General features: G+C 40.9%; 2 protein-coding genes across 5 annotated transcripts; one reads left to right on the plus strand and one right to left on the minus strand.

The window, feature by feature from the left end:
- Positions 1 to 14599: 14599 nt before the first annotated feature.
- On the minus strand, positions 14600 to 50398 carry AKR1D1 (aldo-keto reductase family 1 member D1). 4 transcript variants are annotated; one of them, XM_057550598.1, is made up of 9 exons: positions 50241 to 50398; positions 42077 to 42244; positions 37418 to 37534; positions 33955 to 34032; positions 30101 to 30223; positions 24602 to 24711; positions 23754 to 23919; positions 20719 to 20801; positions 14600 to 15948 (listed from the first exon to the last, which is right to left on the minus strand). In XM_057550598.1, the coding sequence occupies exons 1-9, from the start codon at positions 50331 to 50333 to the stop codon at positions 15939 to 15941; spliced, it is 948 nt and encodes a 315-aa protein (XP_057406581.1). In that variant the 5' UTR covers positions 50334 to 50398; the 3' UTR covers positions 14600 to 15938. The 4 variants fall into 4 exon arrangements, with proteins under 4 accessions (XP_057406581.1, XP_007177154.2, XP_028021042.2 ...); XM_007177092.2 differs by lacking the exon at positions 14600 to 15948 and adding an exon at positions 17022 to 18392; XM_028165241.2 differs by lacking the exons at positions 14600 to 15948; positions 42077 to 42244 and adding an exon at positions 17022 to 18392.
- Positions 50399 to 113625: 63227 nt separating this feature from the next.
- CREB3L2 (cAMP responsive element binding protein 3 like 2) lies at positions 113626 to 243384 on the plus strand. Its single transcript, XM_007177097.2, has 12 exons — positions 113626 to 114116; positions 189020 to 189236; positions 204800 to 204975; positions 206623 to 206710; positions 211200 to 211384; positions 213763 to 213909; positions 214860 to 214918; positions 216235 to 216303; positions 228462 to 228561; positions 228844 to 228970; positions 230648 to 230864; positions 232581 to 243384. Exons 1-12 carry the CDS (start codon positions 114015 to 114017, stop codon positions 232654 to 232656), a joined length of 1563 nt encoding a protein of 520 aa, XP_007177159.1. The 5' UTR covers positions 113626 to 114014; the 3' UTR covers positions 232657 to 243384.
- Positions 243385 to 254178: the final 10794 nt, after the last annotated feature.

Consider the following 254178-nt stretch of genomic DNA (forward strand, 5'->3'; position numbering starts at 1 on the left):
GGGTTTATCAAAACATCCTCATTATTCTAATTAATTGACTTTATAATAATAAATATGACAAATTTGAATTTATAAATTGCATTATGTCAATTAAAAATAGCTTTTATTTCTCTTATATATTGGGGTCCCAAATTCAATTTTTTTTTTCCCCAAATGGGTTCTGCTGCTAAAAACAAGTCTGAAAATCACTACATTTGATAATGTCAGGGCCCTAGTTAAATACCCTTTTGGAGAGGATTGACCCAATCTCAGTAGACAAATCAGTTGAGGGAATTTCAGGAAATTTGGCTTCCCTTCTGGTCCAGGTAGAAGTGCCAGTAGTTTTAATCATCCCCCAAAGAAACTCCATTAACAGCCGTTCCCCATTTCCCCAAATCTCCCAAACCTAGGTAACCACTAATCTGCTTTCTGTCTTTATGGATTTGCCTATTCTGGACATTTTATATAAACGGAATCATATAATATATGACATTGAAAACAGAACGGATAAAATGTTGGTATCTGAACCAAAGTTAGAAAAGAAATATTACAATTCTCCAAAATACAGAAAAGATATTTGCTCTGTATCATAAGTTAGGTGAGAAAAGGCAAAAACTGTTCAAACTACTCTTGATCGAGTTTCTTTTACAAAGAAATAAAACACTTGAATTCTCAATGTTTCTAAAATTTTAAATTATGGCATAGTGAATAAATATTAGTTCTATGTTTTTCAATTTTACTCTACATTTATAATTAAGGATAAGAGAATTTTCAATGTTCTGACAAAAATTTTAAACATCACAGGCAATTTTAATTTTTCCTGTTGATTATTAAGATTGCATAGTTTTAGCTTGCATGGACTTTTTTTAATAGTCCTACATGCAAAGGGAGGATTGCCTGTAGTTGATACACTGTTGCTTATTGGTATAAATTTATGTACATTTATTATTTAAAATAATTTAATATTATTAATGCTTTTCTACATTAAACTTCAAGCTTCTGTGTTTTGCCTGGCCCACAGAAGTTGCTTAATTTTATACATAATTAAATATTTTCTTTTTCTTGAATACCTCATTTCATTATGTTTATATTTACTTCTGGACACAGCCTTTACCTTATATATTGGTAAAATAAATGCTTTAAAATTTCCCAGTTTTTAAACAGTATTGTAAACGTTCTGATCACCAGTGTGTGTGTGTGTGTGTGTGTAAAATAAAAGAGAAATGGTTTTAATCTAAAATTTTTTTCCCCCTGCTCACTCTGAAAGGAAAGCAATTACCAATCACCTACTTTCTAAAAACTGAAACTTCAACATATTTAAAAATACTATGATATATAAGAAGATTATTTAGAATGATCTCTAGATACAAAGTAAATAGTCAAAAATCAACAGCTTTTCTTTATAATAGCATTCCAGTTAGAAATGGAAATTTTAGGGCTTCCCTGGTGGCGCAGTGGTTGAGAATCTGCCTGCTAATGCAGGGGACACGGGTTCGAGCCCTGGTCTGGGAAGATCCCACATGCCACGGAGCAGCTGGGTCCGTGAGCCACAGCTACTGAGCCTGCGCGTCTGGAGCCTGTGCCCCGCAACGGGAGGGGCCGCGATAGTGAAAGGCCCGCGCACCGCGATGAAGAGCAGTCCCCGTGCCGCGATGAAGAGTGGCCCCCACTTGCCGCAACTAGAGAAAGCCCTCGCACGAACCGAAGACCCAACACAGCCAAAAATAAATAAATAAATAAATAAATAAAGTAGCTATTAAAAAAAATGCTTTAGAAATGGAAATTTTAAAAAATTTATAGTAACAACAAATTATAAATTACCAAGTATAAGTTAAACAAGAAAGGTGGAACACTTACCTCAGGAAAACTATACAATTTTACTGAAGGACATAAAACAAAAGCTGGAATACAAAGACATACCATGTTCCTGGGTGGGAAGATATAATATAAAGCTGTCAGTATTTCTCAGAATAACACGTAAATTGTATGTGATTCCAAACAAAATCCCAACAGAGCATTTGGGGGGGATCTATTTTTGATCTGAAGGGAAAAAATGTGATAATTACCAAGAAATTATTGAAAAAGAATAATAGGGAACACCTAACATATACTAAATATACTAAAATATAAAGCAACAGTAGTTAGTAGTTTGAGTAGAATAAACAAATAGATCAGAGGAATAAAAAAGAACCCAGAAATAGACTTGTGTACATATGGGAGTTAAGTGTATAATAAATGGAGCATTTAAAATCAGTGAGGAAAGGACGGCTCCTTGAATATATTGCATTGGGACAACTAGATTTCCATTAAAAATATGGTTATGACTATTCTGCATAGCAAATGCAAAAGTATTTTCAGATGAATTAAAGATCTCAATGCAAACACACAAAGCAACTAGAAATGATTTGAAAAATAGAGGTGGGCTTCCCTGGTGGCGCAGTGGTTGGGAGTCTGCCTGCCAATGCGGGGGACACGGGTTCGAGCCCTGGTCTGGGAAGATCCCACATGCCGCGGAGCAACTGGGCCCGTGAGCCACAACTACTGAGCCTGCGCGTCTGGAGCCTGTGCTCCGCAACAAGAGAGCCCGCGATAGTGAGAGGCCCGCGCACCGCGATGAAGAGTGGTCCCCACTTGCCGCAACTAGAGAAAGCCCTCGCACAGAAATGAAGACCCAACACAGCCATAAATAAATAAATAAAAATTAAAAAAAAAAAATAGAGGTGATTTATATAATTTTAGGGTAGGGTAAAAAAGTCAGAATGTCTAAAGGAAAATACTGACAGATTCAACTATATGACATTTTATTTTATATATGTTTTTCTTAGACTATGTACAGGGGGTTGAGTTACTCACAAGCCTCGTTTTATGGCACATTAATATTATTAGGGGGCTTCCCTGGTGGCGCAGTGGTTGAGAATCTGCCTGCTAATGCAGGGGACACGGGTTCGAGCCCTGGTCTGGGAAGATCCCACATGCCACGGAGCAGCTGGGCCCGTGAGCCACAACTACTGAGCCTGCGCGTCTGGAGCCTGTGCCCTGCAACGGGAGGGGCCGCAATAGTGAAAGGCCCGCGCACCGCGATGAAGAGCGGTCCCCACACCGCGATGAAGAGTGGCCCCCACTTGCCGCAACTAGAGAAAGCCCTCGCACGAACCGAAGACCCAACACAGCCAAAAATAAATAAATAAATAAATAAAGTAGCTATAAAAATTAAAAAAAAAAAAAAAGCTACTCTTTAAAAAAAAAAAATATTATTAGGGAGTGTGAGGCGCCTCTTCTGTTTTTATATATGTACATATGTATTTGTGTATTGTTATTTATCCCTTTTCATTTTCTCCTCTCTCTATATAAGTAACCATTCTAATATTTTAAATGCATATTCTGTGTTTGTATTGCTCTAACACGGATAACATTGCTTAGAATACATGCCTCTAATTATGTAAATTGTATCATTACAGATCTCATCTTGTTTCTTATTCTTTTATATTTTTCTCTCTCAGCACTATGTTTTCAAGGTCCATATTGCTATGTTTACAGTTAGCCTGTTGCTTCTTCTGGCTGCATTAGTACTCTGTGCATTTACCGTATTTTTCTCATTCTCTCCCCTGCCATGGGCATCCAGATTGCTTCTGACATCCAACTACAACAAACAATGCTTCCATGAATATCCTTGTGCATGAAACCTTATGGACATGTGTGGGGATTTCTTTGGGATAAATACTCAGATGTGGAATAGCTGAACCATAGGGCATTACAGACTGAATTTGGCCAACTGCCAGATTGCTCTCCAAAATGGCTGTACTGGTAGAATACACTTCCATCAGCAGTTCATTAAGGCCAATATCCCCCAATTTTCCTAACAAGTATAAAATGATCTCATTAATTTGTTTACAAAGATATATTTAAAATGAGTGTCCTATAGACAGCATATATAGTTGGGTCTTACACTTTTATCTAGTCTGACAATATCTGCCTTTTATTTTGAATTCTCAAACAAATTACATTAGATATAATTATGAATTTGATTGGGTTTGCATCTACCATCTTGCTATATGCTTTCTATTTGCTCCATCTGTTCTTTGATCCCTTTTTCTTTTTCTGCCTTTTGAATTTACTGAATATTTTTTATTACATTTATCTCTATTATTGACTTATTAGCTGTACACCTTTTTTTTTTAACGGTTGCTCTAGTTTTCCTCATGCATGTTTAACATAAAACAGGCTATTGTCAAATAACTTCATAGTCAATATAAAAGCCTTATTATACTATACTTTCATTTCCCCACTGGGTAGCTAGTTGGCAGCTAGTATGGGGTCGGTCTGGATATTCTGTCCTTAAGAAGGCCAACTATGGGTATCTAAGAACTTCATTGGTTTATGGATTCTCCAGAAGAATTTGGGAGTTTAGTCATGGAGTACACACAATAGCTGTCTCTGTGTAATGTCTGCCTGGGTCCTTTGGTTAGCACCACCCTTTGGCTGCACCACTTTCCTCACAGGAATTTCTCAGCTTCCCCCTTTTGGTCAAATGAGCTCCAAGTGAAACAGCTTTGTCCATAAGGGGTTAGGCTCTTCTTGACACAGTCTTATCAGTTGAGTGTCAGCTTGGGATAATGGGATGGCTGCACAGCAACATTTTCACACCTGGCTATTTTCACACCTGGTGGAGGAGGGCACAAAGGGATGAGGACAGCCACAGATATTAACAGAAAATTGGGAACGTAAAGCCTAGCAAGAAAAGTAGCTTCACTAAATTTAAATAAGCTGTTTTTGGTGTGCCTGTCTTGATGGAGTATTTTAACTGTTATTTGGTTTATCATCAAAACTAAATTATGGATCACACATTGTAGTTTTTGAGACTTCTCGCCGGAGTAGAATCCTCATAGAAATCAGTGAAATCAGGACTTTCCTCGTGGCACAATGGTTAAGAATCCTCCTGCCAATGCAGGAGACATGGGTTCGAGCGCTGGTCCAGGAAGATCCCACATGCCACGGAGCAACTGAGCCCATGCACCACAACTCCTGAGCCTGCGCTCTAGAGCCTGCGAGCCACAACTACTGAAGCCCGCGCAGCTAGAGCCTATGCTCTGCAACAAGAGAAGCCACCGCGATGAGAAGCCCATGCACCACAACAAAGAATAGCCCCTGCTCGTCACAACTAGAGAAAGCCCCCATGCAGCAACGAAGACCCAACACAGCCAAATAAATAAATAAAAATTTTAAAAAAAGAAATCAGTGATATCCAGTGTCTTAGATCCTTTTTGATAAGTTTTGATATCAGGCTTTGTTTTAAATACTTTGGAAGGTTGGACAACAAATTTAACAGTTGGAAGTTGATAGTGTTGCCCACAGAAAAGATTAACATGAAAGGAGTAAGGAAATGGAGGTGAGATGATTATTAAACCTAAGCTCAAATGTAAATCCTATATCCTGATTACGAGTCTTGATTTGAAGGCCTTGGCGGGACACGGTCTGCACCCAATGTCATCTTGAGTCAGAGAGTCTTAATTACAGAATTCACAGGAAGCTGTCTGCTTTGGTCGTGGTCTGTTTCTGGAGCCTTTTAGTGGGTTTCAGGGTCAGGTCTCTAGCAGGTTTGTATGGCCAGGTTGTAGAATCTTAAGTTCTTCTCTCTCCTTCTCCTTTTCCTTCCTGTGGTATAGTATATATAAAATGAATTTTATCATTTTAACCACTTTTAAGTGTATAGTTCAGGGGCATTACTCACATTGTTGTGCAACCATCACCACTATCCATCTCCAGAGCTTTCATCTTCCCAAACTGAAACTCCATATCCATTAAACACTAACTCCTCATTCTGCCATCTCCCTCCCCACCCCCCTGCCCCATCATACCCTGGCAACCACCATTTTACTTTCTGTTTCTGTGAGTTGACTATTCTAGGTATCTCCTCTAAGTGGAATCATTCAATATTTGTCTTTTGTGACTGACTTATTTTACTGAGCATAATGTCCTCAAGGTTCATCCATGTGGTAGTACTTCTAAACTAGTTAGTCTGTAGAGGTGTATTATTGGTTTCCCTTTTGGATATGTGGCTGGCAGCTGCTGGGTATATAACTAAGCACATAAATGAGGTAAATAATAATAGTCAATGAGATCAGGATGCATCAAGGTAGAATCTGTCAGTAGAGAACTCAACCCAAGTCTAAAGGTAATTTTAGTAACAATCTAATATAGTGAGAGTTAATGGAGATTTTTTTAAATTTTTATTTATTTATTTTTGGCTGCCTTGGGTCTTTGTTGCTGTGCGTGGGCTTTCTCTAGTTGTGGCGAGTGGGGGCCACTCTTCGTTGCAGTGTGCAGGCTTCTCACTGCAGTGTCTTCTCTTGTTGCAAAGCATAGGCTCTAGGTGTGCAGGCTTCAGTAGTTGTGGCACGTGGGCTCAGTAGTTGTGGCTTGCAGGCTCTAGAGCGCAGGCTCAGGAGTTGTGGCACAAGGGCTTAGTTGCTCTGCGGCATGTGGGATCTTCCCGGACCAGGGATCGAACCTGTGTCTCCTGTATTGGCAGGCGGATTCTTAACCACTGCACCACCAGGGAAGTCCCCATGGAGATTTTGAGATAAGAGCCCATTATCATTCGAGTGAGAGTAAGCTTCTTTGGAAGCTGGGCAGTATCGACTTTAAAATGTCATTAGCTTGCCTTTTTCTTCTTAGAGCTTTGAAAATGATGTGGACTTTCCAGTTAAATGTGAATACTTTGCATACATTTAAAAAATATTTTACCTGTAAAGTGAACTTCCACTGTTATTGATTATTGAAGATATTTCCAGGTGGGAAAATGAAATCTTTGTTTTTATATCAGCATGTTAGTCTTTTGGCAAAAGACTGCTTAAATTCAACCAAAATACTTATTTATAAATAATCATTAAAAAATATATATCAAAGCTTGAAACAAAAAAATGAGATTCATTTGTAAATGTTCAAATGATTCACTAGGTAGGGGTTTCAGTTCTTGCCCTACAGCTTCAGTTTATTAGGGGTTTATAAAAATTACAAATAATGGAAGATTTTATCAATAAGTTTTTTTCCTTCTAGAAACTAGATTATATAACTATCTTTCTATTGACTATAAATGTTTAGTCTCTTTTGGATGCAAACCAGTAAGACTCACTAGTTTGCATAAAAATAGAAAATGCATTTTCTTCATTGGTTTTAAGCTTAATAATGAGATTTTTTTGGATGTTGGATAATCTCCAATAATTTTCTTGGGCTTCACAAAGAAGTTAGAAAACTCCTTTATTTTTGTAGCATGGTAAATTCATAAGCAACTTTAAAGGCATAACATCTACTATTAAGTATATAGATGCTAATTCTTAAGCCTCTGGTAATGTGGCATGCTTGGGTCAGTTATCTGAATGGAATGATTTGTTAGTAACATAATATTTTAAATAAAATATTTAGAAATTCCCTTAAGTATTCCTAATACCAAATAAAATCATATTAAGATTGTCATCAGAGTTTAGTATCAAATTAGAATGAGAAAAGTTTAGGGTTTTAAATTGGAGTTACTACCCTAAAACATAAGCTTGACTTTTATAAATTAATAGTGAAAAGAGGCTTAGCATAGTTTGAAATGCCCAGAGATTGGGGGCTGTTGCTATAATACCTGTTAAGAAAGGAAGGTCTATTTAGGATCTGGCTTCCAAGAGAGGGCTTTTGAGATCTTTAACTATAGCAACCAAATTTTGTACCCAAATAACAGAGAAAATTAAAATGAGAAGAAACAAGGTCTGTGTAGCTATGTTTCTCCATGAGTACTAATTGTCAACTGAAAAAAAAAGCACAACGTGAGAGTTGTGAGTTAAGTTTTACTTGGGATAAAATGAGAACTATAGCCAGGGAGACAGCTTCTCAGCTCTGAGGAACTGTTCTTTCTTTCTTTCTTTTTTTTTTAACATCTTTATTGGAGTATAATTGCTTTACAATGGTGTGTTAGTTTCTGTTGTATAACAAAGTGAATCAGCTCTACGTATACATTTATCCCCATATCTCCTCGCTCTTGCGTCTCCCTCCTACCCTCCTTATCCCACCCCTCTAGGTGGTCACAAAGCACCGAGCTGATCTCCCTGTGCTATGCGGCTGCTTCCCACTAGCTATCTATTTTACATTTGGTAGTGTATATATGTCCATGCCACTCTCTCACTTCGTCCCAGCTTACCCTTCCCCCTCCCCGTGTCCTCAAGTCCATTCTCTAAGTCTGCATCTTTGAGGAACTGTTCTGAAGAGGTAAAGAAGGAGGTCAGTATATTACAAGATTTTAGTGAAGGGGGAGACGTGCAATCAAGCACACATTTTGCTAGAAGTTTACTGCTATTCATGAGGAGCAAATGTCTCCGTTAATGATTTTAGTGCTTTTCTGGATATGAGAAGATGTAAGAAATTAGGCTCATAAAATCTTCTTCTGAAAACATCTAAATATCTGAAGGCCTGTTCTGCCAGTTTTTCCCTGATCTCCACCCTGAACCCCTTTCAGGGTGTGCTGAAGGACTGCAGTGGCTAGTGACCTAATCCCTGTAGAGGCAGATGCTGAGCAACAATTTTTCATCCATACTATCATCAAATTTTAAGTTGGCAAAAATATTCATGTATATTTTCATTTAAAGGCAAGTTCATCCTTTAATCTGCTGATTGCCATTCTATAGTTTTTGTAAAAATAAGAGAGAGGGTAAATTAATATGTTTAGTGATCAACGTTTTTTGTCTTTATCTTACCTAGAAATTTTCCAGGTACCCAAATATAACTCAGTGATTAACACAATTTAATATTAGTTTAAGTACTTAAAAATAAGGATTTGGATATTATAATTTATGCTGACACATTAGTCTGTATGATTTATAGCATTGTAAGAATCCCTCTTATAAAGAATTACCTATGATAATTCAATTTATTTTGACACATAATTTTAATATTTTATAATCTATTATGAATTGGCTTATTTGACCATTAAAATCAGTAGAGGAAATCTAGAAAACTCAAATTAATTAGCTTTTTTAATTAGAAAATAAACCCAAGAAAATATGCTAAATAGTTTTATACTGGTAAAATCAGAGGAAAAATAGATATTTCTAAACCAAAAGATTAAACCAGTCTAATTTATCCAAGGTATCATCTTATTATATAAAACTTTTCCCTATATAACTATGTACCAGGTATTAAATTTTTTAAGTTTTTTAGAAACAATTTTTGCTCTTGACATATTTCCAAGTAACCAAGTAACCAATTATCATAAGCTTCTCTTAAAGCATTTTTTTCTGTTACTACCTTAGCAAGACATTTTTCCCCCTTAGAGACAGTACATATATATCATTAAAAAGCAAAAAGAAACCCCCAAAACCTAGAAATCTTTGCATTTTTCTTCAGATTTATATTAATATTTGATATATTAATGTTGTTTCACTGGATAATTGGAATAAAAACTTGCTCCATTAAATTTTAATAACTCTTATAATCTGGTTTATTAATTCTTCCTGGAGGTAGATAAAATATATTTTCGGTAAAAAATTATAATATGGGAAATTTTACCAACTCTTGTGCAAGCTAGAGTTGCAATGGTGACAAAGCAGGAGACTAACGTGGAAATGGTGTCACTATTAGGAATATTGATCAGTTAAAGAAACAAAGACATAATTATGTACCAGCAGGACCCTTGAGGGAGAATCATTATTGGAATCTAAGTAGTTTTATAATTTTTTTCTGTAGTAGCATAATCTCGCTTTTTTTTTTTTTTCCAGTTTCTATGTCCCTGTGATAATGGCGATCTCCTCCCTTTAGTCTCTGGAGTAGGGCAACACCAAAACAAAAGGGTCCAGATGATTGCAACACGAATGATGGTCCATCCTGTTGTTGAAGGGCCACTGCTATGTTGCTGCTAAGGTACTTTATAGTCTGCAGCTGGACCCCAAGGGGTGAGTCAGAGGCCTCAGGCCTCATCAAAACCTGGCAGAAGATGAGAAACTGACTCACTGTGGCCTCCTCCTTGGCAGATAGGGAACTGAGTGAGAAACGGCCTGGTAGCGGCTCCTCACACGCCTCCAGCACACTCTTGTTTTCAGAGGATCCAGGATGTTCGGCCAAGACTCAGATCAGCTGCGGATCAAACTTTGCCTATGTGCCTCTGTGGATACGTGCAAGATCCTTAGGTATTAGCACAGAGCTGTTCTTTAACATTACTCAGTTAAAAACCTGTGTTTAGGGACTTATCCCAAAGGAAATACATGTGAGGCATTCCTGGCAGGGTCTACCACCTGGTCAAAATGCAGTTTCCAGTTTAAAAAGCCTGGGAATGGAGGTGGAAATTGATGGTGCTAATAGTCAGGTGCAGCTGTGACTGATGACACCTGTGTATATGGGCCGTCCTTTTCGTGCCACACACCTTTGAAAAATGCTCCTGGAATTTTGAACATCAGCAGTGCATTTGGAGCCTCGTAGCTATATGGTTCTGCCTCCTAGACTACCAATTGCTCAAGGCCGTTTTAGGCAAAGCCCTGTTGCTGTCTTCTTTGGAGTTGGCTGGTGTAAACTGTGTTCTGCTCTTGTTCCTCAGTTTTCCATAGTTCACCTTAGAGTTTAACTTTTCTTTCAGAGGCTTCTTGCCCAGAAGGCAGGTGGAGTTGGCAAGAGGAGACAACTGGTCTTATGGTTTCCATGATGATTGCTCATGTCACTGGCTTCTTTGCCTCCCTTATTAAAAGGAAACCACGAGCTTCTACCTGACATAGTCTTATAGGTGAGGACGAATCTCTTCCTCTACCCATCTTAGGTTCTCCAGCCGGAGCCCTGTAGATAGGACTGACAAAAGATAGATTAACAAGAGAAAAACAAACAGAAGTTTACAAACATGTGTATTCATGCATGTTACACATGGGAGTTCCCAGAGATGAGTAACTCAAAGGCTTGGTTAGAACTAGGTCTTACATAAGTTCTTAACAAAGGGGCAATACATTTTTTGAGAAGTGACAAGACAACAGAAAAGGACTTTGAGTCTAGGGGCAGCAAATTGTGGGAGGACAAATATATGGGAGACTAACAGAAGATAAGGTCTAGTTAGCAAAGTTTGTTATGTAGATTCCTCTGGTGCCATCTCCAGACTGATAAGGGTCTAAGTTGTCTCCAGCAGTTGAACTTTTGTCCTTCCTGGTAGAGAGGGAGGAGGGACACTTTGTAAGTTTATTTCCTCCTTTTAGGCAAATCGGGGGAGGACAGAGATTTCTTATATCTGTTTCTTCTCAATTGTCTTCAGCACAAAATAATTCTTACGCCAATGTGGAGTATTTTGAGGTGGTAAAATCTGTTCTTCTTCAGTTATAATACACTGGTTCTCATATGGCCAAGGGTAGCCTTTAATCCTCCCGCTATCGTCACTTCTTCTCTGCCTCCCCCACTCCATAGCTTTATCCTGGAAGTAAATGCCAAAATCAGCTTTGCTCTTTTCTGTTTTTAATCCTACCTTTTGTGTGGTTTTTTGAAGTTTCCCAGGTTGTGATCTGTTTCTCCAGTCTCAATATTGTGTTACCTGCTCTCTTCTGGAACAGTATTCACTTTGATTAGAAAGAAATAGGTTTCAGCCTGAAGAACAAACATGGCGGGCTTTGCTGGTGGTGCAGTGGTTAAGAATCTGCCTGCCAATGCAGGGGACACGGGTTCAAGCCCTGGCCCGGGAAGATCCCACATGCCGTGGAGCAACTAAGCCGGTGCGCCACAACTACTGAGCCTGAGCACTATAGCCCACAAGCCACAACTACTGAGCCCATGTGCCACAACTACTGAAGCCTGCACACCTAGAGCCCATGCTCCGCAACTAGAGAAGCCACGACAATGAGAAGCCTGCGCACCGCAACGAAGAGTAGCCCCGGCTCATGGCAACTAGAGAAAGCCCCCGCACAGCAACGAGGATCCAACACAGCCCAAAATAAATAAATTAACTAATTAATTAAACAAACACGGCTTTTGGGAGCCCCTCAGAACTGTTTGTATGGAGGGGATAGTCCTGTCAGATGTGAGCTCATGGGAACGTCTACTATTATTGTTTTATTCTAAACTTGAAGCATGTCTAAAATTGCTATTAGCTTTGCAGCAGTTGTTTCCTGAAAGTACATTAGGCTACTGTTGTCTACTCTTACTTCTTTGTCAATCCAATTACCTCGGCTTTCTTATCTTAAGGATTTGGGGTTCAGTGATGGTACCCTTTCTTTATTTTAGAGAGGTGCTATAGACTTAGTCTATTTAATTGGCTCTCTGCTTAGTTATTTCAAGAAATTTGGGGGGGCTTCCCTGGTGGCACAGTGGTTAAGAATCTGCCTGCCAGTGCAGGGGACACGGGTTTGAGCCCTGGTCCAGGAAGATCCCACATGCCGCAGAGCAGCTAAGCCTGTGCGCCACAACTACTGAGTCTGTGTTCTAGAGCCCGCGAGCCACAACTATGGAGCCCATGTGCCACAACTAGTGAAGCCCACGTGCCTGGAGCCTGTGCTGCGCAACAAGAGAAGCCACTGCAATGAGAAGCCCGCGCACCGCAATGAAGAGTAGCCCCCGCTTGCTGCAACTAGAGAAAGCCTGCGTGTAGCAACAAAGACCCAAGGCAGCCATAAATAAATAAATTAATTAATTAATTAATTAATTTAAAAAAAAAGAAATTTGGGACAAGAAGGAAAGTAGATTACCAGCTTAATCTAATCTTTCAGATTGCTTCTATTTTTCAATGGCGGTCTGTTATTAGAGCAATTTTTCTCGACTCATACTGAAGAAATTATTTTTTTAAATTTATTTATTTATTTTTGGCTGTGTTGGGTCTTCTTTGCTGCACACGGGCTTTCTTTATTTGCGGCGAGCGGGGGCTACTCTTTCTTGTGGTGCGTGGGCTTCTCATTGTGGTGGCTTCTCTTGTTGCAGAGTGCAGGCTCTAGGCATGCAGGCTTCAGTAGTTGTGGCTCACAGGCTCTAGAGTGTAGGCTCAGTAGTTGTGGTGCACAGGCTTAGTTGCTCTGCGGCATGTGGGATCTTCCTGGACCAGGGCTTAAACCCGTGTCCCCTGCATTGGCAGGCAGATTCTTAACCACTGAGCCACCAGGGAAGCCTGGTTTCCTGCATTAACTTATTTTCAATGGGGCTCGCTTGCCCATGTGTTTTAAAGTCAAATACTAAAAGCATGGCATCCATTAGCAGTTTAATAATCTGAGAAAAGATAAAATACACAAGAAAAAACGTAGCTGAATTATAAAAGATGGACAGTTTACTTCAAGCACTATAAACATGAGGCTAAATGGATTCGTTTTCAGTTATATGCAATAAATTGAAATTATGGCATTAGGAATCAGCACATTTTAACATCTATCAAGAAAGACTCTTCTGATAGCAGGGTTTCTCAATCTCAGCAAAAATTACATTTTGGCCCAGATAATTCTTTGTTGTGGGAGCTGTTCTGTGCATTGCAGGATGTTTAGCAACATCCCTGGCCTCTTCCTACTAAATGCCAATATCACCTCTCCCCACCCCCACCAGCTGTAACAATCAAAAATGTCTCCAGACACTGCCAAATGTCTTAACACCCAGTTAAGAATCACTCTTTAAAAGAAGGAACCACTCACTCAAATAGCTCTTCTAATACTAGATGATAAAAATGTATAACACAGGATTATATGTCCGTTATATCCAACTTAATACTTTAAAATAGAATGTATCTTGTCACAATTCCATGAAATGTTGAAAACATTGACTGATGATATCTTAGCTCAGCACGATTAAAAGTAGAATATAAAAGCTAGAAAAAAAGCTCTAACACTAGAAATTAAAGTAAGACAGGAACTCCTGTAAACAACTATTAAAGAAGAAAGCAAACCCAAAACTCAGAATATCTGGAAAATTACAAAATCGACTTAAGAAATCTTAACTAAAACAGTACTCAATGGACAATTCATTATATTCAATGTTTATATTACTACACAAGAAAAACCAACAAAAATCAATGAAATAAATATTCAACCTAAGAAGTTAGAAGTCTATGGATGAGTTATAAAAAACAGACAAGAGATAAGTAAAAGAAAATGAGATATGAATGAATTAAGAAACAGAAAGACAGCAGTAGTCAATGAATTTTCTTTCCTTTGGGAAATTTGGTCTAAATGAAATCCAGGAAAAATAAAAAATAACTTGATAAACCACTAATTAATTACAAAACAAAACCATAGACATACAAAAGAAGAATTGGAAGAGGGAGGTGACCACATGTTTAGGAAAATTAAAGGAATTGGAAGACTACAGGCGTGTATGAGAGCTCAGGGACTTTTGTTTACTGAAATATCCCGACTGCCGAGGATAGAGCCTACCATAGTGGCACACAAAAAACTTGTTGACTAAATGAACAAATATACCTCCATATGCTAAATACATGACATTGATAAATTATAGAAGAAGATAAATTTGCAAAATTTATTTGAGATGAAATAGAAAATGTACAGGCTCTCTATTGACAGAGAGGCAATTCTCAGGCGAATTCCACCAATACTTTAAGAAATAAATCATTTAAATTTAATTTGTTCTAGAGTGGAAAGTGTGAAAGAAAATCTCACTCTCTCCTTTTAACAATGAAAGGAGCACAATTTGATAATAGAAACTAATTAAAGAGTACACACAAAACTACACAATAGTCTTATATACGAATGTCAATAAAAATGCTCAGTAGTACATATCAAATAGCAACACAGTTTAAAAACATATGTTCAGTCATTTCCACTAGCTGCTCCTCTCTGACCAACATGTGACCAACTTCAGCAGGACATAAAGTGAGGGCTACCCAGCTCCAAATTGTCCTTTGGCAATTTTATGTCTTCCTGACAACCCCCAAGACAGGATTAAAGGGGCCCTCATGCTCCTAAGGATGCCACATAGTCTTTGTAGGAAGATTTACCAATGGCCAGATTTAAGGGGGGGACCTGCAAAGTCCATGTACTTTTGTCAAGACCACTGCTACTCCCTCCCACCATATTCTGCATCTCAGCTCTCAATCTAGCTAAAATACCAGTGCCCAGAGGAGATTAAAAGTGATTATCTATCCCTCCTCACCCCTTGCCCCCATCAAGAGAAGTGAGAACTTGGGGATTTGGTATCTGGAGGTAGAAACATGGTGGGTACAGTTCAGATTCCAGGAGGGTTCATATTCAAGGACCAGGGCTCCACAAGATATCATGATTTTGTTACTAGTTTGGAATGGTCAGAAATTGAAGTCACCAGTGAAAGCTTAAAATTTTTTAAAGCTTTTTTTTTTAAATTTTTATTTATTTATATTTATTTTTGGCTGTGTTGGGTCTTCGTTTCTGTGCGAGGGCTTTCTCTAGTTGCGGCAAGCGGGGGCCACTCTTCATCGCGGTGCGCGGGCCTCTCACTGTCGTGGCCTCTCTTGTTGCGGAGCACAAGCTCCAGACGCGCAGGCTCAGTAATTGTGGCTCACGGGCCTAGTTGCTCTGCGGCACGTGGGATCTTCCCAGACCAGGGCTCGAACCCGTGTCCCCTGCATTGGCAGGCAGATTCTCAACCGCTGCGCCACCAGGGAAGCCCGAAAGCTTAAAATTTTAAGGGAGTTCCAGAGAAATACCAAGCCTGGGAAATATAATTTACCTCAACCTTTTAAATTTCCAAAACTGTGGTCAAGAAGTGCGCAGCACGTCGCAGTGTTGAAGCCTGCAGGCTTGGGATTGGTGCCTATGTGCCTCTTGTGGCCTCTTCCAATAACCTCTGTGTCATTATCTATGGAAGACAGTGCCTGAGGGAGGTCTTCCAAGGAGAATAGTCAGTGATGGGCAAACAGAAAACATTCTGCGGGCTGGGGCAGAAAGTTCTTGCTGTTCTGGTCCATGTGTTTTTACGGATCAGTGGGTACGCTGTTGGCCTCCTCTCCTTTTCCAGGCAGGTTATGTAACTATTGATGTATCTTACTCCATATTCCATTAGAGGCCTCTGATTAGGAAAGAGATTGATTTGGGTTAACAAACATCTTTGGGGTTGCAAAAGTCCCCAAGAAGGTCAAAAATATTGGTCATCAAAACCTGAGCTCAGTAAAGCATTGACTAAGTAAGGCCATTTTTACTGCTGGTGTCAGCTTGAGAGACTGGAAATCTTGACTGAGAGATGGTATATTTGCTTGCTAGGGCTGCTTGAACAAAGTGCCACAAACTGGCCACTTACATAACAGAAATTTGTTGTCTCACAGTTCTAGAGACCAGAAGTCCAAGATAAAGGTGTTGGCAGGGTTGGTTCCTTCTGAGGGCTATGAGGGAGAATCTGGTCCATGCCTCTCACCTAGCTTCTGGTGGTTTGCTGGACATCTTTGTAAAAGCATCACCCTGATCTCTGCCTCTATCTGCACATGGTGCTCTCCCTGTGTGTTGCCTGTGTCCAAGTTTCCCCTTTTTATAAGGATACCAATCATACTGGATTAGTGTCTGCCATACTCCAGTATGACTTCCTCTTACCTAATCGCATATGCAATGACCCTATTTCCAAATAAAGTCACGTTCTGTGGTACTACGGGCTAGGACTTCAACATATGAATTTTGGGGGCATACAGTTTATCCCAAAATAGATGGGAAGCTTGAGAGGAATGAGAGTGAAGGGAGAAGTGACATGCAGAAACTCATGCAGACCATCACTCTTTCCTGACCTTCTGTTTTCTGTCTCCAACTCTTTTTCCTCCATCTCTGTTAAGACTAAGAGAGAATTCCCCTCTTCCAATCTTTAGAAATACATGTATACATTTCCCCTGACAAATAGTGGGACTCTTTTCCAATGCCTGTCTTTAAAAAATGGTTTGATAGGTGTGGTCCTTCTTCCACACCAGCCCCCTGAAATATTTTGAAGAGTTTTGACAGTAGAGGTCAGGACTTGAGTTTCTGTTCTTTCATTATGGTACTCCCTTTTCTTCCTATCTTCCCAGTGCTAAATGTACAGTAGGAATTCAACCAAAGGTCTCTAATTTAAATGAATTCAGATGATTCCCCCCACCCCAAGCAACAAAATGGAGATTCATGTGGTAGAATAAATCATCATTTTTATTATTTCTTGTGAATGAGATATTTTCCAGAAAATAGCATTGTAAGTATTCATATTAGAATTATTGGAAACAATAAGTAGAGATCAATTTTTTTTAATGATAATTTCTCAGAAATGTATGCTTTCAGATCATGGAAGATTATAAGCAATTGATCTTGGACAAACATAAGTTTGTTTTGATGTTTTGAAGTTTTGAAGCGCTCTCTTGCCCTGTGAGAGTGACTTAATATGAATGAATAAAATATATTGCTCTGGCTGGATTGAAAATAGGTACACCTCTACTATGGAATTCTAATAATCTTTTTATTCACTTAAAAAAATTTCCATATAGTAAAATTATCAGTGTTCTTTTGAACTTGCTACTTTCTCAAAATTCAGTTATCCCAATGACTTTCAAAGTCTTAAGTCTAATGATTCTATAAAACCTCTTCTTTCAATATGTTTCCTAAAGCTTCCTTTTTATATGTCTTCTTTTGAAATAATGGTCTGTGGACTATTTTACAATACAGGGTATGCAGGTTGTCTCAAGCCACTTTGCATAATGGTGGTCGTATAAAGAATGGGGGCAAGAGTGGCAGGCAGTGTTAGCATGGATCACTAGCTTACTGAAGCTCAGGCCCTTTAAAGCATGCAAGAGAGAACAAGCAATTATCCACCTCTCAAGCTGGATAAAAGCTACACCAACACACATTGGATGGAAACAAACAACAACCAAATCAGTATGGCTTTGTTGACCGCTGAGGTGTTTAATTAGCTCTATAGTAAGACTTTTCTATACTTAGCCCTCTCTCTCTACTCAAGGTGAAGCAAATCACTTCCCTGTTAATAATGCATGTGTGGATCTTACCTTGGCTGTGTCTGTATTACAGTCAATAGTCCAAACCATCAAGACCACTGCCAGCACACTGGCATGGTCCAGCTCTCCATCCTTGCTGTTGCCCTGTTAACTGCTAAAGAACTCAGACTACCCATGGCAGCAGTATCCGAATTCATGTGTTATTTATCTTCATATGTTGCCTTTGAAGTCTTTTCTAAAGCCTAATATTTTTCTTTCTGAAACCCAGAAGACATTGATTTAATAAAATATTAGCTGATAACTTCCAAGTTATTTCAACAGATTTAAACCTATTTTTTTCCGCCCACATAGCTAAGTCAAAGTCACTTACACTACACAAAAGTTAAGTGTGTCTCCATCACCATTTCATCTGAGGACAGTAAACTCCTTCGATTTCCATAGCTGGAGGAACCACCCAGCCCAAAGTCCTGGCACATATAGGAGGGAAAATATCTGTTGCGGAGCTCTCTGAAGTCAGTATTCCTCATGAAATGGGTATTCAGGATGGTCACACCACCTGCCAAAACAATTCCCCCAAAGGGAAAAAGTTCACTTCAAATGCTGCATGGCTGTATGTGTTACTAGCATCCTTTGGTAACTTCACCGACCTTTCCCTCTTTCTCTTACTCATTCCATTTCTGTTTCGTGCCCATTCTCCTCCCCTGTTTCCCCTCAAGCCAGCACCTTTTACTGAAGCCCCAGATAGCACCCTGGGTGTAAGTGTGGGGTCGGGGGATTGTGGGGGGGAAGGCTAGTTGTCTCCACATTAACATTTTCTTAGAACAAAAGCACAGGAGGTGAGCAATACCTGCCTACTTACACACTTTGTCCCAACTTCTTCCGCCTCCTGCTCTCTTGATATAAACTGCCTCCCATTTCAATAAACCACATAAGCATTTCTCTTCAAAACTCTATTATGAATCAGTGTCAGTCTCTTCTCAGAGTTTTTACTTGCCCCTATCACTAGACCTCTTGAGAGTTGAAAGTTTGAGATTTAGAAAGTTGATGACCAGCAAAGTAAGTTTCCATGATGATGATGACGGTGATGATAATGATGAATCTATCTCTTAAATAAAAATGGTGAAACAGTCTATAAAAGGACTGGAGTGTGTGTGTGCCTGTACTGAAGCACACCTAAGATTTAGTTCTCTGCAAGTACTATGAGCTTTAAATTAAAATATAAAACAAAACCAAAGAAGGCTCTCAAATATCAAGGATCAGCCGGATGAAAAGCAGCAGAACCTTGGCCCAGCATCCCTAAATGATACATTTTTTTGATCAATGGGGCCTAATCTTTGTTTCTCCTTGTTGATTTTTCTAGTTATTTCCTGATGCGATGAGTTATTTTCCCAGTGTTGCTAGAATTAGGTATTAAAAATGTCAAATGTCGGGCTTCCCTGGTGGTGCAGTGGTTAAGAATCCGCCTGCCAATGCAGGGGACATGGGTTGGAGCCCTGGTCCGGGAAGATCTCACATGCCATGGAGCAACTAAGTCTGTGTGCCACAACTACTGAGCCTGTGCTCTAGAGCCTGTGAGCCACAATTTCTGAGCCCGCGTGCCACAACTACTGAAGCCCGTGCGGCTAGAGCCCGTGCTCCACAACAAGAGAAGCCACTGCAATGAGAAGCCCGCACACCGCAACGAAGAGTAGCCTCTGCTCACTGCAACTAGAGAAAGCCCGCTGCAGCAACGAGAACCCAACACAGCCATAAATAAATAAATAAATAAAATGTCAATTGTCAAACCAGATAATGTCACCAACCAACTGTAAAAAAAAACCCCAAAAAACAGCACATTGGTGGATTGGCTATCTCTTACTATTTCTTTTTAATTGAATGATATTTATTCAATAGAAATAGTTTATCTTCAAGAGCTGTTAATTAACCTGTTAGTTCTGTGTTTGTGTTTACTTTTATGTTCTTGAGGCTAGGAGGTGCTTCTTGATTTCAAATAGTTTTTCCCCTGGAAAATTCACATTAGAAAGCTGTTTATTAATTCAGAAATTGATTCAGAAATTCAGTGTTAGCATAGTCCATACATTCTGACTTATGAAAAATAGTGGGACCAATAAGATAAGCGCCCAAACTATACGAACCATCTTAACAAGCATTTTCTAAATGCTCACTTAAAGAGAAGGTTGTAAAAAGAAGAATACTATCCAGGTGATTTCAAGAACTGGAAATACTAATGAAGAATGATTAAGAAGAAAAAATGTGGGTATGTATGTATACAAATATTTATGTGTGTATATATACATGAACTATATTCTTTTTTTTAATTTTTAAGGCTCTGTAATATTCAGAGAATAAAGGGTTACTTCAGTTGATAGTTAAATTTGGCAACACTTCGAAGGAATTTTGCTTGTGGGAAGTCAGACAATAGGTGAAGCCAGAAGCTCCAAATCTTATAGGCAAACATTTGTCTAAAACTCAACCTGGTGCTCTTTCTACTACACTCTAATGCTTCTCTCCCAGGAATCGTTCTTGTTGACAGCTTTGCTCTAATTTGTGCCCACTTTGATTTCTAAGGAAGAAATAAATATGGTGTTTGCATATCTGTGCTGCTGTTGTATTAACATACGAAAACAGTGATTTAATTCTCCTCAATGTTTTTAGCCTGTGATGCCTTAACCTAACCAATGGGAATGTCATAAATGTCAGAAATATTCTTTTAAACAAAAATGTAGGTTTGTAGGAAGTTCCTAATTCAGAATATGCTGCCCACCGGCCTTTACCCTTGTGCCTTCCACGGACACGGTCCCGGTTCATGAGAGCCTGTTGGTTGACGCTTGACAATCCAACATCACTGCGCAGAACCTGATTAATGATCCCCCAGAACTCACATGAGCATTTCCACGAAGCGGACATTTTTATTCAAGTCTTCAATGCCCTTCATTTCTTCTTCAGTGAGAGAAAAGTCAAAGATCTGAAATAACAGAAACAAAAAACAGACATTTATAATAGTAGAAGATGGGTCAAGCTTGGGATCAGGGAGTGAGGCCAGCGGTGGGAGCCCTTCAAAGATTTATGAACATCTCTGCAAATGTCTTAGAGGAGTTGGGCTAGTGCAGGGGGGCCACCCCACCCATGTGGAGGTGGAATTCTTTCTGCCCTTTGTCTTTAAGACAATCCTGCTTGGGACATCTTGCAAGAAATTTCAAATGTTCTGAAACAATATGCATTCAGAACATCTCCTAAAAATCTAAAAGTGAAGAATTCTTATTATTTTGGTATAAGATGCTGAACTTTTGATTCTGGACTATGGCCTTCATGCACTTTTTTTTTTTTTAACAAAAATATTCCCTAGTCTCTAAATTTGCTTATGTATTCTTTTTAACTTTTAATTTGCTTTGGTTCATCATCTTAATCCTTTCTCTTGTCATTTTTAATGTCTCTTTATCTACCTTTTAATTCTAGTTACTTTTTCATTGTTTTGTTTTTTTCTTAGCTTGTACAGTTTGTACCTCGGTTTTATAATTGTCCTTTATGAACATTTTAATAGTTTAGTTTAGCTTATTTATATTTTTAACAGTTGATTTGTTTATAATTTCTCTTGTTTTATCTTTCTATCCCTTAACTTTTAATTTAGTAATTTACATGAATAAATTTTAATTGTAAAAGTAATACATGAATACATGCTTTTTGTAAAGAAATGAAACACTACAGAAATACATGGACATTTACGGAGTGAAAAAAACAAAAGTGTCTCTTGATACCCACCACCCCAGTCCTATTCCCCTTCCCACAGATTCCTTCCAAACATTCAACACAGCAAGAGCAAAATGCAATAATTGTATCATATTTCTATTATTCTGCAACTTTATCTCATTCACATAATATGTCTTAGTGATCTTTTCTGTCAAAATATATAGACTGACTTTATTTATTTAACCACTATATCCGTAGTATAGATGTAATACGATTTACTTAGTCATTCCCCCGAGGATTGTTTCCAAGTGGTCTTTTCAGAGCATTCCTTCCTTTGATTATTTATTATCCAAGAATTGGAGTTATGAGATTGTAGAAGGAAATTTATTATAACATAAAAACAGTCATGAATGAACCAGTCACTTATAAAAGAAATCCTTACAAGCTTCCTTTTTCTTTAACACCTTCCCGCACCTAGTAGGGCTATTTGTCACATGACCTCACCTCCTTCAGCACGAGAATAGGGATGTAGCCCAGGGGACCAATCAAGGTATCTTGTTCATTAGACACAGTGATTATTATGGGAGTAGCCAATGACCCATAAAGGGACAAGCAGGGATTGACAGAGACAGAAGCCTTTATCTGTGATTATCTTTACTAAATGTGGGTAACAGATTAACCCATATTAATCTGTGTGTACCACCATGTGGGGAAAGGGGGTGGGGAGAACTCAATCCTTTTATAAATCATTTGAATACCTGTGTCCAGTCATGTCTGACCTACCCTTGGACTTTCCAGTTATGAGAGCCAATAAATTATGTCTCTTTTTCTTTGGTAAGTTTGAATTCCATTCCTTCATGTGGTAGCAAAAAAGCTCTGAAGATAATTGTCTAATATCATGGATGTCTTCCATGTCAGTACTTATATTTTCACTTTATTATTTAAAAATGGATATAAAAGCACACATACTGTGTGAATTCATTTATTTGAAATTCTAGGAAATGCAAACTAGCCTATAGGGATAGAAAGCAAATCAGTGCTTGCTTGGGATTGGGGACTGGGAGGGATAGATTATAAAAGGGCATGAAGAGACTATTGGAGGTGCTAGATATGTTCATTATCTTGATTGTGGTGATGGTTTCATGGGTGTGTACATATGTCAAAACTTTTCCAATTTTATACTTTATGTTCAGTTCATTGCATTTCAATTACACCTCAGTAGAGTTCTGTTAAAAAAGAAAAATAAATAAAAATGCCTATATACTATTTCATTGTACAAATATATCATAATTTGTTTTACAATATCCTATTGAAAATTGTTTCCAGTTTTTTTTAGCTGATAAAGTATGCTGTAATAAACATCTGTATATGTGTCCATGAATATGCAAATACATCTTTGGGAAAAGATTGTTGGGTCAATGGACATGTATGTTTGAATTTTGATGGATCTGGAAAAATGACATCCTTCTCCAAATCTTACATCAATTTATGTTTCTAATAGTATTATATGAAACTGCCTGTTTTCCCACACACTGTTAACATTCTGATTATTTTCCTATCTGAGGGGATAAATACTATCTCATTTTTATCTTTAATTATGAGTAAGACAAAAAACAACTTACTTTTGAAATTTAAATTATTAACTGATGGGTAACTGATTAACTTTACATGGTACTTTTCTATGGCTGCATTTACCTAGCAGTTTATTCTTTGGAAGTAGCACAGTAAACTAATCACTCCATTGTCTAGTGGCCTCTTTTCTCACCTATAATTTATAATGCTGATTACAGATTACTTATAGAGGAAACAAAGGGGGTTGGCATTTATGAAGTCTAAATGATCCTCTTCAATAATTTCCAAATTTGTCCCTGACTTTTTCCAGAGCCATTAAGAAGGTGGAAAGTTGACTGTTATGAATTTCAAATTCTATACCTTCTATTCCTGCTGTGCTGGTGGGGAAGGGAGTAGGTAGTGTCCAGAGTCAATAGGTAAGGAAACAGAAGAAATAAGGGAGCTAGGTAGCCTACAAGCAGCAAAGAAATCCCTGAATTACTAGGAATTGTCTCAAATTCAGCTAAAATTAAATCCAGGTATGGGCGGAGTGGGTCAGGGAGCTGGTATAAAATGACATATGAAGGCATTGCAACTTTCTTATTAATCTGAACACAAAATTCTCTAAAAAAAAAAAAAAATACCCTACTTTTTACATTTCCAGAAGCAGTTCTCTTACTTGAAAGTTTTCTTTGATCCTTTCAGGGTTAAAGCTTTTAGGAATGACAACCACTCCTCGCTGGATGTTGAAACGCAAAACAACTTGAGCTGCTGTCTTATTGTATTTTTTCCCCAGTGAGTTTAGAAGTGCGTCCTTTAACAAAGGTGGGGAAGACACATTCACCCTTTAAAAAAAAAAATCGAAACATGCATCATATTTAGTCCGAGTAATGAGAACCAGTGGTTTACCAATCACCCTCCTCCTCTGACCCCCATTCACCTGGTAACCTATCCAGAACACTTCAGGTCACCTGTAACCAACTTCTCTGAGTGCAGAGTATTCGGAAGACTTGCTCTTAGTATGGGAAGATCAAGACAGGCAGATTCACAGAGCTGCCTCTTCCAGAGGGTAAATAATATTGCTTTGATGGATCTTATAGAGAGAATGGGGTTGGAAGTAGGCATACAGGGGAAGGCAAGAAGACTGAAGTAGAAGAAACAAAGGCACAACTCTTGGAATCATCTTAGAGTAGAAAAATTTCTACTTAAGTCTGTGGAATGTGAAGTGTTGCCACTGAATACAGAAATTTTAAAAATTCAAAAATTTCAGAATATGGCCATAGAGACTCTTTGTCAAATAAGGTACTGGTAGGCACTTTCACAGATAGAGTCTAATCAATTATTACAACACCTCAGTGAGGAAGGTTTTGTTAGCTCTAATTTGCATATGTGGAGAATGACTTGAAGAAATTACTTCCTTAAGATCACACAGCTGAACAGAGTCATTTCAGTCAAGCAATTTACATTAGCCTCATACTCTACACCAAAGGAAATATACTTCCTGAGGAGACAGACAGCATTACTTACCAGGATGGATTCCTAGAGGTCCCCAAAGGGCTGTATGCAATAATGACAATGTCATGTTGTTGGCAAAATTTCAAGAGTTTTGGCTGGGTGAAATATGGATGGCATTCAACCTATGTGGTTGCATTGGAGAGCAGAGCACAAAATTAAGGGCTTTTGGATGAATGCAATTTTATATAGTCTGTAAAAAGTTCTTCAATAAAATCGATTGCAAAGTATTCTGGATAGCAAGGCAAATCTTAAATATTTTTCCCAACAAGGAAGTTTACATTGTTCATATATGGGTGAGATGAATTAAAACAAGGTTAGTGAGGTCACCATCTGTGGGTTAATCCTAAAATAATTGGGGGACAAATTCAATTTTTACAGCTATCAGTTTAAAACTTTAAGTAAACAGACTCAATTATTTATAGTAAATATTCTAGCAAATACAATTTTCCATAACAAACACAGTCTCAAGGTTCACATTACAGTCTTGGTAAATAGAAGTGACATGTTGCAGAAGCCCTCTGTCCCTCACTATCAAACATCTAAGAATATTTTCACAAGAGATAGAGTATGTATAAAACTAAATTTACAGATGAATTTTGTCTTCTCGGTGGAGAGTTCTTTACACCACCAAGTGTAGGCCTAGTTTCATTTTCTGTATCATATTGACAGGATTCCTGCACTATAAATACATGTGTCAACAAAAGTTCTTCTCAAAGTTTCTTCTTAAACACTATGGTAGTTTTTGACCTACGTGTTTGTTTTCTTTTTAATTAAAATCAACCAAGTCTTAATTAAAATATTTTAAGTATATATTATTTTCACTATCTAAAGTATTAAATACTTGACAAGTTACATTTCTAGAAGGCACAAGAAAATGCTATTGATGAAGTGGAATGGTAAACTGGAGCTCTTAGAGGTGGCTCTTCTTTCCTTTTTCTAATTTGATAAACTTTTTTTTCCCCCTTGTCAGTTTCTCCCATTTCTTCTTTTTCCCCTGCCCCCTCATAATCTTGATCCCTCCTTTTCCCTAAGACACTTTTATTTTCTCCCCCAATTGGGAACATTTCTTAATTCTAAAAAGTGACACACAGTGTCCATAGTACAGTAGTCCCTAGGTATTCGCATAGGATTGGTTCCAGGACACACCCCCCCACCCCAGCGAACACCAAAATCCGCAGATGCTCAAGTCCATTCTGTGAAATGGTGTAGTACAGTGGGCCCTCTGTATTTGCGGGTTCTGCATCCATGGATATGGAGGGTGGACTGTATTTCCTTCCCTTACCCTCTCCCACTCCTAGCATCACTCTCCCCCTTTGGTCTCTTTCTCATTTTCCATCTTATTGGTACACTAATCTTTTCAAACACATTTTTTTTTTATCATGTCACGTCATTGCTTAAAGACTAAGTGTGAATTCCTTACTTTCATGCCTGCCTGCTTGCTCCAAACACATTTAATTTTCCCCACAGGGACTCCTTTCTAATCAGTTGGAGTGCTGTTATGGTCTCTGGCCTAAATATGTATATGCACATGTGTATACAGCATGTGTATTTACCTATATACATATATATGTGTGTGTATTTGTGTGTGTGTGTGTGTGTGTGTATATATATAATACAAAATGTATACATAATAAGGCTAATACAATTAAAAAATAAAACAAACAGGTATGTGAATATCCATTCTGTGAACAAATTCAGGAGTTTACAGAAAGTTGCTTTGGGCAACATACTAGAAACCCGTACTCAACAAAAAATGTGAGTTAATGTAATATAAACTCAAATATATAATATAATATGTAATATAACAAAGATCTTTGCATAGATCGTTTTTTGATAAAAAACTTGAGGGCATATCGCTAAAGGACCACTCAGTGAAGGAAATTCTCGGGATGGAGGTGAGGGTGGGGGTGGGAGTGGGTAGGCTAACATGACCCAAGTGCGTATGACCTCAGAGAGTCACATTCCTTCCCTTCAGAGCATCTGTCTCAGTTTCCAATTACATATAACTTTCCTGACTTCATTAATGTCTGATCCACGAGAGCAAGGACTATATCTGTCTTTGGTCACTTTTGCATGCCTAGAACCTAGCACAGTGCCTGGCATAAGGCAGGTGCTTGATGACCATTTGTTGAATGAGTGAAAACAAGAGTTATACAGAGAGGACAAAGCCAGAATCTTAGGAAACATCACTCTTGATGCTGCAGACTGTTGTAGGCTGGGCTTCATATGGGGTACAGCTGGTCATTTCTGGCTGGGACCCGATGCTCAGTTTAAGGTAGAGGGTGGTGATGGTTCCTGATGTTGCAGGGCCTTGATGTCATCCTTATTTCTAAGGAGGAGGGTACCTAAGCACACTTGCCTTCCTTCTTTGCTAGGGACTGCTTAGAGCCCTTTGTGAATGAGCCAGTGGAGCTGCAGTATTTACTTTTCCTTGTTTGCTATGTAAAACTGATGTAAGTTGTCAGCATCTTGGTGTGTCCGGGGTTTTACAACACCCTTTGGTAATGCTGTAGTTTTAGATATCAAAATCTCACAGGGTGAGGTTAAGAAGCTGGGCAGAATCCATGAAGGAAAATAGCAAAAGTCCTTTCATTAATTAACCCAACCTCTTCTGTCTTTCCATGAAAAACTGCATTGAATTTTCATTTCATTAATGAAGTCACTCAACAAATATTTACTAATTTCTGTCAGAACACCTGTGAGTTAGGCATGGTGAATAGGATCAGGAAAAACTGAAGAATGTGGAAAGTTTCCTTACTCCTTCCCTTCTTCTTTCCTTCCCTCCATCCCTCCTTACCTCCCTTCTTTCCTTCGTTCCTAGAGTTAGGTGTTGGAACTTTGTATGAGATTAAATGGCTTGAGATAGGTCCACAGTCCCCTTTGAACTGGGCTGGGAGAGCACTGTATGACGCTAGGAAGGCTTTCAGGCAGTCTAAGCCAGGGGCGGAGCCTGGACGGACATTGCTTCAGATGGACATCATAGGGAGTACTAAGGAATCTTGGATTGCTCAGGCTCTGAGAATGAGTATAGAGTGAGGTTATATTCTATGTCAATTTGTTCATGAAGTCAATGAAAAATGCAAAAATTTGCAAATTTTACGTTAGATTTAGTCTAATGGGAAAATTAGTTTAGAAATACGTGAATTTTGAATCAGGCAAGGCCTTCAGGTATGTATCCCTTGCACATGAAATGTGTCCACTCTGTCTAATGCCCGAAATATGCTCACCGTATTCCTGGGTTGAAAGCTGCTCATTTTGTATCTCTGGAGTAGAGATGGTCCTACCAGGGCATAGGGTCATGGCTGGTGGCTGGGAGACCTGCACTTTGATCTGTGCCAGCTCTAGAGTTTTGACATATTCTGCTTTCAGACACCACAGGACACATGAATAGGTTCAGGCTATGATCTTCCAACAAGCCTTGCTTCTCTTTCAGGGTATATTTGTGAAGCTGATCGACATTCTTGTGCCAACAGATCAGGGTATTTCCTCCTTGGCATGAGGAAACACACTGTCAAATTTTCACTATTTTTCATTCTCAGGTCGAAAATCACCATCTGTCTCTGTGCATTTGTAAGAAGAAAGCTGCTTGTCACTTCAACATTTTTAGAACAAAATATTGTTCTTAGGGGTGCAGGAAGGAGATGTGAAGGATATGCTGGGTAGGGGATTGATTAAGAATATAGGGATGGATTGAGATCAATGAGGAAGGCAAAGGTAGTTGCTCTCTGTTCCTGAGAGCATATGATATAGTACTAGCTGAGGTATCAGTTCGGAAGTGGTACTTCTAAATATGGCAACACTTCTATTTAGCTGTGAGCTACTGTCATGATGTAGGTAATTCATTTTTTCTGTTATGAATCCTTTTGAGTTTCTAATAACAATGAATTCAATAAACAAGTCCACCATAATCCAAGTTTGTGAATATTTACCAGTTCCAAGAGCATTTTTTAGTGCAGCTTCTTAATGTTTTATGAAGTAGGGGGAAGAGGATGTCATATCCCCATTTAACAATAGTATTTTGTTGTGATTATAAGAGTAATATATGCTCACTGCAGAAGACTTGAAATACAGAAAAGCATAAAGAAGAAAACAGAATTTACTTGTAAAATTCACAGCCAGAGATAGCCATGGTTAGCATTTTGATATATTTCTTTCCAATATTTGCACTTTTTAAATAATATAATCACCTTCATACTGTATTACGTTTTGTATACTGGTCTTTCCACTTAATATCGTGGCCATTTCTCTTTTCCTCAAGAGTGATTCAAGATCATTTTTTGTTAAGATTTCACATATTATAAATGTTTTAAAGTTTATGTAAACATTCCCTGAATTTTTCATATTTGTTTCCTTTTTGGTGTTTTTTTTTTTTTTTTTTTTTTTTGCCATGATAAACGGTGCTGCAACACACACGTAAAGTGCTGTGACAAACACACATATGGGTGTTCTGATTTTTTTTTCACAAGGATGGATTCCTAGAAATCAAAAACTAAACACTTTTTAAGGCTCTTGCTACTTATTGCAAAATTGCTTTTCAGGAAGGAACCAATTTGCATTTGCCAGCACTCCATCACTTGCTTACATGGAACACTATATTAAAAAATAAAACAGAAACTTTGCTAATTTGATACACAATACAAAATTACACTTAAATTTAAATTTCCATAATTACTAGAGCAGCTAAATATTTTTCATATGTTTACCAGTCTTGCAATCTGTCTTCTGTGAATTTCTGTTCATTTCTTTTGAGCCTTAGTATTTTTCTCATTGATTTTTATTAGGCTTTTAATTCGTAAGGACATGATCCCCTTTTTCTATTATATTTTTAAATATAATCATCTAATTTTGTTTGCTCTTTGTTTCTAATATTTTTAGGGTTTAACATTTTTATACTATTACATGTATTGGTTTTCTTTATAATTTCCCCATGGCTTCCCTTTCTATCCATAGTTCCAGAAAACTAAAATTCTTTTGTAGTATTCACAAATAATTTCTTGTTTCTTCTTTAACTCCTGATCAAAGGGACACTTTGGAGTATAACATGAGGCAAAGATCTATATTTGTTACTATATAACTATCAATTTTCCCCACACTATTTACTGAAAAATCAATTCCTTTGTCATTAGTTTGTGCTATTTTATTTTACATTAAGTTTTTATTTGAGACTGTTTCTAAGGTATTTCTTATTTTCTATTTATTTGTATGTTGGTTCTTGTGCTAATCTTACATTATTTTAAATACTCTGTGTGTCAATATCTGGTAGGTTTTGTCCCCCTACATTATTATTTTTCTTCAGAAAAAGTTTGGGTTACTTTTTGGATTTGAACTTTCAAATCTTTTTTCTTAAGAGACATAAATTGACTTGCCCACGGTCTAATGATGAGATATACGTAAAGTGACCACAAGACTTCCTGACTCCTAGTCCAGGATTCTTTCTGTTAAGTAATGGATTCTCCCACATTCCCCAATCCCCACACTCCCCCTCACCTCCCTCCCCTTGTCAAGCTGTACCTGGTTGCTGACTGGCTTATGCTTAAGTCCTGGTTTGTTCAGAATGAGCTCCAGCTGCCTACGGTTAAAATTGGATACACCGAGGGATTTCACCAAGCCAGCATCTTTGCAAGCTTCTAAAGCCTATAGGGTAAAAGCCAATGGGTCAAGAAAGAAACCTCAACACAAGCAAGAGTAAACATTTATAAGGGTGACTGTGAATTCTTTAAAAAGTAAAGTCCCTGGGTATATTAATAGGCATTCTGTGAACTAAAGAAAAGTGGAGGAGACAGGCAGGAATTCTGTAATTGAATGATTTGGGGGAAATGTTGTATATCGTATCTTCCCCTTGTATTTTCATAATGTATACCAGCGTGATAATAATGATCTTATTTCTTAAAATTTGTTGAAGTTTTCTTTATGGTATAGTACCTGAAAATTTTTATGTGTCTGGTATGTGTGGAAAATGTATATTCTCCTATTTTTGGATACAGATCCTTCTTGTTTCTCTCTCACACATACACACGCATTATATAGAAGATTAGGTCTAGCTTTTCCTGGCTTTTCAATAATTTAGAGAAATATATCAGAAATCTCCCACTGTAACAGTGGATTTACCAGTGTCTTTCTGTATTCTATCAATTTTTGCTTTATATATTTTGAAGTTATTTTATTTGGTACATATGTGTTTAAGATTGATATATCTTCTTAGTAAATTAAATCTTTATCATTATAGTTTTTGCACTTCCCTATACATTTTAGAATCAGCTTTTCAATTTCCTTTGGGATAGTCATTGGGATTGCACTGAATCTATCCATGAATCAGGGGAGAATTAACAACTTATCTGTATTCAATCTTTCCATCAAAGAACATGATACAGCTCTCCATTTATTTAAATTAAAAAAAATCCTCTCAGTAAAATATTGTAGTTTTAACTATATAAGTCTTGCATAGATTTTGTTAAATTTATCTCTAAATATTTAACATTGTTTTTAAAAAATTCCATTTCCAATTGTGTGTTGCTAGCATATAGAGTACATATAGATTCAGATTTTGTTATTTTTTCTTTATCTTATGGGTTATTTACATGTATCTTCTTAGTTTCCAAATATATGATGATTTTTCAGATATATTTTTGTTATTGACTCAAATTTAATTCCAATGTCATCAGACAGCCTACTTTGCATGAAGAATATTTTTAAATGTATTGAGATCCATTTTATGTCTCAGAAAATGAACTATTTTGTGAAATATTCCATGTGCACTTGAAAAATAGCATTCTGTTATATTTTGGAAAAGTATTCTATAAATGTCAATTAGGTCAAGTTGTTTGATAATGTTTAAGTCTCCTATATTCTATAGACTTTCTGTCTACTTATTATCTCAATTATCGAGAGAGAGGTTTTGAAATCTCTGACTAGAATTGTGGATTATTCTTTTTCTCTTTTCAGTTCTCTTAGTTTTGCTTCATGTATTTTGGAGTTCTGTTATTAGGTGCATATGTTTAGGATTGAACCCTTTATTATTATAAAACAAAATTCCTTATCCCTGGTAACACTCTTTGCTCTGAAATTTTTGTTGACATTAAAATAGCTAGTCCAGCTCTCTTTTGATTACTGTCAGCCTAGTATATCTTATTCTAGCCTTTTACTTTTTTTTTTAACCTTTTACTTTCAACCTATTTGTGTCTTATTATTTATTTATTTTTTTTTAATTTTTGGCTGCGTTGAGTCTTTGTTGCTGTGTGTAGGCTTTCTTTAGTTGTGGCGAGCAGGGGCTACTCTTCGTTGCAGTGTGCAGGTTTCTCATTGCAGTGGCTTTCTCTTGTTGCTGAGCACAGGCTCTAGGTATGCGGGCTTCAGTAGTTGCAGCATGCCGGCTCAGTAGTTGTGGCGTGTGTGCTCTAGAGCGCAGGCTCAGTAGTTGTGGCGCATGGGCTTAGTTGTGTGTCTTATTATTTAAAATGAGTTTCTTGTATATAATATATAGTGGGGTTTTGCTTTTTATCCATTCTGACAACCTCTGCATTTTAACTGGGTTGTTTAGGCTCTTTACATACACTGTAATTATTGACACCACTGAATTTAAATCCCCCATCTTGCTATTTATTTTCTGTTTTTCCCATCTATTCATTTCCCCTTTTTTCTTATTTTCCTGCCTTCTCTTAGACTGATTATTTTTTATTATTTCATTTTGTCTCCTTTACTGGCTTGTTTGCTATACTCTGGAAGTTTTAACATTTTCTCTTTATGTTTGACATCCTGAAATTTCACTATAAAGCATCCAGGTATGGGTTTCTTTCTCTTTCCTCTTTGGTAATTCATGCCTTTTCAATATCTCTGGGTTTTTTCTTCAATTATTACTTCCTTTTCTTTTTTCTTCTTTCTTTTTTTCTAAGACTTCTATTGTGTGGATACTGGAAATTCTAATTTTATGATTTACATCTCTTAGCTTTTCATATTTCACATTTAAAATTTTTTCTTGTCCTTTCCTTCTTCAATTGGGAGATTTCCTCATTCTGATCTTTTAAGCTGATCATCTTTTCCTTTTCTGTATCCATTCTATTTTTATCCCATCTATTGCACTGTGTTTTTATTTTTCCTAATTATTATTTTTGCTTGTTTTAAAAAAATGTTTTCTTGTTCTTATTTCATATTGCTGATATCTTTTTTTATCTCCTTGAATATATTAATTGGCTAATTAAAAAGTTCTTGGTCCTCTGTTCTGTTTTTGTTGCGATATGTAATTGAGATATGTTGTTTCCTTGTGAAATAAATGCCTTGTTATTTTGGGCTCTGAGCTCATTTTCTCCTGAGGATATTAGCTACACTGTGAGGCAGTCCCTTAGAGGAGAATGCCAGACTCCAATCCTAGTTAGCTCCAATGAGGTCAGGAGTGAGTGTATGGTCTTTCGGGTGGAGAGCCCCAGACAGCAGAAAACACACTCAGTGCCTCCTCACCCCTCAAAACAAGCCACAGTTCAGATCCTCAGCTGTAACCTAAACAGGGGGAAGTCTATTAGAATGAGATGATATTAGAGTATCATTTCCAGCCTTTGGAGTTTGAATTGGGAGAGGCAGGAAACAACTGCCAGAGGTCACGCAGAGACTTATGTTTTTATCAGCTTCTCACAAGTGCAAGATTTCAGTGCTGCTCTGACTTGATTCCTGAAGACATCTGAACACGAGTCCTAAGTGTCTACATGTGTGGAGTGTGTCCCAAGGCTATAGCAAGAGAGAAATAAGAGCAAAAATAACTCTGATAGTTCCTTTCCTATATTATCTTACTGGTTGCTGAGTTGCCTCTCACTCTAGGTAAAAGCTTCCGTACTACCTCATAAACAAACCAGTTCAAAATATCTGTACCTGCCTCCCACCTAAATCCATAAGGGTTTTCTCATTATTTTCCCCTAGTTTCTCACTCTTATAATCTTGGGGAAAGAGCCAGCAGCCTGCTCAGAAATGGAACCAGAATTATTTTTCAGTTTTTCATATATTATTTTACATTTGTTTCTTTTAGACATCATATTACTGATTTTTAAAAATTCAATTTGAGAAACAAAAAATTTGTGAGTTTATCTCATTTATATATTTTTATTTACTGTTACAGTAGAACTTATTTCCTTTACTTTCTTTTTCCTCCCACACTTCTCTCTTCCTTATCTTTGGCATTCTTCTCTTCCATCAAAGCAAAATCAAACATTTTGCAGCACCCAGAAGTGGAGGTTTTATACATCTTTGCTCGTGGTTAGAAATACCTGACTACTACTTTTCATTGGGAGTAAAGGTTGCAACTCTCTGTAAATCGAATAGGAATAATCAGATCACAATTTAAAAATGTAGTCTTTTAACATAAGAGGCCCACTTGAACTTACCTCCCAAGTGGCACACAGATTTGACTTGTGATATAACCATTTGCCATTTTCATCTTTAGGATAGAATTCATCTCCAGGCTGTCAAAAAAGAAAAAGAAAAAGAAAAAGTGTAGTTAACTTTATTTATATCTGGGGATTGAAATGATGGAATTTAAGTTGTCAGTATTCCAATATACCCGGGCCCTGAGAAACCAATTCAAGATAGATATATATATATATTTTATTTTTCCCCTCCCCCTGTGGAACTGTCCAGAAATTCATTTGTCCAACATATATGACACATCAGTCTCATTCTCTCACCCCAGCATTCATTATTCTTTATTTATTGACAGATTATTGTTGTTCTTAAGCCACGAAGTTCTCTCTTAATGATAAAATTTCTCATTAAAGAAAAGTAAAAGTTGAGAATTAGGACTTTTAGACTCAGTGTTTGGATAGTCTATCCTGGCCAAAGTTGAGGACAGCAAATTTCTTACTCTTATAAGAAACCAAAGGTCATCACTAAGGCTGAGAGGAGGAAATTCTTCAGCTAAGTATAGTTGATGAATGCAATGTTCCTTAAGTATAAGGGAAATGCATAGCACATTACTTCTCAGGTCTGGCTAATCGCCCCGTGGTTCTTTTCTTTCCCTTTTTTGGGCCTTCTAGGAGTTCAGCATCTTTTTTTCTACCTCATACACTATGTAAGTGTCAAACCTCCTCCTCTAACTTTTGGATGATACTTTCCCAATGAAGATTGACTATGGTGTGCAAATTGTCTTTCAGATTTCTCCTTTTTTGCTATATTTAAAAATGGGACCCATCTCTTAGGGGCTTGGAAATGGGATAGAAATAAAAGATGATTTCTAGATTCCTTGAGTGGATGGTGGTAATCATCTCCTGAGGTTGGACAAGGAATTGAGAGTTTTGTTTTGCATAGTTTGAGTTTGAAATGACTGTTAGACAGTCCAGTGGATATTTGAAGAGAACAGAGAAGTCTCAGAGAGTGGCTCAGAGAGAGGTCATGGGTACAGATAAAATTTGGGAGTCCTCAGCATATAAAATGGTATTCAATCCATGCAACTGGATGAAATCACCTATAGAGAGAGTATGGCTCAGTAAGACAAGAATATTGAGGATAAAGCACTGGGCAAAACATTTGGAGTTTAGCAGGGAAGAAGCTGTCAAAGAATCACCAGAGGGTGATATCATAGAAGCCATGAGATGAAAATGTTTAAAGAAGGAGGCAGTAGCCAACTGTGCTGAAAGAGATCAAATAAAATATGAGGACAAAGTGTCTACTGGATTTGGTTGGTGGCATAGAAGTCTTTGTAGACCTTGATAATAGGAATTTTTTGTTGTTGAAAATCAAGCAATTGGATAAAATCCATTATATTCTTAAAATTTTCCCCTAATTTTTCGCTCTGCCATCTCACCTGAATGAAACTTACACCTGGTGATAACAATTTCTCCATGCCCTCTTTAGCAAAGATAATTTCACCTCAATTTTCTTCTATTTCACTGAGAGCAGGAAAAGGACTCCTTTCTCCTCAAAGCCATGTAATCATTCATATTAACTACCCTGGTTATCTCTGATTTCTAAGCCCTTTGACCTTCTCAACACTTATGAGGCTTATTTCCACTCCAGACTCCCTCCATATTTCTTGCTTTTTGCATTTCCTAATTTTACTTCTGACCTGAAATGGCCTTGTATCTCCATTATGAACTCTGTTACTATTAATAGTTTTTACTCTCCCAAATTTTAATTAAGTCCTCTTCAAGTCTGAACCCATGTTAGATATTTCTATGATGTTCCACTGTGCTTACTTTACTAATCTTTTCATTTGGATAAGCTCATTGTCTTTTTACTCCTTTCCTGCTCCTGACTGTAAGGCATTATTAGAAGAATAACTCAACCCTCTAAAAATCCATGCTATTGACCCTCATTCCTGTTTAGCAATAACTTTGTCTTTTTAAAATGTCTTATCATGATTTTTTGTACTTTGTTGTTCTGAAATTGTGTCTGCTTATTAACTTTACATTTAAAAAATAACAGAGTGGTAAAATATTTTAGCGAGAAAGGTTTTTCTTTAAAAAGAATCATGAGATTCAAAAAGCAAGTGATATTTTGGCTTCAAAGACTGATTTCTCAATTACAGGAAGTACAGGTTCAGTTGGGAGGTAATGTCACTCTACTGTGTAATTTCTCACTGTTAAAAGTTTACCTTCTCTGTGTCCTTGAGCCTTGATCCTATTTAAGAATAGAAATAGAATTTCTTTATTTACCTTCTCCAAAAAGATTTTACAAGTCATTAGTCAGCCACAGAGAAGTAAATTTCATTTTCTCACTTTTAAATACCGGTTCTTTCCAAATCTGTAAGACTCAGCTTAGAACTCTGCCATTTGAATAAGAATCGAAGTTAGCTGAGTGCGGAGAAGCGCTAAGGTCAAAATCCCAAGAGCCTGACATAAAAAAATCACTGTAGTCCACGGGACATTGGAATTATTAGGCTTGTGAGGATAAGGCAGAGGGTAGTGTAGTATAAGGGAACACGTATGAGATTGGCATCAGGGGACCCAGGATCTTGTCCTAATTCTGATGGACTTTAATCCTAAGTAGTTCATTGCTTTTCTCTTCTGTGAAATGAGGTTTTTGGGATATGTAATTGCTAAGGTCACATCTTGGATGTGACCACAGAGGAGAGTTAATAAGGGAGGTGCTTCCAGAGAACAGAACGGGGCAGCCAGGTTGGCTGTGTAAAGAAATTCTGGCCACTGCGATGGCAGAGAGTCCTTGTCTTTCGTGTCCAGCAGGATCTGGTTTACCTCATGGACAAGTGGTCAGTTTTGTTTTTCAGTCTCTCCTTCCCTCAGTGAAATCTTAAAGCAGCTGCTGCTCTTCAGCAGTGTATACTGGGTGTGTTGGTGGTGGTTAAACTGAGTCCATATACTGAGAAAGTTCAAGGAAGGAATGCATTTGAATTAGAGGACTAGATATCACCTAGAAGTCCTGATCTTGGAACTGGCTTCAAAAATCTGACTACTCTTTGGGTTATTTTCCTTTGGAGAGGGTGGAGTGTGAGTAGGTTTTCAGTTGTATTTATTATTTTACATTATGTTGTGCAGGGATGTTTTCGTGACTGTGTGAATGGGAAGAAGGGTGTGTCTGGATGCTGGACAACTGCAATGTGGACTACAGGTAGGAGACTACTTGTTGGTTTGATGAAGAGCGTTTATAGCTGCAAAGACATGATATAACAGACAGTGCATTGGATTATGAATCTAGAAACTTGGGATCCAGGCCTGAGTTGGCTACACATAATCTTTCTTGGCATTTGTTGGGTTAGGTCAGTACTATCTGATTTACGGTAACAAAACATCATAATATTCTATGGTGCTAAGTAATGAATGAGCTTCCCGTACATAGATGTTGGCCCATGGTTGCCAAAGAGCAGAGGCCTTACCTTTAGGCCTATGAACTTACCTTAAAAGCCATAGGTATTTCAATGATGTAAAGATCCACATAATCTAGCTGGAGGTCCTTGAGCGTCCTCTCCAGAGTTGGGCGGACCATCTGTGGGTCATGATGTGTAGCCCACAGCTGAAAGAAAAAACGGGAGATAGTTAACTAATATCCTCATTATTATTATTATTTTTAACAATAATGCAGCCCTTAAAAAAATTTTTTTTTTAAAGATTGATTGATTGATTGATTGATTGCTATGTTGGGTCTTCGTTTCTGTGCGAGGGCTTTTTCTAGTTGCGGCAAGCGGGGGCCACTCTTCATCGCGGTGCGCGGGCCTCTCACTATCATGGTCTCTCTTGTTGCGGAGCACAGGCTCCAGACGCGCAGGCTCAGTAGTGGCTCACGGGCCTAGTGGCTCCGCGGCATGTGGGATCTTCCCAGACCAGGGCTCGAACCCGTGTCCCCTGCATTAGCAGGCAGATTCTCGACTACTGCGCCACCAGGGAAGCCCCCAAAATTTTTTTTACTGTTTCTTTTTTTTCGGCAGCACCGCGCAGCAGGATCTTAGTTCCCCAACACCCATGCCCCCTGCAGTGGAAGAGCAGAGTCCTAACCACTAGACCGCCAGGGAATTCCCCAGCCCTTTATTCTTTACAAACACGCATACACATTGTATTCACCCATTTCATTTCGCAAAAATATGTTTACATTGCAGTGTCATCTGAGTATAGGTTGAGCTGATATAACTTGACATCCAGAGTATAACTTTATCCAAATATAGTACCAGAGATTTAAAGATCCACCTGAACCACAGAGTACCTAATTCAGCAATAAAGTCTTCCTCTGCTCTATGCTAATTGCCTAATCGACTCTTGGCACTTTCACTTTTCCTCATTGTGTAATTAGGGAACATGTATCTGACTAGTGGTTCTGACCTGGTTTGGTACTTTATTTTCATTTCATTGATAAAAGGTGTGCTTCATGTGAGTAAGAAATATGGTTGTGTATGTGTCTTCACCAGATCCTCCACATTGTGATGGGCGGTGCAGAAGCTGGTGAAATTTTAAATTATTGCAGAAGTTTAGATCCCTTTTCACTGCTCCTATGTTCTCATTTGGTTCACTTCCTCATTTCCCCAGGAAAATTCTGCCAATCCCTACTAAGATCTGAATCAATATGTCACCAAATGGTGGCACGGGAGACCCCAGCCTCCAGTCCTCCAACAAAGATCAACAATTAAATAGCTATTCATGGGGCATCCCTGGTGGTGCAGTGGTTAAGAATCTGCCTGCCAATGCAGGAGACACGGGTTCGAGCCCTGGTCCAGGAAGATACCACATGCCATGGAACAACTAAGCCTGTACACCACAACTACTGAGCCTGCGCTCTACAGCCCACGAGCCACAACTACTGAGCCCATGTCCAGCAACTACTGAAGCCCGTGTGCCTAGAGCCTGTGCTCCCGAGAAGCCACCACAATGAGAAGCCTGCACACCACAACAAAGAGTAGCCCCTGCTCACCGCAACCAGAGAAAAGCCCGCGTGTAGCAACGAAGACCCAATGCAGCCAAAAATAAAATAAATTTATATAAAAAAACAATTAAATAGCTATTCATGAAAAAACAAAACAAAACAAAACAGCTATTCATGAATACAAATGGGGAGATGTTGGTCAAAGGGTACAAACTCCCTGTTATAAGATGAATAAGTTCTGGGGATCTAATGAACAGCATGGTGATTATAGTTAACAATACTGTATTATATACTTGAAAGTTGCTAAGAGAATAAATCTTAAATGTTCTCATCACAGAAAATAAATGGTAATTATGTAATGTGATGGAGGTGTTAGCTAACACTATGGTGGTAACCATTTTGCAATATATAATTGTATCAAATCAATGCATTGTACACTTTATACAAGGCCATATGTCAATTATATCTCAATAAAGCTGAAAAAGTAAAAGGAATGTAGACAGCTTAACATAAATAAGAAAACAAGAAAAAGAAATTACTCGTTCTCTGAAGTGTTAGGTAATGAAAGATTAAGCCTTGGGTTGTCAAACTGGAGCATGTGTACCCTTGAGGTCTATAAAACATGGGATACTGAAGGGTACCCAGAGCTTCAGGATAAATGAACACATCTTCCTGGAGCATCAAATTTGCTTACATATTTTTTGGAAAAAAAAGTTTTGAATTTATGTACATTTTTTGCCACAAGTAAGAGCAAGCAAAATTAGCAAAATTTGATTTTTTTCCTATGTTGGACAATAATGTTTTTTCTTGCCTTCAGAGCACAGAGAAGAGAAAACAATGTGAGAGTAGAGAAAAATGTGTTTTTGTTGTTACTGTGGGTCCTTTTGGTGTATTGTTGAAATCTCATCTAACTGAAAATTCTGTTTTATATGCTTTAATCTATTTTTATTCAACAAACACATGCAGTACTAGTTCTAGGTACTCTTTAAGTGCTTTGTAAATGTTAACTCATATCAACCTTGAAATGAAATGAAATGGGTGATTTAATTCAGTTCAATTTTTTCATCATGATAGGTATTCCAACAGCTTTAACTGTTTACCAAGGAGATAAGAAGGAAAGTTTGGTTTTTTTTAATAAATTCAAAAATATTTCCAGCTTTGGGCAGGCTTCTTTGGCTCAGGTCCTCAGGATATGAGTTCAAGTTTATTTTTCCCCAGAAACACTTGGTGAGTTCTAATGAGAGACTCTGTAATAACAAAATCTTTAGGAATCAGGTTGTAAAGCTATAATAAAGTGAAAAGCTTCAGGCTGATATTTTGGGACAGTGGCTCTACATGGCCCCTTGAAATCATAGCCCATAAGTGGCTGGTGACTTGGGGAACTGCAAACTCTTGGAGAGGCTGGAAAGGAGTCGGGAGGACGGGGTTCTGGGGAGTGAGTGAAGTCAGAAGCACCATTTTGTTCTCTTTAGAAAACTTAAGAGAATTGTATTACAAGTTCTCTAAAGTTATACAGTTTTATTCCTGCAAGGCTGCCTGTAAATATGTATCCTATATTTCCACTGGCTTTCATTTTATCATGATGCTTTATCTTTCTGATTGCTCTTCAATGGATAGTGATTTCTAACACTGGAGGTTTCAATTTCTCAAAAGATAGTGATCCAAACAAAATGTGGTATATCCATACAATGGAATATTATTTGGCCATAAAAAGAAATGAAATTCTGATATGTGCTACAACATGGTTGAAAGTAGAAAACATTATACTAAGTGAAAGAAGCCAGGGGCTTCCCTGGTGGCGCAGTGGTTGGGAGTCTGCCTGCTAGTGCAGGGGACACGGGTTCGAGCCCTGGTCTGGGAAGATCCCACATGCCGCGGGGCGGCTGGGCCCGTGAGCCACAACTGCTGAGCCTGCGCGTCTGGAGCCTGTGCCCCGCAGCGGGAGGGGCTGCGGTAGTGAGAGGCCCGCGCACCGCGATGAAGAGCGGTCCCCGCACCGCGATGAAGAGTGGCCCCCGCTTGCCGTAACCGGAGAAAGCCCTCGCACGAACCGAAGACCCAACACAGCCAAAAATAAATAAATAAATAAATAAAGTAGCTATAAAATTAAAAAAATAATAATAAAATAAAGATCCTACTTTCAATTCTTTAAAAAAAAAAAAAAAAAAAAAAAAAAAGAAGCCAGACAGAAAAGAACACATATTGTATGATTCCTTTTGTATGAAATGTCCAGAATAGGAAAACTAAAGAGACAGAAAGTAGATCAGTGTTTACCAGTGACTGGGGGAGAGCGATAAATGGGAAGTGATTACTGGTGGGTAAGAGGTTTCCTTTTGGAGTGATAAAAATATTCTGGAAAAGGTAGTGGTCATGGTTGTACAACTTTGTGAATATACTAAAAATGGTGAACTTTATGGTACGTGAATTATATCTCAAAAAAAAATTAGTGATCTACAGACAAATAGGCATATACAGAAGAAAAAGCTGCCTCCTCCTAAAAGAAGTTTTTTTTTTTAATAAGATATCTTTTTTATTTAATTAATTAATTAATTTATTTATTTATGGCTGTGTTGGGTCTTCGTTTCTGTGCGAGGGCTTTCTGTAGTTGTGGCAAGCGGGGGCCACTCTTCATCGCGGTGCGTGGGCCTCTCACTATCGTGGCCTCTCTTGTTGCGGAGCACAGGCTCCAGACACGCAGGCTCAGTAATTATGGCTCACGGGCCCAGCCGCTCCGCGGCATGTGGGATCTTCCCAGACCAGGGCTCGAACCCGTGTCCCCTGCATTGGCAGGCAGATTCTCAACCACTGCGCCACCAGGGAAGCCCCTAAAAGAAGTTTTGACAAATGCTTATTGTAATATGAACCACCTCCTTACTTCCCTTCACTCCTCAAATCTACTTTCTTTGTAGATTTGACTCTTCCATATTGTCTTAAATCAATGCCCAAGTAGGAAGAAAGAACTTTTCCCTAACCTTCAAGGGGCTAATTAGTCCCTAAATTCTTGGCAAGATTGAGGAACTTGGCAGTTAAGAACTCACTCCTCAGGACTTCCCTGGTTAGGACTCTGCACTTCCACTGCAGGGGACACGGGGAACTAAGATCCTGCAAGCCTGCAGGGTTTGGTGAGTTCAACATCCTTCAGCAGAGAAAAGACGTCAGACCCACCATGAACATAAGTCGTGTAGGGTGAAGGGAAGACCTCACCTTTCCGCAGTAGAAGATATCCTGCCTCTGCACCTTTCCTTCTGCTATCTTCTCCCTGATGGCCTCCCCCACTTCGTGCTCGTTCTGGTAGAGGTAGGCGCCATCAATGTGCCGGTACCCCGTGTCAATGGCAATTTTCACTGATCTTGCACAGGTCCCCTTAGGGGTCTAAAATGATAGGGGGGTTGGGTTGGGGGAGAAGAGAAATGTGTCTTTTCTTTAATCATTCTTAATCAGGACACTTGGCACATACATCGTTTTATAGTGAAAACGACAAATTCGGACACCTAAAAGGACAAGAAAGACCCCTGCGTAACTGGATAGGATGAAAGAAAGAAGGGAAAAGGAAGAGGAGAGGAAGTGGGATGGGACCTGCACCCCTTGGGGGAGCTGAATGTGAGGTGAGGTTCCCGCACCCGGGGAAGCCCCCTCACCAGCGAGGAGATCAGTTGGGACAGAAGGGGAACTTTGGGGGCTATGGGAGGAGAGCCCAGCAACCTGTCTGTGGCAGGCAGGACAGAGTGAGACCTACACAGATGGTCCTCGCCACAGCCCTGTGTGCCCCAGCCTGAGAGGTGTGTCGCCAGTGTGTATGGGGGCTGTGTGCTAAAATGTGGGGTTTGGAGAGCAGACCCGGGGAGAAGACTTCTGTTGACTGTGCGGAGACAGCCTGAAGGGATGGAAGTGAGGAAATCCGCAACTAGGAATGCTTGTAGAGGAAACCCAGACCGCCATAGAAGCGAAGCACCATTGTTAAGTGACTTGCAAGGGGCAGGACTGCCATTGCAGCCTCTCTCCCCACATGAGGCCCCTGCCTCCCTGGGCACGAGGAAGGGCTCCCACCGGGGCAGGAGCTCTTGTGACCCCGGCCGCTGCTGCATCCACATCCCCCTCCTCCCCGGGGCGGACTTGTGTGCTCCAGGGCAGCCTCGGGAGCAGACCCCTGTGGGTGGCCCACATGCAGAGGTGGTGCTGAAACCACAGCTGAGCCCCAGGGGCTGTGCAACTAAGGAAGAAAAGCTGAAGTCTCTCCTCGCAGCTGCACTAACTGCGAATTGACAACCCTGCGACCAGCTTTGTAAGCTAAGTGCCTGCAGAACATCTAAATGGGCAGCAAGTGCTCCTGCAGCCAAGATGGGCCTAGCTTTAGCAGCTGTAGGCTTTGTGGGCACTTACACAGGGGGGTCGGGCCAGGCCAGAGTCTGAGCTGCCCCCATAGTGCACACAGCGGGTCCAGATCCATGATTACTGCAATCCTGGGACCTGACTTCAGTGGATCTGTGCTGGTGGCCTGGTGAAAACAACATCTGAGGGACACTGGGGCCAACTGCAGGCATTCCCATGGTTAAGGTGGGGACGAGAACAGTACCAACAACAGTGTAATCTAAGAGCTTGTACAACAGGTGAAGGTGACACAACAGAGCACACCCATAGGTGAACAGCTCCAGAGGAGGAATGCTCCAGTCCCGCCTACCTCACACCACAGATCAGAAACACAGCTCAGAAACAGATCTGGGGGACTCTACTCTGACAACTAGGGAGCAGACCCCACCCCCGACAGGGCAGTGACAACCACAGAGCAAAGGGGAGGCCCTGCTCAATATCCAGTGCAGGTTCTGGTCACCACATCAGTCACACCTCCTATCAAGGGGATACCAGCTAGCATACACTGAGGAAAGAGGTGGCAGACATCTATACTAAAAAGAGTCCTCTCACCAAAAAATATTAAATCCATGCAGGCTACACAGGGACGTTCCCACATAAAAATAGCCCTCTGTGACAGTCTGAGGGTCTGGCATTGGGAGGAAGAACCCCCAGAACATTTAGCCTTGAAGGCCAGTGGGGCTTGAGTGCAGGACCTCCACAGGGCTGGGGGAAACAGAGACTCCACTCTTGGAGGGTGCACACAAGGTCTCACGTGCACTGGGACCCAGCACACAGGAGTACTTCCATAGGGACCTGGCCTAGACCTACCTAGGGGTCTTGGAGGGTCTCCTGGGGAGGTTAAGGTAGACTATAACTCACTGTGGGGGCAAAGAGACTGGTAGCAGAACCCCCAGGGAATATTGATTGGAGTGAGCTCTCCCGGAAGTCCACATTTCAGCACTAAGACCCAGCCCCACCCAATAACCTGCACACTCTAGTGCTGGAAAGCCTCACACCAACAACCAACGAGATAGGAACACAGCCCCACCCATCAGAAGACAGGCTGCCTAAAGTCGTACTGAGCTCACAGCCACCTCAAAACACACCCCTTGACATGGACATGCCCCTGCCCATCAGAGGGACATGACCCAGCTCCACCCACCAGAGGGCAGGCACCAGTCTCTCCCAACAGGAAGCCTGCACAAGCCCCTGGACCAACCTCACCCACCAGGGGGCAGACACCAGAAGCAAGAGGAACTATGATCCTGCAGACTGTGGAAAGGAGACCATGAACACAGAAAGTCAGACAAAATGAGATGACAGAGAAATATGTTGCAAATGAAGGAAGAAGATAAAAACCCACAAGAACAACTAAATGAAGAGGAGATAGGCAATCTACCTGAAAAAAGTTATATGACCTTTAGAAAAAAGCAAGAAAATAATTTCCATAAAAGTTAGAAGATGAATTACCTCTTGAGGGAGAGATGGTTTTGAATTGGGAAGGGCACACAGAGGGTTTCTGGGGGTTGGTATATTCTAATTTTGGATCTGTGTGCTGGTTACTCAGATGTTAGCTTTAAAAGTATTCACCCTTCTATATATTTCAAAATTTTAAATGTTAAAAAAATAAGGAAGTAGATCAAAAATAAAAGGTAAGTGACTCAAATAAATTCAAAACTTTAGATCCAAAGAATGTAGTAACCTGGGCATGAAACATCCATTTTTGGCCTTGGACCTACTATTTATTCTCCTTTGTTTGGATCCAATTGGTTGCCAAGCTTTGTAGAGTCTACCCCATGATTTGTATCCTTCAGCCAACTTACTTCTTTTCTAGGCCCCAGCCAAATTATTTCCCTCACAGCCACCAACCGAGTTTAAGTCCTTATTATTTTTTGCCTGATTTATTAGAGAAGCCATCTCACTTGATCTCTATGTATTTTGCCTCTTCTCATTTTAATTCGATTTAACGTTGGCAGGTTAATAGCTTTGAAATATGAACCTACTTTTTTCTCCCTGGTATTTTTTTGTTACCACCTACCCCTCCCCTCCCGCCCCACCAGCAAACCATTTTTTGCAGCTTGATGTGCAGCATTCATTGCCTCTGGAGAGGAATGACATAAAATGCAGAAGTCAGTTCGTGGTATTTGCATTCTAAGAGCCAAGGCTTCTGTGGCAGGAGTGTGAGTGTGAAGGGGTCACAGGTACTGCAAAGAACTCAGGATACACACTCTACTAAAAGTAAAAAGAAACACCAGCTGAATTGTTTTTTTTGACTCTTAAAATACTAGCTAATATAGCGTTTTACAAAAATATAAATGAGTTGCCATTACTTAAAAATTATTAATTACTTTACAATATTCTTTGAAAAATGTGAGAAGATCAGGCCACACTGGACTTTTGTTTATGCATGACAATTAGCTGTAGTGGAGAAATTACCATCTTCATTTAGAATTGTGAGTGGAATCCCTGGTACTCTATTTATTGTGTCTTGTACCATCAATCGTCTCCTAAGTGTTACTTGCACATGTTTTTTTTGTTTTTGTTTTTGTTTTTGTTTTGTAGCAAAGAAGAAAAGAAAGCATTTCTTGCACTTATATCTACTATCAAAATGAGAAAGCAGAACAAAACTGAGAAATAGACTTGGCTCTCTAGGACCACTTATTTATGGTTCCTGCCTTGTCCCTGGTCCCTTTAGGTAGAGATGGTGGGAACATCCTCAACCCTGACAAAGATTCTTTCATGGACCAAACTCTAATCAGGTTCTTTTGAACTCTTTTCCAACATGGACTTTCATACTCATCTCTGCTCTGTCCAAGCTTAGCAAGAATCCTGCTAAGTCAGTTTAACCACAACCTCTCACCCTCCATATCTGATCACGCTTTATATCAAATCAGGTTCCTCCTCCTCCACCATGCCGCAGGAGATGTCTAGTCACCCCACCCTGTCTTCAGCAAGAATCCTGTTAGGTCAGTTTAGCCAGAATGGCCCCTTATTCCTGAAGTTTCCTCTTAGTAATTCTCTACCCACAGATCCCAACCCTGCACCTTGGTTATAAATTCTCACTTGCCCAGGTATTCAGAGTTGACACCGATCTCTCTTCCCTACTACAAAATTCCATCACGGTGGCCCCTTGATGTTTCAGGCTCCTCCTTCGTACTCAAGAGATTGGACTTCACCTCTCCTTTGCCCCATATACAAAGCCTTTGGCTCACTGTTCAGAGTGTGAAAACTGTTTACAGCTATAGAAATCTTAACCAGAACCACCCAGGAAGGGATACTGGATCAGTTACAACCCCAATCTAGGCTACTCCTTCCCTATAGCTTGGTGTTTCCTGATCTACCCAATAACTAGACTTGTTCACTGTTACTTTCATCTTTGAACAAGCACTTCAGCTTTTCTTTATATTTTATTTATAAGTGTATTTATTTTTTCTGCCTTCAGTCACTCACGGATTTTAAATCCCTTGTTTCTAGTCCATTGTTTCGATCCCTGTGTTACCTAGAAAAATGCCTCATACATGGCAGGCACACAATAAATATTTATTGAACTGAATTATTGCCCATTTTCCAAAATATTTACCATTGGTCCCAGATGTGTGTCATTTGCACACTTGGTAACATTCTTGAGTTTTACTTGAAGTTTTTGATAAATATTGGTTATTAACTCATGGGCTGATATACATAAAAACCAAATTAATTTCTATCAAAGCAGAAAAAGGAACAAGACTCAAAACTCTTGCCTATCGGACTTTCTCAGACAGAGATATAGGGAGAGAGACAGGAAGAAGGGAGACTTGCTGGGAGGTTATTATAGACTATTTCATCCCTGTATGAAAACATTCTGGGAATCTGTCCTAGGGAAATGGCGCATAGATAATTTGTACAGTTCAGTTTTCATTAGTTAGTGATCATCAAATGAGGAAATGCACAGAGTGCTTGGTGCTACTAAATGTTGGTTCCATCTCAAATTCCCTGACTCCACAGGCACGAAACACCTCCACAGGCATGAAAGTTGGGCATATTAAGAGAAAAAAAATCTTTGTAAGTCAGGAGAAGCTAGGCTGGTTGGCCTGACACAGCTGCACGATAATGTTCCTCCAGGCTGCTGTTCTACAGTTCCTATCACCACGTGTTGACAGTGGAGTCTCAAATGGGCAGATGCTGGAGGAGAGGGTGTGGTTAGTCTTCCTTATCTCAGCCTTTCATCTCTGCTCCTACCCCCGACTCCCCCTGAAGACAAGCCTAAATCTTCCCCTGGCGCCTGCTAACTTCTGTATCAAAATGGAGCAGGATCCCAGGACAAATATTGACTGACTTGATTATATACATGAAATGTGAAGGATTTCAGTTAATGAGTTACCTCAGCCTGTCATTCTCCTTCCATCTCTTGTGGAATGAAAGGTTTTGAAAAGCACCTCAGGCACGCCAAAGGGAGAAGACTGAATTTTGGCATCAGATTTCATCTCTAGGACTAAGATTCTGACGTTAAATCTAATTCGGTGCTTTTATTTCCTGGTGACCGACTTGGGCATGGGTACTCCTAGTGTCTGTCTCATCAGCCCTCGGTAGATGGTGAGGGAGTTGTCAGTTGTACGGCTTTGAACAGAAACTGCTGAGTGTTCCAGCTCGGAGATACTCCACCCTCTCCACTCCCCGTCTCCCCCTCAACCTAGCTCTGCCTATCCCCCTCCCCCAAATCTTCCATGGTGGGCATTTTTCTTCACATTAGAGTGTCCAATTTTGTGAAACATACCTTTAGTTCTGTATTTCTGATCACAAATGTGGTTTGTGCATGCACAATCTTCATTTCTAATAGTATTCCTCGAATGCCATATTCTCTAACTGCAGTATGTCTTCTGAAGTGAGTTACAACTCTTTTTGGGAAGTGACACATGAATGCTTTTGAATGTCTCCATCCTGTAGCATTTAATATTACTAGACACATAGCAGGCACTTAATATTTATTGGTAGATGCAGCACTTTGAGCCCCACTGAGTTTCAGGAGATAGATAGAGAGATAGAGAGATAGATAGAATGATAGATGTGCAAGCAAGGAGCCATATAATTGATAGAGAGTCATTGAAATGAGTAGAGGCATGACATAATTAGATTCATATCCTAGATCTATCATTCTATCTATCTATCTATCTATCCATCCTAGGTACTTTCTGGATATATTCCTAGATACTTTCATATATAGAAATACATATAGAAAGTCATAGAAATATACAGCTGCATTGACATAACATACATTTATAACAGGTAATATAGTATAGGGACTCAGAGGATAGGATCTAGGCCAAAACTACATTGGTTCAAATTCCAGTTCTCTTCCTCAGCATTAGAAGTTTGGGACATTTTATTTTATCTTGCCATGCCTCAGTTTTCTCATCTGTAAAATGGGGTAAAATGGTATCTCTTTCATAATGTTGTGAGGATTAAATTAGAAAATGCATGTACTATAAAGTACTACAAAGAGTTCCTGGCACATGGTTAAGTGTTAAAAAAATTTTAGCTATTATTATTGTATGCATTTACAACTCCATATCCTCTGATGCACACACACACACACACACACACACACACACACACACACACATATATATATATATATATATATATATATATATATATATATATATATATATATATATCTCCTTTCATTCACTTGACAAGGATTACCTGAACACCCAGCACACATACTATACTGGGAATATAGAGCTGAACAAGACATGGTCTCTTTCCTGATGGATTTTACATCTGATAGAGAAGATTGCACAGAAACAATGGTAACAATATAGTGTGATAAGTGCTACAACAGAGTTGAGTATGAGGGGCTATGTGAACACGCAGGAGGGGCAAGTTGTGGTGGCTGGGAGATGAGTTTCTAAGGAGAGGTATCCTCCAGCTGAGTCTTGCAGGTTTAGTAAAAATTAGTCAGCTCAGGAGAAAGCGTGTTCCAGGTGGAGGGCAGCATGTTCAAGGTCATGGAGATGGGAGAGTTGTTCAAGGAACTCAGGTAGCTATGTTTTACATGAGGGAGAGGTGGAAGAGTGGTGGTAGATACTGCTGGACTGACAGGTCTTGACTAAACCATAAGGCCCAATGTGCAAGTAAGGAGTATGGCCTCTACCCTATAATTGATAGGGAGCCATTGAAAAATTAGGCAGAGGCATGACATAATCAGATTCATATCCTTGTGCCTCTGTGCTTCTCTTTCTGCCTACAATGTCCTGCCTCAGCTCTGCTTCTCTGCCTAGCTAACTCATACTTAGTTTAACAGAGTTCATGCACACATGATCATTCAAATTTCAGTAGCATTTCTAGATATAATCACTGTTTATTCTGGTAATCAGCATTAAATGTGGAATTGCAATGTGGAAAGCAGAAAGATATTTTTCTTACAAGTAGAAGCTTTTCTGTGTTTTAATGGAAACCCACTTCAGTCCTCATGGTCAAATCTAACTATTCCCTTTCCTGTGTTTTCAGAGAGATACTGTTTATAATTCTCAGACAGCATTTACTCTTCATTGTTCTATGATTAATTAGTTATTAGAGTCTGTCTCCTCTATTAGATTTTTAATCCCTAGACAGCAGAGGCACTATTCTCTTCATATTTGAAGCTTCTATAGTCTATAGTCTAGTGCTTCATACATGGTAGGTTTTCACTAAATGTTTTGTTGGACTGAACTAAAAATTCTCAAATATGAACTTAAAAAAATCATAAACCATAAACTCAGAAATTTTATGTACTTCAGTTCAACCTAATAACCAGCATTCAGGCTGAATTTTAGTAAAGGAAGCAGAAAGGTCCCATTCTTTAAGCCGAGATACTTTTAAATCATAAACTAATTTAGTTTAACCGTTGGCTCAGTACTTATTCAGCCAAACAGCAGTCCTTCAAGGTTGCATTCATTATTACAAAAATTAAATCAATGAAATCCATTCAAAATGAATTACAGATTATCCTTTAGGAAAGTGTTAATTAAAAAAAAAAAACAGAGAGAGATAAGCTTACCAATCTAGGTTCTGAGTAGGTACCAAGTCCGATGATAGGAATGCTGTTTCCATCACTTAGAGGTATGCGGTGATATGCAGCACTGAGGTACATCTTGCAAAGTCTGAGGTTTCAATTTCTAGAAATGATTCTGAACACCACAGAAAAGCCTTTTTGAAAAGGTGTCCTAATGCCTATTTAATCAAAGAAAGGAGAGCCAGAGGGAGGAGCAGTGGGAGGGAAGAGAGATTTCTCAACCTGTTTTTTTTTCAGGTTGTTCTGGAAATCCTAATTGAGGTTGTCCTTTGAACTTATCAGAGGCATGTAAATAATAACCCATTTTGATCTTATGCTTACTTCCCTGCAAAGAAATGATTTTAAAAATAAAAGGAAACAAATCTAGCTGGCTTCTGTCAGCTAGGATGCTTTGGTTGGTAAGTAACAGACCTATCGCAAATTCTCTGAAATAATAAAAGAAATTTATTGGTCTATATTCCTGAAACCCCCAACCTTAGGGCTAGCTCCAGGTGTGACTAAGTTTTCCAGGACTTCCCTAGAGATTTGGGCTAGCAGGACTGGGAAGGGGTCTGGAATTTTTATCACCTAGTTAAGTGGGAAACTGGACTGGAGGGGAAAATGATATGGCCAGGAACCAGTTTTTCACTCTCAGTTCATTTCTCTGCCTCCTTGCTCTCTCAGTGGATTTTCTCTTTATCACTGAAAGATGGTAACCAGTCCTTAGAGTGACATGGTTCCAGGCTCCAACCCAACAAAAAAAGGGATTTTACGTCATAGCTCACACAGTAATCCAGAAATAGGGTCCAGTTGGCCTCAATTGCCTTTCTTAGTTTCTGGAGCCAACCACTAAGTCAATCACAGGGGTCAAAGAAAATAAAACTGATTGCTTTAATGTAATTAGAAGCCATTTCTAAATTTGGAGTTGGGCTTAATCCCACCTGGGGAGATTCTGGAGATGTTAAGAAAAAGGAAAGGAGTAGCAGTTAGTGAAACAATTAACACATGTTTATTATAGTCTTCCTCCAAAGGATTGTGCTGTTTATGAGAGTTTTGGACCTGGTGATCTTAAAGATAACTGTGTCCGTGATGGTGAAAGTATCCTGAAGTATGTCTCTAACTGACTTGTCGTCTCTCCAGGACAACCTCATTCTTACTTACACACACATGATCAGCCAGTGGACACAATAATTTCAACTATGTTGGGGCAGGGTGGAATATGGGCAGTAGTGATCTTCAACATTGTTTGTAATTCGATCCAACAAACACTTATTGTGCACCTTTGTGTGCTAAGATGTTGGCTATATATGTTTCTTTATTTTTCTTATTTTTGACTTTTTTGGTGTTTAGCTCTATGAATTTTAGCACATGTACAGATTTGCATAACTGCCATCACAATTGAGATATTGAAAAATTCTATAACCCAAAGAACTCCTTCATGCTATTTGTTTGTAATAAAAGCTCCCCCACTGGCAACTCATAAAAATCACTCTCTGTTTTCCGTTGCTATAGTTTTATATTTTGAGAATATCATGTGAATTGAATCATATAGTATGTGACCTTTTGAAATTGGCTTCTTTCACTCAGCATAACACCTTTGAGATTCATCCAGGTTGTTGTTTGTATCAATAGCTTATTTGTTTTTAATTGCTGAGTAGTAATGTATATATACATTATATATATGTGCCACCGTTTGTTTCTCTATTTGAAGGACATTGGTTTGTTTCCAGTTTTTGATGATTGTGAATAGTGCTGCTATAAATATTTGTGTACAGGTTTTTGCATGAATATTAGTTTTCATTTCTCTTGGCTAAATACCCAGGAGTGGGATTGCTGGGTCATGTGGTGTGTTTAACTTTGTAGGAAGCTGCCAAACTGCTTTTCAGAATGATTATATCATTTTGCATCCCCATTAGCAATGCAGGCGAATTGCTATTTTTCCGCATCTTTGACAGCACTTAGCACTGTCAGTATTTTTTAATTTTAGTCATTTTGATAGGTTTGTCATGGTATCTCATTGTTAATTTTAATTTGCATTGTGGATAATGATGTTGAACACTTTTTCACATACTTATTTGCCATCTATATCTCCTCGTGGTGAAGTGCCTATTCAGACATGGGTTCAGTGCCCATTTCTTAGTGGAGTTGTTTGTCTTCATAGTGTTGAGTTTTGAGATTTCTTGGTAAATCCTTGATACATGCTCTCTACTGAATACATGGTTTACAAATATTTTTTTTCTCAGTATGTAGTTTGTCTTTTCATTCTCTTGACTGTGTCTTTCATGCAGCAAAAGATTTTAATTTTGATAACGTTCAATTTTTTTGTGTTGTTTTAGAGTTTCATGTGAAAGAACTTTTTTGTCTAACCCTAGGTCACAGAAGTTTTATTCTATTTTTTTTCTAAAAGTTTTATATAGTTTCATGTTTTCCATTTAGATCAATAATCCATTCTGAGTAAATTTTTGTATAATCTAGCATATTTAGGTAGAGGTGTTTTGTTTTGTTTTACGTAAGGGTATCCTATTGTTCCAGTTCCATTAGTTGAAAAAAATTATGCTTTCTTCACTGAATTTCTTTTGCACTACTGTTAAAAATCAAAGGTCATATTTGGGTAAATCTACTTTTGGACTTTCTACTTGGTTTCATTGATTTATGTGTCTCTTCCTTTACTGATACCACATTGTTTAAATTATTCTGACTTTATAAAAGGACTTAAAATCAAATGGTATAATTTCTCCAACTTTATTCTTCTTTTCCAAAAGTGTCTTAGCTATTCTTATTTATTAACTTTCTATATAAATGTTAGAATCAGCTTGTCTGTGTCTTCAAAAGTCCTGCTAGAATTTTTTGAATTGAGTTAAATCTGTAGATCAATTTCTTATCTTTACTCCTTTGAGTCTTTGAATCCATGAACACAGTATTTCTCTCCATTTATTTAGGTCTTCAGCATTTTGAAGTTTTCAGCCATACACATCCTATATTTGTTTTGTTAGATTTATACCTAAGTATAGGTATAAATATTTATTTTTTTAGAGCCATTGTAAATGGCATTTTAAAAATCCTGTTTCCAACTGTACATTGCTAATACATAGAAATAGGATTGATTTTTATGGCTTCAATCATTTAGTATTTATTGAGACTTGATTTGTTTTTTTTTTTCTTTTTTTTTTTTTTTAAAACGTTTCTTTAATTAATTTATTTATTTTTGGCTGTGTTGGGTCTTCGTTTCTGTGCTAGGGCTTTCTCCAGTTGCGGCGAGCGGGGGCCACTCTTCATCGCGGTGCGCGGGCCTCTCTCTGTCGCGGCCTCTCTTGTTGCGGAGCACAGGCTCCAGACGCGCAGCCTCAGCAGTTGTGGCTCACGGGCTTAGTTGCTCCGCGGCATGTGGGATCTTCCCAGACCAGGGCTCGAACCCGTGTCCCCTGCATTGGCAGGCAGATTCTTAACCACTGCGCCACCAGGGAAGCCCTTGATTTGTTTTTGTTGCCTGACATACTGTCTATCATGGAGAATATTCCACATGTGCTTGAGAAAAATATGCAATCTGCTGTTTTGGGTAGGGTCTCCTCTAGATGTCCTTTAGATATAGTTGGTTCATAGCACAATTCAAGTCCTCTATTTTTAAACTGATCTTCTGTCTAGTTGTTTTATCTATTCTTTAGAGTGGGGTATCGAAGTTTCTGTTACTGTAAAACTGTCTCTTTCTCATTTCAATTATGTCAGTTTTTTGCTTCATATATTTTGTGGTTCTTTTGTTAGAGGCATATATGTTTATAATTGGTATATCTTGATATATTGACCCTTTTGTCAACATGTAATGTCCTTCTTTGTCTCATAACAATTATTGACTTCAAGTCCATGTTGTCTGATATTAGTATACCCACCCCAGGTCTCTTTTGGCATTTTTTTATTGCATGGAATTTATTTTTCATCCTTTTACTTTCAATCTATTTATGTACTTGGATTTAAAGTGAGTCTCTTTTAGACAACATATATTTGGATCATTTTAAAGAATCTATTCTTCCAATCTCTTCTTTTTAATTGGAGGGTTCAATCCCTTTACAGTTCAAGTAATTATCGATAAGAAAGGATTTACTTCTGCAACTTTGCTATTTGTTTTCTCTATGTCTTATTTTCTTTTTATTCCTCAATTTTCTTTTTATCCCTCCACTACTGCCTTGTTCTGTGAGTCATTTTTTTTTTCTAGTTTACTGTTCTGACTCCCATCTTGTTTCCTTTTCTGTATACTTAAAAAAAGGTTATTTCCTGTATGTTTTAGTCAGCTTGGCTGCTATAACAAAATATCATAGACTGTGTGGCTTCAGCAACAGCCATTTATTTTTCACAGTTATGAAGACTGAAAAGTCCAAGGTCAAGGTCAAGATACTGGCAATGAGTTCCTGATGAGAGCTCCCTTCCTGGCTTTCAGATGGCCTACTTCTATTTATGTCTTCACATGGTGGGGAAAAGAGAGAGAGAGAGAACAAGCACACTCTGATCTCTTCTTATAAGGGTATAAATCTCATCATGAAGACCTCACCCTCATGACCTCATCTAATTACCTCCCAAAGGCCCCATCTTCAAATACCATCCACAATGGGAGTTAGGGCTTCAACATATGAATTTTGGGGAGACACAATACAGTCCATACTACTAGGGTTACCCTGGGGTTACAATTAGCATTTTAACTTCATAAGAATCAAGTTTGAATTAGTACCAAGCTACCTTCAGTAGTATTGGGTTGGCCAAAAAGATCATTTGGGCTTTTCCATAACATCTTACGGAAAACCCCAAATGAACTTTTTGGCCAACCCAATACATAAAAACTCTGATCCTTTAAAACTCCATCTCCCCCCTTTATGTTGTTATTTTTACCAATTACATCTTTATACATTGTGGGTCAATTAACATAAATATATAATTATTGCTTTATTTATCTTTTAATCATGTAGAAAAAAAAAGAGTTATAAACCAGACATACAATACTACTGGTTTTTATATTTATCTATGTAACTACGTTTACTGTTGTGTTCTTTATCTCTTCATATGGCTTCAATTATCCTTTTATTTCAGCTTGGAGGACTCCCTTTAGCATTTCTTGTAGTACAGGTCTACTAGTAATGAGCTCTCTCTGTTTTTGTTCATCTGGGAATGTGCTAATTTCTTCTTTTTTTAAAGGATAGTTTTGCCGGATATGCAGTTATTGGTGGACAGTTCTTTTCTTTCAGCCCTTTAAATATGTCACCCCACTGTCTTCTGGCTTCCAGTTTCCAAAGACAAATGGGCTATTAATTACACACAGTATCTCTTGTATGTGATGAATCACTTTTCTCTTGCTGCTTTCTAGGTTCTCCCTTTGTCTTTGGGATTTGACAAGTTGACTATAATGTGTCTTCCTGTGACTCTCTCTTGGTTTATGCTTCTTGGAGTTCATTGAGATTCTTGGATATTTAGATTTATGATTTTCATCTAATCTGGGACTTTTTGGCCATTATTTCTTCAAACAGTCTTTTTGTTCCTTTCTCTCTTCTCCTTCTGGGACTCCTGGTATGTATATGTCAGTATACTTGATGGTGTCTCATAGGTCTGTTAGGTTTGGATGATTTCTTTCCTTCTTTTCTCTTTTCACTGCTTAAACTGGATGTCAATTGATCTATCTGTATTTTTCATCTCCAGAATTTCTATTTGTTTCATTTCTATAATTTCTACTAATATTCTGTGTTTGGTGAGACATATTCTCCTGGTTCCTTTGTTCTTTCTCCATGATTTCCTTTAGCTCTTTGAGCATATTTAAGAGAGTTGATTTAATATTTCTGTCTAGTAAGTCTAAATGGCTAGGTGTCCTCATGGACAGTGTCTATTAATTTCTTTTCTTCCCCCTGTGAATGAGCCATACTTCCCGGTTTATTTGTATGCATTGTAATTTTTTTTTGTTTAAACGTGGAGATTTTTAATATTAAAATGTGACAACTCTGGAAATCAGATTTCCCCCCTCTTCAGGGTTTGTTTTTGCTGTTTGTTGTAGGCTGTTGCTGTTTGCTTGTTTTGTGACTTCTCCAAACTATTTTGGTTAAGTCTGTATTGTTTGTTATGTGAAGTCTGTGTTCCATTAACTTAGGGGTCACCTGGTGTTTTTTTTTTTTTTTTTTTTTTTTTTTTTTTTTTTTAATTTTTTTTTTTATAGCTACTTTATTTATTTATTTTATTTATTTTTTTTGGCTGTGTTGGGTCTTCGGTTCATGCTAGGGCTTTCTCTGGTTACGGCAAGTGGGGACCATTCTTCATCGCGGTGCGGGGACCGCTCTTCATCGCGGTGCGCGGGCCTTTCACTATCGTGGCCCCTCCCGTTGCGGGGCACAGGCTCCAGACGCGCAGGCTCAGTAGTTGTGGCTCACGGGCCCAGCTGCTCCGTGGCATGTGGGATCTTCCCAGACCAGGGCTCGAACCCGTGTCCCCTGCATTAGCAGGCAGATTCTCAACCACTGCGCCACCAGGGAAGCCCCACCTGGTGTTTTGACAGAGTTTCTTTCAATGGAAAAAGAAAAGGAAAGGAAAGAAAAAAATACTCTCCCAGTCTTTGCAGATTGGTTCTATGTTGGAGCACTCCTTCAGTGCTTAGCCAGCTGCTTACAATTCTGCCTTAGCCTTCACTCACAGCTTGCACAGAGCCTGAAGGCCAGTCAGAGGTAAAAGCTTGGAGTCTTCTCAGGCCTTTTTTGAGCATGTACCCACCCCTGACACTATGTATACCTGATTCCCTGGTATGCATGGGAGCCTTTAAAGGCCCCTTTACCCCCACATATCTCTTTTCCCTACCTGTTGTTTCCCAGGGTTTCCAGTCTGTCTGTTGCTTGTCCCAACTGTTATCCTTAGCCCGAGGCTGCCACAGCCAATATTTCTGCCTTTAAATGCATATAGCAAAAGCCTCCTAGGCTGTCACCTTAGCCCTAGAAATGCTTGAGTCAGGCAAAGTAAAGGCAAGCACTTCAGAGAGCCACCATATGGGCTGGAACTTACAACCACAATTCTTAGAGAATTCTTCGAGAAATTCTGCATTGCTCCCTCTGTCACTAGCCTCCTGCACCAGGAATGTGGGTGCAGTCCTGGTGGCTGGCACCAAATAGGGGTATAGCACGTGGGACGTAGGCGATTTAAATCACCACAGCTGTCTCTTACTGCAAAGCAATAGCTTCTTTCTTCATCAAGCTTTCCCCTGGTTGTAAGTTTTTGACTAGACTCCAGAGTTCTGCCAAAAAATGATGCTGACAGCTTTTTCCAGCTCATCAGTATTTTTGTAAAGGGACAGAGCCCTGGAGTTCCCTACTCTTCTATTTTCCTCTATTCATTTTTTTAAAATCTTTTAAAATTTCTCTGTTTTGAGATTGGATTATTTCTCTTGTCTTATATTCAAGTTCACTTAATCTTTCCTCTGTCTTCTTTCTTCTCTTTTCTTTCTCCGTTCTGATACTGAACTCATCCACTGAGTTCCTTTTTTTCTTAAATAGACTTTATTTTTTAGAGAAGTTTTAGGTTCACAGCAAAATCGAGCAGAAACTACAAGAGTTCTTGTACACTTTTTGCTCCTCCACGTGCTTCTCCCACTATCAACATCCCCACCAGAGTGGTATACTTGTTACAACTGATGAACCTATACTGACACATCACTATCCACCAAAGTCCATGCTTTACATCAAAGTCCATGGTTTACATCAGGGTTGACTCTTGGTGTTGTACATTCTATGGGCTTTGAAAAATGTATAATATCATGTGTCCACCATTACAATATCATACAGAATAGTTTCACTGCCCTAAAAATCCACTGTGGTCTGCTTACTCACCCCTCCTTCCTTCCTAATCCCTGGCTTCCACTGATCTTTTTACTGTGTCTGAAGTTTTGTCTTTTCCAGAGTGTCATATAGTTGGAATCATAGATTTTCAGATTGGCTTCTTTCACTTAGTAATATGCATATAAGGTTGCTCCACGTCTCCCCCACCCTTCATGTCTTTTCATGGCTTGATAGCGCATTTCTTTTTAGCAGTGAATTATATTCCATTGTTTGGATGGACCACAGCTTCTTCTTTTTTTTAAAAAATAAATTTATTTATTTATTTATTTTTGGCTGCGTTGGGTCTTCGTTGCTGTGCACGGGCTTTCTCTAGTTGTGGTGAGCGGGGGCTACTCTTGGTTGCGGTGCGTGGGCTTCTCATTGTGGTGGCTTCTCTTGTTGCGGAGCACGGGCTCTAGGCGCACCAGCTTCAGTAGTTGTGGCACGCAGGCTCAGTAGTTGTGGTTCGCGGGCTCTAGAGCACAGGCTCAGTAGTTGTGGCCTACAGTCTTAGTTGCTCCGTGGCATGTGGGATCTTCCCGGACCAGAGCTCGAACCCGTGTCCCCTGCATTGGCAGGCAGATTCTTAACCACTGCGCCACGAGGGAAGTCCCCACAGTTTCTTTTTCCATTCACCTACTGAAGGACATCTTGGTTGAGCCCAAGTTTTGGCAATTATGAATAAAGCTGCTACATACATTTGTGTGCAGGTTATTGCGTGGACATAAAATTTCAACTCCTTTGGTTTAACTCCAAGGAGCACGATTGCTGGATCATGCTATAAGAACAATTGTTTAGTTTTGTTAGAATATTTGTTTAGTTTTGTAAGAAACTGCCAAACTGTCTTCCAAAGTGGCTACACCAAAGTGGCATTCCCACCAACAATGAATGAAAGTTCTTGTTGCTCCACTTTAATGAGTTTTTTATTTAAGTTATGTTTTTCATTTCTAAAATTACTATTTGATCATTCTTTATTAAAAAAAATTTCTTTGTTGAGACTTTCTATTTTTTCACTGGCTTCAAGAGTGTTCTTGATTGTTGGTAAGGCACTTTTGTAATAGCTGCTTTAACATCTTTGCCAAATAATTACAATCTCTATGACATCTTGGCATTGACATCTTTTGGTTTTATCCTACATAAATTTATATTTTCCTTGTTATTCACTTGCAATGTAAATTCAGATTATATTGAAGAGTTTTTGAATATTAGGTCTTAAGACATTGGGTCCTATTTATATCCTGTAAAATGTTGATATTTTTTGTTCTAGAAGGCAGTCAACCTGGTTAGGTTTAGGCCACAAGGTTCCCCTGCCTCTGTGAACTATGGTTCATTTCTCAGATTTTACAGTGATCTTTGGATTTATCTTGCATGTATACTAGCTGATGGCAAATCTGGGACTTAGGCAGTGGTGTATCTATATAGTTCATTTCTCAAAATATTTGATATAACGAATAGTATCTGATCCAAGCATACACAGTTTAGGGGTGAGCCCAGGGTAGTTCACAAACAACTTTATGGTGTCACTTTCCCAAATTCTTCCCTCACTACAATCTCTTGGTTACGTTCTAGTTCCTTAATGTTCTCTTTTGGTCTTCTATCTAGAAAGGTTTTGTTACCCCGCTGCTCTATTGTGTGCTTCCACAACTGCACCTGAATCTAGGGCCATGTGACAAGAGACTATAGAGACAGTATAAAGGCAAGAGAGGTTGGATCCACTCTCTTGGAACTGCAGCTCCACTGAAAAAAGAGGAAGCTTTCCCTTCTGCATAGTTTTGGATTCTGCTGGCCTGTATTATCTGAGAATGCTACAACACCTACCATGGAATTTCTTGGGAACTAGGTCACAAGTTAATAGAGGGGAAAGAAAAAGAGGCAAAAAAGTAGGGGAAAGTAGGGGATTTTCAGATTCTGTAATTATTATGAGTTTCTCTCTCAAGCCAGAACTAGAGGTCTTCTCCTGAAGTTCTGTCTGCACTCTGGTGCCCAGTATCTGGTTGGCAGGGTGATACTGAGAGAGCCCAGTGACACTTGAGTTTTGTTCTTCTTTCCTAATCCACCTGCTACTATTTACTTTTCAGAGTCCTGAAATAACTTCCTCACATACTATTTCATGTTTTATAGCTGTATTCAGTGGGAGAGTCAGGGTAGAATATGCTTACTTCATCTTACTGGAGCTAGAACCCTCACTTATTCCTAAAATTAATTTTTAATTTATCACACATGCTGACTAAATTGATGTGAATTTACATATTGGATTGCTTTTCTTTTGATAAATGGCTGGAGTTACTCTTTATATATTGATACTCTCAAAATAAATTGACCTAATTTAAAATAACTCATTTTCATTCAGTAAAAGAATTGCTTATGAATTATTTCTTTGCTGATATAAATTCACAAATAATTTTATTGATTACAATAATGTGATTATTTTCGAGTATTTACTATGCCCTTTACATGGATTTTCACATTTAATTTTCACAATTTTATGTGATGGGTGTCCTGAGTTGTATAGAATCCCCCAAAAGCTCATGTTCACCCAAATCCTAAGTATGTGACCTTATTTGGAAACAGAATCTTTGCAGATATAATTAGTTAAGTCATAGTGATATAAAAATGATATAAATGAACTTATTTACAAAACATAAATAGACTCACAGGCATAGAAAACAAACTTATGGTTACCAGAGGGGCAGCGGGGTAGATAAATTAGGAGTTTGGGATTAATATATATACACTACTATGTATAAAATAGATAACCAACAAGGACTTGCTGTATAGCACTGGGAACTATATTCAATGTCTTGTAACAATCTATAATAGAACATATATATATATATATATATATATATATATATATATATATAACTGAGTCACTTTACTGTACACCTGAAGCTAACAACATTGTAACTTAACTATACTTCAATTTAAAAAATGGTAAAAAAAAATAAGGTCATAATGGATTAGGCTGAACCCTAATCCAGTGACTGGTGTTATAAGAAAACAGATACAGACACTTGAGGAAGAATGTCCTGTGTTGATAGAGGCAGAGATTGGAGTATGCATCTACAAGTCAAAGAATACCAGAAATCATTGGCAAAAACCAGAAGCTAGGAAGAAAAAGAAAAGGATTTCTATCTAGAGCCTTCAGAGGGAGTGTAGGCCTGCAGATACCTTGATTTTGGACTTTTAGACTCTAGAACTGTGAAAGAATAAATTTCTTTTGTTTTAAGCTACCCAGTTTGTGGTAATCTGTTATGGCAGCCCACAGAAACTAATATAGTTGGTAATATTATTATAGAAAGGGTCTTGAGGTCAAGAGAATTTGCTTGTCAAAAACTGCTCAGTAACAGGAAGAATTTTCAGTCTGTCTCACTCCAGAGCTCATGCTTTTATCTAATGCCCTCTAGTAACCACAATGGAACTGTACTGTTGACAAATCAGCCACAGAAAGTATTTTAAAGAGAGTGTGCAAATGGCTAACTCAATCAAATCAATCAGTTGACAAATCAATTAGCCACAAAAAAGTATTTTAAAGATATTGTGCAAATGACTATCTCAAACAAGTCTTAATTACATGAAAATAGAGACCTCCATTTATATAATGTGCTTATAATGCCAACTAGAAACTATTCTCTCTATCGTCTGTTAATAGAAAAATCCTTACATTTGATCATATCAGAGATAGAAGTTGATCTGTTTACTGGATAGCTAATATCAATAATCACTGTAACAACAAAAATGGTAATAAAAATTTCTTGAGTATATCCTATGTCAGGTGCTTTACATGGTCCCATTTAGTCAATCATTTAGTAGTGCTATTAGTCAAGGACCACTAGCAACATATCTATAAACAAATGAAGTTAGTTTTATAAGCTTCCTGCGGCAAGACTTGCAGTCTGCAGGGAAGTATGGGATGTCTTAGTAAGAAAGGGCTCATTGTAGAAATTGGGCGTGTGTTAGGTGATCTGGGGGGAAGGCTTGAGGATGCAGGTATTTTTTTGTGTGTGTGTGTGTGTGTGTGTGTGTGTGTGTGTGTGCACTTTCATAAAGCAGGGGCAATATAGAGTGACTGGGTACTTTAACAATTTTTATCTAGGAAGCAGAAGGAACAGAACATGGCTAGAGCTGCCACTGGAGAAAAAGTAGCGGTCACTCATTAGATGAAGATGGGATATTTGGTAATTTTTGTGGTTGCCTAGTGTCTCCATTCAGGCATAATTATGGAATGGACTTAGTTTTTTCTTATTCCACTCTGGTGATGAAGAGTCCTCATTTGATTCTGACAATCTGTGAAATTATTTAGGTTTAGTGGGAGAATACTATTGCCTAGAGGTAGAAACTAGGCTGGCCGCCAACTGATAGGCATAGGGCTGCTTTTTTTTTTCAGTCGCCACTTTTGGCCAAGGACAGAAAAAGTCAGGCCATGGGATATTAATCTTTGATGTTCAGATCTTTCCCATTGTCAGGATTCTCCTGGTTAGATTGTCTGGGGAATGTCACTTCTAAGTTGGACAAGAGTTAGTCCCTTCTGATCCTTCTATTGTAGAATGAACAGAATGCATTGACCAACTGCAATTCAGGCAATTAACAGAAAATTTTTTTTATTAGTTTGTAAAAGACTATTCATCAAGGGGCCTAGATGACTAAACCCAGGTCTCAAAATGTGCTTTAAAATCTAGTTGGGTCTATTGCAGCATTTACATATTTGCATCATGGTATGTTCGTTCTGGCAAAAACTCCCTCTTGGTTAGTCAAGAAGAAATCAAGGGCTATGTGACTGTCTGAATACCTTGGCCAATGAATATAAACAGGTGTGATGGGTCTCTAGTGGTAGGATCCACTGAGGAACTGTACTGTTGGGGGGCACAGATTCTATGGAGAGTATAAATATTGCTTATTTTAACAGGAATGAACCAACCACTGGGCCCTACAGGCAGACATATGTTGAGTGAAGTTAAACAATTCCTGCAAAGCAGGATACAGTGACTCTGAAGAAAGCAAACTGACTATTGCAGTGAGGGTGGTTCCTGCTTCTCAGTAAACTAGGTTTGGTTGGCAGGGTTTAATGATCTTACAAGAAGCATTCTGTTGATGTAGATGTATAGTCCAATTTTTACAAGGTTGAAGGTTGGGATTCATAATATGAGAGAACTTTTAGGACCAGAAGAAATCTGCATAAGGAAGTCTATTTTGAAAATGTTTTTTAAAACACCTATTAATTTTTTTCAGCAGGGTCAAGTGGGTATTGATCCACCAATTAGACTTATAGCAGTGACTATGGTCTGAGGAAAATGCATGAGAATGTCTTGTCTCTCTTTAAATGGCACAAAAAGACCATAGGGGTTTAGAAGGAAGAAAATGAAATTGTAGAAAAGCGTACTGAGAAACCTTTAGTCATTTTCCAGGGACCTTCAACGTAGAAAACAAACCCAAAGAAAAAGGGTGTTGAGTTCTCTGAAAATGAATACTTTTCCAGAGATTTGAGCAGAAACTGTCTACTTTGTGTAATTAGTTTCAGCTGAGGGTTTTGAGTCAACTGTTATTTTGGGGGACTGTCTACTTCTGGGAGATTTCAAAGAACTCTCAGCTTGAGGTCTACCAATGAAATGGAAATCCGATGATTTAGAGAAAATGATGTATTGCTTTTAATTGAAAACATGAATCCAAGGATCACTACCCTAGCGTTTTATTACTGTGTTAATTATTAGCAGTACCTGATAAGGTCCGATTTGTTGGAGCCAAGGCAAATCTCCCTTTATTTTCTTTTCCAGAAGACTCAATCTTCAGATTTCAGGTCATTCAGAGATTGCTTCTGTGATTAATTTGGAAAAGCCACTCATACCTGTTTAATGATAAGATTACTAATATCAGCTTGCAGTAAGGCAAAGACTAGGATTAGAGTGAAACTTCTAAATGCACAGAGTGGGCTGTTATTAACTCATAAAGGGAGTTATAGCCCATGTCATTAAGACTAATGGGAGTACCTTGAGATGTGGAAATTCCAGTCTCTGAGAACTCTGACAATTTTCAGTTTTAGAATTCCTTGGCTTTCTCTACATTTTTGTAAAGATTAAGGATAAGGATCATGAAGTTTTTGAGTAAAAGGCAAAATTCTTCAAAGTTCTTTAACAATAGTCTGGCAGAAAAAGTCTTAATCTACCTTAAAAATAAGCAAAGAATGATCAAAGCATAGTAGAAAATAGTGACTGGATCAATATTTGCTCTTTTATTTCATGCTAACTGGCAGGCTAGCCCATGTAATTGTTACCTGAAGTGAATTTTCTTTTGGAAAAGGCCCATATGCCAAGAGTGAATTTGAATCCGGGTGCATAACTTGCTTGACAACCTCTAGTTTTTGTGTTTAAGTATGAATTATAAATGAACAAAATTAAATTAGGGTTACCAAAAGGTGCATTATTAGTTTGATTATTTGATTACTAAAAGGATTCACAGGGCTCAATTTATGTTCATGTTACAGGCAACAAATATAATATAGCAATATTATAGCTATATATATTATATATTATAGCAATAGTAGCAGGAGAAGAATATGCACTGGGAGGGGCCTGGAGATCTCAGGTGCAGGTTTCCTTACCCTTCCACCACTGGGTTGCCCAGGATATACTTTGTGTTCAGGTTTTGAACCTCCACTGCCATGTGTGTGAAGCACCTTGGTGCCAAGAAACACAAAGCCTGTTCCAGGTAAGCTGGTTGGTGGCCCAGGCATATTCCAGCCATGTGACCAGTCTGAACTGGCAACTCTGCCCGTCAGGTGCAAGTTAAATCCAATTATTACTACTGAACATTGTTGACAGACTGGTACCTCTGTCTCAAAATAACTCACAGATCTATGGTTACAAAGCCTTTACTTCATATATCTCACAGAGTTTCCAAGGGTCACTATCATGCTCCAGGCAGTTCTGGAGATAAACATTTGGCCAATTCAGATCAGCTGAGATTAGCCCAAAGGTCCAGATAAGGCACAGGCAATTTCCTAACACATGTTAAATAATCAAGGGATTTTTCTTGGGAATTCCCTGGTGGTTAGTCTAGAGGTTAGGACACTGTGCTCTTACTGCCGAGGGCCTGGGTTCAATCTGTGGTTGGGGAACTAAGACCCCACAAGCCGTGTGGCATGGCCAACAAAACAAAACAAAAAATAACAGTCAAGGGATTTTTCTTGCTCATGTGTGGAAGGAGAATTGGTGGGTTCAAGGTGCTACAGCTATGGGTAGTGTGATATGTGAAGAAGAAGCAATGACGACAATAACTTGTCTCCGGGGCCTTTAATTTATCCCATAAATGTATTATAATTATTTCCAACTGACAAGGCATTTAAGTCTAAAACCCAGGAAAAAAAATCTTTTAAAACAGACTTACTTTACCAGTCCTTTATTTAATAACAGATATGTTTCTTTTAACCTGAAAAGTATACAATTATTGATATGTACTTATATTAATACATTTTATTTAGAAATAATTAACCTGGGAAGGTAAATTTTCATTTTGATTTATCAGGTTCCCCCCCCCTTTCAAGTTTCATAAACAAAAGAGTTTGTACAGTTTTTCTAAATTAACGAAAATTTGGAGAATGCCAAGTAAACCTGATTATTTTTACCTATTTTTAAAATAAAATTTTGTGGTGCCTAGTGGTCTTTCCAGGAAATTCAATGATAGGTTAGTCATCAAAAGACATCTTATTTGAAAAAATTTCCCAAGTTGGGACATTTGAAAGGACTCATGAGACCCCACAGAGTCAAGTCAGGTAATGCTTTGATTTAGAGGTGAAGGAGAGAGCACAGCAAGAAGTGCAGGCAAGAATGACAGGTCGGAGAAGTGGCCTACCAGGCTCAAGCTTCTCAGCGGACACGTTCACACACACAGAATGTCCAGTGTCTTGGCTGAACCACCACGATCTACGAGGGGTATCAGCCTTGGCTGGAACTCAAAACCGAAGCTCCCAGAATAGATGTTTATGACTCTGCCAGCTAACTTAACTGGTTGGGCCAGTTGCACACCATCAGTAAAGAAACTGATCTTGGGGGTAGAACTGATTTCTAAGGGAGTTTCATTCTTTAACTCACAGACCATAAAACTGACCCCTTTTTGGCCAAGAGTCAAAAATGTCATCCAGGAGATCCAGAGATAGAGTTTTTCCATTCCATCTGTAAATCAACTCTATCGTCCATATAGTTTTATTTTTCTAAATTTGGGAAAGGCAAAATCAAGAATGTCTAGAGGATAAAAGTTATAAACATAAGACACAATTTTGTAGAGGCAGGCACAAGTTATAGGGAATGTTTTATTTTGTCCAGGCATTATTCTTAAAGCAAATCACAGCCAGAAACAATAATTAGTAGAAACTTTTAACTCTTTGAAGCAATAAGGAACTTTTTGTTAAAATGATTTAAGAACATGCCAGAATTAATGAGGGCTAACAGAATACTGAGACAATAGAAAAGACATTTTTTATTGAAAAAAAATGTATTTTGTACTATGGCACAAAATAATCAAGTCATTTTACAGAAAAACAACCTAAATTGTAATTTTCACCTTTGGGTCAATATTCACGTAATAATTTGTAATAATGGATTTATTAATATTTAAGTATTTATATGTAAGTATTAAGACATTCAAAGATATATAAATATACAAATAGATGATAAATGTAAAGGTTTTAATTTTAGTCTTAATGTATAATTAATTTATAAGCATATTAAATAAAATTGGTTATCATATTGAGTTTATAATCTTAATCATGTGCAACAATTTCTTTGATAAATAGACAAATTATATTTACTATCCTGTCTTGATATTTGTGTTTTTCTGTATTTACTGCTAAGCCTGTAAGGATCGCCTCTACATCAAAGCCTAAGAAACAATAATAAAAACACTTGTCTGGGACTTCCCTGGTGGTCCAGTGGGTAAGGCTCCACACTCCCAATGTAGGATCAGGGAACTAGATCCTGCATGCAGGCTGCAACGAAGATCCCGTGTGCCGCAACCAAGACCCAGAGCAGCCAAAATAAATAAGTAAAAATAAATACATAATTATATTAAAAAACCTCTTGTCAATATTATGTGACTGATCAGGTTTGGTGGGCATCTACTGTCTGTCTGCCTAGCACTGTTGCCATCTTTGGGAGGCAATCTTCCCTCCATCTTTTTGAAAATTGCTCCTTTACTTAGTCTAGTCACATGGCTATTATAGAGGCTGCTAATCACAGTATCTTTCACTCTTCCTGGCCAGTGTCAGTTGGTCCAGAGGTAAGCACATAAAGTAGGTGGGGTCAGTCAGAATCCCTGCCACGAAGAGGAAGATGATCTGAGAGAATGTAACTGACAAGAAAAGAAAAGCAGTGACAAGTGACAGGAGAATGTCCTGGTTGTGTTTGTATCCACCATTCAGGCCTTCCCAAGGTCCAGCCCTTCTTGCTACTACATGAACTAGAAGGAAGTGTGTAAGAGGACTTATAAGCAGAGAGATGTAAAATATAGGAAATGTATTTGGTAAAAAACAAATCAGGAATTTTTTTTAGTAGACAATATAAATGTGAACAAGGATTGCAAGATTCAGAAAACATTTTTGCATTATATATGATGTAACCCATTATGTATGATGTTACCCATATGCAAAAATTTCTTCCAGGTTTATTCCCAGGTATAGCAAGGGCAAAAAGTAATTCTACATGATTGTAAGAGCGATGTTTATGCAGCTGCATTCTGATAATGCAGTCTGACAATTTCACCAGGTATTGTTAAGAAAAGTTACCTAAAACTTGGAAATCATACAGGGGTATTGTTTAAAAAGTTCCTCCAAGAATTATTTAATTCTCTAGGGCTCTTTACTACTTGATGAAAATCTAGGTATTGAATTTATATGTTAACTTGTAGATTTCTGTTAGAAAAGATAGTCCCAAAAGTTATAGCTGTCTTGCTCCGTGGAACATTAACCAGTTTTGTATCTAACCCAGCATTTTTTTCTCTAAATTTTTAAAATGTCTTTCCTGATGGATTACTTAAACTTTTGTTTTTAAAATTCTCTTGGAACCAGTTTTATCATTTTATTTGTTCTCTTCTTAATAGGTGAAATAAACCTTTGCCATTTGTTTATATTACATTTATATGAGTCATATTTTCAACGTTTTGAAAATTATAGTTTGACAGGATATTTGTGGAGAGTAGTCCTGTCCTTAAATTGGGTGCCTAAATTTAGGGATAAAGGTAAATTTGTTTTGAGTGATACACTCAACAAGTGGTAACTCATTATGTAATCCAGGGCTCTGGAAATGAGAAGGGCTTTTTTAGCCACTTTGCTCAAGATTTTATGGGAGACTTCCAGAAAGAGCAAGAGTATGACGGCAGTAGAGTGTTTGAGTCTCTCCAAATATACAAGAAAATTTTCCTATGTCCAAACTCCAGAGACAATAATAATAAAACTCTGTGTGTGTCATAAAGTTAGGACATTAATTAGGGTTGATGTTCCCAACTAATGAACAGCTTCTAAAAAAAATGAAGAAGAGCAGCAACACAATAAATTACTTAAAACATTGAATATTCTTCTAAAAAAATGATACAAATGAACTTATTTACAAAACAAAAACAGACTCACAGACTTAGAGAACAAACTTATGGTTACCAGGGGAAAGGTGGGGGGAGGGATAGTTAGGGAGTTTGGGATTGACATGTACACACTGCTGTATTTAAAATGAATAATCAACAAGGACCTACAGTATAGCACAGGAAACTCTGCTCAGTATTATGTAACAACCTAAATGGAAAAAGAATTAGAAAAAGAATAGATACATGTATATGTATAACTGAATCACTTTGCTGTACACTTGAAACTAACACAACATTGTTAATCAACTATACTACAATATAAAATAAAAAGTTAAAAAAATTTGAATATTCAGATTAAAAGAAATTAAAATGGCCCTTAAACATGTTAAAAGTTGTTCAACCTCTCTCACACACAAAATAACAGAAATGCAAATTAAAACTAAACTGAGGGCTTCCCTGGTGGCGCAGTGGTTGAGAATCTGCCTGCCAATGCAGGGGACACGGGTTCGAGCCCTGGTCTGGAAAGATCCCACATGCTGCGGAGCAACTAGGCCCGTGAGCCACAATTACTGAGCCTGCGCATCTGGAGCCTGTGCTTCGCAACAAGAGAGGCCGTGATAGTGAGAGGCCCGCGCACCGCGATGAAGAGTGGGCCCCACTTGCCGCAACTGGAGAAAGCCCTCACACAGAAACGAAGACCCAACACAGCCATAAAAAAAAAAAAAAAAAATAAGGCCACATAAGATCTAATTTACATGGGATGGTTAGGCAAGGCCTCCCTGAAAAAATGACCTTTAAAACAGAGACATGAGAAAGTGGCACTCTTTCTAAAAAAAAAGAAACTAAACTGAGATATTATTTTTTACATATCAGACCGGAAAAAATCTGCCCCACTGGGGAGGCTGTGTGGAAGCAGGCACGGTCACACTTTGATGAAGGGAATGCAAGATGGTGCACCCCTATGTACCCCTATGGAGGGAAATATGGCGGTATCTAGAAAATCACATACACATTTACTCATTGATCTAGCAATCCCTGTCCTAGGAATCTATCCATAGACACAATGGCAAAAACATAAAATTATGGGTGTACAAGTTTTTGCTACATAAATTATTCATATTTGTAAGACACTAGAAAAAAATCAAAAGAACTATGTGACAAGTACTATTTTGCTGGCACCATGGCTGAATCTTCAGTAGTCTATTCTAATTTTATTTAGCTAGCTGCTCTGGTTGATGATTAGACATCAACCAGAAGACCATGACTTGTATGAACATACATCTATTGACATACTTTCTTTCCCAATAAATGTGATCTTTGGTCAGAGGCATTGTTGTTTGGTAAATAATTACTGTACATGAAGATTCTGTAAATATTTATATTCTGGAAGAAATGCTGTGAGCAAGGAATGCATATCTGAGCCATAATGTCAAACTTCAATGAGAACAAACACTGTCCCCTCTTTGATAGAAGGGATCTGGTGCAATCAATCCATCACAGTCTGTCAATGAAACCAACACAGTTCTCCAGAGAATAGGGCAATATCTGCCATTGTCTTGTTGGGTACCAAGAAGTAACAGGGTCATTCTCTGAGCATCTATACAACTAGCTAGACACTCCCCATGAATTTGTGTTGATCTTTAGACTATTTCTCTTTTCACACAAAGTGGGTAGCTAGAAATACCATGCAACATTCCACCCACTGGGAAGATTTTCTTTCACCTATATCTTCAGGGAGTAAGACCATAGTGTAGCAGTCATCCTGTTCTGTCTGGAGTTGGCCATAGTGCATGCCATCTAACTGTAAACCAGGCCTTTGGTTTTCTTCCTTTATTAACTGGTCACATGGAACTTCCCACGAAGATGTATGTATAAGGAAATCACAGAATGTCAGGACTGGTGACAATGGTGACCATTACCCCCCTCAGCCTGAAAAGGCAAGAATGGGGAGTGGTTCCTGAAACCAACAAAGCGATTGTGTTTCAAATTTTGTTTCCTTTAAAAATCATGTTTGGTAATCTGGAGAAAACTAAAATTTGAAAAGATACATGCACCCCAATGTTCACTGCAGCACTATTTACAGTAGCCAAGACATGGAAACAACCTAAATGTCCATGATAGATGAATGAATAAAGAAGATGTGGTACATATATACAATGGAATACTACTCAGCCATAAAAAAGAATGAAATAATGCCATTTGCAGCACCATGGATGGACCTAGAGATTATCATACTAAGTGAAGTAAGTCAGAAAGAGAAAGACAAATGCCATATGCTATCACTTATATGTGGAATCTAAAATATGACACAAGTGACTGGCATAGTTTCTATAAGATAATAGAGGCTGAAGAAAAGATTTGTTTGAATTCAGTTTACATGGATGGTCTAGCCTCTGGATAACGAAGCCTAGAATTTCAGAGTTGGAATAAACTTTGAAAAGACACTGCAATATTAACAGAGTAACACAGTATTAATGTCCAAATTGTTATTCTTAAAATTATTGGCCTCCCAAATTGTTACAATTTGTTGCCTATGCACAGTCAGTGCCTTTTGATTTTGAAAGAGTAAATCTAGCAAATTCATCTTTGGGTGTATGCTGAGATAGCTTCCCATATTAGGAAGATTCTGCCATAGAAACAGTAACCACCAGATAATATAAAAAGAACAACATACAACATGGATAAGTTCACAGATATGTTAAGTGAAAGACACTAAAACATGGAAGAGTACATACTGTATGACTTCATTTCAGTGAAATTCAAAAACAGGCAAAACTAATCTATGGCAATAGAAGTTGAATAATGATTACTTTGGGTAGAGGTTTATTGACTGGGAGGGGTCACAGGGAGCCCTCTGGGTGGCTGAAAATGTTCCATATTTTCTGCCTGGGTTGTGGTTACAGGGCTATATACATTTGTAACAATTTGCTTAGCTGTACACTTAAGATTTGTGCACTTGATAGCATGCATGTTAAACCACAATTTAAAAATTTAAGAAAAGAGTAATTAAGTATCCTGCATATAGGCACTTATGTTTGTTTACATATTATATTGTGAAGTGGCAGGTGTTATAATATTAGTTTTTGAAAGAGAGGGAGACTAGTGTAAAAGTCTGGGGTTTCCAGACATTTTCCCATTACAATCACCTATTTTCAGCTAAGATTTGAGGTATATGTGTTTCTTCTTGGCCTTAAATAATACAGATACTGACTACATACTTGCCCAGTGCCAGCACAATTCAGTCCAAGCATTAGGGTACTCTACCAGCAAGCAAAGGGGCAGTGTGATGAATGGTACAAACATAGTATGCTTATTTGCTCCTTGCTTCTTCTTTTTTTTTAAACATGATAGATTTATTTGTCATCTATGTGTGGTCTTTGTTTGTTTGCTGTTTTTGTTTTTGTTTTTTGACAGCACCATGCAGCTTGTGGGATCTTAGTTCCCCAACCAGGGATCAAACCCGTGCCCCGTGCAGTGGAAGTGTGGAGTCCTAACCACTGAACCACCAGCGAATTCCCTGTTCCTTGCTTCTTTGTTTCTCATAAATAACTGGGTTTCTAAATGTAGAGTGCCCCATTACTGCTGTGTCTCCTCAATGTTCTAAAGCAAAAGTTTGTTACATTCAAATATTATCAAACTGTCCAAAGTCTGTAAACCTAGCCATGTAAATTGGAAAAGCACTAATGGTTTTCTATTTGTTCTGCAGTGGTGTAAATACAACAAAAATTTCACTTAAAATAACAAAGACATGGAAAAATCATGAGGTTTTCACTTGTACTATCTGTAAAGGAATCTAATATTACTATGTTTAAGAAATTGGTGCCTCTTTTTTTTCCAAAAAAATATTTTTTGATTGAAGGATAGTTGATTTACAATATTATATTAGTTTCAGGTATACAGAGTAGAGATTCAGTATTTTTGCAGATTATATGCCATTATAGGTTATTAGAAGATAATGGCTATAGTTTCCTGTGTTGTACAATGTACCCTGTTGCTTATCTATTTTATACACAGTAGTTTGTATCTCTTAATCCCATACCCTTAATTTGTCCCTTCCCCTGCCCTCTCCCCTTTGGCAACCACAAGTTTGTCTTCTATATCTATGAGTCTGTTTCTGTTTTGCATATACAATCATTTGTATTATTTTTTAGATTCCACATATAAGTGATATTAGACAGCATTTGTCTTTCTCTGTCTGATTTCTTTCAATAATCATAATATTCTCTAAGTCCATTCACATTGCTGCAAATGGCAGAATTTCATTGTAATATTCCATAATGTGTGTGTGTGTGTGTGTGTATGTATGTGTGTGTGTGTGTGTGTGTGTGTGTGTGTATATATATATATATATATATATATATATATATCTCCAATCATCTATTGCTGGGCATTTGGGTTGCTTCCATGTCTTGGCTATTGTAAACAGTGCTATGAACATTGGGGTGCATGTGTCTTTTCGAATTAGTGTTTTTGTTTTTCCGAATATATACCCAGGAGTGGAATTGCTAGATCGTAGGTAGCTCTATTTTTAGTTTTGTTTTTTTTTTTAGTTTTATTTAATTTTGGCTGCATTGGGTCTTCGTTGCTGCATGTTGCAGCGAGCAGGGGCTACTCTTCATTGCGTTTCACGGGCTTCTCTTGTTGTGGAGCACTGGCTCTAGGCACAAGGGCTTCAGTAGTTGTGACACTTGGGCTCAGTAGTTGTGGCTTGTGGGCTCTAGAGTGCAGGCTCAGTAGTTGTGGTACATGGGCTTAGTTGCTCCGCCACATGTGGGATCTTCCCAGACCAGGGCTCGAACCTGTGTCCCCTGCATTGGCAGGCAGATTCTTAATCACTGCGCCACCAGGGAAGCCCTATTTTTAGTTTTTTGAGGAACAATAATGTTTTCCATACAGGCTACACCAATTTACATTCCCACCAACCCTGTACAAGGATTTCCTTTTCTCCACATCCTCACTGACATCTGTTATTTATAGACTTTTTGATGATGGCCATTCTGACATGTGTGAAGTGATATCTTATTCTTGTTTTGATTTGCATTTCTCTAATAATTAGCAATGTTGAGCATCTTGTCATGTGCCTGTTAGCCATCTGTATGTCTCCTTTGGAAAAATGTCTATTCACGTCTTCTATGTTTCTACTGGTATTTCTTTTATATTGAGTACTATGAGCTGTTTATTTTGAATACTAACCCCTTGTTGGTCATATTCTTTGCAAATATTTTCTCACATTCCATAGGTTGTCTTCATTTTGTTGATGGTTTCCTTTGCTGTGCAAAAGTATTTTTGCTTTTATTTCTCTTGCCTTAGGAGACAGATCCAAAAAAATATTGCTATGATTTGTCAAAGAGTATTCTGCCTATGTTCTCTTCTAGCAGTTTTGTGGATTCAAGTCTTACATTTAGGTCTTTAATCCATTTTGAGTTTATTTTTGTATACAGTGTGAGGGAATGTTCTAATCTCATTGTTTTACATATAGCTGTCCAGTTTCCCCAGCACCACTTGTCGAAGAGACTGTCTTTTCTCCATTGTATAGTCTTGCCTCCTTTTCCATAGATTAATTGACCATAGGTGTGTGGGGGTTTTTCTGGGCTCTCTATTCTGTTCCATTGATCTATGTGTCTGCTTTTGTGCCAGTACCATGCTGTTTTGATTATTGTAGATTTGTATTATAGAATGAAGTCTGGGAGGTGATATCTCCAGCTTTCTTAGTTTTTCTCAAGAGTGCTTTGGCAATTTGTTCTAATTCTGTGAAAAATGTCATGGGTATTTTGATAGGAATTGCATTAAATCTGTAGGTTGCTTTGATCAGTATGGCCATTTTAACAATATTAGTTCTTCCAATCCAAGAGCACAGGCTATCTTTCCATTTCTTTGTATCATCTTCAATTTCCTTCGTCAATGTTTTATAGTTTTCAGAGTATAGGTCTTTTACCTCCTCAGTTAAGTTTATTCCTAGGTATTTTATTCTTTTTGATGCTTTTTTTTTTTAAGATATGTGAGGTACATCCTTAACTTTTTCTTTTTTTTTTAAGTTAATTTATTTATTTTATTTATGGCTGTGTTGGGTCTTCGTTTCTCTGCGAGGGCTTTCTCTAGTTGTGGCAAGTGGGGGCCACTCTTCATCGCGGTGCGTGGGCCTCTCACTATCGCGGCCTCTCTTGTTGCGGAGCACAGGCTCCAGACGCGCAGGCTCAGTAATTGTGGCTCACGGGCTCAGTTGCTCTGTGGCATGTGGGATCTTCCCAGACCAGGGCTCGAACCCGTGTCCCCTGTATTGGCAGGCAGATTCTCAACCACTGCGCCACCAGGGAAGCCCCTTGATGCATTTTTAAATGAGATTTTTTAACTTTCTGTTTTCAATATTTCATTATTAGTGTACAGAAACACAGCAAATTTTTGTATATTAATCTTGTATCCTTCAACCTTGCTGCATTCATTCATTAGTTCTTGTAGTTTTTGGGTGGAGACTTTAGGGCTCTCTATATAATGTATCATGTCATCTGCAAATAGTGCCAGTTTTACCTCTTCCCGTCCAGTGTGCATACGTTTTACTTCCGTTTCTTGTCTGATTGCTGTGGCTAGGACTTCCAATACTATGTTAAATAGAAGTGGCAAGAGTGGGCATCTTTTCTTGTTCCTGAATTTAGTGGGAAGGCTTTCAGCTTTTCACCATGAGTATGATGTTGGCTGTGGGTTTGTCCTAAATCGCCTTTATTATGTTGAGATATGTTCCCTCTATACCTACTTTGATTTTTATCATGAATGGATGTTGAATTTCGTCAAATGCTTTTTCTGCGTCTATTATCAAGTAATTTTTATCCTTCATTTTATTAATGTGGTGTATCACATTGAATGATTTGCTAATGTTGAACCATCCTTGTGACCCTGGATTAAAAAAAATTTGATCATGGTGTATTATCCTTTTAATGTATTGTTGGATGTGGTTTGCTAATATCTTGTTGGTGATTTTGGCATCTATGGTCATCAAAGATATTGGCTTGTAATTTCTTTTTTGTAGTGTCTTTGTCTGGCTTTGGTATCAGGGTAGTGGTGGCTTTATAGAATGAATTTGGGAGTGTTCCCTCCTCTTCAATATTTTTCTTTTTTGAATAGTTTGAGAAGGATAGGTATTAGTTCTTTTTTATATGTTTGGTAGAATTCCCTTGTGAAGCTGTTCAGTTCTGGACTTTTGTTTGCTAGGAGGTTTTTTTGGTTTTGTTTTGTTTCTGTTTGTTTGTTTGTTTTACAGTTTCAATTTCACTTCTAGTGATCAGTCTGTTCAAATTGGCTGTTTCTTCTTGACTCAGTCTTGGCAGGTTTTATGTTTCTAGAAATTTGTCCATTTCTCCTAGGTTGTCCAATTTGTTGGCATATAACTGGTCATAGTATTCTCTTAAAAGAATATTGCTTGTTATTTCACCTCTTTCATTTCTCATTTTATTTATTTGGGTCCTCTCTCTTTTCTTCTTGGTGAGCCTGGCTAAATGTTTATCAATTTTATTTATCTTTTCAAAAAACCAGCTGTTGGTTTGTTGATCTTTTCTATTGTTTTTTAAAGTCTCTATTTTATTTATTTCCTCTTTGACCTTTATTATTTCCTTCCTTCTGTTGACTGGGCTTTGTTTGTTCTTCTTTTTCTAATTCCTTTAGGTGGTAGATTAGGTCATTTATGTGAGATTTTTCTTGTTTCTTGAGGAAGGCCTGTATTGCTATGAACTTCCCTCGTAGAACTGCTTTTGCTGTGTCCCACAGATTTTGGAAAGTTGTGTTTCCATATTCATTTGTCTCAAGGTATTTTCTGATTTCTTCTTTGATTTCATGACTGACCCATTGGTTTTTCAGTAGAGTATCGTTTAGTCGGCATGTAGTTGTTTTTTCTCATTTTTCTTTCTGTAGTTGATTTCCAGTTTCATACTGTTGTAGTAAGAAAAAAATGCTTGATGTAATTTCTATTCTCTCAACTTTGTCAAGGCTTGTTTTGTGGCCTAATTGTGATCTATCCTGGAGAATGTTCCATGTGCACTTGAATGTGTATTCTGCTGTTTGGGGATGTAATGTCCTGTAGCTATCTATTAAGTCCAACTGGTCTATTGTGTCACTGTTGCCTTATTGATTTTTCATCTGGATGATCTGTCCATTGATGTCAGTAGGGTGTTAACAACCCCTACTATTATTGTATTATTGTCAATTTCTCCCTTTATGTCTGTTAGAATTTGCTTTATATATTTAGGTACCCCTGTATTGGGTGAGTATATGTTAATGAGTGCAGTATCATCTTCTTGTATTGATCTCTTTATCATTGTATAATTCCCTTTATTTATAAGTCTTTCATTATACCTTTTGTTTTAAAGTCTATTTTGTCTAATATGAGTATTGCTACCCCCACTTTCTTGTTGTTTCCATTTGCATGAAATATCTTTTCCATCCCCTCACTTTCAGTCTCTGTGCCTTTAGCCCTAAAGTGAGTCTCTTTAGGCAGCATATTGAAGGGTCTTGTTGTTTTAGTCAACCATATGTCTTTTGATCAGAGCATTTAATCCATTGACTTTTAGAGTAATTATTGATAGCTTTGTACTTATTGCCTCTTTAGTACTTGTTTTCCATTTGTTTTTGTATTTCTCTGTTCATTTCTTCTTTTTATTTCTCCTGTTGTGGTTTGATGATTTTCTTTAGTAGTATGCTTGGGTTTCTTTTTGGTTTTTGTGTATCTATTGTAGGTTTTTGATTTGTGGTTACCATGGGGTTCATATATGTTGACGCATAATTATATCTACTTGATTTAAACTGATAGTTATTTAAGTTCAAACACATTTTTAAAAATCAATATTTGTTTATTCCCCTCCCCCATGTTTTATGTTTTTGATGTCATATTTTACATGTTTACTGCTTATTGTAGTCATAGTTGCTTTTACAAATTTTTGTCTTTTAATCTACATACTGGCTTATTTAAGTGATCTTCAATCTTTACTATATATTTGCCTTTCTTATTTGGATTTCCCTTTTTTATAGATTCTTACTTCTTTTCCATTTAGAGAAGACCCTTCAACAATTCTTTTAAGGTAAGTTTAGTATTGCTGAATTCTTTTAGTCTTTCCTTGTCTGAGAAGTTCTTTATCTCTCCTTCTATTCTAAATGATAATCTTGCTGGGTAGAGTATCCTAGGTTGCAGGTTTTTCCCTTTTAGCACTTTGAATATATCATGCCACTCCCTTCTGGCCTGCAAAGTTTCTGCAGAGAAAGCAGCTGATAGCCTTATGGGGATTCCCTTGTATATGACCCTTTGTTTTTCTCTTGCTGCCTTTAGAATTCTTTCTTTATTTTTAACTTTTGCCATTTTAATATGATATGTCTTGGTGTGGGTCTGTTTGGGTTCATCTTGTTTGAGATCCTCTGTGCTTCCTGTACCTGGATATCTGTTTCCTTCTTTAGGTTTGGGAAATTTTCAGTCAATTTCTTCATATACATTTTCAATCCCCTTCTCTCTCTCTAACATGCAAATGTTGGCACGTTGGCATGTTTCATCCCAGAGATCTTGTTTGTTGCACTTTTTTTTTTCCCATTTGTCTTTCTGTCTGCTGTTCTGATTGAGTGATTTCATTATTCTATCTTCCAGATCACTTATGCATTCTTCTGTGTCATTTAGTCTGCTATTCATTGCTTCTAGAGTGTTTTTTTGTCTGAGATATGGAATTATCTATTTTTGAATGGGTTTTTAAAAAATATTTTCTAGTTCCTTATTAAAACGATCTGTGTTTAGACCAATTCTCTTTCCTAATTCAGTGAACATTTTTATTACCAGTGTTTTGAGTTTTTGTTCTTGTAAATTGTTTATTTTTTCAGGGGCTTTCTCTTTCTCAATTGAGAGTGGTTCCTCTGTCTTTTCATTTTACTTAACTTTCTTTGTCTCTATGAATTTAGGTGAAAGTTACCTAGTGTGGTTTTGAAGGGCTGTTCTTATGTTGGAGCATCACTGTGTACACCGTGTGTGCTCAGTGCCTCTGGTGAGAGGTCTGGATTTGATGTGGAAACCAGTCACGTCCTTCCTCAGGGTATTCTGGCAGCTATCACTTCAATAGGGGGTGTGGCTGCTGATGGAGGAGCTAGAGCCTGTGCAGGGTGTGAGGTGGGACTTCCTCTCCGCACAGTGGCCATCGTCATCCTGTCAGGGGTGGGTCTGCTTGCAAGTTGCTGGAGTAGAAACCTTGAGGGTCAGGCTTAAGCTGGCTCTGTTCCCTGTAAGTCTGTGTTTTTCCTTTTCTCAGCACTGGAACCTTTACCCCAAAGGAGGGGAGTGCTGAAGCAAGTGGGGCTTCTGCACTTTCAGAGGTCTGATACTCTGCCTGTGTAGGCATCTGTGGCTCTGCTCAGATGTAGCCCACAGTCACATCTTTTCCCATCATGGTGCCCCAGATCTGGTGCTACACTGTGGCATGGAGTGAGTGGGGCCAGAGTATTTTTTTGGCTTGGGCTGGGGTGTGCAGCAAGGAGGTTGTGGGAATTCTGGCAGCCATGCTGCTATCAGAAGTCTGGGTCCCTTCTGCAGTGCCAGTTGTGTAAGTGCCAATAATGGCTGCTGCTGCCCCACCTGGGCTATGCTCGGGGCCCCTTGGTTGCCTCTTTGTCCCTAGGTCGAGTCTTTTCCAAGGTCTTGGATGCCCTAGATCTGGTGCCAGGCTATGGTGTGGAGTGAGCATGGCCAAGGCATTCACTTGGCTTGGACTGGGAAGTGTGTCAAGGTGGCACCCACTAGGGCAGACCTCTCTCTGCCCTGCCTTGGGGGGAGGCCAGCACCTGCACACTCCTCACGAGTGGAGTCTAGGTTTCTCTAGACTTTCTATCTGTCCCAGTGGTTCTCCAACAGTCAAGGGGGCTTGTCTCCTATGTGTAGGACCCCAGGACTGGGATACCCAGTCTGTGGCTTGACCTGCTCACTCCCCAGTGTGAGTATCTGCCCATGCAATCTCCCTTTATTTCTGAGTCCCCTCTCAGGGGCACAGGTCCCAACACAATGCTTTTCTTCCTGTCCTACTCGATTACCTGTGTATCTTCTTATTACAGCCTTGGTTGTACAGGAGTCCTTCTGCCAGTTTCCAGTTAGTTTTCCATGAAAATTGTTTTTTTTTTTCTAAAGAAATGGTTCCTAGGTTCTTTTTTTTTTTTTTTTAATGCTTTCCTTTTTTTAAAATTTTTATTTATTTATTCATTTATTTATTTTTAATTTATGGCTATGTTGGGTCTTCGTTTCTGTGCGAGGGCTTTCTCTAGTTGTGGCAAGTGGGAGCCACTCTTCATCGCTGTGCACGGGCCTCTTACTATCGTGGCCTCTCTTGTTGTGGAGCACAGGCTCCAGACACGCAGGCTCAGTAATTGTGGCTCACGGGCCCAGCTGCTCCGCGGCATGTGGGATCTTCCCAGACCAGGGCTCGAACTCGTGTCCCCTGCATTAGCAGGCAGATTCTCAACCACTGCGCCACCAGGGAAGCCCCGAAAATTGTTTCATATGTAGGTGTATTTTTGATGTATTCGTGGGGAGAGGTGAGCTCCATGTCGTCTTACTCCACCATCTTGATCTCCTTACCTCCCCAAAAATATTTTAGGAAAACCAATTACTCTTTATTTTTTAAAAAACAGCTTTATTGAGACATAATTTACATACCACACAATTATCCCATTTAAAGTGTACAATTCAGTGGTTTTATGTGTATTCACAGATGTGTGCAGCAATCACCACACTCAATTTTAAAACATTTTCATCAACACAAAGGGAAACTTTCCCATCCCCCATGCCTCTCAGTCCTAAGCAGCAACTAATCTATTTTCCTTCCCCATCGATTTGCCTACTCAAGATATTTCATATAAGTAGAATCATATAGTACATGCTCTTTTGTGAGTGACTTCTTTCACTCAATGTTTTCAAAGTTCATCTGCATTATAGCATGTATCAGTAATTCATTCCTTTTTATGGCCAAATAATTTTCCATTGTATGCATATATCACATTTTATGTATCTATTCGTTTATTGATTGACATTTGAGTTGTTTCCACCTTTTGGCTCTTGTGAGTAGTACTGTATGAATATTCATGAACATGTGTTTGAACCACTGTTTTCAATTCTTTTGGATATAAACTTAGGAGTGGCATTAAGTCGAATGGTAATTTTATGTTTAACTTGTTGAGGAACCACAAACTGTTTTCCACAGTGGCTACACCATTTTACATTTCCAGCAATGTAGGAGGGTTTCAATTTCTCTACATTCTCACATTCCGTTTTCCTTTTTTATTATAGTCATCCTAGCAGTTATAAATTGGTATCTCATTGTGGTTTTGATTTGCATTTCCCTAATGACTAATGATGTTGAGCATCTTTTCCTATGCTTGGCCATATGTATATATTTTTGGAGAAATGTCCTTTCAAGTCCTTTGCCTACTTAAGAATTTTTCTGTTTGTCTTTTGTTCTTGAGTTGTAAGAGTGCTTTGTATATTCTAGATACTACACTCATATAAGATATGGTTTGCAAATATTTCCCCCAGTTATTTAGGTTATATTTTCTCCTTAATCATGTCCTTTGATGCACAAAAATTTTTAATTTTGATGAAGTCCAATCTACTTATTTTTTTCTTTTGTTGCTTGTGCTTTTGGTATCATATCCAAGAAACTACTGACAAATCTGAGTACACAAAAATTTACCCCATGTGTTCTTCTAAGTGTTTTCAAAATTTTGACTCTTACATTTAGATATTTGATCGATTTTGTGTTAATTTATGTATGTGGTGTGAGGTAATGGTACAACTTCATTCTTTTGCATGGGGCTATCAAGTTGTCCCAGCATCATTTGTTGAAAAGACTATTTTCTCCCCATTGAATGGTTTTGGCACCCTTGTTGAAAATCAGTTGACCACAGATATGAGTTTATTTCTGGACTCTTGATTCCATTCCATTGATCTTCAAGTCTATCTTTACACTTATACCAAACTGTCTTGATCACTTTGCTTCATAGTAGGTTTTGATATCTGGAAGCATGATTCTTCTTAATTTGTTCTTCTTTTTCAAGTTTGTTTTGGTTATTCAGTGTCTCTTGCAATTGCATATGCATGTGGTGTCCAGTTGTTTCAATCATTAGTTGAAAGAATTTTCCTTTCGCCATTGAATTGCCTTTGCTCCTTTGTCAAAGATCAGTTGACTATGTTTGTGCAGGTCTATTTCTGGGATCTCTATTCTGTTCTATTGTCTATTTGTTCATTCATCAGTACCACGTTGTCTTGATTATCCATAGAGTTTTGATATGTAGTAATCTCTTCATTTGTGACTTATGAAGTGGTGGAACCAAAGGATTTTTACTGTTATGACATGGCCTTTACTAACAATAACTCAGGAAAGAATCAATCATCAGAATAAACCTGAATTAACTCTGCCTTTGATTTTTTAATGTACTATTAGTTTATAAGGTCAGACAAAAATAGTAAGAATTAAGATGAATTAGATGCATGTGAATTAGAACAATTTTATAAATATTTTGAAATATGCATGTTAAGTGGCTACAATTTTTTCAATTAATAGATTATATTTTTAGAGCATTTTTATGTTTACAGAAAAATAAGCAGACAGCACAGTGAGTTCCCTTGTATCCCCTTAATCCCCTCTCCCCAGTTTTCCCAGTACATTTGTTACAAATGATGAGACAATACTGATACATTATTATTAACTAAAGTCCATAGTTTACCTTAGGGTTCACTCTTTGAGTTGTATATTCTATGGGTTTCAACAAATGCCCTATGACATGTATCCACCATTACAGTATTACACATATCAGTTTCATTGTCATAAAAGTCCCCTGTGCTCCAACTACTTATCCCTACCTCCTCTCCTGTGAACTCCTAGTAACGACTGATCTTTCACTGATCTTTTTACTGGTGCTACAGCTTTGCCATTTCCAAAATTTCATATTGTTGGAACCATACAGAATGTAGGTTTTTCAAACTGACTTCTTTCATTCAGCAATACTTACGTCTTTTTGTGGCTTGATAGCCCATTTCTTTTTATCATTGAATATTATTTCATTGTATATACCAATTTGTATATCCATTCACTTATTGGAGAACATTTTGGTTGCTTCTAAGTTTTGGTAATTATGAATAAAGCTATTATAAACATTCATGTGCAGGTTTTTGTGTCCCCTTAAGTTTTCAACTCACTTGGTTAAATACCAAGAAGTGCAACTTTTGGATTGTATGGTAAGACTATGTTTAATTTTGTAAGAAATTGCCAAGCTGTCTTCCAAAGTGGCTGTATTTTTTTGAATTCCCACCAGCAGTGAATGAGAGTTCTCATTGCTCTACATCCTTGCCAGTATTTGGTGGTGTCAGTGTTTTGCATTTTAGCCATTCTAATAGTGCAATGGTGTCTCGTTGTTTTAATATTCCTTTATGACATATGATATTGAGCATCTTTTTTAATGCTTATTTGCCATCTGTATACATTCTTTGGTTAAAAGTCTATTCAGATATTTTGTCTTTTAAAAATCAGGTTATTTATTTTATTATTGTTGAGTTCAGAGTTCTTTGTATATTTTGGATACAAGTTCTTTATTGGATATGTGTTTTGCAAATGTTTTCTCCTAGTCTGTGACTTATCTTTTCTTTCTCTTAACAGTGTCTTTCTTGCAGCAGGAGTTTTAAATTTTAATTAAGTCTTAATTATCAACTTTTTAATTCATGGATTGTGCTTTTGGTGTTGTATGAAAAAACTCATTGACAAACCCAAGGTGACCTAGGTTTTCTCCTATGTTATTAATCTAGAATTTTTATAGTTTTGCAGTTTACATTTAAGTCCATGACCCATTTCAAGTTAATTTTTGTGAAAGGTGTAAGGTCTGTGTTTAGATTTTTTTTTCTTTTTTTTTTTTTTTTTGCACCTGTAGCTCTCTTCTTGTTCCAGCACCACTTGTTGAGAAAATAAAGTCTATATTGCCTTTGTTCCTTTCTCTATTGAGTTGCCTTTGTCAAACATCAAAGATCAGTTGACTGAATTTATGTGGGTCTATTTTTGGGTTCTCCATTCTGTTCCATTGATTTATTTGTCTATTCTTTTGCTGATAACATACTGTCATGATTACCATAGCTTTATAGTAAGTCTTGAAGTGCCAGTCCTCTGATTTTGTTGTTTTCCTTCAATATTATGTTGGCTATTCTGGGTCTTTCCTCTGACTTTGTTCTTCTCTTTCAATGTTTCGTCGGATATTCTTGATCTTTTGCCTTTCCATATAAAATTTAGAATCAGTTTGTTGATACCACAAAATAACTTGCTGGTATTCAGATTGGGATTGTGTTGGATCTATAATTAAGTTGGGAAGAACTGACATCTTGACAATATTGAGTCTTTCTGCTTATTTAGATCTTCTTTGGTTTCAATAATCATTTTGTAGTTTTCCCTCATATAGATCTTATACATATTTTTTTTTTCTTTTTCAGGTTTTTTTCCATTATAGGTTATTACAAGGTATTGAATATAGTTCCCTGTGCTATGCATAGGGTCCTTGTTGTTTATCTATTTTATATATAGTAGTGTGTATCTGTTAATCCCAAATCCTAATTTATCCCTCCCCCCTTTCCCCTTTGGTAACCGTAAGTTTGTTTTCTATGTCTGTGAGTCTATTTCTGTTTTATAAATATGTTCATTTGTATCATTTTTTTTATGATTCCACATATAAGTGATGTCATATGATATTTGTCTTTCTCTGTCTGATTTACTTCACTTAGTATGATCATCTCTAGGTCTATCCATGTTGCTGCAAATTCGCCTGACGTTTTCTTTTTTTTTTTTTTTTCCCACACACACACAGTGTATTTTATTTTTACAAGAGATAAATAGACTGACACCAAGCATTGTACATGGATGACCACAACAAAAGCAACAATGATTGCAATTACCAAACATGAAACACACTTATACTATGTCATAATATTGACATTCAGTCCAGTAATCCTCCACTGTAACAGCTCCTTTACTTTGCAGTGAAAATTGATTTGTATATTCTTTTCCTCTGAGTCCTTGTGGGATTTTTTTTTTTTAATTCAGACAGAAAGTCACAAAAATTATACTCATCCTCATCAGTTCACTCAGTCCCATGTAATTAATTTCCTTTTTTCATCTTGATCTTTTGTTAGCACTTTTATGAGTTCATCAGTTTTTCATTAGAGTTCTGAAAATGCTTATTCATTCAGTTCAGCAGTACAGTCAGTTACCAGAAACCTGTACTTGTCAGAGTCTTTTCCATGAATTTCTTGAAGATGAAACCCTTTTATAGGAACATATTTGCAAAATCATCAGAGTACACCCAGAACTGTCTGTAAATGACAAAAGACTTAAAAATGACCATGGTTAAAGATTTGATGAAAGTTCATAATAACGCAGTTGACAAGAAAATTAGTTATTTCTGAGATATACATTTTAAAGTAATAACTAGGATTATTACTTATAACATTATACCAGAACATATAAGATTTTTAGACGTTTCCTGTAATGTCTGAAACATTTATATTAACATATTTCCATACATATTTCCATACAAATACAAATATAAGATTTTTAGAAATTTCATGTAATGTCTGAAACATTTATATTAACATATTTCCATACATATTTCCATACAACTACAAATATAAGATTTTTAGAAATTTCATGTAATGTCTGAAACATTTATATTAACATATTTCCATACATATTTCCATACAAATACAAGTATAAGATTTTTAGAAATTTCATGTAATGTCTGAAACATTTATATTAACATATTTCCATACAAATACAAATATAAGATTTTTAGAAATTTCATGTAATGTCTGAAACATTTATATTAACATATTTCCATACATATTTCCATACACATATAAGATTTTTAGAAATTTCATGTAATGTCTGAAACATTTATATTAACATATTTCCATAAAAATAACCCAATGAAAGTTTAGTATTAGTTGTTTTGTTTGTTTTTTTATACTGCAGGTTCTTATTAGGCATCAGTTTTATACACATCAGTGTATACATGTCAATCCCAATCGCCCAAATCAGCACACCACCATCCCCACCTCATCGCAGTTTTCCCCCCTTGGTGTCCATATGTCCATTCTCTACATCTGTGTCTCAACTTCTGCCCTGCAAACTGGCTCATCTGTACCATTTTTCTAGGTTCCACATACATGCATTAATATACGATATTTGTTTTTCTCTTTCTGACTTACTTCACTCTGTATGACAGTCTCTAGATCCATCCACTTCTCAACAAATGACTCAATTTCGTTCCTTTTTATGGCTGAGTAATATTCCATTGTATATATGTACCACAACTTCTTTATCCATTCGTCTGTTGATGGGCATTTAGGTTGCTTCCATGACCTGGCTATTGTAAATAGTGCTGCAATGAACATTCGGGTGCACGTGTCTTTTTGAATTACGGTTTTCTCTGGGTATATGCCCAGTAGTGGGATTGCTGGGTCATATGGTAATTCTATTTTTAGTTTTTTAAGGAACCTCCATATTGTTCTCCATAGTGGCTGTATCAATTTACATTCCCACCAACAGTGCAAGAGGGTTCCCTTTTCTCCACACCCTCTCCAGCATTTGTTGTTTGTAGATTTTCTGATGATGCCCATTCTAACAGGAGTGAGGTGATACCTCATTGTAGTTTTGATTTGCATTTCTCTAATAATTAGTGATGTTGAGCATCTTTTCATGTGCTTCGTGGCTGTCTGTATGTCTTCTTTGGAGAAATGTCTATTTAGGTCTTCTGCGCATTTTTGGATTGGGGTGTTTGTTTCTTTGATATTGAGCTGAATGAGCTGTTTATATATTTTGGAGATTAATCCTTTGTCCGTTGATTCATTTGCAAATATTTTCTCCCATTCTGAGGGTTGTCTTTTCGTCTTGTTTATGGTTTCCTTTGCTGTGCAAAAGCTTTGAAGTTTCATTAGGTCCCACTTGTTTATTTTTGTTTTTATTTCCATTACTCTAGGAGGTGGATCGAAAAAGATCTTGCTGTGATTTATGTCAAAGAGTGTTCTTCCTATGTTTTCCTCTAAGAGTTTTATAGTGGCCAGTCTTATATTTAGGTCTCTAATCCATTTTGAGTTTATTTTTGTGTATGGTGTTAGGGAGTATTCTAATTTCATTCTTTTACATGTGGCTGTCCAGTTTTCCCAGCACCACTTATTGAAGAGACTGTCTTTTCTCCATTGTATATCTTTGCCTCCTTTGTCATAGATTAGTTGACCATAGGTGCGTGGGTTAATCTCTGGGCTTTCTATCTTGTTCCATTGATCTATGTTTCTGTTTTTGTGCCAGTACCATATTGTCTTGATTACTGTAGCTTTGTAGTATAGTCTGAAGTCAGGGAGTCTGATTCCTCCAGCTCCATTTTTTTGCCTCAAGACTGCTTTGGCTATTCGGGGTCTTTTGTGTCTCCATACAAATTTTAAGATGATTTGTTCTAGCTCCGTAAAAAATGCCATTGGTAATTTGATAGGGATTGCATTGAATCTGTAGATTGCTTTGGGTAGTATACTCATTTTCACAATGTTGATTCTTCCAATCCAAGAACATGGTATATCTCTCCATCTGTTGGTATCATCTTTAATTTCTTTCATCAGTGTCTTATAGTTTTCTGCATACAGGTCTTTTGTCTCCCTAGGTAGGTTTATTCCTAGGTATTTTATTCTTTTTGTTGCAATGGTAAATGGGAGTGTTTCCATAATTTCTCTTTCAGATTTTTCATCATTAGTGTATAGGAATGCAAGAGATTTCTGTGCATTAATTTTGTAACCTGCAACTTTACCATATTCATTAATCAGCTCTAGCAGTTTTCTGGTGGCAGTTTTAGGATTCTCTATGTATAGTATCATGTCATCCGCAAACAGTGACAGTTTTACTTCTTCTTTTCCAATTTGTATTCCTTTTATTTCTTTTTCTTCTCTGATTGCCATGGCTAGGACTTCCAGAACTATGTTGAATAATAGTGGTGAGAGTGGACATCCTTGTCTCGTTCCTGATCTTAGAGGAAATGCTTTCAGTTTTTCACCATTGAGAATGATGTTTGCTGTGGGTTTGTCATATATGGCCTTTATTATGTTGAGGTAGGTTCCCTCTATGCCCACTTTCTGGAGAGTTTTTATCAGAAATGGGTGTTGAATTTTGTCAAAAGCTTTTTCTGCATCTATTGAGATGATCATATGGTTTTTCTTCTTCAATTTGTTAATATGGTGTATCACATTGATTGATTTGCGTATATTGAAGAATCCTTGCATCCCTGGGATAAATCCCACTTGATCGTGGTGTATGATCCTTTTAATGTGTTGTTGGATTCTGTTTGCTAGTATTTTGTTGAGGATTTTTGCATCTATATTCATCAGTGATATTGGTCTGTAATTTTCTTTTTTTGTAGTGTCTTTGTCTGGTTTTGGTATCAGGGTGATGGTGGCCTCATAGAATGAGTTTGGGAGAGTTCCTTCCTCTGCAATTTTTTGGAAGAGTTTGAGAAGGATGGGTGTTAGCTCTTCTCTAAATGTTTGATAGAATTCACCTGTGAAGCCATCTGGTCCTGGACTTTTGTTTGTTGGAAGATTTTTAATCACAGTTTCAATTTCATTACTTGTGATTGGTCTGTTGATATTTTCTGTTTCTTCCTGATTCAGTCTTGGAAGGTTATACCTTTCTAAGAATTTGTCCATTTCTTCCAGGTTGTCCAATTTATTGGCATAAAGTTGCTTGTAGTAGTCTCTTAGGATGTTTTGTATTTCTGCGGTGTCTGTTGTAACTTCTCCTTTTTCATTTCTGATTTTATTGATTTGAGTCCTCTCCCTCTTTTTCTTGATGAGTCTGGCTAATGGCTTATCAATTTTGTTTATCTTCTCAAAGAACCAACTTTTAGTTTTATTGATCTTTGCTATTGTTTTCTTTGTTTCTATTTCATTTATTTCTGCTCTGATCTTTATGATTTCTTTCCTTCTGCTAACTTTGGATTTTGTTTGTTCTTCTTTCTCTAGTTTCTTTAGGTGTAATGTTAGATTGTTTACTTGAGATTTTTCTTGTTTCTTTAGGTAGGCTTGTATAGCTATAAACTTCCCTCTTAGAACCGCTTTTGCTGCATCCCATAGGTTTTGGGTCGTCGTGTTTTCATTGTCATTTGTCTCTAGGTATTTTTTTATTTCCTGTTTGATTTCTTCAGTGATCTCTTGGTTATTTAATAACGTATTGTTTAGCCTCCATGTGTTTGTCTTTTTTACGTTTTTTTCCCTGTAATTCATTTCTAATCTCATAGCGTTGTGGTCAGAAAAGATGCTTGATATGATTTCAATTTTCTTAAATTTACTGAGGCTTGATTTGTGACCCAAGATGTGATCTATCCTGGAGAATGTTCCGTGCGCACTTGAGAAGAACGTGTAATCTGCCGTTTTTGGATGGAATGTCCTATATATATCAATTAAATCTATCTGGTCTATTGTGTCATTTAAAGCTTCTGTTTCCTTATTTATTTTCATTTTGGATGATCTGTCCATTGGTGTAAGTGAGGTGTTAAAGTCCCCCACTATTATTGTGTTACTGTCGATTTCCTCTTTTATAGCTGTTAGCAGTTGCCTTATGTATTGAGGTGCTCCTATGTTGGGTGCATATATATTTATAATTGTTATATCTTCTTCTTGGATTGATCCCTGGATCATTATGTAGTGTCCTTCCTTGTCTCTTGTAACATTCTTTATTTTAAAGTCTATTTTATCTGATATGAGTATAGCTACTCCAGCTTTCTTTTGATTTCCATTTGCATGGAATATCTTTTTCCATCCCCTCACTTTCAGTCTGTATGTGTCCCTAGGTCTGAAGTGGGTCTCTTGTAGACAGCATATATATGGGTCTTGTTTTTGTATCCATTCAGCCAGTCTATGTCTTTTGGTTGGGGCATTTAATCCATTCACGTTTAAGGTAATTATTGATATGTATGTTCCTATGACCATTTTCTTAATTGTCTTGGGTTTGTTTTTGTAGGTCCTTTTCTTCTCTTGTGTTTCCCACTTAGAGAAGTTCCTTTAGCATTTGTTGTAGAGCTGGTTTGGTGGTGCTGAATTCTCTTAGCTTTTGCTTGTCTGTAAAGCTTTTGATTTCTCCATCAAATCTAAATGAGATCCTTGCTGGGTAGAGTAATCTTGGTTGTAGGTTCTTCCCTTTCATCACTTTAAGTATTTCATGCCACTCCCTTCTGGCTTGCAGAGTTTCTGCTGAGAAATCAGCTGCTAACCTTATGGGAGTTCCCTTGTATGTTATTTGTCGTTTTTCCCTTGCTGCTTTCAGTAATTTTTCTTTGTCTTTAATTTTTGCCACTTTGATTACTATGTGTCTCGGCGTGTTTCTCCTTGGGTTTATTCTGTATGGGACTCTCTGCGCTTCCTGGACTTGGGTAGCTATTTCCTTTCCCATGTTAGGGAAGTTTTTGACTATAATCTCTTCAAATATTTTCTCTGGTCCTTTCTCTCTCTCTTCTCCTTCTGGGACCCCTATAATGCGAATGTTGTTGCGTTTAATGTTGTCCCAGAGGTCTCTTAGGCTGTCTTCATTTCTTTTCATTCTTTTTTCTTTAGTCTGTTCCGCAGCAGTGAATTCCACCATTCTGTCTTCCAGGTCACTTATCCGTTCTTCTGCCTCAGTTATTCTGCTATTGATTCCTTCTAGCGTAGTTTTCATTTCAGTTATTGTATTGGTCATCTCTGTTTGTTTGTTCTTTAATTCTTCTAGGTCTTTGTTAATCATTTCTTGCATCTTCTCAATCTTTGCCTCCATTCTTATTCCGAGGTCCTGGATCATCTTCACTATCATTATTCTGAATTCTTTTTCTGGAAGGTTGCCTATCTCCACTTCATTTAGTTGTTTTTCTGGGGTTTTTTCTTGTTCCTTCATCTGGTACATAGCCCTCTGCCTTTTCATCTTCTCTGTCTTTCTGTAACTGTGGTTTTTGGTCCACAGGCTGCAGGATTGTAGTTTTTCTTGCTTCTGTTGTCTGCCCTCTGGTGGTTGAGGCTATCTAAGAGGCTTGATGGGAGGCTCTGGTGGTGGGTAGAGCTGACTGTTGCTGTGGCGGTCAGAGCTCAGTAAAACCTTAATCCACTTGACTGTTGATGGGTGGGGCTGGGTTCCCTCCCTGTTGCTGTGGCGATCAGAGCTCAGTAAAACCTTAATCCACTTGACTGTTGATGGGTGGGGCTGGGTTCCCTCCCTGTTGGTTGTTTTGCCTGAGGCAACCCAACACTGGAGCCTACCGGTGCTCTTTGGTGGGGTTAATGGCAGACTCTGGGAGGGCTCACGCCAAGGAGAACTTCCCAGGACCTCTGCTGCCAGTGTCCTTATCCCCACGGTGAAACAGAGCCACCACTCGCCTCTGCAGGAGACCCCCCAACACCAGCAAGTACGTCTGGTTCAGTCTCCCCCAGGGTCACTGCTCCTTCCCCTGGGTCCCGATGCACACATTACTTTGTGTGTGCCCTCCAAGAGTGGGGTCTCTGTTTCCCCCAGTCCTGTCACAGTCCTGCAATCAATTCCCACTAGACTTCAAAGTCTGATTCTCTAGGAATTCCTCCTCCCTTTGCCGGACCCCCAGGTTGGGAAGCCTGACGTGGGGCTCAGAAACTTCACTCCAGTGGGTGGACTTCTGTGGTATAAGTGTTCGCCAGTCTGTGAGTCACCCACCCAGCAGTTATGGGATTTGATTTTACTCTGATTGCGCCCCTCCTACCGTCTCACTGTGGCTTCTTCTCTGTCCTTGGACGTGGGGTATCCTCCTTGGTGAAGTCCAGGGTCTTCCTGTCAATGATTGTCCAGCAGCCAGTTGTGATTCTGGTGCTCTCGCAAGAGGGAGTGAGAGCACGTCCTTCTACTCCGCCATCTTGGTTAATCAGGACTAGATCTTATACATATTTTAAAATATATTTAAGTATTTCATTTTTTGCATGGTAGTATAAATGTCATTGTGTTTTTAAAATCAAATTTCAATTGTTCACTGTATCTGTGAGTCTGTTTGTTTTGCTATATCCATTCGTTTTCTTTTTTAGATTCCACATGTAAGTGAAATCATGCAGTATTTGTCTTTCTCTATTTGACTTGTTTCACTAGGCATAATACTTTTCACTTATTCCTTCTCTAACACTCTTTATTTCTTTACATAGATCTGAGTTCCTGACCTATATAATTTTCCTTCTTTTTGATGAATTTAACACTTCTTGCAAAGCAGGTTCATTGGTGACAAATCCCCTCAATTTTTGTTTTTCTGAGAAAGTTTTATTTCACCTTCATTTCTAAAGGATAACTTCACTGGATACAGAATTCTAGGTTGGTGTTTATTTCTTTCAACACTTTGAATTATTCACTTCACTCTCTTCTCATGTATATGGTTTCTGTAGAGAAGTCCAATTCTTATCCTTGCTTCTCTATAGGTAAGTTTCCTCTTTTCGCCCCACTGATGGCTTCTTTCAAGATTTTCTATTTGTCTTTGATATTTTGCAGTTAGAATATGATATGACTAAGTATAGTTTTTTGGTATTTACCCTGCTTTAGCTTCCTGGATCTGTGATTTGTTGTCTATCATTAACTTTGAGAAATTCTTAGATATTATTGCTTTAAATATTCCTTCTGTTCCTTTATCCCTTCTCCTTCTGGTATTTTCATTATAGACATCACACTTTTTGTAACTGTTCCACAATCTGTGGATATTCGGTCCTTTTTCTCTCTCTTTTTTCACTTTGCATTTTAGTTTTGAAAGTTTCTATTGACATTTCTGTTGACATTTCTCTGATCCCTGGTCAGAGAACTAAGATCCCATTTACCCACTGTGTGGCACGTGTGATCTTAGTTCTCTGACCAGTGATCAAACCCGTGCCCCCTGCAATGGAAGCGCAGAGTCTTAACCACTGGACCGCCAGGGAAGTCCTCTATTGACATTTCTTGAAGCTCCCTGATTTTTTCTTTCCCTGTGTCCAGTCTATTGATGAACCCATCTAAGGCATTCTTCACTTCTGTTACAGTGTTTTTGAGTTCTAGCATTTCCTTTGATTCTTTTTTATAGTTTCTACCTGTTGTGACTTTGTTACATTAACATTTGTTAAGTAGCGCCCCAGTGTGTCAGAGAGTGAGCCATGGTTCCACAAAAATAAATGCAAGGAAAAGTGAAACAGAGAAGCCTATTACTCACAAGTCCTGGAGGAGGAACATGGCACACCTCAAGAGGGCACATCTCAGGGGGCTCCATGGCGAGGTCAAGGCAGGATGCGGGCCAAGAGGGCAGGGCAGCACCTGGAGCACATGTTTTCATTAGGGTCTATGGGTGGAGTGCTTTGGGGTTCCCAGGCTAAAGCCAAATTTGTCAATTCAAACCCGAAAGAGTAAGGTTTTGGAAAGCTTCACAGGGATCTTATCTAAGTGGAGCCCAATGGGAAGGCACTGGGAGGCAGGGGAAAGTGCTTAGCACAAAGGTAGTTGGGGAAGTCATATCAGGAATTTAATTTACTTGTGATTCTGCAGGTCTTTATCTAAGGCATGCACCCACCGGAGGGGCTAGTGCCAGTTCAAAGCCCCTGCAGGCTGCTCAGCCACACAAAATGGATGCAGCAATATCATGGAGTAGTTTAGCTAAACTCTCAACACCCTCTCTCTGCTTACATTACCCATCTGTTCTTCATCTTTTCCACTTTTTCCTCTAAAGCCATTAGCATGTTAATATAATTGTTTTACACTCCTGGTTTGATCATTACAACATCTCTGCCAAGTCCGAGTCTGGTTCTGATGCTTGCTTTGTCTCTACAAAGTGTGTTTTTTTGTCTTTAGCATGGCTTGTAATTATTTGTTGAAAACTAGACATGATGTGTTGGGCTAAAGGAATGGAAATAAATAGGCCTTTAGTGTGAGATTTTAGTTTTATCTGGCTAGGGGTTAGACTGTATGTGCTATTTCTTGTACCTGTAGTTGTCAGATGCTAAATTTCCTTGGTGCCCTTGTTTTTGTCTCACCTACTGTCCTTTGGGTTCCCTAGATACGTCTTCTTAAGTAAGGCCTGAGGCTTGCATTTGTAATTCGTTATTACACAGGAGCCTTACTGATGTGGAGGTAAGGTGTTGGGGGAGAGAAGCTTTCTATAGTCCTATGGTTAGGTCTCCATGTTTTAGGGAGCCTGTGCCCTTGGGGTGTGACCTTCACAAGTGTTTCTCAGTCTCCCCTCCTCCTTGGGTGAGATAGGAAGGCTAGAGGGGGCTGGAGTTGGGTATTTCCCTTTCCGCATGTCAGTTAGACTCTGGTTAAACCCTAGTCAGTTAGGCTCTGATAAAATAGTTTCTTTTGAGGTAGGCTTTGTTAATAAGAACAGAATACTTTCCCCCTCGCCTTGCCAGAAGCACGAGAAGATTTTTCTCTGATCTTCACTGTAAGAACTTGGTTGAGCTCCTGGAGGTAAAACTCACAAAAGTGTGGGGATTCCCCTAAGACTCCTCTCCTGCTCTGAGTTTTTAATTCTCAAACTTGTCCACACTGAGCCTCCAGCAATTCATTAGTTACAGTGTAGGGTTTCCTACCCCAGTACCAGTTCCTGAGGAAGTTTTTACTCTGATAATTTGTGGTTGTCTATATTTGCCTATCTCTCCAATTTGGAGAACAGCAGTTTGCCCTGTTACATCAATTCTTTGATGGATCTGAGAAGGGTTCTTGATTTTCAGTTTGTTAAGCTTTTTCTTTTCTTATCTTCTTTAAAAAAAAATTAAAGTACAGTTAATTTACAATGTTGTGTTAGCTTCAGGTGTACAGCAAAGTGATTCAGATATATATGAATATATAAATATATATATTTCAGATTCTCTTCCATTATAGGTTATTACAAGACACTGAATATGTTGAATATAGTTCCCTGTGCTATGTGTTAAGCTTCTTCTTGTGTGGGTAGGAATGATGACTTCTAAGTTCCTTACAAGTTGGACTAGAAACCATAATTCTCTCCACAATTTTTACTAGAGTGGAACATTACATACTGTTCTCTTTAGCAATTCCATGTTGTTTAAATAGGTGTAAGTCTCACACATGTACTAGGAAACATGAATAAGAATATTCACAAGAATATATACATAATAGGAAAAACACCAGAAGCAATCAAATGCCAGGGACAGAAGGATAAATGACTTGTGGCATATTCACACAATGGAATAGCACACCTCAATGAAATTGAGTAAACAGCAGCTACACAGAGCAACATGCACAATTCTCAGTAATATAATAGAGTGGGGGAAAAAAGAGCCTCAGAAAACAACAAACAGTAAAGATACCCTTTCTATGAAGTTCAAAAGCCAGCAGTACTAAAATGTACATGGCTTAGCACAGATATCCTACATTTCATTGACTGTAAGATGCAAACTGAGGAAAAAGTTTTGAAAGAGAAGCACTGGGACGACATACTAGAAACAAATTAAAAAAATAGTTCCCTCTAGTGGAGATAGTGGTAGTTTGGTGTCATGGTGAAAGGCTTTGGAATAGAAGCAAATCTTCTGTGAGTATATATATATCTTTACACAATGCAAGCTTCTACACAAGAAGAAGGCTCTTTCAGTACTAGAGCAATTGGATATCTATATGAAAAAAATCAATCTTGATTCCTACCTCACTTCATACATAAAATTTATTTTCAGATGGATTATAGACCTAAATTTGAAAGGTAGCATAATAAGAAGAAACAGGAGAATGACTTCATTACATACGGGTAAGCAAAGTGTTCTTAGAACACAAAAAGCACTAATCTTAAATGAAAAATCGACAAATTGGACTTAATTGAAATTTTAAACTTCAACTCATCACAAGTCACCATTCAGTAAGTGAAAAGGCAAACCACACACTGGGAGAAAAATATTATACTACGTGTATTGCAAATACGTAAATGTAAATTCATACATACAAGTTCTTGACAAAGAAGTTACATGTAGAATCTATGAAGAATTCCTATAAATCAGTAATACAAAAGATAAATATCGCAACTAAAAATGGACTAAAGACTCGTAAAAGTTCTTCACAAAGAAATATATCCAAATGGTCAGCAAGTGTATGAAAAGGTATGCAACATCATTAATCATTGGGTAAATGCAAATTAAAACCACCAGTACACGCCCACCTGTATACGGCAGGTGTTGGTGAGGATGTGGAGCAAGTGAAACTCCCAGATTGCTGATGAGCATAGAAAATGGTAAAAACCACTTTGGAAAACTGAAACTTTCTAATAAAGCTGAACATCCACAGTAATTTCACAGCTAGGTATACATCTATCCAAGAGAAATGTGTGTGTATTTCCACAAAACAGTTTGTACAAGAATGTTCATAAAAGCTTAATTCATACTAGCCCTGAATAGGAAACAATCCCAAATTCCATCTACAGGTGAAAAGATAAACAAACCAATAGTGCTGTATACATACAATAATTCTATGGCTCAGCAGTAGAAAAAAACCAAAGTACAGATATAGTCAACCCATGTTATTCATGAATTCTGTATTTGAGAATTTTCCTGTTTGCAAAAATTTATTTGTAAGTCCACAATCAATAGGCATTTTCATGGTCACTCATGGACCTGCAGAGTGGTGAAAAATCTGAGTCACGTGGTGTGCGTGTTTCCAGTGAGGCTGAACAAGGCCATGCTCCGACCTCTTGTTTCAGCTCTCATACTATAAACGTACGTCATTTGTGTGGTCTATTTAATGTTACATTTTTCACACTTTCTTGCTATGTGATGTTGATTTCACTGTTTAAAATGGCCCCCCAGGTATAGTGCTGAAATGTTGCCTAGTGTTCCTAAGCGCAAGAAGGCTGTGATGTGCTTTACAGAGAAAATCAGTGTGTTAGATAAGCTTCTTTCAGGTGAGAGGCGTGAGCTGTAGTGCTGTCAGCAATGAGTTCAATGTTAATGAATCAACAATATATATTAAGTAAGGCATCTTTAAACAGAAACACACATAAAACAAGGTACTTGTTTTGATTTTGCTTGTTTACGTGCATTGATCAGCTAATACACTTTTATATACATTGATATGTTTGTTGATACACATTGATCAGTTGATGAAACTGTCGTGAGTAGACTTGCAGGAGTAATGGTTCAGTATTTGCTAATCCAATGTTTGTGAAGAATTTATAGAATGCAACTACTGCAAATAACAAGAATTGACTGTACATGCAACATCATGTTTGAATCTCATAGACATTGTGAACCAGATACAAAAGAATATGTTCCGTAGGACTGCATTTAGATCATGCTGAAGAACAGCAAATATTAGAAGTTGGAAAAGTGATGATAGGAGAGTACTGGTTTGAAAATGGCACAAGGGCACTCTTTGGGTTGATGGAAATGTTCTACATGTTGATCTGGGAGGTGAAAATTAAGATAGAACATAAGAGATTGTTCTTTTTTTCTTTTTTTAAATTTTATTTATTTATTTATTTATGTCTGCATTGGGTCTTCGTTGCTGCGCGTGGGCTTCTCTCTAGTTGTGGTAAGTGGGGGCTAGTCTTCGTTGCGGTGCGTGTGCTTCTCACTGCAGTGGCTTCTCTTGTTGCGGAGCACGGGCTCTAGGTGCGTGGGCTTCAGTAGTTGTGGCACACGGGCTCAGCAGTTGTGGCTCACGGGCTCTAGCGCACAGGCTCAATAGTTGTGGCGCACGGGCTTAGTTGCTCCACAGCACGTGGGATCTTCCCAGACCAGGGCTTGAACCTGTGTCCCCTGCATTGGCAGGCGGATTCTTAACACTGCACCACCAGGGAAGTCCCAAGAGACCGTTCTTTTTAATGACTACTCAGCTCTTCCAACCCATCACTTCGGGTTCGCTAGCTGCAATGTTCTTCTATAGCCACATGGTGGCAGTATCGTAGAAATGAACAAAATTCTGGCTGAAACATAATTTCCTGTCCTTTCTAGTTCAGATGTTTTGTTTCAGTTTGGTTGTGTCTTCCATCCTCCTTCTAGTGATCTCTGGCCTCCACCACCTTCTCTTGTGACATATCACGAACAATATCCTAAGGTGAGGGGCATACACTTGTTTGCGGCAAAAATACGGCATGGCAAAATCTATCTTTGAGGCCTCTGTCTCTTCCCCGGCCCTTCACGCCCTTTAATTTCCCTACTCCTTCCTGTCTTCCACTCCTGGAACCCCATTCCCGCTCTCTGGGCACCAGATGCTCTGCAGGCTGTCAAATACAACAATCGGAGCCTAATCTTCCATTACTAGGAGAAGGTAACTTATAGGGAAATTCAAAAGAGAAAGGCGTATTAACCCATTTCATATAATCGATGTTTCTAGAAGTAAAATCTGGAAATGGAATAAATGCTTATCAATTGCGGAATAAAAAGTGCTTTATCCTGTTAAAATAAGACAGCAGGCCCCAAATGGAGTCACTTACGCTAAGTGCCACCAAACTGAGACTTAACATAAATAGAGTTTCTGCTCTGCCAGAAATGGAATCTCCTGATCAGCATTAGGTAAACTGCCTGATAGACCCCTGCCATCCCCTAAAGGAAAATAACCTTGCCATAACCAACCTGATTTTTTTGGCCCACTGTTAACTTCCTTGTTCCTGCTCCCTTTTGTCTATAAAAGTCTTTCATTTTGTACAGCTCCTTGGAGCTCCTTTCTATCTGCTAGATTCACTGCTGCCCGCTTCAAATCGCTTTTTGCTCAAGCAAACTATTAAAATTTTAAGTATGTCTCAGTTATCTTTTTTTTTTTTTTTTTTTAAGGATTTTCTTATTTATTTATTTATTTATTTATTTATTTTTGGCTGTGTTGGGTCTTCGGTTCGTGCGAGGGCTTTCTCCAGTTGCGGCAAGCGGGGGCCACTCTTCATCGCGGTGCGGGGACCGCTCTTCATCGCGGTGCGCGGGCCTCTCCCTATCGCGGCCCCTCCCGTCACGGGGCACAGGCTCCAGACGCGCAGGCTCAGCAATTGTGGCTCACGGGCCCAGCTGCTCCGTGGCATGTGGGATCTTCCCAGACCAGGGCTCGAACCCGTGTCCCCTGCATTAGCAGGCAGATTCTCAACCACTGCGCCACCAGGGAAGCCCCATCAGTTATCTTTTAATAGTCCTTTTTAGTCAGTCATTAACAAAAATGCATTAGATCTATATTGCAGGACTTGGGGGATTTTCAAGATCTACTGTTAAGTAAGAAAAGCAAAATGCAGGGAAGTGTGCATAATGTAACAATGACCAAGCTCCCCAATACGTGTGTGTATTTGTACAGCACTATATGAGCATAAAGTAAAGTGTGGAAAGGTACATACCAGGCTCTTAACATTGTTTACATGAGATGGGATGGGAGTAGAGGGAAAAGCAATTAAAAAAAAGACCTTCACTAAAAAAGATTCAGGATAACAACAGCATGTATAACATTTTAATGATATTTATTTAAGTTACATATTCTGTGTGGATATATATATGTGTGTATATAAATATATATACATATATACATACATACACACTTATATCTAGGTGTACACAAATCTAGCTTTTCCTATATGTTTTCTGTCTTTTATATTATGCCTAGATTGCTCTCACACTAAAATTATAAGTGTTTTATCTCTACTCTGAACAGCTTCGTTTCCTTTTACACTCATATCCTTAGTCCATCTGAGGTTTATTTCCACATAAGTTGTAAGGTAGGGGTTATAAAATTTTATTTTCAAACAGTTAGCCAATGTTATTTTATTTATTTTTTATACAGCAGGTTCTTATTAGTTATCTATTTTATACATATTAGTGTATATATGTCAATCCCAATCTCCCAATTCATCCCACCCCCGCTTTCCCCCCTTGGTGTCCATACGTTTGTTCTCTACATCTGTGTCTCTATTTCCACCTTGCAAACTGGTTCATCTGTACCATTTTTCTAGATTACATATATGTGCTAATATATTTGTTTTTCTCTTTATGACTTACTTCACTCTGTATGACAGTCTCCAGGCCCATCCACATCCCTACAAATGACCCAATTTCATTCCTTTTTATGGCTGAGTAATATTCCATTGTATATAAACGTATGTCATTTGTGTGGTCTATTTAATGTTACATTTTTCACACTTTTGTGCTATTTCACGCTTTTAATGCTATTTAATAAAATTTAAAAAAACAAAAAAATAAAAATATTTATGCTGACTGAAATATATTTATGCTATTCTCTCAAAAGAGAGAACATAGTATATGATTCCAATTTATATAAAACTCTAGGAACTGCAATTTAATCCATAGTGACAGAAATCAGATAAATGAATGTCTGGCAAAGGGAGGTGGATGAACAGTGGGAGGGAGGGATTATAAAGGGGCAACAAGAAATTATTATGGGTGATGAATACGTTCATTATCTTCACTGTGGTGGTTTCATGGGTATATGTCAAAACTTTTCAAATATGTGTAGTTTTTAACATGTGTAGTTTATTACATGTAAATTATACCTTAATAAACCCATTGAAATAAAAAGGCACACACACACACACACACACACACACACACACACCAGCCAGTTGGCTGAGAAAATGTTCTCTCACATTTTAAAAGAAGCTGTAGTGTATTAGCTAGCTCAGTCTCACTGGCAAATTAACGTGAGCACAGATTCAGAATGTGACTGGGAAGCTGCCTTGTGGCACTGGGAGGGTGTAAGCCAAGATCTTCTGAGGGCAGCAAAGGTGCAGGCGGGCCAGCAACACGTGGCTGCAACTGCCCACACCTGCAGCAATTCCTGTTCTTCACGGTGGCTTCACGGTGGCTCCACGTTGGCTCTGCCATCTTTGATCTTGCCAGGATGGGAAGATTTTTTACAGATTTTTTATTAGATTTTCCAAGCTCTCTAGGCTTTCCTAGCCCCCTCTCAGAAATCAAGAGAGAGAGATATGTTTCCTAGGCTTCAGGCAGAGTGGGACCACCCAGGACCCCGCCTCAGGGGCAATTCTCTGTCAACAAGCAACTGTATCTGAAGCCAAGGCACTTGTGCCCTCCAGCCCTTTCCAGCTCACTGTCTCCTCAGGGCTGACTCCTCAGAGAGCATCTCCCTTCACCTCCTCCTTTTGCTTGATTCTTTATCTTGATGCTCAGGGTTCTCATACCATTTTTTTTCAGGATCCCTCAGGGCTAAAGGACTCCATAGCCACTCCTGTAATCCCTCATTTTCTAGGGAGGGATTCTCCCAGACATCATCTCTCTTCTGTGTGCTACGTGCAGGAAATAATAATGACTGTGAAATAGAAAGACACCATTTCTAGTTAAGTAATGATAATTGAAAGAAATTCCTCAGTGCTGGAAACTATCTTTGTTAAACTGAATATGGTTAGAATAGGGAGAATTAAAAGAAGGAACATCAAGGAGCAGTAAAATTTTGCTCCCATTCCAAACTAGAGTTAAGGGATAGAATAAAGTAAAATAGAATGAAAACTCTCAAAGTATGGTAGAAAGCCAAGAGCGTTATAGAACAAAATAAATACTTGTGTCTTCAGAACGATTAAAGCAATGTTCAGAGACAAACCATTTATCTATCAAGAATAGACAGGGGACAAGATAATGTGGACTAAGAATGCCTCTGCCATATCAGCAAACAAAGGGTATTATGGACATCAAGCCATCAGCCACTAGAGCCCCCTTCGGTGAACCCTGAGGGGAATCAGGATGGGAAAGAAGAGGATACTGGCCTTAGATAAGGTCCATATCAAAGGAAGGATTTCAATGAGTGCAGACTCTTGCATCTTCCCATACACAGAAAAGTGCTAAATTCATTAACTTGAGATGTCTGGTTTTCTTTAATTCACAGTAATCTTTTGATGTTCTGACTACATGGTTTTTGTTGCAAAACCCCCTATATAGCTTGGCTCCTCCCTTACCTCTTCTGAGCAGTCCCTCAGAGCTATTTGAGAGGCTGCCTCGGAGTCCTCAGAAAGTTCACCAAATAAAACATAATTCTCAACTTTTAGGTTGTGCTTTTTTTTTTAAGTCAACAATAACAATATAGGAGAATCCCGAACTCACCTCCTCTCATGTACACACCAAATCTACAGCTATACATGGAACAATTTCCTCTGAAAGAAACCCCTAAATGAGCTGAGTGACTCCTACACAGCAAGCAAACAAGAAAAAAACCACATCAAAATGGGTAGGAGAGGCTGAGACACAATCTTAACATGAACCCACACCTGGTGCAGTCACCCACAATTGGGGGGGAACTCACAACCCTGAGCTTCCCCCTGAGGAGTGAAAGGTTTGAACCCTACATCTGCCACCCCAACTTTTAAGACCAGCACCTGAGACATGAGCTCCCAAAACATCTGGCTTCGGAAGCCAATGGGACTTGTGTGACCCACAAAATTATAGCGAACTGAGAAACAGTTATTAAAGGGCTCTTACAGACTCCCCTGGCTACCCTGCAGGACCCAATGCTGAAGCACCTCACTCAAATGCATCTGGTCTTTCTGTGAAGCAGCCGTATTTGCTTATCTTAAAGCTTTGGAGTGAGGGGCAGGCATTTTATTTAACACACATCAAGGGGCAAATGAAATACTTGTCAGACACTGGCCAGCAGGCACCATATATGAGTTTTCCCTCTTGCCTCACGCCAGGTTGCCAGTATCTCCTGGAAAGGAGCTTGCGCACTTGTCTGATGCTTGTGGTTGCTGGCCAGGAGACACCTCTTGATCACCTGCCTCTGATGGCTAGCAAGTCTTACACTAGTGGTTCTCACAAGACTGTGACAAATGGAGAAAGAGTTCTTAACCAGTTACCCTTTCCCCACTAGGGCACAGTGAAGAGACAGCAGACTGGAACGTATCCCTAGTCTTTCTGTGAAAGAGGTCTATTAGTTTACCTTGATAGCTGTGGCCTGAGGAGTAGGTTTCTAATTAAACACATCTAGGAACTGACTATGATCCTCTCCAGAGACTAGGAAGGCCAGTGGCTACCATCTTCACACTCTTCCTCTGCCCCACCCCAGGTTGTTGGGTCTCTGAGAAAATAGCTGTGTATACGTCTGGATCACTGGCTTTTTGTGGCTGTGACCCAAAAAACACATCCCTTGATAGCCTGCCCGAGTGGCCAGTGGGGCTTGTGTTCTTGGGTTCAGTGAGACAGTACCAAACAAAGAAACAGCTCTTAACTGGCTGTCACCCAGGACTCAGTGCAGAGGGACCAGACAGAAATGCCCATCTCCAGTCTTTCCCTGAAAGAGGTATATTTGCATACTTTACAACCTGCTGCCTAAAGGTCTGACTTCCAATCAGCCTAAATCTTGGTGCTGACTGAGAGCCTTCCCTTTGGGATACTAACAGGTCTTGGCATAGTCTCAACCTCTGTGAACTACTAAGAATAAAGTATGTTGCTTGGACAATCACAATGGTTTGAGAGATATCCAAGAGTTAAGGCAGGGTTGGACAACAACCTTTTACATGAGGCCACTCCTTCAAGACTGGGAGAAATGGCTATTCTAGCTAATGTATAGAAACCAGCAAAGAGAGTCAAAGAAAAAAATGAAGAAAGAGTGACATGTTCCAAACAAAAGAACAAGAAAAAACCTCAGAAAAAGACCTTAATGAAACTGAGATAAGTGATTTGTCTGATAAAGAGTTCAAAATAATGGTCATAAAGAGTCTCACTGAGCTCAAGAGAAGAATGGATGAACTAAAGTGAGAAATTCAATAAAAAGAAAATATAACAAAGCACCAACTGAAGTCACAGAGCTGAAGAATACAACACCTGAACTGAAAAATACAATAAAGGGCTTCAACAGCAGACTAGATGAAGTGGAAGAAAGATTAGTGAACTCAAAGACAGGGCAGTGGAACTCATCCAATCAGAGCAGCAAAAAGAAAAAATAATAAAAAAGAGTAGTTTAAGGAACTTATGGGACAACAGTAAGGGAACCAACATTTGCATTATGGGGACCCAGAAAGAGAAGAGAGAGAGAAAGGGGCAGAAACATATGTGAAGAAATAATGGCTGAAAAATTCCCTCACCTGGGAAAGAAACAGACACCCATATCCAGGAAGCCCAGAAAGTTCCAAATAAGATGAACTCAAAGAGACCCACATGAAGATACATTAAAATCAAAGTGTCAAAATTTAAAGGCAAGGGAAGAATATTAAAAGCAGTGAGAGAAAAACAATTTGTTAGGTACAAGGGTAACTCCCATAAAACTAGCAGCAGATTTTTCAGCAGAAACTTTGCAGGACAGAAGAGAGTAGCATAATATATTCAAAATGTTGAAAGAAAAAAACTTACAATCAAGAATATTCTACCTGGCAAAGGTGTCCTTCAGAATTGAAGGAGAGATAAAGAGTTTTCCAGACAAGCAAAAGCAAAAGAGGTTCATCTGGCCTTAAAATAAATGTTAAAGAAACTTCTTTAAGCTAAAACAAAAGGGCACTAACAGGAAAACGTATGACAGTAAAAGCTCACTGGTAAGTCACGAAACTAGTATAAAGCTTAAAAGACAAAAGAGTAAATAACTATAACTACAATCATTTTTTTCTTTAATTTATTTAATGAACATTATAAAATACACAGAAAGTTGTATGTGACATTGTACCAGACATTGGAAAAGTTCTAAATACAAAACTAGATAATTCCTTGATTTATAGAACTTACAAAACTTACAGTTAAAATAAGGTAATCAAATATATAATAAAGATCATATTTGATATTAAAATTATAGTTTTTAAATTATCCAGTTTATGGGATATGATTTAATATATATTTTTCTTTATTATAGCACCCTTTTCTCCTTTGAACACTATACTGTATGGACATTTTATATGGACATTATAAGAGTGTAAATAAAATAATATACAATTCTAACTTTAACTGGCCTGGGGAAGTTGTTTTTTTTTTAATTTGGTTTCTTTTTTTTTTTTTGGTATTTAAAAAAATTGTATTTTGTATTGGAGTATAGTTGATTTACAATGTTGTGTTAGTTTCAGGTGTACAGCAAAGTTATTTAGTTATACATGTACTTATATCTATTCTTCTTCAGATTCTTTTCCCATATAGGTTATTACAGAGTACTGAATAGAGTTCCCTGTGCTATACAGTAGGTCCTTGTTGATTACCTATTTTATATATAGTAGTGTGTATATGTTAATCCCAAACTCCTAATTTATCCCTCCCCCTACCTTTCCCCTTTGGTAACCATACGTTTGTTTTTGATGTCTGTGAGTTTGTTTCTATTTTATACATAAGTTCATTTGTATCGTTTTTTTTAGATTCCACATATGAATGATATCATATGATATTTGTTTTTATCTTTCAGACTTACTTCACTTAGTATGATAATCTCTAGATCCATCCATGTTGCTGCAAATGGCATTATTTCATTTTTTTTATGGCTGAATGATATTCCATTGCATATATGTAAAACATCTGCTTTATCCATTCCTCTGTCGATGGACATTTAAGTTGTTTCCATGTCTTGGCTATTGTAAATAGTGTTGCAATAAACACTGGAGTGCATGTATCTTTTTAAAGTATGGTTTTCTCCAGATATATGCCCAGGAGTGGGATGGCTGGATCATATGGTAGCTCTATTTTTAGTTTTTTAAGGACCCTCCATACTATGTTCTCCATAGTGGCTGTATCAATTTACATTCCCAGCAACATGTAGGAGTGTTCCCTTTTCTCCACACCTTCTCCAGCATTTATTGTTTGTAGACTTTTTGATGATGGCCATTCTGACTAGTGTGAGGTGACACCTCATTGTAGTTTTGATTTGCATTTCTCTGATAATTAGTGATGTTGAGCATCTTTTTACGTGCTTTTTGGCCAAGTATGTCTTCTTTGGAGAAATGTCTATTTAGATCTTCTGCCCATTTTTTGATTGGGTTGTTATTTTTTTGATATTGAGCTGCATGTGCTGTTTGTATATTTTGGAGGTTAATCCCTTGTTGGTTGCATCATGTGCAAATATTTTCTCCCATTCTGTAGGTTGTCTTTTCATTTTGTTTATGGTTTCCCTTGCTGTGCAGAAGCTTTTAAGTTTAATTAGGTCCCATTTGTTTATTTTTGTTTTTATTTGCATTACTCTAGGAGACAGATAGAAAAAGATATTGCTGTGATTTATGTCAAAGAGTGTTCTGCCTATGTTTTCCTCTAATAGTTTTAGAGTATATGGTTTTACAGTTAGGTCTTTAATCCATCTTGAGTTTATTTTTGTGTATGGTGTTAGAGAATGTTCTAATTTCATTCTTTTACATGTAGCTGTCCAGTTTCCCCAGTGCCACATATCGAAGAGACTGTCTTTTCTCCATTGTATATTCTTGCCTCCTTTGTCGTAGATTATACACTAATTTTTAATGGATACACAAGATAAAAAGATGTAAATTGTGACATCAAAAACAAAATGGGGGGATAAAAGGTAGAGCTTTAGACTGCATTCAAACTTAAGTTATTATCAACTTAAAATAGATTATGATAAATACAAGTTGTTTTCTGTAAGCCTCATGGTGACCACACAGCAAAAACCTATAGTAGATACACAAAATATAAAAAGAAAGATATCTAGAATTACCATTATAGCAAATCACTAAATCACAAAGGAAGAGACCAAGAGAAGAAGAAAGGAACAGAGGAATTATAAAACAGCTAAAAAACAATTAACAAAATGGCAACAAGTATATACCTATCTATAATTCCTTTAAATGTAAATGGACTAAATTTTCCTATCAAAAGACAGAGTGGCTGAATGGATAAAAAGACCAGACACATTTATATGTTCCCTATAAGATACTCACTTCAGATATAAGGACACACACAGACTGAAAGTGAACAAATGGAAAAATATTTCATGCAAATGGAAACCAAAAGAAAGCTGGGAAAGCTATACTTATATCAGACAAAATAGACTTTAAGAGAAAGACTGTAATAAGAGACAAAAAAGGTCATTATATAGTGATGAAGGGGTCAATCCAACAAGAGAATATAACATTTGTAAATATTTATGCACCCAAAATAGAAGCACCCAAATATATAAAGTAAATATTAACACATCTAAAGGGAGAAATAGACAGCAATACAGTAATGGTCGGGACTTTTAATACCCCACTTTCATCAATGGATAGGTCATCCAGAAAGAAAATCAATAAGGCCTTAAATGACAGGTCAGACCACATCAACTTATATATATGTATATATACACACACACACATACACACACACACACACACACACAGAACATTCCATCCAAAAGCAACAGAATGCTCATTCTTTTCAAGTGTACAGGATGGATCATGTTAGGCCACAAAACAAGTCTTAATACATTTGAGAAGACTGAAATCATTATCAAGCATCTTTTCTAACCATAGTGGTATGAAACTAGAGGTCAGTTACAAGAAGCAAATTAGAAAATTCAAATATATGTGGGGATTAAACAACATGCTACTGAACGACTAATGGGTCAAACAGGAAATCAAAGGAAAAATCAAAAATACCTTGAGACAAAGGACAATGGAAATACAACATACTAAAACTTATGGGATGCAGCAAAAACACAGTGATAAATGCCTACATTAAGAAACAAGAAATATATCAACTAAACAACCTCAAGGAATTTAAAAAGGAGAAAAAAATGAAGCCCAAAGTTAGTAGAAGGAAGAAAATAACCAAGATCACAGCATATACAAACAAAATAGAAACTCAAAGACAACAGAAAAGATCAATGAAACTAAGATCTGGTTTTTTGAAAAGATAAACAAAGTTGACAAATCTTTAGCTAGACTCACCAAGAAAAAAAAGGGGAGAACACTAAAGTAAATGCAGAAATATAAAAGATCTTTTTTTTTTAGTTTTTATTTATTTATTTTGGCTGCACTGGGTCTTAGTTGCGGCACATGGGATATTCGTTGTGGCATGCAGGATCTTTTAGTTGTGGCATGTGGGCTCATAGTTGTGGCATGCGGGCTTCTTAGTTGCAGCATGTGGACTTTTTAGTTGTGGCATGCGCATTTCTTAGTTGTGGCAATGCAGACTCTTAGTTGCAGCAGGCATGTGGGATCTAGTTCCCTGCCCGACCAGTGATCAAACCTGGGGCCCCTGCATTGGGAGTGTGGAGTCTAATCCACTGGGCCACCAGGGAAGTCCTGAAATACAAAAGCTCTTAAGAGACTACTATAAACATACACCAACAAATTGGACAACCTAGAAGAAATAGATAAATTCCTAGAAACATAAACCTACCAAGACTAAATCAGGAAGAAAGAAAATCTGAAAAGACTGATTATTAATAAGGAGATTGAATCAGTTGATTTTGATTAAATCCTCCCAACAAACAAAAGTCAAGGACCAGATGGCTTCACTGCTGAATTCTACCAAACATATAAAGAAGAATTAATACCAATCCTTCTCAAACTTTTCCAAAACATAGAAGAAAAGAGAATACTTCCAAACTCATTTTACCAAGCCAGCACTATTCTGATATGAAACCCAGACAAAGACACCACAAGAAAAGAAAAAGACAGACCAATATCACTAATGAACACAGATGCAAAAGTCCTCAACAAGATACTAGCAAACCAAATTCAACAATACATTAAAAGGATCATACACCATGATCAAGTGGGATTTATTCTAGGGATGCAAGGATGATTCAATATCCACAAATCAATCAATGTGATATATTACATTAACAAAATGAAGGACAAAAATCACATGATCATCTCAAAAGGTGCAGAAAAAGCATTTGACAAAATTCAACACTCATTTATGATAAAAATCTCAGAAGTGAGTACAGAGGAAATGTACCTCAACATAATGAAGGCCATATATGAGAAGCCAACAGCTAACATCATACTCAATGGTGAAAATCTGAAAGCTTTTCCTCTAAGATTGGGGATAAGACAGGGATTCCCACCCTCACCACTTTTATTCAAAATAATATTGAAAGTCCTAGTCAGAGCAACAGGTATTTGAAAAATAAATAGAAGGCATCCAGATAGGAAGAAGGAAACTGTCACTATTTGCAGATGACATGATATTATATGTAGCAAACCCTAAAGATTCCAGCAAAAAATTCTAAGAACTAATAAACAAATTCAGTAAAGTGGCAGGATACAAAAATCAATACGTAAAAATCTGTTGCATTTCCATACACTAATAATGAACTATCAGAAAGATTCATTAAGAAAATAATCTCATTTACAATTGCATCAAAAAGAATGAAATACCTTGGAATAAACTTAACCAAGGAGGTGGAAGACCTGCACATGGAAAACTGTAAGACACTTATGAAAGAAATTGAATAAGACACAAACAAATGGAAAGATATTCCATTTATGTATTGGAAGAATTAATGTTGTTAAATGTCCATACTACCCATAGTGATCTACAGTTTCAATGCTGTCACTATCAAAATTCCAATGGCATTTTTCACAGAAGTAGAGCAAACAATCCTAAAATTTGTATGGAACCAGAAAAGACCCCAAATAGCCAAAGCGATCTTGAGAAAGAAGACCAAAGTTGAAGGCATCATGCTTCCCGATTCCAAACTACATTACAAAGCTATAATAATCAAAACATTATTGTATTGGCATAAAAATAGACACCCAGATCAATGTAACAGAATAGAAAGCCCAGAAATAAACCCATGCATACACATTCAATTAATTTATGACAAAGGATCTGAGAATATACAATGAAAAAAGGACAGTCTCTTCAACAAACAATGTTGGGAAAACTGAACAGTCACATGCAAAAGAGTGACACTGGACCGCTATCTTACATAATACAGAAAAATTAACTCAAAATGTATTAAAGACTTGAACATAAGACCTGAAGCCCTAGAACTCCTAGAAGAAAACATGGGTGGTAAGATCCTTGACATTTGTCTTGGTAATGATTTTTTTGGGATTTGTCACCAAAGCAAATGCAACAAAAGCAAAAATTAAAAATTGAGACTCCATCAAACCAAAAGTCTTTTGTGCAACAAAGGAAACCACCTGCAAAATGAAAAGGCAACCTATTAAATGGGAAAAAATATATGCAAGTCACATACCTGATAAGGGTTTAATATCCAAAAAATAAAAGATCTGTATAACTAAATAGCAAAAAACACGTAAAAATCTGATTAATAAATGGACAGAGGATCTGAATAGACATTTTTCTAAAGAAGATATACAGGGACTCCCCTGGTGGTGCAGTGGTTAAGAATCCTCCCGCCAATGCAGGGGACATGGGTTTGAGTACTGGTCTGGGAAGATCCCATATGCTGTGGAGCAACTAAGCCCATGCGTCACAACTACTGAGCCCGCGTGCCACAACTACTGAAGACCACACACCTAGAGCCCATGCTCCGCAAGAGAAGCCACCGCAGTGAGAAGCCTGCACACCAAGTAGCCCCCGCTCGCCACAACTAGAGAAAGCCTGTGTGTGGCAACGAAGACCCAATGCAGCCAAATAAATAAATAAATAACTTAAATTAAAAAAAAGAAGATATACAGATGGCCAACAGGAATATGAAAAGGTGCTCAACATCACTAGTCATCAGGGAAATGCAAATCAAAACCACAATGAGGTATCACCTCACACTTGTTAGGATAGCTGTTAAATGACAAGAAAAAACAAGAGATGGCATGGTTGTGGAGAAAAGGGAATCCTTGTACACTGTTGGTGCAAATGTAAATTGGTGCAGCCACTCTGGAAATCAGTATGGAGTTCCTCAAAAACTTAAAAATACAGTTATCCTATGATCCAGCAATTCCACTTCTGGCTATTTAACCAAAGGAAAAGAAAACACTAACTCAAAAAGATATCCTGACCCCCACGTTCCTTGAAGCATTATTTACAATAGCCAAGACACAGAAGCAATCTAAGTGTCCATCAGTGGATGAATGGATAAAGAAAATGTGGTATACGGATAAATTGGAATATTATTCCGCCATTAAAAAGAAGGAAATCCTGGCATTTGCAACAGCATGGATGGACCTTGAGGGCATTATGGTAACTGAAATAAGCCAGACAAAGAAAGACAAATACTGTATCATCTCACTTGGGTGGAGTCTAAACAAACATACAAGCAAACTCATGGATACAAACAGACTGGTGATTCCCAGGCAGGGGTTGGGGGTGGGCAAAATGGGTGAAGGGAGTCAAAAGGCAATCTTCCAGTTATAAAATACATATACATAAGTCCTGGGGCTGTAATATACAGCATGGTGACTATAACTAGACATTGTGGTGACCATTTCACAATATATATAAATATCGAATCATTATGTTGTACACCTGAAACTCGTAAGTGTGATATGTCAATTATATCTCAAAAAAACCAAACCAAACTAAACCCAAAACCAGACAGGGGAGCAAGCACTGCTACTTTGGTTTTTTTTTTGGTGGCGCTGTGCCGCTTGCAGGATCTTGGTTCCCCCACCAGGGACTGAACCTGGGCCACCACGGTGAAAGCATCGAGTATTAACCACTGGACCGCCAGGGAATTCCTGAGTGCTGCTACTTTTTAAGGGATGCCAGAGAAGCTGGAAAAAAAGTCAGCTGAATTGTTAAGTCCTAATTATGTTAGGGGAAGGGACAAACTCTAGACTCAAGATGTAGGACAAGAAATGTGCTGGTGAGAAGTCTTCGTACATTGAATGGGAGAAGCATACAGGCAACAAAGGAGGCTGAAAAACCATTTAGGAATTGTGACATTACTATATTACTATGGCAATACAGATAAATTTAATCAAGCATTTAGGAAACCAATTATTATATTACTGATTTTATGAAGGAAAAAGTCAGTGGCTTAAAACAATATAAACTTATTACCTTTAGTTTGTGCGGGTCAGGAATCTGGGTATGGCATAGCTGAGTCCTCTGACTCTGGGTCTCTCACAAGGCTGCAGTCATCTCAAGGCTCAACTCGTGGAGGATCTGCTTCCACAGTCACTCAAGTGGTTATAGTAACAGGATCCAGTTGCTCCTGGGTTATCGGATTGAGGGACTCGGTTCCTTGTTGGCTGTTAGTTGGACACCTTCCTCAGTTCCTTGCTACATGGGCCTCTCCATAGGGCAGCTCACAGATCAGAGCAAGCAAACGAGAGGAGGAGAGAACAAGCAAGACAGGAGCCAGAATATTTTTTGACATCCCATCACTTTTGCCACATTCTCTTTGTTAGAAGGAAGGCCCTGGGTCCAGCCCACACTCAAGCGGAGGCAGTTTCAGAGGGTGTGAACACCAGGAAGCAGGATCTTCAGAGCCATCTTAGAAACTGTCAACCACATGGGGCAAAACCAGGGACTGACGTTGCCTAAGGCAGAAATGTTTGACAGATACATGCTTGTATTCCAATTTAAGGAGGGTGTGCATGTTTCTTACCTCACTTGCTCACGTTGAGTGTTATGCTAAGAAAAATGGAAAAAGTTTCTAAAAATTGAAAAGGTGATCTATGAAAAGGATGTGGTGAAGGTGATAGCAGACTGGAAAATAAAAACCAAGGACTAAGAGAAAAATGAGAAAACTATTATACAAGGAAGGTACGGGGCCCATAAACTAGAATTTCCACTTACGCATTAAAATATTCTCCAACGACCCAGGAGACAGGACGAGACAAATGGAACAGTTTCTACGATAAACGACCACTTAAAGACACCATAGAGTTCTAAGACAAAATTGGACTGACCCTATCCACCAAAAAATACTTGCGAAGGGGACAAAGTAACACCTCCATACCGGAATGTGCCATTGTAAGCAACTTCTGGAGACAATTGGCAAAGACTCCCTTACACTTAAAATGAGCAAACTATATATGCAAGCACTTTGTTTCCTTAAAAGGAGTCTGACGCAATATTGTAAAGCAACTATACTCCAATAAAAGTTAATTTAAAAAAAGAAAAAAAAAAAAAGGAGTCTGAAAGGAGGAAAAAAAATCACAAGTTGAGGGAAAATAATTTAGAAGAGGCTATCTCTTTCCCAATCTAGGCAGGCCTGGTGGTCTGTCCCCTGCCCATCTCTCAGGCCACCTCTCCCCTCACTCACTCCCTGGCACCTCAGTCCGCAGCCACACTTGTCTCCTTGGCTGTCTGTAAAACACCAGCTTCTCCCCAAACCTCATTTAATTCAGGTCTGTTCCCAAACGTCACCTACGCAGAAAGAACTTCCCTGATTGCTATCTAAAATAGCATCGATCTGCCCCATCCTCTTACCTTGCTTTGATTTTCCTTTATAGCAGTTACCAGTTTCTGACATTATACGTTTCTTTCTTTACCTGGTTATTGTCTGACTCTTCCACTGAGGTAAAATCTCTATGACCTGGAAAAGGAAGCCATAGGCTCTTTTCAACAATGTCTGTTGGGTAAATAAAAGAAAAAAATAGAATAAGGAGAGCCCATAAAAAACACGTCAGGAGAAGAGCCTAACAGCGGAAGAAAAACCTGAAGCACAAGCAATTTCAATTTGCCAGATATGTGCTAACATGAATTCATGCATAATAGAGAATATTTACATTTGTGTGTAATATGTGACTTATTTTTTAAAAATCCTGAAAGACTCAAATGAGCTAAACTACTTGAAAATATTTAGGACAGTACGTAAGGCAGCCCTCCCAGCAGCGCTCTCTTCTTCTAGACGCGCGCGCTAATTTCTCTCGATTCTCAGGCGACTGAGCGCACCCTCCCTCTTATAAAATGTATTCTTGTCGCTATTTGATTGGCTGTCCCTCCCAGGCGCTCCTTCCTCATTGGTTGCGCCCCCAGTCCATCACTCCTGGGCTCAAGCACTCCATTTGTCTGCTGCCGCAGACCGCGGCTCCCGGCCGTACTAAAACCAGAGTAGCTCCCCGGTGACGTCAAAGGCGCTGCCCGCCCACATTCCAAAGCCTGGGCGGAGACTTCCCGCTGCCCCTGCCTCTGGACGGAGAGCAAGACTTCTGATTGGGTAGGGCGGGAGAAGTGAGCATCCGATTGGTCCCCGCCCTGGAGGGAGGAGGAGTCATAGCTGTCTGCCGGAGCAGAGCTGAGGAGCCCTGGGGAATCTCAAAGTTTGTGTCTGGAGCAGTAGTGGAAAGTGAGCTTAGTGAGAAGGGCTTTTCTTGGGATGAGTACTGATCTCCTGCCTTTATTTTGGATACACACCCTGCTCTATTCTCCTCAGCCTTCGGTCTGATCTCTAGACAGTCTGTCTCCTCTGGGGATTCTCAAATCTCCGAGGACGCTGGACCGGAGCCCTTGGCAATTCTCTCTCAGGCAGAGGAGCGAACGTTTTCCTTCCTAACTGCATAAGCTACACGCATACGCACACACACGCACACACACTCAAGCAGAGGCGGATCTCGCCCTCCGAGGCCGCCCTACCCGCTCCCCTCCTGCCCTCAGCATCCTCGGCCCAGCGCGCCTCGGACCACCATGGAGGTGCTGGAGAGCGGGGAGCAGAGCGTCCTGCAGTGGGACCGCAAGCTGAGCGAGCTGTCAGAGCCCGGGGAAACCGAGGCTCTCATGTATCACACGGTGAGGACTTGGCGGGGCGGCGAAGGGGCGGCTTGAGAGGGGGAAGTGTCATCAAAGGAACAGCTCGGGACAGGGAACTGGGAAGGAAGTATTTGGGAAGAGCATGCCCAGAATGGAGAGATCTGGGGAGAGGTGTGGTTTTTCTAGCTGAACAGTGAAGGTGGGCCGCTGTCTCTTTTAAACTTTTGATAATAGTAACGACGCTTTGTATTCCTTCAGCAACTTATACTCTTTTCCCTGAGGGCTTTTCATATCTGCTGTATCATTTCCTATTGCGCTGTAAAGCAGGAGAAGGGGTAGACGTTTTGATAATCTGCCTCTGTTTAGTTTGCTACTAATATTTGTGGGAAGATTTTTTTAAAACTGGGCAAAATAAAGTAGCATTTTCTATCCTGCGCTGTCATATTCTCTCTTTCTCTTCCTTTACTTTCTTATTTGAATTTTAGGAAGTATACCTCTGTGTGTGTGTGTGTGTGTGTGTGTGTGTGTGTGTGTGTGTGTTTTGAAAAAAGGTCCCTTCATATTAGGAGGAAGACTACTTTATTTGGCTCCTTCAACTGTTCAGCCAAGAAATCTGCTTCCTCCTTCTTCAGAGGAAAATCAGCAAAGGAGAATGGAAAATCTGAGACAGTGCATATTTCAGAAAGGCTTTGGAGAAGGTGGGGCAGCTCACCAGTTCCTTGCTCAGTCTTATGTCCCAGAGATCCCTTTGAGCATTAAACTGTCACAGAGGACACACATTTCTTATAAAGTTTTCAATTTCAAGTTTTTGGTATTAAATTTGCAAAATGAAATTTTGTTTCCAACAGCCAGCACTGATAATATGACTTTATTGTGAGATCTCTTTGTTTCTTTTTTACAAATGCAGAGTTTGTATAGAGAGAGAGAAAGAGAGAGAGACACTAATGAGAAAATGAGAGGCTTGGCTATTTCCCCTTCATGATTCTTTTAATGGAGTCAGTGCCACGATATTTGAAACTTTTGCAAAATGGCCTGCAGGCTCCACCCCTTTGGCCTTTGCCTCTGGCTGACGTTATTTTGGGAAAAGGGATGAGGACCTCCCTGTGATTCCCACCAAGGCATTTGTGGTGGCTGAGAAGGGCTTGTTGAAAACATGCCGAGTGCAGGGCAGAGAGGTAGTGGAAGTTCATGCCGGGTCAAAAGCCAGATGTGTGGTGTGATCTTCTGGGCTTTGCTCACTGAGTCTGTCCTGAGGACACCACATGGGCTGCCTTTGGATTGGGGGCCCAGATGTGCTTCCCGTCGCCAGGACAGAACTCAGAGAACACTGGCCCTCAAATATCTTCTGATAGTATCTCCAGATGTTTCTCCTGACATAGGCCACATTTTAGCCATTTGCGAGGGGCAGCTCTTCTCTTTTGTTCTCACGAGTACTGTGAAAATGTCTCATCCCGCAGCTGTAATGCTTTGGGTTGTCTTTCAGCTGGTGCGATGAATTATGCACAGCCTCCACATTCCCTTTCTCAGGCCTCATGACTTGCATTTGTGAGATCTTATGCCAGGGTTTGAGATGCTACCCGTGACTGTGACATTAACTTCAAGCAGGACAGCTTGGACTGGCTCTAACTGACATCTTTATGCACAGTTTCAGGGGTAGAGACCTTACCTTCCTTTTGGTAGCAAGGGCTTAGTTCTTCTATGTCATTGTAATGAAGGAGTGATGGGTGATTATTTTTCTTCTAATTTGATTTTTTTAAAAATTACTTTTATGTATGCCACTTAGGGACGTGTCTCTCTTCTGGGCAGCTCACTCATATAAAATGCCACTCGTCATTGCTGCAAGCCGTGGCCCACAAACTGAGTATATGAATTAGTGTTGAAAGACGTATTGGATTTGGTAGCACAGACGACTGGGTTATATTCCTTCTAAACTAAGGGGAGTTGGGCAGAGATTTGAAAATAGATAACTTTCCCATCTGTTTCTTGAACTCTGTTGGGTATCCAGTTGCAGAGCTGGTTATTATTGCCATTTGATCATAATGAGAAATGGCCTGACCTCCAAGTGGAAAAAGGATGGCCTGATGATGCATTCACTCACAGATTTATTTGTTCTTTCAGTGAATGGTTATTGAAGAGCTTCTATGTGCGAAACACTGTTCTAAGCAGTTGGGATACATCAGTGAACCAAAAAGACCTCAAAATTCTTGACCTTGAGAAGCTTACACTCTAGGCCTGAAGTAGGGGAGAAGGTTATCTCAGCAGGATGAAAAGCCAGAGCAAAGGCTCTAAGGTGGGAGTGTGTCTGGCATGAGCTTATGGTAACATCACCTTCTGTTTTAGATTCCCCCCATTTTTGTCAGTTTTTTTCTTGTAAAAATGCAGGTTACTTCTGAGGCAGAGTGCCTGTTTTTGGAATGGCCCAGTGAAACTTTCCAAGTTGAGTGGATTAGGCATCACATAGGGAGAGGAGAGCCTGCAGGGAGGGTAAGGTACAAATGTAAGCTGGGAAATTGGTAAGATAGTATAGCTACCATCTATTGTATATTTATTATCTGAAAGGGAGGGCTGGCTTCATGGGCCTGCCACCTGTGCAGTCCCACAGGACCCCGCACTTTGATGCTCTGCTGTCACCATCATGAGATCCTCAATAATTTTCGAACAAGGGCCCACACGTTTGCATTTTGTAGCAGGTCCCATAGATTATGTAGCTGGTCCTCATGAAAGGCATTGTACTTAGTGCTTTACAAAAATGATGTATCAGTGGGACTTCCCTGTTGGTTCAGTGGTTAAGACTCAGAGCTTCCACTGCAGGGGGCACAGGTTCGATCCCTGATCAGGGAACTAAGATCCCTCATGCCGCCGGGCACATCCAAAAAAAAAGAGGATATCTCAATAATCCAGTGAAGGAGTCGTTTTACAGATAAGAAAACTGAGGCTTAATGAGTTTAAGTGGCTTGGTAAAAGGTCATTTAAACTCAAGTCTACCTGCCTCCAAAGCCCAAGCTCTTGCCCACTATGCTGTATGAATGAAGGATCCAGACTTAAAAGGAACTGAGTCAGAGGATAGGGAGTCAGAAATTGCTGAGTCTGAAGGCAGCTAATATTTAACTGAGGTGGCAGTTCAACCACCAACCCTTCCTAGCATGATCACTCTCTTTGCTCTAAGTAGGGATTTAGCTACCACACGCATGATTGCTAATGCCCTGTTTTAGCAAAACTGTCACCTACCTGATTTTAAAAATATAGAAGTTGCCCGAGGCTGGGATTGTCACGTCTCCGAGGCGCCTTCTGTGAGCCATCAGGAGCAGTGTTTTTCTCATTTGGTTAGTTATGAAGAAAACTTCTGGGTCCAGAAGGACAAAGGCTTAGAGGAGACAGTTTCAAAGTCTATAAAATAATGAACCACACAGAGCGAATTTGGACTTGCTCATTAGATCCTGAATTATTAGAGCTTTGGGCTTCCTCTTGAAGCTGAAAAAATAGTTCCCATACGGATGATGAGATATAATTTTAAATCAGTGAGTAGTACATTTAGGAAAGCTATTGCTTCTAGAGTGGATACAGGCTAAAACTGGTTTCAGAAAAGATGGCAGATATAAAAATGAGGAGTGTATCTATTATGGTTTCAAATCATTGCAAGAAGCCTTGTCCCCTCCCCTAAACCTGCCAGGATGTTGGATGTTTCTAACATTCATGTTGTGTTTCCTGTAAGATTCTGTGCAAATTACATTTCTGGGAATTTACTGTGGGATTTTGCAATTTAAAGAGCAAAACAGTCTATAAATCTTATCTATGTATATTATTACATGCACTGACTATATCTGGGCGGATGCTCAAGAAACAGATGGCTGATGTTTTTCTGGTAAGGGGACTTGAGGAACTAGAGGTCAAGAGAGAGAGGGAGGGAGAGGGAGTTACTTACACACTATCCCTTTCGTACTGTTCAAACTTTTACCTCCTGAAAGTATTTAGGAAATGAAAAATGACAACTTAAAGGCACCACATAAAACTGGACTGGAGGTAATTTTAGCCTGCATGTCCTTGGGGAGAGAGGGCGTTCTGGTGCTCACTCAATACCACCAGAGTTGGTGGAGGCCTTGGGTAATGAATAGAGGAAGCAGGAGTGCTTGCTGGAAAAGGGCTTTGAGGATGGAGGATTAACAGTGGGTTTGTGTATGATAAACTTCGTGCTTTTGGTAATTTTCTTATAGCTCAGTTTAGCAATCTGGAAAAGAGGGATTTTATCAATTTTTGCAATGACTATTTTTTTTAAGGTATACAATAGGATACCTTTTCTTTGCAAAGATAATGACAGAGGTTCTGCTTGGTATTTCATTTTATTTTATTGAGGTATAGTTGATTTACAATATCATGTTAGTTTCAGGTGTACAGCACAGTGATTCATATATATATATATATATTTTTTTTTTCTTTTTTCTTTTTCTGATTCTTTTCCCTTATAGGTTATCACAAAATGTTAAGTATAGCTTCCTGTGCTATAAGAAGGTCCTTGTTGGTTATCTGTTTTATATATAGTAGTGTGTATCAGTTAATTCCAACCTCCTAATTTAGTTCTGCTTCCTTTAAATACTAAATTCATGTAAATCCAGTTCTTTGTAGAATTATTAGTGGTTATGCGCTTAAATTTTATATCCAATTGGTTCTTAAAATGAAATGACTGAGCCCAGAGGGTGGTAGGTGGGGTGTTAAGGGTAGGTTCCACCTGCCTGGTGAGCGGATGTGAAGGCCATCTGGCTTCCACATCCATTGTGATTGCCGGAAGGTGGATGGCCGATCTGAGAGGCTGGTGGTTTCCCCTTCCTCTCGGCGGCCCAGAGACTTGATAGGGCTCCTGTGGGATATGGGAGCTTTTGGTTTGATGTTCGCCTCCTATTGTTGGCTTCTGGCCAGATTCTGAGTGGGACCCTGGGTCCTTGTGGCTTGAGAAATCATTACTTCTGGTCACCTGACCTCCACCAATTGAATAAAGGTAATGAGTTCCAGTAGGAGACAGAATTGTGAAGTCAGTATAATTTGTCTTCAAGGCCCTACTTCACCTTTCTTCACCTTCACTCCTTTCATGTTTCCCTCGCTTCTTGGACCCCAAGTTGCTCGCTGTAATGGTGTTCTCTTTCCAACTCCTCCTCTTTAATTTTGTTCTCAGGAAAGATTTTTAAGTTTACACTAAAAATTTCAGTATTAGTAAAGCTTAACATATGACCCCTAAATGGGCATTTATATTTAACAATAATTTCTTGAATCTCTAAATGGAGAACTTTAGGCAATAGCCAGGTAGTAGGGGAGGAGTATTTGGGGAACTGGGGGGGAGCTCTCACTACCTCTCTGTATGTGGCCCCTATTCATAAGGTAGCCTTGCATATATGTTGCTGATTTAGCTATGATCTAAAGAATTTTCATTGTTTTGGTGAAAAATCTTTGACTCAATTATATTATTGTCTCTGAAATTGTTCTCACTGTGTTAACACGGGTTGGGGGAAGGTGGGCTTGGGCACAGTTCTGAAAGATGAGAGGGCAGTACTGAGTTTTGTACTTGCCCTCTTTCTTGAGTGATCCCTGAGTGATAATATCCTATTGAGCTCTGATGTGAAGTTGCTCTGGCAGGAGAAATGAGGCACTGCATCTAGATTAATAATTGAATTAAATGAGAATGCGTGCCGCTGCGAGTAACTGAAAACCGATCCACATTGCTTACACAATAAGTGAATTATTCTGTCACGTTGCAAGATGCCTAAAAGTATAGCTACATGTTTGGCTGATTCAGCAGCTCCTCAGTTCATCATGGACCTAGATTCCATCCATCCATATGCAGGTTTCATCTTCAAGTTGGAGGCAACCAGAAGGCAACTCATACCCATATGAGTTTCAGGTGTTCAAATAAAAATAACAATATCCAAAGGGAGAAGAGAGGTTGTGTCTTCCCTGTGTCCTTTTTTAAGATGGAAGAAACTTTTTTTAGATGCCTACCAGCTGATTTCTCTTCGAGCTTTATTGTCAAGGATTGGATTACATCATCATTTCTGAACCAATGGCTGGAAAGGGATTTACCGGATTGGCTTAGATTAGTCATGTGGGAATGGAGGAGCTATTGGAGCCTCAACCAGCATGACCATGTGTAATGATCATTAGTAAAATAGTCTGAGTTGGCAGACCTTTCCTTCACTAAAAGGTGTGTTCATTTAGCCAATGGCTGTTTTTCTCACAAAGGTGGGCTAGCAAATGGAAAATGTTTTAAAACATTTAAACATGGAATATCTCTGCAATGCATGCAAAGGCTATCATGGAGGGGGTACTGCTGTGTCCCAACTCACGAATGAGGAAATGTAGAATTAACTATATTATCTGAACTCTCTGCGTCAGGGTCAGATATCAGGGCTGGAGGTAACTAGCTGAGCCTGTAATCATGATCACAGTGCAAGACAAGAATGACTTGTTCTGTTCGAGGTCCACACAACCTCATCTCCGCAGGCAGAGAGCTGAATGCCATTTTTCAAAGAAGCTGTTTTTCCAGTTGCATATGGCTATTCAAACACTGATAAGGTCAGAGTGTGCCTGTTTGCAGCTTGAACTGCCGGCCTCAGCCCTTCGGGGCTCTGACCTGTCTGTGGACTGTCTTGGGGCAAATGGCCTTAGGCTTTGGCTGGGAGTTTGGTAGGACTGAGGGCCTAGGGCTGCAGAGTGTCTGAATTGCTTGTCAGTGATTTTATGAATGAGGGAGTAGTGTTTACATTCCCTACCTCAGTAGAGTCAAGCCTGAAATGAAATGGTGAGATTCACCATTGGTGTCAACCTTGAGTCTATTCCCCCTTCTCCCAGCTCACCACATGCTCTCCGGCTCTTCCAAGTGAAGCTCCAAGTGACCTCATTTTTTCCCTGAATGGAATTGTCTAGGTTACCCACAAGGCACATGGGAGGTGACGGCTCCTTTTATCTATGGAGAATCTGAGGCCTCGAGCAAAAAAGAGACCTCAGCTGGAACACAAGCTTCTTGAAGGCAGGGGACATGACTGTCTTTTCTATACTCCCAAGCACAGGATGCTCAGAGATATGTAATACTTGCTTGATGCACAATTACGTAGAGTGAGGCAGTCTTGGAGAATGAATAAGCTCAGTGGCCTTGGTCTCGTTTGTTAGTGTATTTTTTTAAAACTCTGGATGCTTGTAAATGCCTCTGCAAGTCTGAAAATTTAATATGAAAGTGACTTGGGTAGTTTGATGTCAATAACTTTTCTTGTTTAGTTTTGAGACCCAGACGGGTGGGAGGATGATTCTATAATAGTCCCAGTTTCCGCTAGAGTAGAGTTGAAGGCAGCGTTGTGGAAAGGGTGTGCCTTCAAGCCAGGCAGATTTGGAATCCAGGGCCACTGGTTCTCTGGTGACCTTGGGCAAGTAACCTCTCCTCTTTGGGTCTCAGTTTCTTCACATGTCACTGCCTAGCCCATAGTGTACACACTTTTTCACCCTCTCCCCTAAGTCAAATGTCTTCTTTCTGGGGAAGAGGTATCCCCACCTCAGGAGTCTGATATCATTCAGGAAGCACAAGGGACCTGTAATTATTCTCTCTCAGGCATCTTCATTTCCTCTCCTCCCCAGCTTCTGCCTTGTGCTGTAAACACAGGTCTCTGCCTTGAACACATGTTTGCCAGATGCTGTTGCCCCTCCTTGCTCTGCTTGTTTTTTCTCTCTTGTTTACTGCCAGGTTTTCTCAGACAAGTAGTCAATAGCTACGGCCTCCATTTCCTCAGTTTTTACTTCTGCCTCCTGTATGTTCTGGTTCCTCCTGCTGCCTGAAGGTTCTCCAACTTCTCTCTAACTGCTCCATCCACTAGTTTTCTCTCCATCCTTACCTGCAAGGCCTCATGGGAACATTTGGCAATATTGACCGACCACACGTTCATCTCGTAACTCGCTCTTGCTTTGGCTCCCATGATACCCTGGGAGGCTTAGTTTTTCCTCCTTTGCTGGCTGCATTACCACCTGTTAAATGTGAGCGTTTGGTTCTTGGCCTTGTGTTCTCCCTGTACACTCTCCTGGGCTCCTCCATCAACTTCAATACAGCTGGTTCTCAGATCTTTACATCTGTTAGTTGTCTGTGGATAGAAACTGGGAGATCTTTGGAATATGACCCAAGATCTTCTGGGCCCTCATGAGCTGTAGAGTGGCTCTGGCTGGGTAACCTTTGAATCTTCCTGGTGCATTACTTTGAGAAGAGCTGAGAACACTTTGATCCCCCTTATCACCACACCCCTGTTATCTCAGGGGGTGTTTTGTGACTCAGCTCTCCTGCAGTGTAAACCTAAGAGAGGCTCATGAGTCATTGCTGGGACACAGCTGTTTCTTGAGTCAGTGTCACCCATCAGATGCAGGCTGTGTTTTGACTGGGTTCGTACTTATCCTTCAGCTTGGGAAGCACTTTTTTGGTGTTCTGCGGTGGTGTATCTAATTTTTTTCTAGGACTGAGTGGAAGGTCAGTGCAAAAGGCAGACATAAGTTCTTAGATCTTGTACCATTGATCCTTCTGGTGTGTATAGCTGCTGTCGAGCTCAGTTACAGTTGCCTGAGGTTGAATTGCCTGCCTTTGAGTTGCTCTATTCTGGTGTAATTTATTTATCTAAACTTTATTGACATTACTGAAGAGCTTTTAAAGAATTGAGACGGGTGACGCTGAGCCACTCAAATTTGTATGCCTGCTTCTTGTTAGAAGTATCTTGGAAGAGAGTTTTTCTTTGGAAAAACTCATTGTAGTACAAGTTACTTCACATCCTCCATCTCAGTTTATCCTGCTGTAAAATGCTGCATTTGTATTATGGTCCCAGAGGTTCCTTTTAACTCCAAAGTTCTGTGCTGAGTATCATGCTCTCACCCTTGAAAGTCTCTGATCTTTAAAAAATGGGTGATTTAAAACAACAACAGCAAAGGTCAGTTGATTACCTCTTTCCTTTGGGTACTCAGTTGGCGGGTATAGTTTTGCATTTTGTAGCCTCTGTTTTCTGACTTAAAAACCTTGCTTCAGTAAAACCCAGACAAAATAAAGAATGGAAAAACAGAGAGACACAGAGGTAGGAAACATTTCTTTTTAACATCACACACACACACACACACACACACACACACACACACACACACACACACACACACACACACACACACACACACACCCCCCCCCCCCCCCCCCCCCCCTTCAGACTTCTTGGCAAATTAGAGGAGTCTGGGGAAACAAAATCTACAAATAGTTTTCTAGTCGTCTGAGTGGAAAATCTTGGTTTTTTAACATTTCATATCTTGGAAATGTCTGAATAGTTTTTGTTTAAAGGGAAATTCCTTTTGGCTGAGAAAGAGCCTGCAGGATTCAAACTGATAGGGTGATTTTTTTAGGAAACTTGGAGGAAACAAGGATTTGTGATGAAAATGCTTTCTCACTAGCCAATTGTGTTAAACAGACATTTAAATCCAAGGTTACCAGTCATAGCATTTGAAAGATTCAGCCATTAACTCCTTCCTTCCCCTCGCTTCCTGTCTGTACATCCTGGGGAAATATCTCTCATCACTGGTCCTTCCTCCAATTTGAGGAACTTAATGAACTGCTTTTCTAAACCTGTGCATGTTCTAGGCAGGAGGATATACATTCTTGACCTTGTGGTTCTCCCAGAAGAGTGGGAAGGGAGATATGTAAAGAAGTCATTCAATCACAAGTCATTAAATATCTGGTGTACATTTTGCTTTAAATCTGCATTCAAAGTACTTCTGGCACACAGAGGGTGGAACAAGAGATCTGAAGGAGATGAGTTGGAGAGCCTCTCACTGAAAAGGTGATATTTGCATTGGGTCCTGAAGTATAAATAGGAGTTCTCCAGGCCATGGGAACAGCAGATACAGAGTAGGAATGTATAAAATGTCATAGTTGATTCTGGGAATCCCAAGTGGTTTTATGCAGTTTCAAGTAGGATGCCCTGTGGGGAGTGTTGGGAGATATGATAAGATCATACAAGGTTTGCATGCTTTGTTAACCATTTGGATATTCTTTTGTGGGCAGTAGTGTGGGAAGCTTTTAAGACTTAATAAAAATGAGACAGGGAGAGAAGTGTGTTTTGGAAAGGAAACCCTAGTGTTTATGAAGTATGGATTGGAGGGGAGAATTAATGGCAGCAAGATGATCTGCTGGCTGGCTATTTCATCCATGAAGTAGAACAAGGCACCACGAGGGCCTTGAACCGGACAGGGAGCAGCACATGAATACAAGAAAGGGTTAGGAGCTGGACGCGAAGAGTTGGTGGCAGTGGGGCACGCGAGGGATATGGGAGACGTCGTGGTTTCTGACGCGGCACACCGAGTTGCTGGTGCTGCCCTTCGTGCGGGAAGATGAGTTTGCTGGGGAAGATAACGAGTTCAGTTTTGGACATGGTGATGCTGATGTGTTCATGGCACATTCAGGAGAGGTACCTGAAAGGCATTTGGAAACATGGGTCTGGAGTTCTGGAGAAAGGTCTGGAGATGCAGATTTGGGTGTTAGGAACCTCGTGGGGGAGAAGTGAAGCCAATAGTCCTAATAAGATAATCCAGCGAGGTCAGGGGGAGAGGGAGGAGTGTGGGAGCAAAGCTGAGAATGAAGCCCTGGGGACACTTGAAGCGTTAGCAGGCGAAGAGAAATCTGCAGGTGGAACTCAGAAGGAAGCAGCAGAAAGAGTGGAGAAAATCCAGGAAAATCCAGGATCCAAAGAGGGGAGGGTTGCTACGGAGTGGTCAAGATAAAGAAGGGCTGAGTATGCTCTTCAGCTGCCTGCCAACCACTGTGTGGTGTTAACTCAGGGCGGGACCGTGTCCTGGAGCTGCAGAGGTCCCCCGGGGGTCTGGACCTGTGGGCATGCTCTGTGGCTTTGTGCCGAGGGAGTGCAGGCCTCGCTTCCAGGCAAGAGCAGAAACTGCATGAGGGCAGGTGCTGGGAGTAAATATGCATGGTAGATAATATGTACAATAGTGCCTCTTTCTTTCCTTTTGTTTTTGTAAAATCAGTCCTCAAAATTGGCCCTGGAGACTGTCCCCGTGCCCGTGCAGTATTATGAAGGTCCTTTCTTCATTCTTCTCTCCACGCTGAATCCACCTATTCCTGATGTCCTTCTCATGAGCGAGGAGTAGTTTGGGCCTGGGTCCCTTTGTGCATGTGTCATTTAGGGGTCTCAGGCTTTGAGGCATGCAAAAGGAGGGTCTCTGGACTCATTAAATCTGTATAAGACAGTTGGGATTTATCAAATGCCTAGAAGGCTTGAGCCTTTTCCTTTCTATATTTCTGCTGACTTCCCACTGAGAAAGTACCAAGTGGACCCAGTGGTTGCCAAAGATAAGTTTGATCACAGAGACATCAACGATATTCACATGTTAGGAAAATAGAAAAAAAAAACAAATTGACCCCATTTTTAATGACATAATAATAGGAGCAGGTGAGGACAAATGGTTTTGTAATAAGAATATGAGCCCGAGGGCTTTCCAGTGGAAGGAACACTGAAGTACATGATGCCGCTTCAAAGAAAATGTGCAGCTCCAAGCAGTGCCTGGGTTTCAGGACCTACAGAGGGGACTCTGGAGGGCACCCTCCACTCCTCCCCGTGCCCCCTGCATTATGGGGCTCGATTCTACCTTTGCTGTCTGCTTCCCTGTATCCAGGATGTTGCTTTCATGGCCCTCAGCCCTCCTGGGGAGATGAGGAACAGCAATGGGAGGAGAAGTCTGACCCCAGGACTGAAGTTGGGCCCAGGAAACAAGGGGGTGGAGAATAAGGAGAATTCTGCTTTCCGACTGACTGCACAGGGAGGAAGCGGGCGGCCCTTCTCAGCCCAGAGCAGAACAGATTCCTGTGAGGTGACACCGAGTTGAGAATTCACCCAGCACAGTTCAGCTACAGTATGGGTTACGTTGGTCTCTTGGCTGACTGGGAACCGATTACTTTTTTTTAATATATATATTCTTTTCCTTTATGGTTTATCATAGGATATTGAATATAGTTCCCTGTGCTATAGAGGTAGGACCTTGTTGTTTACCCATCCTATATAAAATAGTCTACATCTGCTAATCCCAAACTCCCAGGCCTTCCCTCCTCCACCCACTCCCCCTTGGCAACCGCAAGTCTATTTTCTACCTCTGTGAGTCTGTTTCTGTTTCATAGATAGGTTCATTTGTGTCGTATTTTAGATTGCACATGTAAGTGATAACATATTTGGTATTTGTCTTTCTCTTTCTGACTCACTTCACGTAGTATGATCATCTCTAGTTGCATCCATGTTGCTGCAAGTGGCATTATTTTGTTCTTTTTTATGACTGAGTAGTATTCCATTGTATACATGTACCACATCTTCTTTATCCATTCATCTATTGATGGACATTTATGTTGTTTCCTAAATGTGAATAGTGAATAGTGCTGCTATGAATATAAGGATGCATGTATCTTTTTGAATTATAGTTTTGTCTGGGTATATGCCCAGGAGTAGGATTGCTGGATCATATGGTAATTCTATGTTTAGTTTTCTGAGGATCCTCCACAGTGTTTTCCATAGTGGCTGCACCAACTTACATTCCCACCAACAGCGTAGGAGGGGGAACCGATTACTTTCGATCATGTTATTTCAATAACAATATGTCTTGTGAGTTTGAAGCACCTGTGTTACAAATTTTAAAAAAATAGCCTGAATTTTTTAGAACAGCTCTAGGTTCACGGCAAAACTGAGCAGAATGTACAGAGTCTCCATACATTCCCTGCCATCCGCCCACCACGCACAACCTACCCCACCATCAACATCCTGCTGTTACAAACTTTTGGAATGTGGATTCATAAGCTGGGGTTACCTATGGCAGCTTTTGACTTTAACTTTGTTTTTTGAAATTAGTCACAGCCAAGCTCCCTTTTGTAATCCAACAAGAAGCCAGGTTGGTCCACAAGAGCCTCAAACATATGCGTGTGTATATAGGCTGTCCCTCCATGCGCCCCCCCGCCCCAACCTCTGCCCTCTTCCATTTACAAATGGCTTAGGAACTGGACATTGTCCTTTGGAAAGGAGGGTGGGATTGAGTGGGGGACATACTGTATTGTTTTGTAATCACAGAACCTGAAGCCAATCTTTGTAGCTATGACTTTTAACTTCCTACCCTGAGATAGTATTCATTTCTGAGGCACTACCAGGAGTTGTTTTTCTGGTTCTGCTCTGGATTTGCAAGTTTTCTCTCCAGGGCTCTCCTGCAGCCCATGACCTACATTTGGGAGCAGCTGGAAGGCCTGGGGCTGTGGGCTGGGGAGGCCTAGGAGGTCAAGACCAAACCCAGATGGAGACTAACCTGACCCCCTTGGGTTCCAGGGCATCATGCTCTAACTGAAGGTGCCCAGTGACCCTGGCAATCTTAACGTACACATACATTTTTGTGTTTGATGAGAAAGAGAGGCAGAGAAGTAGCAGCCAAAAAACCATTTGGTGTTTCAGCTGTGTTTACATATTAGGAACATGAGGTGGTTTTATTTTATTTTATTTTGTTTTTTTTTAACATCTTAACTGGAGTATAATTGCTTTACAATGGTGTATTAGTTTCTGCTTTATAACAAAGTGAATCAGCTATACATATACATATATCCCCATATCTCCTCCCTCTTGCGTCTCCCTCCCACCCTCCCTATCCCACCCCTCTAGGTGGTCACAAAGCACCAAACTGTTCTCCCTGTGCTATGCAGCTGCTTCCCACTAGCTATTTATTTTACATTTGGTAGTGTATATATGTCCATGCCACTCTCTCACTTCGTCCCAGCTTACCCTTTCCCCTCCCCGCGTCCTCAAGTCCATTCTCTATGTCTGCGTCTTTATTCCTGTCCTGCTCCCAGGTTCTTCAGAACCATTTTTTTAAGTTTCCATATATATGTGTTAGCATATGGTATTTGTTTTTCTCTTTCTGACTTACTTCACTCAGTATGACAGACTCTAAGTCCATCCACCTCACTACAAATAACTCAATTTTGTTTCTTTTTATGGCTGAGTAATATTCCATTGTATATATGTGCCACATCTTCTTTATCCATTCATCTGTCGATGGACACTTAGGTTGCTTCCATGTCTGGGCTATTGTAAATAGAGCTGCAATGAACGTTGTGGTACATGACTCTTTTTGAATTACGGTTTTCTCGGGGTATATGCCCAGTAGTGGGATTGCTGGGTCATATGGTAGTCCTATTTTTAGTTTTTTTTTTTTTTTTTTAAATTTATTTGTTTATTTATGGCTGTGTTGGGTCTTCGTTTCTGTGCGAGGGCTTTCTCTAATTGCGGCAAGTGGGGGCCACTCTTCATCACGGTGCACGGGTCTCTCATTATCGCGGCCTCTCTTGTTGCGGAGCACAGGCTCCAGACGCGCAGGCTCAGTAATTGTGGCTCACAGGCCCAGTTGCTCCGCGGCATGTGGGATCTTCCCAGACCAGGGCTCGAACCCGTGTCCCCTGCATTGGCAGGCAGATTCTCAACCACTGCGCCACCAGGGAAGCCCCTATTTTTAGTTTTTTAAGGAACCTCCATACTGTTCTCCATAGTGGCTATATCCATTTACGTTCCCAGCAACAGTGCAAGAGGGTTCCCTTTTCTCCACACCCTCTCCAGCATTTATTGTTTGTAGATTTTTTGATGATGGCCATTCTGACTGGTGTGAGGTGATACCTCATTGTAGTTTTGATTTGCATTTCTCTAATGATTAGTGATGTTGAGAATCCTTTCATGTGTTTGTTGGCAATCTGTATATCTTTGGAGAAATGTCTATTTAGGTCTTCTGCCCATTTTTGGATTGGGTTGTTCGTTTTTTTGTTATTGAGCTGCATGAGCTGCTTGTAAATTTTGGAGATTAATCCTTTGTCAGTTGCTTCATTTGCAAATATTTTCTCCCATTCTGAGGGTTGTCTTTTCTTCTTGTTTGTGGTTTCCTTTGCTGTGCAAAAGCTTTTAAGTTTCATTAGGTCCCATTTGTTTATTTTTGTTTTTATTTCCATTTCTCTAGGAGGTGGGTCAAAAAGGATCTTGCTATGATTTATGTCATAGAGTGTTCTGCCTATGTTTTCCTCTAAGAGTTTGATAGTGTCTGGCCTTACATTTAGGTCTTTAATCCATTTTGAGTTTATCTTTGTGTATGGTGTTAGTGAGTGTTCTAATTTCATTCTTTTACATGTGGCTGTCCGGTTTTCCCAGCACCACTTACTGAAGAGGCTGTCTTTTCTCCATTGTATACATGAGGTGGTTTTAAATCAAAGGAACCCAGTGTTTCCTTTTGACTTAAATACAGACTTATAGGAGGAAACTGCAGTTAAGCTTGACCCAGCTGAGAGGTGGATGGTTGAGCGGATTGAACATGATGAGTTTTCAGCTTTCTTATTCCCACTCTTCCTATTTCTGTTGTGGATTCTGAATGTCCTGTTGTCTGCTGATCACTCAACCACTGGGGCAGAGGGTTGGTAGAATAAACAGGGATTTTGGAGTCAGCACTGACTTCATAGCCCTTATCACCACCAACAAATTATTTATTCAGTGCTTCCCAGCTCTGTCAACATGGCACTAAGAGAAAATGATGATATCTGCCCGGGGCATTGAAATAATGGATGAGGCTGGTCACAGCCCAAGGGCTCTGTGGGCTCTAGCCTCCACTCAGGGCATTCCATAGGCATACTTGTTGGGAAGCTACCAGAATAGTGGTGAGCACATCATAGGGAGCCAATGAAATATTTGCCAAGTGAATGGATGAGTGAATGATTCTGGGCTTACGACCTGGTTCTGCCACTCCCTACTCTGGGTACCTTTCTGAGGTGGTTTCACAAGGCCGTGATAGAGGATGAGTGACATGATGTAAGTGAAGTGTCTGTCTCCATGTCGGGTACATGGCCTCTGCTTAGGAGATAGTAGGTTCCTGCCCTCCAGTTTTCTATTCCAATAATTTCAAGGAGGCATAGGAAGAAATGCTTGCTGAATTCTAAACTGAAGGAAAAAATTAGTAAATAGAATAAAGCTTCTCTCATGTGACCCAGTTATTTTGCTGGTTTATTTCTCTAGTTTTACCGAGATATAATTGACATAGAACATGTGAGTGTCAGATATACAACATGACTTGATGTATGTATATATTGCAAAATGATCACCACAGTGAATTTAGTTAGCGTTCATCATCTCACAGAGTTACAATTTTTTTTCCTTGTGATGAGAACTTTTAAGATCTACTGTCTTAGAGACTTTCCAATACACAATACAGTATTGTTAACTATAGTCACTATGTTGTACATTACATCCCCAGGACTTACTTATCTTATAGCTGGAAGTTGGTACCTTTTGGCCACCTTCACCCTAATGTGGCCTAATTGTGATGACATTTAGGGGGGGAAAAAACCGGAAAAGTTTTTTCAGTTCCTACCTGAATCTTTTTAGGCTCAAGGCCTGGTATTGATTTGCATGACTGAGTTCACACTTCGATTTTTCAAGCACCTGCTTCTGCAGAACTGAAATTCTTTGTAGGTTTTGAGGGGGGTGGGGATTGGTGGCAGGTGTTAACATTCTTCAAGTCACAAGAGGCAAGGCATGTAGGGGCCGGCCCATTCCCTATTCCTGCCATCACCTGAAACAGCCATCTGTGACTGAGATGATTTACATTGCGTTTTTAATATAAATAGCGTTTCTGGGTCTGACTGTGATAAGCTTAAGAATTCATTAATCGGAAGAGAGTGGGAAGGAATGGTAAGCGTGGTGTGGAACAGCCCCTGGGGGCCCTGCCCACAGCATCAGGGGTAGTGCTAAAGGGCTCTCCATCTGCTGCAGCACTGCCTGGCCCCTGGACCTCCCCAGCAGTGCAACTTTGAGTGCTGTTGGTAAGCTGCAGCAAACGCGTTAAAGCCACAGGCTCTCCTTCTGACCCAGGGCCTGAACTGACCTTCCAAAGTAGTTGATGTAAGTAGAGTTCAGCAAGGCAACCTCCCCTCAGTCTGCTTGCTTGGGAAGCAGAATTCTAAGTTGGTTTTCTCTGGCTGCCTTTTGTGTGGGCCAGCTAGCATTCTAACAGAAGGTCCATAGAGATTCTGGCATGTGAATGGACCCACATCCATAATGCCTTGTTATTATTTTGGCAGTTTCAGTAGAACTTTGAGAGGGACATGTTAGAAACCTGTGTCCAAATCTTCATCCCCTCTGGAAGTTATAATTTTTATTTTAAACAAACACACCAAAAAACCCATTGCTGATAATGGGGTGAATGCCAAAGAGAGAAAAATCCTTAGCTGTAGAGGCTAACAAGTTTGAATGAGTAACCTGATGGTTCTTCTCTATGGAGCTGCATATTTGCAAAACAGCTGGCAATTTGGGAGACTGGTTAGCCCTTCATTGGTTTTTCATGAATTGCAGATGATTTTCATGGAGAAGTTTGTTCTTTGGTATTTTCCAACCAAAAGAAAAATATCCTGGTAGGTAGTTTTTTTTTTTTTTTTCTTATTGCCCTTTTGAGAAACCACTGCCTGAGCCAAATTTAGAAAACAAAACAAAACAAAAGCAAACCAGAAACAAAAGTTTCAAGATTGCAAGCGTATATGTCACTTGGCTTTAAAATACAGTAATTGAAACATGTAAGGGGCCTACTTATGAACCAAGAAGTCTTGATCAAGGCCATCTAGGACTGGTATAGTGGTTGAACAGTGCCAGTGGGACCCAGGACTGTCCCATCTTTTCATTCTGCCATCTTTAGCAGGTAGACCTTTATCTTCTTGGGCATTACCTCACGACTGCAAGATGACTGCTTTACCTCTGGCATAACATCAGCCTCCCCGATAGGGAGAAAGTGGGAGGGCAAAGCAGAAGAGGGTAATACCTGTACTTGAAAAGCCAAGGCTTGCTCTGAGGTCCCCAGCAGAATTCCTCTTAGGTTTCGCTGGCCACCCCTCACTGAGGAGAAGCCAGGAAGGTGTTTTAGCTGGATACCTTGTTACCTTGAACAAGATTGGCATGTCTGATTGTGAGGAGGGAGGGCAAGATGGACATTGAGTGGTCAAGCAGCAGTGTCTGCTGCACCACAAAAGAACATTTTCCCAAACTTATAGGATCCTAGATCTGGTAGGGACCTTTGAGGTGGCCAAGCACAACCCCTTCCTGCCACAATAAGGGAATTGCTTTATTTCCTTCTACTTTGGCTCCATGTGCCCAAAACCCCAATTGTGCTTTGGGCTGGGGTGCTCATCCCTGGATGTGTAAACTGCCTGGAATGTGTAAACTGCCTGGATGTATAAACTGCCTGGAATGTGAGTGGGCTATGAAGAAGTCCTTTTCACAGGAGAAGAGAGTGGCAGGGATGCAGGCAGTGTGTGTATGGGTATCCAAAGGTCTGATTATGCTTTCTCAGGAAAAGCAGCCAGCCAACAATAATTACTGGGCAACCTCTGAGTGCAGAACCTGGAATCCAGTCTCCTGGAATGATCACAAAAGCCAAGGAAGACTCAGCCCTGCCCTTGAGAAGCAAAGCCTAGCAGGGCCCCCAGAGCAATGGCACATGTGTGATGCGTGCTGACGGTGAGGAATGGCAATGGTAGACCAAGTATCCAGGCCAGGAAGGCAACCTGGAGGCATTGGCTTTGGGCAGGAATTTGTGAAGATCTGTTACTTGGTGGAGAGTGATGGTGTGTAAAAACACTGATTTGAGGGTAAGCAGCTTTGCCTGGTTGGAGCCATTTAATAACAGTGGCCTCTAGCCTGGTGTATTTTCTTTAGAAGAGCAGCCTTGAGTTGACAGTGTTTATGGATTCCTCCCTGTGTGCACAGGGGGTGTTAACGATAGGCAGATTTATTGGAACATGTCAGAAAGACCACTATCTCTGTACCAGTTTTCCCTGTGAATTTTCAATTTTAATCCTCTCCTTTTCCTAGGACTGACTGGTAGCCCCGACATTTCATTTCTCCTTTGCTTCTCCTATTTGAGATTCCTTCTTTGGGGGTGCAGCCAGTATCCTCAGTGCTGGATCTGTGTGCCCGATAGTGCTCTGGAGGGCGTCCTCCAACCTTGCCTCTGGGCCATGTGGTAGAGGAGGCAAAAATGAGGGGATCAGTGTCTCAGCGGCTGTTATGCCCCACAGTGGACCAGGTGGATGGTGTTTGGCATTGAAAGTATCTGGTGTATTAGTCTGCTTGGGCTGCCTTCATAAAATATCATAGACTGGTTGGCTTGGACAACAGACATTTATTTCTCAGAGTCTAGAGGCTGGGAAGTCCAAGATCAGGGTGCCAGCAAATTCTGATCTTGGTGAGGGCCCTCTTCCTGGCTTTCTTCTTGCTGTGTCTTCACATGGTGGAGAGAGGGAGCAATCTCTGGTCTCTTGTCCTCTTCTTTTAAGGGCACTAATCCTATTATTGGAGTCCCACCCTCATCACCTCATCTAACCCTAATTACCTCTCAAAGGCTCCATTTCCAAATACCATCACATTGGGGGTTAGGGCATCACTATATGAATTTTAGGATGACACAATTCAGTCCATAGCACTGGGGATTCACTGGAGTTTCATGAGGCTCCTAATTAACAAGTAGGGGTGACCAGACAGTGTGCTTTCTACTGGATGAAACCTGTAACAGTTGAAAACCTGTAGAGTGGCAGTTCTTTAAAGCTGAGATCATGAACTCAAGTGGGTCTGGGAACCTCCTGGAATGCTCTCCAGGATTTGTAGGTATACTGCACATATGCATTTTTCATCACATTTTCAAAAGGTATTCATGACCCCAAAATGTTAAGAGTTACTGTCCTGGAGACTGTACTTCTAAAGTGGAGGCTGAAAGGGGTCAGGTCTGTGCACAGCCGGTGTCCACTGCCAGCATCCTGTGTACATGGATGAGACCACCCCGCCCCCGTGCTACCCCCTCCTGCCCCCAGCATTCCAGAGAAGCCCTGCCCCCTCTTGCTGCTGTGCACTAATTAGACTCTGACTGCTGACAGGTGAGCTTACCACCCAGGAACTAAAGGAGCTCTTTCCCCAGAAACTGCGTTGTTTGTACCTTAAACCCTTTGTCTTTGTTTTTTGGGAAAAAATTTTATTTTATTTTTTTGGAGAATGCATAAAAAAGTGAGTGGCTTGCATCATAAGCCAAAAAAAATTCTTGCATATTAAAGACATTTCATAGTATTCTCAAGATACTGACTCAAAGTAGGCACAAGTTGAAGCTGCCTTTTCTGACTGTAAGTGGAGGGGTCTGGCCCATATATTCATTCATCACAGCCAGGGCTAAACCCTAGTTCGCCCTTATTTTTTCTCCTTCTCTGCTTCCTGGTCCTCCCACATCACGAATTCTTCTCTACATCCATTTTGAATTTTATTTGACTTCATATTATGTATTTCCTTTAAGCCATTTAAATCATTTTTGAAACATGGTGAACGTAAATACATTTTAAAAGCACAGACCTTCCCAGAATCTGGGCTTAGCCTAAGGCTGGCTCACTCCTGACCCAGGCACAGTCCCTAAAGGACTCTGGATGCATTGTCCTGGGTTCCATCTCCCCATTCCCCACCCCATCTCCTTCCTATCCTTTTTCTCTTTTTGTGTCTTTTGCTCTCCTGGGCCTTTCCCTTCTTCTATGACTGTGCCCTAACTCTGCCACTGTTTCTAGAGCTTTGCTCAGCCCTGATGGTATGAGGACCCCAACTCAGGGTTTGGAATCTGTTCTTAGATTCTGCTGCCTCATTGCCAGAACTTGTGGTCTGCAGCTGATGATGGCATTCTGGAGATTGTCACATTAATGGTGTGCATTGTTAAGGCGGGACTGGAAATTGCAGTGATGACTTTCCAAATCTATGCAGTAGCTAGAGACCCAGAAGGGGTCACATTGTGGAGTAACTGGGCCAACGTATAAATAAAGAGCAGGAGTAGCCAAGGGATGAGCTAGTCACTCTTAGAGGTCACTGAGGAATTTTACTGGTTAACAGTGGAAAACTTCTTTCCTATTTTGCCTTTCTTGTTTTTTTTCCCCCTTCGGTTGAAATACTGGGGACCTCCGGGTCTAATGGTTCTGTCACCTACACTGAGCAAGCCTGGTCCACTGGTTGGGGAAATCTGGGTCTAGTTTTGCTAGTTACTGGTGTCTGTAATGCTTGACTCCGGGCACCAGCAATCCTTCGCACTCCTTTCTCCAGTTGTGTTCGTCCAGGCCTAGGGGCGTGGCCCACGAGTCTAGGTTCTTCTAACTGGACCTCTGGTCACCTCCTTGGCTGACCTCACCCACAAGTTGCTTTAGGCCCAGTGAACCCACTGGAATAGTAAGGCTCCTGCTGTGACCACATCCGTTGCCTAGAGCAATGGTTCTTCGTCTTCGCTACACGTCATAATTACCTGGGACCTAGTGCCTGGGTCCCAGCCCACGCGATTCTGATCTAATTGGTTCTGAGATGAGGCCTGGGCGGCAAGATTTTTTTTTAACAGCTTCCCTGGTGATTCCAAAATGAAACCAAGGTTGAGAACTGCTGGCTGGGGGCTTAGTTACTCGAAGTATGGTCTGTGGTCTGGCAGTATCGACATCATCTGGGAGCTCGTCACTGATGCAGAATCTGCTCCAGAGTTTCCAAATGATGATCTGAAGAGCCACAGCTCCCAGCTGATTCCTGTGCACGTTCAAGTGTGAGAACCCGTGGTTAGAATGTCCTGCTGCCCCTCCTGTGAGGGATAGAACCCCCAACCTGGAACACCGCACCAAGTACTGATGCCAGGTCAGGCTAGATGGACCCCAAGAAACTGACTTGCCCCCCCATGAGCCCTTCCTGGGGGTCAATTCTACACCTGGATTAGGCTCCCTCCCTTTTCTGACTAATCCCTTTTCTACCTGTCTCCTCGGAAGTCCCAACAGTTTTCAGTGACAGGGATACAAGGGTCTAGGCAGCAATCCTATTCTGAAATTGGAGGCCAGTGGAACTGGTTGCAGTCTGTGCTTTGGGATGTCTCGGCCCGATGGCCTGACCTCGTGGTGCTTTGCCTGGTCAACCTGGCAGAGTTTGCCCCATCCTGACCCTAGGGGGTGGAAGTAGGGAAATCAGACTAAAACAAAAGTTTCATGAAAGACAATGGAAAAAAAAAACAAACAACCATGCTAGAGGTGGGATGATTAGAACAGAGATGACAGGTGCGAAGCACGGGTGTGACTCTTCCCTCTGCTTGCCTGCAGCAGATGCCTCCCTTTGGATCCAGCTCTTTTACCTTCTGAGCTCACTCAAGACCCTAGTCCTAGTTCCCTAGTTCCCACCCCGCAATAGGGCACTCCAGGCAGACACTGCCAATTCCTCATGTTTTGCACTTAAGATACAACTACTTTGAATTTTCTTTTTCCCAGAATAGCAGCATTTACTACTCAAATGGTGATTCTCGGGTTTCTTAGCACAACTTCTGAGCTCGAGTTCTCAAATACCCTCTGAGATGCCCTCAGCGCCCTTTGCCTCAATTTGCCGCTCTTGTACCTCTCGGCCCTCACAGGCAATTGGTAAAACGAATGCACACGTCTCGGAGATCGTCATTCTTGTCTCCATCCCACAAATCTTTCTGGGGCAGCGCTCTGCCCAGCGCTGCAGGAGGCTGGGACTTAAGGAAGCACAAACTCAACAGGGACCCAGCCCCCTTCCTCATTGCCTCACCCCTGCTCAGTTCCTTTCATTCCTCATCACTCGGTGGGAATAACAGTGGATTGGGTCATTCAGCTTCCTGATCCCCAGTATCACTGCCTGACCAGGGTCCCCATTATTTGAACACAGTGTGACCTGACTTACTAACCTTCGTATACCATCAGGGCTGTCCATTACTACCTTCCTGGACCATTGCTTTTATGTTGATTTGAGCTCAGGAGTCAGGCAGGTAAATGAGGGAAGCTGATCTGGGAGATCGTAGTGGTCAGCAGGGGCTGGAGAGACTGGGAGAGGTTGGGACCTGTTCAGCAGCATCTGCAGCCCCTCAGCTCCAACAGACGGTGCCAGACGGGAATTTGGACCCACTATTCGCAGATGATCTAGCTTTCAAAGAAGCCAGAAACACAGATTTTTGTGTAAATCTCTTGCTTTTTAAAAGTTGCCCCCCTACGCCCCGCCACCAAATCAAAGAAAAGAACACAAAGTAGAGATAGATCTTTACAGGCCATTCAGAGATAAATCTTGGACTCTCAAAATTCACAGAAATTTAGCAAATGCTCTAACCTGTATAAACTGAGCTGCCATCATCCCGACTCAGGCATGGCTCTCCCAGGTTGTAATTTATCTGTGTTTTACACAAAAAGTGTGTTGTTTCTGTACCCATAGGAGATGCTTCTGAAATTAGAACCAGAAATGGCAACAGGACATTTTATTTGCTTTGTCCTGCCTGCCTTTCAAGCTCATCTTTTCCATTGTTAAAAGTCTGTTTTAAGAGAGATTGTTCTATCTGACCTTGATTTCAGTTTTTCTGTAAAGTGCTTTCAAGATTACAAAAATGTGTCCAGAAATCAGGTCATTTATATTATATTTTGGATTCATTAAGCTCAATAGTCTCTGATTTAATTTTATTTATCTTGGCCTCATTTGCTCCATTTATAAAGTGGAATGATAATACCCACTGATTTCACAGAGTTGGCTTGAGGATTAAATGAGATTATTTATGTGGAATCATTTTAGAAAAGGTTGAGTCCTCCCTAATTGTGAAGTATCAAGTTCAAATTAAAAGGCACTGCTGGACACTGCTTCTACATTTCTTAAGCAAAATAAAACAAAGTTTATTGGTGTTGTTACATATGATTGATCACCTATCTATCTATCTACTGTCTTCAACATGAAAGTAATATCGAGATGTTTCTGATACTACTACTGATTATTTGGTTAGATGCCCAGTGGGTTATACCAAGATTCTTCCCATAGCCACTACTTGTCATTCCCTTTTCTGAACTCCTGTAGGCATGATCTGTCCCCACAGTTTTACTTTGAAATTGTCGTGTTGTTGCATAACCATTGCATATGTGCACTCTGGGTCTCTGTGAGAACAAAAATGGAGATGCTGGTGCTTCAGTGGTTGCTGCCAGTGAAGCATTCTGCTCCTGGATCCCGTGGACTGAAAAACCTAGGCAGGGTTTATTGCTGACCCTCCATTCTCCCTGTTGCTAGATTTTGAGAACACCTGCAACCCCATCTCCATGCAGCCTTCAGTGTACATTGAGGGCAGAGCGAAGGGGAGAGGGAAGCTGTCAAGGATGGAGGGAGGCAGCTGGGCAGGGGCCATGGACCAGTGCATACGCTCAGGGAGTGTCTTTAGACCTGAATTTTCCCTACAGCAGCCTCAGTTCTAGAGGAATAAAGGCAAGACATTCCAACCCACCCCCGCATCCTTTGCCCATTGTGTTTGACTGTGGTTGGTTGTGTGTGTTGGTGTGCACCCACAAGAAGGCAGTGCTGTGGGCTGCATAGCTTGTGGCATTCTTTTGCCTCCACGCTATGGCCTCTCCCACCTCCACCTGTCAGGGCTCATGGGAAGCATATGTATTCTCTCACTGATCCCTTTCCTACATGTTTGAATTACCTGGGGAGATTGAAAAAAAAATACTGGTGTCTGATCCCCACCCAAGATTAACTAAATCAAAATGTCTGGACATGGGGCATAAGAATATTTTTTTAGAGCAAAAACTTTTAGTTTTTTTTTGAAATGAATTTAGACTTACAGAGAAATAGAAAAAATAGTGTAGAAATTAATGTTAACAACTCACATGACCATAGTATAATTATGGGAACTAGGAAATTAATATTGATACAAGATTATTAATTCATGTACAGATATTTATTCAGATTTCACCAGCGTTTCTACTCATGTATTTTTTCGGGTCCAGGATCCAGTCCAAAATCCCATATTGCATTTAGTGGTGATGTCTCTTTAGTTTCCTCCAATCTGTGACAGTGTCACATTCTTTCATGATACTTTTCTTGACACTTTTGAAGATAATTATTTTGTAGAACATTCTTCAATTTGGACTTGTCTGATGTTTTCTTAGGATTAGATTAAGGTTAGGGCATAAGAATTTTTTAAATAGTTCCCAGATCAGGTCTGTATTTATCCAGGAGGTCTGTGATTTACCATGTAACACATAAAAAAAATAAAATAGAGTCAGATGAATAGATTGGTGGGTAGATTTGTGGTCAAGCAGGAACAATAAAATGTTAGTGGTAGAATCAAAGTGGTAGGCATACAGTATTCATTATAAAATTCTTTCAACTTTGCTCAGATTTACATTTTTCAAATTAGAATATTGGGGAAAAACATCCCCCGCTTCTCCAGATGATGAATTTGGGGCTGATGCCACCCAAGGCTTGATGGTGGAGATGAGTAGAAAGAAACCACGTCTGTCCTCTGGGAAAAGAGTGTAGGGTCAGCAGGTTTTAGCACATGCCTGGTGGCTGGGTGGCCATTGTATATTTAGAAAAGTCACCCCAAGAAGGCCCCAGAGAGAAAGTAGGTGAGAGCAGACTCCTGGCTGAAAAAATATCCATGTTGAACTCCAAACTTGATTAAGTGTAATTCTGGGTGCCATTGGTTTACGTATGAGCATAGAGAAAATAGATGTTTCTGAAAGATGCTGACTCTTGTATAAGAACATCTGGTTCTTACATACGGGAGCAGAGTCTTGGAGCTGGAGAAACCATTGAGGGTCATCTGGTCCAGCCTCCCACTCAGTGTCTTTCCCACTGGCCCTGTGCTGAATTGCATTTGATTTATGCAGCTGGACAGAATGAGTCTAAGGTCACTGTTTTGAGGGTGAAATCACTTTTAATTCCAGCAAATGAATGCAGTTTAAAACAGCTTCCCTAGGAGAAAAATAAAAGCTGTTTTGTGCAAGGCTTGCTTGCCTCACTCCCCCCTGCTATTTTAAAATTGGGCATCAGGAGATGAAGAGTGCCTTACGGAGAAGTGTGTCGTGTGATGCTTGTGTTTTACTTCTCACTGAGTCATGGGTCCCGGTCCTCCCTGAAATGGGCAGAATGAAGTCTCTCTCTAACTTCTCTGCTCCCCAAACTTCATTCTGCTTTTAAGGGCTACAGAAGCAAAGGTCCTTCTGTTCTGCCTGTGGGGCTGGGGAATAAGCGACAAAGGCCCTTTAAGAGAGAGAGAAGGGCGAGAGTCCTGCAGATGTGAGGTTACAGTGTGTCAGCCAGGCCTCTGGGAGCTGCAGCCAGCTTATTGCAGAGGCCTGAGTATGGGGCTCATTTGTGGGTTCTGGAAAAGAAATACCCTGCTGATTATGAGTAACTCTAAGCCTCCTTCCCAGAGCCTCTTGGGCTCACAGAGAACGCAGACAGTCTGCTCTCCTGGATTTACTGGAGCTTTGATATGGATTATACTCCAGCCCAGTCTTGTCTGTACAACTCCTGGCCTTGCTGAGCTTGATCTGTAACCTTTCCCTCAGTTTCTACACCTATAAAATGCAGAGAAATTTAGTTAGTCTCCAAGCTCTTTCAGGGTTTACAGTAACTAATTTTTATAGTGCTTTACAGTTTATAAAATCCATTCATAGATGTTCTTTCCTTTGAGTCACATAACCTAAAAGGGTTTGAGTACCTCAGAGCTCAATGCTGAAATGTCATCTCTTCTCACCCTGTAACCATTCCTTGGGCAACTTCTGTTGTGTCGATTACCATCTATATTGTGAGAGGCCTATAATTTATATCTTTAGCCTGGATCTCTCTCCAAGAGCTGATTATCCAGCTTGTCTCTCCACTGGGCTATCTATCTCAAAGTTTCCTCCACGAAATATGTTAAAGACTGAACTTATGATACTTCTTTTTCCGAGGCACCACCCCAAACCTGTTTCCTATCCCAGCACATGGGACAGTCATCCACCCACTGGGGACAGGCCAGACACCCAGGAGCCATCCTTGATGTCATCCTCTCCCTAAACCCTCGAATCCAATCTGTCACTCAGTCCTATGGACTTTCCTCCTAAATGTCTTGACTCTATCCACTTCTTTCCATCTCCTGGGCTGCCTTATTAAGACAATGCAACCCCCATCTTTTACCAGGACTATTGCAGCAACCTATTAACAACTCTCCTCACATCTCTTTTGTCCTCTTTCCTTCCCATCATCCCCAAATTTGGAAGAAATCTTTACAAAAAGCAAATCCGAATAGGTCACTGTCATTCCTTAAGCCCCTCAATGGCTTTCTATTGCTGTTATGATAAAAAGACAATCCCTAATAAGGCCTACAGCTCCCTCTGGGGTTTGACTCCTGTAGAGCTCTGCCCTGGCCATTTGTGCTCCTCTTTTTAAGTTCTTTAAATATACTCCTCCTGCCACAGGGACTTTGCACGTGCTATTCCCTCTGTCTGGAACACTCTTCCTCCCCTCTCCCCTTTTCCCAGTTAACTGCTGCTTAGCCTTTAGATTGACCTCAAGCCTTGAAGAAACTCTCCCGGCAATTAGAGATCTGGTTCCTTTCTTTCAGAGGAGTTATAACATTTTGTCTTTTATATTCATTATTTTGATTGATTGACATCTTCTCTCTCATTAGTGTAAGTTCCAGGCAAGTAAGAATCTGTTTGCTTTTCACCACCGTTGTACCCCAGTCCCCATCACACAGAAATATTTCTTCAGTGAATGATCCTAGTGGGGTAGGTAAGACAAGCCTGTTCATTCATATATATTTTTTTAACACAAGGAGATTGGTTTTTTTGAAAGGCAGACACTTGGCTTTATTTCTTTTATTTCTAATTTTATAATAGGGATGTTTCTGCCTCCAATCGGTTCCTTCTTCCATCATTTCTTCTTCCCAGCTGATTCCAGCTTCATCCCCGCAGTCAGTAATGAGCAATCACTGGTTGGGAAATGCTCCTCAGAACATCAATGCCAACTCATAAAATGTTTTTAGATTGCTAGAAACCTTGTGAAAACTTGCTTAATTAACTACTGGAGAATTTAACTGTGAACATGGATGGGAGAGTCGTTAATTAAAAGCTCTGGGTGGATAACTGCTTAAACAATAAAAGTAGGATTTTAAGAGGAGGGTTTTGAGACTGAATTGTGAAGCTCTGGTTGACTGAGACCCCTCTTGCCATTCTCACGTTTTGCCTGCATGGCATTAGAGAAAATGCCCTGTCCCTTCCAGTGTCTCAGATCCTTCCTATTAGGTCTCTGAGCACAGCAGTATATCTCGTGCCAGACGGGCCCTCAGCTGCTGCTTTCTTGACTTTGAACATGTCCTATTATCTTTTGCTGCTGGATTCCTCTGGAGAACACGAAGAATAGTTTACTCTAGCTGTGCTTTCTTCTAGCCCCCAAGGGCCATGCCGATCTCCGTTGTGTTCAAAGAGAAGAGGCACCTGTGGGCCACTGTCTAGGAAACTCTGTGTTTCTTGCTGTCATACTGAACTGACTTAGTAGAAGCTTATCAGCTTTGAGCATCTCACAGCCACTGTGAGCTTCTGGATTCAGGGAACAGCCAGGACCTCCGCCCCTTAGGACCCAGATCTTCTACACAAGAACATTTGGGAATAGGGCTCTTTATGACTGAGTTCGTCGTTAGTTGAAGGATTTCAAACCATCTCAGTCCTTTTTACTAGCCTGTTTCTTCAATTTTCTGTTGTGTGTGTGTATGTGTGTGTTTTCTCATGTACAGATATTTTCACAAAGGCCCCTTGCATTGGCATTTGGGGACATTTCCCAAATCAAACAGGTAGACTCTGTTGCCGGGATGTCCATGTGGGAACTTGCTGGTGTGAAAATACTCACTGTGTTGATTGATCCACGATGTATTTATCAGTGACTGTTATGGACACCCGGTGTTTGTTTCCCTTAGATGACTGTGGAATTCAAAATAAGAAATTTGCCTTTATTCTAGATTCATTGCTTTGTTTTTTCTTATCAAGAAAAACTGTTATTATTGTTCACTACAGAAAGAATATTACCCCATTACAGAAACTGAAAACTAAACAAAAAAGACGTCTCTCAAAAACTCAGCCTCCCCCTCAACTGCTGCTAACTTCTGTTGCATTAGCATTCAGAGATATTTTTCTATGAATATTTCTCTTATGTAGCTATGATTCATATTTTTCATATTACTTTTTGCCATACTCTTATATTCAATGACAGACATTAAAAAATTTTCATACTTCTTACCTATTACTAAAATTTTTAATGCCTATGTTTCATTCATTGCGTGTATATCTTATAGTTTCTTAACTAATATCCAAGTGTTAGAATTTTTTTCTCTTTTAAATAGGTTGGATTAATTTTTTATAATTTTAGAAAGGTGAAAAGAGCCAGAATATGCATTCTATGGCTTTTTGTGACATTCCAGAGAAGTCCATGATTAAGGTCAGAAGAACATGTGATAAGGCGGTTTGCAACTGGGAAGGGGACCCAAGGTGTTCTAACTGCAGGGAGTAAGGACTCAAGTTCTGCATGTACCCAAACATCACAGCGTTGCCACAGAGACATCAAGTTCTGCCGTGTCTGCAGCTTTCCTTAGTGTCCTGTGTAATAACTTGTATGTCATCCAAAACTTTAAAAAAAATATACATAACTCAAATTCTGGGAATAAGTGGACAACTTTAGGCCCCGTGTAGACTTGATTATTTTCTTTTAAATTTGTGTGTCTCAGTATTTCTGAGTATTAGCTGACCTAATTCAGGAACTCTGTTCATACTGATGTTGAAAGCATTCCATACTCGAGGCTTTTAAAAAAATACGGATATTCTGAAGTATCTCACACTGGGGCCCTCAGTTTTAAAGTAAGCGCAGTATAGGTGGATGTGCGCTGCATAACAGTTCTTCTGTCAGTTGGAGAAATAGCTGGAGGAGAAGTCTGTTCTTAGAACAAGGCACAGGCTGTTGGTTCCAGACATTCTTTCTTGCTGGAGGATACAAGCGTGGTGTTTAACGGCTGCTGGCCCCATGCCCACTCTCCAGCCCTGAGGAATGTGCTCTGTCTGGGCCACACTCCCAGTCATCAAGGCAGTTACTGGGGGGAGGGAGAAGCCAGCCCTCCAGGTCCTCAGCCTGAGCTTTTCCTGCCAGAAGAAGGAATCTATCTGTTTTGACTTTGGACTTCCCACCCAGCCCCTGCTCCTGCTCCATGAACTGTCCTGCTTACACGGGAAGCCTCATTTTTCTTTCTTACAGTTGCTATTTCTTCACTGCAAGTTCTTCACCTGAATGTAACATTAAAAACAGAGTTTAGAAGAAATGTTATTTGGTAGAGAGGCGTCACCCTGTTCTTCTGTTAAGAGACGTGATGAGTAGATCAATTTCAGTATCCGGTTTCTGGCACATGCCATCTTTCTGAGATTGCCTCTCTGTGTTTTACATAAGAGGAAGAGAGAGAAAGAAAATTCTAAAACAAAATAGCTTATCCTTGAGAATTCTATTTGGGCAATTTGAGTGGGGAAAATAGCAATAATAATGATAACATTCTGTGAATTATCTCATTTAGCTCTCACAGTCAACTCCTGGAGTTAGGTTTTATTTTTGGCCCCATTTTACAGGTGAGGAAACTGAAGCTTGAAGGGGTTAGGTAACTTGTTCTGCTCATTAGTGATAGATGGTGTCCCAGCGCAGGCAGCATGAATCCAGGGCTGGATGAGACTTTAATCCCCACGAAATAGTGCCTTCAAGGTCAGTAGGCGAGGCTTATAGAAGTTTTGCTTCTTAGGTTGGGGCTAATTTATAATTTTTTCCCCTGAACTTTCTATCTTGAAAAATTTCAGGCCTGAGAAAAGTTGTAAAAACAGTACAATGAAGACATATATCCTTCAACTAAATTTACCAATTGTTAATATTTTACCATATTAGCTTATTTGTCTTTCTGCCTGTGTATGTGTGTGTCTGTTTTGTTTTGTTTTTGTTGACCCTTTAAAAGTTAACTGAGACATGACGTTTCATCTCTAAGTAAGTTAGCAGATATCTTTGAAGAACAAAGACCTACTCCTAAAAAAACCTCAAGGAAAATTCTATAGGTTCAAAAAATTTAGCATTGATTCACTGCTGTTTTCTAATGTGTCTCCATGTTCAAATTGCCCAGTTGTCCCCAAAATGTCCTTTATAGCTGGATTTGTGAAAAATCCAGTATCCAGTGAAAGATCAGACATTGCTTTTCTGGTTTGTAATCTTGATATCATGCACATTCTCTTCTCAGACTAGGAATGGTTTGCTTTGGCTTAACTAAAAGACCAGGGATCGTGCTACGATTCCAGATTTTCCTTTCCCTCCTGACTAAGCAGCCTCACAAATGTCCTTATTTGACACATGTTGTTTTACTGGGCACCCTCCCTTCTTTCTTCCTTCTCTCTTCTCTGCTCTGCTTTTTTCTTGATTCTTTCTTCTCCTTCTTTTCTCTTTTTTCCTTCCAAATTTTCTTTTTTCCCTTCCTCTCCTTTTCCCCGACCCTTCCCCCCACCATAATATACACAAGACTTGTTCTTATGCACTGGAATTATTTTATGCTTCTGTCTGGAAACTGATGGTGTGGCAGGTGGGAGCTGCAAGATTAGATCTATTCCATATTTATTGGGTTGGGATACAGACCAGGTGATGGGGTTGAAGAGGGTGCACTGGGGGACTGACCTCAGGTAGACCCTGTTGCAGAGGCTCACACAGCTTCCTGGCACTGCATGAGGCTAAGAGGATGTGGGAATGGCCATCTTCAGTCCAGGGAAGCGTCAGCAGTGGAAGTTAGGGAGAGGATGGGTTTCACCAAGATGGGAAGAAATGGCATGGTGCTGTACTAGAACTATAGACTTTAAAGTCAGACAGACAGCTTAAAATAGCAAGACTTTACTGACTAAAGTAAAGCTATGTGATCTTAGGAAAATTATTTAACTTTCTAAGTCTCATGTTCTTTACCCACAAATGGGAAGAGTAATATTTATCTTGCAGCGTTGTGTTGAAGGTTAGGGATAATGCATGTTAAAGCCAAGATCCTAGTACAGAGTTGGTGCTCAATAAACAGCATTTGCATGGTGTTAGGTATTTACATGGTGTCCCAACAAGTGGATGGAGCACTGCAGTGAAGGGAATCCCTGGTAGGTGACGGTTGTAAGTTCATGCAGGTGGCCAATATGAGGCTGACCTGTCAGTGGGTAGAAGAAGGTCCTTTGGAATGGAATGACGGGAGTGACCTGTCTGTGGGTAGAAGAAGTTCAGGGCAGGCCTCCTGTGGCTGGGAGGGAAACTTGTAAGGCAGGTTCCAGGGATCAGAAACACAATTCCATGGGGCTTGGGCTCTGGAGGAGAATCCAAGTACCAGAGCCAAACTGTCCCATTAGGTTCAAGTGAATGGCAAGGGCAATTTGCTGTTGAGCCATCTGGAGCATCTTTTACTTGGGGTTAGCATTAGGGAGGAACTGGGGGCTTGGGTGGAGCCACTGTGGGAGGGGGGCTGGCACTCAGACTAAGCCTGGGGTGTATTCTCTTTTTAGAACTGCTATTGATATGATGACATTATTACATTAAAGAGGCTCTTTTCTTCCTGGGTACTTGGCCCAGATTGTCACTAGGTAGATGATGATACCTTGATAATGAGTCCAGAACCCAAACTGTTGGGCTGATCCAGGTTTATTCCCCATCTGTCTTAGTGAGAGTTGCCATAACAAAACACCATAGACTGGGTTGGTTAAACAACAGACATAATTTTTCCCAGTTGAGAAAGAGAGGGGGAGAGGGAGAGGGAAAGAGAGAGGGAGAGAGAGGGAGAGAGAGAGAGAGAGAGAGAGAGAGAACAAGCCAGCAGGCTCTCTGGTCTCTTCTTATAAGGGCACTAATCCCATCGTGAGGACCCCACCCTCATGACCTCATCTTAACCTAATTGCCTCCCAAAGGACCACTCTCCAAAAACATCACATTGAGGGTTAGGGCTTCAACATAAGAATTTTAGGGGGACACAAATATTCAGTCCATAGCCCCCTCATTCCATGCTCCCATTCCCAGACACTTGAGAATCTGTATGTAATGAGAGATGCTACCTTGAGGAGAGTGCTGCTCATATGTCTTACATGGAAGCAGAAAAATTATTCAGAACCACAGTTCTTGCAGCTTGTCAGTAAAAAGCCTTTAGAAGGGAGCTCCAATTAACTCTCATATTAGTTCTTCCTTTTTACCTCCAATTTTTCTGTTTATAATTTCCTTATTTTTATTATTTTTCACTCCAGAGTCATGAAACTGCAGCAAAACACGTTATTGCTTGTTCTTTGTAAAATCTCCAGGTTAAACTTTCTATGGCCCAGGGTGAGGCATTCTCCACTTCTTTCCAAAAGATTAGTTTATTCCAAGCTTTCCCTCTTCTATTTGAGCCTGGCAAGAATCAACAAAAACTTCTTAAATATATATATTTAACACCACGGATAAAGCCATGCCTTTCCCCTGAGCACAGGTGCATCCAGTTTTCTTTGTTAACTAATTTGCTTTTGTTTTAACTTGCTTCCTGAAAGAGCAATAAATTACAGTCTAAGCTTATTAGGACATAGTGTTTTTTTTTTTTAAGTATTTAAGCAAAATATACAATCAAAATAACATATAATCTATTTTACAAATTATAAAGTAATGTACATGAAGATATAACTTCAGAAGATGGAACTAGCCCTATGCTTCCACCTTTTGGGAGAATTTCTTGGCTGTTCACATTTGTACCTGCTTCTCTTGTCTTGTGTCTTCTTTGACTCTCCTGCCTTGGTTGACTGGTACCCTTCCCACCCCCAGCTCCCTAAGTCCCTGATCCCATCAGTGAACATCAAGGCCCTTCCCTGGAGATCAGTGGTTCTTCACGTGTGCCCCATGGACCAGCAACAGCATCTGATAACTGGTTAGAAATACATATTCCTGGGCCCCATTCCAGATATGTTGAATTAGAAACTCCAGGAGTGAGACCCAGCCATTTGTGTTCTAAAGACCCTTCAGATGATTTGATACATACTTGACATGGACTGAATGTTTATGTCCCCCCAGAATTCCTCCATTGAAATCCTAATCCTCGATATAATGGTATTTGGAGATAGGGCCTTAAGGAGGTAAATGGGATTTAGGGCCATATAAAAGAGACCCCAGAGAGAACCCTGGCCTCTTCTGCCACGTGAGGACACAGTAAGAAGGCGCCATCTATGAGGAAGCAGGCTCTCACCAGACACTGAATCTGCTAGCATCTTGGTGTTGGACTTCCCAGCCTTAAGAACTATGAGAAATAAACAAATTTCTGTCATTTATAAGCCACCCAGTCTATGGTATTTTCTTATAGCAAGCAGCCCCAAAGGACTAAGACGATGCTAAAGTTTAAGAATTCCTGGCCCAAGCTAGGAGGCTAGATTCAGTGGACTTATCTCCCAGTTGCCAATTTTGCTCCTCTTCAGGTATAGAATCATTTTCAAGTGGAGTAAGATTTTCGGATTGCCCTGGTCAGTTCACTTTACCATAGAAGAGAGTTTGTGCCTGTACGAGGCTTTGCAGATAGTCATTTGCATCATTCAGATGGGAACCCAGGCTCCTTGCTCCTGACATGGGCTGTGTCCTTCTCTAAGACTGTTTAATCTTTGTTTTCTGAGCCCAGGATTCTTTGTTAGGTGGCCTAAGGAAATATTCCAGAAGCACCTCTGGCATCAGCCTAATCACCTGTGAGTTCTCTTAACATTTTAATAGCAATATTCTAGGATTTCAGAAGTAGACTCCAAAACCTCGAAATCAAAAGGCTTTTGTCATGGATTTCCATTTAATAATTCTAGAGGAAAAAAGTCAAATGCTTAAACTAGCAGAATTCCACATTTTTCTATCCTTTTTGGCTTTTGTTCTCCTATAAAATAGTATGAACCTATCTGTGTGTTTGTGTGTGTGTGTGATGTGTATTTGAGAGAGAGAGAGGGAAGAGAGCAAAATTTCTGTTGATGGGAAAACTGTTAGTTATCTGAAGAAGCCGTGATTCCTGGAGTGGCAGCAGGTGGGGCAGGTTGTGGGGCACTGGCCGCCCTGGCGTCCCTTGTCCGCACTGGTTTTGGAGAGATGTGTATTTCGAGTGTCTTCACTTTCGGCAGTTTCCTCCTCTGTCTTGTTTCCCCTATTGGATAATCTGTGGAGTGGATTTTACTCATTACTGGCTGTAATGCTCTGTAATCTGCAGGAAAGGGTAGAACTTGAAGCAGTTTGTCCAGGTAATTCAATGTCTGACTACCTTGCACATCACACCTGTTCCTCTCCTTCCCTCCCTGGAGGCAGGGGAGGCCAAATAACGCCTTTACCTGCATGATCTGGTTTTTCTGGATGGCTTAAAATTCTTGTGTCTGATGGGTCCATAGCCTCAGGTACTTGCGTATCTGTTCTGAGTGTGGGGAAAAGATAAAGACCTGAAGAAAACATTCCCCTGTCAAAATACGTGATTGATTTTGTTGTAGCAGGTGTTTTGGGGGCCGGGATACAGACTTGCTGGTAGATTAAGTACATGGGTTTCTTCATGGTTACTTTAAAGAAGATAAGGGGACTGTTTAGACTTTCTAGGGTTTGGTTCTGCTGGAAATAGAAACAAGTAAGTGGTAAGTGCTTATTTTGATTTTGTCATCATTTGTTCATTTTTATTTTTTCTTTCTTTCTTCAACAAATATGCCAAGCATCGAGCAAAATAGGCTAAAAAGACCCCCACCCCACCAAAACTTAGAGGGGAATGACCATTTCTATTTTAAGATTATAAAAACACAGCAAGTAACACATGCACATAATTATGCTTGTATCAGAAATTTAGGGAGGAGGATTTCAAACGATCCAGGGAAAAAATTAGGTAAGCTCCATGGCCAAAACTCTAATACAGTTTGTAAAGGATGAAGTTAGAAGACAATTTAAATTTAATCTATAAAAAGCATGAACACTAAAACAAAGATAGGGAGTAATGACACCAGAGTGACTAGAGAGTTTTCTGGTAAGCTCAGATTTCAGAAGAATGCGTCCGGAAGATAGAAAGGTTGACCTTTATCTTAGGACAAATAGAAGAGTCCTGTGGACTGTTAAATTGTAATAAGGAATACCAAAGTGAAGTATGAGTCACCAGAGAACTAGAGAGGGAGAGAAGTCCAGTATAGATTTTTTTTTTTTTAAAGTTTAATTTTTTTTTTTTTTAATTTATTTATGGCTGTGTTGGGTCTTCGTTTCTGTGTGAGGACTTTCTCTAGTTGTGGCAAGTGGGGTCCACTCTTTATCGCGGTGCGCGGGCCTCTCATTATCGCGGCCTCTCTTGTTGCGGAGCACAGGCTCCAGACGCGCAGGCTCAGTAATTGTGGCTCACGGGCCTAGTTGCTCCGCGGCATGTGGGATCTTCCCAGACCAGGGCTCGAACCTGTGTCCCCTGCATTGGCAGGCAGACTCTCAACCACTGCGCCACCAGGGAAGCCCCAGTATAGATTTTTGAAAAGTGAAAAGCTTGACATTAATCGCTGGAAAACATCTAGAGCTGATGATTAAACAGGTTCTTGGGGAATCGAAGAAAGCAGTGCTGGGTGAGTGGTAGCATGGATTTGCTAAGAGGTAGTCAAGAGAATGTAGCTTCTGGCTTAAAGCCATAGGAGAGGGGGTTCTTTAGGAGGGCTATGTCTGTTCATCTTTCATATCAGCAAGTTAGAAGATGACATAGATCATATACTTTTCATGCCTTTCGTTGGGGTAGAAGGTTCTGGATCAGGAAGGGGAGTCAAGGAGGGGGCTGGTGTGAGGGAGGGAAAGAAGGAAGGAGAAGTGGAGGACAGAAGACTGCAGGGACTCAAAGCTGCCAGGGAGTGCTCATATGCCAGAATCAGTATCCACAGTCCCCTTGACGGATAGGCAGGCGGGATACGCAGGCCAGTGGGAGAGAAAGCAAATATGTATGTGAGCGATGGGGAATGGTGAGCAGGGGAGGGGGGGCGGTGGGAATTCATTTATTGAATAAATATTTACGGAGTACTTACTCTGTGCCAGGTGCTGTATTCTGGGTGCTGGGATGCAGCAGTGCAGCAAGCGATGGAGGTCCGGCCCTCGTGGAGCTGACATGCTAGTGAGGGAGAGAGAAAACAGGCGAATTAAATGAGCACATAATTTCTCAGGAGGTGCTAGTGTTATGGAGAACAATGAAACGGAATGGGGGTGGCTTGTTTCCATAGGGTGGTCGGGAAGGTCTCTCTGATATAGTGGCATCTAAGCCAGAAGCCGTGAAGGTGAAGGAACATTAAACCCCAGTCCTGGGAACAGCGGTTCCTGAAGGTGTGTGGGCGTCTGCGTGGAGGCACAAGGAGGCCTAGTGTGTCTGAGCAGAGACAGCAGAGGGGGTGGGGGAATGATGCCGGCAGAAGAGGGAGAGCGGAGGGGAGGAGGGAGGGCCTGGGGCCGGCTGCTCATCAAGTGAGAGTCAGGATTTTGCTCAGAGGAACAGCAAGATCTGAGAGTAAATACTCAGAGTACTTCTATATGACAGTCTTCAGATAAGTTCCAAAGTCAGAACCACAGCCAGCCAGCAAAAGTTACGAGGAGGTGGCTTTTAGTTCAGTATGTGACAGTGTAATAAGTCACGCTGCTCGGCTCAGCCGTGGTCCACGCAGCTCTGAGAGGGCTTCATCTTCAGGCTCTGCGTTGAGCCTGGGTTTACGTTTGAAAACCTCCAAGGTCCCTTTTGACGTGAGCGTTCTCTGATCCTTCCCCCTTGGAGGACAAGAGTTTCTTGACTTTGGCCATGACTTTTGGTGGGCTGGAGGATGGGGAAGCAGAGCAGGGGCGTGGAGGTGGGTGGGGGTAATGGAGGGCTGGAGACAGGTTCGTGGAGACACTGGGGAGTGGGTTGAGCTTCTGGGAGAGGGGCTGTGTGGTTCAGATAAGTTAGGGCGTCAGGCATAGAGGGGTGAATGGGCTGAGCAGTGGGGACACGAGGAGGGCATCATTGTCATCATAAGATCGGGTGAGAGAGGCCTGGACGGTGTGCTGGGCAGGGTGGGGGATGGGGGATGGGGGATGGGGGTCCTTCAGCAAAGGATGAGGCGGTGAATTTCCAGGGACTGGAGTGTGGAGACAGCGGTCGAGGTGATAATCCAGAGGTCTGTGAGAGGTGCCCCTGGGTGAGATGATTGGGGAGGGGCAGAGTTGAGGCCTAGGGGCGGGTCCACAGAAGGACTGCTCTGAATGCCCTCATAAAGGACCTCCTCCAGAGAGGGCAAAGTGGGAAGGTGAGATCCCCCCAGCTTTGGGGCCCTTGGGTGTGGGCAGTGACAGCTGACTCAACCAGAGAGACTCAGACTCATCTTTGCTTTGGCTGTAGAGGGGGAGAGTCCCCGTGGTGGTGTTTGGCGGCCGCATGGCCTGTGCAGAGTCCTAACCACTGGACCGCCAGGGAATTCCCTCTTTCCCTGGTTTTAATTCAGAGGATTTATATACCTTCCCCGAAACTGTGGCTTAATTATATACTGGCCTGATCGCAGGGGACTAATCAGTGGAAATCGGGAAAATTGGGGACAGTCAAACCTTTAAAACGTTTTCTTTTTTTTTTTTTATTTTTTTTTATTTTTTCTTTTTAATTAATTAATTTATTTATTTTTGTCTGTATTGGGTCTTCGGTTCGTGCGAGGGCTTTCTCCAGTTGCGGCAAGCGGGGGCCACTCTTCATCGCGGTGCGGGGACCGCTCTTCATCGCGGTGCGCGGGCCTTTCTCCATCGCGGCCCCTCAAGTTGCGGGGCACAGGCTCCAGACGCGCAGGCTCAGCAATTGTGGCTCACGGGCCCAGCCGCTCCGCGGCATGTGGGATCTTCCCAGACCAGGGCTCGAACCCGTGTCCCCTGCATTAGCAGGCAGATTCTCAACCACTGCGCCACCAGGGAAGCCCTAAAACGTTTTCATCTTTCCCCTCCAGTTTATGAATAATTTGGAAGAAGGAAATGAATTTAATACAGAACATAAGATTCAATTTAAATATTTATTTCTTACCAAAGTGGCAGATTTATTTTTTAAAGCCACCTTTCTTTTGGAGTAAAAGAGATAATATACTTTTAAGTTTAAAATAATTAATAAAGATTATATTTATTTGTTAAATAAAATGTATGTTTGACTTTAGTAGTGGTTGTGTTATGCAAAACTATTCACAAATATGCACAATTAGCTGTGTTTCTGTGAGTTTTATATAGTTCCCCTCCTGATGTCTTCACACGAGTATGCTTCACGTTCAGAGATGATTGGTCCAATGATATCTTTTTTTTTTTTTTTTTTTTTTTACTATCAAGTACTCTTTTTTTTTAAATTAATTAATTAATTAATTTATTTTTGGCTGTGTTGGGTCTTCGTTTCTGTGCAAGGGCTTTCTCTAGTTGCGGTGAGCGGGGGCCACTCTTCATCGCGGTGCACGGGCCTCTCACTGTCGCGGCCTCCCTCGTTGCGGAGCACAGGCTCCAGATGCGCAGGCTCAGTAGTTGTGGCTCACGGGCCCAGCTGCTCCGCGGCATGTGGGATCTTCCCAGACCAGGGCTCGAACCCGTGTCCCCTGCATCGGCAGGCAGACTCCCAACCACTGCGCCACCAGGGAAGCCCCAATGATATCTTTTATTGATAGTTCCGAACTGACATACCATGAATCCTAACCATCATGTATTCCTGCTTCTTTCTTTTTCTCTAAGTTATGGAAAGGCTTTGGCCAAAGTCAATAAAATTCCAGTTCTTTCGGTAGAATTGCAGTTTGCACAGCCACTTCTTATTCTCTTTTATTCTTTTTCACACACTCTCTCTCCCCCTATATATATGTGTATTCATAAATACTTATTTTTGCATTTATTTATAGTCATGGGATTTTAAGCTTCTTTTGTCGTGAGAAGTCTGTTAGGAGCTCAGCACTCATTGTCACGTGGAGGCAGTGTTACATAACGGGAAATTCATGAGCTGTGTAATCACACAGTTGGTGGTTTAAATTCTGGCTCCAGCACCTTCAAGCCGTATGACCTTGGCAAGGTAATTAACCTCTTTGAGCCTCAGTTTACAGCTCTGTAAAATGGGTCTAATCATGCTCACCTAATGGGGCCATTGTGAGAATTCACAATATAATGTGTTTGAAGCACCTATTAAAGTGCCTCCCTAAGTGGAAGTTACTGCTGTTCCTTTTGTTTGTGTTAGAAAACTACAATGGGGATATGAAGTAATGGGAATTATAAAAACTAAGGAAGGGGAATACGGAAGGATAGACTTCTGAGAAATAAAGGGAATGGAGTGAAAGTGAAAAGTTATTGAGGTATTTTACCATTTGATTTTTCTGCTCTACTGGTAAATTCAGTAGTAAAATTACTTAAAATTTTCTAAATATTGTACCCGCTTCCCTCACTGGATGGTGAAGGAAGCACTTTACCTAGGATAATTTAATTTGGTCTTTCTGACTTTGATTTTCATCATGATTTCATTCACCCAAGTTTGTAGACTATCTGAGAAATCATTGTTCTGATTCCCTGTTTTCAAGGAGTTAAATGCCATTCAGACATACGTTCATCTCTTCCAAAAAGTTTTTGAGAATGGTGTATGAGTTTTTGCTGCTAATAACTGAGTAATAAATTAGTGATTTAAAACATACAACCATTTATTTAGCCCACAGTTCTGTGGACCAGCAGTTCGGACTCAGCTCAGACGGATAGTTCTGCTGCCCTTGGCCGGGCTCACTAGTGAGTCTGTGGCCAGTTGTTGTTCAGCTGGGAAGGTCTCCTTCTGGAGCATGGCTGGTGATGAGCTGGAGGAAAGAGGACGGGAGTGGTCAGGGTGCTGGACCGTGGGCCTCCCATCACCCAACAGGCTAGCCCTGGTTTGTCCATACAGTAGCTCGAGTTTCCAAGAGGGAGATTGGAGGTTCCAAAGATTCTTGAGTCAAGTTCTGTCCAGTTTCAGAAGTTGGACAGTGTCACTTCTGCCACATGCTGTTGACCAAAACAACTCAAAAGGCCATTCCAGAATCAATGAGCAGAGAAATAGAGGCTACCTCTTAATGGGAGGAGCTGCACGGTATTGAGGACATTTTTGCAACCCACCCCAGGTAAGGACGCTACAGTCCTCATTGATAAGTCAATTACAGTTCCTTGGAGTCAGTATATTCTTCCTCAAGTCTACCACAGTATTTTCTGCTTTACTTTTTGTCCTTTTTGGTTTTTGCATGAAGTGGTATTCTGAAGACTGAAAAAAGATGCTTAAGTTATTACTTCCCTCATATTGCGGCCAGAGCTCGAGTTTGTAAAATGTTGGCACCAGAAGGTTGACCTTGACCCTGGTTTGATTTCATCCCTGACAGATCCACTCACCCGTATCTAAGCAGTGGCCAGGCAGAGTGGGGAAAGTCAGCTGGATGACCTCGCTGGAGGCTGCTCAGGTGACCCAGGTTCAAGAGCAGCTTCTTCATTGTCCTCTGATGCAGAAGGTGTGTGGGGAAAAGAGCCTCCCCACTTACTTAAACTGGCTTTCTTGGAACATTTAGACATTGCATTGCAGCAAATGCTAAGCAGATAAGTTGGTTCCTTAAATAAAGTTATTTTGAACTCTTTTAAATCCATCAGATGATCTCAAGCTGCTGGGTGTGTTTTGAGTAGCCAAGGAGTCATTTTCTGATCGTTTTGAGGGAGTAGAAATTCCAGTCATTTTCTCCAGATACTAGACTTGAGAGCGCAGTGGTTTGTCTCTAAGTTCCAGGCTTAATGGGGTTCTTTTTCTTTTTCTTTTTTTTTTTTTTTTAAAATAACATTAATGCTCTTCTAACTTGTGTTAGACCATCAAGTTTGTTAGCTCTAGCCTTGGCCTTGTATGCCTTGGGTAACTCAGACTCCCTGATTGTCGTCTGACCTGTGAATTCTGAACTCCACTGTATTCCCACTGACCCCAGGGAATTGCATGAGCAAGGAAGGAAGAGGAAGGGTCACGGAGCTGCCTATTTCCCTTAGTGACCATGCAGATCAGGTACAGTGATGACCTGCATTTAGGAGAAAACTAGGAAGTGATTGATTCAGTTTAACAGTTCCTCAAGATTTAAGTGGGTCAGGCCAAGTATAGAACATGCCAGACACGGTACTTCCACCTTCTGGGAGGAGATGCTATATTGTGATCTTTATTCCACCTTGTATTACAGCAAAAATCAGTAAGAGCTCATCGGAAGTGTTTTTGCTTGTTGATCCTTAATACCTTGGCAGAGGAAAGAGGTAAAGGTCGTTGCATTCACACTCTTCTTTTATACCTAGTTGTCCTTTTACGGGTGTGTTCTTTGAAGAAGACTTATGAAGCAGGTACATTGAATGGAGTAGGAATTATTTGGATTACCAAAATATTCTTCACTTTCTAAAAACAAAGAAAAATTATCCATCGTCATTTGAATTTAAGAGTTCTTCATTAGTTGAAGGGATGGCCTGGTTGTTTAGGTTGCAGTTGCTGTATTTTTTTCTGGCGGGAGGTAGTCAGGGCTGAGTTGAGGTTTCATGGTGAAGGGTGACCCCGACTTGTATAACTAGGCAGCCCCGTGGATGGTCAGGAGGTGGTATAGAAGGGCAGGGAAGGCAACAGGGCATGACTATCATTGGGTTTATCAAGAATTTATTTGGCTTCTGCCATGTCTAGGCACTATGTCAGATCCTGTGGTCACATCCTTGAAGAGGGGGAAAGAGTAAAAATGCACAAGTGATAAAGGTAGTAAGAGAAGTATACGTAAGGGGCTGTAGGTGCACGTTGGGTGCATGGTGACATGGGTGAGTGGGAGAAGGCTGGGTTATGAAGTCGGAGTTTTCTAGGAGGAGGAGGGAGGGCGATGGAATTCTGGGCTGCAGAAATCTTGTATCTAAAGTCAGACAGATGTGATGGGCACTGTGTTTGGGGAAATCCATGTCATTATGGCTGGCGAGACCAGAGCAGGGCCTGTGTGAGTGGAGAGGCAGAAAGAAGGAAAGACAACACCTTCTGAGAATTTTACTATACATCGGGGGGTAATTGGATCAAATTCCCACACACAGTTTTTAGAAAGGCCTCTATTTTATAAAATGAGATGCTACTCATCTTTAAAAGCAGCTCTTCAACAACTAGGTTAATTGAATTTGGCCCCTTTCCTGTAAGCAGAGGATTCCTTTTTCTAGAAAAAGGTGAACAAATTCTTCCCACCCCGGGGAATGTTATTTCACCTGTTAGAATGGTCTGACTTTTCGAGTGCAACATTGTACTTATGTACTGATTGTAACATTCAGAACCTGGATTGTGAAATATGAATTAAAATGAAATACTTGTCATTGTGATTTTTTGCTGTTTCAGTGTGGCATTTCTGGGTTTTTGGCTTCTCAAAAAATATTCAGCATGGCACTCTGTTTTGTGGCTTGCCAGGGCCCCCTAAATGGAAGATGTAGAGTGATATAGCAGTCTGCAGGGGGCTGGGGTGGGCTTAAGAGCTTTTGTGAATAAGAGAAAGCTCAGGTTTATCTGGAGGAAATTTAAAAAATGGTTCATAATTTAAAATGTTCAATTACATTGAAATTGTACACTCCTAGGTATATCTTATTCTCTTTACACAATGACTACTTTTTAATTTCATTTTCCGCTTATAAGCAAGAAACAACTGTTTGGAAGTAATGGCCTTTTGGGGCTTTTCTGACTCGAAATTGTAAGTTCCTGAGGTGAATTAACTGTTCAGTCTCGCCACCAAATACCTGGCACCTGTTAGCACTTGGTGGCAGCAAAATCTGAGTCCTGGAATCACATGCTTTGGTTATTGTTGTAAGTATCCAATTAAGAATGATTTCAAGTGAATTGAAAGGTACAGTGAGAGGAGAGAAATCATGCTTGTAGCAAGGATGTGAATGCTTCCAGAGACCCTTCCTCTCGAGCTTTGGGAAATTATTTAATCTTTCTGAGCTGCAGTTTCCACCTTCCTATGGCATCTGCCTCTTTGAGTGGGGTTCTAGTGTTACCTGTAACATTTCAGTTCTTTTGTGAAAATCTGAGGCCAACATAGCAGACTGACATTTGAAAACTCTGGTGGTGGGTTTCAGGGGTATCTGTGACATTATTTTCTGAATTACTCTTTATTTCAAATTATTTCCTAATTAGAACAGAATTTTAATCAGAAATAGTAAGTGAAAGTGCCAGGTGCCTTCACCCATATATCTAGACTCAATAAGCATTTTTGAATCTGATGTTTATGTTAGCTTGAGGGGCTTAAGGGGAGATGAATGAGGTGGCAGTGCTGAAGAACAAATCCTAAAATTGTCATTGTCACACTTATCCTGTGGCTCTTAAGAAACTACAGTGCAGCTTTGCTTCTATCCAACAGGCCTTTGCTGCTTGCTTTTTTTTTTTTATGGATTTAATTAATTAATTAATTAATTAATTTTTGGCTGTGTTGGGTCTTCGTTTCTGTGCGAGGGCTTTCTCTAGTTGCGGTGAGTGGGGCCCACTCTTCATCGCGGTGCACGGGCCTCACTATCGCGGCCTCTCGTGTTGCGGAGCACAGGCTCCAGACGCGCAGGCTCAGTAATTGGCTCACGGGCCCAGTTGCTCCGCGGCATGTGGGATCTTCCCAGACCAGGGCTCGAACCCGTGTGCCCTGCATTAGCAGGCAGATTCTCAACCACTGCGCCACCAGGGAAGCCCTGCTGCTTGCTTCTTAAAGGAAATGTCTGTGAATGTTTGCTTTTTCTGTGCCTGTCTGATGGCTTCTTACTCTACGAAGATGGAAAATGGGCAAGGATTTCTAGAGAATTTCTAATGATGGCGTGGTAGCGTATGTGCTTAACCACTTACAGGAGGCTAGCTTGGTGAGAATTAGGGGTCAGGAAGGTAATTGGTTTATCATGGCCAATTGTTTACCTCTTAAGTATAGGGAAAAATGGTAGAAGAATGGTGTCTTTACCAGTGGCTCTGCGGGAGGAATGCTGTGCTTTATTTGATATTCAATAAGAACCCAGACGCCCAGTGCGGGGTGCAGGGTGGGAAGTCTCCATCATCACAGATACTGGTTCCCGGCAGTATTAGAGCAGGGGCACCATGGAACAGGCTTTCCTAAGCCTGGGTTCTCTGTGACTAAGAGTGTTGAATGACTAAGTACATCTGTGCTTAGGCAAGATCTGCAATTTTCCTTCTAGTTGTTTGTAGGTTGAGCCATTGTCCCAGTTTGCCTGAGACTGAGGAGTTTTCTGAGATGCAGGATTTTCAGTACTAAAACCAGGAAAGCCCTGGGCAAGTTAGGGCAGTTGGCTACCCTCCCTTCCAGCCCCACTGCCCGTCTCCTCTATCTTGCCTCCTCTCACTGCCATGAAATACAGTGAGCTTCCCAACAACTGTGTTCACTGTTTCCAGGGACTTTGCATGGTGGGGGGGGGGGTGCCTGGGGAGCTTGGCAAAACAAACAACCACTTTTTAAAGACAGGGGCGCTCCTTAAGTAGTTCAGGCTTAAGTCTGACTGTCTTTGTAGAGGGTGACACCACCCTGCGATGCTCTGGTTATTTCTTTGCAGTACTTTTCCTTTTGCTGAACATTTGTGAAAATACAAAATGGGGGCTACTGCAGTTAGAGCAGGGAGCAAACAGGCCCCAAGTCTACAGCCCCCTCCTGATTCCCCTCCTGCTTCTCCTGGAGAGATATCTACTGTCCCCACCTGCAAGAGCAGGTATAGTTGTAAACTGTGAATTATGTCCCTAGGACTGATGACTAGTCTTTTCTTTTCAGGAAAGATAATAGCAATTGGAACAAAATTAAGTAAACACGAAAATCCTATGCTTTTGTCCCCAGTGAAAGTTAAATGCTACAGGTCATTTCACAATTTTAGGTGTCATTTTCGTTATCCCTCATGCTTAAGTAGAACAAATACAAACTGTATCTCAAGATCAAAGGGCAGAATTGTAGTTATGCTTGTGAAACTTCAAAATCCCAGCCAGAAGCCCATGAGGGGCGCCTCTCAAGGGTTTGATCTTCTCTCTTTTGAGAGTGACTGGATTTTTTTTCTCTGTATGATTCATCGAGAAGGTTCCATTTGTTCTTCTCTGTTTGCTGCTCACAAATCCCTGCTTCTTTTTTCCTCCTGGCAAAGTTACATGGCTGTGGGATCTTACTGGGCTGTGTGAAAACCCATGATCATATCAAGCATTAAGCAGTTGCCTAGAAACCACCACGCAAACAGGATTAAGTGAAGCACTTTTTTCTATATTACAGCTGCTTTCTGATTAAGACGTGATGTCAGAAATAGCTCAGTGTATACCTCTTCATGGCCTTAAAACACAGATAAATGAAACAAAATTTTCAACAGAGATAAAATGACTGCTCCACGCTCACATCTCGAGACAGCCACCACCAACCCGAATCTCCCCTCCTCCACACCCCACAGACACCTTCCTTCATGGAGAGTCATGTGTTGGGGCTTGTTGGCCCTTTTTAAAGAACATGAACATAAACCCACACAAATCTCAGACTCTTATTGGTCCATCGATCCCTTGGCCCTCAGCCAGACTGGAGTGTGTGTAGAGAAGTTATGAGGCTGCTGCAGGGATCTGGTCACGAGGAAGGAATGTGTTATGTGAAGCAGCTCAGTGATAAGCAGGTTTGCAGCAAAACGTCATCAGGAGCTAATCCCACTTTAAGTCAACTGCAGGGAGTTAGAGAGAACTAAATCTCTAACTCTGGACTCTGTTGTCTGCCAGGAAACAAATTGGGATGGAATCAAGGGACATGGAGAAGTATGAATTGAAAGGACTTTACTATAGGATTGAGGTATTCCTAAACTCCCTTTGGAATAAGATAGTTAGGTAAATAAATGATTATGGCTGGTTTGGGGTCAAAGGAGAAAAAGGAATCAGGAAAACCTAGAAAACCTAAGAGTCAGTAAGTCAGCAAATATTTATTGAGCTCCTCCTATCTGCCCGTGGGCCCTTCTAGGTATGTGAGGGGGTGGGGTGGGTGAGGTGACTGTCAACAATGAGTAAGATGGACAGTCCTGTATGTCCCAGCACGGGGGCAGGGGGCAGGGGGCAGGGGGCAGGCGATAAAAGCTGGAACAGATAAATAAATACAATAGTTTCAGATAATGGTAAATGCCAGGAAGATGGTAAAACAAGGTCTGTGACTACAGTTGGAGGTATGGGCACTGCCTTTCTGGGGTGACATTTGAGTTGAGGGGCTGAGAATCTGAGGGTCTTGGAGCGATGCCATTTTGGCAATAGGGGGAAGTAGGGAAGGAGACTGAGTATATGGTAGCAAATAGTTTGTAGAAATCAAAACAGAAAAAGAACCTTCAATGTTGTTGGTTGATAAATCAGATCCATACTAGGAACATCCTTTTCAGGGTTCTCAGAAAAGTGAATCAAACCTCACCAGTCCTCCAGATGGTTTTAATTACCTTTGGGGGTTGCCTAACATAGATTAGTCATAGAATTGACAATGAGGAGTTTTGTGTTTTTCCCACAGATGTTAATGGTGGGAGTTTTTTGCATTTAAAATTTTATTTTTAAACCATGAAAATAACGTATTACCAAAGCTGGAGAAATAAGAAAACTCTTCTATAATTACATGAACCTAGAGGCACTTTTTATCTATTTTGTATATTCCCTCCCAGTCTTTTTCATGTTTCTGGTTTTAGATAGGTAACCATTTAGTTGTAATGTACAACGTGATAAATATAAGTAACACTGGGGTATGTTATATATGAAAGTTGTTAAGAGAGGAAATCCTGAGTTCTCATCACAAGAAAAAAATTTTCTCTATTTCTTTAATTTTGTATTTATATGAGATGATGAATATTCACTAAACTTATTGTGATAGTCACTTCATTATATATGTAAATCAAATAATTATGCTGTGTACCTTATACTTATGTCAGTTATACCTCAGTGAAACTGGAAGAAAAAATATGTAGCCCTTTAAATGCATAGCAGGCATTTTCCTGCTCTTCTTCAAATTTATATTTACAAATTTTAATGACTAAATATAATCCATTCTTGTTTGGGAGGTACTTATGTTCTATAAAGTCCCTGTGAATAGTGAATTAGTGAATACTGAATTAGTGAATACTGAATCATTGCTCCTAGGGGAAATACTGGGTTAGGTTCCTGTGAGCCTCTGGTCACACATTTTCATCAGCTGATCAATACATTGCCTTGTTTTCTGTGTGTTTCGGTTTAAAAACATCTCATTTAATATACATATATTTTTGAACTCATGCCAAGAGAACTATAACTCATGCCTGAACGAAGCTTACCTAACACATGTAGTTTTTCCATAGGGCACATCACAGCTTTCTTCTGATTAGAAACCCTAGCTAGCACTTCAGCACTGCACTTGGGGGCCATTATAAACAGCAAATCACCCACAAAAAGAACAAAAGTGTGAAAATGTGGCACTAAATAGACCATGAAAAGGACACTTGTTTACAGTATGAGCTGAAAGAAGGCAGAGTGTAGCCTTGTTCAACCTCAGCTGAGAATGTGCACTTCAAGAAACTCAAATTCTACTGCCCTGTGCATTTTTGTGAATGACCATGAAAGCACCACAAGTATTGATTTTGGGGTTACAAATAAATTTTAGCAAGTAGGCAAATTTGCAAATATGGAATTTACGAGTAATGAGGGTCGGCTGTATGCTGTTCTACTGACTGACTGTGCCATGATTAACTGGACCGTAAATGACTCACCTGGATGTATACACAGACGCGCTTATGCTCTGGTGTTTGTGGAGCCTCCTTAATTCCTCCTTACTCCCCACCCCAAAGAAACCAAATCCTGAAAAAGCCCTACTAGCTCAGAAGCACAGGGTAGGTGAGAAACAGCTCTCTGTCTCAGTAGGGGATAATGGTAATCATATCACCTTACATTTACGAGGGCTTTAGAATTTGTGAAGTTCTTTGATGTGGTCTACGTAATTTGATCTTTGTTACAAGGACCCAGTAAGGGAGATGGAACTGTTATCTTCATTTTCCCAGAAAAAAGACACAAATGTGAATTGATAGTATGCATACCTGACCTGACCTATCTTTCTGAAATGACTCAGGCATTTTGCCCTCTGCAGATGCCCAGAGAACATGATATCTCATTGGAAACCCATCTCTCTCCTGTGGTCCACAAGTGCACGACAACATCCACTTGCATTTTCACCTTGGAGAGTCAAGAGGCGGTTGGTGTAGTGGAAAGAAGGTAGCTTTCACAGTCAGAGGAAGTGATTTGATTTCCTGGCTCTGCCCCTTCTTTACCTGTGCAACGTCAGCCAAGTTGTCAAACCTCTATGAGCTTACATTTTTGCATCGGTAAAAATGGGGGTAATAATATTACCTAACAAACACATTTGTTGTGAAGATTTAATGAAATAACATATTTAGCCACTTTCCTCATTATACCTCTGATGATAAGAACTGTGATGACAAGGAGCTTATTGATAGATCCTTAGAAAAAAATCAATAAGTAATCTTGAGAGTGACCTCTGTTTCCTAGCAACTCTGCCTGGAGATTACCACCCCCAATAGAACCATTAGCGAATAAACAGTGTGCATTGGCTTCTGCATCAATGAGTATCTAAACTAATGTCATTTCCATCACACATTATTTTCCCCTCGTGTCAGAAACATAAATGTTTCAAAATAAATATTAATGAAGTCTCCCTTAGATTTTTTTTCTAATCTTGATTGGGATGTTGTTAAGCTTTAGGTACGTGTTGGCTGTTGAACAAAGTGGTGGAAGGGGCTTGCTTCATATAACAGACCCAGGTCAAATAAGTGGTATGGGAAGAGGCTTGTGCAACACCAGTACCTGTTCTATTCATGGGAAAGTGACATACAGGGAAGTGACTGGCACAGCAAGATCCCCAAAGTAGATTAAGCCTGCCCAAGCAGCCATCCTTTGAAATACTAGAGTGGGATGAAGGGGGGAGTAGAAAAAGATTCTTTTCCTGATAGTTTTGCAATTAAATGAATACGTGTCCTTTATAAAATGTTTTGAGATCCATTTTACACCTACAACACAGTTTCTGGCATGTTCTTCTTTAAACATCTGTGCGGCATCAGTAGAAAATGAAACCCGTCCATTAGAGCAGGGGTCCCCAACCTCTGGGCCGTTAGGAACCGGGCCGCGCAGCAGGAGGTGAGCAGCGGGTGAGCGAGCGAAGCTTCATCTTCTGCTCTCCATCGCTCCCCATCGCTCTCATTACTGCCTCAACCATCCTCCCCCCCAGCCCCTGCCTTGGAAAATTGTCTTTCACGAAACCGGTCCCTCGTGCCAAAAAGGTTGGGGACCACTGTGTTAGAGTGGTCTTATAAGGTCACGGTAAACCTCACAGTGGCAGGGATGATGGTGTCAGCAGTCTGAATGCTAAACTCCAGGTCCAAATGGCTATTTCTTTCTGAACTTTGATAGCTGGTGTCTGCCTGAGAGAAAACGACATTTGTTTTTGCTGGCTTGGCCTCTGAGATTACTCTGAGACCAGTGATCTCTGGACCCTGATGTGAGCTCGAGATTAGATACAGGAATGCTTCATGTATAACTTGTTTGAGATTTTTCCCATTTTTGTGTGAACATCCTATTATATTTCCAATGACTCATACACAGCCATCCTTAAGCTTGGGGCAGCATGATAAAACTGACACGGGCAATTGCAGGGATCATACTGGCTTTCATTGTCATCGCTAGAACTCATTAGAATGGCCACTTGCTTATTATGCCATTCAGTCACAGAACAAAGAGAACAAAATGTGTCTGATCTGCTTTCTGGGAGCTTGCAGTCTAGGACAGCTACATGGGTGGGGATGGTCAGCTTATTTTCATGAGGCTGTTTTTCAGTAAAACACTAATATTCATGCCTATGAATTCAATAGGAAAATTCACACTAGGGAATTTTTTTTTTTTTTCACACTAGGGAATTCTTGTGTTGAACTCAGCACACATTTGAGTAACCGAGAGGACCCTCTTAGAGGTTAATATTTACGTCTACTGACTCACGTTGGCCAAAGTGAGTCTCTTCTGTTACTTGCAATGGGTATCTGCAAGTAAACAGTCTAATAGTGAAAGTCTAGTAGGGAGATGGAACTTAGACATTGAAATTCTATTACATTTGTTTTCTTACAACTTTATAGAGTAAACTTGTAGGTGATAGAGAAGCTGCAGGTAAGTTTTGGTCCTTGCCATGGTGCTTAGATGCCACTTAGGCATCAGCTAAGAAAAGTAGGTTGACCGTGAATCGATTTTTGGAATCGTATAGTACCGGTCTCCGTGATGGAGTAGCAAGTGTGTTTCAGGCAGTTCTGGTAGGCCTCGGGCTACATGATAGCATCTCTGTAGCTCTGCAATTCAGCACAGTTGCCTGACACACAGTGAATTCTTAATATATCTTAGGTGAATTGAAGCCAAAGGGACAGAAAGTAAGAGCAAGACACAGGAACACAGAGGTCTGAAGACAGTGAGTAAAGCACAAGTGTCTTGTAAGGTCCCCAGCGTGAGGCCTAGGAGAGGAATCATTGCGGTCAGATGGAGAAGTTCCTTCTTCATCCTTGGAGCCAGAAACCAGAGTGGGAGGACCTGGGAGGGAGGCTCCAGGGCTAGTAAGGTGCCAACTCAAACGCAAGTTGGGCCCGAGGGAACCTGGCACACTTGTAAACCTCCTGCAAAGACGGGGCTGGGGAGGGAAGCGGATGTGGACACGAACGTTCCAGGAGCTACACCGGCCAAGCCAGGCTGTGGCCAGCCTTTAGTTAAGTTAGAGCAAGAAATGTGTCCTACGTGTGTCTACTTTCATTTCAAAAATTCCTTCTTCTTCCTGCCCTTAGTTTTCCTGTAAAAGTTTCTTTAAAAAAAAAATCAACTTGACCTTGCCCAGTCTATCAGGAAAAAGAGATTTATTCAGACCTCGATCTGTGATCTGGGAGGACACGTATTAAGCCACAGCCACCATCTAAACCTGACTTGCCAAAAGGAGTGAACAGAGGGAGGGAGGCAAAGCATCAGGTTCAAGAAACCGGGGTGGAGTGCCTCAGACAAGTCTTGCTGGGGGGACCTCACTCCCCAGTGGGAGGCCGACTCCAAGGAGCACAGAGGGTTCCTTTTTCTTCCACATAAACATCCTCAGAGGAGGTGAACAAGAAGAAGCGAGAGTGTGGGCGAGGGCGTGGACAGACACTTGGCCAGTCAGCGGGTGTGTTCGTTTTCTATTGTCATGTAACAAATTATCACAAATTTAGTGGCTTAAAACAGCAACATGTATTATCTCACACTTTCCCTGGGTCAGGAATCTGAGTACAGCTTAGCTGGGTCCTCTACTCAGGGACTCACTCACCAAACTGCAGTCAGGTGTCAGCTGGGCTGCAGTCCCTCTGAGCTTGTGGTTGTTGGTAGCATTCAGTTTCTTGCATCTGTGTGACTCTTGGTGGCCTGCAGGAGAATCTCTCTCTGACTTCTAGACCTTCTTTGAAAAGGCTTGCCTGATTAGGGCAGACCCACTCAGGAAAATCTCCCTTTTGGGTAACTCAGAGTAAACTGATGTGGGACCTTAATTATGTCTGCAAAATTACCTTCCCCACAGGGTAACCTGGCATCCATCATATCCCTAGGCCATACAGGCCACACTGAAGGGGATCTTATAGGGTGTGTCCACCAGCGAGCAGGAATCTTGGGGTCATCTTAGAATTCAGCCTCCCACAGAGGGTGAGAAAGTAAGCGACAAGTGCTTGTCCATTCTCTCCATTTAGCGGACTGTAATTTGGGAAGGGGTTGGAGAGCAGGACCAAAGATATTATTTTAGGTGTTTGTGGCTGGTGGTCCCAAGTCATGAGAGAACAGAAACTACCACTAAGTACAATCTAAGGATAAAAACTTAATTGTAGTGGCTTAGGGTGGAAATTTTGATTTAGAAAAGAAAAAGTGTTATTGATCGGGCAATTGTTGGGAGCTGTTTCAGGGCCCCCCCTGGTGAGGAGAGGGTGAATGAGAGGAGCTCTTTGCCCATGTTTGTGATTCTGTTGCAAACGGAGTTCCTGATGGAAGGTGTTTTTAAAGACAAACCTTGCACATGACTTGGGGTTAGCCGTAGCCGTGCTTGTTGGACAAAGGCCCAGTGGTTGTGGGTCCTAGTTGCTCTCAACATGGAGGATAAAATTAGAGAGGAAGTTTCTGTCCATTTAACATGTAAAGTGTCAGGAAAAATGGGATATTACTGTCCTGCAGAGGGGTCTGTCTTTTAAGCCTGCACCTGCCAGTGAGTTATTTTTGATCAGGAACGAAATACAGAGTATCCGCCTTCTGGGTAGAAAATGTTGTCTCTAGTCAGGTGTCCTCACTGTTCATTGTTCCCTGAGGACTATTTAAACCAGGTCTCACTTAATTTGATTAAATGGAGTCTGTTTTTAAAAAAACAAATGCTTCCCGCCACCATTATAAACTCATAGGTTTTCATTGTAGAAAATACATGTAAGAAGAACAAAAAAACCACATCTGTTACACTATGCAGAAGTAGGGTCACCATTTTGCTGGATATCCGTCCATACATTTCTACATTATGGCATTTACAGATAATTCTCTACTCTATAATCGAAAAATAGAGAATTCATTTTTTGTAATATATTTTCACTTTGTTATATATTATGAACATTTAGATGTTCATAATAGAAAGCTATTAACAAATAGCTTTCTGCAATCACTTTTTTTTTTAACATCTTTATTGGAGTATAATTGCTTTACAATGGTGTGTTAGTTTCTGCTTTATAACAAAGTGAATCAGTTATACATATACATATGTTCCCATATCTCTTCCCTCTTACGTCTCCCTCCCTCCCACCCTCCCTATCCCACCCCTCTAGGTGGTCACAAAGCACCGAGCTGTACAATCACGTTTTTAATAACCACTTAGATATAGTTTATATATAGTTTATATAGTTTACCGAAACAATCTTATATGGGTTATTTTAAGTTTTAGGTGGATAGATGATAGCTATTAAGTCAGGGTTATCCATCTTTATTGGTAAATTTTTCTCAGTGGTTGTGATGCTGTTGTGTTCATCCAACACTTCCTTCATTTAGCTTCATTTATTAGGTGCTCTGATGTCGTTGATGCTGTGCTTGCCGCTTGCAAAGGCGAAACTTGTGCTTTATGTTTACTTTTCCCCTGGTCTGTTCCCAAGGCTACGTGTAGAGTTTTTAAATACCTCTTTTGTGAGCTAGAAGCCCTAATAAACAAACCGCTTTGTTGAGACTGGAGTATTAGCACTGGCACAATTTACTAATTTTACTGCACGTTGCAGACATCACAGCGAGGTGGTCCAGCTGCACCTTCGTCCTACACACAGGCTGTGTACAGCTTTGTGAGTTGCTGTTTTTCTTTCCCTTTCCCTTCCAAATGGACTGCTGGTGGCAAAAATCTGTTTAAACAAAGGTGAGGAAAGGATCACTTCATTACAAGCCCAGACTAAAAGTTAGAGGTTTAACCTATTAGAAACCTAAGCTTTCCAAATGTTGAGAGTATTAGGATGAATGGGGAAAGGGGCACTCAGATCCTGGTGGGTCGTTAGGCAGTGGAGGGAAGACAATTCAATGACCCAGATGGTTATCTAGAGAATTTTTTATTATAATGAAAATAGACCCATGGAAAGAGCCTGAATCAACATAGAGATTCCTCATAATCCAGCCGAGCCTATATATGGAAAGTCAGCTTCTTTTGCTTTTAGAAACACATGGTAGCATTTTTGATTGGCGTCATGATGGCGAGGGGAAGCTACTAGTATTTAGTGCCCAGGGGACCTGTGATGTTCAGGACAATGCCAGTCAATGAAGAATCTTTTTACCTAAAATTCCAACATGGTCTGGTTGAGAACCTCAAGCCCTTCAGAACTTTTGGTTTCTTGAAAGGAATGGAAAAGAAAACAGGAAATTATGGCCATGAATTTTTTTCTGGAGCTTCCTGGAAATTGTCTAGTCCTTGCTCTCTCTCCACCATTTCTCATAGAGGGGCTGCAGAGCTAAGGTTAGAAGGATATTGGTCCATGTAAGGAGGTGTCAGTCAGGAGAAAGCAGTACAGAACTTTTTAAGTCTATTTTTCTCCAGCTATACTTGGCCTGTAAGAGTGGAGTCATTTTTTCTGACAAAAGCCTGTCTGGTTGTTTTTCTCATAGACCAGCTGTTCAAAAGCAGAAATCAGCCAATACTGTCCAGCTGTTAACTCAGCCACCCTCAGGGGAACTAATTCCTTGCAAAAAGAGTCTCGGAAAAGGCCAGAGAGAGGGAGTTGCAGGGAACACTGACTCAGGCTTAAAATTTGTTTTCAGGCTATTTTATTCCTTTAGGCACGTGGAAGCAGAGGCCACCTCCACCATAACTGATCTCAGGATTTCTGTCGGAGATGCAGGGGGCCTGGGATACCAGCTGGTCCTATTCTTTTATTTCACATTCTAAGAAAAGAGACCCAGAGAGGTTAAATGACTTGCCCAAGGTCACAGAGCCAGGTTGTGACAGAGCTGGATCTAAACCCAAGCTTTTTGAATCCAAATAGAGTGTCCTTTCTACTATACCAGCAGCTACGTTATTGACTTCTTATATTGTTTATTAATGAAGCTTTGCTGACTTTCTTTCCAAAATATTCCCCCACCCCCACCAAGGCATTGCATCATTGTTTCAGTCAAACCTTATGTCATTTCTGAGACCATTGGCTTCATGGGCAACAGTAAAGAATCTTTTACAACCAGAAGGCAGACTCCCTATTCATGATGCAGTAAGCAGTTATCCACCACTGTCCAATCATGGAAAAAAAAAAATGTAGAAGCATTGTTCTATATTCTCTATGGGAGAAAAGTATTCAGTTAAGCTATTTGGTAACAAGTTTTAACTTGGAATTTGCACGCGTTTCCCAGAGGGACTGCAGAACATCTTCAGTTTGCTTAGTCTCGTTAACAACTGTCGACTAAAAAAAAAAAAAGAAAGCACAACCTAAAAGTTGAGAGTTATGTTTTATTCAGTGGACAAAACTGAGGACTTAAGCCCAGGACACAGCATCTCAGATAACTCTGAAAGACCGCTCCAAAGAGGCAAGAGGGAGAGCCAGGATATGTAGGAGTTTTTGCAACAAAAGACCAGGTAGTCAGAACATCAAATGACCACTAAATTTAGCGCTTTTCTATGTATGGGAAGGTACAAGAGTCTGGGCTCACTGAAATCATTCCTTTTATGTGCACCTCAGCTATCTGGGGCGTTTTCTTGTTCTTAGTTTCCTCAGGGTGCACTGTTGGGGATGGCTGCAGCGGCTGACTGCTGGATGGGCTTGGCAGTGGGCAGCCTGTTTGTCTCCATCCTGAGTTCCCTGAGGGCTCACTGTGAGGGCGGCTGTAATGTGATGGCTTGATGGCTGCAACATCCTTTGTTTACTGGTATGGCAGACGATATTTTAGTTCACACAACTCTGAGATCACTAGATTCCACTTATGGTCTTTCTTAGAAAGAGAATATTCTGGCCTCCTTTCTTCACCTTCCTTAGACATTCTTTAACTCTTCCAAGGTCAAATGAAGAGGAGGGGCAGGGTTTTAGCTAGGTGACAGGGACTATCTTGGTGGCAAAGGCACTTAGATGGATACCTTTTGGAGCACCTGGATTCCAATTCCAGAGCAAGACTTGAGAGCCTGAACATACCCAACTGTTGGGAAAGGTTTGGCTGGCTGCTGCTTAGATCAGGGTCAGGAATCTTTGAACGCGTCCAGGACATTTTCTCACAACCAAGTTGCTCTGTTTTTCTCCTTTTCTCCTGGTGCTCCATCATGGACTCTCAGTTGCCCACTGGGTGATGAGCTCATTCTTCTTACTGGCCTACTTTGGGTTTTCTGGCCCTTTTTTTTTGTCAGTAGTACCACCAGAGAAGGAACTTGATAATTCAGTTTGGCTGTGACCAGTTCTCTTACAAATTGTTGAGTGAGAGGTGTACAAAAAATTATAATTGCTAGTTAAAATGAAGAAAGGTCACTGACGAAACATATGGATGTGATCAAAATGTTGTTGATAGTCTACAGAGGAATTGCAGGGAATGCGAGAGGTGTTTGAGACTGGAGATATGGGCCTGGTCTTCAAAAAGGGGAAAAGGAAGAGGGATCAATTATGAATGACGAACTGAACCTTGAGCCCCGTGGTAAGCAAATGAGTAAACTAGAATCTAGTATGAGATCACTAAGAATAAATGATATTTAACAAGCCTCATAATTTTTTATAGTGTTAATAGGCTGATAGGTCAGAGAAATGCTTAATAATTTGTCCCAATTTCAGCAAGGCATGTAGCAATAACAGTAATAAAACAGCTATCATCTACTGAGCTCTTATTAGTGAAGGGAACTGTTCTAAATGAGTAGAGAAACATCAAATTTTGCATCTGTTTTTGGGATAGGGGGCGGGTGGCTTAGGATCTCTTAACTGCATCTTCTTTCTTTTAAAATAATGGAGCTTGCCTTTCTAATCACTCTTGTTTCTATTGATGGGACTTGAGTTAATGGCTCAGCTTGGAGCAGGCAGTGTGGGTAACAGAGAGCCATCTGGTGCTTTTTCACTCCCAACTGTCCTATCCTGACCAGGCTGTTGAGTTCCTGGATTCTAGTACCATTTGGAAAGAAAAGAGGATTCATTACCTCAGCTGGTTGAGTTTTGTAAGAGGAAGAAACATGCAGGAGCAGACAGCCAATGGACAGAGTGAGAATCTAAGTGGTTTTAAGCCAGAACTTGCCTGGGTCTCCCAGTTTGGTAACCTCTGGATTTTTTCTTGCTTTTATCTGGGGGTGAAGGAGTACTTTCTGGCAGTGAGTCATCCCTGTGCATTTACAAAACAGGGCAGATAATTTCTTGTACGTCTGAAGCACTTTCCCTTTACTCCTTTGTGCATTCTAGGGATGAGATTATCTCAGTAATTCTTACGACATATCTGGCTCACAAATAAAGGATAGCTTTCGAGGGAGTATGCCATTTTTTTTCATAAAAAGTTTATGGGATCCTTTAATTTTCATATCTGACATCTTTGGCATTGGATCTTGACTTGGAGACAGATTCTCTTATTGCAAAACATATGTCCTGTTCAGAGAATCCCATGGAGGATGGCTAATGGGACCCTCTTCAGTCATCCGTTTGGTGATCCTTAATGGTTAGTCACCACCTTTCTTATTACAGAATCTATAGTATAAAGAGGTCAACCTTCAACTCTTTGATTTCATGTACCACCCTAGATCTCAAATTAGAGGTCATTTCTCAAATTAGAATGACCAAGTAGACTCAGATGATTTCCAGTGTTTCTTCATGCTTCATCAGTCTATGATTTGGAGCCTGTTATCATAATCAGAAGTTTTTCTGGAATGGCAAAATACCAGATTTTGGTTGTTTTAGGGTCGGACCTAAGAGCTTACAAACAATGAATGTCTTAGCCTGGGCCTTCACTGAAGGATATAAGGGAATGCCCTGGGTGTTTCCTGGTGGAGTAAAGACCGAAGTGTTGGTAATGGAAGGTGTGTGATGGAGGAGGGAAAATGGGAAGTTGTTTTCTGTTTAGGAGAGTGGAAGGAACCTGAGAGGAGCAGATTATGTTTGTAGAGGGGGCAAGAGACCCAATTAGAAGAGCCTGACCAAAACAGCCTCTGAATTTCCTCAGATAATGAGAACATAAAAGGGTTGAAACCTGCAAATTGAAGGTAAAGGACAGGAAGAGTATCAAACAAAGGATAAAACATCAATTAGGAAGAAACTCTTCAGGGACATTAACCAGGAAATAGTGAATAAGAAACTTCAATCAATTTTAAGTCTAACTGTGGGGAATTTGGACTGTGAGTTATGTTGGAGAATTTTAAGTGTGGGAGAATTTTAAGGTTAAAAGCAAACATTTTGTTGGCTTTGGCCTGTAGGACAGATCAGGCAGAAAGCCCCACAGGGTCACCAGCACTCCCATTGAGAGTGTGCAGGTAGAATCTGGATTTAGGGGTCAAAGCGGAGTAGGCGGGAAGGAAGAATCGATCATCCTGATGGCTGCCTCTCACCATCCCAGGTGCCTCTGGCTCTCCCACCGTGGATGTAGAGAACAGAATGGCAGATTCTCTACTGCCTCAGCCTTGAATGGTTGGCTTGATCATGGTTTTGAAGGGCTTTTGTTTGTTGGGAGAATTCAGCTGTCTGTTTGGCAGAAGGAAGAGGCAATAGAAGGACTCTGGGGGATGGTTTGAGTTTCTCAAAACCAATCAAAGAGGACTCCTCCATCTTATATGGACTATAATTTATTTCTGGAATGGTTCTGCCTGCTCTGAAAGGACCCTAAGGATTTCCTCCCATAATATGAGGAGATTGCCCAGATCTCAGGCCCACATTGCAATTCAAGAAGCATTTGACAGTCAGGAATCTGGTTGCTGAGGTCTCTGTGTTAGTGATCGGGAGGGAGCAGGCTGTGCTGAAGGTATATGGGTGTGGGAACCAGAAAGCAGGAATCCTGCCCTACTGCACTCTGCTCCACAACCTCCAGCTGTACACTCTGGACGATCCTTGATCTTGTCAAGATCAGATACAACAGTGATGTGGAAGTGTTTTGTCGTATGTAAACCATTATGTGTTGAACATGGGAGATGATATTATTATTATATTTTCTTGACATTTTTATTCCTGTGGGGATTGGTTAGATACTGTTAAGCCATGGAAGGAGAGGCCTTCCACCAGGCTAAGGCTAGTTTGGGTGCAGAAAGAACTAAGAAGTGCATTTTAGGGCATTTGCAGCTGTCTATGTAAGTGAGCCAAGAAGTAGGCAGATTGAGTTTTTTTGTGCCAGCTAATGCTGAATCTCTTAGCTTTCCTTTGCCAGCAGAAGCCACCACTGGTGTTTTTCTCATAATCTCATTAACTGATTCGTGTGTATAAAAGGAAGCAATGAATTTTTTTTCACATCAAATGTTAAGCTAAGAACTGCTGTAGACCATTCAGGATTGGACTGCATTCAGAGAAAGTGCATCATTACCTGTTTTAATGATGAAGAATGATGTAGTTTAAAAAGGAATTAGTATTGGTGCATCTCCCTTGAAGCACATAACATATGTAAAACTTTATATTTACATAATTAATAAATTAGGGGTGACTCTTTTTACAGAAAATAGAATATGTCCTATCAATGGACTTAGAGCAGGTTTCCTTTAAATAAGCATCCCCAGTGCCTTTATAATTTGACATATTTCACACACTTGTTTTACAAAGAAAGCCACATCTGGATATTAGAAACCATAGTGTGCATGTTTTGGAATTGGGCTCTTTAAAAAACAATTTTTGCCACTGCTTGTAAAATTTCAGTAAAGCCAACATCACTTCATCAAAGAAACAAAACCCCCCAAATTCCCAAACCTCTTGTGTAACAGAGTTCCAAGCCTCAGCTCCCAATTTTTTTTTTTTTTTTTAGAGAAATATGTAATGTATCTAAATTTTGGTACCAGAAAAAAATTGGGTCCCCTTGAAATTTCACTGTAATAGGATTTGACTTGTGAGCCTTTTTTTTTTTTTTCTTGTAACTTTGACAAAGTGGCCTTTTCTTCTCCAGGTGGTCATCTGGCCCTTTTCTGTGTGGTATGTGCGCAGGGCACGTATGCAGGGCAGGAATCCCCTCAGGTCTAACGTGCGGCTCCTTGAAGGTGGGCCCCTGGGAGAGTGGAGTGGGGAGGGTACCTCTTCCCCCCTCCCCCTCCCTCCCCCTTACCCCTCCCCTCTCTCCCTCACCTCCCTCCGTCCTCCGCAATACAGGCGAACTGTGTTTTACTGGAGGGAAACCTTGGTTTCTAAAGTGAATTTGAGGCGTGCCCTCCAAATTACTTCCCTGCGTTTCTTTGAGGCTTTGGCGGTTGTCAGCTTGCCCCCGCCGTGTCCACTGTATCCGTGACTGCCGTCTGTGGAGCATTCTGTGCTCTGGGCAAGGCTCCTAGCTGCGATTTTTCAGTAAAACGCTTCTTCCCCTGCCTGAGACGGAGCCTCCAGCCAGCAGCCGGTTTCCAGGCGGCGGGCCTGGAGAATAGGATCTTTGTGGGGCACGGGCGGCGGAGCCCGAGCCTTGGACCCGGGCCTCCCGCAGGGAGCGGTCAAGTTCTGCTTTCGGAGCTTGCGCCCCACCCGTTTCACTGCCCCTGGGCAGGGTAACAGGGGCAAAGCTAAACAAACCCAAGAAGCAGAAGGAGGGCGTTTTCCCTCCTTCTTTTCCTAAGTTGCAAAGCTTTTCCATTTTAATATCGCCTGCCACATTTTAGAAAATTATAGTGCAGCAGAGCCGAATAGCTTGTCAGCAATGACTGATAATGCGTCGTGTGTTATTACTATCACCTCTGCTGGGAGCGTCTACCCGGAATCCACGGAATCCTCCTCTCCATGGACAGAGCCCGGGGGGAGCTGGGGGGAGCCCCACAGAATCCTGCACTTGGTGTGTAGTGCCCGTGGGCATTTTTCCAGCAGGAAGCTTTCATTAGATTCTCAAAAGGGTCTACATATCAAAAAAAGGTGAGAAACTACTGACCAAGTCCAAAGTCTACTCCATCACTTCCCCTCACCTTCCAACATACACACACACAGTTTTACAGACGAGGAGACAGAATCCAGAAGAGGTGGGGTGACAACCAGTGAGGTGTAGGGCTGAGACTAGAACTCCTGTCCCTACTCTGATCTAGCACAAAAGATGTTGGGCCCACGTCAGGGGGACTAAATTGCTTTAGAACCTGTTCTATGAGCCCAGCAGTCATACGACGTACTTCAGATAACTCATGTTGCACCTCAGGACAGTCCTCTCTTTATAAGATGACCTTTAATCATATTCTGTCCACCCCTTGCCCAGCCCAGGCTTTGCTCACAGTAGCTGCTCACTCTGTTGAGTGAGTGAACCTCCGTGCTGAGCAGCACGAGGAAGACAGCTTCATGTCTTTATACAACCAGTTACTGGAGCTCAAGAATTACGAATCCTTCATTTTCCTCCTACTTTACTCCCCTTCCTCACCCCCACGACCCTGGTTCTTGGGGCAATTGTTAGCAGAAGGAGGCAGCCCAGACTTTAAACCACTCTTTCCTTGCAAGCTCCCTTGACAGCTAGTTAAGGACCTGCAAACACAAGTGTAAATGCTTCAGAGCCAGGGTAACTTCTTATAAAGTTAGTAATTTATGTAAGGTTAACAACTTCTCTTAATTTATCTGATTTGTAAGTTTGGATATGTGTTTTAGACATTGGATAGCATTTATTTATAATTGTTGGGGAGGCCTGGGCTCTAATTCAGATTTGTTTACTGCTTGACTGGGATATTATACAATAATAATAGGTGGAAAGAAGAGAAAATTGGTGAGTACATGTGATCTGTGCTGGGCTCAGAGGTGGGTAGGTAAAAATGTTTACATCTGGGTCACAGAGTTTATAAGGCTTAATGACAATAACTTTAAGTTGGCAATGAAAGGAACATCAAAGGAAAGTAAAAAAAAAAATGTCCAATTAAGAAGTACTTATTTGAAGAGCTGTAGTTTGTCAGGGAAGTGAAAGATCAGTTCAAGCTGTGTCTGTCTAGGATGACTTTGTAAAAGAAATAGATTTATTTTGTTTTAGGTAGATTCCTGATAGAAGAGGAAAATGAAAGCATATTCTAGGAAGAACAGTGGGGGGAGCCAGTGTAGAAGTAGAGAATGCCCACATTTTGTTTTAATTTTGATAGGGTTTTGTTTTTTTAAAAAGCTTTTTAAAAAATTGATTGCTCTGCCAGTGAAGCGTTAGGTGCATTACATGCATTATTTAATTTAATCATCACAACAGGAAGCTGGTAGTATTATCCTCACTTTACAGTTGGAGCAAACTGGAGTTTCAAAAACTGAAGGGTCTTCTTCAGGTTTGCACAGCTAGGAGCCAGGATTCAAATCCAGTCGTCTGGCTCCAAAGCTGTATTGCTCCAGTGTCCAATATGGACACTGTTAGGGCTGGAATGAAAATGTCATGTATTAGAATAAAGGGAGTGACTTCCCTGGTGGTCCAGTGGTTAAAACTTCACCTTCCAATGCAGGCAGTGTGGGTTTGTTCCCTGGTCAGGGAGCTAAGTTCCCACATGCCTCATGGCCCAAAAACCAAAACATAAAACAGAAGCAGTATTGTAACAAATTCCATAAAGACTTTAAAAATGGTCCACATCAGGGGGGAGGAACCAAGATGGCGGAGTAGATGGACGTGCTCTCACTCCCTCTTGCGAGAACACCAGAATCACAACTAGCTGCTGGACAATCATCAACAGGAAGACACTGGAACTCACCGAAAAAGATACCCCACATCCAAAGACAAAGCAGAAGCCACAATGAGACGGTAGGAGGGGTGCAATCACAGTAAAATCAAATCCCATAACTGCTGGGTGGGTGACTCACAGACTGGCGAACACTTATACCACAGAAGTCCACCCACTGGAGTGAAGGTTCTGAGCCCCATGTCAGGCTTCCCAACCTGGGGGTGTGGCAAGAGGAGGAGGAATTCCTAGAGAATCAGACTTTGAAGCCTAGTGAGAATTGATTGCAGGACTTCAGAAGGACTGGGGGAAACAGAGACTCCACTCTTGGAGGGCACACACAAAGTAGTGTGCGCATTGGGACCCAGGGGAAGGAGCAGTGACCCCGGGGGAGACTGAACCAGACCTACCTGCTAGTGTTGGAGGGTCTCCTGCAGAGGCGGGGGGGTGGCTCTGTTTCACCGTGTGGACAAGGACACTGGCAGCAGAAGTTCTGGGAAGTACTCCTTGGCGTGAGCCCTCCCAGAGTCTGTCATTAGCCCCACCAAAGAGCCCAGGTAGGCTCCAGTGTTGGGTTGCCTCAGGCCAAACAACCAACAGGGAGGGAACCCAGCCCCACCCATCAACAGTCAAGTGGATTAAAGTTTTACTGAGCTCTGCCCACCAGAGCAACAGTCAGCTCTACCCACCACCAGTCCCTCCCATCAAGCCTCTTAGACAGCCTCATCCACCAGAGGGCAAAGAGCAGAAGCAAGAAGAACTACAATCCTACAGCCTGTGGAACAAAAACCACATTCACAGAAAGATAGACAAGATGAAAAGACAGAGGGCTATATACCAGATGAAGGAACAAGATGAAACGCAAGAAAAACAACTAAATGAAGTGGAGATAGGCAAGCTTCCAGAAAAAGAATTCAGAATAATGATAGTGAAGATGATCCAGGACCTCGGAAAAAGAATGGAGGCAAATATCGAGAAGATACAAGAAATGTTTAACAAAGACCTAGAAGAATTAAAGAACAAACAAACAGAGATGAACAATACAATAACTGAAATGAAAACTACACTAGAAGGAATCAATAGCAGAATAACTGAGGCAGAAGAACGGATAGGTGACCTGGAAGACAGAATGGTGGAATTCACTGCTGCGGAACAGACTAAAGAAAAAAGAATGAAAAGAAATGAAGACAGCCTAAGAGACCTCTGGGACAACATTAAACGCAACAACATTCACATTATAGGGGTCCCAGAAGGAGAAGAGAGAGAGAAAGGACCAGAGAAAATATGTGAAGAGATTATACTCGAAAACTTCCCTAACATGGGAAAGGAAATAGCCACCCAAGTCCAGGAAGGGCAGCGAGTCCCATACATGATAAACCCAAGGAGAAACATGCCGAGACACATGGTAATCAAATTGGCAAAAATTAAAGACAAAGAAAAATTATTGAAAGCAGCAAGGGAAAAATGACAACATACAAGGGAACTCCCATAAGGTTAACAGCTGATTTCTCAGCAGAAACTCTACAAGCCAGAAGGGAGTGGCATGATATACTTAAAGTGATGAAAGGGAAGAACCTACAACCAAGATTACTCTACCTGGCAAGGATCTCATTCAGATTCAATGGAGAAATCAAAAGCTTTACAGACAAGCAAAAGCTAAGAGAATTCAGCACCACCAAACCAGCTCTACAACAAATGCTTAAGGAACTTCTCTAAGTGGGAAACACAAGAGAAGAAAAGGACCTGCAAAAACAAACCCAAAACAATTAAGAAAATGGTCATAGGAGCATACATATCGATAATTACCTTAAACGTGAATGGATTAAATGCTCCAACCAAAAGACACAGGCTTGCTGAATGGTACAAAAACAAGACCCATATATATGCTGTCTACAAGAGACCCACTTCAGACCTAGGGACACATACAGACTGAAAGTGAGGGGATGGAAAAAGATATTCCATGCAAATGGAAATCAAAAGAAAGCTGGAGTAGCTATACTCATATCAGATAAAATAGACTTTAAAATAAAGACTATTACAAGAGACAAGGAAGGACACTACATAATGATCAAGGGATCAATCCAAGAAGAAGATATAACAATTATAAATATATATGCACCCAACAGAGGAGCACCTCAATACATAAGGCAACTGCTAACAGCTATAAAAGAGGAAATCGACAGTAACACAGTAATAGTGGGGGACTTTAACACCTCCCTTACACCAATGGACAGATCATCCAAAATGAAAATAAATAAGCAAACAGAAGCTTTAAATGACACAATAGACCAGATAGATTTAATTGATATTTATAGGACATTCCATCCAAAAACAGCAGATTCCACTTTATTCTCAGGTGTGCATGGAACATTCTCCTGGATAGATCACATCTTGGGTCACAAATCAAGCCTCAGTAAATTTAACAAAATTGAAATCATATCAAGCATCTTTTCTGACCACAACGCTATGAGATTAGAAATGAGTTACAGGGAAAGAAAACGTAAAAAATGCAAACAAATGGAGGCTAAACAATACGTTACTAAATAACCAAGAGATCACTGAGAAATCAAAGAGGAAATCAAAAAATACCTAGAGACAAATGACAAAACCTATGAAAACACGATGATCCAAAACCTATGGGATGCAGCAAAAGCAGTTGTAAGAGGGAAGTTTATAGCTATACAAGCCTACCTAAAGAAACAAGAAAAATCTCAAGTAAACAATCTAACCTTACACCTAAAGGAACTAGAGAAAGAAGAACAAACAAAACCCAAAGTTAGCAGAAGGAAAGAAATCATAAAGATCAGAGTAGAAATAAATGAAATAGAAACTAAGAAAACAATAGCAAAGATCGATAAAACTAAAAGCTGGTTGTTTGAGAAGATAAAAAAAATTGATAAACCATTAGCCAGGCTCATCCAGAAAAAGAGGGAGAGGACTCAAATCAATAAAATTAGAAATGAAAAAGGAGAAGTTAAAACAGACACCACAGAAATACAAAGCATCCTAAGAGACTACTACAAGCAACTCTATGCCAATAAAATGGACAACCTGGAAGAAATGGACAAATTCTTAGAAAGGTATAACCTTCCAAGACTGAAGCAGGAAGAAACAGAAAATATGAACAGACCAATCACAAGTAATGAAATTGAAACTGTGATTAAAAATCTTCCAACAAACAGAAGTCCAGGACCAGATGGCTTCACAGGTGAATTTTACCAAACATTTAGAGAAGAGCTAACACCCATCCTTCTCAAACTCTTCCAAAAAATTGCAGAGGAAGGAACACTCCCAAACTCATTCTATGAGGCCACCATCACCCTGATACCAAAACCAGACAAAGATACTACAAAAAAAGAAAATTACAGACCAATATCACTGATGAACATAGATGCAAAAATCCTCAACAAAATACTAGCAAACAGAATCCAACAACACATTAAAAGGATCATACACCACGATCAAGTGGGATTTATCCCAGGGATGCAAGGATTCTTCAATATACACAAATCAATCAATGTGATACACCATATTAACCAACTGAAGGAGAAAAACCATATGATCATCTCAATAGATGCAGAAAAAGCTTTTGACAAAATTCAACACCCATTTCTGATAAAAACTCTCCAGAAAGTGGGCATAGAGGGAACCTACCTCACCATAATAAAGCCCATATATGACAAATCCACAGCAAACATCATTCTCAATGGTGAAAAACTGAAAACATTTCCTCTAAGATCAGGAATGAGACAAGGATGTCCACTCTCACCACTGTTATTCAACATAGTTTTGGAAGTCCTAGCCACGGCAATCCGAGAAGAAAAAGAAATAAAAGGAATACAAATTGGAAAAGAAGAAGTAAAACTGTCACTGTTTGCAGATGGCATGATACTATACTTAGAGAATCCTAAAGATGCCACCAGAAAACTACTAGAGCTCATCAATGAATTTGGTAAAGTTGCAGGATACAAAATTAATGCACAGAAATCTCTTGCATTCCTATACACTAATGATGAAAAATCTGAAAGAGAAATTATGGAAACACTCCCATTTACCATTGCAACAAAAAGAATAAAATACCTAGGAATAAACCTACCTAGGGAGACAAAAGACCTGTATGCAGAAAACTATAAGACACTGATGAAAGAAATTAAAAATGATACCAACAGATGGAGAGATATAGCATGTTCTTGGATTGGAAGAATCAATATTGTTAAAATGACTATACTACCCAAAGCAATCTACAGATTCAATGCAATCCCTATCAAATTACCAATGGCATTTTTTATGGAACTAGAACAAAAAATCTTAAAATTTGTATGGAGACACAAAAGACCCCAAATAGCCAAAGCAGCCTTGAGGGAAAAAAATGGAGCTGGAGGAATCAGACTCCCTGACTTCAGACTATACTACAAAGCTACAGTAATCAAGACAATATGGTACTGGCACAAATACAGAAACATAGATGGAACAAGATAGAAAGCCCAGAGATAAACCCATGTACCTATGGTCAACTAATCTATGACGAGGCAAAGATATACAATGGAGAAAAGACAGTCTCTTCAATAAGTGGTGCTGGGAAAACTGGACAGCTACATGTAAAAGAATGAAATTAGAACACTCCCTAACACCATACACAAAAATAAACTCAAAATGGATTAGAGACCTAAATCTAAGACCGGACACTATAAAACTCTTAGAGGAAAACATAGGAAGAACACTCTTTGACATAAATCACGGCAAGATCTTTTTGATCCACCTCCTATAGTAATGGAAATGAAGACAAAAATAAACAAATGGGACCTAATGAAACTTCAAAGCTTTTGCACAGCCAAGGAAACCATAAACAAGATAAAAAGACAACCCTTAGAATGGGAGAAAATATTTGCAAACGAATCAACGGACAAAGGATTTATCTCCAAAATATATAAACAGCTCATGCAGCTCAATATTAAAGAAACAAACAACCCAATCCAAAAATGGGCAGAAGACCTAAATAGACATTTCTCCAAAGAAGACATACAGATGACCAATAAGTACATGAAAAGCTGCTCAACCTCACTAATTATTAGAGAAATGCATATCAAAACTACAATGAGGTGTCACCTCACACCAGTTAGAATGGGCATCATCAGAAAATCTACAAACAACAAATGCTGGAGAGGGTGTGGAGAAAAGGGAACCCTCTTGCACTGTTGGTGGGAATGTAAATTGATACAGCCACTATGGAGAACAGTATGGAGGTTCCTTAAAAAACTAAAAATAGAATTACCATATGATCCAGCAATCCCACTACTGGGCATATACCCAGAGAAAACCATAATTCAAAAAGACACATGCACCCCAATGTTCATTGGGTTCATGCACCCCACTATTTACAATAGCCAGGTCATGGAAGCAACCTAAATGCCCATCGACAGACGAATGGATAAAGAAGATGTGGTACATATATACAGTGGAATAGTATTCAGCCATAAAAAGGAACAAAATTGAGTCATTTGTTGAGACGTGGACGGATCGAAAGACTGTCATACAGAGTGAAGTAAGTCAGAAAGAGAAAAACAAATACCGTATATTAACGCATGTATGTGGAACCTAGAAAAATGGTGCAGATGAACCGGTTTGCAGGACAGAAGTTGAGACACAGATGTAGAGAACAGACATATGGACACCAAGGGGGGAAAACTGTGGTGGGGTGGGGATGGTGGTGTGCTGAATTGGGCGATTGGGATTGACATGTATACACTGATGTGTATAAAATTGATGACTAATAAGAACCTGCAGCATAAAAAAACAAACAAACAAAAAACAACTAATACTAAACTTTCTTTGGGTTATTTGTATGGAAATATGTTAATATAAATGTTTCAGACATTACATGAAATTTCTAAAAATCTTATATGTTCTGGTGTAATGTTATAAGTCATAATTCTAGTTATTACTTTAAAATGTATATGTCCGAAATAACTAAATTTCCTTGTCAATTGCATTATTATGAACTTTCATCAAATCTTTAACTGTGGTCATTTTTAAGTCTTTTGTCATTTACAGACAGTTCTGGGTGTACTCTGATGCTTTTGCAAATATGTTCCTATAAAAGGGTTTCATCTTCAAGGAATTCATGGAAAAGACTGACAAGTACAGGTTTCTGGTTACTGACTATACTGCTGAACTGAATGAATAAGCATTTTCAGAACTCTAATGGAAAACTGATGAACTCATAAAAGTGCTAACAAAAGATCAAGATGAAAAAAAAATTAATTACATGGGACTGAGTGAACTGATGAGGATGATTATAATTTTTGTGACTTTCTGTTTGAGTTAAAAAAAAAAAAATCCCACAAGGACTCAGAGGCAAAAAATATACAAATCAGTTTTCACTGCAAAGTAAAGGAGCTGTTACAGTGGAGGATTACTGGACTGAATGTCAATATTATGACACAGTATGAGTGTGTTTTGTGTTTGGTAATTGCAATCACTGTTGCTTTTGTTGTGGTCATCCATTTACAATGCTTGGTGTCCGTTTATTTATCTCTTGTAAAAATAAAATACAGTGTGTGTGTGTGTGTGTGTGTGAAAAAAAAAAAGACCCAAGAACTAGGAGAAGGAAAAGGTTTATGATGCTTCTCTTTTTTAAGAAAAAAAAAATTTCTTTTGACTTATTAATAAACTATAGAGAAAATTGAAAAAAAATAGAGAAAAGTACAATAGGATCTTCACATTCTTAAGGAATATTAAACAATAAAAACAAAAATAAATCATCAAAAAAAAATGGTCCACATCAAAAAAAATTAAAAAGTAAAAAAGAATAAAGGGGGACAAGACTTCACAGGACGGTTGGGGCCAGGTTGAAGGATGTTAAATGCCAGGTCTTTAGTAATGGGGAGACAGACCTTGAAAAGGGTTCATAAAGGAAGTTGCATGCATCTTCACTGAGGAGATGAGGAACATTCATGTCATGAGATAGAGGTTTAACCTCGACAGGAAGTTTCTTCCAACCGGAGAGTCTGTGATGTGGCTCTGAACCCTTTGGCAGAACCACGCTCAAAGGGCAAGAAAATATTTCTGTTCTCATTGCTGATGCCCCGTGGAAGTGATACCAGGAGCCTCTCCATCTAACAAACCCCTGACACATTTCTACACTTCGAATGTGAAGACTGTGTGTTCATAATGGATGAGTGGATGGGCTGTCAGTGAGTCTGTCTTTTGTTTTTTAAAATCCAGTCTCTACTACGTGTCAGCTTTAGAGGCTGACTTAAATGATGGAGCGTTCCGTGGTAGAAAGTGCATGGGCTTTGGAACTGGCTAGCCTTGGGATGGAATATTAATTCAGTTAATGCAACTCCAACCTTAGGCAACGTACCTAACCAACCTGAGCCCCAGTTTTCTCATCTATACATGGAGATATGCCTACCTTATAGCAAAGCACCTAGCTCACTTTCTGAAAATCTAATGTGTCAAGCACTAAGTCCATCAGATGAGCCTACCACCTGATCCTATCAACATCTTCATTAATGATCAGCATCAACATCACGTTTTCATCCTGGTTAGAACTTCTCCAAGCCGTTGGGTTGTAAAGCTCGGATGCTTCTTTCCTAGGAGAAATAATGTGGGGAAAGTTCGGTCAATTTGCAATAAGAGGATCTGTGTTCAAGGCCAAGCTCAAACAGTAGGTGACTGAGACCTTGGACAGTGGGTTTAAAGCCAACTTCCCAGGACTGTTGTGAACATTGGTTGAGGGGAAAGCTGTGAAAGTATTATAAACCCATAAAACTTGATGAAACTATTAGGCAGAATGGTAAAATGCTATTATGCCATGTCTTTGAAAGAATTCAACTGACATTTCATAGCCCTTGAACTACTACACGAGTAGTCCTTTGCTAAAGTGTTTGTAGGCAGAAAGCCTCCCTCTTTGAGGCTCACTTTGCTCCTTTCTCTGGTCTTCGGCCTCCAAGACCATATGCCCCTCTCTCACTGGCATTAAAGATGGTCTGATTCTGGCCTGGTTCCTGCACAGGCAGTGGGAGCTTGACCTGTCTGCTGAGCCCCAGAGCCCATAGCTGCCAAGGAGACCCAGCTGGAGCTAATGTGCTGGGCTGAGTCACAGCGTCTGGTTGGGACAAGTTGGGCGTATCTTTGGGGCCCCAAAGACACACAAGTGTCTCTCTGGGACCTTCTCAGTGCTCACCACTTTGCTGAGTTCCTCGGTGTGGGTGGTGGTTAAGCACAGTTTCTCCCTTCTTCTGAGGAGCTTCTTTTTCCAGAGGGAAGGTTGTCATACTGCACTTGGTAACAACAATGAGTTCTTCAGGACTCCCTGTCATTTAGGACTAAATTGTTTGGTGACATGATAATCACTACAAAATCCAAAGGAAGGGGAGGTCAGGGATGGTTAGCAGAGTTAGAGAAGGTTTATTATTGGTTATCCAGGGGATGTTCATGAAAACATTCATTAGTGCTGCTCAAGAGAAAGAAAATGGTGTCAGCAGAGTAGCCCAGCCTGGCCAACTTCCATGGGAAAGCACCGGCAATCAAAGAGAGCCTTGCCTCAGGATTCCAGAGGCTTAGATGGGCCAGCATAGCTGGCAAGGGCTGACACTGCAGCACAGGGACAGAATTGTGGCTTCGGAATGCAGGGATTGTGAGTTCAAGTCTTGCTTTTGCAGTTTACATTGTGGCATTTATTTCTCTTCTTGTTTCCTTAATTTTGGTCTTGAAAGGAATTCCGTCGAACGCTTGCAGAATATTCACCCTCAGGTAACCAGTAAATTTGTCTTTGGGGAGCCGCTTAGGGAATCAGACCCTGGCTTCAGGTTATCAGAGAGTCAGGAAACTTGCATCCTAGTCTTAGCCTTGAAGCTGTTCCACTCCTTGCCATGCAAAGCCCGGTCCATGGGCCAGCAGCATTACCTGGGAACTGATTAGTAATGCAGAATCTCAGGCCCACCTAGATTTGTGAATCAACATCTATGCCTTAAGATCCCCAGGTGATTCATATGCACATAAAAGTTTGAAAAACACTGGTCTAGATGATCAGCTCAAGGAAGGCACGGTTTTTTCTGTCTTCTTCTTTATTATTTTATATCCACAGGACCTATCTAAAGTTTAGCACATGATGGCTGCAAAATCCATGAATCTTTCTCTGACCTTGAGCATGTCCAAACTTCTAGGGACTTTGTAAACTTCCAGTGACTTTGTAAACGTCCAGGGACTTAATTGTAAAGTGGTGTAGGGAGAGAGGTGGTGAGTGGAGATGGGGTCAACCTTCAATGGTTGAAAAACTGACGTGAACATTAGAATCACAGGTGGTAGTGGTGGTTTTTATATGGTTGTCTTTGACCTACTAAGTCAAAAGCTCTGAAGATGGGTCATAGGATTTGTATGTTTTAAAATTTCCCTTTATGTTCAATAATGTTTATTACAATAGCATATATAAAAAAATCTTTAAATGTGCCTCAAGAGGAAGTGGATAAGTACAATGTAATACAATTCAGAAATTTAACTGAATGAAATAGAGCTACACATGTAAACATGAATAAGCCTAAAAAATTTTTTGCAGGAAGAAACTTGCAGAGGAGGTGTGAAGTATGGTGCTGTTTATTTAAAGTTTAAAAAGTCCGTATGTTTGTAATAGAAACATACTTATGTAGTAAAAGTGTAAAGTCCTAGATGGGAAAAATAAACACCAAGTTCAGGGTAGTAGTTAACTCTGAGAGGAAAGAAGGGGATTGGATAGGAGCTTCATGTTTTATTTTTTAAAAAGGAAAGAAAGAGTAAAGGAAAAAAGTTGCAGTAGCAATGTGGAAAAATAAGAATTTTTTAAAAAAGGAATCAATACATAATTATTCATGGTTCTATTCTCTCTAATTTTTCTGAATGCTTGAAATATTCCATTATAAAACAACTAAAACAAAATTCTTCTGGTGATTGTGATACAGACAGTTGGCATTTGGGAATTCTTGCCTTAGATGCTTCTAAGGACCTTTCAGTTCTAAATATGTTTGTATACAGAGAACCCTCTCCCAACCAGCCTCTCTTGTTCTCATAGATGACCCATGCCTGTTAGGATGTGCCCAAGGCCTGTGGCTTCTCTGCATTCTGTCCTGATGAGATGCAGCCATTTCTCATGTTTGTGCTGTTGGTGAAACCCAGCAATCTAACTCTGCTTTAAGGACCTAGCCTACAAGGCCTCCTCTCTGTTGTCTGCTTCTCTCCTTTACAAAAGCAGAAGTTCTGCCCTACAACTATCCTAATATTAGAGCTCTAACCTCAGGGTCACCACCTGCCCCCCCCTTCCCCAAGCTACATTCATTTTCATAACACCTTCACTGACACTTCAGTTCAATGGTAGGACTTAGTTGCCCTGCAAATCCCAAGAGTTTTCATTGTCTACCCCAAGTATCACCATTTGCAATCAGTTCTCTTATTGCTGTACCTGCTTTCCTAACTTCCTTTCTATACCAGAGGTGTCCCTAAAGTTTAATCAATAAGGGTGACACCTGTTGGTCTGTGACTCAGGGAACATTAAGAAGGTAGAAGTGGCTCTAACAGCTGGTATCAAGTGAAATTTTAAATTAAATTATATTATAATTATTTTTAATATACTCTACTGCAGTAGTTCTAAACCAAGGGTGATCTTCCCCTTACCCCCGCCCCCCCCACCCCCCGCCACCCTGGCCAAGGGACATTTGACAGTGGCTGGAGACATTTTTGGTTTTCACAACTAGGGGAGTGCTACTGGCATGTAGTAAGTAGAGGCCAGGAATGCTGCTAAACATCCTACAATGCACAGAACAACCCTGCCCCCCATAACAAAGAATCACCCATCTAAAATGTCAATAGTGATTGAGAAACCCAGCTCTACAGACCCTCATATCATGAACATCCCCCTATCAGTGAGGGAGAGTGGATGGGGCTACAGTCCTTTAGTGTGGGACCATGGAACGAGGGATATAGGACTCCCTGTGAATATATGTATACACCATTTCTGTATCATTGTCATGGCATGGCGGGGGGCTAGGGAGGTGGTGCTGTTGGAGATGGAAGATGAGAAGAGATTAAGGAAAAACTAGAAAGGGACAAAGTCCAGGTAGTTGGGAGAATAGAGGGAAGCTGCCTCTGATGCCTTTGAACTTGGCACTTGGCTATAAATAACACTATCATGCGTCAAAAATACAAGATAGCTTATTTTAAAATATTCCCAATACAAAATGTGGTGGACAGTTCCAGTGATGGCCCCGAGTGAGTCATGCCATCCTGTTTACACTTGCCTGCGATGTGATTTTCCAGTTCCTCTGGTCAAGAGGTGGTGTCTATTCTCCCACCCCATGAATCTGGGCTGGCGTTGTCACTTGCCTTGACCTGAAGAATGTGGAGGGAGTGATGATGTGTGCCCTCTGAAGCCATGCAGCTTTGGTTTTCTCCCTCTGGGAACATCTCTACCATCCTATGAGGACTCCCAGCCTGCTAGAGCCTCTTTGAGAAAAAGGCCCAGGTGTCCAGTGTCCCAGCCCAGCCCCCACCAGCCTTCCAGCTCATTGTGCCTCTGTCAGTGAACCCAGGTGAAATCAGCACATCCACCCAGCCAACCCACAGAGTAGTGAGAGATAATAACTCTTGGCTGTTGTAAGCCACTACTCTTTGGGGTGGTTTGCTACACAGCAACAGATAACTGGACATTGTGTATAAGGGACTTCATCTGAAGCAGTGGATGATATTTTTGCTTTAGAACATGTGTGTAACTATCAGATCACGGTTAAGAGAAACTGAGTCCTTCCTCCTTTGTTTCTTGTAGCACTTCTCGGAGCTGCTGGATGAGTTTTCCCAGAACGTCTTGGGCCAGCTCCTGAACGACCCTTTCCTCTCAGAGAAGAGTGTGTCGATGGAGGTAGAGCCGTCCCCAACGTCCCCGGCGCCTCTCATTCAGGCCGAGCACAGCTACTCCCTGTGTGAGGAGCCTCGGGCCCAGTCACCGTTCGCCCACGTCACCGCCAGTGACAGCTTCAATGATGGTAAACCCAGAGCAAGGGCAGCAGCTGGGACCTTGGCACCTTTGGCTCTGACCTCCTTGAGGGTGTGGAGTGTGTGTTATCATTAGCGCCCCCTTCAGCCACATACCTGCTGTGTGTGGCCTTGTGCTTGGGCCATGGGGAAATGCAAAGAGGCACAGAATACCTCTCTCTACCTGAGACTGTGTGCTCTGGGAATTTGCTAGAGCTGAATGGTACTAATTGCTTTCTCTGACCCTGTAGACTGGGCAGCAAAGCATCCTTTTGCAAATCAGGTTGGCCTATCTGGTTGATAATTCCGGTACATCCATTGTTTCAGAGGTCATGCCATTTTTTTTTTCTGAGAAATCATTTTTATGACCATTCTTTCCGTAAACACTTCTTGGGCATCCTCTTAAACTATTTTCAGCATGTTTCATTGACCCCATGTATAGGAGATCTTGGCTAGCATTCCTAAGACTTTTTGCGTTGGTTACCCTTTCATGTCCATTATCAATGCCATTAGTATGGTATGTGTTAAAGGTTTAGTTTTCCTGGCCTTAGAGATGTTCAGATGTTTTGACTATTAATCCATAGGCCTTTAATTGGTATAGGCTGTATGTATACTTTTAAAATTTAATTTTCTATGTTTGTTTTCCTAGAAGTATAATCAGCTATTTTAGTACCTTGAGTTAAGTTTTGAAAACTATATTCTCTAATACTAGTTTGGCATATGCTCTCTTCTCCCAGGAGGATGACCAGAGTGGGGAATGGTCACTAACTTGATGTCCTCTGGCTTGACCTAGATGTCTTCCTCCCTTCCTATACCACTGTACACATGGCAACATCTTGTGAAGTGGCTACCTACAGAACAAGCTCCCTCCTGCTTCTTTGGGTCAAAGGCAAATGCTTCCTATCAACTTCACAAATAGGCTATTAGCTTTGTGGAGGAATCCCTCCTCCAGTTGGGGTTCTTAGGTCTACTACTGGCCTCTAAGAGAACCAACTCTGGGATCAGTAAAACATCATATCTTGGGACAGAGAATGCTCTAGGTTTTTTCTTTCCCATCTCAGATCTGTTCTTCCTTTGATTAGAGGTTTGCAGACCAGCATCCCAGGAAATCTGGCTTTATATACTCAGTGAAGGGAAGGCCCCAAATCTGTTCTTCGGTCTCCTACTGGCCTCTAAAAGAACCAACTCTGGGATCAGTAAAACATCATATCTTGGGACAGAGAATGCTCTAGATTTTTTCTTTCCCATCTCAGATCTGTTCTTCCTTTGATTAGAGGTTTGCTGACCAGCAGCCCAGGAAACCTGGCCTTATATCCTCAGTGAAGGGAAGGCCCCGAATCTGTGGGTGGATTCTTTCTTGATTGGACCCTCTGGAGCCTTAACTGTATTCTCAGATTTTTCCTGACAAGAGGTCAGATGCATGATGATTTAATCCTTCCTCTCTGTGGTTTGTCCACTTTCTCTACCTCAAATCAGGAGAACAGGGTGAGGGGAAGACTCCTGGGAAGGAAGGGAAGAAGTAGAGTTAAAATAATTTGAGGATGTGGAGCTGTCGTGAGGGTAAAATGAGATGATGTGTTTAAAGAACTTAGGACAGTGCCCACCACACAGCATTTCAATAAATCAGTGTTTCCTCTTTCATCTTCTGTTGTTGTAGAGTTGTTATTGTTCTTCTTCCTGATCCCCTTCTTTTCCTCCTTCTCCTGCTTCTGTTTCTTCTGCTTCTCCTCCTTTTTGTCTTTCTTCTCCCCTCCTCTGTTCTCCATCTTCCTTCCCCCTCAATTTCTTATTAAATCACTTCCAGGAATGACCTCAGTTCAAATGCAGGAATATGGTCTCTGTTACGACTACGTGCTCCTCATTTTATCATTTTACAGAGGACCACTGTAAGGAGTCCGCCTTCTTCTGGGTTTTAGCTTAGATAAATTCATGCAGTCCCTGCCTTAGTTGTTTTATTTTTAGAGTGGACTCTAGCACTAGATGAAAGGTTGGACTAAATTGACCTTTAAGATTTGTTTCCAATCCTGAGGTTCTGTGTGGGCATGGTTTCTGTTTAACATTTGTATCTGCCTTTGCTCATGGTTTTCCCTGTATTCTCTTTACTGCTTTGCCTCTGTTATTCCTACAATTCCTTTGATGTCTCTATTTCAAGCCCTACTTCCTTTGTGGAGGTCATTTCTAATACCTCTTGTACTAGGTATCTACTGCTGTGTAACAGATCTCCCAAAATTCGTGGCTTAAAGCAATAGTAATCATTGATTACCTCTCATGATTTCTGTGGATCAGGAATTCAGGACTGGCTCATTTAGGTGGTTCTGTTTGTTGACTGAAAAAAAAATGCACAACCTAAAAGTTGAGAATTATGGCTTTTTATTCGACGGAATTTCTGAGGACTTAAGCCTGGGAAGCAGCTTCTCAGATAGCTCTGAGGGACTGCTCGGAAGAGATGAGGGAGGAGCCGGTATATATAGGAGTTTTTGCAACAAAAAACAGGTAGTCAGAACATCAAAAGATTACTGTTAATTAAAAAAAAAGACATCTCAAGTCAGTGAATTTAGCATTTTTCTCTGTATAGGAAGATGCAAGTGTCTGGGCTCATTGAAATCATTTCTCTGATATGCACCTTAACTATCTAAGGCCAATATCTTGTTCTTTCCCATCCTGATTCCCCTCAGTGTGCACAGTTGGGGACAGATGCAGTGGCTGAGGGCTTGATGGCTACAACATCCTTTGTTTGCTGATATGGCAGCTGGCTGGCATTCTTTGTCCACATGGTTCAGGATCTCTCATGAGGTTGAAATCGGATGTTGGCTGAGGCTGCAGTTATCTGAAGACTTTTCCAGGATTAGAAGATCTACTTCTAAGGTAGTTCCGTTACATAGCTGGCAAGTTGATGCTGGTGAATCAGTTCCTCTCCATGGCGCTGCTTGAGTATCACCACAGCATGGGAGCTGGCTTCTCAAAGAGTGAGGGATACGTTGGTGGTGTAGTGGTGAGCATAGGTGCCTTCCAAAGAGTGAGAGAGCCAAGACACCAAGGCAGGAGCTAAAATACTTTTTCTGACCCAGCTGTGGAAGTTATTCTGTCAGTCACACAGGGGAGTCCTGATTCCTTGTGTCTGGGGACCATACAAGGATGGGAATGCCAGAAAAACAGGATCACTGGGGGGATGTCTTAGAAGCTGACCACCACACTTCTTCTCATAGTGATGTCTGTAAACTGGCTTCTTCCATGTCTGAGCTCCTTTATCACATGTTATCAGTGCCTTACAGTGTAGCCATTCATTCTCCTAGAGGTTCTTGAGTTGTTAAGGGAGAAGGTATCGGAGACTGAATGAAGCATGTTCCCAGGCTTTGGTGATACATCAAGGGAGACACCTGCTCTGCGTGCCCCATCACTGTGCAGACACACTGGGCTGCAGGTATTTGATCAGGTTACAGTTTCCTGGCTTCTAGCAGTTGTCTTGTACAGGATCAAGCACAGTGCCAAGTAGAGGTAAGTATTTTACAGGTACTTTGTGATTCATTTTAAAAATTTATTCCTTAGCTATTCACTGAGCACCTACTTTGTGCTTAATCTGCCACCGACTATCCTAAGCATTGGGGGATAAAGACTGAACACAATTTATAAAGATCTCTGCTTCATGGAGTTTATGTTCTAGGATGTGAGGGGGGAATAGGAAATAAGAAAAAGTAAAGAAGTAAACTATATATATGTATTCGATGGTGATCAGTGATATACAGAAAAATAAATCGGAAAAAGAATAGGGAGATGTTGGAGGAGGGGGGAGTTTCTTAATCCATTCAAGTTGCCATAACAAAATACCACAGACTGGGTGACTTATAAAAAACAGAAATATATTTCTCACAGTTCTGGAGGCCGGAAGTCTGAGATCAGGGTGCCAGCATGGTTGGGGCAGAGCCTTCTCTGGTTGCAGACTTCTCATTGTGTTCTTACATGGTGGAAGGGGCTGGGGAGCTCTGTGGGGTCTCTTATAAGGGCACTAATTTCATTACAGAGGGCTTCACCCTCATGACCTAATCACCTCCCCAAGGCCCCACCTCCTATTACCATCACTTTGGGCATTAGGATTTCAGCATATGAATTTGGGAGGACACAAACATTCAAACCATAGCAGTGGGGGAGTTGAGATTTTAAATAGGATAGACAGGGAAGGCCTTTCTTTGAAGGTAGTATTTGAGCAAAGATCAGCAGATGAGGGAAAGAACAAGGTGTATGTCTAAGAGGCTTGTAGGCAGAGGAAACGGCAAGTGCAGAGGCCCTGTGTCAGGAGTGTGATAACAATATAGCAATACCTATGTTGTATTTAGTTATTGTCTGTGGAGCTAGTCAGCCGTTCAGCAGCCTTGTTTCTAGACTATGCAGATTAGAGCTGGCCTAAACAATCTGGGCAACTTTCCCCTTCAATTCCGTGTTTGTTGAACACCTACTGTGTGTCAAGCACTGTCGTAGATACTTGTGAGACAACGATGGTAAAACTTACACCCAGACTCTAGGGAAAATGCCTTGTACCCCAATACTTGATCAGACCGAATATGAGCAGTGTCCCAAGAGGAAAAGAAACTAGAAGTTCAGAAGACAGAGCGTACGCCCAGTGAAGATCACAGGAAGAATTGCATGAACAAGGCAGAATTTCGTTTGGGCCCTAAAGCGTTGAGAAGAGTTGAAACAGTGGTGATGGTTGGAGGGAAGCACATAGTGGGCAGAGGGCTAGGACACTGATTCTTCTAAACCAAGACCCCAACTAAAATGATTGGAAAAAAGCAGGTTTCCAAAAGTTGAGGGTCCCTTTCTCTTCCTGATAACACTATTTCTTTGCTTTTTAATGCTAATCAGTATAAATGCAGCATAAAGGAACTCATGGGTGCCACCTATACTAATAGCTTAGTGTGGGGAGAAATGATCAGTCAGTCTTTTCCAGGAAGCTTTCTTATCATTAGACCAAAGCACACACCGTTCAGTTCCCCCCATCTGGCCCCTCCTTCTGTTTAGACGTGCTATACTGCTGTGCACAAAGAATGTGTCGCTTGCTGTATTGTATCAATAAACAAAAGATGTTGTGGTCATCAAGCCGTCAGCCAGACTGTGCATCCCGAGGGGATTCAGTATGGAAAAAAGCAGGATCCTGGCCCTGCTAGATGGTTCTGGTGCATATCAAAGGAATGATTTCAGTGAGCCCAGACTCTTGCATCTTCCCATACAGAGAAAAATGCTAAATTCATTTCCTTGAGGTGTCCGGTTTTCTTTAATAAACAGTAATCTTTTGATGTTCCGACTACCTGGTTTTTGTTGCAAAAAGTCCTGTGTATCCCGGCTCCTTCCTCACCTCTTCGGGGCAGTCCCTCAGAGCTCTCGGAGAGGCTCTTTTCCAGGCTTAAGTCCTCAGAAAGTCTGCTGAATAAAACATGATTCTCAACTTCTAGGTTGTGCAACTTTTTTTTTTTTTTAATTTTTATTTATTATTTATTTATTATGTTTATTTTTGGCTGTGTTGGGTCTTCGTTTCTGTGTGAGGGCTTTCTCCAGTTGCGGCGAGTGGGGGCCACTCTTCATCGCGGTGCGCGGGCCTGTCACTATCGCGGCCTCTCTTGTTGCGGAGCAGAGGCTCCAGACGCTCAGGCTCAGTAGTTGTGGCTCACGGGCCCAGTTGCTCCGCGGCATGTGGGATCTTCCCAGACCAGGGCTCGAACCCGTGTCCCCTGCATTGGCAGGCAGATTCTCAACCACTGCGCCACCAGGGAAGCCCAGGTTGTGCAACTTTTTAAGTCAACACTGCAATAGGCCATGCTGGTAATTTGCTGAGAATAGGTACAGTGGGTCAGATATATTTTGAAAAGAGTTTCTGATCCACAGTTCATCTTTGTTAAGTACCAGTTTCTCTCTGAGTAAAAGCTTTCTATGCCAGCTTTTTTTTCTAGCCACACAGCATGCAGGATCTTAGTTCCCCAACCAGGGATCGAACCCATGCCCGCTGCAGTGGAAGCACGGACTCTTAACCACTGGACCACCAGCAAAGTCCCAGCAAAAGCACTTTTATAAGTAGGGGGTAATGAACATGGATAGGAACCGTTTGGAATGTGTGAAATCAAAGCTAGGCAGTGTGCATGAATGGATGAGGAACTTGCCCAGGAAAGCTTTGTCGAGTTCCTGGCTTCAATTGTTTTTCCTGTGGATATACAAATGTTTGGGAACAGAATTATTTGATTCATTTGAACCCCAATTTGCATCCACCTTAAGGGAGGATTAATTCACAAAGATCCCTCTGGAGTCAGTGCTCTCTTAAGCAGATTGCCTTCCTGATCGAGGAGGATGATAGTTCTTTAGGCAACGCATAAATAGGCAGCATTTAAAAATTGCTGTTTGCATTAAATTTAATATTCTTCATCTTTTGCATTGTCTAAACAGCTTAAGCAAAACTAAGAATTCTTGTTTCTAGTGATGGATAGTATTTCATTATATCTCGGAAAGCCAATGATTCCAATCTTCTTGTCCAGTTTTACTGAGATTAAACAATTCTTCTGTAATTGCTTCCAAGCCTGAAACAAAGTGATAAGCTAAACAGTTCGAGTACAGACGCTCTCTCAGTTTATTGGATTTCTCTCTTTTTTTTCCTCCCTCTTACTCCCTTTTCCCCTCTCTTTCTGTTTCCAACCATCATCCTTCTTTCTTTCCCTTCTTCCTTCCTTCCTTGTTCTTTCTTTCCTCACTGTTTCTTTTCCCTCTTCCTCCCTCCTTGAACCCCAGGCCAACTATATTGGGCAAATGTAGGTGTTCTTATCCTGTTAGTGTATCATGTTCTTCAGATGGACTGTAGACCCCTAAAATTATATGCAAAATTTTGGGCTGTCAACATTTGTCAGTTTTTCTGCTGAGAACATTTGTAACTTTTTTTAGATCCTCAAAAGAGTCTGTGACCAAAAGAAGGTTGAGAAACACTAGTCTAAGATTACACAGGAGTCATCTGTCTTCAGGGCTGAATTTGACTATAGACTTCTCTGAAACACTAGAGTTAAAGAACTTCACATCGTTTGGCAACCACAGGAGCCAGTCCTAGGAATGTGGGCTCGACCTTCAGAACCACCAGAAAGACATCCTACATTCAGCTCATTCATTTCTGCCCATGATTAAGGCTGCTAAGCAGAGTTTTCTGTTCTTTAAAAAAAAAAAAAAGTAAAGAGGTTATAAAGAGATAAGCAGAAGCTTCCAAGTAGATTGAAGAATAAAAAGCTTATATGTGAATGACCAAGTCTTGCACCTCACCACCTGGAGGGTATCTTCATGAGTTACTCTAGTTTGGTCCTGTTCCTTTGTAATTAAATTGGGATGCTAGGTATTCACTTGCTTTGTTGGTTAATTTCAGTCTTCTTCCTAAAGAAGAAACTTAGTAGTGCTGGATGAAGGCTGTTCAGAGAGAACTAGACATGGCCTCTATCCTCCAAGATGATGTAAGAACCAAGTTGGAAATATATAGAATATCAGCAGACTCAGCGTAAAATATACTAATACAGAAGTGATCTACTGGCACCATGGCTTAGTGTGGATATCCTAAGTTTAAGGAGCTGTTTTCATAGGTGGGAATGAAAAACAATAGTCTGTGAGCTAAACATGAACAGATGCCGCTGGTATGAGGTAGCCTGATGGAAGGCGGAGACTCAGCATTTGATGGGAAACAAGGCCTTTGGAAAGTGGGATGGTGTTTTTTTTTTGGAGACTAGAAGAAGAAAATGATGTCTCGTGGCTGATGATGCCAGAGCAGGGAAGGTGTGCGTGGATATAGCAATACAGGGAGAAATGGAAAGGCGTGTACCATCCATGGCAAAGAAAAAATGGATTTTGAAAGGATTAGCTGAAACCCAGAGCAGGATTAGCATACCATCGGGTGTGCTGAATAAAGGGTAGAGATGAGTCATGGGTGACTTAGGTTTCCTGTTTGCAGTGGGAAGACCTCTTGATGTTGAAATGTTCCAAGGCCGTGGGACCTGGGAAAGAAAGTCACAGAGAGATGATAAATAGCTGTATCTTCATCACATTTGATTAGAGCTGTGGGTCTGAGCTGACAAGAGCATGGGTCTGAGCTGTCTTAGAGGGGTAGATTCTAGGGTAAAAAAAAGGCAGATGTGTCTGTCATCTACCTACAGAGAGTAGCTGGGTCCCCTGACATGGATGCACTACAGAAAGAACCTGATGTGCTTGGGGTGGACAAGCAGGGGAACAGCCTTCCTTTCTGAGTCCGGAGCCTGGGCTAGTGGTGCGTGCTTTTTTGCTATTCATCATCCTTTTGAGATTACCTTTTATTTTCTTTTTCTAACAGGTTAAGAAAATAATGATGCTTTCCCCCCTTTTAGAAGTGAAATAATGACTTCTTCATTTGCCTGGCCATTGCAATGCTAGAATGGTATAAGAAAGCAATATGTCCAGCTATCTAGCGTTAAACTTACTCTATTCATGAGTAAGAGTCATGAATTTTCATGAAGGAAAAGGAATATACACACAAGGGTTTTTTGCATGTATATACTAAGTAAATCTTTTGAAATCAGTCATTTGCTCCACAGATATTTATTCAATGAATACTTTAAACACAGTATCCTATGGGAAGACCTGAGATGCCCAATGCAGAACACAGATGGAGTATAGCGATTCATCTCTGGAATCAATTTGCCTGAATTGGAATCTGGGCTCTGCCACTTACTAATGGTGTGATCTTGGGCAAGTGGCTCAACTCTTGTGTTTCTTTCCTGATCTTTAAAATGGGAATAATAGTAATAATACTTAACCTTGTGCTGTTGTTGGGGGGAGTAAATGAGTTAGTATGTATTAAGCATTTGTAACAGTGCCTGGCAATTAGTAAACACTAAATACATATTAGCTCTTGTTATTATTGCCCTATGTAAATTACCACATAATTAAATACATAGTTTATCAACTGGCCACAATATGAACACCAGAGCAAGGGAAAGAGGTTCTGTAAGCACAAGCACAGAAAGCATGGAGTGAGGGAGGTGTCCGAGAGAAATCGCATCAATCACAGAAACCTGTGTAAATACGTGAAGACATTTAGAACGGTGCCTGGCACACAGTGAGCTCTCAGAACATTTTAGCTATTATTTGCTGGTGTTAAACTGGAATTCTTAACCTCAGGTACATTGGATTAGGAGTCCATATAAACAAAGGTGAGAAATATAGAAAGAACCAATATTGTACCTTTTGTAGTGGCTAATTATGGGCTCAAAATAACATTAATTGAAGAATACTCACTTTTGGCTAGAGATCTGTTTCATCATTGATCTCTTGCAAAGCAGTATGCTAGAGGGGCCAGGAGCAGGGCTGTGGGTCTGGTTTGCCTGGGTGTGGATCCCAGGTTGGCCATATACCAGCTGGGTAACGTAGGGTGAGGGAGTTAATCTCTTAGTGTCCTTGTCTATAAAATGAGGGTAATCATAGTACATGCCTTCCAGGGTCACTCTTAGGATTAAATTAATTAATATATATCTAAAGCACTTGGAATAATGCTTAGCACATAGTAAACACTCACAGTTCAGTGTTTGCTATTTTTACTGTTTTCAACACTTCTTCATGCCGCTCAACACTGGAGGTGATTTCAGGGTCCAGGCACTCAGGGAGGGGACCCTGGGCGGGCAGGCGCCTACCTTCTGTCTGAACATGCAGTGGGCTACAGCTTAATATGATTCTGACATATTCAATTGCATTCCTGCCCCTCTCCCAGCCTCCAGAACCCAGCCTTAGCATTTTCCTTTAAGAGATGTTTACATCAAAAATCGGCCAAGATTTGCCAACTCCTTTGAAATTTTTCAAAGGGCAAACACAGTTATCAAATGCTGAAGGATTTAGATGAGGCATACTTCTTTAATTTACAAAAATTTCCTTTTTACTTTAGACATATTATATAAATAGCTAATGGGTACATATATGTGTATATCATATAAGTGGTATTTGTCCTATGTGATTTCTCTTTTTAAAAGTACACAGAGACACCATATATACATATGTATATGTGTGTATGTGTATATATATACAAAACACACATGCATATATAAGACATGTTTATAAAGATACTACCTACTCCCAATTTAGAGTTTAATCTCTTTTTTCCCCTTCCCAGGAATCAGTATCTATTCAGTGTCATTATTTATGCAGCACATATGGAAATGATTGAGGACCTGCATTTTGGTGTTGCCTCTATGTTGGCTTTGGTTTGTGGGGTTTTTAGCTGCTATCTTGGTAATCTCAGCATCTAGCCCCATTGCTCATAGCTGCTCCATTTCATCCTTGGATATGAAGGACTCATCGCCACGAGACAGTGGCTTGTTTTTATTTTCTTGCTGACAGCTAAGTGGTAATGCTGAGGAAATTTGCCAGTCGAGTTTGACCTTTGATGGGAAGCTGTTTATTTTATTTCATTTTTTATTTTTTTATAAAGTTATTTTATTTATTTACTTTTGGCTGCATTGGGTATTCGTTGCTGCGCGCGGGCGCTTTCTCTAGTTGCGGCGAGCCAGGGCTACTCTTTGTTGCGGTGCATGGGCTTCTCGTTGCGGTGGCCTCTTCTGCTGCGGAGCACGGGCTCTATGTGCGCGGGCTTCAGTAGTTGTGGCACGCGGGCTCAGCAGTTGTGGCTCGCGGGCTCTAGAGCACAGGCTCAGTAGCTGTGGCGCATGGGCCTAGTTGCTCCGTGGCATGGGGGATCCTCCCAGACCAGGGCTCCAACCCATGTTCCCTGCATTGGCAGGCGGACTCTTAACCACTGCGCCACCAGGGAAGCCCAGGAAGCTGTTTAAATAAAATCAGATGATACGTTGGTTGTGCTTCTTACTCCCCACAGTGCACTACTGACCTTATTGGGTGATGTTTTCCTTCTGAAATGAAACTTAAAAGGCATAAAGACACAATTTATGAAAAAAAATTTTTCAGTCACTATCTGAGCTTCAAGTATTAGAAATTGGACAGTAGATAGAGTGTATACTGAGTCTTGTTTTTATAGTTTTGTCAATAACTCAACCATCTAAGTTCTAAGCCATGGTGCTCTGCTGATCTTTTGCCAATGAAATAAAACTACAAAAATAAGGTCACGTAGAAAAACTGTATTACATATTCTGCTGATTCCCTTTCCCTTTATCCTTTGTTAACCCCCTACCTCATAGGTTACATTTGTCATTTTGTTTTCTCTAATTTGATCTTTATTTCCACTGAGGGACAGAGTACAAGCCAATACCTAGTAGTTCAGAATGAAAGCTTTTTTCTCTAATTTCAACCGCCACTGGAATGTTCTCACCAAACTTCTTACTGGCTAACTTTCTTCAACTGAAATCATTTATTTTATTATATAATTGGTAGATCGAATCAGTCAATCTACAAATATTTATTGATATGGTTCACAGTTGGTGGTTTAGAGGAATTATTATGGAACAAGGTATAACTATTTGTTGCCATAGGTTCTGATGTAATGGATTTAATTTCTTGTATATACATGCAGCTGTATTGTATCAGCCAGCTGTATTCCTGCATAACAAATCACCGCTAAACTCATTAGCTTTGACAACAGTCATTTGCTATTAGAGTTCACATGTCTGTGCCTTGGCTGGAGATTGGCTGATTTAGGCGTGGAGGGTCAGGGGCAGCTGGGTGATTTTGCTGATTTCAGCTAGATTCACTCACATGTCTAAGGCTGAGAGTTAGCTGATCTTGGCCAGGCTCATCTGGGAGCAACTCTGATTTATGTGTCTGTCCTCCTTCTGGGATCAGTAGATTGTCCTGGCACATACTTCTCACAAGTGTGATGGCAAAGGTACAAGTGTGTAAGTTCAGCTGTACAAGTGCATTTCAAGACTTTACTTGTGTTACAAAGCTAACATCCTTTTGGCCAAAGCCAGTCATGTGGCCAATCCCAGGGTAGGGATTAGTCCTCAGTGGGAGGGAACTGCAAAATTACATGGCAAAGGACAGGGATAGAGGGACAAATGAAGAACTGGAGCCAGTTATGCAATTTATAACATATATTAAGGTACTCATTGACTCTTATTAAGTCAAGGGACTGTAAATGGGCCACTTGACTCACTAAGGCTTCCATCTAATAATTAGCATCATAAAATATAAAGCAGAGCAGGCAGAAGAAGGCCATGTCCATGTGTGATCATCCAGGGACAATATATTCCCAGTATAGGAAATTTAGAAATAGTATGAAACTAGAGAAAAAAAAAGTCACTCATGTTCTGAATTATTCTCCAGAGGTATTTTTACTATTTTGACATATTTCCTTTCAGTCTTTTTTTCCTATCACTTTCTTCATTAATAGTACATAAATTTATATTCAGGTTTTTTCCTTAATATTCTATCATAACTCTTTGCCTTGTTATTAAAAAGGGTTTAAACATGTAACATTACTGGCCGCATAATATTTCCATTGTATGGATGTACCCTAATTCATTCACTTTGCCCTTCCTTTTTACTCTTTTGGTTACTTTCAGTGTTTTGTGATTATAAATAATGCTGCAGTGAGCATATTTGTGCACACATCTTTTTAAAAAAAATTATTTATTTATTTTATTTTATTTTTGGCCGCATTGGGTCTTAGTTGCAGCACACAGGCTCTTCGCTGTGGCGCAGGGCTTCTCTCTAGCTCTGGCACGCAGGCTCCAGGGCGCGTGGGCTCCGTAGTTGTGGTGCGCGGGTTCCCGAGTGTGTGGGCTCTGTAGTTTGTGGCACACAGGCTCTCTAGTCGAGACATGGGAGCTAAGTAGTTGTGGCGCGCTGGCTTAGTTGCCTCGCGGCACGTGGGATCTTAGTTCCCTGACCAGGGATCGAACCCACCTCCCCTGCGTTGTAAGGCAGATGCTTTACCACTGGACCACCAGGGAAGTCCCTGTGCACACATCTTTATCTACATGTTTAGTTGTTTCTTTAATGGATCGGGAGATCTGGGTCCTGCCACATATTTGCTGTGTGATTTAGACCAGCATGTTAGTTTCCTCATCTATAAAAAGACATATCTGAGGCTGATGGCCTTAAACTTCTTTCTAATTCAAAAAATATCTTTCGAGGTAGAGTAATAAATTGCTGTACTGAAATGGAAGCATGAAGGCAACACCAGTTGTTTGTCCCCAAAAGGCTCAGGGGAGGAGAGGCAGCTTCCTTGGGCTTTTCTCTTGGAAGAGTTCAGGGGAAGTTTTGTTTCATAGTTCACGTATCATTATTTGTCCTTCGGTCTCCATCTCTGATACAGCAAAGATTATATAAAAAATTTTAAAATAGGGGTGTAAGACACTGAGCGTTAAGAATATAAACTATCTTGACCTATTTTATGAATGTGTGTGCTTTGAGAATGGCTTAGCCGGATTGGAAGAACTAATTTCATTACCTGTCTCTATTTTGCTTGTAATTTTGTATTTGCTTTTTGTATTTATTTTTACCTTTTGTGCCTTGTGAATTATGTTTCATCACAGTAATTGTAACCACACAGCCATGGGATCTGGCCTTATCTCACCATTTCCTGGTAATTGCATGTGACCTTTTTCTCAGGGATGCCTCCTTAACTGTTAATTTTAATATCTACTGAGACTATATTTCATCTTGCTATCTCTCTTCCAGTCTCTGCTAGGGGTAAATATTGCTCAATGTGGACAGGCTGTAAGTGTTGACAAGGCAGAGGTATGAACACATCATTGCTGAGTGGAGAAAATGTGATCTGTGCTCTCTCTGTCTCTCCAGCCCCTCCCCACATCTGTCCTAAGCGTGTCTTCCTTACAGGTGACAGAAACTTCTCATTCCTAAGCTCATTCTGGGAGTGGCATTAGATACTTCGTTCGGCTCCTCATCCAGTTGCTTCCCCAAGCTGAGCTGGGGGGCCCATCTGCCCAGCAGGGTTCTGCATCACCTACAGTGTGGTCTCCATCCTCTGGCTGCTTTCAAAAGGACCTTTGTTACCTGCCCCTCCCGCTCGGCCAGGATGTGGCGCACACCCTGGGAATGATGGAAATCCTCCATCACCCCATAGCACTCCGCAGCTGCATAGCACCGGCTCTAAAAGCAAACACCTTCAACCAACCTAAGTCTTGCCTGTCTTTATTTTACCTCAGGAACTAAATTGGGGCTGGAATAATTAATTGAGTCAATTATAAGTTGGATTCGGGGGAAAATTATTTTCTATGGTGCATGTGAATCTAACCTTTCCCTGCGTTTGAAGGAAGTTGCTTATGAAATACAGCCTTAATAACTGCGAACTTTAGTTTTTAGCTGCCGTGCCCACTCTTCCACTGCCCTCTTGACAGTTCTGAATGATGTTCATGTACCTTTTCATAAGAAAAGTTGAGCCCAATTCTTGAGTGTAAAATAATTCATAATGTGAATGACTTTGCTCCCCTGGACAGTAATAGCTCACGAAGCACCTGGTGTGTGTTGTGTGTGTGTGTGTGTGTGTGTGTGTGTGTGTGTGTGTGTGTGTGTTAAACGTTTTCATAAAGCAAGGGAGCATATCTTTGCTTTTAGTCTCGTTTTAGTAAAACTGGTAACAGGTGAGGAATGCTGACTCTGGGAATCTCTGACTTGTTTTCTCTTGTTCTGCACCTGTTTGCAGCCTTTTTGCTGTTGTTCCCTTTCCTGCCCTCCTCCCTCCTTTCCCAGGGCTATGCTGAGGTACCTGCTCTGATGTAACTTGGTAAGAAATGCAGGGTACCATGCAGGCTCCCAGGAGAATGTCATTGAGTGATGGAGGTGCTTCTGTCTGTTCGGTGCTGTTGCTTTGTTGTGATCCCCAGGCCTGTGATCGTCACGAAAGCCAGAGGCAAGCCGAGACCAGACTTGGCAAGACGCCGCCCTTTCCTCTGGATGAGCATTTCATCCATTTCAGCAAGGGGCAGATGTCTGTTACAAACTCTGAAGTTTCCTAGAGGGCTAAGTAAAATTCTGGAAGTCTAGGTCAGGTGTAAGGCATAAGCGGCGTTGTAGAGAAGCAGACTAGGACCAATGATGGGGAGTGAGAAAAAAAAAAAGAAAACAAATAACCACCCACTGGGGAGAAGGACAGAGACCTGTCTCCAGTCCTGTCTCCTGAGACCCTGGTTGACAACCATTCGCTTCTTTCCTTCTCATTTTTAAATGTATATCTTTCTTTCTTATTTTTAACTGCATTTCTTTCTTTCTTTTTCTTTTCTTTCTTTCTAGATAATATATTAATTGGTTTGAAAACCAAAAAGTATAAAACATGACACATTGAAATTCTCTCTCCTATCCTATTCCCCACCCACCTAGCCTCCTTCCTGCTCTGCCCAGAGAGCCTAGTTTCTTTCTTTTATATGTATCCTTCCAGAGTTGCTTTAGGCATCCTTACACTCAAACGAATGCAAGTATAGATTCTCACTTTGCCATTCATGTCTTCATCCATTTATCTCCTCTCTCACATCCTCATTTTATTTCCTTTTATTCTACTCACAATAATTCTTTGTTGGAGCTTTTTTTTTGAGAAGAAAGGTCAGTGCCATTTGTTTTACTTATACCTGATGCCCTGAACAGATTCACATGTGTGCTTATCTTTTTCCCGCAGATGAAGTGGAGAGTGAGAAATGGTACCTGTCTACAGACTTTCCATCAACAACCATCAAGACAGAGCCAATCACGGACGAGCCGCCCTCAGGACTAGTTCCGTCTGTCACTCTGACCATCACTGCCATCTCCACCCCTTTTGAGAAGGAGGAACCCCCTCTGGAAATGAACGCTGGGGTATACTCATTTTTCCTCCATACAAACAGATTGGATCAAAAGATACGGATCATTATTCTCCAATAAGGCATTTAATCTTTTTGGAGCTAGTGGTTGTATATGTTTAAAGATACATAACTACATATGTATGTATGTATGTAAAAATGTATTTATATATATATCTAGGATATGTTGATTTGGTATCAGCATTGCTTATATCACTTCCTTTAATGGCATTTCCAGAAAAATTGGTAGCAAGTCTCATTTCATTTTTTCTTGATTGCTATTACAAAATTTAAAAAATACATAGATATCCATGGGGAAAAAAAATTCTCCCTGGAACTGATTTTTAAGCCAGTGGAAAGGGAGTGGTTATGATGATGATGTGATCCATGGCTTTCTGTGCCGTGGCAATAGGGAATGCTAGTTCCTGTGTAATACTTTACTTTCCTAGTGTAGTGTTCAGTTGCCCTGACTTAATTCAGGGATCTCCCACCTACCAATTCCTAACGTATTCCCCGTGGAAAACATACGAAATCGGGAATTTCTTCCTTGCTCAGTTCCACACCTATAGCAAGTAGGATTCAGTTTTACCCCACCTTCTCTTTGGGTATTTCAGTGTCTGGTGATGGACCAGAGTCATACTTGTACATCTTCTTCCAGATATTGGAATCCAGTCCTAACTTTCCTTAAGTTCAAAGTCACAGGTTATAAACAATGACTCCACTGACAGTCTTTAAGTCAGATCTCCTCTGAGCGAGGTATAGTGGTCCACCTGTTCAGGAAGAGGTAACACAGCAGTGGTGGGGCCACGAAGGCTCTGCTGCGTACTCACTCCTGTGCTCTTTACCTTCCATCCGTGTGGAAGATGAGGGACTGTGGACAGAGCACCTCTGCACTGCCCTCTAGAATTCCCTTCTCAATAGCTGCCTGAGTCTGTTTATCGGACTAGGCTTCTGGAATCTGTATTAGTCTCCTTGCTCCATGAGATTTCAGTTCAGTTCATTTTCAAGCATGTCACTAAGAAAGGGCAGGGTCATGGCCTTGCCCCCCATGCATGGGCCAGAGACCTTTCCTCCTTCCCGTACTCAGTGTTTCACGGTTAGGTGCTGTCAGTTATCAGGAACCTGGAGAGAATGGATGCAGCTGGGGTCACACAATTCCTACCGCAGGACACACTGCTGGAGGCCATGACCCTTAAAAACGTACCAGACTATTTTGTGATAAAAGGCCTTTATAGTACCATAAAAACAATAGAAAGAAAGCACTGATAAGTGAGCCCTGGATTTTTTTTTTTTTTTTTTCTTTGGCTGCGCCATGAGGCTTGTGGGATCTCAGTTCCCCAACCAGGGGTTGAACCCAGGCCACAGCAGTGAAAGTGCTGAGCCCTAACCACTGGACCACCAGGGAACTCCCGAGCCCTGGGTTCTTAATGTTAGAATTCTGAGGGTCCCGTCACCTGTGCTGCCAGGTTTGGCAATGAGGGAAAGGTTAAGGACTAAAACACCTCCCTGTCCAAGAAGCAGCCTGCACTCAGCCGGGCCTCGCCAGCCCCAGAGAAGCAGGGCTGCCCTGGGAGGAAGACACAGACGACAAATAACTCCCCCGGGGTGTTTCTTCAGGTTTGTTATTGGTTTTTAAAAACTGTGTTTGAAATTCTTCCTTTAGGTTGATTCCTCGTGCCAGACAGTTATTCCTAAGATTAAGCTGGAACCTCATGAAGTGGATCAGTTCCTCAACTTCTCTCCTAAGGAAGGTGTGTCCACTCTCTCCTTTGGGTTAACAGATGTGGGTGCACCGTCTAAAGAGATGCGGAATGTGCGAGACAGTGCTGGGGTTGATGGTACCAAAGGCAGAACTTGCTTGATGAAATAGCTCTGTTCTTGATTGTAAATACAAACTTTGAAAGCTAAGTTTTTCCAGCTAAATCTTTAACTTTTACTCCTCGGCAGGGTGACTTTTCAGCATGTTCAATGACTGCTGTGACTTGGGTGCTGACAAGGGGACAAGGGGACCGCTGCCCTCAAGCCATCCTGTGGATAAAACCCAGCTCCCTGTCCTGGAGTGATGATCAGTAGGGGCAAATAGGCACATATCCGCAAAGGCACCTGGCCCACTTAAAACAATTCTAGTTTAAAGCCTCTGTGAAGTGAATTCACGGTTTATCTGTCTGACCAATTCAATGTTTTTAAATGTTGATTTCAGGTGACAGTTGTTGCAAGGAGCCTCCTTTGTTCCTGCATCCCATTGGGCTCCTTGCCATCCATTTAGAATTAAGTAGTGTCACACTTGGGGTTATCACACTTTCACTTTCTTCTTTCTCTGTGTCAGTCTTTTTCTTGTCCGGTATGAAGCCCATAGTCAGGAATCCTGAACGCAGACCCCTAAGTCTCACAGAGTCTAGGAAGCTCTCTCGGCATTTTTTTATTCTTTTCTTTCTTTTTTTTTTTTTTTGGCTGCGTTGGGTCTTCGTTGCTGCACGCGGGCTTCAGGAGTTGCGGCGAGCGGGGGCTACTCTTTTTTGTGGTGCGTGGGCTTCTCATTGCGGTGGCTTCTCTTGTTGCAGAGCACGGGCTCTAGGTGCGCGGGCTTCAGTAGTTGTGGCACTTGGGCTCAGTAGTTGTGGCGCACAGGCTTAGTTGCTCCGTGGCATGTGGGATCTTCCCGGACCAGGGCTTGAACCTGTGTCCCCTGCATTGGCAGGTGGATTCTTAACCACTGTGCCACCAAGGAAGTCCCTCTCAGCCTTTTTAATTGAGTTACTTTGCACAGATCCTGCTCTTAATTCTGTGCCTTCAGACACGCCATCCCCTCCCTTTTTATTTATACTTTTGGCACAAGGTTAGAAGGATAGCTCATTGGTGTGGTTGACAAATAGGAAATTAGTATATGCACTTGTCATGGGAAGGGTATCCGTGCTACGGTGTAGATGTAATGTGCAGATGTTACATAGGAGCAGTGCTCACGGAAACAAAGTCTACCTTCATTCCACCAGAAACATACTCAGGATTTGATCCGTGACAACTTAATCAAGGTTGGCGTTTACCCTTTATCATCAGTAAAGAAAGGATTCTGTTTTTAAAATTAGAAATACGGACTAAAATCCATATTGAGACAGTATTTCTTTTCACTGAGTGACATACATTTTAGTGCCTTTCAGCTTTATATACTGCTCCAAAGTAATTCCTTTCATTTTTGTGACACCGGTTACAACTATCACATAAATCTTGCTTTTTTAATCTATGTTGCAATATGCTTCAGAAAATGTCACAACTGTACCAGTGAATCCCCTAGTGGCTTCAGAATCTGGGACCACTGGAGGAGAAACGTTTCAAGGGTAAAGTAAATGGCCGTCCTTCCTCATCCTAGATATACAGAGAGGAGGAAATTCAATATCCTTGAATGCAACGGGGCTTCTAGGCAAAGTAGCCGGTTGTCCCCAGCCCTGTCAGTAAGTAATCCAAGAGCAACATTTCAAGTGATATTTAGAAATCTGATACCGAGGCACCTGTGGCCAGGGCAGTAGCTCTTAATAAGTAGGTAAGAGGAGATTGGAGTTTGCTTCACTTTTCCTGCCATGCCATTTTCATTTTTTGTGACACACCTTCTGCTTGGAAAGGAGAAAGGTATTAGAATAATTAGGGCTGTGCCTAGTGAAAGGGACAAGTGAGCTCTGGTATTTTTGGTTAGTTCTCCAGACTAACCGCTCAGCACGGCAGACAGCGGGAGCCCCTGTTAGGTTTGACCGCTCCTGGGTTTTGTTTTGTTTTGGTTTTGGTTTGCTTGTTTGTTTGTTTACCATGGTTAAAAGATAAACATTGTTAAAAGATAAACTCTTAAAAATTAAAAATTTTAAGAGCTTATTTGAGCAAAAATTAGTTACATTCTGCAGCGCCAAACCAGTTACAAGTTTCCACCCACAGGAGCTGCGGGGAGACTTCTATAAAGAAAAGGTGGAAGCAAAGTAAGGAAATTATTTTTTTTTAATTAAATTTTTTATTTTATTTATTTTATTTTTGGCTGCGTTGGGTCTTTGTTGCTGCGCACAAGCTTTTCTCTAGTTGCGGCGAGTGGGGGCTACTCTTCGTTGCTGCGCAGGCTTCTCACTGCGGTGGCTTCTCTTGTTGCAGGGCATGGGTTTAGGCGCGCAGGCTTCAGTAGTTGTGGCACGCGGGCTCAGTAGTTGTGGCTCACGGGCTTAGTTGCTCCGCGGCATGTGGGATCTTCCCGGACCAGGGCTCGAACCCGTGTCCCCTGCATTGGCAGGCGGATTCTTAACCACTGCGCCACCAGGGGAGACCACAGTAAGGAAATTATTGATTGGATATAACTTAAAGCCAAGTTGGCTGTTTGTGACCGGTTGTCCTAGGTTTCAGTCTGGTAACCTCGAAGCATTTAGAGGCTTAGATTTTGGGTTTGCCTGCGTAGGGCCACCAGAGCACTGGAGTCACCGCAGTCTGATGGCTTCCTTGCTTAGTTCATCTGACACCACAGAGTGCCATAGGTCGTCATGGCATTGGGAAAAACTTGGTTAACACGCTTGGGACTCCTTCCTAAGTGAGCACATAAGTTTAAGGCGCATACCTACCCTCCTTAGCTGCCTGGAAGTGGTGGCAGAAGAGTTGGCAGTGGAGATGCATAGGATTGTTTTAGAATATTCTTTAGCTTTAAGAGTGCCCATGGACTCTAAAAAACCAGGGAGCTCTTGGGCGGAGAATCATCTAGTGAAAAGCAGTATGTTAGAAAGAGAAAAGAGATGGGTTAGAGAAAGAGAGAGAAAGAAAGTGTGCTGTGAATGGGAGTGGGCGCGGGGGTGGCAGAGAGAGACACATCACCTGTGGTTACCTAGGATATTCAGGGGTCTCAGTGGGCGAGAGAGCCGTCTGGTTGCAGCTTGTCACCTCCAAAGGCAGCTATGGGGGGACCCTTTCTCTTAGGTGAGAAGCCGTGTGTCAGAAAGTCTCTTTCCATTCACAGTACATCAGGCAGGAGACCGAGGCCTTTCCATGGCCTCGAGCTGTTCTCTGGCCGAGGAAGGCCGGGTATGTATGAGGCCTCCAGGCTCCTTGCCCAGTTCAGAGCTGCTGTACTCAGGGCTCTGTTGTCCTGGGGGCCCCAGGAGGGGTGTGGAGTGAAAGGTTTACCCAAGGTCATGTTCCTTGGCTCAGGAACAGCAGCTGGCTGTCAAGGTATTTCAGCACAGCGTGAAGATTTGCAGGTCAGAAAAAGAGTGAGACCCCAAAGCTCGTTTGTCAGGTTGAACTCGAGAGTGGATTCCTCCCTCGGGAACCCATCCCTCCTGCCCTGGAGATGCAAGATTGGCACCGGCTAAGGCTCGAAGGCCCCGGCAGAGTGTGTGGGCGTCTCCCTGAGGAGAGGCGAAGGACGCTTAGATGCTGGAGGACTTTGTGGGAGGCACCCCTCCCCCAGTTGGTCTTCCAGTGCCTACCTGTCTATCCACAGATGGATTGGGTATTATCTGAATCAAGAATGCCTGGCATCTGGCCTATGGACCCTACCATGCACATTCCTCCAGAAACAAATGAGCTTTTCTCAAACACTCATGGGCTCCCTGCTTTTGCTATTAAAAAAAAAAAAAAATCCTAATACATTAACATGGTTTACAAGTCAAACTATGGAAACTATATGAAATGAATAGAGGGAAGGTTATGCCAGCACCGTCCCTACCAACTGTAATTTCTCCTGCCCCCATTATGTCATAATTTTATTAGTTTCTTATATACCTTCCAGAGTTTCTTTACGCAGATACAAGCAAATGGGGGTCTGTATTCTCTTTCTCTCCTTTTTCATACAAAAGGAGGGCTACTTTATACACTGCTTTGCACCTTGATTTATTCCCCTCCTCTATAGGCTGAGACCAGCAGACAGTAATGTCACATCTACTGAAACCCCCATTGACCAAAGTAAAACTGAAAAACCCAATCCAAAAATGAATCCAAAATAAAGCCTGAAAATCCAGCCAAGAGCACCTGCCACAAGGCCATATCAAGGACTGCGGACTTGGAACCCAATAATTCAACTTTTCAAATTTTTTGAAAGAAACACTCTTAAAATTTAAACTTAATAGTAATACATCTTGGAGGCCTTTCCATATCCACACGCAGAGATTCCTCATTCTTTTGTTCGGCTGTCCTGCGTTCTGCTATAGGGATGTTGAATGTTGAACTGCCCCAAGTCCTGCTCTGTTGCTCCCTGATGGATGCAATCCGTTCTTTTCCCCTCAGCCTCCGTGGACCACCTGCACTTACCGCCCACCCCTCCCAGCAGCCACAGCAGCGACTCGGAGGGCAGCCTGAGCCCCAGCCCGCGCCTGCACCCCTTTGGCCTGCCGCAGACCCACAGCCCCGCCAGGGCCCCAGCGCGGGCCCCCTCGGCACTTGCCAGCTCCCCACTCCTCACCGCACCGCACGTGAGTGTCCCCTGCATCCCTGCACCCCCATCCCCCATTCCGTCACTCGGACCTTCACCCAGTGTGGGTACCGTTCGGAGCCTGTAGGAAGTTTTAGGTCTAACTGCTGAAGCAGGGGGATGACAGTCTTAAAGAACATTTTCTAAGAACTGCCTGTGACCTCATCATGCTAACACGTTCTCCTCCTTTCCTGTGCACACTTCCAGTTTTTATTCACATGTTTCTTTTTTATAGCTACAAACATGAGGAATAAAAATGTGTTGTTATTCTTCTCAAAATTGTATCACAAATATTTATCATCAATTAGGCGGTCTTTATGACCTATGATAGGAAATGATTTATTTTTTAAATAAGCAATCTTTGATGAACTGAAAAATCGCTCTGAGAGTAAATGCGTTGATGTCTAAAGCTCAAAAATATAATTTAACCCTTTTTGTCTGTGGTGCAACTCTTAACCCAGTGACTCAGGATAGAAATCATGAGTCAACATTCATCCCTCACATATATAATTTTTCCAAATAAAAATTAGGGGTAGGGCTTCCTTGGTGGCGCAGTGGTTAAGAATCCGCCTGCCAATGCAGGGGACACGGGTTCGAGCCCTGGTGCAGGAAGATCCCTCATGCCGCGGAGCAACTAAGCCCATGTGCCACAACCACTGAGCCTGCTCTCTAGAGCCCACGAGCCACAACTACTGAGCCTGTGTGCCACAACTACTGAAGCCCACATGCCTAGAGCCTGTGCTCTGCAACAAGAGAAGCCACCACAATGAGAAGCCCGCACACCGCAATGAAGAGTAGCCCCGGCTCACCGCAACTAGAGAAAGCCCGCATGCAGCAAAGAAGACCCAACACAGCCAAAAATAAAATAAAATAAATAAATAAAATAAATAAATTTTAAAAAAAATTAGGGTTAGATAATTAACTTCTCATTGTTCTGAATAGTCGATTGATTTCTATGAGGATTTAAAAATTAGTCAGCCTTATTGAATTTATAATATCACAGAGCAAATTTGAATGAAATGAGTTATTTAAAAATTCTTAGAAGAATCATGTATTAATTAACATAATTTTGAAAATTTGAGTTCAGTCTGTGTCAGAAACTCAGAAAGTTCTAGATCTGTGGCCACGTTCTTATATTTCACTATTACCGAGGGCCAGGGAATTAACTCTTTCCACTCCACCTTTGCCTTCTCTCCTCTAACCCTTCACTCCTTTGATTACTGAAATAGTGTCCATCCTATGGATTTGTGGGTCCTACCACAATTAATCCATTCCACGTGGTCATGGAGGAAATCCTTCCCATATCATACCCTGGCTCAGCATCTGTATTGTTTCCCTATTATCTGTTGGCATCAAGCCCTCATACCTCTGCTGGGTACAAACACCCTCCTATGTGCCCAGCCTGCTGCTGCTTCCAGAACTCCTCACCCCCTCTATGCAGAGTGGCTTCTTCAGTTACTTTTTACAATACTGCCTTTGTTGTAATGCCCTCCTCTGTGTAAGTCACCCCCTTTCTTTCAGGAAGCCCAATTCAAGCCTTATCTGCTACCCTAAGCCTTCCCTTATCACACAGACTCACATAAGCGTTCTCCTTCTTCATATTTTTAATGTACCTTGAGTGAATATTACAGTCTAGCATTTAATTGCTCTCATTCTTTTCACGAGTTTCAATTCAGTCTTGGTCTCGATCATTAGCTACTTAAGAGACGGAGTTCGTTTTGATTCTTCCGTGCATCTAACGTGGAGCTAATATGCAATAGGTACTCCACTTATTTGACTAATTATAAACACATTGTCCTAATATAGGTGAAATGAGATGAGCTACAGTTCTCATCTCCACTGATGATGGACAGTCTGGGACTGTGCTGACCAGTGACTTCCATGGAACATGCCTGCAGGTGTGTCCCTAGGAGCCCTGGCCCCTTAGCTGGAAGTAGAGGTCAAGAAGCAACTCCTAGTGTATAGAGAGCGTCTTGCAAAATGGCATCTTTAGGAGAACAACAAAACTTTCCACAAACAGAGTTCCAAGTGAATCCTTCGTCACTCCGAGGACAGGAAATCTCTAGGGACGTGGGAAATGAATTCTATCCTTTCATTTTGATGTTTTAGCCAGCAGGGTACTTTCTGGGAAATAATGGGTGGAGGTTTCTTTACCCGTTCCCTTATATTATAATCCTTGGGTTGTAACACTCACACGAGTGTCTTTTGCATTTTTGCTTCCACTTCAAAGTGCCTGTTTCTCACCAAAAGAGATGGGCCTCCTTTTCCCTTAGCCATTGGCAAGACATCATAACAGACCCTCCTCACCCCTCAGGAGGTGTTTCTCTGGTGCGCCTGGCTTTTCCTCTTTGACCCTTTTCTGCTCCTTGGTCTGCGCAGAAGCTGCAGGGATCAGGCCCCCTGGTCCTGACGGAGGAGGAGAAGAGGACCCTGATCGCCGAGGGCTATCCCATCCCCACCAAGCTGCCCCTGACAAAATCAGAGGAGAAGGCCCTGAAGAAAATCCGGAGGAAAATCAAGAATAAGGTGAGCCCTTCAAATCCAGGTACTTTTGTGAGCAGAACCCGGCCAGCATGCCCACCCTCCCTTCCCGGTGGCCAACACTGGCCCGTCCCATGGTGGGGACCAAGGCTTGCCCCTGTCTTCCCCCAGACCTCCCCATACATCTTCTGGTCAGTGGGCCTCCAGATCGGGCGTCCACACTCTGTGGGGCCTAAGATGACCCATACAGGGGTGGGAAGAAAATATTAGAACTCCCATTGACATTTTGAAAAAAATCTCAGTCTTTAAAATTTGTTTTATTAGACGCACAATATTTCCCTCTAGTAGGCATGTATATAATTTATAAATGAATAAATATAAATGTATTATGGGTGCTTGCTTAATTTTTTTTCTTGATAGAGGTTTTTGATAAAAAATTCTGCAGACCACTGTTCTATACCTGGGTCCAGCAGTCTCCTAGTCCTAGGCCCCTACAGTGGGGATCAGGGGTACAGAGGCCCTGAGGCATGGCTAGGGCGTGGGCAGAGCAGGAGGGAGGAGACAAAGAGAGAGGAAGGAAAGAGCTTAGAGTTAAAATTCTTCGTCCATGTGCAGAACCGCCAGGGAATTTTTATACGACTAACCCCAACTGGCTTATATTATATATTATAGTTGAGCCAACTAGGTCCACAGAATTGAAATCATTTATCTAAGACCATACAGATGGTTCGTGACCAATATGTTCCAGTCTGACTCCTGGACCACTGTCCTTCTCACTGGGGGCCTAGTGTGTTGGAAAGTAGATGAGAACATCAGCTGGTTGAAACCAGGGAGGACAGAAGAGGTGATTAGTAGATGAGCCAGTAGGTTAAACAAATGGGAAGTGGCCACAAAAGTGAGCAGGGCTTTTGTGATTTCTTTGCTCGTGGCCTCTTGTCATACTGGTTTACTGAGATAGCTGGAACATAATCCTTTTTTCTCCCCTTCCATTGCAGATTTCTGCCCAGGAAAGTAGGAGGAAGAAGAAGGAATACATGGACAGCTTGGAGAAAAAGTAAGCCTCCTGCCAAACTGGTTGTGTGTATTGAGCAATTCATGTAGAGAAATGTAAGTGCGGGGGTGCCCTGCTTTCTATGAGAAGGGGGTTCAATTTCTCTGTCTGGACCCCAGCAAAGGCCGTTGGTTTATCATCTATGTCTTGCCTGCCACCTAGTGGTTTTTAGAGGGGAAAGCTTATAGATCTGGCAGGTGATAAAAAGTACATTCAATCTTAGTAGGCATTTGTACCGCACAGCTTCCAACCAAGGGTCCCTAAGTCCCTGAAGGTTTCCTTTCAAATAAGTACAAATACTAACCTTCATGCATATTCCTGGACTCCTCAGAGGAGAGGTGCTAATTAATCAATTCCCATTGGCCACACTCCCTCGCACGCTAGAGAAAGCAACAGGGGATGAAGTAAGTAAGGCAGGTTGGCGTTCTTTTTTTTCTGTCCACTATAATTTGTGTTATAGGTGAGTGACTTTTCACAAAAACACTTGAAGGCACCTTTTGCTCTTCTGAATAGCCTGGAATATCAGGAAGGCTGTTAGAAAAACGTAAATTAAATACAATTTTGTATTAGCCCTAGAAAATAGTTCCCATCTGACAAACTAATACCATTTTAAGATGGGAATGAGTCCCGGGACCTAGAAATGAATCTTTATGTGTGTCTGGTGAGAGGAGCGGTTGGTGGATCCTGGCTGGTTCTTGAAGTTCCTCCTGAAAGTCAGTGTTTCTTCCTCCTGATTTAGGTGTTGGTAATATAGCATTCAGCAGTCCCATTCTGTTTGTTATTGTCTGTAGGTATCCAGGGTCAAGATGTTTCGATGAAAATCTCTTTATTGCCTCTTCGGGGCATGCCTGCTCCGGCACCTGGATCCCTTGTCTTGAGGTCCCGGGTTCTTGTCCTTCACTCTCCCCCTGCCCCAAGCCCCTTGGCTTCCTGTCAGTCCTTCAGGTCAAGAGTACAGCCAGCAGCATCCAGACCCTGTAGCGTAGAGGGAGAATTGTGATGGACGTTGAGAGCCATAGGGAAGTCGAGAGAAATCAAGGTTGGAACACCCTAAAAGAAGTTTATGTTTTGTACCATCCCTATTCATTTTCCATTACTGAGGCACTGGTTACCCATCTCTCTCTCTCTTTTTCCTTTGATCTCCTCACCCTTTTCCCCAACTCAGGTTGGCCAAGTTCTCTCCCTCACCTCCCTAGAGTAGCTGCTTCCCTGTCTTTTTTCTCTGAACCCCACCTGCCTCCATCCGAGCTCCTGGCTTAATGTTTGCTCCCCTGATAAAAAACTAAGTTTTTTTTTTTCTCTCTCTCTGTCCTCTGTAGGGTGGAGTCTTGTTCAACGGAGAACTTGGAGCTTCGGAAGAAGGTGGAGGTTCTGGAGAACACCAACAGGTGAGGGTCCCTGGAGTGAGGAGCCAATACAGCTGCCTGATGGAAGGTGGGGAAAGAGGGGGAGATCCAGGGCCAGAGCTGGGAGGAGAGGGGAGGAGAAGACATTGAAAGGATAGTTGTGTCAGGATGCTCAGGACGGTCGCACTTCTCTCACCTGTTCCTCCCGTGTGTGCGCGTGTGTGCATGCACACGCACACACACACACAGGCATGTTCTTTACTTTTCCTAAAGTACGTGGGATTGATGAAGAGGCTGATTCTGATAAGGGCTATGATGAGGGGGTTAAGGAAGAGGCTTGGAAAAGAATAAGGTCAATGAGTCTGATTCTCCTGAAAATGACATCAGACTTTACAGGTGGACAAAGAGGGCCTGACCACTTTTTTTGTCACCCAATTTGAGTAATAAATGGTATTTTTTAGTAAAAAAAAAATGGAGAGAAAACCAAGTTTGTTTTTTTAATTACTGTTTTTAAAAGTTAATTAATTAATTACATTTTAAGCCCATTTTGAAAAATAACTATAGGATAGTTCCTCTAGCACCTCCTGTGCCAGGTACTGTTTTCAGCACTTTATAGATATTAATTCATTTAACCTTCTAATGGCCCTATGAACTGGTCCTGTTACTATCCCCGTTATATAAAGGACGTCCTGAGACTCAGAAAGGTTAGGTGATTTGCCCAAGGTCACGTAGTAAATGCTAGAAGGCTGCATTTGAAGGCAGGCAATCTGGTCCTGGAGCCTCGATGTAGGAGAAGCATACTGAGCTTTACCTGGGGTCATATGCAAGAGAAAAGGGTTAAGGTATAGGGCTGAGAAATGGCGGTTGGGGAGTTTCATCGTGTGTGTGTGTGTGTGTGTGTGTGTGAGCACACTCACGGAGCCTGCCTATGCTTTGAAAGTTAAAGTGTTCATTAGTCAAGGGATCCTGTTGCCCTTAGTTGTTATAGATCTGACAATCCAAGCAGAGAAAAATTGACTTTTAGGTAAGCAAAATTTTAATTCATCATTTTAAGGCTTAGCACTAATGCCTAGTAACAATTTTGCAAATGTTAAGGGATCAGGGTAAATCTATTTGCATGTCATTTCATAATAACTTGAAATTTGGCTCCCATTTCCTAAATCTTCATGGTCTGTTGCTCAAACAGCAGGCTAATCTAGTCATAAGGTAAAAATACCATCAGTAGGAAAAGTGGACATTGTGACCCTGCTGGGTTTCCCTCTGTACTTCTGGGAATGTGTGCTCATATAGCAAGTCAAGGGCAATCACCTCTAGTGCTCTGTAGACAAACAACAGAAGTAAGTAAATGTTGTCACCAGCTCCATGTGGTATCACCTTGATCCCTTGAGGCAAAGGAGCTGGTTTCCAGTATGACTTCAGGTTTCCGGTTCCATGGTTGCCTTTGGCCATTAGTCTCCTGAGGCTTCCTCTCTTCTTATCTCCACCTTTACTCCTGCCAGAGTGGTTCTCAGGGTCCTGAACCCCACCAGCGTCTGTATCCATCTTGTTAACATCCTGAGCTGAGAGTGTTCCCACCCCCCTGTCCTAACACTTGCTGTTGCAGAAGTCCTGTGTTCATGAATGGGACAAATCCAGGTCATGAACTGGTGAGAAGGGGAAGAGGAATCCATCCAAGATAACTGTGGAGTTTGGTCCAGGTTGGGTCTAGTCTAGGGGCTCTGAGTGTCAGGTCTACTCATAGCCACACGGGGGCAGCAGAGGCACAAAGAGCGGTGGGTGCTTGTGACGAGACGGGGTCGCTGCCACCTTTCCTGGGAAAAAGGGTCTCTCCTCCCCTCTCCAGGCTGACCCTGCTCTATCATATTTTTCTAAACTTAAAAAGAAAAAAACCCACACATGTAATATATGCCCATTGTAGAAAAAATTAGAAAATACAGTTAAAAAAGGAAAAAAAAATTACAATCTTTTCACCTAGAGAGATGTTTACATTTTGGAATATTTTTTATATATGTATTTATATTGTACATCCTCCTCTGTTAAGAGCCTTTTCCATTTAACAAAAAACACTGGGTATATATTTTCATATCAGTAAATATATTTCTACAGAATCCTATTTCTTTCAGATTTTGATAAAGAGCTGTCATCTGAGGAGCACTGACATAAAGCACATGTGATTCTATGTAACAACAGTCCGTGTTTTGCAATTGTTTTTTCTGTTTTACAATAATGGCCACAGCCTTTTTAATACGATATTGGTTATTATGCAATATGAGTTATGGGAGCATATGCATATTTGAGCTTGGGGTCAGCATATCTGGCGTTCTTCCCTGAGAGCCAGTGGTGGTTTTCTTTCTGTTTCCTTCACTGACTGTGGAAGTTTTTCCCGGCCATTCAGCCTGCTGGAACCTTGACTGAGAAAACCGTCTATCTTACGCTGGTGGTGTTCTGCTTGTCCCTTGATTGGCAGGAGCCTCCCCTGTGGTTCCCCCAGAGGCCCAAGTGCCGTCTCTTCCCTCTTCCAAACTTACCTCTCCTGGTAGACAACCTTTTATGGTGGAAATGGCTGATACTTGATTAACCTGCAATCTTCCCACAGGTAGTCTGATGAGGGAGTTGCTATAGTCTTAATCTCTCAGTCCAGCAGCTTTTAATGTGCTTTGGTTTGAGAAGTCAGGGAATAAAAGCAGAGCCGCTCTTGTTCACACGAGGAAGGGCCTTCCTTGCCCCCGACTTCCTCTTCTCCCTTCTTCTTCTGTTCCTGCCAAGCGCCTCCCCTCGCCAGAGGACACTGCAGTAGCCGGAGTGACTGTAACATGAACCGTGGCAATCTCTTGCCCTAAACCAGTCAGGAGGAGTTGGTGTGTTGGGCCCGTGGTAAGGGGAGATTTTCGGACCCTTTATTCGTCACACCGTGTGAGTGACCCAGTGTTTGAACTAAGTACAGGGTAGGGCCCAGCGAACACACACCTGTGTTTGTGTCCTGTTCGTGCTTCTTGTATTAACGTCCTTTGGAGGTAGCTGTGCAGAGGCAGAAAGAAATGGCTGTGAGAAGTGGACAGGACCCTGGGTCACCAGAAGTGGGGTGGGAGACCTTGTGTGCCGTTGTTTCATTTGGCACGATGTGGCAGGAAAGGCGAGTGGGTATGTGGACCAAAATAAAGACAAATTATACCTCTTTACATTTTACCACTTCTGTGCTCCCTGCCACGAGGGACTTTCCATCTATCCAGATGAGAACGAGCGCTCAGATTCCAAATCAATCCCGCCTCTTCGGTTAGTACTTGCCTCAGCAGCAGCCATTTAGCATGCTCTTGGCTTCTAGGCAGAACAGCCCCTTTTATCTGAGCTCAGGAAGCTGGAAGAGGATGGAGACAGGAGAGGAGACTTCTGCAGCCTTACCCCAGGAGCCTGAGAGCAGCCGAAGCAGTGGGAAGGCGATCCGCTAATCGCATGCCACTAGGAAATGTGTGCGCTGAGAGTGAGATGGCTTCCCAGGGGGCCCTCCTTCCGCTGCTCGATCAGGATATACATTTGCACTTGCAAAGTCCAGGCGAGGCCATGCGTGGCGCCGGAGGGTCTTCCTGGCCTTCCTTGCTTATCTTTCGTCTCTCCGAGCTGCATGTCTCATTCTTGAGAGACCCTGTCTTTCCCCCACTTTCTAGCCTTTTCTTCTGCACAAGTGATGCACATGTACTGCCCAGCCCATCCATTTTAGGTGTCTGTGGCCCAGTTTGCTCCATTCATTTTTAATTTTGCCCTCGTGCTGTAGGCTGTAGGGCTGTGAGCCACTATCCCTCTCCTCAGCCCTGATTTGTAGACTCATAGGAGCTTAGGCTTGAAATGTACTTTAGACATCATCTCATTTAACTGTTAGTCACTTCCTTTTACAGAAGCGGAAACTGAGGGCTGATGAGGTTAAGATCATCCATTTAGAGGCAGGACAGGGACTAGACCTGAGCCACTTACTTTCTCACCTGGCCCTTACCTTGGTCTCTTTTGCCACTGTCGTGCTCTCTCTCCAAGGACCGCTGCCTTTCCCAGCACGGGGTCAACCGTAGTTCCAAACAAGAGGGCCCAGCTTGGGATCTGTGTTTTAGGGGGCCCTGCTCTGGCTTTCCCCTAGCCACGCCCCTCCCCGTGGGATGAGGAGTCAGCAGGAGCAAGGCGATTTATCTGTCTGGAGCTCTGACCTGGCCTTGGAGGGAGCTCGACGGAGCAGGTGTCGGGGGTACCCGTGGGCAGTGTTTGCCTGGCTTGGGATAGGTGGGGTGAGGAGAACCCTTAGGATGTATGACATGTGTGGGATGTGGGCCTCATTGGTATTCTTTCTCCGAACCTCACGGAAGGTGAGGGATATGCTTGTCCTGTCTGTGTTGTTACCAGAAACAAGAATTCATTAGTTTTCCTCTTTGACCTCCCTCTTAGCTACAGTCCTCCTCTCTGCCTCTACTTTTCTTGTTCTTTAAAATCTACATATGATTCCTGATGGAGATCTTTCCAGCCAAGCCCACTGGGCTCTGACTGCGCTCTCCTCATTTGTTGGTTTAGCCGCACAGCTGCGTCCATTTGCACCGGTTTTGTCTGTCGGATTCCTCCTCACTGTTGTGTCTTCCACACGTGAAGTCTTCTCTTCCCTTCGGCTGACTGTCATCAGCTGGTCCCACTCTCCTGCTGTGCACAGAGAGGCCGTTAGAGTGCTCAGGAATGACCCACGTCCAGGAATGACCCTCTGCAGACCTTTATCTTGGTTTAAATCACTTTTCATTTCTCCATTATCTCTAACTTCTGGTTGTGTGAAGAGTATAAGCTTTCTTTTCAGTTGAAAATGTTACAAACTTCAAAGGATTGCTGGATACTAGACTAAGTTTCCCAGAGAGTTTACAAAGGCATTTTAGTAGGACTCCATGGTAAAGTTAGACATTCCTCAGCCCCAGAAAACATTCTAGAACTCTCTCTTTTTTGTGTTCCTGGTTGAGTAGGTGATAGAATATTTCAGAAGTGCCCTCTGGTCCCTGAAAAATAAACCTCCTTATAATGTGGCAATTACACAGTAAGAGAAAGGAGAGCATTTGTATTTTTAAAAATTTAGGCCAGAGCCCCATGAACAACTTTCAAAACTGAAGTGAAAGATCATAAATAAATGAGTATTTATTCAAAGTTTAGGATTTTAGCAGAATGTGATTATCTTTTGTATAAGAGTTTGCACTTTAGTATTTAAAAGTCTTTGAGGTAGTTTGAGAGTCTCCTTAAATATTGTTATGTAATGTTTTGAATTATTATTAACATTATATCCTACCACCTCCCCACCCTCCGCCTAAGGATTTTGAGGTAGGTGTTTTAGCTTTTTTTTTTAATAATTTTATTTATTTATTTGTTTATTTGGCTGCGTTGAGTCTTTGTTGCTGCGCGCGGGCTTTCTCTAGTTGCGGTGAGCAGGGGCGACTCTTTGTTGTGGTGCGTGGGCTTCTCACTGCGGTGTCTTCTCTTGTTGTGGAGCTCGGGCTCTAGGCGCACGGGCTTCAGTAGTTGTGGCTCACGGGCTCTAGAGCGCAGGCTCAGTAGTTGTGGCGCACGGGCTTAGTTGCTCCGCGGCATGTGGGATCTTCCCGGACCAGGGCTCAAACCCGTGTCCCCTGCATTGGCAGGCAGACTCTTAACAACTGCACCACCAGGGAAGTCCCTGTTTTTGCTTTTTGACACCTCCCCCCAACCCTCCGTACTTGGACACTAATTCTAGAAGACTGGGGTGGGTGGGGAGGGATTCGGGTGGAGTTTTGCTTCGAAAGGACATGGGTGCCTGCCTCTTCCATCATGAAGCCACCTAATGTTCACTCATATAATTTTTTTGCATGTGTGCACTAGGTAAGTAGCACTTAGACTTTTTTGATCATATTGTTTTACATGTTGTGTAGTGACCCAGACACACCACACATACATATACATCACATTCATAACTAATATGAAAGTTTCACAAATGAATACTTATTTACTATGTGTGATGCCCTCAGATATTGTGTGTTGTATTTGATTCTGTTTCATTAAATACACCAGTCACACCCCAGCTGTTTTCACAACCCACGAATGGTTCATGATTTGGAATTTAGAACTTACTGCTCTAAGTAGTTCCATAAGTAAAAAAAAGTTCCTTCATTCCTGTGGGAGGCTGATTCACCCAGAGGGTGATTTACTTACGCACACAAATGTGCACACATGCATTATAGCCCAGCTAGTTCCATTTCTGAGTAAGGTGTGTTACAGGATTTGATGGAAATTGTGTTTATAGAGAGTACCTGGTTTGAAGCTCCTGACACAGCAAGTAATTGGGAACCATCAGTTTATTATTTTTCCTGGGTCCTAGTTTCTGACTCCAGTGGGAAATTAGGTACTAGAATGTTCAAAGTATAAGATGCAGTGACTGTATCACTAGCTCGTTCTCTCTCGCTCCCTCCCCACACCAACCCCTGCTGTTTCCCTTAAATAACAGAAACATAAGAAAACAAAATTAAACCAAATACAAGAAAACACATGAGGCTGTTGATGCATTTCCCAGTTTTTATAAGATTGTGTCTCACACTCTTGGCTACTTTTGAATGTTTTGCCCAATTTCCTTTGATATGCCTCCCAAGATACAGGGTGATGCTTTATTTTGGGCAAGGCTGGCAGCTGCCTTTAACTGCTCTTTTACTAGGAGCTGTGTGAGGACAGCCATAAGGTTTATTTTTACATCTCACCACAGGACAAAATCCACATTTTCAATCAAGTGTTGGACCCTCCAATTTAACAAATTGTGAAAAATGTCTTGGCCCAGATAAACATCTCTCTAAATTAAGACCTTGCTCCCGGAAGCCCAAGAATTCATTAAGCCATAATTAGCCATGATCACTGATGATTTAACATACAGTAATAAAGGAGAAGTTTAAACTGAGCTCTGAATGCACTGTTGGAAAGAGAGTCTGTCCTATGATTGACTTTTTTATAGCTTTAGTTTTAAAATAATTCTTCCATTTCATCTGTTGGCTGCCTTTTCTCCAGCCAGCCCTTTATGCAAGCAGGGTAACAGCTGTCATCCAAGCTCCCAATGCTTCAGGCCATGGCATCTATCCCAGTGGCATCAGGGAAAGTACCACATCATCTCAGACCAACATATCAGTTGTGAAATTCCAGGCTTTCCTGTAAAGAGACTCATCTGTCATCAGTGGAAAGAAATAGCAAGCACTCTGCAAAGGTGTATTTGTTTCAGCAAACCCAGAGTACCCCAGAAGGGGATTCTCTCATTATTCTGTTAGCTGGTGAGGTCAAGAGAATTAACTTTGACTAAGTGCCTGAACTCAGGACTTAAGTAATGTGATTAAAAACCATGGTACTGAGATCTAAATTCAGGTTTCTCTTCCTGGGAGCTTATCGCCGTGTTCTGGTGAATATTACTGACTTAGTAATCCTAAAGCCATCTCATTGGCTCTTTTGGTGTCCAGTGGAGGGACAGGTCTTATAGCTTCCATTTTCCTAAACAAAGCTCAGGTTTGACTTCCTGACACTTGACGCGGGCTAAGGAATACCTATTATTCTTTTATCCATCATTTGCATTTTATTTTGATATATCCAGAGATCTGCCAGGAAATGTTTATTTTACCCTATTGCTTTTATTTGTATCAGATCACTGAAACTTTGTTAGTATGTATCTCACTGCCATCAGATTCACTGTGGCCCTTCTGTCTGCAGTTTGGTCACTGTAATCTTTTCGTATTTAATGGTGGACACATCTCTTGGTTGTGCTGTTGTCAATGTGATGCTTTTTTGGGGGGGGAGGGGGGCTGCGCTGCGCGGCTTGCAGGATCTTAGTTCCCCGACCAGGGATCAAACCCGGGCCTCGGCAGTGAAAGCACTGAGTCCTAACCACTGGACCACCAGGGAATTCCCTCAATATGATGTTAATGTGACTGGATTTAAGAAAAATCTACTTAACTAAGAAATCTTTTGATCATTAATTTTATTAGGTTATAGGTTCAGGTACCATGGTGTGCTGAATTGGTAAGTACGTGAGCTATGGAGTCAGATAGGTTTGGGTTTACATCTTAGGTCTTCTAGTTACTGGTTACATGTCTCTGAAACCTTTACATAGTATCTCAGTATATGAAGTTCTAGAACTCAGCCAGTGGACACTCAATCACTAATAATTTTCTTTCCTTATGACAAAAATGAGTGTTTCTGTTGTATGAATGTCTATGAATTTCCCAGACTTTATCACATCATGGAAGTCTATTTAGATTTTGGGGAGTGGATGAGCTACCCTGCTTTCCTTGGGTGGAATCCCTCTGTTGCTGATGGATGGGGCCTTCAGAGTGTCATCATTCCCGCGAGTTCACCTTCGCTAATCCGAGTAGGAGAAGCAGCAGCAAACAGTGCATTATGAATCCCTGTTGCTTTCCACCAAAATTTCAAACTGAAAAATCTATTTTGAACTACATGTTTGCTCATCTTCAAGAGCTGGATTATAAACTGTTAGAAATCAGGGGCCATTAAACAACCATTTTCATTTGCAGTGGATTCAGAATATAATTGTCTTTGAGTTTGCAAAGGATGTACTGATGAATGCCAAGTAAAGCACCACACCACTAGTAAAGACACAGCCCTTCCTGCTCGCCCAGCCAGACTTAGATGGTCCTTCTTCCAAACTGATAGCACTTTACACCTATAGCTGGGGTTCCCAACTTGAGCCTAAGGCATTATGCCATTGGGGTTTAGGTGTGTCTGGCCTGTCAGAGGCCTGTCTTCAGAACAGACTGTGGAGCCTCCTGGGAGACTCTTCATCCTAGGGAAGGGGTCCCAGGCCTCGTGATCACAATCAGAAATTGGAAGGGAGGAGTGAGTCCGAGTATTGTGTGCAATTGGTTTTCTCAGTGGTTCATGCTCTGAAGGCGGGACAAAGGGCAGGGATTGGGCAGGGAGGAGGCGCAGGAAGGTTGTGCGTAAATGGGGACTGTTGGTAAAAATGGAAATGGCGATTTTGCTTTAAAAACACCTTAAGAATTTGGAGCAAAAGTAAATGGCTGTGGTAACATCTGGAAATCTGCTGTCTAATGGAAGCCTGGATAGAGGAATGTCCTCCACCAACTCCTCCACGCACAGGGCACAACTGAGCTTCAACACCTTGGAGCTGCCAGCGCAGGCAGCGGGGTGCCCCATGGGAGTTGAGGTGCCCATCAGAAGCGGCAGCCAGCATTACAGACGTGGCTCTTCAGCAGCCCACCAAGGAAACAGTGAGGCCCCTTTCTGTAGTTTAGCTGGTAACAAAGACCCTGTTGATTGGCACCACAGGAGGAGGCCAGAATATGAGAGAAAAGGTTTGTGCCACACGGTCAAGCATAGGTCTTATCTATGGCTCACCTGTGTATCTTCCCCACGAGTTCCAGAAATACAGCAGGGAGAACCCAAAGAGGGCTTTGGGGCTGGCATTACAGGATGTTGTCAATAAAATGTGTGCCACTGCCCACTAGATCTCAGCTCTGCCAGAAGGAACGCTCACCCAGGAAGTGGGTGTGTCACTCAGCTCTTAGCTTTGAAAAGGCAGCCATGCAAGCCAGTAAGAATGGGGCACTCTTGGGAGGTCCTGGGAGAAGAAAGTGTGATGAGGAAAAAAACTTGCTGCATCATACGATCATTTAACTGCAAACTTCTAATTTTTTTCCATCTTTACTGAGGTGTAATCGACAAGTAAAATTGTGAGATATTTAAAGTGTGCAATGTGATGCTTTGATACATGTATACATTGTGAAAGGATTCCTCACATCAAGTTAATGACCTATTTACCTTATCTTTATTTTTTGGTAAACACATTTAATTTCTACTCTCTTAGCAAATTTCAATTATATGGTACAGTTTTATCACCTAGAGTCACCATATTTTACACTAGATCCTCAGACCTTATTCATCTTATAGCTGAAAGTTTGTACCCTTTTACCAACCTCTCCCTATTTCCCCACCCCCAGCTCCTAGCAACCGCTTGTCTACTATTTCTATGAGTTCAACTTTTTTTTTTTTTAAAGATTCCGTGTGTCAGTGATACCATGTGGTATTTATCTTTCCTTGTCTGGCTTATTTCACGTTGCATGATGCCCTCCAGGTTGATCCATGTTGTCACAAACGACACAATTTCCTAAAGTAGAATTTACAATAATCACGTTATCGGTATTTCTCAGCCTTGAGTAACTCACAAAACTCTTTTAAAGAACGTGTTGCTTGAATGTACAGAAACATAAACCAGTCTGTACTGCTTGTGATTATGCTTCTAGATAACCATAAAGCAAGAAAACGTACAACTAAGTACTAAAAAGACCTCCATATTAATAGAATTTAACGATGTGAAATAATGGGATGAATGATTTTGTTTTGCTTAAATTAAAACCACTGTACAGGGCTTCCCTGGTGGCGCAGTGGTTGAGAATCTGCCTGCCAATGCAGGGGACACAGGTTCGAGCCCTGGTCTGGGAAGATCCCACATGCCGCAGAGCAACTAGGCCCGTGAGCCACAACTACTGAGCCTGTGCGTCTGGAGCCCGTGCTCCGCAACAAGAGAGGCCGCGATAGTGAGAGGCCCGCGCACTGTGATGAAGAGTGGCCCCCGCTTGCCGCAACTTGAGAAAGCCCTCTCAGAGAAACGAAGACCCAACACAGCCAAAAAATAAAAAAAAATAAATAAATTTAAAAAAACAAAAACAAAACCAAAACCACTGTACAAGGTAAAAGTACGGTGTAGATGGGATCACACGGGGTCATTGAGTTCAGAAAGCCTTCGCTGTACATGCTGTGGTCTCCAATTCTGCCTCCGCTCTTATCCATTGAACTGCTCAAAGCAATGGTCTTACTGCCAACCTGTCCTTAGTTGGCTTAAACCTGAGAGAACCTGTTTCGCTGGTACTGGTCACGGGGGAAGCTGCAAACTTGGGAAAACCTGCATGTCCTTCCAGCACTTGGAAGCTGTTCAGGAGATGGGCTATGGTGGAGGCAAGTTATCTGCCAAAGCCCAGAATTCTTCTGCAAATGAGTGATTTGCTGATGCTTTTCAGTGAACTTGTCTGGCTTTCTGATGTTCCATCACAGCATGAATTTTCTGAAAATCTTTGAGACCCAAGAAAAAAGCATGTGCTTGTAAAACCTCTCCACCTTGCCGAGTGCACTGGGCTTGGAGAAGAGGGATGGGGGCTAGGAGCAGTCTCTGCGCCGCTCACGCAGAGTTCATCCCCGAGGCTCTAATTCAGGAGTGTGTGCTGTGGGATCCTTTTCTATGGCCGCACTGTTCAGAATTTGCAAAGAAATTCACCATCTGCTCCTCCTGTGACCTGACGTCACACAGAGCAGAACGTACCGTTCTCACCCTCAAACCCCACCCTTGCAAGGGTGTGCACAGCTGTTCAATTTCAGGGAGAGAACAACTCCTTTTCTGCTCCTGCTCTGTGTCTTTTCCTGGAGAAACATCAGAGTCTGCATCAGAGGATGGCTTCCAAGATCCTGGCTCTGCAGGTGTGTCCAGCTGAGCAGGCTTCTTTGCTCCCGATTCATATTTGGGCTTTATTTCTGCCTATGGCGGTGCTGTGAGCCTTCCAAGTACCACAGGCCTGAGGTGCTCATGGCTGTTTGCTCCCCGCCATTCTTGTTTTCCTCTCCGTCTCTCTCCCTCTCTTCAGATCTGCCATCTGAGCACCTGCCGCTCAGAGATGTTGCTACCCCTTCCTGTCACAGCCATCTCCTCTGGCCACCCCTCCACTTGTTCTCTGCCCGGCATCGTCTTCTTCATGCTTTTCTCCTTTCTTGCATCTTCTTCAATGTTTCTCTTCTCTTGGGTGAACGAATTCTCCTTGGTTCACCATCACCAGCCAATTTTTGCTTATTTTTTTCTCAATGGCTGACAAACAAATCCCGGGATTATCAGGGATGATTTGGGGCATAGAGATGACTTACTCAGAACAGTACAGAATGGACAAGCTGCTCACGTGGGCGGATTCTGAGCCCCGTAAGCTCTGCGACTCTGGTGCTGGAAGACAGTGGCCTACGTGTCTTCACCAGAGGAACCTTTTTCTTGGTACTGTGTTCAAATTCAGATGCACAGCCACAGCAACTTCCCTGGAGCCTGGGGCAGACATCACCCACAAGCATTCTCTTGTCTCTCAGACGCCCTTCATGGCTTTGATTCGTTGTGTTTGCAGAACTCTCCTGCAGCAGCTGCAGAAGCTTCAGACTTTGGTGATGGGCAAGGTTTCTCGCACCTGCAAGCTGGCTGGCACGCAGACTGGCACCTGCCTCATGGTGAGTTTCCTGAAGGGACAGCGCCATCACTGCCCCGGCCCACTCCCCAATCTCCAGTCTCTCCCCAGCTTGCCACGTCCAAGTGCTGGGGGGTTCGAGGGACCACGCAGCTCACTCCGAGGCTGTTTCTCCGCTATGATGTGACGGTGATTGACTGCGTACGGTCTGCTGGCCTGATGGAGGGGAGTTGTCTTCCTGAACCTCCCAGGTGTTGCAGGTGTAAAGGTTTGCTCTGTGGATCTCGGAATTGACGGCGTTCCACTTTCTCTCCTCGTCCTGCAGGTTGTTGTGTTATGCTTTGCCGTTGCATTCGGCACCTTCTTTCAGGGCTATGGGCCCTATCCTTCTGCCACCAAGATGGCCCTGCCCAACCAGCATTCCATGCAGGAGCCCTACACAGCCTCCGTTGGTAAGACAGCACTCAGCAACTTGGGAGGTGTCTTGTTTCTTTTCTCTTTCATTTCTCAAAGCTTAACTTTCTGAAAGAAGTCTTACGTGAGAGTCTAATTTTTTCTTTTAGATGGGAGGACTTTACTAAACCACTTGGTGTAGAGTAGCTATAGGATAAACCTCCCTGGGTACAGAGCAGTGGTCTCAAAATCATTTATCCATAAAAATGCATCTATATCCATTCCTTGGGAGAAGGCAATTCGATATCACTGTTCCCTCTCCCCCATAAAAAACATTCATTGAATAGACCCACACAAGCATCTGCCCCGGAATTAGTTACTCTGCAGTTAACTGTCATTGCTGTGACCGCCAAGACATTGCAGGAAGTGTTCTTGGCTTCTGTTTACATATGAAAGTCTAATTTTTAAGAACTGGTAAGAGTGTAACTTCTCCATTGAAGGGAGGAAGAGAGCCATGGAGGTGTCTGGTGCCCAGGCTGCTGGGTCTCCCCTTGTGGCACTCACCCACTGGGCTGAGACACCCCTTGGAATTCTCTAGAGCTCAGCAGAGCACAGTTTGCAAACTACTACTCTAGACTGTGTTCCCTGGCAAATTCTGATGTCTTCTTTTTGGGTTCTGATAAGGGGGAGGGATGCGCATTTGGGGGGAAGGAGTGGGGAGACCATTAAGTTTTCCATGACATTTTCAAGGAATTCAACTCAGTGGAATTGTATGCGACCATAGTAAGCATCTGTAAAATGAAATTAAAGAATCAGCCTGTCTTACGAAATATTATGCCCAAGATTTAGAAAATTTGGAGAATCAGATGTCAGAAGTGATATTCTCACCCAGATCAATGATCTCTTTTAAGTATGTAGGAAATAAAGAGGTGATATGTAGGGATCATAAAATAGATAACACTAGTAAGAACAAGGGTGGAATTAGGGGGTACTGGATTTGGGGGGTAGGCATAATTTTGCGGTTCTGAAAGATCTGTGGTCTTTGTGAGGTAGGTGTATCCTTGCCAGGTATATGACAGAAAGGTTAGCATTTCAACCAAATAATTTCATTGGTCTCCCGGGAAATTCTTTTTTCCCTAAGGGAATGTATCTCTAAATTTAATTGGAAGCCAATGGGAGCATAGTTTCTCTGTTGTAGAAAATTGCTACGAGCCATCTAGCTATGCAACTATCCTATAAAACAAAAGAGAATGTCTCCGTTGTTTGATTTATGACTTTGGCTATGTGTCTTCTCTCCAGTTTTAAATGAAAACACAGTTTTCTGCCCTTTTACCTTCTCCCTATGCAAGACCTACTCACTGGGAATGCTTATTTTAGCTGCATCTGGACCTCTCCAAGTATTTGACTCCTATTCTCCATGAATTGTTTCCCCCAGATGGTTGGGGGTGGGGCATGGAGGGGAGTTTTATTTTCAAAGCAGTGGGGTGGCAGTATGCTTCCTGTTTATTTGCTTTTCTATTGTTCTTCCAGACTTTTTATAATTGGTATCATTTTTCAATGCACAAAACTCTGAAATCCTGAAGCCTTTACAGAAAGCCAACTCCAGTTGGCACCCTCTGTCCTGGGCAACAAGAACCCATGAATTGTCATCTGCTCCCAGCCCTGGGCATCGAGGGAGGGGATGTGATGTACCCTTGTGGTCTCTCGTAACACCTGCTACTTTGCTTTGTTCGCAGTGAGATCCAGGAACCTGCTGATCTATGAGGAACATTCTCCCCTGGAGGAGCCGTCCAGTTCGGCCTCGGCTGGGGAGCTCGGGCGCTGGGACGGAGGTTCCTCCCTGCTCAGGGCATCAGGGCTGGAGTCCAGGCCTGACGTGGATCTTCCCCATTTCATTATATCAAATGAGACCAGCCTGGAGAAGTCAGTGCTGTTGGAGCTGCAGCAGCACTTGTGAGTCAAATAGATACAGATTCATCTCCTCTAAGGCACCGACAATGGGTTATACGTCAGCAACGTGCAGGGTGGGGTGTTGACTTTCCCACTGGCCTGGTCCAACCCTCGGCTTTTTCAAGACCTATTTCCAGCACCCAGACTCTGGAGAGTCTATTGCTTGTGAACAGCTGCCCCTAGCGGAGATTGGGGAAGAGACCTGGTGTGAGCTGGCCCCGTGTCTGCTGCGCCACTGGGGAGCTGGCAGTGGCGGCTCCAAGAATCGGGGGAAAGGGCTTGACTCCTTTCCTCCCTCAAAGCCTCACAAGTAAACATACAATCCAGTAACAGCAGTGTACTTGCTGTGCAAATGCAGCCTCAAGACACTCCCCAGCTTCCTTCCAACTAGAGATACATATATGTCATGCTACATGTCAGTATGTAGTTTTATGATTTATACGTAAATAAACATGCATTAATTATAATTATATAGTTATAATTACATATTAATATTGAAGGACACTTCGAGAGGCACTGTGCATGTATGTGTTTCCATATTGAAAATAACATACATTTGTCTCCAATTCTCCATGAGGTGTTTCCTTTAGATAGTTATGAGGAACAGTCCTTGTGTAAACACGAAGGCTTGTACAACTGCTGGGCATTGTTGTCATGCTGGGGAGATACCTGGGTACACCAAATGGCACGGGAAGGAGCGTCTGCATCCAATCCTGGTTATACATGGTGTGGTTCGTGGTCTAGCTGAACTTTGCCTCTGTGCCTCCCAGAAATGATGCTATTCCAATGCAAGTGGGAAAGATTTTGTTGCACATTCTTCAGTTTTCTTCCCCTAATGTTGCAGGGGAAAGTTTGTAATTATATATACTATTATATGTTTACATTATATTATACATGCATATAGTGCTTTATTATTATTTATAGTGCTTATTATTTCAAGCACTATGTAAATATGACATATACAGTAAATCCTTTGAAATACTTGAAGAGGTTAGACATTATTATTATTATTATTATTCCTATTTTAGCGAATTGTGGAGCTGCCACTAGGAGTAGAGAAGACTCAGCTGCTCGACTACTTGACTCATGACACAAATCTTCTCTCCTCTTGTCTCAGCTCTTCAAGGCCCCATTGAAATCCCTCTTGTTCTGGGATGTCTTCCTGATATCAGAGCCCTCATAGCCCTCCTCTGAATGCCTAGAGACTTTCTAGGCTGTTACATAATTTAATAATGTATTTATTTTCTGTTATATATTTACTGTTATTTCAAGTTAGTTTGGGTGTTTTTTTTTTTTTTTAGTCTTTATCTAGAATCTTTTAATCTTTATAAAGATTTCATCTTTATCTAGATTTTTTAAAAAAATCTTTATTCTAGACCAAGGATCAGTCTTTATCCTTTTATTTTCTCCTTCCCAGAGTTTAGCATATGGGTAACTAACCATCCTCAAGAAATACAATCATTTAAAGCAATGTACAACAAATCAGTATCAAACTGCCTTGCTTATCCTCTGGGCTGGAATGTCTCCTTTGGCATGAGGCTAGAGGCAGGAATGTGGATGACAGATAGGCTGGTAGCGGGAGACTTTGGGAACAGGGGAGAGGACGAGAAGTGTGCTTGGGCCAGCCTGCAGAGTCGCAGTCATGGAATGATTGTGTCATCCTACCGAGCATGAGGCAGTTGGTAGTAAGACCTCTTTTTCCTTCTGATGCCTTTGCAGGGTCAGCACCAAACTGGAGGGGAATGAAACACTAAAAGTTGTAGAACTCGACAGAAGAGTGAACGCCACCTTCTAAAGAGACCGTCGCCACCTCCCTCTATCTCCTCACTCTACCTTTATGTCTCCAAACCGCCTTTGTCATAAGCTTTTCCTTTTTGCCACCCGATCTTGACCGAAGACCTGGACGTGCAGTCATGGCTTTGGATGCGAGGACAGCCTGGGATTTCCACCCACGGTGAGAGAGCGCCTCCCCCAGTCCCACGTCCCTCCCTGCAGAAGGGAGCCCGCCTCTCTCCCTCCCTGTTGCTTACTGCCATAGGAAATTATCTTAGGGTCAGGGGTGGGACGAGCAGGCTTGTTTCTACCGACAGTGCCAAAAAGATACTGCCTGCTTCTCACCGGGGTGGATGTGACCACCTCTTTGAAGAAGAGCTGACTCTTGTTCATTCGAGACCCCCAGCTCGAGCCACAGAAATACCAGGATGCCTGTTGGAATCTGGCAAAGCACTGACTGACGTCCTGCCTTGCTCAGCCTGGGTCTCTCCTGCCGCTCTGCGCTGAGCCCCCGCTGACTTGTCCTCCGGCACTGGAGCTGGAGCGAGGCGTCCCCTTCGTACTCTCAGGCCGCAAGTGCAATGCCTGAAGGAATCAGGCTTTTCTACTCCAGGCAAACCTGCCCCATCATGTTGCTTGTAGGATTTCTCCACAATCTGTGTCCCCACACGCCCCTAGTTCTGCCTCCTTGGCTTCTCCTCCCCATTTGTAAATAGTATTTATTAGCTTGCTGAGGCTTCCCTGGGCAACCACACTGAAGACATCCGGACGCCTCCCTCCAAGCTAGCAAAGTCTTCTGTTGGCCTTTGGAGCGAGGAGGGCATCCTAGGCTCTGGGATCCCCAATCCTTCCAGGCCATGTTTTGCTTTCTGTTCTTCTTTTTTGCTGGAGCCCTATAATTATAGTTGGGAAATCTCCCTAAGCGTGTGTCCTCCTGTAGAATGAACTCAGAGGGAAAGTTGGAGCAGTGCCTTGCTCAGGTCTGGGGCTCTGTGGATAGATGCTTTTTCTGTCCCATACCCATAACAGGGAAGGGAAGCCCTGTCCCTGACAGCAGGCATTTCAGACAACCCTGCTAGCTTGTCTCTCTCCACCTCCCCTGACACTTCTGCTTTCCCCCTCCTCTTCTGCTTCAACACAGGAGGTGAGCCTGAGGCCTGTTCCTGGGGTCAGAGTAGGTGACATTTGTGTATCCACAGTCTTACCTTTTATAGTCAGGTTTGGCTACTTTGCAGCTCACCCAAAGAGACACGACCTAATCCCCCAACCTACTCTTATTTTTTTTTAATGATTAAAAGTAACTTTTGTAGTTTTAAAAAAACTTTCCTCTTTCCTACAAATAAGAAATGGAAATTGACTTTTTACTGTATAATGTAGAAGACTCCCCTTAAATGTTTTCCCCTAGCTTGTAAAAGATTTTGTGTAAGAAATTTGCTCACGTTTTGTATTTTATTTTTAGTAGTAGCTGAAGCACCCTCAGCTTTAACTCTCTCTCTGTCTCCGTTTCTGTCTCTCATCTACATTGTCATTGGAACCTGTACTTAGGAGAGATTAAGCCACACCTGGGCCTTCTGTTCCATAGCAGACACAGGATTTGGTGTCATTAGCATTTGCCGTCAGACCTCATAAGCAGATCTGGTACCTTCGGGGCTCACCGTCAGTGATTCCTCTCTCCCTACTGTGATGGAGAGAGTTCTGGCTGGGAGGCGGCCAAATTCATCTTCTTAGCACTGATGTAAAGCTGGATCAGGACTGCAGTGGTCCTGGCAGCCCTCTCGGTCCTCTGCATGCCTCTCGCTGTCCTTCCCGTTGGCCAGGGAGGGCTGAGACCGGCTGGGCTGTGCAGGAGGAAGGATGCTAGCATGTGCCCCGCTTCTGTTTCCCTCTACCTTCTCCTCTCCTTCTCTTCTGCTCTAGACCCTCTTGGGCCTGGCTGGTGTCTGCTAACCATGGGCCACTACTGACCCATCCCTCTCTTTAAAATGTCATGTAATTATCAGACACGGGCAGCCTGTGTGTGGGGGGAGGGAGAGGGCGGCTAAGAAGGTAAGAATATAGAATTAACTCAAGTAGTATTTGGACGATAAGAAAGGCAAGCTTTTGTATGTCAGTGAGAATGGGTCATCTTCCCCACCTGACGCACTGGAACCAGATCGGATTTTTAAGTCTCCTGGATCAGCCTGAGTAGAAAACCAGCTCTTCTGAATAAGGAGGGAGAAGGAAAAGGGCAGCAAACTCCTAGCGCCTGTCTTTAGTGCCTTGAGGATTTTATTTCCTCCCTGACCTACCCTTGCTTGACATCACTGTCTCCAGCCCTCCATACGGCAGGGCTTGATCTCTGGGAAACCGTTCTTCCCACAACTGAATCTGTGTCTAGAGACCAGGGACATCAGCCTGAGAGCTCAAATGGCCATTGTAAGGGGATCCAAGGACCAATTGCTGCTATTATGAGAAAGACCTCCGCCCTCCACTCCTTGCTTAGGCGAGTAAGGGGAACTAAACAGTTATCCCTTTAGGAGGATGTAATGGAATCAAGAGGATGCAGAAGAGTTGGATAATACCAGATTGGTTCCAAATAGTTATGAGCGTGTGCACCTTTTCTTTTCCAGGGTTAATCCCACAATGTCAGTGGATTTGTTTCCCCCCCCTCCAGAGCCATCCCATAGATGAGTCAGTAATACCTGGTTAGCCCTGAAGATGTCAAATAGTGGCAGCCTTTTGGCTTCTGAACCTCAGTTTTGGAAAATAAGAGACTGTTAGCACAACCCATCAATCATAAAGAATCAATGTTAATGATAAACATATTAATATAGTTTTCATTATGTCAACAGCTTTTCCTCTTTCCTCTCTTTGATTAGCTTAGTGGAGGAGATGTCTTGCAAAAGTTCAGAGAACACGTACTTTTTTACTGGATGAGACCTGAGTAACCCAGACCCCCCAGTGAGGTTCTATTCACAGCTCTTGACTTTGCACTTAGAAATGGATACTGTAAATGAAAGGCCTCAGTGCCAGGTTTAAGAAAGAATTTCTGTGAAGTGTTAGGACTCTGGAGCCTAGCTCACATAAAGGGAGTGTTATATAAGAATCTGACAGCTGAACTAGGTTGCTCCTTTTGGGCAGGAGGTGGGGATGAGGTTTGACACCAGTACAGGCAAAATTAGATAACCTTTTTATGAATATAAATGATTTTGATTTAAAGACCTAATTTGTAGATTGTGAAAGCAGCTTTTAGCTCAACTTATTTACAAACCAACTATAAATACCATGTTTTTTTCTTCCTAAATCTCTTGGTTTAGCCTGAATGCCAAGAGAGGGCTGTGAATCTCGTGTGCCCTTGGAGCAGGAGTCTTGAATTGGTTCACCTTTATTCTGGCAGTGAGTCAGTGTCCAGAATTTTTGACAGAGGTGTTTTATTAAAATGTTTTTAGCACTTTGTGCCTCCTTCCTCCTATGTCCTCACACCAAGCAAAAGTCACGGATCAGAGGCCCTCTGGGGCCCGCGCCTCCGAACACACATGTCACGTGAGCACGTTGCACACGCAGAGACCTCCCTCTCCCCGTCGAGGGAGAGAGCATCCGTGCCGGCCTTGCTAACGTGCGGCGATGGGAGACGGAGGAGAAGGCATTAGTCTCCCCCTTCTCTGCCAAGAGCTCTTGTCACTAATTCGGTTCTGTTGAACCTTTATTACAGACACCAGCTCTCCTGCTTGCGGTGCAGGCAGGACCTGTGAGACAGACCAGTAGCAGGTGGTGCCCTGGTCCGAGTCATCTTCTTTGAATGCTTTTCAGCTGAGACAATTAGGAGACGTGATCGCATAAGCCCCTCTGGGAGGGCAGCTGCAGGAGAGAGTAGGGGGCTGTGAAGCAGCCAGAGACAGAGTTCAGATTTTTCATTCATTCATTCATTCATTGAGTCAGTCATTCACTCCCAAGGAAGAGTGTTGCAGAAGGCCCTAGTGACTATTGGGGAAGAAGGGGGCTGAGGAAGCTTCATTAATCAATAGCTCTTCAAAAGACCCATGTGCCAGCTCTCTCTCTCTCTCCTTTTTCTCTCTCTCCTTCTCCCTCTCTCTCTTCCTTTTGCGCAGGCACGCGCACACATGCACACTCGCACACTCGCACACACGTTCCTCCCTCATCTTGGACACTCGTTTGTGCCTTACATGTGCCTTATATTTGAATCCAGGATGCCTGAGAAGTACCTAGGGGCTGAGAGATTTTATATACAGCTTTGTGGTACTAGACTGAGGTGGACATGGGAAAAGGAACTTTTTTCCAAAGGCTCAAAAATGGTTTCCTAAAAGTGAGCCATGATCAGATTTGCACATCAGGAGAAAAGGAACAGAGTTATGTCCATTTGGAAAATCCCATCTTGCAGAGGTGCAATCACATCAGAAAATGGCCAGCCGGGATTAAAGGTATTGTAAATCCTCAGAGCAGAACATTTTCTCAGCTCAGAGGAACCTGACGCATTTGAGGATTAAGGCTCCATGTCTCCGTGGACAAAGGGTCAGCACCTACCACAGACAAGACTAGGTATTGTTTCGTTTTGTCCTTTTGGGCAACATAAAATCTGGGAATGCTTTATTTTGTCTTGGTTTCTAGAAGGAAGGGAAATAATAATGCTTGAGCACCCACTAGATGCTGGGTGCTGTGCTAAATAAGTCTTAATTTTATAGAAAGAGAAAACAAGGGCAACTAATTACTATAGATGGATAAACAGCTAAGTGATATGGAAAGTGCAGCAATTTGTGGATCTCTTTCCGCGTGAACACGCTATAAACTTTTAAGGTCCTCTGGGCAGGGCATGCAGTGCCTACTGCCTAGGCTGGCCCTGCTGTGCAAAGTTCAGGTTTTTTCCTCATGCTGGAGATGCTCATCTCCTGTCCGGTTCATCCAATCCTCTGTGAGTTCCAGCTAGCAGCCTTTGCGTCCTGGAAAAGCAACACCAGCGGTTTTAGCTGTTTCTCTGCTCCTCTTCCTTACTCACCAGCTGGCTGAGAACAATGAACTTTTTGCACCATGGACCCATGGCCTATGCTGTTCAGCAAATCTCCATTTCAGATGAAACACTTTCTGAGTCTATGAAAAACACCAGCACTCTTTGACAAATTGTGAGCGACCCTTTTTAAACAATGCTGAGCAGACTCTGCACTATAAGCAACCATGAGCTTTAATGTCTCTGCTGAAAGGCTGGGCTGTCCTCTCTCTGGTGACAACGTTATACAGACCAGCAGTGTTTAAGTCTGAATACATTGTGAGTCTATTATCTGTCATATCATGCTGTTTTTTATGGCTTTTTATTCTTTATCATAGCTAAGTAAATACCAAAAAAAGTAAATGCTTTGTAGGATACTTGTATTTAGTTTGGAAAAAAATGAATTGAAATTGTTATGCTTTTGTATTTCTATTTCTTGCAAATAAAATATTTTTTCTTAAATAGTGAAAGTTGAAAATCCTGATACTCTGTTTTTAAAAGCTTTTCATATAAGCATGGACCTGCATATGTGTGCCTAACCATTCTTTCCTGATTATCTAGTCCAACTGAAAGAAGAGCCTCAAACCAGCAATTTATATGTTATGTACCCCTGAATCCAAGTCTCAATTGGAGGAATATTGAGAAATGTAATTGTTTTTTCAGTCAGTCACAGGAAGAAAAACAGTATTCCCTGGAGATTTATGCTGCTTGACTGCTATTTTCGTTGTCACCTACAACTATTCTCTAACTAGATTTCAGACTCCATGGATTTGATTTTGCTTTCCCCATCTCGGGATGCTTGAGGATGATGGCTTGGACCTGAGCCAGAAGAGAAGGATCCTTCCTCATGTGAACAGTTGCAGAGGACACCTAACACATATTCATGCTCCAGAAATTCTGATGAAATGGTTGATAAAGGTCAACGCACTCGAGCAGAATCATCTTTATTCCATTGCAATCTCTGTATTCAAATTTAATTTTCTCTACTCAGAAAGAGTGGGGCTTCATTTAGCCTTAGAAAGAGTATCCAAGATGTTAGAGACTAAGGCCATGGACCGTGTTTACCTGGACCTCCACCCCCCTTGCCAACTTTTTTTTATCTCAGCAGAATGCCGAACCCTTCCTTGAGCTCATGGGTGCTTTGATCTCCTGCTGCCTTTCTTCTCTGAGCACCTTGACCTTCTCTTCTTCTGTTCCTATGCACGTGTCCTTTCCCAGTGGAGGATTTTAGTCATACACCCTCCCTCTTTCTTATTCTGTGAGCCTATAATGGAAACTTCCTCCTTGACATTCTGATATCTTTCCAGGGGTGTGTGGAGGGTGCAAATACCCACTGGTTTGAAAATACTCTGTATTAATCGTGCCTTTGTATTTTCTGTATTTCTAATGCTTTGACATCTGGGACCTTGCTGACCCAGGAGAGACTGCTGCTCACAGGGGTAGCCAATCACTAGACGAAGTAAAGGACTTGTCTATAAGCACAACTTTCATATGCAAACCAACCAATCCAGAGCCCATTCCCCAACCACTTCCTTTATGGGCTCTCAGGAGCTCACTATCCCCCCTGCCCTAATCACCTAATCACCATGGCGAGGTACCAGACAACTAGAAACAATCTCTATACCTCAGAGCCCACTGAAATTTTTCAAACTAGCCACACTTAAACCCACTTTCCTTGCCTTGCTTGTTCTTTTCTGCAGAAACTACAGTAAAGCCTCTTGCCTAATTTTTCTCACTCCCTCTGCCTCCCAGTCAACCCTGGTGCTTCCCTGTGTGGCCCTGCGTGGTGTGGCAAGCTCCCTCACCTTGGGGACTGTGAGTAACAAACTGCATTTTCTTTTTTAAAAAAATTCAACAGCTTTAATTAAAATTAATAATCATTATCACATATTTAGTAAGTACCCACTGTGTATTGAAATCTGTTAACTGATATAGGACAAATTGCAACAATAGCATAAAGCTTGTCTACTTTGGAGAAGCTAGGAAATTATAAGACATTAACTTAAAAAAATTAACTTAAAAAATACTCCATGTTTATTAGTAAATATGTTGATAATGTTCCATATTCTTTCAACTTGATTCACCTCTCTGCTAATTAATATGTAGTCTAAATCTTCTTATAGATCACTTTTTGGATAAAGATGAACATTTTTTAAGCTTTTATTTTATTTCTTTACAAACAAACTATCTTTTCAATGGCAATTGTCTCCTGATCTGTTGGCCTCACCACATCTAAATAATAATAAAACCTACATTTTAAAACACATTCCTTAGGCATCGGAATGTCAAATCAGAGGCTGATCCCAGGCTCACAGGCATTTGGGTTTCACGGATGGGCCTACTACAATTTAGAGGAACGTAACACAGATTTATTGTCTCATTTTACAGTGGTTGTCACTTTTGTTCCAGAGAAAATAAATGAGACCTACACAGGTTGATGGGGCTTGTTCATGGGAAAAGAAGTAAATCAGAAAGCAGGTGTCTAGAGCGCTAATCCTATGCTCAGTTTCCAGGGTGAATCATACCTCATATCTCTGAAAAAGAGAGCTTTCCAGGCAAGGGAACCATGGGATACAGTGGGGGGAAAAACAGGTTGGATTCAGGAGATAAAGGTTACGGGTTCTTGCCTCATAATACCATTAACTTGTTGACCTTGAGGGAAAAGGAGACACTTAACTGGGTGCCTATTATGTACCAGGTGATTTTCATGTATTATCTGTGATCTTGTTTATTTTCTCTAGAACATTTATAGAGGATATATAATTATCCCCTTTCACAGATGAGGCAATTGGGGTTCAAAAAATTAAGACTCTTACTCAAATTATCATATGGCAAATTAGGTGCTGATGAGAGATTTAAGCCCTGGTCTTTGCTGACTCCAAGTACATAGTATTTGAACTACACTATGCTGTTTTTTAGGGCTTGAGAATTTGTACTTGTAAAAATACAGGAGTTAGCCTAGATCAAAGGTTGCAAACCTTCAGCTCATGCACAAATGTTTCTGGTTTGGCCCTATGATGATTCAAACATTTAAATACTGCTGGTTAACTTTCAACCTTCAAAGATTTCTCACACAACTCCAGATTTCCATATTCTCTTGAAAGACTTGAAGACCTGGCAATTTCAGGAGCTGAATAGTGGTGGCCCTTAGATGGTGTAGGTCATCTCTGCCTGGCCACATTTCCCACGCCCAGGCTGGTTCACTCATTTATGTCACTTATCTGGTCCTTCCGTCATCTGAATTGACAGCCTCTGGACTAGATGGTGGCTGACTTTGTGGGAGTCACGAGAGGGGGAATAAAGGAAAAGATACTGTATTGGTGGTGGGACTAGGAGGTGAGGAAGGTGGTTAGTTTCACCCTGAGGGACAGGAAGTGAGAGGCCTGAGTAGGGAGGCAGTTGGGCTGTGAGTGGGGGAGGAGTCTACCCAGTGATTGCCTTTATAGGCACTACCGGAAAAAGAAATTTGCAATCTGGGCTCTGTTCTCCTTAGTCCCAGAGATAAATCTTCATTCATCTCAAATTTTATATTAAAAATCTTTTTAATGATCCCCCTTGCATAAGACCCTGTGCTTTCCATGAAGTGCTTCCTCATGCCTTCTAATGTAACTTGCTGATCGTCCACGAGGAAGGTGGAGCAATTGTTAGTGTCCCTGTCGCTCAGCTGAGGAAGTGGAGGCTGTTAGAGATGCGAATGGCTCCACGTTAGGTTACACAGTAAATGAGTGCAGAGGAGAATCACAAACCAGGTGTTCTGATTTCCAGCCTAGTACTAGTTCCTTTAACCATGCCTGATCTGGGGCAGGTGACGCTCTAGCTATCATCCATTACCTCTCTAATGGAATCACTTGGCAAGGTGGCACTGCCATATTCTTTTGCCTGGAATTCTCAGGATAGATTTTTAACCCAGGATTTGGGACATTCCCAAAGGCTCCTGTCTCTACAGGGAGGGGAAAAGAAGGCAGATGGCTCATTTCAGTTCTTTCCTGCAAAATAATCCAAGCCACCATTTGCGAGGCTGCTTACAGCTTGATCCATCCCATCATCATTTGATGAGCCTGGGCAGGTCGCACAAGTTGATGTTGTCTTCCAATGGGCACAGCTGTTGCTAGATCTTCTGGCCACGTTAAAGAAGGGTTCTCACCCCAGGAGGAGCCCTTGTGTTCCCCCTCCTCCCTCTATGCTGTCGTTTTTCGATGGAGGAGCAAAAATAACCATTGAGGGATACCGTGAAAGCTGCTGGAGAGGCTGCTGTGCTGTTCTCCAAGAAGTCTGTTTCAAAATGTTTATTAAGTGAAAAGCATTCGGGAATCGGGGCTGCCAGTGTGTTCGTAACTAATGTCCTCCGCAATATTACTGCAAGACAGATGGCAAGTTGAGTTTCCTGATGGGTACATGAGAGGTCCATGTGCTTGGGCTGGTTCAAAGAAAACAACTTCCCCCCAAAGAAAAAATGTAAATTTACAATCACCTACATATTTAGAGACCACCAGGAAAGAAAAGGCGCCTCTAATCCCCCCAATATTTTCTTTGTTGGCCTCATTATCATTTAAATGCTCTCAATGGATGATACAACTTTTTATCCTGGTTTGAGATAGTTTAAATTGTAAATGAATGCAGAAAAGAAAATACAGTTGAAATGGTATGTGCAATATTGCATACATAATTCCACGCAATCCTACCCCAGGGGCAGTACTTGACAGGGGATATAGGTTGAACCAGGAGGGGTGCTTTAGAAAAAGTCAATGAGCGTCAGGGTCTGCATGTATGGTGCAACAGGGAAAAGAGAGAGGTGGAAATAGTGCTATTGAAACCCATGACAAAATTTTCCTGCAATACAACTAAATGTTGAAATATGTAAGATTCAGAATTAAATGATATTGTCAGTGATATTGTCCATAGCTAAAAAAATTAGAGTACTAAAAAGCTTTTATTGAAAAATAGCAGTCCATTTTTCTATATCTTTTCCATCCACCAGTCCTACTTCTTGGAAGTAACCAAATTAGATTTCTTCTTGCATTTATTTCTATATTTGTAAATAATGTGTTTATGTTCTAATATTTTATGTATCAATTTTAGACTCTTACTGTTAGTTCTTTTCATGGTATATAAGAATTTTACCACCATCACACACACACACACACACATTTCTCTCCCCATTTGGCCTCTCTTTCATATTACCAGCCTTCCTCAAAGATCTGAATGGCAATTGTCCATTCTCATGCATAAAACAACATTGACGATGTATAATGATTAGTTATAAATTTGAGAGTCAGGGTAAGCGAATGTTCATTTTCGTTCAACCTAGTGTTCTTCAAACTGAGGGCCAAAGGGCTGGGAAATCAATTTCATGTATTTTTAACCAACAATTTACAAAAGAGAAACAATGGAATGGAATAGAATGGGGTTGGGATGGAATGGGATAGAATGGAATTTCACAGAATAAAATAGAAAATATCAGAATGCATTTAGAGATTAACACTGTTTCATGTAACGTTAATTTCAGTTCTGTTTGTGTGTATGTAAGCATTGTTCTGGGTCACAACTTAAAAGTTATGTCTTTCTGAGGGTCCCAATAAAAATGTTTTAAATTCTCAAAAAAAGAGCATTCATGTATAGCACATAGAGTATAACAAATACTTTATAATAATTTTATATGGAGTATAATCTATAAAAATATCGAATCACTATGTTGTACACCTGAACAACACCTGACTATTGTAAGTCAACTGTACTTCAATTAAAAAAACTGACTGAATTCTCTCTCTTTAAGGAGATTGGATGGTTAGTGTTTTCTTGTTAGGGTTCCCAAAGGGTAGTATTTGAATACCTGGGACCATTCAAGTTTCTTAAGAGGAAAATATTTCTATGTCCTGACAGGGGAACGTGACTGTACAGGTATTCTGGGATCATGGTGGGGAACGGCACCGGGGAGAGTCTAATCGTTCAGTATGTGGTTTACTTCATCCTCCTGTTTTCGTCCCATGCCTCCCCTCTGTTTTCTTCTGTCTCTGGTGGCTTAAACTGTGTTCTATTTGGATTATCTCCATCAAAGAACCTCCAAGAATCTTCTAGATGATTTAGCACTTGCTCTCACCCACCATTGCCTAACTGATGTTGTAAAGGCTGACACCAGGGACTGGCCGTGAGTGAGTTTTTCTCTTCTCTGCCCAAACTCCATCCCCCTCTGACATTGCCAAGCCTGCAGTGGTCTCTGATGCTGTTTTCATTGCTCTAGAGGTGCCTGAGTTTTTGCACGAACCAAGGTCATGTAGCTGTGCATGTCTGAAAGGGTAGGTGTTGTTAACAAGAGCCAGAACTTTGGACCCAAATTTTAAAACAATTTCTAATCTGGGATTTAAAATATATTAGAAGTCCCACTTTCACGTCCTGGGTGAAAAGTGGGAGAGGATGATATGGCAAAGAGGAGACCTCCCATCAGGACCGCGTGGCATTTCACACACGTAAGTTTTGCTCCCTTTGCCTTTCCTGGATACCTGATCACAGGAGCCGTGGAGACAAAATTAAGAGGATGAAGTAGGTGGTAGCAGATAGAGGCAGACCACTTGGTGTAGTGGAATGCCTATTTTTAGGTCTAAAACCTTGCCTTTCCAATCATAGTTTGAGGAAGCTCTGGCTTGGCAATATATCTAAAAGTTTCTGTTGACACTTTGGAATGTGACTGTTGTGAAGTGAGTGCAAAGTTAGAACCTGCCTCAAGTCATAGGAAGCAAGAGTTCACTCTGCCCTGAGTTAATTGATTCGCCTGTGGAGTAGTCCGTTCCGCTTTGGGTACCGCATTTCAAAATACATATCATAAGCCTTCTTAGGTACTTTATCAAAATGGTTGTATCAATTTACACTTCCACCAGCAATATATATGTTCCTGTTTGCCAATACTCTCACCAATGCTTGATGTGATCTGATTTTAATTTTTGCTACTCTGATGGGTATAAAATGACATCTTGTGGTTATGACTGAACTAAAACACACTTTTTATTCTTTTGAAACATAATGTTTTTATTCTTTTCATGAACATTTAACTTAAACATTTAAAATTAATCAGTATGTTTACTCTCCTCCTGAGCAACCTAAGAACCTCAGCATGCCTTAATTCTGAGCAGTTCTCCAATTTTCATGAAATTTTTGTGCAATATTTTAGTTGAACAGTTGGTCCTCATGTTTTACAGAGAGCTTATTTGTGAATTTGTCTACTCATTAAAATTTACTTGTATCCCCGAAACCACTCCTCACAGAACTTTCATGATAATTCATGAACTTGTGCAGGACAGCGAAAAATGTGAGTTGCCTGATGCATGTTTACCCAGTGAAGGTTGAACAAGTTGACACTCTGCCTTCTTATTTTAGCACTCATATTGTATACAAGTGTCCTTTTTGTGATCTATTTAGTGTCACGTTTTCTGCATTTTTGTGCTTTTTGGAGTGATTTTGCTGTTTAAAATGGCCCCCAAGCGTAGTGCTGAAATTCTGTGTTACTAAGTGCAAAAAAAGCTGTGATTTGCCTTATGGAGAAAGTATATGTTAGAGAAGGTTCATTCAGGCATGAGTTACAGTGCTGTTGGCTATAAGGTCAATGCCAATAAATCAACATTGCAGTACATTCAGAAAAAGGAAGAGGAAATCCTGACCTGGACATGAGTCTACTCGGAAAAGTGCTAAAGTAACATCTATGAGTGATGCAGCTATGGAAAAGGTGGGAGAGAAGCTAAGTTTCTGGATTCATGAGATGAGGATTGATAAAAAAAAAAGCACAGTAGACATCATTGTTATGAAGCTGGAAGCCAGAGAAATTTATGGTCGCATTACCCAGGGTTAGGATAATGTTAAACCCCTCTCAGCTAGTGCAGGCTGGCTCACACATTTCAAAAAGCTATAGTGTGGCTGGCTCACACATTTCAAAAAGCTATAAGATGTGGAAATTTTTTTAAGTTACAGGAGAGGCAGGTACTGCAGATCAGGCAGCTATGAAAGAATTTTTAAAATACCTGCTAAGGGTTATACAGGAAAAGGGTTAGATGAGGGTCTTGTTCTAAGATTTAATTTGTCTGTAATTGTCTTTTATTTTTCATAAAACTTAAAAGAGAGTTTTGCTGGGTATAAAATTTTATTTTATTTTAATTGCTGCAGGCCTCCTGGAGGGAGAAATGATACCCTCCTTACCTTTCACTTCTTGACTACTTCTACCTAAGAGGCCCAACAGCCTGACTACACTGGTGTTAAGGACGCCACAGGCTGGCTGGCACAAGTAGGCAAAGAAACATCACCAGCCATTTATCACTAGCCATTGAAGGAGATAGAGATGTTTGAAAAGGGGACTTCAGGCTGAATCATCAGATTAAGTTCTTTCTATGGAAGAACTGAAGACAATGTTAATAAAAAATATAATGAGGGCTATTAAGGTTATTTGCTTAACAAATTAGAGTTTGTGGAATCAAAAGAAATTCTGAATTTAAAAATTTATTAGAGGGATACAGAAAGTTTGTTTTCTTTAGCTTTGTCCCCTGACAACCATACCAACATTCCCACAAGATAGTAGTTGAGTTAGCTATTAGCTTCATCCTTTTCAAACTCACAAAACATGTCCAATTCATTTCATTTCCCCCATTTTTTTAGTAGTCTTCATTATTTTCTTCTGAACTCTCTTAAATCTCACCATATCTTCTCTTAGAGTAACGTCAATTTAACCAGCACAGTGGAGCTAGTGTGTTCAATGTGATTACATATCCCGACGGGAGGGCAGAAGTTTCCACCTCATCACCTGCCAGAGTAACACTCAAAGCAAATCACAAAGTCCTTTTGGGCTGTAGGGAACAAATGCATCTCCTTTTGTATGAGTTACAACTTTCTGCGTAATGTGTTTTCTCCTCTTCCTTCCTACTTCCTCCCATCTCAAAGAATTCTTCCAGAGTGGTTTTAATAGTACTGTTTCTGTTGTTGTTATTTAATGCTTATTGAGTAATGGAACAGGAAACACATCAATGAGCTCTTGACTACCAGACACAGTTACCCATTAGCTTTGATGAAGTGATGTTCTGGAAAACGTTCAACATTCAGATTGGCAAACGCGCATGAAATTACTTTCGGAGACAGAAAAACATCAAAAGAGCCATATCTATTCCTGAGAGAAGGGGAACACATGCGTATGTTTAAGATGGTCTGTGGTCATACCCTTTGAAAGTGTTCTTGATGCCATTCCTCTTTCTTCCCTGAGGCTGATCACCATCTAGAGGGGAAGGAAGGAAGAGGAGAAGGAAGGGAAAGAGAGAGACGGGAGAGAAAAATGAAACAATTCAGTAGTAAGGGCATCATTCAGGCTGCTTTGCTACAGCAAAATATATGATAAGGTGGCAGCCTACCTCAACTCTCCCATTTCCTCCTCATTCATAGTTCTTATATTGTTGGAGTGAGAAAGAATCTTAGAGAATTTCTATTTCAACTCTTTCATTTTGTAAATAAGATAACTAAATATTAGAGGAGTTAGGTGACTTGCCTGAGGTCACACAACTACTTGTGGTAAAGATAGAGCAAGCGGGGCTCTGGCTTTCTCACCCAGCATCCTTTCCACTACAAAGTCCTTCTGCAAAGGGCTTTGACAATAGAAGGTTTGGTATAGGTTTTCATAATTGTCATTCTTGTCCAGTTCCCATTTTCCAACTGAAAGGCAGTCAAAAAGTTTGAGTGCTCAGGTGGTATGGTCTGAATGCAGGTGGTCAATGGAACACTATCCATGGTGAGCCAGAAGAACTTCTTTTCATGTCTCAAAATGGCCTACACGTGGACTGAATGCATTTCCTGGTCCCAATAATAATACCTTCTTTAACTCAATAAATTGGTACCTATTGTAAACCTTAAACTTAGACAATGTTATATGTCAATTGTATCTCAATAAAACTGGAAAAAATAAATTGACTGATACAGACTCCAAAGGAGTAAACATTCAGGAAACCTTAATCAATCAGTTCAGCAACCTCTGACGCGAACAGCTGGTCAATTATAATTCGTGGCAATGGGCATAGTTTTATTGGGTTCTATAGGAGAAGCCATAGAACCATTGAACTTATTGCCTTTAAGTTGCTGTCACTTTAACTTGGTGGAGATACATAGGAAACAATGAAATACTTTATTTAAGTATTAAGTAGATGCTAAGGGAAGTGTACTATAATGTTCCTCAACTGATTCCAAGAAACTAAATCTTCTGTCATTTATCTTCAAAGTTAATTTTTTTGTTTTAATTAACATGGTTGTCTAAAAAATTAGTATATGTCAATTCTGCATGACTTGGATTACCTCTCATTACTAAATGACCTGTAATTTCAGGAGAGCCCCATTTACACCGATCACCAAGTAGCACTGTTTTGTGACTGTGGGCTAATGAGTAAAGAATAGAGGTGGAATTATTATGTATATGATGCCTTTGTGCTAAGTAAGGCCAAGTGGCATCAGAATGGGCTGTATGAGCAAAGGCTTAATAGTAATTTCAGTATAGAAGTATGACCAGAGAGCTGAGTAGTCACAAAGCACCCATCTCAAGAGCCTGCTCTGAAGCAAACATGACCGTATTCCTGTTGAAAGTGGTGATTCAGTTTGAGGAAAACAGTGTTATTCATCACACATAAATATTGTGATTTTTGAATATTTGGGTTGTGTGCTTTTGTACTGTATTTGAAATTTGGGGGGGTCTTTATAACTAATAAAGACTTTTGCCTTGTTTTGCGAAACATCATTAAAATTATAATAGAAAGAATTTAAATGAATCTGTGGGAGTCTATAAGAATCTTTTTTTCCTTTAAGAGAGTTCAGTATATGAGGGAAGACTGAGAAACAGTAGTATAAACTATGAGTCAAATAGGAGTTCAAAGAAATGTAACAGGAGCTGCTTTCACACCCCTTGGATAGCAATGTTGGACAAGGAAGGTTACATTACCGCAATCCAATTAAAGACCCGACTCGCTTGAAAGAAAAGGGGAAATGCCCATGTTCTCACGTGCAGCTCCCTAATGGTGGATTGGCCTGGACGGGTATTGCTGACTGTACTCGGCTCACCAAAGGGACGGTGAGTAATAACAAAGCCAGACCTCTGAGCACTCTGTTTTTTTTTTTAACATCTTTATTGGAGTATAATTGCTTTACAGCGGTGTGTTAGTTTCTGCTATATAACAAAGTGAATCAGCTATACATATACATACATCCCCATATCTCCTCCCTCTTGCGCCTCCCTCCCACCCTCCCTATCCCACCCCTCTAGGTGGTCACAAAGCACAGAGCTGATCTCCCTGTGCTATGCGGCTGCTTCCCACTAGCTATCTATTTTACGTTTGGTAGTGTATATATGTCCATGCCACTCTCTCACTTTGTCCCAGCTTACCCTTCCCCCTCCCCATATCCTCAAGTTTGCTGCAAGCAAACTCTGGTCCTAAGAGCACGAGCATTTGTCCTCAGGGAACTTTCCTCGTCCCAATCAGCATCAGCTGAGGGAGGGAGGCAGAAAATGGAAAACTCTTTGGCAAGTAATTCCACCCTGTAATTCTTCATTATCTTTGATTAATGAAGAGGAAAGAGCAAGCTCCAACGTCCTGAAATCTGGTACAGGGATTGCATCTTAGTGTAGAAGCTCCATCAAGAAATTATTTCTTCCCTTGCCTTGCAATTGCCCCTACCTGACTCCTACTCATTTGAACTCATCTTCTTAGGAGAATTTATTTTCCTTGCTCAAGGTCTGAGACTTAAAGTCAAAGACAGATTGAATAATTGTGGTCTCAGCATAAATTTATTTTAATTTTTTATTTTAATTTATTTTTTTTCCTCAAGCATGGTTTTTAACCCCTTGTTTCAGAGGATTTCTACAAGCAGTTTAAAAAAATTTTTTTTATTGTGGTAAAAAAGAATAACATAAAATTTACCATCTTAATCATTTATATGTTTCAGTAGCGTTAAGTATATTTACATTGTTGTGCAGTGAATCTCCAGAACTTTTTCATCTTGCAAAACTAAAACTCTGTATTCATTAACATTCAAATAACTCCTCATTTCCCCCTCCTCCTAGCCCCTGGCAACCACCATTCTATTTTCTGTTTCTGTGAATTTGACTATTCTGGGTATCTCAAGTAAGTGGAATCATACAGTATTTGTCTTTTAGTGACTGGCTTATTTCATTTAACATAATGGCCTTAAGGTTCATTTATGTTGTAGCATATATCAGGATTTCCTTCCTTTTTAAGGGTGAATAATATTCCATTGTATGTATAGACCATATTTTGTTTTTCCATTCATCCACTTGGGTTACTTTCAACTCTTGGCTATTGTGAATAGTGCTGCTACGAATGTGGGTGTGTAAGTATCTCTTTGAGATCCTGCTTTCAATTCTTTTTGGATATATACCCAGCAGTGGAATTGCTGGGTCATATGATAATTTTATTTTTAATTTTTTGAGGAATTGCTGCAGTATTTTCCATAGTGACTATACCATTTCACTTTCCCACCAACAGTGGACAAGGGTTCCAATTTTTCCATATTCTTACCAACAGCTTGTTATTTTCTGGGTTTAAAAAAATTTTTTTAATAGTAGCCATTCTAATGCATATGAGATGAAATCTCATTGTGGTTTTGATTTGCATTCCTCTAATGATTAGTGATAGTGAGCATCTTTTTATATGCTAGTTGGCCATTTGTATATCATCTTTGGAGAAATGTTCATTTAAGTCCTTTGCCCATTTTTTATTTATTTATTTATTTATTTATTTATGGCTGTGTTGGGTCTTCGTTTCTGTGTGAGGGTTTTCTCCAGTTGCGGCAAGCGGGGGCCACTCTTCATCGCGGTGCGCGGGCCTCTCACTGTCGCGGCCTCTCTTGTTGCGGAGCACAGGCTCCAGACGCGCAGGCTCAGTAATTGTGGCTCACGGGCTTAGTTGCTCCGCGGCATGTGGGATCTTCCCAGACCAGGGCTCGAACCCGTGTCCCCTGCATTGGCAGGCAGATTCTCAACCACTGCACCACCAGGGAAGCCCCCTTTGCCCATTTTTTAATCAAGTTATTTGTTGTTTTGTTGTTGAGTTGTGTAAGTTCTTTACATATGCTGGATATTAGCCCCTTATCAGATATACGATTTGCAAATATTTTCTCTTATTCTATAGGTTGCCTTTTCACTTTGCTGATTCTGTCCTTTGATATATAGAAGTTTTAAATTTTGATATAGTCCAATTTATCTATCTTTACTTTGTTACCTGTACTTTTGGTGTCATATCTAGGGCATATTTGCCAAATCCAATGGTATGAAACTTTTCCCCTGTGTTTCTTTTTAAGAGTTTTATAGTTTTAGGTCTTTCTTACTTTTTTGGTCTTTGAACCATTTTTAGTTAATTTTTCTATAAGTGTAAGTGTTATGGATTGAATGTTTGTGTCCTCCCAAAATTCATATATTGAAACCCTAACCACCAATGTAGAAGGTCGGGCCTTTGGGAGGTAATTAGTTTTATATGAGGTCATGAGGGTGGAACCTCCATGATGAGATTAGTGTTCTTATGAGAAGAGGAAGAGACATCAGAGCTCCCTCTCTCTGCCATGTAAGAATACAGGCAGAGGGAGGATGTTTACAAACCAGGAAGAGGGCTGTCACTAAGAACCGATTTGCTGATACCTTGATCTTGGACTTCCCAGCCTCTAGAACTGTGAGAAATAAATGTCTGTTATTTAATCCACCAAGCCTATGATATTTTGTTACAACAACTAGGGCTGACTAAACAAGTTCAAATTCATTCTTTTGCATGTGGATAGACAGTCTTTCCAATGACCTTTGTTGAAGAGATTATCCTTTACCCATTGAATGATATTAGCACCCTTGTTGAAAATCATTTGATCATATATGTGAAGGTCTACTTCTGAGCATTTTTTTCTGTTCCATTGTGTTATATGTCTGCCTTTATGCCAGTGCTACACTATTTTGGTTACTATAGCTTTGTAATGAACTTGAAATCAGGAAGTGTGAGACCTCCAACTTTGTTTTTCTTTTGCAAAATTGTTTTGGCCAGTCAGGGTTCTTTGAAATTCCACAGTACATTTTAAGGTAAATTTTTCTATTTCTGCAAAAAGTGTCCCTGGAATTTTGATAGGGATTGCATTAAATCTGTAGATTGCTTTCGGTAGTATTGACATCTTAACAATATTAAGTCTTCCAATTTGTGAACACAAGATGTCTTTCCATTTATTTGTGTCTTCTTTAATTTCCTTCAACAACATTGTGTAGCTTTCAGTGTATAAGTCTTTCACCTCCTTGGTTAAATTTATTCCTAAGTATTTTATGCTTTTTGATGCTATTGTAAATAAAATTGTTTTCTTACTTTTATTTTCTGATTGTTCATTGCTGGTGTGTAGAAATGCAACTGATTTTTGCATGTTGAATTTTTATCCTGAAACTTTGCTGAATTGATTGATTAATTCTAACAATTTTTTTTTGTATGTGGAATCTTCTGGATTTTCTACACATAAGATCATGTTGTATGCAAACAGAGATAATTTTACTTCTTCCTTTTCAATTTGGACACACCTTTTACTTCTTTTTCTTGCCTAACTGCTCTGGCTAGAACTTCCAGTACTATGTGGAATACAAGTGGCAAAAGCAGGCATCCTTGTCTTTTTCCTGATTGTAAAGAAAAAGCTTTCAGTCTTTTGCCATTGAGTATTATGTTAGCTCTGGTTTTTTGTTTGTTTGTTTGTTTGTTTGTTTGTTTTAATATGTGAGCTTTGTCATGTTGAGGTTTCCTTCTGTCTCTAGTTTCTTGAGTGTTTTTTTAAAATCATCAAAAGGTGTTCAATTTTATAAGATACCTTTTCTATGCCAATTGAGGTAATCAGATTTTCCCCCCTTCATACTGTTAATGTGATGTATTACAGTGATTTTCATATGCTGAACCATCCTTACATTCCAGGAATAAATCCCACTTGGTCATGGAGTATAATTCTTTTAATGTGTTGCTGAATTCTGTTTCCTAGTATTTTGTTGAGGATTTTTGCATCAATATTCATCAGGGATATTGGCATATAACTTTCTTATAGTATCTTTGTCTGACTTTGACTCAGGGTAATGCTGGCACTATAGAATGAATTTGGAAGTGTACCCTCCTCTTCAATTTTTTGGAAGTATTTGAGGAGAATTGGTATTAATTCTTCTTTAAATGTTTGATAGAATTCACCAATGAAGCCCTCTGGTCCTGGGCTTTTCTTTGCTGAGAGTATTTTGATTACCAATGCATCTCATTACTAGTTATAGGTCTGGTCTGTTCAGATTTTCTATTTCTTCATAATTCAGTCTTGGTAAATATAACAAGTATTCTTGATTTAACCTCTCCCTTGCATAACTTGTGTTTGATTAGCAGGAATTTGATATACTAGATATGGAAGTTTTGAGCAATTATTTATGACATATAGATAAGACCATGTTAAATTCCATTAGGTTCTTTCTGTTATGAGAATTTGCCTAAAATTTCTAGAACTATTTGTTTGTTTCAACTTTGATTCTACCATTTCCCTCAATATCTATAATTAATTTGTTAAATACTTTTGGTTCTATCTCAGTAATATCTCTCAGATATTTATTCCTCTTTCTAGACCACTGCCACTGCCTTAGTTCAAGCCTTTAGTACTTCTTGCACAAACTATTTCGATAACCTCATAACTTGTCTTTCTGCCTCTTCCTGTTCAGTTTTGTCCTTCACACCTCTATAGATTTCTAAAACAAATCTAATTATACTATCTTTCCTACCTAGGAATAATCTGCACTTTTTATTTGCTTATTCCACAAAGTTCAAAATCCTCAGAGAATAGAAGGATTTCTCAAAGTGTCTGTAACTTACCCCCCAGCCTCATCTACCTCCACTTCTCCCTTGCTCCTCCATTCCAAGTCTATGCCATATCAAAGTATTTGGCATTTTTCAGCACACCTGGTTCTTTTTATTATTCTGCACTTTTGCAATGTACTATTTCTGGATGGTGAAATTCCACTCAAATCTTCGGAAGTAAGGCAAAAGTCTCTTCTTCCCTGGGCTCCTCAGACATCATCTGTTAGGTCCTCCAAGATCATACTCCAAGACATTTGGAATCTAGTAGAACGTAAAGCACTTATATCAATATCGCTTATAATTATTATCCTGTTGTTCACCCCACAAGACTCTGATCCTCACAGAGTAGTGTATTATCCCCAACTTATCTTTGAAAACAGTACCTAGCACAGTGTCCAGTATAGCAGTACAGAATGACTACTTAATAGATGCTTATTTAATGAATAAATGTTTATTGTGGGGAATGAATAACATTAAAGAAGACCTGAACACTATACTTGTTCTCCACTGACTAGCTATGTGAACTTTGGTGAGTCACTTAACTTCTCTAGGTGTTTCTTCATTTCTGAAATGAAAGGTGGGGACAGATAATCTCCTAAAAGACAATCTTAATCATTAAGATAATTTTGTTGTCCATGACATGCAAGGGAAATGAAAACAAAATCAAATTTGTTTAAGTCATTTGACTGTACATTTCATGTTCATTCTTGAGAGT

The sequence above is a fragment of the Balaenoptera acutorostrata genome, chromosome 7 (assembly GCF_949987535.1).
Source record: "Balaenoptera acutorostrata chromosome 7, mBalAcu1.1, whole genome shotgun sequence".
Taxonomy (NCBI): Eukaryota; Metazoa; Chordata; class Mammalia; order Artiodactyla; family Balaenopteridae; genus Balaenoptera; species Balaenoptera acutorostrata.

Coding starts and splice junctions, on each gene's coding strand:
- AKR1D1 (XM_007177092.2), bottom strand. CDS start 50,333: ATGTACCTCAGTGCTGCATATCACCGCATACCTCTAAGTGATGGAAAC. Junction 42,245..50,240: donor CCTACTCAGAACCTAGATTG/GTAAGCTTATCT, acceptor CTATCATTTTAG/ACCCCTAAGGGGACCTGTGC. Junction 34,033..37,417: donor AAATACCTATGGCTTTTAAG/GTAAGTTCATAG, acceptor CTTTTTTGACAG/CCTGGAGATGAATTCTATCC.
- CREB3L2 (XM_007177097.2), top strand. CDS start 114,015: ATGGAGGTGCTGGAGAGCGGGGAGCAGAGCGTCCTGCAGTGGGACCGC. Junction 206,711..211,199: donor CAACTTCTCTCCTAAGGAAG/GTGTGTCCACTC, acceptor TTTTCCCCTCAG/CCTCCGTGGACCACCTGCAC. Junction 228,562..228,843: donor AGACTGGCACCTGCCTCATG/GTGAGTTTCCTG, acceptor CTCGTCCTGCAG/GTTGTTGTGTTATGCTTTGC.